Source organism: the organism of the source record quoted next, unplaced genomic scaffold (genome assembly GCF_019419815.1).
Source record: "Pyrus x bretschneideri cultivar Hongxiangsu unplaced genomic scaffold, Pyrus_bretschneideri_v1 Contig53, whole genome shotgun sequence".
NCBI classification, from domain to species: Eukaryota; Viridiplantae; Streptophyta; class Magnoliopsida; order Rosales; family Rosaceae; genus Pyrus; species Pyrus x bretschneideri.
In genome coordinates this window covers 2,097,635-2,369,668 of record NW_025999791.1, presented here as the reverse complement: position 1 = coordinate 2,369,668, position 272,034 = coordinate 2,097,635, and the positions used below count along the sequence as shown (strand labels likewise).

At 36.5% G+C, this 272,034-nt stretch overlaps 17 protein-coding genes, 2 long non-coding RNA genes, 2 other non-coding genes and 4 pseudogenes across 31 annotated transcripts; 9 read left to right on the top strand and 16 right to left on the bottom strand.

Moving 5' to 3' along the window:
* The first annotated feature begins 8,969 nt into the window (after positions 1 to 8,969).
* Positions 8,970 to 9,374, top strand: LOC103952832 (protein MKS1-like). Its single transcript, XM_009364520.2, has one exon. The coding sequence runs from the start codon at positions 8,970 to 8,972 to the stop codon at positions 9,372 to 9,374; it is 405 nt and encodes a 134-aa protein (XP_009362795.2).
* Positions 9,375 to 15,490: 6,116 nt separating this feature from the next.
* Positions 15,491 to 22,730, top strand: LOC103952708. The gene is made up of 15 exons (XM_048570538.1): positions 15,491 to 16,444; positions 16,701 to 16,852; positions 17,357 to 17,424; positions 17,499 to 17,628; positions 17,752 to 17,840; positions 17,928 to 18,078; positions 18,156 to 18,340; positions 19,130 to 19,344; positions 19,431 to 19,529; positions 19,975 to 20,096; positions 20,552 to 20,653; positions 21,146 to 21,255; positions 21,359 to 21,446; positions 21,819 to 22,015; positions 22,317 to 22,730. The coding sequence occupies exons 2-15, from the start codon at positions 16,754 to 16,756 to the stop codon at positions 22,543 to 22,545; spliced, it is 1,884 nt and encodes a 627-aa protein (XP_048426495.1). The 5' UTR covers positions 15,491 to 16,444; positions 16,701 to 16,753; the 3' UTR covers positions 22,546 to 22,730.
* A 430-nt stretch (positions 22,731 to 23,160) lies between these two features.
* LOC103952707 (F-box protein At5g06550) lies at positions 23,161 to 26,037 on the bottom strand. Of its 2 annotated transcripts, none has more exons than XM_009364364.3 (2): positions 24,628 to 26,036; positions 23,161 to 23,579 (listed from the first exon to the last, which is right to left on the bottom strand). In XM_009364364.3, the coding sequence occupies exons 1-2, from the start codon at positions 25,941 to 25,943 to the stop codon at positions 23,339 to 23,341; spliced, it is 1,557 nt and encodes a 518-aa protein (XP_009362639.1). In that variant the 5' UTR covers positions 25,944 to 26,036; the 3' UTR covers positions 23,161 to 23,338. The 2 variants fall into 2 exon arrangements, with proteins under 2 accessions (XP_009362639.1, XP_048426497.1); XM_048570540.1 differs by lacking the exon at positions 23,161 to 23,579 and adding an exon at positions 23,595 to 23,902 and having other exon boundaries at positions 24,628 to 26,037.
* A 2,131-nt stretch (positions 26,038 to 28,168) lies between these two features.
* Positions 28,169 to 31,444, bottom strand: LOC103952706 (myosin-binding protein 7). Of its 2 annotated transcripts, none has more exons than XM_009364363.3 (4): positions 31,027 to 31,444; positions 29,176 to 30,760; positions 28,960 to 29,006; positions 28,169 to 28,643 (listed from the first exon to the last, which is right to left on the bottom strand). In XM_009364363.3, exons 2-4 carry the CDS (start codon positions 30,544 to 30,546, stop codon positions 28,544 to 28,546), a joined length of 1,518 nt encoding a protein of 505 aa, XP_009362638.1. In that variant the 5' UTR covers positions 30,547 to 30,760; positions 31,027 to 31,444; the 3' UTR covers positions 28,169 to 28,543. The 2 variants fall into 2 exon arrangements, with proteins under 2 accessions (XP_009362638.1, XP_048426506.1); XM_048570549.1 differs by having other exon boundaries at positions 29,176 to 30,702.
* A 25,351-nt stretch (positions 31,445 to 56,795) lies between these two features.
* LOC125470797 lies at positions 56,796 to 65,941 on the bottom strand (annotated as a pseudogene).
* A 5,691-nt stretch (positions 65,942 to 71,632) lies between these two features.
* Positions 71,633 to 75,543, bottom strand: LOC125470805 (probable carboxylesterase 15). The gene is made up of 2 exons (XM_048570450.1): positions 74,815 to 75,543; positions 71,633 to 72,304 (listed from the first exon to the last, which is right to left on the bottom strand). Exons 1-2 carry the CDS (start codon positions 75,486 to 75,488, stop codon positions 71,998 to 72,000), a joined length of 981 nt encoding a protein of 326 aa, XP_048426407.1. The 5' UTR covers positions 75,489 to 75,543; the 3' UTR covers positions 71,633 to 71,997.
* Positions 75,544 to 90,344: 14,801 nt separating this feature from the next.
* On the bottom strand, positions 90,345 to 99,404 carry LOC125470874 (D-lactate dehydrogenase [cytochrome], mitochondrial-like). The gene is made up of 18 exons (XM_048570613.1): positions 98,960 to 99,404; positions 98,790 to 98,865; positions 98,553 to 98,653; positions 98,303 to 98,351; positions 97,871 to 97,963; positions 97,345 to 97,459; positions 95,225 to 95,285; positions 94,191 to 94,227; positions 94,056 to 94,117; positions 93,855 to 93,951; positions 93,591 to 93,665; positions 93,405 to 93,513; positions 92,473 to 92,582; positions 91,980 to 92,042; positions 91,564 to 91,643; positions 91,291 to 91,421; positions 90,962 to 91,005; positions 90,345 to 90,645 (listed from the first exon to the last, which is right to left on the bottom strand). The coding sequence occupies exons 1-18, from the start codon at positions 99,214 to 99,216 to the stop codon at positions 90,526 to 90,528; spliced, it is 1,680 nt and encodes a 559-aa protein (XP_048426570.1). The 5' UTR covers positions 99,217 to 99,404; the 3' UTR covers positions 90,345 to 90,525.
* A 5,521-nt stretch (positions 99,405 to 104,925) lies between these two features.
* Positions 104,926 to 112,958, bottom strand: LOC103968083 (D-lactate dehydrogenase [cytochrome], mitochondrial). 3 transcript variants are annotated; one of them, XM_048570611.1, is made up of 18 exons: positions 112,572 to 112,954; positions 112,397 to 112,472; positions 112,161 to 112,261; positions 111,919 to 111,967; positions 111,500 to 111,592; positions 110,974 to 111,088; positions 109,729 to 109,789; positions 108,680 to 108,716; positions 108,544 to 108,605; positions 108,343 to 108,439; positions 108,075 to 108,149; positions 107,889 to 107,997; positions 107,147 to 107,256; positions 106,653 to 106,715; positions 106,235 to 106,314; positions 105,967 to 106,097; positions 105,638 to 105,681; positions 104,926 to 105,308 (listed from the first exon to the last, which is right to left on the bottom strand). In XM_048570611.1, the coding sequence occupies exons 1-18, from the start codon at positions 112,826 to 112,828 to the stop codon at positions 105,189 to 105,191; spliced, it is 1,680 nt and encodes a 559-aa protein (XP_048426568.1). In that variant the 5' UTR covers positions 112,829 to 112,954; the 3' UTR covers positions 104,926 to 105,188. The 3 variants fall into 3 exon arrangements, 2 of the variants coding, with proteins under 2 accessions (XP_048426568.1, XP_048426569.1); XR_007253253.1 differs by having other exon boundaries at positions 105,262 to 105,308; positions 105,638 to 105,712; positions 112,572 to 112,958; XM_048570612.1 differs by lacking the exon at positions 111,500 to 111,592 and having other exon boundaries at positions 112,572 to 112,956.
* A 10,711-nt stretch (positions 112,959 to 123,669) lies between these two features.
* Positions 123,670 to 126,028, bottom strand: LOC103968082 (probable E3 ubiquitin-protein ligase BAH1-like). The gene is made up of 5 exons (XM_048570599.1): positions 125,396 to 126,028; positions 125,042 to 125,290; positions 124,823 to 124,960; positions 124,162 to 124,220; positions 123,670 to 124,081 (listed from the first exon to the last, which is right to left on the bottom strand). The coding sequence occupies exons 1-5, from the start codon at positions 125,609 to 125,611 to the stop codon at positions 124,003 to 124,005; spliced, it is 741 nt and encodes a 246-aa protein (XP_048426556.1). The 5' UTR covers positions 125,612 to 126,028; the 3' UTR covers positions 123,670 to 124,002.
* A 1,448-nt stretch (positions 126,029 to 127,476) lies between these two features.
* On the top strand, positions 127,477 to 129,248 carry LOC125470814. Its single transcript, XR_007253199.1, has 2 exons — positions 127,477 to 128,793; positions 128,948 to 129,248. It is a non-coding gene; the product is annotated as an uncharacterized LOC125470814 (long non-coding RNA).
* Positions 129,249 to 135,058: 5,810 nt separating this feature from the next.
* Positions 135,059 to 138,575, top strand: LOC103968072 (amino acid transporter ANT1). The gene is made up of 3 exons (XM_009381407.3): positions 135,059 to 135,634; positions 136,598 to 137,245; positions 138,027 to 138,575. Exons 1-3 carry the CDS (start codon positions 135,422 to 135,424, stop codon positions 138,435 to 138,437), a joined length of 1,272 nt encoding a protein of 423 aa, XP_009379682.2. The 5' UTR covers positions 135,059 to 135,421; the 3' UTR covers positions 138,438 to 138,575.
* Positions 138,576 to 146,719: 8,144 nt separating this feature from the next.
* Positions 146,720 to 151,451, top strand: LOC103968071 (probable glutamate carboxypeptidase AMP1). Its single transcript, XM_048570468.1, has 10 exons — positions 146,720 to 147,839; positions 148,737 to 148,979; positions 149,146 to 149,298; positions 149,423 to 149,491; positions 149,583 to 149,670; positions 149,764 to 149,847; positions 149,969 to 150,057; positions 150,388 to 150,501; positions 150,735 to 150,869; positions 151,033 to 151,451. The coding sequence occupies exons 1-10, from the start codon at positions 146,874 to 146,876 to the stop codon at positions 151,213 to 151,215; spliced, it is 2,124 nt and encodes a 707-aa protein (XP_048426425.1). The 5' UTR covers positions 146,720 to 146,873; the 3' UTR covers positions 151,216 to 151,451.
* Positions 151,452 to 162,567: 11,116 nt separating this feature from the next.
* On the top strand, positions 162,568 to 165,986 carry LOC125470839 (annotated as a pseudogene).
* Positions 165,987 to 175,254: 9,268 nt separating this feature from the next.
* Positions 175,255 to 179,054, bottom strand: LOC125470838. Its single transcript, XM_048570503.1, has 2 exons — positions 178,935 to 179,054; positions 175,255 to 175,503 (listed from the first exon to the last, which is right to left on the bottom strand). Exons 1-2 carry the CDS (start codon positions 179,052 to 179,054, stop codon positions 175,255 to 175,257), a joined length of 369 nt encoding a protein of 122 aa, XP_048426460.1.
* Positions 179,055 to 179,134: 80 nt separating this feature from the next.
* On the top strand, positions 179,135 to 179,891 carry LOC125470837 (G-type lectin S-receptor-like serine/threonine-protein kinase At4g27290). The gene is made up of 2 exons (XM_048570502.1): positions 179,135 to 179,221; positions 179,310 to 179,891. The coding sequence occupies exons 1-2, from the start codon at positions 179,135 to 179,137 to the stop codon at positions 179,889 to 179,891; spliced, it is 669 nt and encodes a 222-aa protein (XP_048426459.1).
* Positions 179,892 to 183,086: 3,195 nt separating this feature from the next.
* Positions 183,087 to 183,159, bottom strand: TRNAR-CCU. Its single transcript has one exon. It is a non-coding gene; the product is annotated as a tRNA-Arg (tRNA).
* A 91-nt stretch (positions 183,160 to 183,250) lies between these two features.
* On the top strand, positions 183,251 to 184,939 carry LOC125470852. 2 transcript variants are annotated; one of them, XR_007253218.1, is made up of 4 exons: positions 183,251 to 183,588; positions 183,669 to 183,914; positions 184,064 to 184,184; positions 184,298 to 184,939. It is a non-coding gene; the product is annotated as an uncharacterized LOC125470852 (long non-coding RNA). The 2 variants fall into 2 exon arrangements; XR_007253219.1 differs by having other exon boundaries at positions 184,041 to 184,184.
* Positions 184,940 to 185,081: 142 nt separating this feature from the next.
* LOC108865442 (ubiquitin C-terminal hydrolase 12-like) lies at positions 185,082 to 189,354 on the bottom strand. 5 transcript variants are annotated; one of them, XM_048570526.1, is made up of 13 exons: positions 189,229 to 189,354; positions 188,953 to 188,988; positions 188,750 to 188,869; positions 188,536 to 188,658; positions 188,096 to 188,173; positions 187,892 to 187,980; positions 187,699 to 187,807; positions 187,462 to 187,530; positions 187,236 to 187,346; positions 186,845 to 186,917; positions 186,476 to 186,623; positions 186,205 to 186,362; positions 185,082 to 185,455 (listed from the first exon to the last, which is right to left on the bottom strand). In XM_048570526.1, the coding sequence occupies exons 1-13, from the start codon at positions 189,256 to 189,258 to the stop codon at positions 185,301 to 185,303; spliced, it is 1,299 nt and encodes a 432-aa protein (XP_048426483.1). In that variant the 5' UTR covers positions 189,259 to 189,354; the 3' UTR covers positions 185,082 to 185,300. The 5 variants fall into 5 exon arrangements, with proteins under 5 accessions (XP_048426483.1, XP_048426484.1, XP_048426480.1 ...); XM_048570527.1 differs by having other exon boundaries at positions 186,476 to 186,620; positions 188,953 to 188,991; positions 189,229 to 189,350; XM_048570523.1 differs by having other exon boundaries at positions 188,953 to 188,991; positions 189,229 to 189,349.
* A 7,245-nt stretch (positions 189,355 to 196,599) lies between these two features.
* Positions 196,600 to 196,672, bottom strand: TRNAR-CCU. The gene has a single exon. It is a non-coding gene; the product is annotated as a tRNA-Arg (tRNA).
* On the top strand, positions 196,630 to 198,843 carry LOC103933962 (annotated as a pseudogene).
* Positions 198,844 to 201,592: 2,749 nt separating this feature from the next.
* Positions 201,593 to 211,795, bottom strand: LOC103968065 (ubiquitin C-terminal hydrolase 12-like). Of its 2 annotated transcripts, none has more exons than XM_048570521.1 (32): positions 211,637 to 211,795; positions 211,335 to 211,404; positions 210,966 to 211,113; positions 210,695 to 210,852; positions 209,628 to 209,893; positions 209,312 to 209,530; positions 209,127 to 209,235; positions 208,917 to 209,032; positions 208,511 to 208,609; positions 207,902 to 208,011; positions 207,304 to 207,378; positions 206,842 to 206,920; positions 206,598 to 206,744; positions 206,439 to 206,519; positions 206,209 to 206,328; positions 205,981 to 206,103; positions 205,524 to 205,601; positions 205,320 to 205,408; positions 205,128 to 205,236; positions 204,891 to 204,959; positions 204,665 to 204,775; positions 204,519 to 204,574; positions 204,245 to 204,422; positions 204,048 to 204,149; positions 203,888 to 203,959; positions 203,593 to 203,658; positions 203,307 to 203,372; positions 203,010 to 203,096; positions 202,731 to 202,847; positions 202,540 to 202,614; positions 202,354 to 202,440; positions 201,593 to 202,238 (listed from the first exon to the last, which is right to left on the bottom strand). In XM_048570521.1, the coding sequence occupies exons 1-32, from the start codon at positions 211,664 to 211,666 to the stop codon at positions 202,197 to 202,199; spliced, it is 3,354 nt and encodes a 1,117-aa protein (XP_048426478.1). In that variant the 5' UTR covers positions 211,667 to 211,795; the 3' UTR covers positions 201,593 to 202,196. The 2 variants fall into 2 exon arrangements, with proteins under 2 accessions (XP_048426478.1, XP_048426477.1); XM_048570520.1 differs by having other exon boundaries at positions 211,335 to 211,407; positions 211,637 to 211,780.
* A 4,693-nt stretch (positions 211,796 to 216,488) lies between these two features.
* Positions 216,489 to 228,602, bottom strand: LOC103933963 (annotated as a pseudogene).
* Positions 228,297 to 233,288, bottom strand: LOC108865439 (ubiquitin C-terminal hydrolase 12-like). The gene is made up of 19 exons (XM_048570522.1): positions 233,166 to 233,288; positions 232,890 to 232,928; positions 232,687 to 232,806; positions 232,473 to 232,595; positions 232,010 to 232,087; positions 231,805 to 231,893; positions 231,619 to 231,727; positions 231,398 to 231,466; positions 231,172 to 231,282; positions 230,928 to 230,983; positions 230,647 to 230,824; positions 230,458 to 230,559; positions 230,309 to 230,380; positions 229,866 to 229,931; positions 229,611 to 229,676; positions 229,314 to 229,406; positions 229,106 to 229,222; positions 228,911 to 228,985; positions 228,297 to 228,771 (listed from the first exon to the last, which is right to left on the bottom strand). The coding sequence occupies exons 1-19, from the start codon at positions 233,193 to 233,195 to the stop codon at positions 228,661 to 228,663; spliced, it is 1,704 nt and encodes a 567-aa protein (XP_048426479.1). The 5' UTR covers positions 233,196 to 233,288; the 3' UTR covers positions 228,297 to 228,660.
* Positions 233,289 to 235,524: 2,236 nt separating this feature from the next.
* Positions 235,525 to 246,070, bottom strand: LOC103933965 (ubiquitin C-terminal hydrolase 13-like). Its single transcript, XM_048570536.1, has 32 exons — positions 245,923 to 246,070; positions 245,737 to 245,847; positions 245,392 to 245,539; positions 245,125 to 245,282; positions 244,078 to 244,343; positions 243,767 to 243,982; positions 243,580 to 243,688; positions 243,371 to 243,486; positions 242,971 to 243,069; positions 242,367 to 242,476; positions 241,758 to 241,832; positions 241,270 to 241,348; positions 241,027 to 241,164; positions 240,851 to 240,928; positions 240,629 to 240,748; positions 240,354 to 240,476; positions 239,850 to 239,927; positions 239,645 to 239,733; positions 239,452 to 239,560; positions 239,292 to 239,360; positions 239,060 to 239,170; positions 238,842 to 238,897; positions 238,563 to 238,740; positions 238,372 to 238,473; positions 238,221 to 238,292; positions 237,770 to 237,835; positions 237,485 to 237,550; positions 237,180 to 237,269; positions 236,973 to 237,089; positions 236,778 to 236,852; positions 236,553 to 236,639; positions 235,525 to 236,409 (listed from the first exon to the last, which is right to left on the bottom strand). Exons 2-32 carry the CDS (start codon positions 245,741 to 245,743, stop codon positions 235,669 to 235,671), a joined length of 3,948 nt encoding a protein of 1,315 aa, XP_048426493.1. The 5' UTR covers positions 245,744 to 245,847; positions 245,923 to 246,070; the 3' UTR covers positions 235,525 to 235,668.
* Positions 246,071 to 253,596: 7,526 nt separating this feature from the next.
* On the bottom strand, positions 253,597 to 264,820 carry LOC103968067 (ubiquitin C-terminal hydrolase 12-like). The gene is made up of 32 exons (XM_009381404.3): positions 264,628 to 264,820; positions 264,296 to 264,443; positions 264,028 to 264,185; positions 262,944 to 263,209; positions 262,630 to 262,848; positions 262,445 to 262,553; positions 262,236 to 262,351; positions 261,838 to 261,936; positions 261,341 to 261,450; positions 259,857 to 259,931; positions 259,472 to 259,550; positions 259,228 to 259,374; positions 259,069 to 259,149; positions 258,839 to 258,958; positions 258,610 to 258,732; positions 258,138 to 258,215; positions 257,933 to 258,021; positions 257,740 to 257,848; positions 257,499 to 257,567; positions 257,273 to 257,383; positions 257,127 to 257,182; positions 256,853 to 257,030; positions 256,656 to 256,757; positions 256,505 to 256,576; positions 256,211 to 256,276; positions 255,923 to 255,988; positions 255,626 to 255,712; positions 255,347 to 255,463; positions 255,157 to 255,231; positions 254,971 to 255,057; positions 254,538 to 254,717; positions 253,597 to 254,463 (listed from the first exon to the last, which is right to left on the bottom strand). Exons 1-32 carry the CDS (start codon positions 264,632 to 264,634, stop codon positions 253,702 to 253,704), a joined length of 4,161 nt encoding a protein of 1,386 aa, XP_009379679.1. The 5' UTR covers positions 264,635 to 264,820; the 3' UTR covers positions 253,597 to 253,701.
* Positions 264,821 to 272,034: the final 7,214 nt, after the last annotated feature.

Sequence of the window (272,034 nt, the reverse complement as noted above, 5' to 3'; positions counted from 1 at the left end):
TCTTAAATCTTATGGGTTCAGTCAGTTCGAATACAAGCGCATCATCATCATCCAACTTGTGTTCCAGTGCAAACGCTCTCCAGCCCCCACTAAGCCCCGTTCTCGTGCCAATGTAGACAGCATCGTACTCTTTGCCATGTTCATCCTCCAGCACCATATCTGAGCCCGTTTTTTGAGAGATATTCATCACAAAATCTTGTGGGAAGACCCAACCAGAAAAACAACTATAAACATGCGATCGAACCATCGTTTTGATGAAAGATGGATTATCACTTTGTAGATTCTCCAGAAGCTTCTCTGCAGCTTTAAGAGCAGCTTGCCTTTCTTCATAAGAACAAAGTCTGACTTCTTCCATCGGCCTCGCCAGGTAGCTTCCACAAAAAGATGAACTTGACCTCGACCTCGACCTCTTTCTCAAGGGCGAAAGGTCTATGTCAACTTCGTCACGATACGTTTGAACTGTATTGCGTTGACGGGAAGACCTTCTCGGCTCTATATCCAAACAAGCATTCCTTGCTTTTGGTTTCGAGACACGATGCTGGGTCTTGTTCGGAGAAGCAGTCAAGTGGGTCAATGTCTTCGAAATGCTTGAGATTCCCAAATCCTTAAATTTCCCTTTGTTTTCTTCGAGACGCTGGTTGCGAGCTTCTTCGTAAGTGGTGGCGGCGATGGCCGACCCAGTCAGAAGTTTTTTTTTCCGGCCATGGCGGACCCAATGAGGGAGTAGATTTCCAGAATACCCAACAGGATCTCGATTTGTGTGTCCGTGACCTTGAGGTCCTTTTCGATGTAGAGTGAAGCTCCGCTCATCACTCCAATATCATAACCCATCAGGATTGAAGTCATGGAGGCCAGAATAGCACAAGCGAGCGCATACTTGTTCCTCTTGGGCTTCTTTGGCGGATCAACTTTGATCGGAGGTGCGGGGAGGAAGATCAATGGAGATTCTGCTGGAAGTCCTGTTGGGGAAGACCAAGCGGCGTGGAGGACGCAGCGTTCCTGAACATTGGAGCAGAATCCGACGGTGATCTTATTGAGATCGCCGCGGAGGACCGACCTGGGCCAAACGGATGCACCGTCGCAGACCGTGACCTGACCCGCCAAGACCACGTAAGTGTTGACGGCGATCTTCGGGAGCCACTGGCCGAGTGGAATTATCCTTCTCTGACCTCTGTAGTCCCATTTGATCCGATCCGGCAAAGGGTGTTATGGCCGCGGCTTTTGCTGCTTCGGCGGCGAAGGTGCGGTGGAAGGCGAATGAGACACAGAGAGAGATGCTCTGTTTTCCTGGATTTCTTTTTGTTTTGGTTTCTGTGTGCGACTGACTGAGATGAGAGAGAGCTGGGCCTGGGTGCGAGGAAGAAGAATGACGCCATTGGGCTGATGCCAATAGGCTCACGGTTTTGGACTTTTATCCTCAACAATCCAGCCCACGGTTTGGGCTTTTATCCTCAACAATCCAGCCCAATCATGGTTTTCGGCTTTATCCTCAACAATCCAGCCCACCGCCATTATTATCATTTGTAATACATTATAACATCTGTATTTTTTTTTTTTTTTTTTTTGATAATACATTATAACATATGTATTATTATTATTATTTTTTTTTTTTCTTTTGTAACTTAAATATGAAAAATAGTGATCAAATTATCCAAAATATAATATATTCAAAATGTACACATAAATTAACAATAATAAAGTCCTAATACAAGTCTATTGTGGTGGTAGTGGCGGGTGATATGTTTCAATAGCATCCTAATCCTAAACTTTAGCCATCAAAGTCTCGACGATTCTATAACATCCCACATCACCCAGGGGAGTGATCCTTAAATGTATATTCCCATCCCTACCTAGCACGAGGCCTTTTGGGAGCTCACTGGCTTCGGGTTCCGTAGGAACTCCGAAGTTAAGCGAGAAGGGGGCTAGAGTAATCCCATGATGGGTGACCCACTGGGAAGTTGCTCGTGAGTTCCCAAAAAACAAAACCGTGAGGGAATGGTAAGCCAAAAGTCGACAATATCGTGCTACGGTGATGGAGCGGGCCCGGGAAGTGGTCCCGCTTGGGCCAGGATGTGACAATTTGGTATCAGAGCCTAACCTTGGTCGCGTGTGTGCCAACGAGGACGTCGGGCCCCTAAGGGGGGTGGATTGTAACATCCCATATCTCCTAGGGGAGTGATCCTTAAATGTATATTCCCATCCCTACCTAGCACGAGGCCTTTTGGGAGCTCACTGGCTTCGGGTTCCGTAGGAACTCCGAAGTTAAGCGAGAAGGGGGCTAGAGCAATCCCATGATGGGTGACCCACTGGGAAGTTGCTCGTGAGTTCCCAAAAAACAAAACCGTGAGGGAATGGTAAGCCCAAAGCGGACAATATCGTGCTACGGTGGTGAAGCGGGCCCGGAAAGTGGTCCCGCCCGGGCGGGGATGTGATAGATTCCCTACAAAAAAAAATATAGTCAAATAACAAAAAATTGGCATAATCTCCCTTAAAATTGGTATACCCCAAATCCGACCCCAAGCTCTACTCCTCATCCCATATTTGACCCCAAACCCCGCACCAAACTCAAAACTAACTCCAAAAACAAACACTAATGAAAAAAAATTAAAATTTGGGGAGAATATACCTTTTGGCAAGATTGAGAGTGAGTGAGAATGAGAAGGAGGAGTGAATGTGAGAGAATTAGAGGAGATAGTGAGAAAGAGATGAGAGAATGAGTGAGAGTAAGAGATAGTGAAGAGAAAGAAGAGAGATTAAGTGAGAGGAGTGAGCGTGAGAGAGAGGGTCAGATTTGGGGAGAGGGAAAGAGAGAGGAGGGGTAAGAGTAGAGAAAGACATTCAGAAAATTGTGGATGAGTTATTTTGGTTTTAAAAACGGTATCACTTTGCGCGATGAAAGATACGAGTTTGCGCGACAAAGTCTTAAAAAAAAAAAAAATTAAATTCCCACGTCTCATTTTTTTGCCCACCCAAATTTTTAGAGTTTTGCGTGATGAAGTGTTGGTTGCGCAAGGTTTTGCGTGCGCGACAAGTATTGGTTGCGCAAAGTTTTGTGCGACCACTAAAATTTTTTTTTTTTAATTCCTGCGGCCCATTTTTGGTGCTAGTCCAAATTTTTAGAGTTTTGCGCGACGAAGTATTGGTTACGCAAAGTTTTGGGTGACAAAAAATTGGTCGTGCAAAGTCTTTAAAATATTTTTTTTTTTAATTCCGCGTCCCATTTTTGGCTCCTGTCCAAATTTAAGGATTTTGCGTGATGAATTATAGGTTTGTCGTGCAAAATTTATAAAAATAATTTTTATAAATAATAAAAAAGAAAATAATAAAATTTACTGAAAATGTGACTTTACTCCCTTCAAATTAAATTTTTTTTTTTTTACATAAAACCCACAATAATATATTTTTCTATCAAAAACCCGATCCGCACTGCAATAATAAATTGAAAGCTACTTAATAAATATATATACCATTCAATTCTTAAGTGTTATACGTACAAAATAAATAAATTTAAAGCTACTTAATATATATATATATATACACACACACCATTCAATGATCTAACCGTTAAACTTATTTGTATATGCTTTGAGATCATATACACCAAAAATTGCAAAAAACAAATATTCAGAGATCAAGTAACGGGACAAAACTTTTTGACGGTTATAAACGAAAAATCATGATTTAACGGTTATTTTTAACTCCGATTTTGATGATTTTTTAACAGCTACACTCCTTGATCCTATATGAACAAAATGATTTAATTCTATTGTAGACATCAAAATTTCGGTGAAATGAATGTTGACCAATAATTAAAATTTCAATGTTCACGTGTCGCATAAATTTTACATGTAGCGTGTGATTCAACGAAAAATCGAAATAAATTGGAAAAGTCATCAAATATGACACGTGTCAATACCTGGCAGAAATGATTTATTTCATCTGATTATTTAAATCCAAAAATCAAGTTTTGGAATTCTATAAATAGGAGGCCAAGGCATTCATTTTGGGGGAGAAGGAAAAGAAGAAAAGAAGGAAGGAAAAGAAGAAAAGAAGGAAGGAAGAAAGAAAGAAGCCTTGAAACTCTAAAGCTCTCAAGCAAATCCCGAAGGATCAAGAAAGCAATCTTCGTTCTTCGTCAAATCCACCTTCAAGATCAAGCCCCGACGGCCCTTGAAGAACTTCCACCAACTCAAGATCAAGCCCCGACGGCCCTTGAGGAAAGTGTTCATCGTTCATCATCCATCAACCTTCAAGATCAAGCCCCAACGGCCCTTGAAGAACTTCCACTAACTCAAGATCAAGCCCCGACGGCCCTTGAAGAAAGTGTTCATCGTTCATCATCCATCAACCTTCAAGATCAAGCCCCAACGGCCCTTGAAGAACTCCCACCAACTCAAGATCAAACCCCGACGGCCCCTTGAAGAAAGTGTTCATCATTCATCATCCGTTCATCCTAAGATCAAGCCCCAACGGCCCTTTGGATCAACAACCTCAACAAACTCATACACCCATTCTTCAAGATCAAGCCCAACGCCCCTTGAAGATTCATTCATCAACTGTTCATCCTCAGATCAAGCCCCCGACGGCCCTTTGGATCAGCAACTCATCCACAAACCTACACCCTACGAAGATAGAATCAGATGACCAAATTACAAAGAGATTGTAACCCCAAAATCATTAATACAAAAAATATATTTTGTACACGTATTCTTGTCGCTTGTTTCAGGAATTCTCGTGTTTACAAATTTGGCACGCCCAGTGGGACAATCTCTACCTCTCATCTCTATCCTCAAATCATCGAAAAACGCAAATGGCATCAAGAAAGGATCAAGCTGTTCCTGCAATCAAAGCAAAAAACAAGAACATCATCGCCGCAAGTGGTGATATTTCGGGCATCATAACCCGAAGTAAGGCAAGAGATCTTTTTGCCGCGGCTTCCGCCCCTGCATTAACTCTGTCAAAGGAACAAGAGCACTTGAGGTACGAGCCTGTGATCACCCTAGCCTCGCTAAGGGCATCAAAAGGGGAGAGCCCAAGGAAATACTCAGAGTCCCTACTCTCCGACGCTGATTCGAGCGGCAGTACAACCATGCAAGTCATGACCACGGGAGCAACTTCAATCGAGGAGCAGCTAGCTCAGATGAATGAAGCAATCGCAAAGCTCACACGAACTGTGGAAGAGAAGGACTTGCAGATTGCCGCACTTGTCAACCAACTAGATGCGCTGCCCGACGTGAAAGTCGACCCAATTGTTGGCCTATTAAAGAAAGAAGGCGACGAAGAAGAGGAGCCACCAGCGGAGAAAGTTGAAGAGAAGCCGAAGCTAGACCAAGCAACGGCGTCCATGGGATCTCTCTCTATCCAGCAACTACAAGAGATGATTGCAAGCACTATCAAGACACAGTACGAAGGAAGCTCGCATGACTCCGTACTGTACTCAAAGCCTTACTCCAAGAAGATTGATGCTTTGAAGATGCCAATGGGTTATCAGCCCCCAAAATTCATGCAGTTCGATGGAAAAGGCAACCCGAAGCAACATGTCGCCCATTTCATTGAAACTTGCAACAATGCTGGGACAGAGGGAGACTACCTCGTCAAACAGTTCGTGCGTTCGCTGAAAAGTAACGCTTTTGACTGGTACACTGACCTCGAACCTGAGTCTATCAACAGTTGGGACCAGCTAGAAAGGGAATTCCTCAACCTTTTCTACAGCACTCGTCGTACTGTAAGCATGCTAGAGCTGACCAGCACGAAACAGTGGAAAGATGAACCTGTCGTCGACTACATAAATAGATGGCGTTCTTTAAGTCTGGATTGCAAAGATCGGCTTTCTAAAACCTCTGCCATTGAGATGTGCGTTCAAGGCATGCAGTGGGGACTACATTACATCCTTCAAGGCATCAAACCACGAACATTTGAAGAGTTAGCCACCCGCGCCCATGATATGGAGTTAAGCATCACCCGTCATGGGAAGAAAGAACAGATCGTCGACTACAAGAATGACAAAGTTTTGGGGCCAAAGGTGGATAAGGCTACGTGGAAACCCACTAAGGAAGCAATGACGGTCAACACAACTCCAGTCAAAATCCCTACACGAAGCAAGGCGATTCAAACCGAAGCTTTTCGTGATCAAGAGATACGTAGACGCACTTTGAAGGAGCTTGAGGAGAAGACTTATCCATTCCCCGACTCTGACGTGGTTGCCATGTTGAAAGACTTGCTTGACAAAAAGGTGATCGACCTCCCTGAGTGCAAACGGCCAGAAGATATGAACCGTACTGACAGTCCAAGGTACTGTAAATTCCACCGCTTCATTAGTCATCCGACGGAAAAATGCTTTGTGCTAAAAGATCTCATCATGAAGTTGGCTCAGAAAGGGATCATCGAGCTAGATCTTAATGATGTGGTGAAGTCAAACTATACCACCGTCACTTCTGGCTCTTTGAACTCAAAATCTTCACCTCAACCGCTGGGGGCATGCTCCAAAACCATGTCAGTCAAGTCAAGTGAAGTTGAAGGATGGACTTATGTCACTCCAAAGAAAATGCACAAGAAACATAGGTCTCCTCCACAAGTTCATCAATCGGAAAGGGGGCAAAGCAGCTACCGTCAACCTTCAAAGCTACATGAAAGTGTTGAAGATGATGAAGTTATGACACAAAGATCGTCCGTTGCCATCACGATGCGCGATTTCTTCCCCAAAGATTTCTTCAATCACTCAGTCAAGACTCCTTGCTATAAAGATTGCAAGGAATGCTTCTCTAAGATCGTTTGACAAATTCACAAAAGCTCCTCGTTCGCACGAGCCTAAAAGGCGACAACCAAAGCTCCTTGTCCGCACGAGCATAAAAGGCGACAACAAAAGCTCCTGGCCCGCAAGAGCATAAACTGTGTACGGCAAAATCATTATCAAAATCATTATCAAAATCATCATCAAAATCATCACTCATTTGAACTACGTTATGACTTGATCTCTTCTTTGGAAGAGTACGTAGGCAACTTGAAACTTCAAAACTTCAAGTACAGTCACATCAAAATAAATAAATAAATGTTTCATTTTGAATATGTCAATTTAAATTAAAGTAACTAAAAAAATAAAATCATACAATTAAATTAAATTAAAAAAATAAAAATTCGACAAATCCTGCTCTGCCAAGTTTTTTGTTGCATAAACAATTAATATAATTAAATTAATATAAGAGAAATAATAAAACAAAAAGTCAAAAACCTTCCGCGACAAAATATTTCGTCGCGCAAAGTAGTTTTGCACGACAAAGATTAATTTTCATTGCACAAACTCTATCGTCACGAGTTTTGCGAGACGAACCTTGCACGACCAAAATTTGGTCACGCAAGGTTTTGCGCGACGAAATTGTACTTTGCGCAACAAACTTATTTCATCGCGCAAAGTGTTTTTTGTAGTAGTGACTGTGACGTGGCAGAGAGTTCATAGGGAATCCCACTTTGAGAATCTCCTTAGAGCATCTCCAAATAAGATGTCAAATTCAAAACATCAAATTTAAATTTGAAGGCTGACTTAGCAATTTGACATATTGTCAATATTTTCCCTCCACCAGGTACGCCAAATTTTTTTTGCTTCATTTATGTTTTTATTAGACAAAAATAAGAAAAATTGGGTTGTTGTTAGTTAGTTTTAAAATAATACTTAAATATGCTAACATTTAAGGTAAAGCAAGTGGAATGCCTTTAGAAATAGAAAAAATAAAATTTGAAGGCAGCGTCAAATTTGACATCTTTTTGTCCATGTTAGCTAGCCTTCTTTTCCATGTCATCTTTGACATCTCGGTTGCAATAAGTGATATGTCATTTGTTACCGTGATATGTCATTTGTTACCGTTATATGTCTATGACATTTTTGATTTCTCATTTGAAGATGATCTTAGCATTTCTCTATTAATAAGTTTATGAAGTATCTTTTACTAAAATTTTGTTGTTTGAAGCCCTTTATGTTAAAACTCCTAAAAATTTATATATTTCTTTATAAAAGAAAAAGAAACAAGTGATATTACTACTTTAATTTTGAATTGCAGGGAGAAAAAAACTTGAAACGTGGATTGAAGAGGCATGACATCGCCACTTTTTTTTTTTTTTTAACAAAGGATATTATATAACTAGACTGTAGTATTAAATGGCTCGTCACTTAGGTTCTTGTCATTATTATTAATAAAGTTTGTTAAATGTTTTTTTATTAATATCCTTTCTTCAGTCCACTGGCGTTTTAAATTTCTCTCTAATATCACTTTTTTTTTTAATAAAAAATGTATAAAGTTTTAGGAGTTTTGGCATGAAAAAAATAAAAAATAAAAAAGAAGCACAAAAATACGGTTCTACAAGAAAATAACATTAAGACCGTATTGACATAAGAAGATAACATTTGAACGGTATGAGCAGAAGTGAAACACAAGTTGACTTAAAGGGAACATGCAAAATTTGAGTTTAGAGGAGTTAAAACTTAAGCGAGACTTGAATTCACTGGTGTAGATATAATTACATCATCTTTGCGGGGTTAAAACTGAAAACCCTACATGACTTCTGTTGCTTTCTTCCTGGCTCCCTCCCTCAATTTTCCCTTGGTCCTCCGTTTCCAGAATAGTACATGATTGTATGACTTTGACCATTACTGATTAGTATATTTTGACTTTTTCACACCCTAATCCCTGCTTTTTGAATAAAACTTTTGTCCACATATGTAATTTAATATCAAAGGCACCAGAATTCTTGGTTTCTATGTAATCTTGAGAGACAGCCGGCAAACTCTACTGAATCAGCAAAGATATTTAATCTCAAAAAAGACCAATTCAATGATACAAATCAAGCCAAAGGCAAGCTGACGAGTCACAAATAAATAAAATATTGCACCCTTCTTCATTAAAACCAAGTATATATAAATGTTTTGCACCTCTAAAATTTTCACTACCAACTTAATAATTCGATTTTTGGTTAAGACGATGAAGTCCTTAAGAAGACATTTGGAGTTGCAGGGTCCAAGGCCTGCACCTCTTATGGTGAGCAAGAATTCACAGAAGGTGATGAAGAAGAAGCCAGTCGTAGTATATCTCATCTCACCCAAGATTATTCATGTCCAACCTGAAGAGTTTATGGGTTTGGTTCAACGGCTCACTGGCAACAATAATAATCAAGCTTGTCGAGCATCCAAGGTTAATAAAATTAGTGTTGCTAATTCCCAGTCTTGCTCTTCTTCTTCCACAACTTCTTGTTCGATCAACCAAGAAGCTTTCGTGAGGGAGAGCCGAGGGAAGCACAACAATAATAGGGCAGATGAGTTCAATGGTGATCGTGTGCCTTTTGGAATACCTACTACAACAACTTCCAACTTTGCTGAAATATTCTAGCTATATATATGCGGAACTATGTGCATGTTAAGATCAAAATTTAAAGTATGCTATCTGGGTTACTTTGAGTTCGAAATAAGCATACAATACGTTTCATATATTACAGTCTAGCTTGTAGCTTTGTATACCAGTATTAGTTAACTTAAAATTATTTGATGGATATCATATAAGCCATTTTTTTCATGTATGAGTTTTGTAGGATGTTTGATTTATATTTTGGTTGGACACTTTATTTGAAATAATTTTAGTTTATGATTTTCTTTTGCTAAGACTAGTACACACCACACATTATATTTGTCAAACCACAAGGACTAGTGCACACCATATTTTTCAAACGACAAAGACTAGCACACACCATATTTGTCAAACGACAAAGACTAGTACACACTATATTTGTTTAATTGAGAAAATGATTGGTTTCACAGTTTAAAGTCATTTTGGATAAATTTTTCACTATGTCGGAAACAGGTCTCAGTACATCAAGTGTCATAATACAAGTAGTTGAATTTTTTTTTCAAGTATCTAACCTACTTGTATTGTGACACTTGGTGTACCAAGCCCTGTTCTCAGTAGAAAAATGTATCATCATTCTGGAGAAATTTTTCATTGTGACCGAAACATGAGTGGTACACCACATGTTTTTATAAGTGGTGGGAAATTTTATTTTTAAAGTTATTAACTTTATAAAACACATATCCCATAATTTGTATAGTGACACATAATGTATCATCCCATATTCTGATCACACTGAAAAATCTCTCGTGAACACATAAATTTGTAGGTTCCGAATGATTATCACTGGGTACACTGACTGGTTTAAAAAAAAAAAAAAAAAGTTGCAATAATGCAAATACCCTTAGACATAAGGTACCGATGTTGATCTTGTTAGAAAAAATAGGATCTAACTGCTATATGAATCACATAGAAAATTAAGGAACAATTCATGCAAGTACAAACACAATTTAATGCATACAAATAAACTAAACACAATGCTAATGCACATGAAATTGGATTAGAAAAACCTAAAAAATATGGTCTAGTCAAGAATTTGGTTCTCTTCTTAAGATAATTTACGCCCCCACTATGGTGCTCATGGTTGATCGGCCGTTGTCTCTCAAGATAAAACGACCTCCTCCTTACGATAGTAGTACACCAAATCGTAAGATTCCAGCGAACCACAATTATGTTGAACTCTCTCAGACTCACGTAATCTCTAAATATGATATTTTTATGAACTTGTATGACTCAACTTATTTGAGTTCTTATTTTATGCCCAACTACAATTATCATGGTTGATCGACGCTTATCTTCTAGGTTACAACGACCTCCTTACGGTAGTAGCACGTCAAAGGTTCCAGTGGACCACAATTGTGTTAAACTCTCTCATACTCACTTAATCTCTAAGTATAATATGGCTCATATGAAACTTACATGACTCAACCTATTAATTTTACCTATGACTCAATAGGATAAGGTGACTCCTTAGATAGTTGTATCTTTTCTTCAATCGAACAATCACAACTTTATTCATGAATAGTCCTAACTCATCAAATATAATTTCTATTAACACAAAATAAAATTTCTTTAATTAAAATTTCCAACAGATCTTTGATAATGGAGTCACGTCCCAATCAAGGATGTGCCTCAAAATATTGTTAGGGTCCTTGATTGATTCATGGGAGACATGAATTTCTAACAAGAACTCTGCTTTTCAGGAAAGAGGGAAACATGCTCCAAAATATACTTTTATAAATCCTTTGACAAAATGTTGGCTATGAGTAATGAGAAAGGTGTTCTAATCATATTACGAGAATCATATGGACTTGAGAACTCATATTATGGCTTGATATGAATTATGTACCCCAAAAATGTAAATAAGTATTGGTAAAAATGTCCCAATAAATTTTGGGAAGTATTTTAACCGAAAGCATTTGGTCAAGTTGATTTTGAGTTTCAAAAGTACTTTAAGTGATTTAAAAAAAAAAAAAAATTAGATATGTGCTAGGAAATATTTAAAGTGTTTTTTCATGATCCCATTTACACTAAAAATGCTTCAGTCATTATAAAATCACTTTCAAACGAGCCCTTTATTATCAATGTATTCTCATGTAACAAGTAACATGCAAACAACAAACAAAACAGATTTTGATGCCTAAATCCACTTTAGTGATACCCAAGATACTTCATTATAGTAATGAAAAACACCTCCGGTTAATAAGAAGAGAAACTTTATTTGAACCCATATAATCTCTTTCTACATCTAACTTACTCTCTACACCCATATTATTTTTAATTAAAGAATTAATATCTCTTTAAACTCAAACTTACTATCTAAACAACCCCATTTCAAAATGTATATTTATCTTTACACCCACTTAGAAAATAAACCCCAAATTGAATAACTCGGTGAAGTTTCTACTTTTTTTTTTTTTTTTTTTGAACAGAGACGATATTGAATTTCATTCAACTTCACAAACAGTTACAAAGGTGGCCAATTGGGTACATAAACTTCAATGACCAATAAATTGATATGAAGTGAATTTGCGCAGTAAAACAAATAATAGTAAACCCCCTAAACGGCTACCACAATCACTGTCCTAACCCACAAACCATCATCAATACAAATTTGTTGCAAACACATGCAATATACTTATATCGACAACCACATAGGTCATCGCATTTATGTGAGGCCACCAAAAATCATCGCTGAGCGAGACCACAAAAAGATCATCATTAAAAATGAGACCACTAACCTAACGCAAAAAGTGAAGACAACATCAACCATCGCAAGCATACGACCACCACATACATAGGGTGAATAAACTAAACTAAAATACATTAAAATAAATCTGACATGTCCAGTGGAGAAACAGGTGCAGAATTGGCAGGAGATAGTGGAGTAGATTCATGTGCAGAGATGACAGAGGTGTGGGACACCCACTGAAGGTGGGGTGATATCCAAGGCACCAAAGACCGTCAACCGCCGCCCGTTGTGGGTTGTAACTGAAGGAAGATTACGATGACCGACAAGGATGGTAAAGGGAACCATCCACCCCGCTACACCACCAAAACGAACCCAAATAGACTGAAACGATATTTCCAAGGCCAAAGCCCTCAGGGAGCCCAAAACACCCGGAGCAACGGTTCTACACATCAAACTGAGAGCAAGTAGGAAACCACTGTCGGGAACACCCAAAATTGACAACACCCAGGACAAGAGCACGACAGATCCGAAAGCTCACCACATCAAAGCGAGGGAGGGACCTAACGAAACATGTTACCGGAACATCGCTACACCAACCTTGGCAGCCACCAAAATCACAAAATGGCAGAGCTATCCAAGGGAACACTGGAGGAACCCCTGGGACAAAGCCCACTCGTGGGACTTTGGAAAACCGTGGAATGAGAGGGAAGGGAGAGGAGGCCCGGATGAAGGCGAGTGAGAAGAGAAACCAGGGGGGAGCAGGGAGGGAGAAAACGCAGGAAAAGAGGCACTACGGGGGTGGGGGGGGGGAGGGAGGGAGAAGCTGGGAAAAACTAGAGGAAAGACAGGGATGGTGAATGGGTGGTGGAAAGTTGGGAAAGGCAGGGACGGGGAAGGGGGTGGGCGTAAAAGACCATAATGGGGGTACGACGAGGTATTGGAGAGAGGGGTGGAAGGGGGGGGGGTGGAGAGGAAAGAGGGGACGGGGAAAAGGGAGGAAAGCTAGGAGATAAAAATGAGGAGGAGAGGCGGCCACCGACCCCCAGCCTTAGCCAGAGGCCAGCGGCCATGGAGGAAGGGGAAGTTAGTTGCTCTGGAGGAAAAGGTTTCTAGAGATAGGCTCTCTGGTGAAGCTTCTACTTGTTTATGGGAATGAAAGTTTTATAAAGTTTGATTTTGTGAACATGTTGAATAATTTGATGAAGTTTGTACTTGTAAATGACTCTTCTTTATTCTTGGGTCTCACATAACTTGAAAAATATGGCCTATACTGTGAATTGTACGTGTAATCCTTTTGATTAGCATCATCTACCATACTAGGAGAAACAATAGGGACATTGGAAATGACGGGCATCAGATAATACCTAGGATTAGTATTTTGTTGACTCGTTGTAGCTTTTCTCGCTATGCACCTCAAATTGAGAGCAGCCGAGTTGTTTTACGCAAAATCAAGAGGTAAATACAGACATTTATACACAACTGAAGTTAGTATTTTTAAGTGGAAACTACATATGCATATTCCCAAACAAATAATAAACAATATCAAGAAATTATGCAATCCAAAACTGTTGTAGCTACTTTCAATACAAGGTTGAAGAAACTCTTCGGTTTTAGTAGTCTCATAGCGTCGAATTATCGTGTTAAGGGCAACATTAGTTCGATTCCAAAGGTTTTTAAGGTCCATGGATTCTGCCAATAAAACAACATAAATTGCAAAGCACAATGCTTCAAATGAACCAAATAAGAAAAATCCAGCACTATACAAAACTATGTTCTCCTACTAAGAAAATGCAGAAAGTAGAAAGACAAAAAAAAAACTTTTAACCCCAACCTAATTAGCTATCAATTAGGGTTGTGAATGAGATCCAGAGCTCTGCTACTAATAAGAACAAAGAATGGCAAGAGAAACTCCCTATCGTTGTTCTCAAAGATGAAGAAATCATGTACCCCAAAGCTAATTCGGCGCCAATTCAATTAGGGAACAAGCTCCAAAATTATTCGGTGTGGGTTTATTGATAAATTTTATTTTTATTATTAATTTTATTTTGTATTTAATGGTAATTATGCAATATGTTAAAAAAGATAATTCACATTTAAATTTTAAGTTGGACGTAGAAAGAGGTTGTATGTGTTCAAATAAAATTTTCCTTACAAGAATTCTTGTTCACTATACCCCAGCCCCTAGGTATGTCTTATCTTTTACCCAGTTCACAGAGGCCTCACTTGACACACCATATAAAGTACCGGATAGAATTAATAGTACGAAGTCAATTGTTTGGTGACGTTTCGTATTAAATAGCCTGCCGACTAATTAATTATTCGGACTCACTTATTTTATCCGGTCTATATACCTGCTAACTAGTACACTCCAAAACGGAAGGATAATTAGTCGATTTCGTCTCTCTTCGTTCCTCGTTCTTCTTCCTCCAACCCAGGTCTTTCCTTCTACCCAACCAACCATGGCAGCAATCGGAGTGATTCCGGCAGTCATTCCAAAGCCAATTGCCGCCGACCCTAGTCTCTATCTTTCTCTATTTTCCGTTCAGATCTTCGCGAGCAAAGACTATCCAGAATGTTTAGGGAGAAATCAAAGAGATTACCCAGTGCAAAGCAATCCTTCTCTTTTTCCTTCCATATTCTCACCCGTCATCTATTTCTTTTTTCTAATTTCTACAACAGAATAAAAACCAGAAGCAAAACAGAAAGCCATACCCTGCCTGCGCAATTATTTCTATTTATTTAGTTCAATTTTTTTGAAAGTTCAAAATCCTTGTTCAATTGCATAATACCCATTTTCAATTAGTGGGCAAGAGGGTAAGATTTGTATGGGAGGATGAGATTTGATGCGTAGTGAGGAAGATGGTGAAGAAGGGAAGTCGAGAGAAATCTGGGTTTTGTCTTCTTTTTTCGCTTTTTTATTTGGTCTGTGCTATGATTAATTCTTTTTGTTCAGTTTTTCCTTAATTTATTTTTTTTTCATTTTAACATCAATTATTAAGTGAAAAATTATTATAGTCTGACGTACTATTCGATGTTTAAATTAATTCGACGCTACCTCAAACGTTTGATTATTAGTTAATACTATCCGATTCACAGATTAATCAATCCACCTAAAATAATCAGTATAATCCGACGTGCCAAACGAGACCAAAGTGTTTTTCCATGTCTTGTGGTACATAAAATAAAGACACTTATCATAAAAAATTGTACAATGTCTGAGTAATTGAGCTTGTACATCCATGTACAATGGCCTAACCAATATGCAAAAAAGATTAAGAGTTCGTTTAGAAACACTTTTAAAATGATTAAAAACATTTTTAAATAAAATATTTATAAATTTCAAAAACACTTATGTATTTTCTGTAAGAAGCATTTTAAATGTTTTTTAAGATTTATTTGTATTTTTATTAAAACTTGATTCAAATAATATTTTCACAAAAAAAATTTCAACTATGATAAATACAGTTCCAAATATATTCCCATATTGCGTTGTTGGCAGAAGTTAATTAAATATGTGTGGCAAATAATGTCAATAAAATACTGCTATCATGTTAAGGTGTTTGACGTGTACTGAAAAAAAATATATTTTTTGGTGTTTTAATATAAACGGATACTAGCCACTTAGTATTGCGTCGTTAGGTTGGAACCGGGAGGGCGAATTTGATATCAAATTATATTATTTATTATCTTTATTAATTAATAAAACATTCATTGTCAACTAAAATTATATGAAATAACCAGTTTAACCTTCTAATTAAAACAGAACATGAATAAGAAATATAAGTCAGAAATGTAATTTCACACAATCAAATTTTACTTTTTTTTTCTTCAAAGTCTTGCCTATATGTAATTCTAACAAAATCTTACCTATATATCTCTAATTAAAAAAAAAAAAAAAAAAAAAAAAAAACTGCTCACTCCCACCGTCTCTATCACTTTCTTCATCTCTCATTCTATTTCAAAAACAAAAATAAAAAATTTTCTCACACACTTTGTGTGTGCCCATATGCTAGTATGGTTTAGTAGAATTCTCTATTCTGGTAGCGTAACATATATGATTGTACTAAAAAAAAGAATATAAACGGACACTAACGTCAGATTTGACGCCGTCAGCAACAGGAGGGAAACTCCAAATTGTTCAAACAAAATTCTCAAATCTCTTAACTTTGCCTCATTTTCCCACCAGATTCTCTCTCCTCCCACTCTCTCTCTCTGCATCTTCGGTTTGCCCTACTCTCTGGAACTCGAAATTTTTCGGGGCAAATCGATCGACACGCCGGATTGATTAATCCCGTCCGTCGCTACGCTGCACTGAGATTTCATCGGCTGCCAATGGCTTTGCCTTGAAAATCTCTCCTTCGCTGAGGTTAGACATTATTCTACCAATCTTCAGATTACAAAATTTCAAGATTTTGACGCAATTAATTTATTTTTGGGTAATTTTACTCAGTAGTTGATTAGGATTCATATCGTATTCGATGGTAATCAAGATCAACTGCTAGATAGGTGAAAGAATTGCAAAAGTGATTTCTTTTTCCTTGGAATTGAGGGTTAGCTAGCTGGGAATTTGAATGGTTTTATTTTACTCATGAATATTGAATCGATTCTCGAACCGTATGTAGGAACTCGAACTGTAAGTAAAAGGTCTGCTGTTAGTAGTGTTTGAGACTAACGTATGGCGATGGTTGCTCCACCCGGTTCTCTGCCTCCCACTTCTCTGAAGATTGGTGGTGGGACTTCAACAGTCAAGAGAAAGACACCATCTCAACTGAGAGTAAGTTGTTGAACTCATGGTTTTGCTTCTGTCCGGACTCTGGTCTTCTTATTTTTAGCACTTTTGGAGATAGCAGAAATTTATTTAATTGCCTGATTTTAATTCTTGTCGTTGCATTGTCTGGATAAATTTTTCAACTTTTTTTGGCTTTTATCTGGATACATTTTTTCAACTTTTGGCTGGATATGTAGAGATGCCATCATTGTATCGTCGATCTTCTTATTATTTGGTTATTTTGTTAAACATTTCTAATCAATCTGAAAACAGTTTAAGAGGATCTCTCCTCCTAGGACCCTGTGTTAAGTGGGATTGGCACTGCCGCACTGGGTCATGCGTGTTTTTAAGGCCTAGTGCTACATCTACTTTTTACAAAGCAACACTGATGTACAACTAAGTGCTCTTACACACACAGATTTTAACTGAAGTGGATTTTCAAAAGCTTGGCATATAATTTGACAGGCTATATTAGTAAGAAGGTTCTGATTTATAATGCATGCTTGACAGGGAGAGCAGCGGATGAATGCTGCGGAGATAAGTGATGAATCTCCAGCTCCTTTGCTTGGTTCTACAAAGTAAGATTTCCTTACTTCTTTTCAGGTTTTTTATTGTTGAAAGTCACCGACTTATTTTCTTTCTGCAACATTAGTGAAGCGGAAAATGGGCAAAAGAAACAAGAACTGTCAAGGAATCCTAGATACATTGACATTCGTATGGATGAAGTTTACCCTGCAAAAAAATCTAGGTTCAAGATAGTCCCTGGAAAAGAGAATGCTAAGGTTTGCACATAATCTTAAATAGATGTTCTATTTATTTTTCTTGAAAACTGTTTCCCTCTTATTTTACTACTCAATTTTAAATGTGGTTGGTATTGTGCAAAAATACCCTAATATTGTGTTCAGGAAATTAATTCAATGGAGAAACCTAGCAGTGTGAAGAATCTTTCTTTGCTTTCTAATTTGGCTTCCAAGAGGAAACACCAATTTTCTGGGTATGCCTTTATTCCAATATTATCTGGTTTATGAAAAACAGGCACATTCTTATTTTCTCATCAATTCCATCTTTCTTTTCCGGGAAGTCCCCAAAATGTAGATTCTGCTGAACATACTGAAGAAGGCGCGGCAAAAGTTTTTCGAACTATTGAAAAGTGTAGTCAAACTACTTTCCGTAGTGTTACTGAGCTTTCATCAGGCGGTGACAGATTATCAGACTTTGCAGCTGTCGATGTGGTATACTTAGTAGCCTTTCCTTTTATCTACATAGTTAAAAGAATCTGTTATTAACAGTTTTATGCTAATTTTAACAGGATAAAGCGTTAAAAGGAATAGATGCCCAGGAATCAATAATTGGCTCATCTGCTTATATTTCTGAAAGAAGTGGCAATCCTACATCACCTGGTTTCAGCGACTTTTGCTTGCCTGATGGAAAGGTTCCTCTGGATTTTACTTTGAAAAGTAGTATGCGGGTGGTGTCCTCTTCCCCAGTGAATTGGTAAGTGTACAACTGCTATAAAATCTGTTTAGTTTTCATTTCTGTTATTTAGTCTTGAGTTTGTATCTCCGTGGTTGATTACAAAGTTTTGTATTCTTTTAGAATTGCTAGTAAAATGTGTTTATTAAAAAGACAGTTAGTTTAGTTTCCAGTGCTTAAGACAGGACGTTCACTACTTTTTCATTCCTTTTGATTTGTTATTCTCTCCCAATGCTTGGTTAAATTCTTTAGGTGCATGCATAAGACACTGAACTAAGATGACCCGTAGTGTATGTTCACTTGTTTTGTCATGATCATGTTTATAAGTTTTCAACCTAATCAGGTATCTTCAGTCTATTTCACTTTAATAATATTGAAGATGGGGTGCAAATATGTGACATTTTACTTCAACATTATTGAAGACAGTCTGGAAAGTGTTAGAAAAATGAATTTTTAGCATATAAGACATTGGCCACTGCTGATGTCTTGGTCTAATCATCAAATTATGCTTATGGATGGTTCATGTACAAATATTATATTAAAAGAATTGCCCAGATTCAAGTATCATATGGATTCAAGCCATACATTAATTTTTATTAGTAAATAAATGATTAAAAAAAAAAAGGTAGTGCAAACATGAGGAAACTGCCCATATCATTTATCTTTAGAGTTTAAATTCACCAACATACTATGCTCCTGCCACACCCATACTCTGCTAATGTTGTGGTTACTTCTATTCGTTTTGATTGGTTACGGTTGGCAGGATGTTGGTAATTGATTATTCAGGTTATGTTGTTTTCACATTTTTAGGATTCATAGGACAATAGCGTGCGGTGCCTACACTAATATGCCGAATCTCAAGTTCCAATCCGATCATTATCTGGATCAAAATATGAGCCGTGGCTCAGGGTTCATACCTAATTCCCAAGTCATTAGTTCTAAACAATTATATTCGTGGGTTTACCCTCAATCTACCTTACCGCCTTCTCTCATACAAGTTTTGACATCATCAACAGCTGAGGGAGGTGCGCTACATAAGCTTTTAGTATAATGTTATTCCCAATGTATCTTTTTCCTGAAATGTTTTCATCAATCATTTTCCCTTTTGCAGTGGAAACAGAATTCTTGAGAAAACGACAGGTAGCATGGGATGACTCATTTCAGAGTCTATACTACATGCTTCGTAATGGTACCTGTGATATCTTTTATGGTAATTACTCTTGCCTGTATATTATGTTTTTTCAAGCCACTTTCACTTATGTTTTGACTATATATGTACTACTTTTTGGATGAATTACTATCATTGATTGTAAGTTGTTTCTCTCTCCTGAGGTACCCATCCTTCTTGGAGTGGGGATACATATGTATTCTGTCTTATTCAATCTACAAAGGTTGATTTCTCCCTCTGTGTTATGGTAGTGTTTGCATGATGACACTTGTAATTAGAATTATAACCATCAAACAGAAAACAATTTTATATTTGTTTTATTATTATTATTTTTTATATTTCAGCTTACCATTCATATCAAGAAGGCATAAACTTCCCTTTCCGGAGTCTTGTGCTCCATCCCAATATCTTTGAACCAATTAGATTCCTATTTTATTTTCCACATGGACGCCACACTGATTGCTGTTTACATGTACAATTCTTCTAGTGTGTACTCCATATTTTGTGGTAATGTTCACGGCTTGTACTGTCTCTGTGGGCTCAAAACGCATCAGCAATGCTTATATCTCCCAGTCAACAAGAGCCATACGATCATTGTTAAGAGAGCATGTAAGTTTTACTTGTAGTACTTCTCAAAACTTCTGTTTTTTTTTTCTGTAATTTGTACTTTTATTGTAATGCTTACTGCATTTACAGAAAGAAGTCTTGTTTAGATGTAATCTATGTCATTTTTCATTTGAACATTTTTCTCTTGCATTTAGATATTCACTAAGTTACTAGATGAAAGTCATAAATCATTGAACTGAATAAATTAACTAGGGTTCCAATCCAATTTATGGCTTCTACCTTTTCCTCATACAAAGTCTTTGAAAATGTATATAACACTTGAGCTGCAAGCTTTTGCTCTTGGTTCAATATTGCTTTTCATACACAATTATGGACCATGGCTAATTTCTGAAGGTTAAGCCTTGTCTGTGTAGTGTGCTTTTATATCGGGATGGACCTTGTACTGCCATTTTGTCTATCATTTCTGACATTTTTTCACTTGACAATATTGCCATTAGGATGTTTCTTTCTCTATGCCTCTTTGCTGTTCTAAAGTAGAGCAAGTCACTCCAGATGTTCTTGTTGAGCTCTCAGAGATGGAGAAACAGAATTTTGGCCAGGTTAATATCTGTTGTTCTTCCCATTTGCAGTTTGTACTAGTTTTTCTTATCTGATTGTAGGCATGGTGAGGGTCGTGGAATACCTTTACCTGCCTTTTGTGGGATTTGATGGCGAATAAGACTTGGTGCTATATTGTTCTACTGATCTGGGTATACTGGGCAGCAGTTTCTGTTTTTATCCACCATTTGATAGTTAAAACTTTGGGTAGTTTAAGAGAAAAAGGAAAGAAAAGTTATGTCAGTCTTATACTCGACAATGTGATTTGTATCATTCCAACTATTATTATTAGACAATGTGATTTGTATCATTCATCTCAAACTCTTCTTCTTCTTTAAAAGATATTGCTGGAAGGATGGTTTTGCATCTCAGACCATTTGCATCCGTCATGTGTGTATTTGGTTTACTCATGCCATTTTCAGGTCTTGCCTTACAAGTTTCAAATATCACATTTTTGCTCCACTTATTTGTGCCCCCATTTAAAATTGTTGCAGACACGGCGCTTGAGTTCCTCTTCTGATATAGATAATACCCCAGAATCATTGCTAGTTTTCAATGGCAATAAAGATGTACATGGAGTGTTCGATATTTTGTTAAATTATAGGTATGTTAAACTTACTTTTCAATTCCATGTCATCTGGCTAAATTGATTAAATATGTATTTTGGATCCTTATCATCTCTACCTTGCTTCTGGTTTCATGTTAAGGTCGTTGTTGACTGCTTTAGTGGTAATGGATGTCCCTGTATTATATTCACCTGTGCCATTTCAGAATGCTGCCATTTCTTCTCCAGAGGTGAGTGCGAAAAATGTTTGGGGTTCCTTAGCACCATTAATTGTTGTGCCAGGGACTGTACCTAGACAACAGAGTCAGCATGTCTTGTTACCAAAAACCTGAATTCTACGTCTGTTTGAGAATGTGCTTTTGGTTGGAGCTTCGTGCTTGCGAGTGCTATTATAACGTATTAGAGTGAAGTCCTGATTTAAAGCGCATCACAGATAGTGACTCATTGGCCCTATGTTTTAACCTAATATAGTTCCCAGACTTATGGAGAGAACAATTTCCCGCTCCCCCCTTCCATTTGTTCTGAATGTGCCTACTTGCCTTCATTACGCTGCAATGTTCTCAGAAATACTAATGGAACTTTTTACTGTACCCTTTTTCCAGATTAAATGCACGGAATTGAAAAGAGCAGACCATATTGTTGCTCCCAAAATGACCACCACAAAAGATGATGGATCCATGCAAGGCTCATCCGCTGGTCTCTGCTCGAGTGTTGATATTAAGGATGCATATCTTCCACCGTGGATTATTTGCAGCCTATGTGCCCTTTTGGGTTCTGAAGGGAGAAGCTTTGAGGCGAGGTAAACATTAACGTGATTCAAGTTTTATATGAACCTGTATGCATTAATGCTCAGAGTTCGTTAGGTTTATCTATGATTTAGTGTGCACCAAGTTCCGTAAGTAGATGAATACCCACAAATTTAAGGCCAAGTGAAACGATGGATTTCGCTATAACCTTTGGATGCCATGCTGTACTGAGCCTATCTCCAATCTGGAGTTTGTTACAGCTTGCACTACGCTAGTCTGCATTCAGTTGGCATTATCACGCTAATCCAATATTGATCTTAACTAGTTCTTTTATTTGATTTGACCTGCTTCCAGCTTTATGAATGAACCTTCATCAATCGGGTTGAATTTTGCTGTAGAAGCAGTTCCTGAGAAATCTGATCGTCCTGATGCGCCAGCTGAAGACTTGCACAAAAGCTCCTCTACTTTTGGTATTCCAGAAGCCATCGTTACGCCTCACTTGCATTTGGGTTTCTTGAAAACTTTGAAGTTCTCAAATGGTTGTTATTCAGCTTCCCTTTCTCCTACCTTAGAAGCCGACTAGAAATACAGTCGTATATTTTCGCCACGGTGATGGTTGATATCATTCTTTGATCCTAACTTAATTTCTCTGTACTTTAATTTGGTACACCATCTAATTTTGAATCAATCTGTAAGATTTGTTTTACCAGTTTAATACCGAATGGTTTTATTGACAAAACTTATGAGAAATCTGCCAACTATTTGGATGTTTTCCTAGTTATTCTCCCTGTGGAGGTATAAAACGCCTAAATAAAATGTCCAGTTTCTCCCTGTGAATGGTTGAGACTGACTATAACAGAGTTAACGTGCGAGTGGAAATACCGAAATGCTCCTCAAAGAGCTGGCCAAATCCCCATTTGGGATACTTTTGAGGACTTACACGGCACAGGTAATCCCCCATTTGGGATACTTCTGAGGACTTACACGGCACAGGTACATCCGCGCTATGACATTTTGTGCCAACTTCACAAAGACATGTAAGTTTCTCCATATGATGTATCGATGGCGCAGGTGCGTCACCACGGTGACATGTAAGTTATTTCTCGATGGCGCCTTGGCAGTATCCAGCTTTCATTATGTTGAACTGACTTTATTCAAGTACATGTTCATGAGTTTCCTAAAGTTATGGCCAAGCAAGTTCCTAGTGAATTTGACATTTGAAAATTGGGAACAATAAAAAGGTACAAGCTCATACGGTCAACGAATGAAATACAACAATGTCAAACCAATAAAATTAGTGTCAAAATTGTTCTTTTCTGTTTTCTTCTTCTGGAGGAAGGACTAGTTGCATTTTCTGTATTTGTGGTCTCTTTCGTCTAGAAAGAGAACTTGAAAGCACCGGCCTGTGAATCCATAACTGAATCCCAGAAGGATGGTTTTTTCTGCTGGGCATTCTTCTCCTCTGCTTTCAGAGTCAGGAGATCGATAGTTCCGGGAAAAGAAGCCTCAATGGCATTTTTAAACTTGTCATACAAATTCACTCGATCTCTGGTTCCGGATACCAGAGTGCTGGCATTTGGCCTCTTAAGAAAATCCAAGACGTTCAACAAATTTCTCCTGCAAATACAAAAAAAGCCAGGTAACTAACGGCAAACCACCCTTTTCTGTTCCAAAACAGTGGATATTATGAATGGTCAGTGCAATGCATACCCTTATCCTGCCAATACGAAGTTAAGAAATACAACCTGAACTGTTTTATGTGTTATTTGGGTTCTTTTTGGAGTTCCATTTTCATCTGAAGCTACATATAGCTGTAAGAATCTTTGCACACGTTGACATAGTTTTCCTGTCAACATGATGTATCTATTTGCTAAAACAATTCTGCTTTCTCCCATATGCTTGAATTCAAATACATATTTGTCATAAGCCACACGATACGCCTGTTCCACATCGTTATATTCCATAGTGAGCTAATTGCTCAGAAGTACAAAACATTAGGGCAGGAGTAACTAAAAAGTTTTACTTTCTTAGAAATGTGGGATCAAGAATATACACAACCCTTATGATTCACTAACTTCATCTCCGTCACGCCTATTAGACATCTCTCAGTTTCGTAATAGTTTTAACAGATTTAACTTGACCGATGAAGCCTCTACTTCAAGCATCTTTATGTAAACTAAATCTATTTGCTTTCTTATCAACACAGCAGAAAGATATCAAATACCCCTCCTTGAAAAGAATGTTCTTCAAATTGCATGGTTAAAGTAACTCCAAAGGACAAAAATTCGGTAATCACACAACGGGAAAAACAAGGAATCAAACAACCAACATTCAGGACTACTTAAAAGTATTATACTTTTGTACCCCTAGGACTACGGCCATGATTGAAGCATCTACGAATTTCTCATCAGAGCCTAGGGCTGAGGCAATTTAGGGTATATCATTTACTGCTTCTTAAATCACTCAATGAGAAATATCACAATTGAATGCTTAAAATTTCACCTAATAATCCCCTAAATTCACAGGGTTTCCACGTGGCCTTCGAAAAATGGTGTTATGTAATCTGTTCTTTTAATACATAGTACGAGCAGAGAGTTCACCATTATAACAAGAAAAACAACAAAAAGTTATAGACTATGAACCATAAGTTATATAAGAACAATACCTGCTAACATAATTCTGTGTAATGGCAATTGATTCCTCCAAGTTAATCACCAGATGCCACCATCCACGAGGTACAAAAATCACTTCCCCAGCCTTACAAATGCATTCAATGGGTTTCTTCTTCCAAGTCTTTGTTGCACCATAGAAGTTCATGAACCATTCAATTATTGAAACAGGACATGCCACCTCAGCTCCATCTGGACTGGGATGCACCCCGGGAGGAACCACATCAGGAGGAAACAACACCCACTTCTTTGACCCCGTGATCACTGCATTCCAAGCAGAAGTCGAATTAGGATCAATGTGGAATGATGAACCTGACCCAGCTGGTCCAATTATTATCCATCTATAATCTGGCCTCTCATTGCCCAAAACACCAAATAAGTCCTCCCTAAAGTACACCGGAACTTCGTATTCAGAACCCAAAGTTGCAACTTTTTCTCCGAATTTTGGGTCAAATAAATACAGCGGCCTCTCTTCCCTCGCCTGATCAGCATACCGAAAATAGTCCCCAAGCTTCATCAGCACTGGCCCAACCAAAAATTGAACATCACTACACAATTGAACTAAATAATCCCTATCCCATTTCGCCAATGCAACCCAGTTATCCATACACCCTTCCAACAGCACCGGCTTATTCGGTTCCTCAAAATCCGAAATGAACTCCTCAACCGAAATGCCCCTTCTCCTGATTATATTATCCCTTTCAAGCCACTCGGGTTTCATCTCAAGATTGGCACAAAGCCAGCTCTGGAAGAGATAGTCAGAATAAAAGTCCCTAACTCTCAAACCCGAAGCACGGATTCTTGAAACATCAAACGAAGGGCAATGAGCAGCAATGTAAGTAGATTTCCAAGACCCATTATACAAAAGCCTACCCTTTAGATCATCCAACACAAGGTTCCTCCAGAGGGGCTCATGATTTGCAAAAACATAAAAAGATCTGCTCACAGTGGCCAAAACCCCCAAGTGGGTCCCACCCAAAAGCCCCAAAATCTCAAGAACAAGCTCATCTGTTAGGGTTTGGAGATTACCTAATCCAGTGTTCCTTGAGTTGACAGAACCTGGGCTGAGGTAGAGATTGCCCAGTGGCTGAACTCCATGGGAGCTCGATGGAGCTGAGGCCTTGAGATTGAAACCTTCTTCAAAATCTTCATCTTCTTCTTCTTCCTCTAATTCTTGGTAGTTTTTGGAAATGGGGTTTTGTTTTGTGGATACAGATTTGGTTGTTTTCTTCTTTTTGGATTTGGTTTTGGTTTTCTTCTTCTTCCTGATGGATCTGGTCCTTTGGGACAATAGGGTTTTGCAGCTAAGCATTGGAGAATGGAGAGGGTTTTTGCTGAAACTGGACAACGGCTGAGTGATGGGGCAGGGTTTTTAGCTAGGGCGCGTGTTAGCGTCTGCAAACGATTTTTTTTGGTTCTTTTTTTAAAGAAAAAAGAAAATTTATAAGAAAACTAATAAAGGGTAACTAGCCGTACGATGAGAATAACTTATATGGTATGGTTACACTGTTATATGACGTTTTACGTTAATAAATAAAGATATGTAGACAAAATTTACATGTCTTATCTTACTTTATTGGCACGGGATGCTACCGTGCTAATGTAACTATGCCATGTACGTTCTCTGTGATAGGTCTATTACGAATTATTTTTACCGTACCATTTAGTACTACAATTTAATGGTATTCTTCTCCATTTATAATATATCTTTGTATAAAAACAAAAGTTTTGATGTACTAGTTGTAGTAGAACAAGTTGTAACCGTATTTTTCGCACAAAACACATATAAAATGTCTTAAATACCCCTATTCGTATACCATGTTAAACAACACGATCGACAATCAAGATTTTGCACTTGGAGTATCCAATGGACCCAAAGGTTGTCGATCATGTTGAGTATTATTCATAGGCATTTTAGATATTTATCGTGTGAAAATTCATGTTGATCATGTCGTGTCGGTCAAATGGACTTTCCCATAAAAATTTAAAATTATTCTATAACCTTTAATTTCCCAAATAAAAAAACCCCTCTTGAACAACGTAGTAGATTTGTGGTAGGGGAAAATAAATATGATTATGTTATCATAGTTTTCCACATTGGAATGTTATCATATTTTTCCACAAAGCCACGAGAGAGAACTTAATTGTTATGATTATGTTAAAATTAATGTAGGAATGTTAAAATTCTGACCCTCCCAAACTAATCTAGATATGTTAAACTTCGAACTAAAACAATAGAAAGGAAGATAATTAGTTACCCCTCAATGAAAACAAACCTCTCTTTAGGAGTTCTTAAATCATCTACTCGAAATATTTTAGAACATCATGCAGTACATCATATGTCATAATTTAAGTGAAGGATATTAAAAAGTATACATTAAAGTGAGACATTTTAAGCTCGTTATTCACTTATATTATAACACGTGTTGTACCACCTTATTATTAACTGTTCCCTTTTATTCTTTCTTCTTTTATGATACCGCTATTGAAGGAATGAGATTTATATTTTCGTCTACAAAACGATATTCTAAGCTACTTTAATTTTATGAGAAGGAGATTTGAACTTGGTACAAAAAGACGAGCACATTGATCTGACTAATTGGTTTAGCCACACATGCTATTTTTGGTAAAACAAAATTCAAAACTATTCTCATTTACGAAAATAAGAAGATTTAGTATTGGTTGGATTTAATACTCTCTAGAAAAAAGGATGAGTTGTCATGAGGAATAAGTCTTAAGGTTGAAAAAATGTGCTCACCCACCCACCATTGGCTGCCTTGCCATTGAACTGGTCAATGAGAATGGTCAAACAATGTGCTCCTCTAACCTTATTAAACTTAATCAGCATGTTTAGTAACAAGATTAATTCAGCAGGCTACAGTTTATCTCATTCCCATAGAACTTTTTGTGGGTTAAAGATTAAGTTTGTCTTCAGTATGTCCGACTTTTTATCCACTAGATTATTAGTTGAGGAAAAAATTAAAAAAGTCTTTCCCTAATTCATTCCTGACAGTTCATTTTTCGTACTGCTAAGTAGTTCTAACTACTGACGAAAATTATTAAAAACCATCTACAATATAAAACCAAAGTGAAAAAGTGCAATTAGAAAACGAGTGCTAGGTCAACTATGTAGGACAACTTAATACCGTGTTCTAATCTCCTCCGGTAAATTAAAGTAGTTTAGAACAAGAAATCACTGTCCAAATCTGACATGAAAGCATCTGAAAACGTACAATTGAAACTTGGGGAAATCTTACCTTAATTTTGACAAAGTTGACAAAAAAAAAAGCAATTATGAAAGACAGTACACATGGCCCCATCAAACCAGCATTATTAAAACAAAGCAAACCAATTGATTTATTAAAAGCACTTTTGCGTGGTGGTGGTCCAAAAAAGCATATCCACTCATGCTTTAAAGAGCAGTTGGGTTTCAAAGAGGAATACTACAGGGGTAAATGACCAAATTATATTCCAACAAGAACCAAGATTTTGAAATCCCTTTATGGTAAAACCGTAAAAACCTGCAAAAACTAGGGCTAAAAGAATAAGCCTATTGCATATTTTGAATTGGAAATCAATCATACAAGCATCTGCAATGTACAGGAGAGGACTGTCGAATGACACAGCTTTGAGCTGAATTCCAAGGAACCATATATGAGATCAAGCACGCTCAAAACATCGCCATGGTTCGTCGGTCAGCCAGAAAATTACACTCAAACCCCCAGGAAAAGAAAAATTGAATTAAAACAACACTCTGCACATAAACCCAAATTCAGCAGCACAACCAACCAAGCCAGGAAAAGAATGCCGAACCTACTTGTAGAAGTGTGATTAAAATGCCCTTTGGTACGTGTGTGTCCACATGTGAGCATAGCTTTTGATATGGATATGACGGATGTTTGCTAACTGGTTTTACACTTGTGTACTTGTAAGACATCTCCACTGCCTTACATGGGGACCCTTGTCTAGAAGCATAAGCAAACCCACATTGGCTGATAGCCCAAACATATGCCTGAAATTATGTTCAAAGTTATTAGAAAACGATAATATGGCCATAAACAACCAGAAATGCGAGAAAAAAAACCAGAGTGCCGTGGATATACATCATAGTGAAACTAGAATTATTTGTTTCAAATTATTCTTCTGCATAGCTTATAATTGTTGCTGTAAACAGTGCTTGTTGCCTAGACGGGTATGCCTTCGTCTTTTCCAAATTATAACATGCATTGGTTTTCATTTCGTCAACAAAATGATCGTGTCAGTTGTATACCAAAGGTAAAACTACTGATTTATATTTGTTCTGATAGAAAGAAGTATGAGCTACATACTTGCTTCGGCGCGCCCTCCTTCTCCAGAAAACAAAGGACATGATCCACTGAACACAACAATTAAACAGACAACTAGTGTTAATACATAATGGTCCATGGAAAAGATAATGTTGATAGCATTCTCTGGCTCAAACATAAGAATAAATGAAAATAATCAACCATGTAGCACTATTAGAAATTAAATTTCAATTGCCAATAGATGAAATCCAAAATTACCTTAAAAACAGACATGAAAGAAAAGCTTCTAACGGGAGATGGTTTCTTCACAATCATTTGTTTCTCTGGTGACATATCTTTACACAAATGTTGAGCTATTTCTTTAAGCAATACCAGTTGAGCTTTATCCGTTCGCATCGAAAGCATTGCCTGCCTCATTGACTCCCTGTCAGCCTCAAGTGCCTGAAGCCTCATATAGAGCTTCATGACATCAGGATCCTCAAAATCAGGCCCAGTCAGTCCCCTTGAAGTTACTCCCGATTTGACTTCTCTATAACCATTGCAAGGTGCTCCGTTATGAACAGAGTCAATGGTATAAATTCTGTCACTCGTGTCGTCTCCAACTTCTGATATATTATCAAACTTTCTTGTGTTTGGGTAGTCCTCAGACTGTGAGACATAGTCTGCCTTCCTGAAGCTGCTGTTATATCTAGGAGATTCAGCAAAATCTGGACCAGTTTCTTTAACCGTATACATAGGTGAATCACTTGAAAGTCTTCCGGAATGTCTTGACCGCCGAGGAGAATGGCCAACCACCACCTTTTCAAAAATGTTCTTGGAACCTGAAAAATCCCCTCCCATCGGACTGCTGCCCGGACTCCTCTCCATCTGATGGAGCCTGCTTTCCAAATTTCTCAAATGCTCTCTCCCACGAGGGGTCTCATCAAATGCATATTTCTCAATATCTGCATCATCATCGCACTCCAACGCACCTTGGGTCTCATTTATTTTACATTTCAAAGGTGGGTATTCATATGTGGGTGTTGTCGGAAGTTCATACTGGGCTTCAAAGTCACCCACACTCTGGATACGGCTAAAGGAACCATTCTCACCCTCTGCCTCAGACTCAGTGAGCCCATAACTCATCATTCTATGCTTATAGGCCTGCACTTCACACGTGAGTGCCTGAATCGCCTGTTCTCTCTTATACAGCAAATCTTCCAGTGCCAAAAGCTCCTGCTGGTCATGTGCCATCTTCTCCTCAACGAAACACTTGAATTGCCGGGCCTCCATCTGTATTTCAGCCTTCTCCCCCTGCAACCTCAATATCATTGACATAGCCTCATTGGCAGCGGATGATGAAGCATTCCTCTCCTCGTCCAGCTCAGTATACAAATCTTGTATCGTGTTCTGCTGGCTACTAAGCGTCTCACGTAGTGCAACACATTCGTTCTCCATTTGGACTCGTGCATTATAATAAAGTTCAATCCCGGGTATAAAGAAACGGTTACCATCCTCAAACTCGCCATACTTTCTCTTTACAGACCGAAGCCAAGTCCCCCCTGAAGAAACACTCGCCAACGAACAACTACATTCACAATTACAACATTTCACCGTCGGCCTTGAGGATGGAAATGCTTCTGAATCCATAGAGCAACGTGCATCCAAAATTCAACGAATTCAAGATCAGCGACCGTAAATTCGACTATTTGAACAAACCAACCATCTAAATATCAAAAATCTTATCCTGGAGCCGTCAAATCCTCTCTCTATGAATCCAAGACCTTCAACAATTTTCCCTCCTTCCTGCACTCCAATTACGAGCAATCGTCCCTCTCAGATCAACAATCCACACATAAAACTCCTAAAAAGCAAAATTTGCAACAATATTAAAACTAAAAATACCAAAATAAATTCTGTTTTGCCTTAATTAAAAAAAAAATTACCAAAAATGAATAGCTACCATCAAGCATGCATAAAAATTACACTTTCCCCAAAAATCTGGGAAGAAATTGAAAATTTACCTATTGGAGGATTAGGAAACTGAAGATACAAAATTTCCCGGAAAATTCCATTGAAATAAAAGAGTCGCAGAGAGAGAGAGAGAGAGATGGGGAGAGGGAGAATTACCTTGGACGAGCTTGAAGAACAAAAAACCGTTGAAAGTCGCGGAGAGCAGGAGGTGCAGGCCAAATTTTCCCGGAAAAAAGTTTTTTCCCGAGAAAACTTAGGATCTGAAGAGGAACGAAGGACAAAAAACAGGAAAATAAAAATGAAAACGAAAAAAGGCCGAGCTGTAAAAAATAATTTTTTCGCCCCCACCCGCGCTCGCGGGGCTGTTTGGAGGGAAAGAAAATCGAAGAGAAAGAGAGAGAAAATTAAGCAAACCCTAGATTTTTTGTTATTTAAATTTTTTTGCCCTATTTGTTTTTTAATCGTCTCGAACTTCGTGATGTCGCTTGAAGAGAGAGAGAGACGGACGGTTTGATTGGATTTTCTCATTGAGGACCTGCCTGGTTCTGTTTGTTTGTTTGGGGGACGGAGGCAGCTTTTGTCCAACCTCTCCAACTAATTACCCTGCCCCCTTTCAATTTATAGTTACTTTTTACTAATTACCTCTAATTTTTTGTTTACTATTCGCATAATCCGATACAACACGAACGAAACACGTATACAGCTCGATAATTACCGCGGTTAACCACTGATGACTGTTGTTAATCATCAGCTTTGTGAGGTGTTTACCTTGGTGGATTTGCTAAATGGACTTTTACCTTATCCATTTCGTGGTAAAATTTTTGTTTGTGTGGTTGTGACGGTTAATTTGGGATAATGCACTTCAGTTTTACTAATACATTGTGAAGTCCTGCTAATGCATTTTCCAGTCTTTTGTTGAAAAATAATTTAACAAAATATTAACAAAATACGTTATGATAGGTACTTACAACTTGGTTATGAAATGTGCGGCTCGAACTTTAACCTTATTAAATTTACGGAAGAAGTTCTAGTAATTTGTTGTGAGTCATATTGAATAGTGTGAAGGAGTTCCGTTTTGTATTATATTTTATATGACAAGCGATGTGTAATTTAGATTTTTATATGTTTAATAGTACGGATTTTGTTGAGTCCTGAATTTTTAAACAGAAGAGGATCTTTTTTGGATTGACATTGTGGGAATCCTAGGAATCTTCACATCTTAACCGTTCATCATATATCATGCGGTCCGTTTTCATCAATTACCATTTGTGTTTAATTTAAAATACAAAAAGTTAATTGATTTCTGACCGCACGATGCACGATTAATGGCTAAAATGTAAAAATCCTTATGCTCCCCACAATTTAAATCCAAATGGGATCCAAATCCATTTTAAATTGAAGTTTTGTATTTTCACGGGACACATATTTACAAATAATCACAATATAGATTTAGGTACACCTATAGCCTATAGCCCAGAGACTAAACATACTTAATGGGGATTTGATAAAGTGAGTATGATGCAAAGAGGTGACATAGTGGTGGAAGACAAATTTTAGGTTTATATTCCGCACAATATGTTTTGAGTTTGATTTTTAATGCTGGTAAATCGCACTATGGTGATTAGGAAGAGATTGAAATACATTTGTGAGTCATCCCAACTTCTAAAAAGATGGATTACCGTGGCAAAACCATCAGCTTATCTCTTTTTAAAAAATAAAGATGCAAAGAGAGGGTAGGACCTCCATTCTTCATTTGTTGTTGATTTAATCTCATATTTAAAAAGGAAAACTAATGAAAATGAATTGAAAACTTTGAGTTTTAACAATAAAGACAAAATAAATGGTAAAGTGAATAGTACCATGATTGACTTTTTAGTGTAAAAATATGATTTTTCGTTAAAGTGAATAGTACCATGAGTTTTTCGTTAAATTTCTCTATTTAAAATGGTGGTGATTTTGACACTTTTAATTTAATATTGACACCAAATATTGTGATTATACAAATTATAAAATACTCAATTTAAAATGCATGAAGCTATTTAAAAAGAGTGAAGATCCTCACCGGATTCTCTTTGTAAGGATTCTGGAGATCCTTAAATTACATTTGTTCATCATATATCTTACGGTTAGAAATCATTGTAAATTTTTTTATTTAAAATTAAATATAAATAGTACTTGACGAAAATTGACCTCACGATGCACGATAAATGATGTGATTAGAGGATCCCTAAGATCCTCACAAAGATAATCGGCGAGAATCCTCTCTCATTTAAAAAAAAAAAAAAAAAAGATGATGTTAAACTATAAGTACTGAAATCACATCCTAATCAAAATGATCGAGTCATTATAGTATCTCCATTAATTCGTGTACAAACTACCCTAATTTTCATAAAGATTTTAATTGCAAGTAGTTTCCTAAAGTTTGACTAATTCATCATTTTAGTCCTTTACATTTCAAATCGATCAAAATTGTCAATATCGTTTATCTTTGACATCACTTGGATATCTACCGTCAAAATCCATCGAGAACTTTTTAGACCATCTCTAAAAGGAGATGTCAAAAATGACATATAGACATGTAATAGTAACAAATGACGTACCATATTATTTCAACTGAAACACCAATAAAGCAATAAACTAGTAACCAAACAACTTTTGTTATTTTTGTTCAAGATAACATAAATGAAACAATAAAATTTCGCATATCGGATGGATAGAAGATATTGATAATATGTCAAATTGGCAAGTCAAACATCAAATTAAAATGTAATATTTTGAATTCATCATCTCTTTTGGAGATGCTCTTAGCACGTTTATACGCTAGTATAGCACGTCTTCGACCCACCAATTCAATGATAAGACCCAAGTTAAAAAATTACACTCAATCCACATTTTATTGTTGGTTTTTTCCTTAGAGAATTGTTATTAACATTCCAAAAATCTCATTTTGCACTGCAAACTTACTATATTTGAAAAGAAAAATACACTTTTAAGAAGTGTAGAATAAAATTTTTAAAGTGCCAATAACACTTTTCTTTTCCTTATTGGACCAAACATTCTGTGGGTGGTGGAGGATAGAGATAATTGTGGAAACCACATGACCGCCGCCGTCATTGTCGTCAATTAATTTGTGATCAAACAAAGGTTGGTAAACGTGATTGTCATAATTTATATATTTTAATGGACCAGTGGGTTTCAAATTACACGAAATAATTATATCGGGAAAAAAAAATGTAGGGCAATGCCTCTCTCTTTTCATATTCTCTTTCTCAAGGATTTTTAACTAAATTTAATCTCAATTTATTATCCTAAAATTTTTTAATTTTTAATATTTAATACATGAATTTTTTTTCATTCTAGTCTGATACTTAAAGTCATATTTTTTGAACACTATCATACATCTATTAAGTTTTATGTTCAAACATCTATTAGTTGATGACTTGACGTCTAGATGGATAATGATCGGTGTCACGTATCACTGTAAGCCCACATGGTAATTAAAAAAATTAAAAAAACTAATTTTTTTTCCCTGGGCTGTCTCCTCGCTCCTCAGCCCCCCACCACTTCCATCCCTTCTTCTATCTGCACCGAAACCATCTGTACCCACCCTCCCCGCACACCCACCTCTCCTACCTCACGTCACCCCCGCTCCCTCCCTTCTCTCCTCTGCGCCCACCCAACCCTCTATACCCGACCCACCTCCACCCTCTTCACCTCGTCGAGATTGGCGAAGCAACCGCAGTAGACGACTACAGCTCTCGCTTGCGGTCGCGAAATGGGAGCAGGAGGAGTAGGAAGAAGGCATTAATCAATATCATCAGAATCCGCAGTGCCCGCGGAGAGAAGAAGGCGTTTATGGGGGTGCTCGCTCCGGAAGTCAACATCAACGACGACGACAAATCGCTGCCTCGCTTCGTCGCCATTTTCTGCTGCTTCTTCGGCGGTGGTCTTGTGGCTTGAATGAGCAATGCCGATGATGCTGGCGTCGGTGGAGATGATGACTTGAAATGGAAATGGAGCTCCTCCAATCCAACCAACGGCAAGCGCCCATTGGGGTTCGACGACGGCGAAGATGACGAAAAGCATTGAGAGAGGAAGTTGTTTAAGCTATTAGATTTGTTACGACAAGGTGGAGACGGTGATGAATTAATTTTCGTGTAAGGAGATGGGTGTGCAGGGAGAGTGCAGAGAAGAGAAGGGATGGAGGGGGTTTGGGGTGAGGATATAGCCCAGACAAAAAATAAATTTTTTTTAATTTTTTTTAATTACCATGTGGGCCATAGTGACATGTGGCTTTCAGTTATTGTTCACATAGATATCACATCATCAGTTAACGGATATATGAAAGTGTTTCAGAATATGACTTTAGGTACTAGACTGGGATGAAAAAAACTTTATGTATCAAATGTTAAAAATCAAGAAATTTCAGAATAGTAAACTGAGATTAACCCTAACTATTAATTTCACATCATTGCAAGCTCATATATACTATTATTAAGAGAAGACGACTAACTTATCATTAAAGTTTCTCTTACTCCATCGGGCGGGCCAACTTCTTGTAGACAATTGATAATTAACATTTAAGTAATAAAGATAAGGGTATGTTTACTTACTATGAGAGCAACTCCAGCGTTGCAAAGGTCCTCTAGGATAACTCATTATTGAATAGCCTCTAGTGAACAGTAACTGCCTTGTGCATCTCCATCCCTAAACTGAATAGTCATGGCAATATGCAATAAAATAATACAAAAAAATTTTATTTGTAATTTCGGATAAGATTTTTAGTCGTTCTCGTTGTACCACGTGTCATTATCCAAGAAGACAATTTTTGGTGATAGATTTCGATAAGATACTTATTCAATGCCGTGGTGCCACGTGTTGTTACATTTTCAGAATTGTTGAGGATAGATTTCCAATAAGATTTTTAATCAATCATGTCGCGCCACGTGTCACAATCTATTTACAATATTTGAGGATAGATTTCGATCAGATTTTTAATGAATAACGGCATGCCATGTGGCATTATCTACAACCTAATCCTTTTTTTTTCTTCCATATAACCCACCATCCATCCTAAGAAATCACACACCAAAATCAAAATCTCTATCATTATTCATAGTTTTTGCTTCATTCTTACAATGTCTTCTTCAAGGATGTTGTGGGAAATTGATGAGCAAGAGAAATAATTGTTTAAGCAAGGGGAAACTAGGTGGGCGAAAATGTGATGGAAGAGGTTGAGGATGAGGAGCGTAGAAAGAGAGATGACGAAGCAAGAAGCCAAAGAGCCTCACATTCCTGTCGAGTCAACCAAGCTGTGGCTCAGATCTCCAGGCCTAGCGATTTCGTAAATATTGATAGAAGCAGGCAACAATGAGGTACGGATCTCTTAGACGATTATTTTGTCCGTAACAGTGCATTTCCTGATACGTACTTTAGACGTCGTTTTAGAATGGAACGACATTTATTTAACAAAATCATGATCATGATTCTTACTTTGTGCAAAAGAATGATGCTTTTGGTGTTATGGGTCTCCTTCACGAGCAAGAAATTATTGCTGACTTGCGGATGCTTACATATGGAGTATCTGCAGACCTAGTGGACAAGATAACGAGGATGGGGAAATCAACCATTCCTGAGTCCCTGATGAGGTTTTGCTCCGCAGTCAAGTCTCTCTACACCGTAGAGTACCTTTGAAGACCCTACTTAGATGGACTTGCAAAGGCTTTTGAAAAAGGTCGAGACGCGATGTTTTCCTAGGATGATTGGAAGCATCGACTGTATGCACTGGACCTGGAAAAACTATCCCAGTGCATGGCAAGGAGCTTATGCGGACATAAAAGGAGCAAAAAATATCATTTTGGAGGTGGTGGCATCATTTGATATATGGATTTGGCACACTTTTTTTGGTGTTCTGGGGGCTCAAAATGACCTTAATGTCCTTACTCAATCCCCAGTGTTCAACGATGTCTTGCAAGGAAAAGCACCAAGAGTCACGTACTAGGTCAACAGAAGGCCATACTACCTAGTAGATGACATTTATCCAAGATGGTCATCGTTTATCAAAACAGTGCCACGTCCACGAAGTGCAAAGGAAAAACACTTTGCAAGCTGTCAAGAGGGGTGTAGGAAGAATGTAGAGCGTTGTTTGGTATCCTCCAAGCTCGTTAGGCGATTGTTAAAGGTGCTGCCAGAATGTTTAATTTAGAGTCGCTTCGATCCATCATGATTACGTACATCATTCTTCACAACATGATTGCGGAAGATGAGTACGATTATGATACCGTTGATGAATATGAGCCAGACATGATGAACAATTTTAGAACATAAATACACTGAAGAACTCGTGCAACACGAGCCTTACAAAGGGATGGACGTTACAATGAAAGACTTATTCAATGATATACTGCACTTCAGGACCCATATATGCACAATGCCCAACAAATTGACTTGATAGAGCACCAGTGGGAATTGAAACAAGCTAAAGAAACTTAAGTTCATTTAGTGTGTTTGTTTTTATTTGGCGTGTTTATTTAATTTTATTTGGTGTGCTTTTTAAGTTCATTTAGTGAGTTTACTTTTTATTTTTTTTTATTTGGTGTGTTTGTAATTTTATTTGGTATGTTTATGTAATTTTATTTGGTGTGTTTATGTCATTTGAATAGAGATTCTCTTAGTTTAAATAAATTACCAAATTAAATAAATATACTCTTAGTTTAAATAAAGTAATAAATTCAATAAATTGGAAACAACATAAAAGTACTATATTCAATAAATAAGAAATTACAACCCAAAGTGATTGGAAAATTATGGCTCCGATTAAAAACAAATTCCCTAGTCCCTTGTGAATGGAAAATCATCACCTAACCAATTTGTGGTGCTAGGATCATCTCCTCTTGTGGTGCTAGGACCATCTCCTTTTGCTCTCATTTCCCTTGCACGCCTCATTCGTACCACGTCCGCTTTCTCCGAATTCCAAAAATATTTAGAATTTGGTGACTTCCCCTCTACAGGCTCCGTCATAATGTCATGATCTTGTTGAGCCCTTCTTTCTTCTTTAAGCTCTTCCCTTTCTTGCCTAAGTAGCTCTTTTTCTCTCTCATTAGCTTGAAATAATCTCTCAGCAGCTACAGCTTTTGCCTCCTCTCTAGCCTTATTAGCCTCAAATTTAACCATTTCCCGCGCCAAAGTCAATTCACTTTGGCAAGCAAGTTCTTCCATATATTTTGCATAATCATTCTTGGAAGCACTCCCTTTACTCTTTGAAGCCTACTTACCTTGAGGCTTAATTGGATAACGGGTCGACCCCAACGCTTGTTCAGGAGGCGTTTTCGGCACTTCTTCTGTGTCGGTTTCATGAACATGCGAGTCATGAACGGGCGTAGAGTGTCGAGGGGTGATGTTCATGACAACTTCTAGACCGACATGCACAACTCTGAATTTAGGACAATCTTTGACAATATTCCAACATTCTCACCGGGTGAATGATTTGTTTTTCTTTTTGGTTTTGGCATTATACCAAGCTTGTGCTTGAAGTGTCTACACAATGCGGGAGAAGAAATAATTATAATCAAAGTAGCTAATGTAAATTGGGGTATAGTATAAACAAATAAATAATATATTGTTACCTGATCCGCTAAATTTTCCCCACTTCGAAGATTAGCACTAGTTTGTTCCAAGGCGTCTCTCCAAAGACTAAATGATTGGTTGAGTATTCTCCAACGACTGGACATCGATTCTTTGGTTCTTTTCTCACCAATTTTCTTAAGATAATTGGTATGAATAAGACTCTACATTTCTCACAACTGCATCTCATTACTTGATCATGAATAACTTCAACCCAGTTAGAACACAACGTAACATCTTCAATAAGCGTCCAATTCGTACCTGCATCATTAGTCATTTTGTTGGAAACCAATTGGATTGAAACTTTGAGACAAAGATTGGAATGTGGTTGAAAGTATTTGAGAAAATATGAAATTGTGGTGTAAGGTAGAAGATAATGAGAAGGTATTTATAGAAAAGTAAAATCATTTTTTTTAAATGTTTTTCAGATTTTTTTTATTAATTTTTAACATTTTTTATTAACTTAATTAATCTCTCCCGTTGGATTAAAAAAAATTTGAAATCCAACCCTCCAAATTGTGCCATGTGGCATAACAGTAACATTTTAGAATTTATTAATGTGAATTGTTTTTTTTTTTAATTTTTAAAGGTGAATAACGTGGACCGTTGATCTCAAATCCAACGGTTGATATTGCGAAAGGTTTCAAATTTTATTTGACCTTTGGAAATCCAATGGTCCAAATAAAGTAATCATTGAAATCTAATGGACGAGAAAAAGCCACGTGGCCACCAACGGTAACATTTTTGCCTTCTGCGCCGCGAGCCGCAGCGCCTGAAATGTTGTCGGGGATGCGCCCCCAAGCGCGCGTGTTATGCACGCGCTTGACACAAAAATAATTAAATAGTGGCTGATGCCACCCTGACGTCAACATTGCATCACTTGGCCCTCGGGCTCTCGGGCCACCAATTCACGCCATGCCTCTCACTCGGGCCCCCCTCCCAAATCGACCGCATGGGCTGGAGGTTGTTGCTGGGGCTATTGGGTCTTCAAAGTCGCCGATCCATCAAGATCCAGCTCCCGCTTGAGTTGCTCTGAGAGTGAAGTTCAAAGAGAACATGACTAACAAATACCATGAAAATGCACCCTACGAAGCAAACTTTCATGGTACGCCCATCTAAAAGTACAGTTAGCCCAAACGTCACCCAGTGCTTGGTCCGGTACCGAATCACGTAAGTTTTCCCAAATCTGGGTTCATGAATTTGAAATCAAAACATTTGAATAAAAAAACTGAATGGAGAAGAAAATCCTTGATTGTTGTTGCGTATGTCGAAGTGTGAGTCGTCCTTCAAACGCCCATGCACACTCCTCGCGATGCTTTTGTTCTTCATCGGTGTAAATCGATATATCTCGACCCGAACAGCTTCCTCGCGAAGCTTTTGTTCTTCTTCGTCGGCGTGAAATCAACATCGACACCTCCAACAACTAGTAAAATTAAAAGAAAGAGTGAAAATAAGAAAAGTGAAAGAAATTGAATCAGAAAAATGAACGGAAGGTAAACGAACAACCAAAGAAGAAGCCGATTTGGGTTGTTGTTGTGTGCATCGAAGTGAGCAAAAATGACGTAAAGCAACGAAAAGGTTAAAATTAAAGTAGGGAAACGGACCTTCCCGGATCCCTCCCATCAAATTTTGTCCATCAACCAATGCAAATTCTTGAAATTTGATCTAATGGTTAAAAAAAAAAAGTCATTTTAAAAATTATAATAACTTTAGCCGTTTGATCAAATTTTATGATCCGAATTTGTTAATTGACAGGATTTGATGGAAAGGATCAAGAGATGATCCATTTCCTAAAAATAGAACTAAAAGTCAAAATAAGTTAAATTTAACACTAGTTATTCTCCACTTAAAGTTGTAGTGAGTAGGTTTAGGGTTTCCAGAGTAACCATGCCTTAAAATTGTAACAATAAAAATTCAAAAACAAAATCTGCTAGCCGAAACACATCGCATTGAATTGGGAGGTAGGAATATTCCGGTTTACAAAACCTATAAATACGGAAGATCTGCTCGTGCTTGTCAAAGGAAAGAAGAAGAAAGAAAGGCTCCGTTCGTGGCGTTATAATTCCGTAATAGGAAAATTGCATTGAGGAAGAAGCAGAATCAAATTAGGTAGTTTAGCCTTAACGATGCATTGGTCACACTCTTGTTTCGGAGGCGTGATCAAAGATTAAGGACATAGTCATAATTGTTGACTCTAAAAACTACCAAGCATATGTGGTGCACATACCGAATAATTAAGAACTAACTACGTCCTTCTGGCAAAGATGGTCATGCCAACTCGCGTCCGAGCTTGGTTGGTGAGTAGATGGATGTGGTGGTGGTGGTGTCGAATGCACTGCTAACTTCTGTACTCGAGTGATCACGGCCGAGGAAGGAATGCGTCTCGATCTTGAGTCCTAGAACTTGAAGACAAAGTTGCTAGTCATCTTGAAGTTCAGGATCTCTGGCACCAAGTTCAAATACAATTGTTTTTTATTTTATTTTTTATTCTCAACCAAACTAATTTTTTGCCTGTTTAAGTTAGTTGTCTTGTCTACACCAAACATTACTCATGCGTCCCATCCAATCCACTCCTAACCTATCCTATACTAAATACCAAGTTCAAATTATTTTCTAGCCAGTTTAGGTTAGTTGTTGGCAAATTTATTTATTTATGCTTGTGATGTATGTTCAAATAAACAAGGAGGAAAATAGGAGTGTCTTACGCTCACAAAACCCATATTACAGTTTTAGAACTTTGGATGAGGTCCACGGGGTCATTAGTTCGACCGGCACTAGAAGAAAAAAAAAATGTTTATGTCCTGGAGAAATTTTTAAAAAGGAAAACTAGTGAAAAAAGTTTGAAAATTTTGAAATTTAACGATAAGGACAAAATAAAGGGTAAAGTGAATAGTACCAAGATTGACGTTTTAATATAAAAATGTGGTTTTTTGTTAAAGTGAACAGTACCGAGAGGTTTTCGATAAAATTTTCTTTTTAAAAACATATGGGTATAATTATGTAAAGGATGAAAGATTGCTTCAAGGCATGTATAAATACGCTATCTTCAAGACTTAATTTGCCCCTACATCTAGAGTGAAAAAGGGATATCCAAATGGCTTTGTAGATAGAATGAAGTATGGCCTTACACCTATTGTTTGTCAAAGTTTTACACATTCTTAAAATAAACCCCAGACACACATGAGATCACGAGGAATACTCTAGTTTATATCAAGAACAAAATCTGCATAAAATTGTTCTTAGTGCTTTGGTTTTTCAATAAAAGGTGGATAAATCATAAGACTATTTTTATTTTTATTTTATTTTTTTATATATATTTGAAGGGGATTTTGTAGAGTTATTTGCATTATTATTTTCTTCCAGAAATCGTTCTCAATTTATAGAGGTTTAAGTGTGGCTTTCTAAAATGGTTAAACCATTCAAAGCCTCACATCAATTAGTTTATCCTTTGATCAGAAGACACCACTTCAAGAAAGGTCTACTCATTTGAATTTACTTTCAAATTTTCTAGAACATGTTCCTAGAGTGATATTGATACGATACACTGAGTATCAAAGTTTTAAACCGAATAGACACAACTCCAACTTCAACAAAGTGCGAGATTTCGAATTTTGCAGGAGTTTTTGATTGATCAAACTTAGGCAGAGAGCATTTATGTGCGTATGATCTCATCTGACTGGTAGCAAAAAGCGGAGCACTAAGGGGCAAGGGGGTCAGTTGACCTTTCGATCTTTGATGAATTTTTATGGATAATTTGAGTGTTGTCTTTTTGAAAGCTGGAATTAGCCTCCATACATGCTCTCAAACCGTTGAGAAGAGTTGCTTTTCTTATCATTCTTTTAAAAAAATATTAACGGCTGAAAACAATGTTGTTTTGGGCCAATTTACTTTATAAAAAAAATAACAAAAAGCAGCAGAAAAAAAAAAAAAATACACTATAACTTTTACAAAGAGAAGAATCGCACAGGCATGATATTGAAATTCCTAGCATGGATGATGGATACATTGCTCAAGGGAGACCACAGCATGGAGCTCAAAGAGTCACAAACTTCTATCATTATCATGTAGAGCTCTTTATTGCTATCATTGATAAGCAACTTGTAGAATTAAATAGTCATTTTTATGAGGTAATTATAAATACAGAGTTGCTTCTTTGTTAGGCATTTTTGAGTCCGAACTAATCATTCTCGGCTTTTGATGAAGAAAAGCTAATTCGTTCTGCTCATTTTATCCAAATGAATTTCTCTACTTGTCAACTCTTGGCATTTCAAGATCAACTTGGGCATTATATTTTTGATATGCGTTTGAGTAGTGTATTTTCTCAATTGAAAGGAATTGGCAGTCTTGCCAAAAAAAAAAAAAATAGAGACATGAAAGATTAAAGTATATAATCATATGTGTTTGCTAATTGCATTAGCTTTAGTTATACAGGGTACTTCTATTTTAGTGGAGAAAGCCTTTCCCCGTTACGAAATTTTGTTTTCGAAAATCTATATCTTTCAATACACTCACGCAATTTAACACATATAAATCGTAATCATTATTGCTTTTGGTTGCAGTTTTGGGAACAATCATCCCATGAAGCATCGCTACATGTTGGACATGCCTTTGGGTTTCGAGAGACCACACACACACACACACACACACACACACATATAGGAATCCTTTAACAAGAGGGTCTCTCCATTTTTATAGAAATGGGGAGATCCTTTTGACCGTTGGATTTGAATTTGATGAAATTGTGTGGTTGAGATTGTGTGACCTGTGATTTAATCTCAACCACACAATTTTAGTAAAGCCAATTCAACGGTCAAGAGAGTGTTCCCATTTTATAAAAAATGAGGATCCCTCTTGTTAAAGGGTATATATAAACACATATATACACTATCTCAAGTATAAAGGTAAATGCTAGTCAAATGAGGATTTAGTTCACATGCACCAGATCTTATCAGAACTCCGAAATTATGTTACTTAATACTACGGTCTAGTGGTATTCCTATTATCACGCCCCGAACCCAAGATTGATAGAAAAATTCAAACCCAAATCCGAAACGTGAGTTAAAAACTAAATGAATAAAAAAAAAATTGAAACCGGTTGGAAAATAAGTTTCTTCTTATAAAATAATCAAGAACTCTTTACAATTCTAATGTAAAAGGATGAATAAACATTCTATTCTCACATCTAATCCAATCTCATCCTACCTACCCTTTTGAATGTCTAGTTCGTAAACATGTATAACAATAGAGGGATGGGGACATAATCTTACCACAGTAAATTGACAATATTAAATTAAGTGTCATAGCATTATCAATAATCAAATATCAAATCATTATTGATAACAATGCATGAATGTAATGCAACTTCTTTAGCTACACCCATTAATTCATATAATAAAACATGCGGACCTGTACGTCCTATACCGTGCATTTTACCACTGCAATGGTGGTTCCAATATTCTATTATACAAACTATATACAAACTAACTCCGATAAGATATCCCAAGTTTATAAACCCCTTTTGTTAGTCATCTTATCTACTTTATTGATCTCCAGCCCAAATTGCCCACATCAACAATTTATTCCGCCGATATCCTATTCTAATGTGCACACCGGGCTCGCTTGGGACCTGGTTCACAATTTATAGATTCAACTACACAAAAATCCTTTCCAATTACCCTCATTTCCAAGCCAATCTCAACACTAAAGTTCCAACCACATCAACATGAATAATGCACAAATAATGTCATTCCATCTTTCACATGTATCATAGTGTATTCTCAACGAATAACATTTCAACAATAATTCCATAACCAATAACAAGTAAACACTCAGATGAAGCAATTAACCAATTGATATCCAACTACATTAATCAATCAAAAAGATTAAGAATATTATAACACTTCACGAAATTTAATTAAATCAATTTCCGTAAAGGTCTACCGTATTTCCCCTACCTCGATTCCAAATCTAAAATGAAGATCCACGTCACTACCGTAATAGCTAAGCTCCACATACTTGAATAAGCTTTTTGACCACTCCTAATACCATGTATTTCTTCCACTCTTTTATTTTCTAATCTCACTATATATACACACACACACATACTTATATATCATATATAAATATATAGATACATGTAAGTACGTATACAAGTATGCGTACATATTTATCATGTCAAAATATATAGACACGTATGTATATACATGCACACATGAGCTGCAAAGCATGCATTGCATGCTAGCTCCGTTTGGAAAACAAATGGAGATGATAGCAATATAAGTCGGTTCCAAGACTTAGTAACTACGTAAATGCATTAAATATAATATAGATGGATAAAATTTAATAGAACCGGTTCTTCTCTATTGTAATGAGGTGTCGACTGCATAGTAATATAGGGCACATGTCCACAAGGTAACTTCATATTTGATAACTTTTCTCCATATTTCGACAGCTCTTACTTGGGGAAACATGAATCACAAATACACTTGTCCATTATATGCAAACTTAAAAGACACCTGCACCTTAATCATTCCTAAGATTCTAAAAAATGTTAGGTGCTAGTCGGATTTCGACAACTCTTACTTGGAGAAACATGAATCACAAATACACTTGTCCATTATATGCAAACTTAAAAGACACCTCCACCTTAATCCTTCGCAATATTCTAAAAAACGCTAGGCGCTAGTCGGGCGGTCGGCTAGGGCCTAGCGCTTAGATGGCTAAGGCGGATTTAAGTATATGTGTAAAATTTTAGGACTTGATATGTTGATTTTGTAACATTTAATCAACCCATTTAGTTTAATCATTGTTGAGCCTTTGTTTTTTTTTATTAAAAATGAACTGGGCCTTTGTTTTTCATTAAAAATAAATCGGGCCTTGTTTTAAAGAAATGCCACCTAAGTTCCTAACCAAAATGAACCCTAACTCTAATTGCAAATACCTCTACCGCTCCATTTAATTGCAGATCTCTAACCACAATAAACCCTAACTCTAAGTGCAAAATTGCACAGCCGCCCTATTTCTCTGCAATTGCAGATACCTCTACCGCTTTCTTTCTCTGTCTCTCTATCTCTCTTTCTCTCCCTCTCCATTTCCCCAGCCAAGCCATTCCTCTTCTTTCTTCTTTACCTTGCAATTGTAGATCCACTATCTCGTCCCACATCTTTACCCTTTAATTGCAGATCGATGTCTATCGTTTTCATCCCAGCCAAATCGTCTCATTTCGTTTTCTCTACAATTGCATATCGAAACCCGTCGGGATGGTCGCCCAATCATCCAACCTCATTACCACAACGGAAGAACGCCGTTGTAATCGGCTTACCATCAAAGTCGCCTAGCCCGCCTTGCGCCCGTCTAGTTGCCGTCTAATACCCTTTCTGATTTCTTCAACGATTTTGGTTTAATCGCGGCAATGAACCACCGCCCAGCACCTAAGCTGCGTTTTTGAACACTGATCCTTCCAACTCAAAGGCTTAGTCATAAAGGTAATCATATGTGTGAATATGCATAGTTACATGCATAACACGGTAACAGCTAGGTAAGTATCTAAGGTTCACCCTAATTAAAAATAATGTCTACATATAAATTAAAATTAAAATTAAAAAGTATGGGGTCTTATACCTAATACCACATTATTACTAGCCTATTGTGAGGGTTAGCTCACTCTTCCACCCTTTTAGTGTAGATAATATCGTTTGTGTTGTGACATATGTTCTTATCAATATTGTGATTGTATAAATCCTAAGTAAAGATAAAATAGGAATCTTTTGGGATCTAGAAGATCTTTCCTAATAGACTTTGTATTACTTGGAGAGCAAGTTTATCTCCTCCTTATTACTATAAATAAAGGCACAAGGACTTGGGAATTAACACATAATTCCTCAAGCCTATTCTCCACTCTTTTTCTCTATGCCGCACCCCTCAATTAAATATAGGCCACAACACGTTATCAGCATGCTCTTCACGTTGTGCCAAAGAGAATTTATTCTTCGTCAATTAGGGGAGTATTACGTTTCAATTATTTTTTAATTGATTAAATTTTACTTGTATTGCATTCATCTACTTTTATTAATTCAATTTATTTTTCTTATGTTGAACATGATACAAGCTTTGGAGATGGAAACCCGAAATTGAAGAAAGAATTTTTTGTATCAAACCAGTTCACCAATATCATCACACAATCAGGTTCTTCCAAAACAACGATTTTTATCTTGATATTTTTGCAGCCCTAATAGCATGAACATTCGCCATAATGCATGATTTTAACTTTACGTTTTTTGAATTTTAGATTCTACAGAAATTGTGTATGCATTACAATCATAATCCTATTAAATTATGTGAATTGATATTGCATGAAATTATATATGCATAATTGAATTTTGAGAAAAAAAAAAGAAATAATAAATTAGGGTTTGAAACCCTTCTCACTGAGCGAGCCGCGATTGTCAAGTTGCCAAGCAGCTAAGCCGCCGAGCCTAGCATGCCAGGCCAGCAGCCTGAGCCACTAGAGCCGAGCCAACCAGTGAGCCAAGCCACATAACGAATGTTTCAGGCCTGAACCCAGAACAAATGTTCCAAGCCACATAACGAATGTTCCAAGCCACAGAACGAATGTTCCATGAATGGCGTCGCCATCACTAAAACCACGGCCAAGTTTGGCCTGCAGCCACCCTACCAACATGGGTTAATATCCCCGATGATCTGAAGATCGTCTCCGACAGGTTTTTGGTCGAGATACTTTGGAATCTCACTAGATTTTGAAATCACTATTTCGAACCCGTGTTTTTTTTGCTCTTGGGCGTTAAGAGTAACCCTTTCCGTCACTCATGCATGGCGCTCGGTTGGAACCCGACTTTCCCAGATGGTCCCGACCTTAAACACAGCCGCCAGTAGAGGCGGCGCTAGATTCCCTCTCCAACGATCACTCCCAGCAATGCTGGGGCGTTCTTTGGTCCAGTACGAGCCCAAATTGGGCTTCGTTTTTCCTTTGGCCTGCATCTACAACCCTTTAGGCTTGCAACCCTTATCCCTCGCTCAACCCACACGGCACCGGCCCAATTGGGCTATGGTGTTCCTGTGTCCAAGGCGCAGGATAACCCAGCCTGCGTGGCTGTTGAGGACTCCTTGCACCGCAGCCCATTGGATCCCAGCCTCTATGTTGTGCATCCGTGTCCGTGACACATAGGATTGCGCCCTATTTGGGTCTGCATCTGCAGCCCATATCTGTGTACATGGACTAAGCTTTTCCTACCCATTTTTTTGGGCTTGGATCTCATTCATGATTATTTATTTATTTATTTTTATTTTTTTTAAAAGGCTATTAGGGATTTGGTCCAATACCTTCGGCCACCAATTATTTTTTTTTTAGGCTTTATGGGTTTTAAATTTTTTTCGGCCAACTTTTAATTTTGGCCCGATGTCCAAATAATTATATTATAAATTCTATACATATTTGCATATTTTCTTGTTGTATATTTTTGTATATTTTGCATTTGTTTGCAGGTATTATGAACTCGAAGTTCATACTTCCGAACCCAAAGTTTCGGAAAAGTGCCATAGAAACCTGAAGTTTCTTAACGCGCAACACTCATGTTGAGACCCGAAGTTCTCCATGCTTAAATCCGCTTAAACCAAACTATGTCTTAGAACCCGAATGTTCTAACTTTGATGTTTATGGAAATTTTATTTCCTAAAACACCAATCACATTCTTGTTTCCACCATTCAACGTATTATCGAACCGTAACAAGTTCGATTTCACTGATTTGGAAGTTTCAAATAAGGAACTACTTTATGTGGATACAAGACGTGACACTACGCTTGACTACGACTATTGTGAAATCATTATAGCCAGTTATGGTGAGGAAGAGCTGAATATGCCTCCGTTATGATCTTCATTCAAACACTTATGCTTGAAGCGTATCAAATAGAAGTACCTCACTGCTGAGGACTTCATGGCTCTTTGACTTGCTATGGACCGTTTCAAATCATGTAAAGATGAATTCTTGCCCAAAGAAAAACGTGATTGAAACCTGTACGTTTATTAATAGGTACAATTCTGAAGTTTATATCCGATCGAATTTTAACTGGAAGAAAATCTTTCTCATATTTCTATATCTAAATTGCTCCTGAAGTAGCAGTATAGAGAGCTGTCGTTCACCAAATTCTCAGATCTGATTACTACCACACTGTGAGAGAAAGGTACCCTAACAATTCGGCTGGGAGCTACTGAACGGTATAAACCCAATTTCAGCTGGAGTACAGAGAATGGTGGTGCCCTCTTCGGTAGGGATACACCGACATGCATGCTCTGCTTCGGCAAAGGTGCACCGAACAGTACTGATCTGCTTCTGTAGAGGCTACCAAACAGACTATCCAGTTTGGGCTGGAGCCTACCAAACCCAGGTCTGGGTCTGTCTCTCTCTCACAATCCTATTTTAAGTTTGTTTTACAACATATGGTATAATCAGGCCTGCCAAGAGGTGGTATCACGCCCGAAGGATGATCCTCGGCACCTAAAACTTTAAGAATAAGGGATAGTATTCCCAAACCTCAACCCTACAGAATCTAACTCCGTTTTGACGGAATAAATCATTGGTTATGCACTTTTCTGTGCTTTTACCAATGTTGTTGACGAGTACCATTCCTGTAGTCAATATGTGATACTAATTTAGCTCCACCCAACATATTTGGAAAAGCAAAATTTGACATGGAAGACTGTATTGGCTGAACCCCCTTGTATATTTGGTTTAGTTTGTGAATAATTTCTTTTGTTCTCGTATTTAAGATTGGTGTTTGGATGTCACTATTATTCTCAAATAAGAGTTAATTAATGAAAATTACCACATGTGACTACAATTAACTCTTGCTTAGGTATGTTTTATGGGGAAGTTAGCAGTCTGGTTCTATGCTAACTTCATACCTAATCATCCCCTGACAACCTTTCAGGCTTATCCAACCTGATTGTGGGGCATGGCACTGCTCTATATTGTCCAATGGTACTAATTTTACCATAAAGGGAAGCCTTATACTCACTTCGTTCCGGAAGAATGCCTTTTTTGAGTTTTAAGGATATTTAAGAGTATTATTACCATAGTGAAACCAATGTAGAAAATGGAGTAAATTTCCTTGGCATATTACCATATTGCACTTCCTACAAATATTGCCCGAAGCATATTATAGAGAAGATGGAATACTTAATGAGTGTATTACACCCATTCAGGGCCACTATGTGGCCGGCCAGAAGCCCGCGATTCTAAAGGAATTTTCGCTATAGATGTACGTTTGGGATATCTAGGATGATCCGTAATGTGCCTTTTTGGGCATCATTTTACCATAAGTAAAGACATCATACCTGGACGCGTATTATACCTAGCACCTTCCATATTTTCTACAAAGGATTCAAAGGGACATTTGTAGACTAATTCAACCACCCTGCGGACTATTTATGTACTTTATGGTATTGGTTGATGCTTCTACACATTGGTCACACGTGTGGCTGTTGTCCACAAGCTGCATTCTCCACACTAGTGTCTCAAATTAACAAGCTTAAGGCTCACCATCTTGATTATTTAATCAACTTTATTTGATTAGATAAGTTGGAGAATTTACGTTGAAAACTTTTGATGGATATTGCATGTTGGTTGGGTTTTAAAGCTAAACATTTAGTACCCCCTGTTCATACCCAGAACGACCCAGCAGAAGCATTCATTAAATGCCTTCAAATGATTGTGCGATCGATTTGTCATATGTACCAATTTCCCGATCTTTGCTTGGGGCCATGCAATATTGCAAGCAATCATGTTGGTCTGCTTGAGGCCGGTCATGATCAAACCTTATAAAGCGTGTGTCAGTTGGTTACCAGATACGAACTCGACATATCACATATCTTTGGTTGTGCGGTCTATGTGCCATTTTGCACCGCCCTTGCATACAAAAGAAAAAAAGAGGTCCTTTGGGAAGAATGGAAATCTATGTTGGTTATGATTCTCCTTCTAATATTCGTTACTTAGAACCTTTGATAACCGATCTCTTTACCGCTTATTTTTAGGATTGTCACTTTTATGAGACAGTCTTCATGTCGTTAGGGGGAGATAAAAACATCAACATTCCTAAAAGAATGACGCGAATTATCGTGGACATCCTTGCTATGTCTCATCTCGATCCCAATCTTGATTGTTATAGTATAACCAGACACTTCCCTTGTTTTAGCAAAAGATACGAGATCACATATGCCAGTTGCAAATGTGCTTGCAAAGATAAATGTACTAAATGTACAATGGACATTCGTCCCAAAAGCAGGAACGCCACTACTATGGCTGACCCTCGTACATTGGCGGCTAGCTAATCAATCTGCCCTATGCCAGAAGTGTGGCAGATCACTCGGTTCGAGTATTCACTTCCCTAAAAAGTGGAGGAACATGGCATAAATAAAGATCGCTATCTTAATCATTTTTATCTCATGAGATTAAATTCGAATTATTCCCGAGACCTGAAGTTCTTGATCCATACTAGTTTGGATGAGATATGGAATTGGAATGAGATTATCATAGATGATGTTTCATTTATATAGTGACTACCAACATAAATGAAAAACGACGAACGAACCGAGTTTCATTGATTAATGTCAACGTAGAACTGATTGGTCAACTAGAAGAATCAATTAATGATGAATGAAATGAATGAAATAGATGACGCCTTATGGCGCAAGGTTTCTCTCATACGCCATGTGATTGGTTGCAGGATTACAAATGTGGTTGTAGTATCTCTGGGATCTTGATATGAAAACTACATAGAGTTTCCAAAGGATTTACATGTACTGATTCAAATAGTTCTAGACCACAAGAACACCCTCTTGGTTCAGATGAGGACTTCACTTTACGAATGTAGAACTATCCGGATAGATCTGGTATACCTGTCTAAGTGAATATTTGATCAGTTAGAGATATATGCCCTTGTGTGTACAAAATTCGAAATTGCTAGAGTTGAGGAAACTGAATCGCACCTAAAGTTGGACTTTAAGATAAATGACCTTAGGAAAACTTGACATTACCTCGACTTGAAGTTTCGAGCTGGTTCTGATGGTATTCTGGTCCACCACACGAACTATACCCAGAAAATGTTACGTCTAAGTATACCCTGATCGTCTGTATGCTAGTTGCAATTAAGACCTTTATGGAGGGTATAGAGCATAAGGTTCCATATTAGAATGTAAGGCAACCATATATAAGTACAATTGGCGTTTGTTGTACTTAGCCCAATGCACTAGAATCGGACATTTTATGTGCTGATAATCTTTTGGCATAAAGCAACATTGCGCCTACACGCCACCACCAAATTTGGTGTAAAAGACGTTTTCCGTTACTACAGATTTAGGCTTGTCTATCCTCATGCATTTTAGAATAGATTACACCCCCTTGATCTTCGAAATGATGCCTACCTTGTGGGGTTCGTTAAATCAAACTAATTATCTGACCGCACAAGGTACGTTCCCAAATGGTTATCTTTTTACCATTAAGGAACACCGCAATATCTTGGAGGTCAACCAGATAGACCTTTGTTGCAAAACTTTTTGAATCGTTCCAAGACTCACTGTATCTCATCACGTGAGAGATATAGTCGAGAACTCTTGTTGAGCATATTCAAAATCCCTGGGTTTTTCATTTATCATTAAGTCCCAATAACAATGCATGAAGACAACCCAGTATGTATCGACTAGATCATGATACATCCAACAAGGCAATGGTAAACATATTGTTACTACATCAGCATGAGCATCAGAAGATTGAAGTCAAGTAGTCCGATCTCATACAACCTTGCCGACCTCTACACGACGTCACTGCCGAAGTCTACCTTCAAGAAGCTTGTCCAAAGAATTGGTATGCGTAACTTTCTCACTTGCGATGCTTGTAGTTTCATTTGGAAGTTTTGTCAAACTCAGGGGGAGTATCCAGAAGTATACTCACTTGACCTCAATGTACTATTTCTCCTACGATTAGGAGCATTTTTCCTAATAGGTTTTTGCTACTGACTAGGTTTCGACGATGCACCCATCCTGGGTTGGTCATACCTTTATGTACATTCTACTTGCATCACGAAGATGTATAGTTTTGACTTAATGCAACTTCTCACTTTTCTCCTTTGACTATGGGCTTTTGTCCCACCTTGGGTTTTGCTATAGCGAGGTTTTGTGAGTTTTACCACCCATGCATTCTTTTGTTTGTTTTGAGACTTGCATTCGCTACTTGTGCCTACTAGACGAGACAACTTCATCAACTGCTTCTACATTTGCTTGAAGATCTGATGTGCCATCTACTTGAGTATTTGCACACTCAAGGGGGAGTGTTGTAACATATGTTCTTATCAATATTGTGATTGTGTAAATCCTAAGTAGAGATTAAATAGGAATCCTTTGGGATCTAGAAGATCTTTCCTAATAGACTTTGTATTACTTGGAGAGCAAGATTCTCTCCTCCTTATTACTATAAATAAAGGCATAAGGACTGAAGAATTAACACACAATTCCTCAAGCCTATTCTCCACTCTCTTTCTCTATGCCGTACCCCCAATTAAATATAGGCGATAACAGTTTGTTAAAAAAAAAAAAAGATTTATAAGGATTTTGAAAGACTTTATAATCCTGTTGTAGTCAATTATAATTTTAAAAGATTTTAAAAGAGTCCATTCAAATACAAGGGTAATCAATTAAATGATTTTAAAAGATTTTAAAATTCAGGTGTAGTCAACTACGATTTTAAAGGATTTTTATTGAGTACATACGAATCTATATGTTTTAAAAAATTTATAGATTTCGAAGGATTTCAGATTTTGTAGGATTTGAGAAGGGATGGTAAGTATAACAAAATCCTACCTCCACCCCTAGGATTTCTTTTCAACCGCCTTGCTTTTTTTTCCTCTCTTTCTCTCTCTTACCATTACTTTCTCCATTGTCAGCCACATCCCCCCTCCCAACCTACCAAGGTAATCTGACTGAGATTTCTCCCTGGATTTGCTTTCTATTTTTTTATTTTATTTTTTATAATTAAATTAGCCTTCTGGTTCATAGAATTTGATTCAATTTGACCATTTTACAATTTCCCAACCACCCAATTGCTTTGCTCTCTTCTCTTCTTTCTACTTGGTATTATTATATCACGGTCTTAATTCCAAATATATTGAGTTTACTATGTTGACTTGAATATCCACAAGTTACAAAGAGAAAGAAAGAAAGAAAGTTATGCCTCCCTCTCCCACTTAAACCCTAAACCCTCACTTACCATTTCGCTGCCATGATCACCAGCTATGCCTCCCAGTCTCACCATCATTTTTGTTGTTGTACCAATACACGCTTCGTCAGGTAAGCCCTCAACCCAACCATTTTATCCCCTAGAATCCTTCTAAATCCTACTTTCATGAATGATTATGGTGGAAAGTAGACTTTGGGGAGCTTAATTTGTATTTGAACTTTTCTACTGGTGGAGGACCATGGAGGATTAGGGTTACTCGAGAGAACTGAGCAGAGTACTTCATTATTTTTTCAAGTTTAATCTTATTTTTTATTTAAAAAAAATAATTTTTAAAATGACAGGAGAGTCTCTCTAAATCCATTCAAATCTTTAATCAAAGTCCATAAGAATCCTTTCAAATCTTTAATCAAAGTCCAAATTAACGGCACTGCCCTTAACTACATGGAAATAATTCTATTCAAATGTGATGGGTTAAGTCTTGATAAGACATTGTCACTTAGTACTACGGTCTAGTGGTATTCCTTTTTACTTGTAAGTGAGATGTTTTACGTTCAATCTTCGCCAAATGCAAATTTGAATCACATTATTGCTAGCCCATAGTGAGGCTAAGCCCACCTCATTCTCCTTAACGTAGATAATATCGGGTGTTCAAAAAATAATATTTATAAGGCATTTTCTTCAATAGTTGGAATTCAAATGAATCGTGTTCTGTTATATATTACAATATAGCTTATATAATATCTTTGATTAGTTTTTTTTTTTTTTTTTGGTTTTGACAATACTCAAGTTTTGACCTGCATTATCTCCGTAATACTAAACGTTATACACTATCCAAATATGCAGCCTCAACCTAAAGTGGCTTTTCTTCTTCCTGCTACCCTACAATTGTTATAGTATTTGTTTCATTTGGCATGGAGTTGGCATCGTCAACTAACACTTCAGTTATCATGCATCACGTTTTTAATTGAGGTCTTGTATTACACGTTGAAATATTGTGTCCAATATCTACTGACGATTGGTTTTGAATTAGATGCTTGAACTATATCATGCTATTAAAGCGGACAATAGGGCCACTCAATTTTTGTTGTGAAATTGTTGGATATATCTATGTCGTCTTTCACTAGCCACTCACCTATGCTTTGCCAATTAGGTCAAGAACGAAGAACCTCCCAAGTAACTCAATCCATAGAATGATATAGTGGATAGTAAGCCTCGTGCACCACATTAATCTCACTATAGAACAATGGCACTGGACATGCCAAATCAAGAACAAAATATTTCATACTTTTAGGGTAAAATCGACCTAATTAGGAACATGTCGACTTGTTTAAAAGTGAATTTGAAATAATTAAAATCGTTTTAAGATTACAAAAAGTACTTCTGATTATGTTTTACAAAAAGTTAAGGGAAGTGTTACTGACACTTTAAAAATCTCATTTTACACTCTTCACAAGTGTATTTTTCTTTCTAAATATAAAAAGTTTGGAGTGTTAATAGTAATTTCCAAAATTAAAAGTACTTTTGTGTTAAATTTTTGCTATTGTACAGAAGTACTTTATGAATAAGCATTTCTAAATGTCTTGTCAAAGCAACGAACAGTATGTGAACCAAAAGGAAATCGTGTTGCATGCGAGACATTAATCGTATGCATATAGGGGGGAAATGGGAATGTGGATAGTTGTATAATTTTATCTGGTCAATAAGATAAGGCTCAATTTGTATTGATGAATAAGATATGCAATATGCATTGGCATGGATTGATAATCATATATGGACCCACTAAATCTTCCCCGGAGGATCCTCATAACCAGACAATAATGAACAATTTCATCATTTAGCATAAAAGCAATCTGACCAAAAAAAGTGCCAAGTACCTATTTACATCTCTATTGTTTTTGCAAGTGATATTTTACCGCAGTGATAGAAAGAAGTTGAGTCATTGTATGACGGCATGAGTTTGAATCTCGTCGGTGGCTAATCTAACATTTAATCTAACAAAATCTATTAGTTGACAAAAAAAAAAAAAAAAAAAAAAACATTAAAAGCAAATATTGGATGAGTATACCAAAAGGATAATGTTAATGAGTCTAAATTTTGTCTTTGAGCATTAGCCATACCAAAATCTCATGCGAAAGGTTTGATTTGAGTGTGAGTTTGGTATAGAAGTTATGGACAAGGACGTTTATATTGGGTGGGTTAAACCTCACAATGGGGCAATAATGTGATTTAAATTCGCTTATGGCGAGAATCGAACCTAAGATCTTTCACTTATAAATGAAAAAGAATATTATTAGACTGTAGTACTAAGTGACTATTATATTGTTTAATCAAAGGGATAATAAAGTCTGTCTCGATTTCGTTTTCTTTGTAAAAGGACTCTAATAAAGTAAATATGGAACCAACTAAAGGGCCATATTAGCAGCTTGTATCCATGTCAAATATTAATCTTGATCATGTAATATAACTCACTTTAACATATGCAATTATACAATATGTGGGTTAATTTACGTATAAATCTTGTGAATTGTAACTTAAGAATAAATTTTTTTTTATTTCAAAACCAATTTTAGCACTCATATACAGTCATGAAATATTTAAAATCAAACCTTTGATCGGTTTGTTTTATCTTGTACTGGCTTATTTTTTTTAGACTGAATTTCACATTGATGAGAGAAATGACCTTACATGAGCTTATAAGTAACTTGAGCTATTCCCCATATTACTGATTGGTTTTATAGTGTAATTTTAACTTTCTTCAATTTTAATAGTTGACATGTCCTTCTAATAATATTCAGGACGCTCTTATAGTTAAAAATTATAGTTGGGGTTAGGCCTTATGTCTCTTGTTTGTCTTTTTGTTATTTTATATAATGATATATTTATATTAAGAGGTGACAAATTTAGGCTAAGCTATACAATTGTTTAGCCATAATAATTTGGTATTTAACTTGCAATTTATGCCCAAAAATTGGAATTTACAGAATCCAACCTAATCCTAACACTATAAAATAGAGAGTAATACTGTAACATTAAGTCATGTATTTTTCAAATCATGTAAAGCTCCCTCTTACGGTATACATACATACAACTTTTCACTATAAATATTAATACTTATGGCTTGCTCATATTCGAAAAAAGCAAGTTTGCTAGCTGCATCTACAAATTCTTGCATACAAACGTACATGCTCAAACGCTTCAGAATAAATTAAAGATCTGGAAACACTTCCAATAATATCACATGCATGCATGCAGATGATGCCTTAATCAGTTGGAGTTTTCGGTCATAAATCTTTTAATAACTTGCAAAGCTTCATCTGAGACTTCTGAGTATGGATCATTCATTAAAAAACCACGTTGCTCGCCCTCAAATTCGACACACTCAATTTTCTTTCCCAAATCTTTTAACTTTCTCCAGTAGCTCTCCTCCCTATCTTTCAACAGTTCATTGCCACCCACGATACCAAGATGGAATCAAGGGCCACCTTCTCAAGGTTTGGACTGTTTGGTCCAAACGGGTTGACCATTGGATGGTCTCTGGTTTCTTCTACTGGCATTGAAAGCCTCCAAAATCTGCACGAATTATAACAGTTAACATAGATATCAAACTAATTTCATATAAGTCGAACAGGGATCTTAAAATGATCATATCAAATGAATGATACTAGAACTAATATTGTTAACCAAAAAAGAAAAATGATCATAAAAATGTCCTAAAGGCTCTTGTAAATTTATTTTTGTGTCCAGAGTCAAATACGTATACATTTTTTTTTTTTAAACATACGTGTACATATTAGAACCATCAAATAATGCATTGGTTAAGGGAATATGATAAGGAACATGGTTTGATAAAAAAAAATAAAGGACACTGGATATGGCACTATCTTAATCAGTTTTGGTGTGAAAGGTCATACTCATATATTGGATTAAGCACTACTTACGCGATATTAGACTTGCTTGTTATCCTAATATCAAGGTTATCTAGCTTTATATCATAATCATTTCCGGTTCGTTGGTCATGCTTGGAATGGATTTAGCACTATCTTACGCGTTTGAAAAGAAACTCAAAGTTTGATCATTATTCATGCATGGTAACTAGCAATATCGCACATGTCCATAGCGCACAAAATTATATCAAAGCATCTTGAATAATTGTCAAAACCACGGTATTCATTTTTTCGTTAATTGTTATAAGCACTCTGAAATAATTATCATGCTTCTCCCTTCTTTGTGTTATGAGTGCATCAAGACTCTTTTCTCGGCAATAATATATAGCTCCCATTTTTTTATCTCCAAATTTCTTTAGCTATCAAAGTCATCACCCACTTTTTATTGTTGTCTCTCTTTCTATAACTGTAAGAGGTTCTAAGTGCAAATTTTCTTTGTTTAAAAAAAAAAAAAATACCAACTGATTTTATATACTAAACTTGACGTGTTTAAATCTAATTAGTTGTGATTATTTTGATTATAGTTATTAGTTTTTGAATTGCCCATGTTGGTTAAAACACGAGCTAATTAAGCTTAAATTATTATTTTCAGATATTATTTGGATAAAGACGCCTCCAATATTAAATGATGACCATTCAAGGTCAAGTCATTTGACACGTAAAGAAGAAATGCGTTTCACGTCATCAACTTCAGAGGGATTTGGAGGGCATCTTCTCCCCTATTTAGGTGTCTTCTAGTAGTCATCACCTATAATTTATCTAGAAGATATCAACATATGTAGTCTAACTTTAGACCATAAAAGTATAGTCTTTTGTCTTATGAAAGGACAAATAATTACGATGCAATTCACATGTGGCCACATCTTTCATGGTCAAGATGGATATGACATTTAAATGATTGAATGCCCTCATAAACCTTAATTTGGATGCTTTTGATTGTAGTCAAATTTTACTCTATGAGATTCCCATTTCTTCGTACCAAAAAGATTTGTTGCTTTATAGATCCTCGTGAATAGGTAGAAATGCCTTCTTACAAATTCAAAGGGTGGCCCATTGCATCCTATAATTTTTCATAGATCTGTAAAAGGAGCGCGAGCTTCTAGTACATATAAAAACTTCTCTTAAAAAAATAATCCGAATTACTTAATTAGAGTTTGTGTAACTTTTACCAGGAACGCGAGCTTCTTTATATCCACCTCTAATCTACCGTGCCTAATAATCATTATTCTTGTAGTGACATCGGAAGAAGCATTATCCGAATTGAAATTAGATAGTGTGCCAATTTCTGTGCGCTTATTAGTTGTGACTTCTTTTTTGTATCAAGGTGCAGAAGTAGAACAAATATGGTTGACTTATCTCATGCTTACTGCAATGTTGAAAAAAGGTTCGAAGTGCAAATCTTGACTCCTATTGATTCAAATAACAATTTAAAGCATTATGCTAATCTAAACTATTAATGCAAGAGGTTTTGATTGAATATACTGTTACAGTATGAGTATGATTCTTACAAGTTGTGTGATAATCCTTGAGTATTTCGAATTGTTATAAAGAAGTCTTAATGTAAATAATAGAATTGTCAATTATATTGGAATTGGGACTTTGGTATTTGCTCAAATATATAACTCATATTTGTATAAGGATTTTGTGTCAAATTCCTTGTAGGAGTGTTATAGGCTACGATGCACAGACACGGCACATCGGCCGCGTATTGCGTGTCAGATACGCAAATGGACATGATACACCTCTGATACGGTCGGATACGCATTGGATACGTATCTGGATCAACAGATACGGCGTTTGACAGATGGATATGGGTATCCGACGGTTTAGATACAGGTATCCGACTGTCTAGATACGGATATCTGCACCATGACGCAATCTGGTGGAAGGACACCTCGCAAAGAAGATGACGCAATTTGATGGAGGAAGGCGTCGCACGGAGACGCCCTGATCTAGTGGAGGAGGCTTCGCGAAGAAGATGACTGCTGGGTCGACATGCTATTTGTTTCTGTAGTAAAAAACGACACCACATTATTATTATTATTATTATTATTATTATTATTATTATTATTATTTTATTATTTTAGGGTTTAAATGAGACTAAAGCCCAAAACTACATAGCCCACCGAATTTACACCACAGCCATCCTTTCTTTTTGAGAGTTTGAATAATATAAATTAAATTTTGAGTAATTAATTTTTTTATTGTTATTTAAAATATATTTTTTAAATATATATGTATTATATAAATTACCGTATCCATGCCGTATCGTGTCTTAGTTTTTAGAAATTTAACGTATTCCCGTGTCTTATCGTGTCGTATCCTCGTGTCCGTGTCTGTGTCCATTCATTGTAGGTTATAGGGAAATCCGTATGTTTTAGTATAATACCACAAGCCCCTGCTCTCACAAATAACGCTTTTGATTTGTACCAATTGCCTATTCTTGGGAGGGCATTGAGTTTTGCAGAGAGTAGAAGGCTTTGTGTGTCGGCTGGTATAGCTTCTTCTTCCACCGGCATGTCCGCAGGTATATCATTCTTTGATTAGTTTAGTTGGGTGATATTAACATTAGTATTTGATTATGAGATTGTAATTTAGTTGTTTGATCGTTGCGTTCATGATTTAAAGGTATTTAATTTACTCTTACATATACTTTACAAAATAGACGACAAAAATGCCAAAGAGAATATTAGTACAAAAATGAATGATATGAAAAATGTTTCTCACAATATATGTTATATTATGTTCCTTAAATATATGAAGGTGCAGATTGTCACATACCATGTGGTAAGACGAGATCATTTTCCTCGAAAAGAAGAGAAAAAAGAGAAGAGAGCACTAATGTGCAAAATAGCAAAGGACAAGCTCGAAAAGTTATGAAGGAATACCTGTCAAGTATTTCCAAACTCAGCGTTGCCTTACAAGGACCCTCCTCAGACTTTGTCCTCTCCAACCCACCAAAAAATGGTGCCAGCAGTACAAACCCGCGTACCCTAATTGGAGCCAGCTGGACCGACCCCATCGCGAGCCATATTCCCACCTGAAGAGTCACCCAATACAAACACGCGGTCGAAGTCAGCCGTACGGCCAATCCATGCTTCGCAGTTATTCGTGCTCTCACCCAAAGCCTCCCTCAGCAGCCACTCCACCGCACTCGTTGCATCGTCAATTGCGGCTGGAAGCTTGCGCTCTGGAGCGAGCCTATAGTCGGGAGACACCACAAGGGCCTGGAGCCCTGACTATTAGGAAAAGGTATTTCCATTTCACAAAACGAATTAAAGTTACACTTTGTGTATATATACAAGCTATGAAAGCCAGCTGTACAGCAACACCTTTCTAACTAAAGGAAATCTTATCATAACAAACTAATAGTTTCCTTAACCTCTAAGTATTATTCCTAGAAGATGAGTTTACAATATTGCCCTTAATATCCCCCCTCAAACGAAACTGTGGAACTCAAAGTTGAAGTTTGTCTTGAAGAAACAGAAATCTGGATTTAGAGAGAGAATTGGTGCATGTATCAGTGACTTGATCTTGTGTACAAATGTAGTGAAGAGAGACTTGCTTGGTTAGGGACATGGTTGAGACATTTTCGCACCAAAGTTAGAGAAAGCAAGGCAGACAATAACCAATATCAACTAGCAATTTACAGATCCAGGTTATTTCAGATGCAGTGGTTGCAAGGGACCGATACTCTGCCTTTGTTGATGAAAGAGCTACAGTTGGTTGCTTTTTAGCACTCCAACTTATGATTGAATTTCCTTGAAAGATAAAATAACCTCCAGTGGATCGCCTATCCAAATCACAATTGGCCTAGTCAGCATTGGAGAAGGCTTTGATGCAGGGATTAGTGGAGCATTTAGAAAACCAGAGGCCAAGATGAATGGTACCTTTGAGATATCTAAGTATTCTCTTGATAGCTTGGAGATGGGAAACTCTTGGAGTATGTATGAATTGACAAACAAGATTAACGGCAAAGCTGAGATATGGTCTTGTCCATGTTAAATATTGGAGAGCACCAACCAAGGATCGATACTCAGAAACATTATGAATGAGAGGAGAATCATGATCAAGGTTGGAGGTGCTAAGTGGTGTACTGCAGGGTTTAGCTCCAACCATTTTGGCCTTAGTTAACAGGTCTAAAACGTATTTGGTCTGAGATATGAAAATACTGGTGGAAGACCTTTTTACCTCGATCCCAAGAAAGTAGTGCAAGCTCCATGATCTTTAATGGGAAACATAGTGCTGAGCTGTTTGATCACATCTTGACAAGCTACAGATGAAGGACCAGTGACCAGAATATTGTCCACATAAACTATAATGAACACCAATGTATGATCTTTTTTGACAAAAAAGAAAGTGATCACTTTGAGAGCCAACAAATCCTAGGGAATGAAGAGCATCATGTAATTTGTCATACCAGGCTCGGAGAGCCTATTTTAGGCCATATAAAGATTTATGTAGTTAGCACACATGATTTGGTTTTGTAGAGTCTGCAATCCAGGAGGCTGCTGCATGAAAATAGATTGAGAGAGAGTGCCGTGCAAATGTTGGCATCAAGTTGATTTAAAAACCAGTCAAATTGGGCAGCAAGAGAGTGAGAATCTGGTTGTCATACGTTTAGCCACAGGGCTAAACGTTTCAGTGTAATCAAGGCCTTCCTGTTGATGGAAGCCTTTTGCAACAAGCCAGGCCTTATTACGATCGATAAATCCATCAGGCTTTTGTTTAATCCAGAAAACCTACTTGCAACCTACTATGTTCTGAGATGAGTTATGGGGAACCAGAGACCATGTGCTAGTGTTGAGGAGAGCATTAAACTTTTCCTGTATTGCATGGCGCCAATGTTGGTGTTTGGAGGCCTGGATATATGTTGTGGGAATATAATTAAGCGACAAATGAGAAGGTAGTGGATGTTTAGTTGCAGTGAGAGCTTTAGGTTTGATTATGCTGGACTTAGATCGTGTTTGCATGGTATGGATGATGAGTGGTAGTGGGGAAGGATCACTAGATGAAGTTTTTGGATCTGATTGAGGTATAGGGAGGGGAGTTGGATTTGATTGAGCTGCAGGTTGTGATATAGGTTGGGATGTGGGTGAGGATGCTGCAGTGGTTGTATTGAATATTTGAGAGATATGAGAAGGAATGGATTTAAAGGTTAAGGCTGGGTATGGAAAAAGATGTTGTGGGAGATTGAGTATAGGAAATAGGTGAAGAATGGTGAACTTGATGGAATGGAAAATTGCACTCATCAAATAAAACATGCCGAGAAATATAAATTCTTTCTGTGACTGGATCAAGACATTTTTACCCCTTATGGTTAAGACTGTAGTTCAAGAAAACATAATACTTATTCTTAGGTTCCAACTTAGAGGAGGTATAAGGGTTTAACCATGGGAAACATAAGTAGCCAAAGACTTTCAGTGTTGCATAGTTAGGAACTTTCTTGGAGAGAGACTCCCAAGCTGAAGATCGAGACATTGTAGGCAATCTATTGATGAGATAGATTGTTGCTCCAAAGGCTTCAACCTAATATAGATGAGGGACTTTGGATGCTGCCAAAAGAGCCTTGATAGTTTCCACAAGGTGTTTGTGTTTACGTTTTGCGCACCCATTTTGTTCTGGGGTGTATGGACAAGAAAGTTGATGTTGAATACCATGCCCAGCCAATAAATTAGAAAATAGAGTACTTATGAATTCACCACCAGAATCAGATTTCAAAGCAATAATTTTGGTGCACAAAATATTCTCAACCAGAGATATATATTGCATAAAGGTGGATAGTACATCAGATTTGCATCTCAAAGGATAAAACCAATAATATCTGGTAAAGTCATCCACAAATATGACATAGTACCTAAAACCATCTTGAGAGACCATAGGTAAGGGTCCCCAAACATTTGTATGGATGATTTATAATGGTTTCTTTGTGGTACATGTAGTGGATAGAAATGGCAGTCTAGAACATTTTCCTAATGCCCAATCTGAGCAAAAGGATTTATTTGTATTCTATAAAACTGAGATATAGGATTGAGATGCAAGTTTATTGATAATCTTGACAGAAGGGTGTCCCAACCGTTTATGCCAAAGATTTCTTGACGCTTTCACGGTAGCAGTGAGTGCTTTATGCTTGTCATCAGTATGAGAAGAAAGATGAAATGGATAGAAACCATGCTTAACAAGACCTTTAAAATGCATCCTCCTCGAATAAAGATCCTTCATAGTGAAGTGAGAAGGATAAAATGCATGAAATAGTAGTTATCAATTAAAAAGTGATTGGCAGAGAGGAGGTTATGTTTCAAATCAGGCACATATAACACATTTTTTTAGTGTAAAACTGCTATGTGAAGTATTTAAAGTAGAAAAACCAAAGTGAGTGATAGGTAAACCTTTGCCATCATCACTGTACACTTGTTCAGGGTCTGTGTAAGCTTCAGGATTCTGGAGAGTGGCATAATTGTTGGTCATGTGGGAGGTTGCACCAGAGTCAACAAGCCATGTAGGAGAATAATTAGAAGTGCTGGTAACCAAGGTAGATTGAGATGACTTGCCGCTGTAGTGAGGATATATGCGATGAGGGCAATCAAAAGCTTGATGATCAAATTGGCGACAAACTTAATAAGGAAGTTTCATGTTGGATGAGGAAAAATTGTTCCAAGCTCCACGATTGTAACGCTGATTGTTGCCATGATTGTAATTATTGAATCTCTGATGATTATTTGTCTTGAAATTTCCACGATTGTTGTAGTTGACTCGATTGAAATTTTGATCCATTCCACGACTTTTAGTGTTGAAAGTAGATGAATTCTGAGCAACATATCCTTGAGAGTTAGAATTGACAAGCAAAGGAAGAATACCAGTAGAGGTGTTGTATGCCTGAAAGGATGATGCCGGTGCACTTTTAGTTCGATTATTCAATTGGATCTCTTTGTTGAGTAACAGACCTTGTAACTCATCCATTCTCATGGAACCGAGGTGAAACTAAATTGCATCCACACAAGAATCAAAATATGGAGGTAATCCATGGAGAATAATATAAATTAATTCAGAATCTTCAATGGGAGCTCCAACATTGGCAAGAGCATCGGTGATTTCTATATTAAGCAGCAGTCAGATCACCTTTGGTTAGATTGTGAAGACGAGATCAAAGTTCGTGGATGTGAGAATGTGAGGTAGCTGTAAGATGCGATTCCAATTTAGCCAAAGTTCTTGAGCTGAGCATACTCCAACAATATAGGGAACTAGGGATTCAAAAAGAATTAAATTGATCCAGATGCGATTGTTTTGATCATTCTCAAACCAAGCAACATACGCCGAATTAAGACTATGAATGCCAGAAGAATTAGTGAGAAATTGAGGCGGTGTCGGTGAGGATCCATCAATCAGACCCATGAGATTATACTGACGAAAAATTGAAGCAAAGAGATCACTCCATGTCAGGTAATTGGTAGTGGTGAGCTTAATTGGAACCATAGATCTGATGTTCTGAATTGTAATGGATGCAGAAATCGAAGAATTAGGGTTTGAGGGTGTAGCTAAAGGAAGAACTTGAGAATCCAATTCTGATGAATGAGAGGCAGATGTCTCCATGGCCAGAGAAGAAGACTTGAGAAATCACAGAAACAATCAAGATCAGAGAGAAGATCAATCAATCTGCAAGAATTGAAGAGAGAAGCTCACAGAAAGAAGCGGGAGAATTTTGGATCGAAGAGAGAGGTCGTGAGACGTCGGCGGGTGATACCATATTAGAAAAATGTATTTCCATTTCACAAAATGAAATAATGTTACACTTTGAGTATATATACAAGCTATGAAAGTCAACTATACAGTAACAACTTTGTCAGCTGTACAGTAACAACTTTCTAACTAAAAGAAATCTTATCATAACAAATTAATAGTTTCCTTAACCTCTAAGTATTATCCCTAGAATATGAGTTTACAATATTGCCCTTAATACTGACAACAGGCGGATGCAGCAATTGTGGTAGTTTGGCCACTCGTGTGAGCCAAGGCAGAAGCTGCCACCGTGGAAGTAGAACACAACGGGGAGCTTAGAATCCTGGTTTGTTGATTTGGGTTTGTATAAACGAAGGGAAAGTTTGTTTTTTTGGTCGAAAGTGATGTCTTTGAAGCCCACGGAGCCGTCATCAATGACGGGAATGTTGAAGTTTATGTCCGTTAAAGAGCAACGGTTGACCGAACCGTCGCTAAACTTGGAGGACGCCCATGCAATCTTCTACTATGTGAGGGATGGAACCCATTTTCTTCTTCTTTTGGGTTTGGTTAATTGGAAATGGAGGGCGAAGAAGGATGGCTGATGGTTGGGGGGTATATATAGAGAGGACAAAGAGGAGGATGGGTGGTGGTAAGGATAGTATGAAATTTGAAGGTTATTTTATAAATAGAAAACTTCATTTTAATCCTTGGCAAAGATGACTTTTTGATTAAAACCATGAGTAAGATCAAAATCTAATTTTAGTCCCTTGATACATTAATAACCTCATTTATTAATTATATTTTGATGTTTTAATTATTTATCTTTTTCTTGCTAATTGTTAGTGTATTAATTTTATTTCATTATAATTTTTATTTTCATTTCATTCATCGTAATATATTTTGTTGTGAACATTTAGATAAACTAATTTTTGTTATACAATATATTTATATGTGCTTTATCTTCTTCATTTAGATATATTAAATTCATTATAATACATTTCGGTGCATATATTTAGGTACACACATTTCGCTACATGCATTTCGATACAAACATTTAGGTACATTAATTCAATTTAATACATTTTCGGTACTAACATTTCGGTACACACATTTAGGTACATTAATTTAATATTAATACATTTTGGTGTATATATTTCGGTACTAACATTTAAATATATTAGTTCAATATAATATATTTCAATACTAACATTTAGGTACATTAATTGAGTCTTTCAAGTTTGAAGGATGTTAAATAAAATTAATAAATTAAAAAACTCTTTTTTGGTCAAAAAATAAATTAAAATTTGTGTATTAATAAATTTAAATATTTAATGGGAGACATTAAATAAAATGCACATTGATTATTTTGAATTAAGGACACATTAGGGACTAAAATCAATATTCAATCTAACACCAGGTGTCACATCCCGGCCCAGGGCGCACCACTTCCCGAGCCCGCTCCACCACCGTAGCACGATATTGTCCGCTTTGGGCCCCGACCACGCCCTCACGATTTTGTTTCTGGGAACTCATATGAGAACTTCCCGATGGGTCACCCATCCTGGGAATGCTCTCGCGCGCTACTCGCTTAACTTCAGAGTTCCTATGGAATCCGAAGCCAGTGAGCTCCCAAAAGGCCTCGTGCTAGGTAGGGATGAGAATATACATTTAAGGATCATTCCCCTGGGCGATGTGGGATGTCACAATCCACCCCCCTTAGGGGCCCGACGTCCTCGTCGGCACACTCGCGACCAGGGTTAGGCTCTGATACCAAATTGTCACATCCCGGCCTGAGGCGCACCACTTCCCGGGCCCGCTCCACCACTGTAGCACGATATTGTCCGCTTTGGGCCCCGACCACGCCTCACGGTTTTGTTTCTGGGAACTCACACGAGAACTTCCCGATGGGTCACCCATCTGGGAATGCTCTCGCGCGCTACTCGCTTAACTTCGGAGTTCCTATGGAACCCGAAGCCAGTGAGCTCCCAAAAGGCCTCGTGCTAGGTAGGGATGAGAATATACATTTAAGGATCACTCCCCTGGGCGATGTGGGATGTCACACCTGGTTTTTTTTTAATTTTAATCTTCTTAAAGGATTAAAGTTCAAAAACCCCTTTTATAAATCGTAGTTAATGGGGACATTATTGAAGGTGGTCGCATAGGCATACATAGCCACTGGTTTATCTTATTGTTTTGAATATGGACCATAATAGATGACCTTGGGTAGCTGAAGAAAGTTGGCTTTGGATGGTTGAAAATTACCAGTTGCATGGAAATTTATCAGATTGCTAGCATGCATGGAATATATATTTGTTAATCTTAAAAATTACAAAGCTTACATAGCATGCAAGTCAAGTAATTAGGAGGTGGCTTAAATGTTGATGTGGGCGTACCAATTCGCTGTCGAGCTTGGATAGGCGAATAACTTGAATGTGGTGATGTGATGGAATGTGCTGTTAACTTCTGAATCGAGCACCTGTAGAGGCAAAGTTATTTAAATCATTGTGAAGTTTTGGTTCTTGTAAACTAGGTTTGACAACCTCAACTATATTGGTGAAAATATAGGTATGCCGAATCGGTGTCAAACTGTGTGGATAAAGCTACCTAAAGGAGATGAGTGTTGTAATCATAAAAGTGGTTCGGCTGTGTATGTGCCGAACTCTGAATATAACCTGAGAGTAACCAATCATAGAACACCGAACTTCGCCAAGAAGGCTAATGAAGTGACCTTTTTAGCTAAAGAATCAAAGACTTTTCGCCGACTGAGACATAGGATAAATAGTCAACCACAAAATCAAAGATAATCCCTAACTATTTAGTCAATTGAGACTTCTAAGGCAAACTGACTCTCCAGCTCTAACCCTGTCGATCCAGTCGGTTGCCTTCACTGATTGCTTCTGAAAAATTGTCTATCTAGTGGGTTGTCATCGGTCGATTGCCAACCTAAACCCATCTATTCAATCACAATTTATACTGACTGTTAGTAAGTCAATTTCACAAAAAGGTAAGAAGGGTTTGTAAAGAAGCATTTCCAAACGTCTTTTCAAAGCAACGAGCAGTGTATGAACCAAAAGGAAATCGCGTTGCATGCGAGACACATTAATCTTTAAAAATAGGGGGGAAATGAGAATGTGGATAGTTATATAATTTTCTCTGGTCAACACAGAACATCAACTATATGAATAAATACTCTTAACTACATGAAAATAATTTTATTATGGGTTTAGTCTTGATAAGGCATTTTCTTCGGTGGTTGGAAATCAAATGAATCATGTTCTGTTTTATATTACAATATATCTTATATAATCTCTTTGATTAATGTTTTTTTGGTTTTGATGACTATCAAATTTTGGCCTGCACTATCCCATTATAATTAACGTTACCTTATATAAAGTTCGCCCTTCTACTACCCTATCCAAGTATGCAACCTCAACCTAAAGTGGCTTTTCTTCTGCCTGCTACCCTATGAGTATTATAGGATTTGTTTCATTTGGCAAGGAGTTACCATCGTCAATTAACAGTTCAGTTATTTTGCATCACATTTTTCATTGAAGTCTTTTTTTATACACGCTGAAATAGTGTGTCTAATATTTGTTGACGATTGGTTTTGAATTGGGTATTTTAAATTTATCTTGTTGTCGAAAGCGGACACGTTAAAATATTAAGTCTAATATTTACCGACGATTAATTTTGAATTGAATGCTTTAACTTTATCTTGCTATCAAAAGCGGACGATCCATGAGTCCTAGCGTCAATCAATTTTTTTGTTGAAATAGTTGGAGATACCTTTGTCGTCTTTCTCTAGCAACCCATCTATGCTTTGCCACTTAGGTCAAGAGCCTCCCAAGTAACCCAATCCATAGAATGTTATAGTGGTTAGGATGCCTCGTGCACCGCATTAATCTCACTACAGAAAAATGGCACTGGACATGCCAAATCGAGAATAAAATATTTCATACTTTAAGGATAAAACCGACCTAATTCCGAAATACTTGTGACTATGATTAACATAAAAGTGAAAAGTATTTTTATATTAATAAATTCGATTAGTAAAGTACTAAACCCATAATAAAATTCGATTAGTAAAGTACTTTACATAGTACTTTGTAAAGAAGCATTTCCGAACGTCTTGTCAAAGCAACCAGCAATGTGTAAACCAAAAGGAAATCGCGTTGCATGCGAGACGTTAATCTTTAAAAATAGGGGGGAAATGGGAATGTGGATAGTTATATATTTTTTCTCTGGTCAATAAGATAAGGCTCAATTTGTAGTTGATCAATATAATATACAAGCCCTAATCCAAGGCATGGCATGGATTGATAATTATGGACCCACTGAATCTTCTCAGAAGGATCCTCATAACCAGACAATGAACAATTTCATAATTTAGCATAAAAGCAAAATATTAGATGAGTATACCAAAATCTCATACGAAAGGTTTGATTTGAGTGAGTTTGGTCTAAAAGTTATGGACAGGGACGTTTATTATTGTTTAATCAAAGGGATAAGTAGTCCGTCTTGATTTCGTTTTCTTTGTAAAGGGACTACAACAAGGGAAATATTGAACCAATTAAGGGACCATGATAGCTTGTATCCATGTCAAATATTAATCTTGATCATGTAACACTAACTTAACATATGCAATCGTATAATGTTTGGGTTAACTTACGTATAAATCTTGTTGACTGTAACTTAAGAATAAATTTCTTTTATTTGAAAACCAATTTTATCACATTTATATACAGTCATGAAATATTTAAAATGAAAGCGTTAGCTCGGTTTGTTTTAACATGTGCTGATTTATTTGTGTTGACATTGAATCTCACATTGATGAGACAAGAGACCTTATATAAGTTGAGTTATTTTTCATATTGTTAATTGATTTTATGGTGCAACCTCAACTTTCTTTAATTTTAATTGTTTGAGATGCCTTTCAAATAATATTCAGTACACTATTATAGTTAAAGATTATATAGTTGGGGTCAGGCCTTATATCTCCCATTTGTCTTTTTATTATTTTATATAATGATATATTTATATTAAAAGGTGATAACTTTAGGCTAAGCTACACAATAGTTCAGTCATAATAATTTGGTATTTAACTTGCAATTTACAGAGTCAAACCTAATGCTAACACTTACAAAATAGAGAATAATACTATTTAAATTCGGGAAGAAAGTAGAGAATAATACTATTAGATCATAATACTAAGTCGTGTAATTTTCAAACCATGAATAAAGCTCTCCTACTGTCGAATTTCTGAAAGAAAATTATAATTTAAAATGATAAGACTTGTAAGATGATAACACCCTTCTTCCTCAACTTACAAGACAAGAATGGCTCTTTCAATCATCGTATAGAAGCCTAGTTTTGGGAGTGAGTGAAGAAGGGCCATAGAGCTTAGCCATGTGTAGACCGAATAGTCTCACGAAGCCGGTCACAACGGTTGGCTATACGATCCTTTGTGATAGTTTAAGGGAACCAGACTTTAGGAAGGTATCCATAATGTATGCCCTAATTTTCTTAACGCTATCTTTTTGAAGCAAATAGTTAACAAATCATAAAGCCTTTAGATCAACTAATAGTGAAAGAAGGAAACGATTTATCCTCTCCCTAGTAACTTACGTTAACAAACTCATGCAAAAAATGAGGAAAAAAAATTTGATTAGCCCTTTATAATACTACCCCTGTTTCCTTAATGGATTACCTTAACACTAGATTGACAATAAAAAAAAACTCCCTTACAGCAAGACATGCCGCGACTTAAGATTCAGGTACCATTGAAAAGACTAAAGAAACAGGAGGAATGACTACCTGTAATAAAGCACAGGCTAATACGGGCCGACCAGAAGAAGCAAGGCTTAGATTACTAGATCATGGACACAATCGTCCTAGAAGAGCCCCTTGCCTCGCCTTTTCTAGACTCTCCTTCTTGCTTGCTTTGTGGTCTGTTGGCTCCTCTTAGTCCCTCAAGTAACTTTTGTACCTTGTAGCAGTTTCTACTAAGGCTGTTTTGCTAACATCACCAATTAAAAGAGAGTCAGCCAGAGATGGTGATTACTTGGCTAAGGTTCTGAAAGAAAGACCATTGCCCTCTAGTTATTAGCCTTGTTTCTGACAAAATTCCTGATCCTAGGCTTAAACCGTTTAGGTTTTTTTTCTATGTGGACCAAGCATGATAATTTTAAGCAGTGTGATGGTTAGTTGTTCACGGACTAGCTATACCTACCGTTTCCTTTTTAGGGTCAATATTAGCAATGCAGTTCATCCAACGATAAACCTAATCCCAATCATAGAGCTACGACACAATCAAACCCTAACGAACAAAGTGTTGAATTGAATCGTACCAGTCTCTACAGGGAATTATTACTCATTATTTACTCCCATAACATACAACATAAAACATAAATACATACATACATACAACTTTTCATGATAAATATTAATACTTATTGCTTGCTCATATTCAGAAAAAGCAAGTTGCTAGCTACACCTACAAATTCTTGCATACAAACATACAAGCTCAAACACTTCAGAATAAATTAAAGAGCTGGAAACACTTCCAACAATATCACATGCATGCATACAGATGGTGCCTTAATCAGTTGGAGTTTTCGGTCATAAATCTTTTAATAATTTGCAAAGCTTCATTTGAGACTTCTGAGTATGGATCATTAGTTAAAAAACCATGTTGCTCTCCTTCAAATTCGACATACTCAATTTTCTTTCCCAAATCTTTTAACTTTCTCCAGTAGCTCTCCACCCTATCTTTCAACAGTTCATTGCCACCCACGATAACCAAGATGGGATCAAGGGCCACCTTCTCAAGGTTTGGACTGTTTGGTCCAAATGGGTTGACCATTGGATGGTCTCTGGTTTCTCCTACTGGCATCGAAAGCCTCCAAAACCTGCATGAATTATAACAGTTAACATAGATATCAAATTAATTTCATATAAATCGAACAGGGATCCTAATATGATGCATATCAAATCTTTTACGTGGGAATAATACGAGAAGGAATAATGTTAATCAAAAAAGATAAATGATCACAAAAATGTTCTCTTGTAAATTTATTTCGGATCCAGAGTCAAATACGTGTACAATATTAGAACCATCAGTAATGCATTGGTTAAGGGAATATGACAAGGAATATTGCTTGATTTAAAAAAAAAGATAATGGATATGGCACTATCTTAATCATTTTTGGTGTGCAAAGGTCATACTCACATTGGATTAAGCACTACTTACACGATAATTAGACTTGCTTGTTATCCTGATATCAAGGTTATCTAGCTTTATATCATAGTCATTTCGGGTTAGTTGGTCATGCTTATATTGGATTAAGCACTATCTTACACGTTTGAAAAGAAACTCAAAGTTTGATCATTATTCGTGCATGGTAAGTAGCAATGTTCCATATGTTTATACCACACAAATCAAATCAAAGTATCTTCAATAATTGTCAAAACCACAGTATTTGTTTTTCTGATGTTGAAAAAAGTACTAAGTTTGAATCTCTCTTCTTTTTCTGTTAAGAAACAAAAATTTTAGAAATTCTTTTCGTTAATTGTTATAAACACTGAAATAATCATCACGCTCTTCTTAGTTTTCTTACTATAGATGAGTGCATCATGACTACTTTTTTTTTTGGTAATAATAGCTCTCACTCTTTATATCAATTTTTTTTTTAAGCTATCTAAGTGATCACCATTTAACTATTTATTTTTGTTTCTCTTCCCATGAATGTAAGAGATTCTAACTCCGAATTTTTTTTATTTAAAAAAATACCAACTGATATTCTTCATATGCTAAACTTGATGTGTTTAAATCTAATCAAGTTATGATCATTTTGATTATAGTTATTATTTTTTGGATTGCCCATGTTGGTAAAACACGGAAGAGGATCCTCTCCTGATCCACTTTGTGGGGATCCTTAGGATCCCCACATCCTAACCATTCCATTCATCATACATCATGCGGTCAGTTTTCATCAGGTACTATTTGTGTTTAATTTTAAATATAAAAAATCAAATAATTTATGACCACACGATGCACAATGAATTGCTAAGATGTGAGGATCCTTAGGTTCCCACAATTTGGATCCCATTGGGATCCAAATCCGTAAAACACAAGCTAATTAAGCTTAAATTATTACTTTGAGATATTATTTGGATAAGGACACCTCCAATACCAAATGATGACTCATTCAAGGTCAAGTCATGGCACACGTAAACAAGAAATGAGTTTCACATCAACAACTTTAGAGGGATTTGGAGGGCATCTTCTCCCCTAGGTGTCTTCTAGCTAGTAGTCATCACCTATAATTTATATGTACTCTAATTTTAGACCATAAAAGTATATAGTCTTTGTCTTATGAAAGGACAAATAATTACGATGCAATTCACATGTGCCGACATCTTTTATGGTCAAGATGGATATGACATTTAAATGATTGACAAAACATCTCACAATGCATATATGTCCCTAGTCAAATTTGATTGAATGCCCTCATAAACCTTAATTTGGATGCTTTTGATTGTAGTCAAAATTTACTCTATGAGATTCCCATTTCGTTGTACCAAAATGATTTGTTGCTTTATGGATCCTCATGAATAGGTAGAAATGCCTTCTTACAAATTCACAAGGTGGCCAATTGCAACGTATAATTTTTCATCTTTCTGTAAAAGAGACGCAAGCTTCTGGTACAGATAAAAACTTCTCTTAAAAGAGAAATGGGGTATACAAGTTTTGGGTTTTTCTACAAACAAGTGGACACCTAGCTAACAGCCCATTTGAGAACAAAAACAAAATAGTTGACACCAAGGGAATTAATTAGTTTATGGAACTTCGTCTCATGCATGGAGTTGACTTAATTAGGGTTTGTGTAACTTTTATCAAGCAAAAATACTTGTACACATCGGAAGAAGCACATTATCCGAATTAAGTAATTATATTTGTATGCACTTATTAATTGTGACTTGTTTTTTGTATCAAGGTGCAGACGTAGAACATTATGGCTGACTTATCTCATGCTTACTTCTACAATGTTGAAAAAAAAATTTTAAAGTGCAAATTTGCACACTCCCTATTGATTGAAATAACAATTTAAAACATTATGTGAATCTAAACTATTGATAGAGAGGTTTAGATTGAATATACAATTCAAAATAGACGACAAAAATGTGAAATTATCACACAAGAGAATATTAATTAATACATAAATGGACGATATGAAATCTCACAATATATGTTATATTATGTTCCTTAAATATATGATCCAGATTGAATGTGGAGATTGTCATATACCAAGTTGTAAGATAAGAGATCATTTTCCTCATGAAGAAGAGAAAAAGATAGGAGAGCACTAAATGTGAAAACTAGCAAAAGGACAAGACTCGAAAAGTTTTGAAGGAATACCTGTCAAGTATTTCCAAACTCAACAATACCTCACAAGGACCTTCCTCTGACTTTGTCCTTTCCGCCCCACCAAAAAATGGCGCCAGCAGCACAAACCCGCGTACCCTAATCGGAGCCGGCTTGATCGACCCCGTCGCGAACCGAACCGCCAGGTGGTGAGCCATATTCCCACCTGAAGAGTCACCCAATACAAAAACCCGGTCGAAGTCAGCTGTACCACGAATCCATGCATCACAGTTATTCGTGCTCTCTCCCGAAGCCTCCCTTTGCAGCCACTCCACTGCACTCACTGCATCGTCAATCGCGGCCGGAAGCTTGTGCTCTGGAGCGAGCCTATAGTCGGGAGATACCACAAGGGCCTGGAGCCCCGACGACAGGCGGATGCAGCAATTGTGGCAGTTTGGCCACACGTGTGAGCCAACACAGAAGCCGCCACCGTGGAAGTAGAACACCACGGGGAGCTTGGAATCTTGGTTTGTCGATTTGGGTTTGTATAAACGAAGGGAAAGTCTGTGTGTTTTGTCGAAAGTGATGTCTTTGAAGCCCACGGAGCCGTCATCAATGACCGGAATGTTGAAGTTTATGTCCGTTAAAGAGCAACGGTTGATCGAACCGTCGCTAAAGACTTGGAGGACGCCCAAGCAATCTTCTACTATGTGAGGGAGGGAACCCATTTTCTTCTTCTTCTTTTTGGCTTGGTTAATTGGGAATGGAGGGTGAAGAAGGATGGCTCATGGTTAGGGGTATATATAGAGAGGACAAAGAGGAGGGTGGGTGGTGGTGGGGATAGAGTGAAATTTGAGGGTTATTTTGTAAATTAGTTAATGGGGACATTATTGAAGGTGGTCGCATATGCATGCATGGCCATTGGTTTATCTTATTGTTTTGAATATGGACCATATATAAATGAGCTTGGTAGCTGTAGAAAGTTGGCTTGGATGGTTGAAAATTACCAGTTTCCTGGAAACTTATCAAAATGCTAGCATGTGTGTGAATATACATCAGTTTCTTAAAAATTATAAAGCTTACGTGGCATGCAATTTTAGTAATTGAGTTAACTATGTTTTTCGATGGCTTAAATGCTGATGTGGGCGTATCAATTCGTCAACTAGCTTAGCTAGGCGAATAACTTGAATGTGGTGAGGTGATGGAATGCGCAGTTAACTTCTGAATCGAGCGATTGTGGCCGAGGAATGAACATTCTCGGTCTTGGGTTCGAAAACCTAAAGACAAGGTTATTTAAATCATTGTGATGTTCTAGATCATGTGCACAGGGTTCGGCAGCCTTAACTATATTGGTGAAAATGTAGGTCCACGGAATCAACATCAAACTATAAGGACAAAGATACTCAAAGGAGATGAGCATCCTAATTTTAAAAGTGTTTCGGCTATTTGTATGCCGAACTTGGGAGTAACCAGTCATAGAACACCCAAAATGACCTCTTTCGGCTAAAGAATCAAAAACTTTCTACCGATTAAGACTTAGGATAAATAGTCAGCCACAGAATCAATGATAATATCCGCCTATCCAGTCGGTTGAGACTCCTAAGCCAAACTGACTCTACAACTCCAGCCCCGTCGATCCAGTCGGTCCCTTCATTGGATGTTTCTGAAAAACTCATCTAAAAGATGCGAAAGGGTTTCACGTAGAGCGTTAATTCGTGTTTTGAGTTGAAAGTCATTTTCTTGTTGCCCACAATCTTGTATTTGTAGGTGAAGAACGTTGAGGTTCCACTATAAAACCAGTTGGCAATATAGGGAGTAGCCCAACCTCTTATAAGTTCTTGCAAGGTTTCTCCTTTCACCAACGTGGGACTCTTTTACCATCACATTCTCACACGCCCCCTCACGTGCGTTGAATTTTCAAGTCAAACACGTGGACAACTCGAATTGGATGACGTGGAGCACATGTGGCTATTGAGCTTCACACGTAGGCTAACCTGCTCTGATACCATGATGAAGGTTAAGGCTCCACCATAAACCCAATTGGCAATATAGGAAGTAGCCTCACCTCTTATAAACCATTGCAAGGTTTCTCCCTCACCAATGTGAAACTCTTTTACTTTCACAGTCTCACAATAGGAATAAATTGCTTGATATTTAAGTCTAAGTCGTACTATAGAGTGTGATGGCCTTCCAACTCCTTGGAATATTATCATAATATACTTGAAATTATCTTCAACTCCTCATGGCCAACTGGTCCCTTTTATCTCTTTTTAACTCATGATCAAGTCCAAGCCTTATACTTGATTATCTCCAGAGTAATAGAGATAGTTGCATGTAACAAATCTAGTCGTCACTTCAACATGAGTCCTCTTTACATGAAACACTGGACCCCTTAATTATTCCTACTCTCAAGCACTTTCAAAATAATTACCAATAACACTTCGGACATTATGATTATTAAAAGGGGTTTTTTAATTTTAATCCTTCAAGAAAATTGAAATTTAAAATAAATCTGGTATTAGATTACATATTGATTATAATTCCTTAATGTGTCATTAATTCAAACTAATTAATGTGCATTTTATTTAATGTCTCCCATTAAATATTTAAATTTATTACCATACAAAATTTTAATTTATTTGTTGACCAAAAATGAGTTTTTTTTTTTAATTTATTAATTTTATTTAACATTCTTAAACTTGAAAGACTCAATTAATATACCTAAATGTTAGTACCGAAATGTATTATATTAAACTAATGTATTTAAATGTTAGTACTGAAATGTATGTACCGAAATATATGCACCGAAATATATTATATAAATTAATGTACCTAAATGTGATAACTCGTCCCTAATTTTACGTTTTATAAATTTTAAAAGCGTGAATTGACGAAAATGCCCTAGAGACAAGGATTTTGACTACCGTTGGCCATTGTTTAGAGAGACTTATGAGTCATTCTTTTGGAGTATTTGCGTAGTAATCATTGCCACGAACGTACAGACGAAAATCGTTTGCGAGTCCGGATTATAACGGTATAATTACGTTTGAAATTGGTTATTTAAAGTTTAGCTATAAATAAATTGAACTCCCACCTTGTGGGAAAGAAACCAATCAGATTTTAAGCAAGAATAAGGGGACCAATCAACTATTTTGTTTAAGTGACCAATTAGATATGTTAGAAGAAGGACCAATCAGAAATTAAAGAGAGGGACCAGCCAATCAGGAAGGAGAGAGAAGAACCTCATCCCCTTCCCTTTCAACCCGTGCATACCACACAACCCAGTTCGTCCTCCCATTTTCCAAGGCCGATTACGGCCAACTCCGGTGGAGTTTTTCGATGCCACCACCACCATCTTGAAGCTCTCATTCCCCTCTACAAAATCAAAGAACCACATTGATTAACCATGGTATATGGCGGTTTAAGGCCACAAAAGTTGACGAAAATCAATAGTGCTCCCGCCACTCTTTTCAATTTTTCGGCGAATCGGCAAAGCGATGGCTGATGCCACCACTTGGGTTTTGTAGCCCATCATCCTAGGAGAAAATCCCGACCAACCTTGACCCCGTTGGACCACCGTAGACAACGAATCGACACCGGGAAGCTTTAGGCACACCCGCTGGCTTTGTGGCAACATTGACTATTTTTCGTCCACTTTTGGACTTCGTGGCCAGTATGAAAGTTGTTCCTCTCTTTGAGATCTTCATTTCTATGAAATTTGAGAATTTTTAGTAATAGTGAAATTTTTCCGGCAAACCTTGGCAGCCAACCATTGCGTGTGGCCGTGTGTGGGCCGAGACCCCACCTGACCATCTTTGGCTAATTTGGATGCTCTAATTCTATATTTGACATCTGTTAAGTGAAATTATGATATTTTAATGTAGTTTCGTAGTTGACCACCTAGTTGGCTGTCACGAGGTCCTTGCATGAATTGACGATATGATCGTTAGATCGTCACCAAACTTTAGTATCTTATAGTGGACCACAGGAAGTTACGGATTGGGAATCCGACGTATGGATCTTTCCGAATCAGATTTGTAAGTTCGTAAAATAAAACATTGGCTGCCACTTAATTTTAGCAATTGGCGGAGATCTGATCGTTGGATCGTTCCGAAACTTTAGAATGTTGTTCTAGAAGCCTAATGTGTATCTTTGGAAGTTACAGATCGGAAATATGATGTATGGATCTTCTGGATCGAGTTACATTAGGTTGTGGACCCTACCGTTGATCTTTGACCGACGGTTGACTTTTGGTCAATGGGTCTCAAATCATTCTAGAACGTCCTTAGGATGTGTTTTATGTAAGTTACGTGTTTTATTGATAAGAGTTCTGAGACGTGATTGAATATTTATTCTAGGTGATGATCGTTCGCGACGTCTCGATATTCGTGCTAGGGAGTCGTGGCGCGGACCTCAGGTGAGTGGATCTTTTTCTTTTTATAGTATATATATGATTGATAGCTCCACAAATGCTTTTAAATTGATTTATGCCTTTTATGCCATGTTAATATATATTTTAAAATACTATGATATGGTTGAGTTTTAGATTGCATCATGGCATATCCATATGCATATTACCTGCATATAATTGTTGTGAATGCTTGGAAGTGCTAAGGTGAACGCGGGATGCGCAGGTAAGTTCAGGTGAGTTTATGGTGTTATTTGAAATGATTGAGTTATGGCTTGACTATATTTATGTTTTATGCAACTCCGACACTGTCGTACAGGTTACGATATGCAACTCCAACACTGTCGTATAGGTTGCAATAATTGGAAACTCCGACACTAACGTACAGGTTGCAATAATAGACAACTTCGACATTGTCGTACAGGTTGTAATATTAGGCAACTTCGACATTGTCGTACAGGTTATAATAATAGACAACTCTAATATTGTCGTACAGGTTGCAATATTAGGCAACTCCGACATTGTCGTATAGGTTGCAATAATAGACAACTCCGACACTATTATACAGGTTGCAATAATAGACTAGGCAACTCCGACACTGTCGTACATGTTGTAATACTAGGCAACTCTGACACTATCGTATAGGTTGCATTAGACAACTCCGACTCATGTGTTATCATAGATTGATTTATGAGTCGTACAGGTTGCGTTAGGCAACTCCGACTCATGTGTTATCACAGATTGATGAGCACCTGATTTTTTTTATATACTGTTGCCGATATGTAGTGATTTGGAATATTCCTGGATTTACTGTTGATTTACATTTGATTTCATATTTATACGTAGTATGATTTCCTGGAAACTATATAGGTATTATAGCGAGGGATTATAATGTTTAGAAGGTCTTTATTAAAGCGTTATTTTCAGGCCCACTCACTCTTGTTTTTTTATCCCTCCATGTTCCAGTAGCAAAGTTTTCGTATTGACGAGGATTCGTGGCAAATCTTGGTATTGGAGATTACCTTCGATGGTATGATTTTCAATCCACTCTACTGTACTTTACTTATGCTCTGATGTCACATGTGAAATGAGTTCATTTCCGCTCATAGCGCACTCTCGTATTTAGGCACTTTTAGGTTTAAATTTATTCACTTATTCCACATCACTATACTTTATGGTTTCGTCACCTTCCAGGTGTTGGCCAACACAACTCGATTTGAAGTCTTAGTGGACAATCCGGGTCGGGATGTGTCATAAATGTATGTACTGATTATATATGCACCGAAATGTATTATATTGAATTAAGGTACCTAAATGTTTGTATCGAAATGTATGTACAGAAATGTGTGCACCTAAATATATGCACCGAAATGTATAATTAATAATGAATTTAATGTACCTAAATGAAGAAGACAAAGTACATCAAAATATATTGTACAACAAAGATTAGTTTATCTAAATGTTTACAACAATACGTATATATATATATATATATATATATATATATATATATTAGGATAAATGAAATGAAAATTATAATTATAATAAAATAAAATTAATACATTAAAAATTAGGAAGAAAAAGAGAAATAATTAAAAAATCAAAATATAATTAATAAACAAGGTTATTAATGTATCAAGGGACTAAAATTAGATTTTGATCTTACTCATGGTTTTAATCTAAAAGTCATCTTTGTCAAGGATTAAAATGAAGTTTTCTATTATTAAAACCATAATGATAAGTTACTAAAAATGATTTTGATCTTCTTTTAATCTAACGGCTACAAACATATAGACTGATAGTACAAAATTGAGTATAAACATTACCGAATCTCAATCATCACATATATCACATAGATAAAAAAAATTTGTCACGAGCCAAATTAAAGAAATGGAAAACTTTGTCCATTCAAAAATCGGCTACCTAGTTTTACTTTTCAACAATATTAGACATACCATTCATCAAATCTGTTTACCAAACGACCACTAGGAATACCTGTAATACAATTCACCATACATCGGTGATTTCCTTTTAGGACAATCCCCCGTTTTCAAAATGATGGAAAATGGTCACTAGGAAATACCTATATACTACAATTTCCATGCTGTTTTCTTTAGTATTTATTTTTTTATTTTTTTGACATACTGGTGTCAAGCTACAATTGTCCATCCCTTTCGGACCTGAATAGGTTATGGAGAATTTCACCTTAAGTGCGGCCACAGTTAAGTAGACTCACCAACTTAGAGCATCGAACTTGGGACTTCCCACATTTTTGTTTATTGGGGAGCCACAATTCGCGCCATTACTACTGGATCGCTTGCTGTGGTTGTTTTCTTTAGTAGTTTAGTAGATATTAAAATTTGTTCAAAATATTCAATAATATTCATGTTAAAAATGGAATGTCTAGAAAAATATAAAACAAATGTGTGTACTTTTCAGGAACGTATTCAATTGGGATATTGAAGAATTTTAAAAGGGTTTAGAAATGCAGGTGGCTTGTAACTTGGTTAAGATCTTTTGTCTTTGTACCCGAGTTTCCGAGTTTATATCCCCGACCCCTTCCTGTAGTTTGATGTAGATTATTCTAAGGTTTGTAAAAAATAAAAAAAATAAAATATTCGAGTATTTTTGAGGATTCAAATGTATCTTAAAGGTGAGAGATATTCAATTAGAATTTCAAAGGAGGTTATAGAAGTTCATAAAAGCTACATGTATTCAATTAGTATTTTAAAGGGGTATATAAAAATTCATGTGTATGCAAGTAGCCCTCTTCCACAACGGTGGAGAGGAGTGTTGCCCTTACATCACGGCATGAGTTCAAATCCTCTAATATCTAATCTAACAAATCTATCGTTTGAGAAAAACAAAAAAAGTTCATGTGTATTAAATAACGATTTAATTTTAAAACACTAGTTATACGAGGATTTAAATGTATCCATGGAAGTCCATGGGTATTCAATCAAGATTCTAAAGGAGTTTATGAAAGAGAACTTTAACAAAAAGCTCTCGGTACTTTTTACTTTAACGAACCATATTTTTACACTAAAAAGTAAATTATGGTACTATTCACTTTACCCTTTATTTTGTCTTTATCGTTAAAACTCAAAATTTTCAAGCCATTTTCATTAGTTTTGCTTTTATAAAACTCTAGAGAAATAAGTAGTCCCTAAAACTCCATGTGTATTCAATTAGAATATAATTTTTAAAGTATTTTAAAAGTTAAAGAGTTTGATGTATTTGGAAAGATTTTATACTGTTTTAGGCATTAGGAAATCAAATCAAACTCCATCAAACTTCATGATTTACCCAATGATATATTTAGATTGCATGAATTTATAACTGTATTAAAATCCCAGTTCAATACACATGGCTTAGTTAGCAGTGTGGGTAATCTTGTCCTACTAAATTGCAATAGGGGGTGTATTGTATATGAGTTTGATCCATTTTGCTCGATTTTGAAATTTAGTTGTATTGAATATAGACTTTTAAGGGTTAATAAAAGTCACTCTATATTTAATAAAGATTTTTTATGACTTCTAAAAAGTCTGAAGATTTTGTGTTATACAATTATGACTTTTTGGGAGTCAACAAAAATTCAGGTGTATTCAAATTTCATTAATTCAAAGAATTTTAAAACATCATGGATATTGAGCGCTCTTATAATAAGTTTTTTATCATAACAAATCTAACTTCTCCCCCTAAGATTTTGATGGACTTCATTTTTTCACTTTTGATAGTACTCCAACCCACCAATAATGCAATGACTCTCATTTCACCACCATATAGTCGTCGCTGCCACCTTACGATGAGCATCTCCTCCACTCCCACCACCACCATTGTAGCCAATGCCGTCACCACCGTCATTGCCATGAGGATCTTCACCAACCTCCATCATATGGCACTTCCACCACCTCATACGACCACTTTGTCAAGGTCATAATCACCATTTCAAATAATGAGGGTTCGATTGGAAGTGCTTTTTAAATGACTAAAAGCACTTTTAGAGAAAATGTTTTTAGGTTCCAAAACACTTGCTTCCTACAAGAAGCACACAGGTTAAGAGTTTTTCCAAGATTATCTTACAGATTTACCAAGGATTGATTCCAAAAACATTTTCACAAAAAATGCTTTCACCCATTAAAAGCACTGGCAAATGAGCCATGAAAATTTAAAAAACTAGCAATGTTTCTTAATAAATTGATCACTAAAAGTTCATGTGAATCCACAAGGTTCTAGTTAAATCCATGATAAAGTCTCAGGATTGGCTACAATAATTACATGTATTTAATACAATCACTATCCGACCGTCGAGATAGTAATACATATAAGTATTGTAGACAAATTCTAAAATCTCACAAACTTCATTAAAATCTGTGTAGAATTCAATCAAAATGCACATGAATTTTGTGGAAGTAAACTCGCTCAAAATCCATGTACTCATACATAGCTCTACGATAATCTATCAAACTCTATATACAATACATGCGGCCCCTAAATGTTTTTCAGAGTGATGAGAAAAGCAAACCCAAAAGAGCCAAAAGGTTTTAAACTTACGGTATGGTTTAGGTATTAGGGTTTATGTTTAGTATCTCGCGTTCTAGAGTCAAGTCTCAAAGCCCTAGTCTCGCATCTCTGGTGCATAAATTTGGAGTTTAAAGTCCTTGAACTAAAATGGATATTAATTAAGAATGGAATGAGACGTTGTGCCTAACTTGGAGGTGATCATTCTATTGTGTTTACAGAAATAAATGAACACTTCCAAACTAAATACAGTATATGAACTCAATAATGGAATTTTCTGTCCTTTCCATTGTTGATTAAAATAAGTGAAAGACGGTAATATTCGAACTCAATACCTTAGATGCATTTTGAATATTTTTAAACAAATCTTTTACCCCTCATAACAGTATAAATTAACCCAAACAAGATAACATTTTCAAATTCAAATCACTCCTGATCAAAATATGATCCTAACTCGCACTAACAATTGTATATAATATACATCTATTACTCCAGTCAATGCAAGATTGGGTGAAATGTCACCCTATCAGAAAGAAAACAGGTAGTCTTCTGTCTTAATCCATATACGGGCCACATGATAAGTTGACAGCAATAGTTTATAAAGAACCAAATTAACCAAAAAATTAAGGGGACCCTGACCTTTAACTTTAACTTAAGCCATATTTGAAATTGCAAATCACTCCTGCAGAACACGTGAGATAATGTTTAATACGGCATATTAAATTAGGGTTTTGATCTTCCATCAACGGGTAAAAAAATTCTTAGCTTTCCATTTTCCTACCTGACCAACTGGGGTTAAAACTTCATATTTCTTCTTTGACAGGACTGTTTGTGATTGCAAAAGTAACAGGTAGGAAAATGGAAAGCTAAGAATTATTGCATGCATGACGCTGATGGCGGTGGCTGCTATATATTAGTTGTTGTATCTTTATCATGCATGATCGATGTATATGCTGGTGATAGTGGCAGCCACGGATTAGTGGGAATCAGGGTAAAAGTGGTAGCGACGGCTGTGATATATCTTCACCATGCATTCACACTTGACTCAAGATAAATAACATCCATAGTATAACTATCACTATCGAGCTCAAAATTTTCTTTTTATTATATTCTATTGTATTTTATGTATATTGAGGATATTGAATGTTGTTCCACATCAAAAAATTATGGGATGTAAAGAGTTGGATTACTATATTCAATTAGCTTGATAATGAAACTTCAACTTCCTTGATGATGATCAAAATTACCTCAATGCTGACTCCTAATTCATTATCTTTGCGGCATATAAACATTTTTATAATATAAAAAATGTATCTAACAATGTTTGACTAAAAAAAGTTAAACCTAATACTACTTTTCAATTATAAAAACATTGTTTTACAGCTTTTAGAAAACCACCCACCTAGCGGCGGAACAAGATGACGAATTAATTAAGCTGCCTCAAAACTAGGGCCGATCGAGCAGCTTATATATGCAGCCCTCCTTGTTATTCCACCTCTATATCCAAGTGCTTTTTTAAGTTGGAAAGTGATTTTCGCACATCATTTTTGTTCTTGTGAGTTCTCTTTGTTTATGTACCTTGCTTTTATTTTAAATTTCTTCAATACAAAAGTTGAAAAAAAGAAGAAGAAAAGAGTCCACGTAGACAAAAAGGGTACGTGCAGAATTCAGTAAGTAGAGAATTCTATTTGAAAATTATCGGTGTTAAATCAAATATTATTTTGGCAACATGTGGTGTACCCTGCATGCTTATGCGTTTATTAAGTCTAAGCAACGACAAAATTTTGTATGGTACAGTATTGGAATATAGCTGCGTGATGTAACAATCCACTCATACACATGAATTTGTAATTAATATCACATCCATAAAACATAACCTCGTCGCTCATCCGTATTATACTGAGTGCCTGGAAATTTCCCTAATTAAGTTGGTTGAAGCTGTCGTGATGGTGAAAGTAGCAAGGTCGCCATTGTTCAAAGTTAAGCTCCGTACACCAATTTGCAGGAGCCATCCTGCATTTTATTGTGTGCTTTAATGTATTGTATCTATCACAATACTTATTGCCCAAATTATAGGTCGGCCACATTTTTGATCAGAAATTTTCCCTTGCGCATGCGGGTGGAGCGTAATGGGTTATGCATGATCTGTATTGACAGTGTATTGACAACATATCTCTAACTTATCGATAATATGTAGATATTGCATCATCATTATATTGTCATTATACTATCAATATGTTGTCGATACATACAGATCATGCACAACCCATGCGCACAACCTGGGTGCGTAGGAGATTCCTCCATTTTTTATCTGATTGTTTGGCTTGGAAAACTACAGGTGGACCACATTTCAACATAAGCCATGATTCAAACAGAAAATGAAAGGACACAACCATGTTGTAAAAGAGGGATAAAATATATGGTTTATGAGTTGGTAATTGTCTATTCCTTGTTGGGTAGTCTATAAACATGAGAATCCTTAAATTTAAGGGTTTATTTGTTGTTTAGGATTTGACTGATCTGAATAACTAATTAGATTCGGTGCAATGTTAAATAAAGAATGGAAAGATTAATCCAACGTAGTGGTGGATTATCCCTTCCAATTTTTTCACATTGGTAGGATTAGAATGAATTTCTTTCATGTTTCTAAGTGTTAGATTATCTTGATGAATAGGAGTTTTCTCTTCAGCTTACTGTATTCCAAATTCAAGCATCTCCTCTCTATAATATAGTTTTCGAGTTGTTCAATTCAATCTAATCATAAACAACAAACAAGAGGTTTTATTGAGTTGGTATACTCGCCCATTCTGGTTAGGTAAATGCCTTTTTCTTGTTGTTAAAAAGCAAAACCTCGTGCTTGTCAAGTGGTGTACCTTTCTTTGGAAAAGGTCCAACGTCGGAACTTCCCTTCCCCAATTGATAAAAAAACAATCAATTAAAAGATACACAACTATATGACAATGTGCTAAACCTAGGGGTGGAAAAAATATTGAAAATGTCAAAACCGAATCAGACTAAATTGAAACTGAACCGAACAAATCTGAACCAACTTTCTCAAAAATATCGATACCCAATACCAAATCAAAACCGATAATTTGGTACGGAATTTGGTTTTCCACATAGGTTTGTTTAGTAATCCCATATCGAACCGAAAATAATACATCATAATTAAATAGTAGGCCGTTGGATTTGCTTGAGATTTAATCTCAACCGTTTGTTCGAATTAACCCTAACTTCCTCTGTCGATTTCACCTCACCTTCTCTCTATTTCTCTCCGACTCCTCTCATCCGCCCAAACCCAACCAAAACTCGAGCACTCCTCCAGTCCTCCTCCCCTAACTCCATCGCCTAAATCCACAAGCACCACCGGTCCATAGTCACGGTCACACACCACATCTCTAATTCTCCCTCTCGAAAGTCGAAATTGGAGGTCTCTCGGCATTGATCATATGCAGAGTTCATACAGTTTGTTTGATTTCAAATTCATTTTGAATTTGGGGTTAGGGTTTGGAAGTTTTAATTTCTATTTTGAATTGAATTTAGGGATTCAGAATTTGGGCTTCTAAATTAGGGATTCTGAAGCGAATTTGGGAATTTTTGATCTAGAGTTGGACTGTGAGTTTTGCTTACTAGTTCTGATCCCATCTGAAATACCGCAAACATTTTGGGAATACCAAATTTCGATTAGGGATCAGTCCTCAGATTCCTGTCCCGAAAATAATCGGTTTGGGATTCGGTATGCCGTTTTCAGTTCAGTATTCTATATCGAACCAGCCTTAGCTAAAACTACCCAAAGCTCTATTTTCACTTTCTAACTGAACTACGTCTACTAACCAAATCACATGTAGAACATATGCGTAGTCTAACTAACTAAAGCATCATACTCTTCTTTTACATTCAAGTTTATGTTCCCTTACATACAATCTCGATTAGATTTTAATATCGCTCGAATAAAGCGAGCTTTAGGTATAACATAATTAGATGGTAGAATCATTGAACCTGAGGCCTAACACCTTTAGGTGCTAGATTCATATCAATTATTGGTTCCAATTTAAGGTTAATGGCCTTATCAGATAATCATGAGGATCAAAAACTTTCTAAAGAAAAAAACAAGACACTTTATTCAAATCCATGCGAATCTTATCAGAGTTTTATTTTGTCCCACTCTTGTTTTGGCAGTTTCCAATTCCTTCGTTGACTTCCAATCCATGTCTCCCGGCAAATGTTTTGAGCCATGTTAGCCTACCCTAAGACCAACTTCAATGGTTAGGCTAAAAACTAAATTTTTTAGTCTGGAAAATTTAGCTTTTAGCTTAGAAATAGCTTTTCTGCTCCAACCATTCTGGCCTAAAATTTTAGCCTGGGATTATTAAAGAATAAACTTAGGCTATTTTTTTTTCTTAAATTAAATTTAAAAATAAATAAATAAATACGTAGTCTATTGTAAATTAATTTTATGAACATTTTAATGTAAAAAAATTTTAATTCCGATAAATATTGAAAATCACTAAATTTTCCACAAAGCAAGCCTTCAAATATTTAAATATTTTTTTAAATTATTTTAGCCGTTGGATTTAAATTTGGGCTTTTAGATCTTCTTTTTTTTACCATTACAGTTGATTATATTCGATATCAGCCATTGGATTCAATGTATTTTAAAATAACATATTTAAAAAAATTAAATTTGAATTTGGACCGTTGGATCAACTAAGATCCAACGGTTCGTTAAACCAAGCCCTTGGATTCAAATTATAGCCGTTGGGATTTTTGGGTGGCCGACAAATGACTGATAGTGGGGCCCACCCCTGTCGGGAAAGATTTGCAAGCGCACTGCGTGGGGCGCGTTGGAGCATGACTAGACCGAGACTGGCCCAATTGCCAGCGAGTCCAGTCGCACGCGGGGCGGGGGGGGTGGAATTTGGCATTTAGCCCAATGTTTTAGCATGGGCTGGAGATTCTTTTTTTGTTGGGGGGGGGAGTAATTTAGCTTTTAGCCCACCATTGGAGATGGTGGAGCCATGGGACATCTATTCCATTGGCCAATTCCTTCATAAAATTAGATTGACAAGTTTAGGGATTGACTTCGACTTTATGATTAACAAGTTTTACGTTCGACTCTTTATGCAAAGATACGTGTAGCTAAAGCAGTTAAGATAGTTTGTCTTTGCGCAAAAATTCTGTATTCAAGTTCCTCTCCCCCAAATATCGATTGCATAAGAAAAGCAAAAGTTAAAATATGGGATAAATAATTTAATGGAAAGACATTAGAGAAAGGAAGAAATGGAAATAGAAGAATGAAATTTAAGGAAACAACATAAAGTTTGTATTTTTCAAGCAAAAACAGAAGAATAAAAAAAAAAAGAGGTTTGAACTTCACAGAATGTAATCACATCCAAATTTTCTTTACTACCAGCATTCATAAGAGGGGGGCTCGTTTACATTCGACTCAAACAAATATCGTTTACATTTCTCTTTGATCTAGATACCAGTTACTAGAGGTTTTCGCACTGTAACCCACAACAATGCTTGACGTAGGACAAACTAAGGGTAAATGGAAAGAACGGGGATAAATATTTGCAAATCACTCAACCAAGGACAATAGAATTACTTACGTCGCTAATCGTGGCTTCACCACCAAAACCAACTCAAACGATTGATTTTAGGAGGAAACACTCGCTTTAATTGGACAAGGCAAATATATTTTCAATTCAATCAAGTTTGCCAAATACTTGTATTACATCATAATTTAATGGTAGTAAAGAGAGATTTTTCAGTGTGTTTGGAACATGGGCACATACACCATAATACGTCATATATTTTTATATAAGTTGAGGGAAACTTGAAAACATAAAAACTTATCTCCACTTTTATAATAACATACGGAATATACGGTACCGTCCCGTATTCTGAGCACTTTGAAAAATCTCTCAAGTAAAGATAAGGAAAGCATAAATGTTACAATTTCCTAAAGGACTCTCATCATAATCGAAATTGACTTTGTTTGTACCATACTTGACCAATCGCGAAACTACCAAGCACCTGTCAACGTCATACCTTCAAGAACCCACTGAGGGGTTCATGCTGAGGCACTCGTGCCGAAGCACAAGAGTTTCCCTCCAACTAGGAGGCCAATCATAGCACGACACATGTCAACATCAAAATAAAGCTCATAGAGTCCCACATCGACCGCGGACAGAAGCTGAAGACTCTCCTCAACTATAAAAGAAGATAATTCTCCTACAATTAATCCCTAATGTCATTATGGTACTTAAATTGATCATCAAAACCTGCTAATGATGATTATGCTTTAACTTGTGTATTTGTGTAAACCCTTAACTATTAATGAGAACTCCTCTACTCCGTGAACGTAGCCAAAACTTAAGGTGAACCACGTACATCTTGTGTTTACTTCCCTATCTCCATCTCTTTACATATTTAGCCTCACTAGTGACCGGAGCAACCGAACGAATGTCACAAACTTAGCACTTTAAGTTGTTCCAAAGTCTTCACTGATTTTGTGCATGAACAGACTTAACAAATTCTGATGTCATTAAAACGCACAACACTTATTATTCCAATGCATCTTATTGGTTTTCAAATCGATTTCTCGAAGGCCTGCCTCCCACATCAATGCTTCCAAGGAAAACAAACAAACTAAGAGAAATATTTAATATTAACAAAGATTAGCAGACAGGTTTTCACCTCAATCCTTTTATGCATGGGGTACCATTTAAGATTATAAGAACGTAAGAGAATCATACGAAATGATTTCAGCTTGATTTCTCAATTCCAACAGCGACGGGGAAGGAAGATGGTAGGCATAGGGAGTAAAGCTCTTAAAAACAAACATGAGCAGGAATTAGCTTTCCTGGATTCATAGTGTTGTTGGGATCTAATGCTGCTTTTATTCTTTTCATTGTCTTCAAAGCCTCCATTCCCAGTTCTTGCTCAAGATACTGAAACCAAAAACGAGAATCCATTTAGAATAAAGAATACTCCGTCTTCAACCTATATTTCATCATATACCAAGTCTGTTACTCGTAGCGCCCAAAGTCCGTCTAGTTTATTTATAACTTTCACTATATAGTATTTATGCTTCTGATTTAACTATCTGTGCCGACATATGCCTCCCACAACATTGGCCAGAAACGGCAGTTACCAAGCATAACATTCATTTGGCTAATATATTTATGTATATATTCCAGATTCCAAAGCATATAAGCATGCCTATTTTAAATTAAACGGCTAGCAAGTCAACAGAAGACTAAGTACCTTCATTTTTCCTGTACCAACGCCATGTTCACCGGTACATGTTCCTGCTCAGTTTTCAAATACCAACTTTTAGCACCCTAACTCGTCGACCATTGTGTTATAATAATATATTGGGTAGCGAAATATGAAAACAATTAGCTAACTTGATAAGATCAACTGTTGTTTATTACATGTAAAGATACTATATTAACAAACTTAATGGAATAATAAACCACAATATAGAAAGAATCCAAAAAGGATAACCAATAACAGCCACATTGCATGTTACTTCAACAATGCATTGACTTGGAGAGTAGAGAAATTCTAAAGAATTCCAGGATAGTCCATACCTTCCATTGACAAGGCAGTATGGACCATAAAATGGTTCAGTCTCTCTGCTTCTCGTCGATGTTCTTCATTGTTAGGGTCAAAGAGAATAAATGTATGGAAGTTCCCGTCACCAGCATGAGCAATAACTGTGCTGTTGTTAGGAAAAATTAAAAAAAAAAAAGCACACTGATAGTCAGCCCATTTAATCCTCCATGCTATTTGCGAACCACAACATATTTCATCATCGCCTCTCTACTGAATAATAGGAGTACAGTTATTTGATCAGATATTACCAAACAAGTTCTGATGCATCCAGCTGTTCTTTGGTCCTTGATATCAATTCTGCAAGAGATGATAAAGGAACACATACATCCTGCATATATGAAAAGTAAGAATTAAAAAGAACCATTTGAACTTAACAAAACAGCCAGAAAAATATCATTCTAGTAACCCATTAACTAATTCTTAGAATTTATAATACTTCCATTCTTACAAATGATGAGGATTAGTAGGCAAAAAAATGGTTGAAACTATCAGGAACTCGAATGAAAAACTTGACAATTTTTAGAATGTAGGATTCCTAAAAGTTATTGTTGTCGGAGCAAACAAGCATGTTCAACAAGTTTTTAACTATTAAAAAACATTATGCAACTGTGTGAACAAATGCTAAAAGCTAGAAATTTTTTCAGATCCATTGATATCAACTAACCGTAATCATTGCCTCAAAATTAGGCTCCATTGCAAAGCATGCCCAGAGTGCCTCCTTCCTTATCTACATGTAAAAGAGAGAATTAAATAGAGAAAATGAAAACAAGGACGAGTTGGATCAAGCCTCTGGCTTCAATCTATCAAAGAACTCAACCATCTTTGTTGGAAGTATGGTATTACAACAATTTGAAATCGAGTAGCAATTTAAGCTGTAAGATTGGACAATAACTGCAGCTAGGAACAGAGTTCCATTAATGGAAGTGGCTAGCAGCCACATATTTATGATGCAGAACTAATTTTGATGCCAATTAAGTGATACAAGTAATAATTGCAAATGGAGCGACTATGTATTAAGTATACGTGAAACAAAAGAAAGTAAGTGCCTTTAAAGGATACCAGGAGATAATTTACCAACTAATACAAGAAAGGACTTCCATCTATTTTTCATACATCTTTTCCATTTATTTATCATACACCCATTAAGTATTCACTACCTTCCAGAGTTCCTTTTTAGCTTCAGGGTCTTCCGCATAAACAAAGTCTGAGCCATTGTGTTCAGAAACAATCTGTTGAACTATATGGGTTTGCTCACGGGAATATGCCTCTAAAAACAGAAAGAAAATAAATCACGAATTATAACAGGTAGAAAGAAGGCAGAGGGCACTAAATGGCAGGAAGTCAACAAACCAAGCCTTTTGTCCCATGGAAAATACTAGTTCTTTGCATTTAAAACTAATTATTCCCTGCTCAGCATATTCAACTAGGACTGATAAGAAAATCTGGCAAGACCTTTGAGAAAATTATCCATAAATAGTTTCCTTTCACAAGGCTTGGAAAAATTAAACAGCATAACATTTTATTAAAAAAAATTTATAAAAAATAAAAAAAGCATTCTACTACACGGTATATGAAATATCTAGCCCATTTCCAATTATTAATATGGAAGAAGGCAATCAATCACAGCAATTTGGTATCCTCTTGGACATATTCTCTTGTTTCCCTCTTTTTTCTTTTCTTCTTACCCCCATTTATTTCAGCAAATAATGATGACTAGGTGCTGGTATAGCCCTCCCAATCACTAAACCCACAGTTGCCAAAATATGAGGCAAACACAAACCTTTAGAAGACAAACCAGTAAACCACCATTATGTACTTATCATAAATAAGCTGTGATCCTACACCTAAACAATTAAATTACTTCAGTCAGGACTCATAAACAATCATGAACTGCCAGATTGCTCCTCATTTTCCTTGTTGTGTCAAACCATCAATAGACAAGATTTAGACAAAGATATGTTTTTTATATGCAGTGCAGTTATCTCAATGATTAAGATGTTCTCCTTTCTGGAAATGTATTTAGCCAAAACAAAATCAAAAAACAAAAATAAATGAGAGACAAGATGAAAAATAAGAGACCTTATTTTACCTGTGCCTATAAATTCGAATATTAAAGTTGGAGTTTCAAGAAAATTCTTCCCATTCGCAATGTTGATTGCCCTCACTTGAACCTCATCCAGTAGTTCAACCCGTGAAACCTAATGGTTATGAAGAAGAACTCTGTCAAGAAACTGAACTATGAATTCAGATACGTAATATGCACCTAAAACTCTACCTGAATGCCCGACAGCATAGTAGCAATAGCAACATCTGCTGCATCCTTAAATGAAGGGAAATTACACATAGCAACCTACAATTTAAATTTATATTAACAGAATGAATTACAAAAGTATACCCTGCAAATGTAACTGTAATTCGAGATAATGTAAACATCTAGAAGTAATCAACTGAAAGACAAAAATCATACAAGAGTCCAAAGAGGTCATGATGTTCAAATAAATTAAGCTTATCAGTTATAGGAATAGACCTATCAACTTACCACTGAGTATTGGGGAATTTTCTGAAGGCGTAGAGTGACTTCTGTTATTACACCAAGTGTTCCTTCACTTCCAATCACCAGGCGGGTCAAATCATACCTATGATGTGCAAAAATTTTAATGTTCACAACATGCCTGAGTTGGGGAGAACTACTCAAAGATCAACCACATAGTTATAAAATAAAATAGAATAGAAAACAAACCCTGCAGCACTCTTTCTAGCACGAGATGCAGTCTTAACAATATCTCCATTTGCAAGAACTACCTGGAGGATAAACAACATAAGAAATACAACATTACAAATTTGAGTCAAGCATCAGTCAAGATAGTTGACAAACCTTGAGACTTATGACATTATCACGCATGGTTCCATACCTACATGCCAAAAACAAAATCATTTGAATCAATATTAAAACTAGATCTATGAAACTAAATTTTACATGGAATCATTGATAGAATAAAAAAACAAAAGTGCAAAATGATAAGATAATCACACTATTAATTGTATATAAGTTTAAAATCAAAGGCATCTATTACTCAAATAGTATCTGTCAATACTTAATACAAAGAAGGAATCATTCAATTCCAAATGCATCGATTATCTCGAGACGTTTGCTCTTTTGGACAACCTAAACTCAATTCCATACGATACATTCTGTCAGTTGCAGCTAACAGATCTTGGTCACTGCGTCAGCTCAATGTCAAAAGGGCCTTTTTTCATGGAGACCTCCACCAGGTTTTCAAGCTCAGGGGAAGGAAAGGAAAGTTTTCAGGTGAAAAAAGGCGATATATGGTCTCAAACAGTCTCCTCAGGCTTGGTTCGAGATATGAAGTTTGGTTATGACGAAGATCGATGGGGCTGCTATTTGGTAACAAGAGAGAGAGAGAGAGAGAGAGAGAGAGATCTTAACATGATCAAAACTAAGTGGACAGCAGGATCAAGAAAGTCTGGAAGACTCATGTGAAAAATCTTTCATTCATCATTGCAACTTTCCAGGTCTCATTGATTATTATTCTGAAATATATCTTACATATTGTGTATATATATTAAATCTCCTATTTGTTTATTTTGGATATCCCAAGATTCAGGCCATCACACGACACATATTAACAAATGGGTAAAACTAGGGTGACACCATCATATGTGCTTAGACCAATAACCTCAACAAGACACACTTGAGTAGGTGATTAAGGTTTTCTTTTGTTAAAAGTAAAGGCTACGGTTTAAAGCCTAGTAAACAAGGTTAATTAGCACTACTTAGCAAGCCAAAACTCTATTATTCAGTTAAATTTGCAGGTACACCAGTAGGTAATGTGTATAAGGTCATTGTATCCATAAAATATTTAAAAGTTAAAAGAGCAGAGCAATTACCTAACAGCTAAGGAACCAGAGCAACGTGTCGCGCACATTCCTCCAATTGTTGCACCAGGCCCTGTATGTGTACAAATACGAAACACATGAAAATTTGACTTAGGAGAGAACGAGGACAAATTGTGGTGGAAAGAAACACATCAAAACAAGTATGTTGTTACCAAAGTTTTAAAAGGCGGGGGCATGGCCGAGGCGTCCAATGGATAGCCCAGCCTAGGCGCGAGGCATGAGGCGTGAGGCAAAGCCTCACGTAACCTAAAATTTTAATATATATTGTACCTATATAAGTATATTTATAACAATATAATAATATGTAAAAACAAATATAACTATAACTAAATCAAAGATAATATCATCTTCTTTATTACTGAGTCTAGTTGTACTTGGAAACTATGTCATTTAGTCTCAAAATTTTATAATTATTTATTTTATTGTAAGCAAGTGTAGAGAACTTCAAGGAAAATAAGGATGAATGGTCACAATTATAGGAAAATTTCAAGCAAAATAAAGGCTGAACGTTGCAATTATAAGTATTTAAAAGTAAATAAAGGCTAAGTGAAGTAGTTATAGGGTATTTAAAATGATATAAGCAATAATTATGGGAATTTAAAGGAAAATAAAGGGTTGAGTGGGGTACTTATAGGGTATTTAAAATGAAATAAATGGCGAAAGTAAAGGGTTGAGTGGAGTATTTATAGGGTATTTAAAATGAAATAAAGGCTGAGTGGAGCAATTATTATGGAAATTTATGGGATTTGGAGAGAGAAAGTCTCTCCTTCTTCTTCGTTGAAACTAGAACGGCAGAAAACATTTAAGAAAACCTGGATTTTGAAGAAAAAAAAGTCCAGATGAATGCCCTGGACGCCTTGAGGCACGCCTCCGCCGCCTAGACGCACTCCGGCGAAGCCTTCCGCCCACTCCTTCAAAACAGAGGCAGGAACACCGACGCCCAGCTTCAGAGGCCGCCTAGGCGCGCCCTGAGGCAAGCCTTTTAAAACACTGGTTGTTACTCTCGGTGTATTAAGTGAAACTAATACAACAAAAGATAAAAACGAACAATTACATTAACTTAAGGAGCATACCTTCAATTATCAATTTATTATCCATGTACTCAAGGCTACATGGCAACACCAAGGGATAGTACTTACAAACAAAAATTTTAAAGATCATAGAAAATGCACATTAAACAGTAAACTGGTGATAAACACATATCATTGAGGACTGAAATAAAACAATATTATCCAAGTGAGGTTTTTGGTTAGCAACAATATACTTAGTAAACAGAACTATATTCTAAATTATCCATTCTTGTGGTTTGTTTCCAGCCTGGCTGTAGAAAGATAAGGTACTAGGGTCAGATTAACTTTTAAGCAGTTAAGCAAATTTAAAGTTTTAAACAGTGTTTCTAATTCCTACATATAACAACCACCAAAAATCATTAACTCCACCCGGAAAACACAAACCTATAATCTTCTTTGGGAATCTGAGGGTTAGAAGAAATGGTCTCTTCCATACGAACATTGCATGTGAAGAAAATCTTTATGTGCAATCTCTCTACCTATGTATTGAACTGATCTACAATTCTATACCAGCATGTAAGCATGGACAGAAAAGGCTAGAGCTCAATTGGATCGATATTAGACAAGATTTTCACAAATGCAAGACTCCAACTTGACAATGTATTAAATATCTCTTCTAACAGAAATAATAGGTAGAGAGATTAAGGCACATAAAGATTCCAATCTCCGATTCAAAAATCTTGAATTTGTAAGATGAAACTTTGCCATGTCAAACTGATCTTGAAATTGTCGAATACACTTTAAACCACAATATTAAAAGGTAAAAAATTTATCCTATAGGTTGTGAAGCAAGAGAGCACCAAATTCACATATGCATTAAGACAAACTAAAGTAGTATTATCAGAGAATTCTTTAACACATGCATTGCCTATATACAGCTACTGATAAGAGTTTTTCATTCACAATGCACCACTGCTACGAATTATTTGAAAAATTATTCAAACAGTATAGCGAATAAAACTGAAAACAACTTATACATCCAGGGATATATTACATTGTCTGATAACTTGTGCACAAAAAGAAAACATAAAAGAAATTTACCTGGATCCAGGGGAAAAAATAGACCATAAGGAGCCAGGTATTCATTAAGCTCCATCCATCCAATCCCAGGCTCAACAACAACATCCATGTCCTCAATATGTAATGCTTTAACATGCTAAAATTTGAAACAAAATGGGGGGAATATCAGGAGGACAGTACAAAAGGGAAATGTACACAGAGGGATATGAATTAGACACACTCATAGTATAATCTAGCCTAGAAACTTTTCTTTTCTGTTGTGAATTTGTCCGAGGGAAAAGGTGATATAGGCTAAACAGAAAGCATCTGCTCCGGGTATATGTTCACAACTGAAGACAATTCGGCGCTTTACTAAGAAATTTACAAGTAATCATTCTACAACCTTTATTAGTTGCATAAATGTGATTACTATTATGAAGTTTACTTATTACAAAATATAAGGACTGACACTTGATCAACCAGCAGAAGAACAAAGTGATATCTTGAAACAGAAAAAGAAAGTTCAATATTATTCTAATACTAAAATGCACTGGGTGCATATACATACATTCATTAATGACATGTCAATGCAAACACCTCCATTGGGAGACAAGGTGTGACCCTCAAGGGATGTAGCTCCGCCATATGGTACAATTGGAACCTGTTTTACGAACAAAAGCGAAATCAGTTCATTACATCTACAGGGGAATTTAATCATCCCAAAACCTGTGAATCTAAGAAATCACATACACAAGATAAGATGTGGGCTTAATCATATGTTATTCTCAATCTGGAAGTTCATGTGAGAAATTATATTCACTATATTATTGGGATCACAAACCAAAATTATAAACTTTAAATAAAGAACAATCCAATGGAAATATGAAGTTTTAAACATAGAAAAGCATAAGCTGTAGCACAGATTAACAGAAAGGTAGGAGGGAAAAAAAACCTTTAATCCTTTATAGAAGCTTTTATGGAAGGAAAAAGAAATTCAGACCTTGTGCTTGTCGCATGACTTGACTATCTTAGAAACTTGCTCTTCAGACCTGAAAATCATGAATCCAAACACATTTTGTGGAGGAAATCAGAATTAAGTACATAATATTACATGAAGATGAAGGGCATATCTTTGCACGGAAACTATCATCACATGTGGAAGAGTTTTCAATCTAAAGTTGGCAGTCGTGAAGCATAAAGGAAAACGCAATATGCAGCTGGCATTGAAGCAAATGAAGCAAGCTTCTCACCTCGGAAACACAACGATGTCGGGAATATTAACCGCTTTGTGAAAGCTGTTCTGCGGTTTTCCATGGTTATACCTCTCCTCATAATCCATTGTCATGTTATCCTATAAAAATCATCAAATACAACTATCGATTTATAACTACCATCATAGACCCAGACAAAAACACCAACAGGAATTTTCAAATTAAAGAAAGAGAACAATGAATTGAACAGATTGCCAAATTGGGTTAATGCAATACTTGACAAACATCCTTCAATTCATCAATAAGCTCTTGTGGGACTTCCTTGCGCAACCCTTTAACAACAAACTCGTTGCTGTGTGTGAACATAGAGAGAGAGCCTATAACAATCAATACCAACAATAACAAAGAAAAAGCTTTCACATTTGATCGAAATTAATGAAATTTACCGAGAATTTGCATTGGGGGCTTCACAGAGTGATGGGTCCGACTGGGGGCGGAGGGCAAGCGATCCAGCTGAGACTGCGAGTGCGACCGGAAGCAGCGAGCTCGACCAGAAGAGAAATGGGGTTTTCGGGCTCTCGGAGTTCGTTGTATTTTGGGCTCTCGCCAGTTTGGTGGACATGGATGTTAGGAGGGCGGAGGAGGTGAAGAAGAAGCGCTGTGAGGAACGGCGGAGGCGAGAGAACCACGACGCCATGGCCATGGCGGTCTAGAAGGTACAGAGATTTTGTTGATGAAATGCAGGAACGGACGAAATTTTAGTGTTTGATTTGATCATAAACAACAAACGAAGAGGTATAATTGCCCATTCTGCTTGTTGTCAAAAAGCAAAACCTCGTGCTTGTCAAGTGGGGTACCTTTCTTTGGAAAAGGTCCAACGTCGGAACTTCCCTTCTTTGACTGGAGTGTTTGTGATTGCAAAAGTAACAGGTAGGAAAATGGAAATCTGAGAATTATTGCATGCATGACGCCAATGGCGCCGGCTGCGATATATTTTCACCATGCGCAATTATAGGTCGGCCACATTTTGATCAGAAATTCTCCCTTGCGCATGCGGGTTGTGCATAATGGATTACGCATAATCTGTTTTGACAATGTATTGACAAATATATAAATATTGCATCATCATTATATTGTCATTATACTATCAATATGTTGTCGATACATACGGATCATGCACAACCCATGTGTATGGGTGCGTAGGAGATTCCTAACTTCAGGTGGACCACATTTCAACATAAGCCATGATTCTAACGTAAGCCATAATTTCTATTTTGCATTGAATTTAGGGATTCGGAATTTGGGCTTCTAAATTAGGGATTCTGAAGCGAATTTAGGAATTTTTTTATCCAGTGAGTTTTGCTTACCAGTCCCGATCTCATCCAAAATACCGAAAACATTTCGGAAATCTTGAAATTCAAGAATACTCAATTTCAATTCGAAATCAGTCCTCAGATTCCTGTCCCAAAAATAATCGATTTGGGATTCGGTATGCCTTTTTCAGTTCGGCATCCTATATCGAACCAGCCTTAGCTAAAACAACCCAAAGCTCTATTTTCACTTTCTAACCGAACTACGTCTACTAACCAAAATGGAGAATGAATTTCCTATAGTATCCAGTCAATTCCAAAAAACCCCTTAAAGCTTTAACAGAAGTAGGAATAGGCCATTTGGATATAGCATCTAGTTTTGCAGGATCTGCAGCAACTCCTTCTTGAGACACAATGTGACCCAAGTATTCCACCTTATCCCTCCCAAATGCACACTTGGACTTCATAACAAATAGAGTGTAATTTTGTAGAGTATCAAAGACAACTCTCAAATGTTCCATATGAGATTCCCAAGATGAACTGTATACCAAAATGTCATAAAAAAAAAAGACCAGAAGAAACTTCCTCAGGAATGGCCTAAAAATCTCTTTCATTGAACACTGAAAAGTGGTTGGAGCATTAGTTAAGCCAAATGGCATAACTAAAAACTCATAGTGGCCATCATATGTCCTGAAAGCTGTCTTTTCAATGTCATTAGGATGCATGCGAATCTGGTGGTAATCGGCTCGAAGATCCAATCTTGAGAAGTACTGAGCGCCAAACAGTTCATCTAGCAATTCATCAATAAGAGGTATAGGGACTTTGTCCATAATGGTGATCAAATTTAAACCCCTATAATCCATACACATTCTCTAAGTGCCCTCTTTTTTCCTAACCAAAATAACTGGAGATAAGTAAGGGCTATTACTGACCCTTATGAACCCAGCTTGCGATAACTCATTTACACACTTCTCTATTTCAGACTTTTGAACAGGACCATATCCATATGGTCTATTATTAGGAGGCTTATGTCCCTCAACTAATGGAATTACGTGATCATGAATTCGATGTGGAGGCAAATTGTTAGGTGTTGAAAACAGTACCTCATATTCCTCTAATAATGATTGCAAACTCTGTTGTTGTTGCACAGTGAGATGTTGGAATTGATTGTCACTGACAGAATGGTCTCCAAATTGCACTTGAACAAGCTCTATCTGATATAACATTGCCCCCACTGTGCTTTCTTGTTGAAGAAGCTTCTGCATTTGCATAGCTGTAATATCCTTTATTTGGTGCAATGTTAGACCCGGGGCTAGTAATACAAAAGGTGTGAGAGCCTTTCGAGAATTGCATGTATAGCTTTTCGAAATCCCATAGTATTCGAGCAATAGTTCTCAGCCATTGGACTCTTAGTACAACTTCACAACCACCCAATGAAATCACATAGAGGTCTGTTGTACAACTATAATCTTGAATCTTGATAGTTGTTTGAGCCAAAGTCCCCTTTATAGCAACTCGACAATGATCAACCTTCTGACAGTATTCATAGCTGGAGATCTAAAAGTAGGTGGAACATAAGGTGATTTATGCAAAGATTTCACCTTGAGATCTGATATCTTGGCGTTTATTTGTTGAGCGAAGGAAGAAGCTTCAAGCACGTCTTTTGGTTTTAGGAGCTTCACATTGTGGCGTAATACTACCTTAAGACCCCCAATGAAGCAAGATTTGAGAAGAGTAGGGCTTATATCCCTCGTGCGATTTGACAATATGCGAAACTCGAGAATGTAATCTCGAAGGGTTCCCGTCTATCTCAATTTCACCAGATTTTCAGCAAAGTCTTCGAATTTAGAGGGTCCGAACTCTAGGCATAGCTCCTTCGTGAAGTCGTCCCAATTTGGGAAACCCACTGAAACCATTGAAGAGCTTCATCTCCATGTGGAAAGATGCCATTTTTACCTTCTTCAAGTCGTCGATACCAAAGAAATCGAAATAGTGCTCGGCTTTGTAGAGCCAACCCAAAGGATCACCTCCTTCCATAAATCTGGGAAACTCCATCTACAAGAATGGCGATTGAACATGTTGGGTCGAATTCTGACCAAAATTAGGGCCAATTCTTTCGTAAAATTAGATTGACAAGCCTAGAGATTGACTTCGACTTTATAATTAACAAGTCTTACATTCGACTCTTTATGCAAAGATACTTGTAAGTTGTACTTCTGAAATTTTAGCCGAGTACATATTTAATGTTATTGGTCTATAACTTTTCCTTTTTGGATGAATACTAGCAACTCTATCTGAACCAGGGAAAGGACATCTGCCGAAAGAATCTTAAAGGCAAGTTATTTCTTTACATCTGTTTTGTTTCTGGGCCTATTTTTCTTTAAATTTGCATGCGACTGTCATGTGCATTCTTTGTATTTTGACTAATGTTAGTATAGGATAATTTTTTAAACTTGTTATAAGTGTTATAAATTGAATTCTGGGCCAGATATTGTTGAAAATGTAATGATTGGTCATACTTTGATACCAGATGAACGTATTCAATACCGTATTGGGTACAGGTTGACACTCTGCAATAATCGAAGGACATGTAAACTTGTCTTCTTCATAGGCAATTACTTCATGTTTCTTAGTTTAGGTTGCTGATACGAATATTTGTGGAGCTTCATTGATTTGTTTTACTGAATTTATCCTAAATGTGTATGTGGAGCTTCATGTTACTTAGTTTAGGTTGCTGACACGAATATATGTGGAGCTTCGATGATTTGTTTACGGACATGCTTGTTTCCCGGCTCAAATGTTCTGATTCTTATGTTCTTAAGCAGCAACAGAGGTGTTTCGAAACTTCAGTAGACGTCGTTGTTTACTTGAACAAACAATACGAACTTATAATTCCAGTTGATATGGGAGGAACAAGTTATCAGTTCAATAATCTGTTTAGATTCTAGTTTTAAGTTTTTCAACGAGAATAGTCCCTGTAATCTTATCTTTTGTATGTAATTTTGATGCATGAGCGTGGACTAATTGTGGAGGGGAAGGTTTGATTAAACCAAAGTGCTGCTGGATCACATGTTTGTTATCTGCAGGCAGGGCAAACCATACAAGTTAGTGAGAAGCTCCCGTCAAAACAATTTATTTCAACAATTTGGGCTTCACTAAACATACCTCTGTTGCTGCTTAAGAACATAAGAATCAGAACATTTGAGCCGGGAAACAAGCATGTCCGTAAACAAATCATCGAAGCTCCACATATATTCGTATCAGCAAGCTATTATATTCCTGCATTTTGTGATTGAAGCATGTATGTTCCTATTATATTGCTTTCTTGTCTCAGCAATGGAGGAGCATCAGAATAATCAAATGATAGATTTTAAGAGGATTTGATAAATGACTATGGCTTCTTAGGTTTTTATTTTTGTTACCCAAATGAATGCATCGGTATTTGCCTAAACATGTCATTGCTGTTGGAAACATTCTCTGTGCTTTCTTTGGATTTCAAAGTATTGACCTCTTAATTCACTTGTTGCTAATGTCATTTGGGGTTTTTAGTTGTGATATTTTATTGCTTTTGAGGTCTTCAGTTGTCAGCGTAAAAGAGACAAAGTCATCGAGTATATATTTTTAACTCATTTCTTCTTTTATGAACTTTTCCCTAAAGAAATATGGCAAAAAAATCGCTGTTTAATGTTTCTTCAATATTTATACACATTTTGTTAATTTCATCTATATAACAGGAGTAACAGGTTGGGGAATCATGGTGAATCACACCCATTGGTTTATCCATGACTCAGTTAATTTTCATGACACAGCCGTACTTTGTGTTCAATGTTCTAAAAATCCCCATCAAGGTGCTAGGCGGCTAGCCATCATCCCAATTAATGCCTAGACGTTTGAAAATTAAGAAAGGGCGCCTAAACCTGCTGAGACGCCCGCTTAGACCGCCTATGCCGCCCAGACCCGTCTAGACACTTGCCTAGGTTGCAACTCACTTAGATAGAAAGTAGATAACCTTCCTTTTGCATTTTATTGTTTCCAATAAATTGTAAGACTTATTGAACACTTAAATAAACACACATTATATGTTTGCTCCCCATGTTTTCATTATGTTTCAATGCTTCATAATATATATGTCATTCTATTTTCTAGTTTATGATGAAATTATATATATTTTAAGTATAAATAGACACTTATTTACACGAAATACAATAGATTTACTTAAATCCGCCTAGGCATTAGGCCCCGACCCACCGCCCGACTAACGTCTAGCGTCTTTTAAAACCTTGCTTGTAACTAAAGCAGTTAAGATTGTTTGTCTTTGCGCCCGAGATTCTGTGTTCAAGTTCCTCTCCCCCAAATATCGATCGCATAAGAAAAGCAAAAGTTAAAACATGGGATAAATAATTTAATGGAAAGACATTAGAGAGAGGAAGAAATGGAAATAGAAGAATGAAATTTAAGGAAACAACATGAAGTTTGGACTTCACATCCCATCCAAATTTTCTTTACTACCAGCGCTCGTTTACATTCGACTCAAACAAACATCGTTTACATTTCTCTTTGAACTAGATACCAGTTACTAGAGGTTTTTGCACTCTAACTCACTGCTTGTCGCAGGACAAACCAAGGGTACATGGAAAGAAGAGGGATAAATATCTGGGAATCACTCAACCAAGGATCATAGAATCACTCAACCAAGGGCAACATAATCACTCACGTCGCTAATCGTGGCTTCACACCAACCCAAACGGTTGATTTTAGGAGAAACACTCGCTTTAATTGCACAAGGCAAATATATTTTCAATTCAATCAAGTTTGCCAAATGCTTGTATTACATCATAATTTAAAGGAAATAAAGAGAGATTTTTCAGTGTGTTCAGAACATGGGCACATACGTCATATGTTATATAATAAGTGGAGAGACACTTGAAAACAAAATAAAAAAAACTTATCTTCACTTGTATAATAACATATGACATATACGGGACCGTCCTGTATTCCGAGCACATTGAAAAAATCTCTCTAAGTAAAGATAAGGAAAGCATAAACGTTACAATTTCCTAAAAGACTCTCATCTTAATCTAAACTGAGTTAACAAATTTCGATGTCATTAAAACACACAACACTTATTATTCCAATGCATGTTATTGGTTTTCAAATCGTTTTCTCCAAGGAAAACAAGCAAAACTAGGAGAAAAATTTAATATTAACAAAGTTTAGCAGACATGTTTTCACCTCAATCCTTTTATGCATGGGGTACCATTTAAGATTATAAGAACGTAAGAGAATAATACGAAATGATTTCAGCTTGATTTCTCAATTCCGACGGCGACGGGAAGGAAGATGGTAGGCAGAGGGAGTAAAGCTCTTAAAAACAAACATGAGCAGGAATTAGCTTTCCTGGATTCATGGTGTTGTTGGGATCTAATGCTGCTTTTATTCTTTTCATTGCCTTCAAAGCCTCCATTCCCAGTTCTTGCTCAAGATACTGAAACCAAAAACGAGAATCCATTTAGAATAAAGAATACTCCGTCTTCAACCTATATTTAATGACATAATGAATATAGACCAAGTCTCTTACTCGTAACGCCCAAAGTCCATCTGGCTTATTTGTAACTTTCACTATATAGTATTTACCCATCTAATTTAACTATCCGTGCCAACATATGCCTCCCATAACATTGGCCAGAAACGGCAGTTACCAAGCATAATATTCATTTGGCTAATATATTTATGTATAGATTCCAGATTCCAAAGCATATATAGGCATGCCTATTTTAAATTAAACGGCTCGTAAGTCAACAGAAAACTAAGTACCTTCATTTTTCCTGTACCAACGCCATGTTCACCCGTACATGTTCCTGCTCTTGTCAAATAACAACTTTTAGCACCCTAATTTGTCGACCATTGTGTTATAATAATACATGGCTAGCAAAATATTAAAAGAATTAACTAACTTGAGATAAGATCAACTGTTGTTTATTACATGTAAAGATACTATATTAACAAACTTAATGGAATTAATAAACCACAATATAGAAAGAATCCAAAAAGGATAACCAATAACAGCCACATTGCATATTACTTCAACAACGCATTGACTTGGAGAGCAGAGAAATTCTAAAGAATTCCAGGATAGTCCATACCTTCCATTGACAGGGCAGTATGGACCATAAAATGGTTCAGTCTCTCTGCTTCTCGTCGATGTTCTTCATTGCTAGGGTCAAAGAGAATCACTGTATGGAAGTTCCCATCACCAGCATGAGCAATAACTGTGCTGTTGTTAGGAAAAATTAAAAAAAGCACAACCAAAGTCAGCCCATTTAATCCTCCATGCTATTTGCGAACCACGACATATTTCATCATCGCCTCTTTACTGAATAATAGGGCTACAGTCATTTGATCAGACATTACCAAACAAGTTCTGATGCATCCAGCTGTTCTTTGGACCTTGATATCAATTCTGCAAGACATGATAAAGGAACACATACATCCTGCATATATGAAAAGTAAAAATTAAAATGAACCATCTGAACTTAACAAAACAGCCAGAAAATTGTCATTCTAGTAACCCATTAACTAATTCTTTGAATTTATAATACTTCCATTCTTACAAATGATGAGAATTAGTAGGCAAGAAAATGGTTGAAATTATCAGGAACTCGAATGAAAAACTTGACAATTTTTTAGAAGGTAGGATTCCTAAAAGTGATTGTTGTAGGAGCAAACAAGCATGTTCAACAAGTTTTTAACTATTAAAAAATATTATGCAACTGTGTGAACAAATGCTAAAAGTCTAGAAATTTTTTCAGATCCATTGATATCAACTTACCGAAATCATTGCCTCAAAATTAGGCTCCATTGCAAAGCATGCCCAGAGTGCCTCCTTCCTTATCTACAGGTAAAAGAGAGAATTAAATAGGGAAAATGAAAACGAGGATGAGTTGGATCAAGCCTCTGGCTTCAATCTATCAAAGAACTCAACCATCTTTGTTGGAAGTAAGGTATTACAACAATTTGAAATCGAGTAGCAATTTAAGCTGTAAGAGTGAACAATAACTGCAGCTAGGAACAGAGTTCCATTAATGGAAGTGAGTAGCAGCCACATATTTATGATGCAGAACTAATTTTGCCCAATTAAGTGATACAAGTACTAATTGCAAATGGTGCGACTTTGTATTAAGTACAAGTGAAACAAAAGAAAATTGTAAGTGCCTATAGAGGATAGCAGGAGATAATTTACCAACTAATACAAGAAAGGACTTCCATTTATTTATCATACATCTTTTCCATTTATTTATCATACACCACTTAAGTATTCACTACCTTCCAGAGTTCCTTTTTAGCTTCAGGGTCTTCTGCAAAAACAAAGTCTGAGCCATTGTGTTCAGAAACAATCTGTTGAACTATATGGGTTTGCTCACGGGAATATGCCTCTAAAAACAGAAAGAAAATAAATCACGAATTACAACAGGTAGAAAGAAGGCAGTGGGCACTAAATGGCAGGGAGTCAACAAACTAAAGCCTTTTGTCCCTTGGAAAATACTCGTTCTTTGCATTGAAAACTAATTATTCCCTGCTGAAGAAGGCAATCAATCACAGCATTTTGGTATCCTCTTGGACATATTCTCTTGTTTCCCTCATTTTTCTTTTCTTCTTACCCCCATTTATTTCAGCAAATAATGATGACTAGGTGCTGGTATAGCCCTGTCCGATCACTAAACCCGCAGTTGCCAAAACATGAGGCAAACACAAACCTTTAGAAGACAAACCAGTAAACCACCATTATGTACTTATCATAAATAAGCTGTGATCCTACACCTAAACAATTTAATTACTTCAGTCAGGACTCATAAACGATCATGAACTACCAGATTGCTCCTGATTTTCCTTGTTGTGCCAAACCATCAATAGATAAGATTTAAACAAAGATATGTTTTTTATATGCGGTGCAGTTAGCTCAATGATTAAGATGTTCTCCTTTCTGGAAATGTATTTAGCCAAAAAAAAAAATCAAAAATCAAAAATAAATGACAGTCAAGATGAAAAATAAGAGACCTCATTTTACCTGTGCCTATAAATTCGAACATTAAGGTTGGAGTTTCAAGAAAATTCTTCCCATTCGCAATGTTGATTGCCCTCACTTGAACCTCATCCAGTAGTTCAACCCGTGAAACCTAATGGTTATAAAGAAGAACTCTGTCAAGAAACTGAACCATGAATTCAGATACGTAATATGCGCCTAAAACCCTACCTGAATGCCCGACAGCATAGTAGCAATAGCAACATCTGCTGCATCCTTAATTGAAGGGAAATTACACATAGCAACCTACAATTTAAATTTATATTAATAACAGAATGAAATTACACAAGTATACCCTGCAAACGTAACTGTAATTCGAGATAATGTAAACGGCTCGAAGTAATCAACTGAAAGACAAAAATCATACAACAGTCCAACGAGGTCATGATGTTCAAATAAATGAAGCTTATCAGTTATAGTAATAGACCTATCAACTTACCACTGAGTATTGTGGAATTTTCTGAAGGCGTAGAGTGATTTCCGTTATTACACCAAGTGTTCCTTCACTTCCAATCACCAGGCGGGTCAAATCATACCTATGATGTGCAAAAATTTTAATGTTCACAACATGCCTGAGTTGGGGAGAACTACTCAAAGATCAACCACATGGTTATAAAATAAAATAGAATAGAAAACAAACCCTGCAGCACTCTTTCTAGCACGAGATGCAGTCTTAACAATATCTCCATTTGCAAGAACTACCTGGAAGATAAACAACATAAGAAATACAAACATTACAAATTTGAGTCAAGCATCAGTCAAGATAATTGACAAACCTTGAGACTAATGACATTATCACGCATGGTTCCATACCTACATGCTAAAAACAAAATCATTAAAATCAATATTAAACTAGACCTATGAAACTAAATTTTACATGGAATCATTGATAGAATAAAAAAACAATAGTGCAAAATGATAAGATAATCACAGATTAATTGTATAAAGTTTAAAATCAAAGGCATCTGTAACTCAATAGTATCTGTCAATGATTAATACAAAGAAGGAATCATTCAATTCCAATAGCATCGATTATCTCGAGACGTTTGTTCTTGTGGACAACCCAAACTCAATTCCATACAATTCATTCTGTCAGTTGCAGCTAACAGATCTTGGCCACTGCGTCAGCTCGACGTCAAAAGGGTCTTTCTTCGTGGAGACCTCCACCAGGTTTTCAAGCTCAGGGGAAGGAAAGGAAAGTTTTCAGGTGAAAAAGGCGATATATGGTCTCAAGCAGTCTCCTCAGGCTTGGTTCGAGATATGAAGTTTGGTTCTGACGAAGATCGATGGGGCTACTATTTGGTGACAAGAGAGAGGGAGTGAGAGACAGAGGAGGAGAGAGAGAGATCTTAACGTGATCAAAACTAAGTGGACAGCAGGATCAAGAAAGTCCGGAAGACTAATGTGAAAAAATCTTTCATTCATCATTGCAACTTTCCAGGTCTCATTGATTAATATTCTGAGATATATCCTACATATTGTGTATATATATTAAATCTCCTATTTGTTTATTTTGGACATCCCAAGATTCAGGATATCACACGACACATTAAAAAATGGGTAAAACTAGGGTGACACCATCATATGTGCTTAGACCAATAACTTCAACAAGACACACTTGAGTAGGTGATTAAAGATTTTCTTGTGTCAAAAGTAAAGGCTACGGTTTAAAGCCTAGTAAACAAGGTTAATTAGCACTGCTTAGAAAGCCAAAACTCCATTATTCAGTTAAATTTGCAGGTACACCAGTAGGTAATCAAATGTAATGTGTATAACGTCATTGTATCCATAAAATATTTAAAAGTTAAAACAGCAGAGCAACTACCTAACAGCTAAGGAACCAGAGCAACGTGTCGCACACATTCCTCCGATTGTTGCACCAGGCCCTGCATGTGTACAAATAGGAAATACATAAAACTTTGATATAGGAGAGAACGAGGACAAATTGTGGTGGAAAGAAACACATCAAAACAAGTATGTTGTTACTCTCGGCGTATTAAGTGAAACTAATACGACAAAAGATAAAAACGAACAATTACATTAACTTAAGGAGCATGCCTTCAATTATCAATTTATTATCCATGTACTCAAGGCTACATGGCAACACCAAAGGATAGCACTTACAAACAAAAATTTTAAAGATCATAGAAAATGCACATTAAACAGTAAACTGGTGATAAACACATATCATGAGGACTGAAATAAAACAATGTTATCCAAGTGAGGTTTTTGGTTAGCAACAATATATTTAGTAAACAGAACTATATTCTAAATTATCCATTCTTGTGGTTTGTTTCCAGCCTGGCTGTAGAAATATAAGGTACTAGGGTCAGATTAACTTTTAAGCAGTTAAGCAAATGTAAAGTTTTAAACAGTGTTTCTAATTCCTACATATAACAACCACCAAAAATCATTAACTCCACCCAGAAAACACAAACCTATAATCGTCTTTGGGAATCTGAGGGTTAGAAGAAATGGTCTCTTCCATATGAACATTGCATGTGAAGAAAATCTCTACCCATGTATTGAACTGATCTACAATTCCATACCAGCATGTAAGCATGGACAGAAAACACTAGAGCTCAATTGGATCGATATTAGACAAGATTTTCACAAATGCAAACTCCAACTTGACAATGTATGAAGTATCACTTCTAACAGAAATAATAGGTAGAGAAATTCAGGCACATAAAGATTCCAATCTCCTATTCAAAAATCTTGAATGAAACCTTGCCATGTCAAACTGATCTTGAAATTGTCCAATACATTTTAACCCACAATATTAAAAGGTAAAAAATTTATCCTATAGGTTGTGAAGCAAGAGAGCACCAAATTGACATATGCATTAAGACAAGCTAAAGTAGTATCATCAGAGAATTCTTTAACACATGCATTGCCTATATACAGCTACAGATAGAGTTTTTCATTCACAATGCACCACTGTTATGAATTATTTGAAAAATTATTCAAAACAGTACAGCGAATAAAACTCGAAACAACTTATACATCCAGGGATATATTACATTGTCTGACAACCTATGTGCAAAAAGAAAACATAAAAGAAATTTACCTGGATCCAGGGGAAAAAATAGACCATAAGGAGCCAGGTATTCATTAAGCTCCATCCATCCAATCCCAGGCTCAACAACAACATCCATGTCCTCAATATGTAATGCTTTAACATGCTAAAATTTGAAACAAAATGGGGGGAATATCAGGATGACAGTAGAAAAGGAAAATGTACACAGAGGGATATGAATTAGACACACTCATAGTATAATCGAGCCTAGAAACTTTTCTTTTCTGGTGTGAATTTGTCCGAGGGAAAAGGTGATATAGGTTAAACAGAAAGTATCTGCTCTGGGTATATGTTCACAACTGAAGACAATTTGGAGCTTTACTAAGAAATTTACAAGTAATCATCCTACAACCTTAGTTAGTTGCATAAATGTGATTACTATTATGAGGTTTACTTATTACAAAAATTAAGGACTGACACTAGACCAATCAGCAGAAGAACAAAGTGATATCTTGAAACAGAAAAAGAAATTTCAATAATATTCTGATACTAAACAGCACTGTGTGCATATACATACATTCATTAATGACATGTCGATGCATACACCTCCATTGGGAGACAAGGTGTGACCCTCAATGGATGTAGCCCCGCCATATGGTACAATTGGAACCTGTTTTACAAACAAAAGCAAAACCAGTTCGTTACTTCTAAAGGGGAATTTAATCATCCCGAAACCTGTGAATCTAAGAAACAATATACACAAGATAAGATGTGGGCTTAATCATATGTTGTTCTCAATCTGGAAGTTCATGTGAGAAATTATATTCACTATATTATTGGGATCACAATCCAAATTATAAACTTCAAATAAAGAACAATCCAATGGAAATATGAAGTTGTAAACATAGAAAAGCATGAGCTGTAGCACAAATTAACAGAAAATGTAGGAAAAAAAAAAACCTTTAATCCTTTATTGAAGGAAAAAGAAATTCAGACCTTATGCTTGTCGCATGACTTGACTATCTTAGAAACTTGCTCTTCAGACCTGAAATCATGAATCCAAACACATTTTGTGGAGAAAATCAGAATTAAGTACATAATATTACTTGAAGGGCATATCTTTGTACGGAAACTATCATCACATGTTGAAGAGTTTTCAATCTAAAGTTGGCAGTCGTGAAGCATAAAGGAAAACGCAAAAGCAGCTGGCATTGAAGCAAATAAAGCAAGCTTCTCACCTCGGAAACACAACGATGTCGGGAATATTAACCGCTTTGTGAAAGCTGTTCTGCGGTTTTCCATGGTTATACCTCTCCTCATAATCCATTGTCATGTTATCCTATAAAAATCACCAAATACCACTATCAATTTACCACGATCAACATAAACCCAGTTAAAAAACTAACAAGAATTTTCAAATAAAAGAAAGAGAACAATGAATTGAACAGATTGCCAAATTGGGTGAATGCAATACTTGACAAACATCCTTCAATTCATCAACAAGCTCTTGTGGGACTTCCTTGCGCAGCCCTTTAACAACAAACTCGTTGCTGTGTGCGATCAGAGAGAGAGAGAGAGCCTATAACCAATCAATACCAACAAGAAACAAGAAAAAGCTTTCAAATTTGATTGAACTGAATGAAATTTACCGAGAATTTGCACTGGGGGCTTCACAAAGTGATGGGTCCGATTGGGGGTGGAGGGCAAGCGATCCGGCTGACACTGCGAGTGCGACCGGAATCAGCGAGCTCGACCAGAAGAGAAATGGGGTTTTCGGGCTCTCGGAGTTCGTTGTATTTTGGGTTCTCGCCAGCTTGGTGGACATGGAGGTTCGGAGGGCGGAGGAGGTGAAGAAGAAGCGCTGTGAGGAACGGCGGAGGCGAGAGAACCACGACGCCATGGCCATGGCGGTCTAGGAGGTACAGAGACTTCGTTGATGAAATGCAGGAATGGACGAAATTTGGGTGTTTGATTAGATCATATGCTTGGTGATTCTAGTTTTATCTGACCACTGAACTCAAATCAAAATGTCAACTTTTTATTTCATGCTCTGAAAATTTGTCTTTTTAACTTTTCACAAGCGTTAAATTTTTGGAGGCAGATTGTCTAGCCTCGGGTTACCGTTACCTTCCCATCCTCTTTTATTTGTACGGTTACAGTTAAGTTATATTAATATTTTATAGAGATTTTTTAGTATGGGTCTAATTTTATAAGGCTGTTTTGAAAGGAGTCCACTAGTATTACACCGTCCAAGGTGGGGCCTAGCAAGTATAATATATCTCCGCATCAGTTATTTAGATGTCCATAATTTTCAAACGAATTAGAGCACTTGCCACGGTGTATTTTTTGAAATGAATTTGCCAGAATCCGACGATTTTGGGGGCACTGAGTTTATCTCGTCGATTCCAATGATTTTGAAAAAAAAAAATCTTCCCTATTCCTGCTTGTATAATTTAAATTCGAATTATGAGATGGATAAATATGATTCCTGCAAACAATCAATGCAAGCAGGAGTTTGGGTTTTGAAGGATATTCATACCTAGCGAACTAGTATGGTAATATGCACCTGTTTTATCTTTTCATCCTTTGTTGTTGGTTGCTTTTGTTGTCTACCTATATGAGTGGGAAGGAAACCATAGTTTTCCTATTAGGGTGGAGGTATAGATTATATATGCACTTGATTTGAGACATTTTTTTAGGTGAAATTGGGTTTATAATATTGATTCGGGCTAAAGATTTTTAAACCAGGATCAATAGAAGTTTGAGCCTTGAGTTTTTAAATACACGTTAATTGGGTTGGTGGGTTTTGTGGAACAAGTAGCTTAATAGCACCTTTTGTTTGTTGTGTTTTAGTTGTTGTCTACCTATAGGGTGGAATGAAAGTAAACTACCTGTGTGAATTGAATTTTTTGTATCTTTTTACGTATCTGAATGGGTATTGTGTTTTTTCTTTGATTTGAGAATTGAGTTTTTATAACTGATTTGTTGTCTACCTACATGGGTGGAATGAAAACAGCAAATAAAAATGGAAAATTTCAGACGCCTAGAAAATTACAATTTTTTTTAGCAGTGCATTGGTGATTAAAAGCAATATTAGCCCTTTGTATCTCATTGATTATCAGAGAAGACAACATGAGCTTGAAGAACATAAAACAAAAAGGATATCAGTAATCCATATTCAAAAATTATTATCAAGATATCCTACCGCAGAAGATGACCGAAACGGAAGAATGAATTTTTTTTTTATGGATAATTAAAGATGAATATATACACAATTTGATTGATGATACAAATAAAGAACATGGAAAAATAGGAGGGTAAAATAGTAATCACAACGCAAACAAATCAACTTAATCAGAAAAAAATGCTGACATAGAGTCCTAGTTATTAGACCTAAATAGAAAATAACTAAAAATTGGACTAATCTTAATGTTAGGCTATAAAATTGGACTTATTTCAAGTTACCCCTATTTGATATTCCTATTGCTTTTTGTCTTATTATCTTTATTAAAAAATCAATATAAAATGTTGATGTGACTTAGCCATGACCGTACAAATAGGAGGGGATGGGAAGGGCATGGTAATTGGAGGGTAGACAATCTACCTCCTAAATTCTATGACTACTCTTTTTTGAATCACAGCTTGTTACGCGCGACTTACACGTTTTAAATGTATTTATATGCATGAATTGACAAAAAAAAATTCAAATATTTGAAGTAAATAAGTAATCTTAGATCATGCTAAAAAAAACACCTCACAAACCAATCAAAACAGTTGAATTTACATAATAAAATCAATCATTCAATTTTCATCTACATTCTATTGAATTTACATTAACAATAGAGAAAATAATATTTAATAAACAATTAATTGAATCATATTATTGCTAGCTCATTGTGAGTCTAAGCCCACCCTTCTCTCCTTTAGTGTAGATAATATCGTTTGTTCAAAAAAATAAAAAAACAATCATTTGACAAATAATTTAATCACATTATTATGTGTGTGCAAAAGACCTTTTTTTATAACTGGTATTACACGTATCTTAAGATGTTTTAAAAGTGTTTAAAAATAGATAAAATAATATTTAATTAATAACTGATTGAATCACATTATTACCAACCTATTGTGAGGTACTAATTTAAAAAATGTACAAAAAGAAATAATTATTAAAAAAAAATACTATTAAAATGGCGAAAATACCCTTGCATTATTTTGGGCTTCTTTTGATATATATATATATATATATATATTTTTTTTTTTTGGAGCATTTTTGGAATCACGTCGTGCTATGCGCATTGTGAGCCTAAGTTCACATAATAAATTCGATCTTTCAATTTCCATCTATATTTTATTGAATTTACATTAAGAATAGAGGAAATAATATTTAATAAACAACTGATTGAATCATATTATTGCTAGCACATTGTGAGCCTAAGCCCACCCCCTTCCCTCTCCCCCTTAGCGTAGATAATATTGTCTGTTAAAAAAAAACAATTATTTGACAACTAAGTTAATCACATTATTATGCACGTGCAAAAAACCTTTTTTATAACCAGCATTACACGTCTCTTAAAATATTTTGAACTTGTTTAAAAATAGACAAAATGATATTTAATGAATAACTGATTGAATCACATTATTACTAGCCTATTGTGAGGTACTAAAAATTAAAAAAAATAAAAATTGTACAAAAAGAATTAATTATTTAAAAAACACTGTTAAAATGACGAAAATACCCTTGCATTATTTTGGGCTGCTATTATGCTAGAAAAAACCCCTCACAAACCAATCAAAGCAGCTGAATTTACATAATAAAATCGGTCTTTCAATTTCCAACTACATTCTATTGAATTTACATCAAGAATATAGAAAATAATATTTAATAAACAACTGATTGAATCACATTATTGCTAACTCATTATGAGGCTAAGCTCAACTCTCTTGCCCTCAGTGTAGATAATATCGTTTGTTTAAAAAAAAAAAAAATCATTTGACAACTAATTTAATCACATTATTATGCTTGTGCGAAAGATTTTCTTTATAATCAGCATTATACGCTTCTTAAGATGTTTTGAACGTGTTTAAAAATAGAAAAATTAATATTTAATGAACAACTGATTGAATCACATTATTACTAGCTTATTGTGAGATACTAACTAAAAAAAAAAAAACTGTACAAAAAGAATTAGTTATTAAAAAACACTATTAAAGTGACGAAAATACCCTTGCATTATTTTGGGCTGCTTTTGGAATTTTTTGTTTTGAGGACATTTTTGTGTATTTTTAAATCACGGTGTGCTACGCACGACTTACACGTTTTAAATGAACTTATATATGTGAATTGACAAAAGGAAAGTCAAATATTTGAAGTAAATGAATAATCTTAGATCATGCTAAAAAAAAACCTCTCACATACCAATCAATTGTCACGTCCCGCCCCGGGGGGACCACTTCCCGGGCCCACTCCACCACCGTAGCACGATATTGTCCGCTTTGGGCCCCGACCACACCCTCATGGTTTTGTTTCTAGGAACTCAGACGAGAACTTCCCAGTGGGTCACCCATCATGGGATTGCTCTCGTGCGTTACTCGCTTAACTTCGGAGTTCTGATGGAACCCGAAGCCAGTGAGCTCCCAAAAAGCCTTGTGCTAGGTAGGAATGAGAATATACATATAAGGATCACTTCCTTAGGCGATGTGGGATGTCACAATCTACCCCCCTTAGGGGCCCGACGTCCTCGTCGACACACACGCGACCAGGGTTAGGTTCTGATACCAAATTATCACATCCCGGCCAGGGGGGACCACTTCCCGGGCCTGCTGCACCACCGTAGCACGATATTGTCCACTTTGGGCCTGACCACGCCCTCACGGTTTTGTTTCTAGGAACTCAGACGAGAACTTCCCAGTGTGTCACCTATTATGGGATTGCTCTCGTGCGCTACTCGCTTAACTTCGGAGTTCCGATGGAACCCGAAGCCAATGAGCTCCCAAAAGGCCTCGTGCTAAGTAGGGATGGGAATATACATATAAGGATCACTCCCCTAGGCGATGTGGGATGTCACAAATCAAAGCAGCTAAATTCACATAATTAAATCGGTCTTTCAATTTTCATCTACTTTCTATTGAATTTATATTTAATAAACAACTAATTTGAATCACATTATTGCTAACCCAATATGAGGCTAAGCCCACCCTGTCACACCCTGGGCCGAAAATATTAATTTCGGGAAATGATATTGGTGATGGCCTAAAAACTTTGCTTTATTTCGCAGAATTTCGAATCACGATTCTTTATTTAAATCCTTAACTCCCTCTCAATAAACATAAACATAAACATAATTAATTTATAAGGCATGTGCTTAGGCTTTCTATTAAGTCAAAATTTACTTCTAATAACTCAACTTCTTAACAGAAATTAATTCTTGATCATTTAATTTTACTTATTTTATGGCTGCATCTAACATCTCGTTAGACTGCCTACGTACCCTAAACAGAGATCAAGTCATTCGTAGTAAAAGGGGGGGAACGGGAGTTCTTCCCGACCCAACCCGTGACAGCAATCCGCGCGCCAAATTGCGGCGTTCCACGACAAAATTTCTACCATCTGTCACTTGGAAATACCTACCTAACCTCTCCTCTACCCTATTCACCCAAAATTAGGAAAAGTTTAGTTGAAATTTGGTGGAAAACCCACCATGGGTGCCGCGGGTATCCTTGGCCAAAATCCATCAATTATGAAATGTTTTTCCTCCAATTACCACCATGAATAAACTTGCCTTGAGACCTAGAACAAAGCCCGAACAAACTGTAGGGGCGACGGAGCACCAGAGCTGACAATTCGAGGCCACTCATTTATAAGGTTTCCGACGGGTTCGGGGCAAATTGGAACCTTTCCAGTCCAAATTGGACTTGGCCATATGTATAAAGTTTGCTCTACTCTTTGAGATTTTCATTTCTATAATTTTTAAAAATAGTTGAATCATCCGACAAGCCGGGACGGCTGGCCGCCACTGGCGGCGGCAGGTGCAGCGGTGCATGGTCAGAGAGCCAACATTCCATTTTTCATGTAAATTTTGATATTCTGAATCTATATTTGGTAACCAACCATTTGATGCGAATTGGATTATGAAAGTTAGTGTTGAATATGGTGGTTACTAGAATACGTTTGGAAATTGGTAAATAATGAATTGTGAACTACGAATGGCTTGATCTCTGTTTAGGGTACGTAGGCAGTCCTAACGAGATGTTAAATGCAGCCATAAAACAAGTAAGATTAAATAATCAAGAATTAATTTCTGTTAAGAAGTTGAGTTATTAGAAGTAAATTTTGACTTAATAGAAAGCCTAGGCACATGCCTTATAAATTAATTATGTTTATGTTTATGTTTATGTTTATTGAGAGGGAGTTAAGGAATTTAAATAAAGAACCGTGATTTAAAATTCTACAAAATAAAGCAAAGTTTTTGGGCCATCACCAATATCATTTCCCAAAATTAATATTTTCGGGCCGGGGGTGTGACACACCCTCTCTGTAACATCCCATCCCTAAAAATGATGATTTTATAATTTTAATACGCGATTTTACGAAAATACCCTTTGAGGTGAGGATGTTTGACTTTCGTTGACCGTTCGAAGTCACAATTAATGTTTCCGATTAGATTTTGAAGCTATGGACGCATAGGCGAAATCCGTTTGTGAGTCCGGATTATAATGGTATAATTACGAACATTAGAAATTGTTTCACTAAACTTTAGATTTAAAGGAAAATTAAATTCCACTATGTGGGAAGTGTAGCCAATTAGAAAATTAGGGAGGAATGAGTGGGCCAATCAGACAAAAGGGGAAATGACCAATTAGAGGAAAAGGTGGACAGCCAATCAAGAGAGGGGATCTCCCTTTTCCCGTCAGCCACACCCACGCCCACGACCAAATTCGGTTTCGACTTGGTTCTAATTCCGGGTAATTTCCCCTAAGTAATCTGACGAAATTCACCCATTCTTCACCTGGAAATCATCCATTGGCCCCCTTCTTCCATTTTCATCCAAAATTAGGAGGAATTTGGTGGTAACTTGTTCCAAAAACCGGTAGTGGGTGCTGTGAGACATTGCTCGGGATTCACTAATTGTGAATCAATCTCCTTCAATTAACACTACCAAAACACTTCCCTAGAACCCAGGAACAAAGCCCAGATAGTGGTTGAGGCGTCAAAGCAAGTTTGGAGGTCGAATCAAACACACCCAAGTATAGGGTTTCCGACGGGTTTTAACAAAATTGAAGCTTTTCCCAGCCTAATTGGCATTGGTCACAAGTATGAAAGTTACTCTACTCATTAAGATCTTCATTCTTGTAAATTTTGGTAATTTTTGGAAATAGTTGGATTTTCCGACAAGTCAGGGCAGCCAAACGCCACCCGCGACGATGCGTGCAGCGACACATGGCCAGGGGACCGTCGATGTTATTCTTAAACTAAATTAGATGCCTTGAGTTCAGTTTTGGTGATTGTATAACGTAGGTTGATCGTTTGGACCTAAATTCATTACGATACGTTAATAGGTATTTATACGAATCGATGATCCGACCGTTGGATCGTCACCAAAATTTGTTACGTTATAGTATGTAATATTTGAAGACTATAGAAACTTACAGATCAGGAATCCGACGTACAGATCTTCCCGAATTGGAACATAAATGTTAACCGCCACTTGTTTTTGGGCAATTGGCGGAGATCGGACCGTTGGATTGTAATGAAATTTTAGTATGTTATTCTAGAAGTAAAATGTGGATCTTTGGAAGTTGCAGATTTGGAAATATGATATGCAGATCTTCCAGATCGAGTTATACAGGGTTGTAGACCCTACTGTCAATCTTTGATCGACGGTTGACTTGTGGTCAATTAGTCTCAAACTATTTTAGAATGCCCTTGAGGATGTGTGCTGTAAGAATTACGTATTCTATTGATAAGAGTTCTGAGATGTGATTCGATAATTGGTCACAGACGCCAATCATTCGGGACACTTCGATGTACGTGCTAGAGAATCATAGCGTGGACTCCAGGTGAGTGGGTTTTTGGTTTTCTATACAAGTATATATGCTTTATGTTTTAGAATATGCATCTAGTGATTACTTATGTTATTGTTGATATTGTGAACTACAAATGGCTTGATCTCTGTTTAGGGTACGTAGGCAATCTAACGAGACGTTAGATGCAGCCATACAATAAATAAGACCAAATAATTAAGACAATAGCCTTGTTTGGGGAATTGAGCAATGTGAAGGAGATTGATGGAAAATGTGAGATTTAACCTTATTTATTGGTGGTTAAATGTTGGTTATGTGAAGAATCGTAATATTGAAGTGAAAAATAGTTAGGAAGGATAGTTAATTTAACCAGTGTTTAGTTGGGCTTATCACCGATAATTATATCTGAAGGTAAATAGTTTGGGAGTGGGGTGTTATAGCTTACGCATATTATGCCATTTGTATATATGTTTATATATTTGGAAATATTATGATATGGTTGAATTTCATATTTACATTCTGGTATATCCATATGTATGCTACTTGCACATAATTAAAGGTGAACGCTCTGAAGTGCAAAGGTGAACGCAGGACGCACAGATAAGTTCAGGTGAGTTTATGGTATTAATTGAAATGATGGAGTTATGGCATGACTACATGTAAGTTTTAGGCAACTTCGACCTTGTCGTACAAGTTGCAATAATAGGCAACTTCGACACTGTCGTACAGGTTGCCCATGAGTTGTATATGTTACAATAGATGTAGTTAGAGCTTATAACCCTGCACCCCTGTGTTAGTGCTCCCGCCCATGGCCAGGGCACAGTCCTTCACGTGATGTTCACCTCCCGCACCTTGGGTCCAAGGTAGGTGCACAATCATATCGTACAGACCACTATAGGTGGTTCCGACTTGTAGGTGACCTGCGATTATTCGCACAGTTTTCACGTGATCGTAGCACTTAAGTGTATTTATTTACACCCAATCCTGTCGTACAAACCACTATAGGTGGTTCTGACTCGTGTGCAGGGATATGTGATGAGCTATGGGTTCAGCCATACAAGCCACAAGAGGTGGATCCGGCTGACATGTTACTTGGATATGTGATGAGATGTGAATAAGTCGTACATGTCACTATAGGTGACTCCGACTTATATGCTAACAATGATTAATGAGATATGAATTAAGTCGTACATGTCACTATAGGTGACTCTGACTTATATGCTAGCAATGATTGATGAGATATGTGATGAAATATGGATAAGTCGTACAGGTCTCTATAGGTGACTTCGACTTGTATGCTAGCATTGATTGATGAGATATTGACTCAGTTGTACAAGCCACGAAAGGTGACTCCGACTAACATGTTGATGAGATATATATGTTTATTGAGATCTATGGCACGATATTCATGTGGACTTTGTTATGCCGTGTATGGGATTGAGATAGATATGTATTCTATTTTCTGGGAAATATACATGTGTTACGGCGAGGAGTTACTGCCCTTGGTAATTGAAGTTGGTTTGAAAAGTTTTGTTTCACTCACTCACATTTTTCTATTTTTGTACCCATCCAGGTTCTAGAAACAGAGTTCCATATCGACGAGGATTCGTGGCACTTTTCAATACAGATGTCTTCTTATGATGGTAAAATAATTACCTTACCTCATTGTACTATACTTATGCTCTATATCACTCGTGAAATGGGTCTAGACCCGCTTACCGCGCGCTCGTGTACTTAACCACATTTAGATTTCAATTTATTCACATTTTATACATTATCGCACTTATGGCTTCGTCACCTTCCAAGTGTCGGCCAACACGGCTCGATTCAGGGTCCTAGTGGACATTCCAGGTCAGGGTGGCTCGCTTCGGTGTCCTAGTGGACATTCCAGGTCGGGGTGCCAACACGGCCAACACGGCTCGATTCGGGGTCCTAGTGTTGATAATATCATTTGTTAAAAAAAAATAAATAATCATTTGACAACTAATTTAATCACATTATTATGCTTGTGCGAAAGATCTTTTTTATAACCGGCATTACACAGCTTTTAAGATGTTTGAACGTGTTTAAAAATAGAGAAAATAATATTTAATGAACAAATGATTGAATATCATTATTGTTAGCCTATTATGAGGTACTAATTAAAAAAAAACAAAACTATACAAAAAAAATTAATTATTAAAAAAACGTTATTAACATGACGAAAAAACCCTTACATGATTTGGTGCATTATGTTGGGCTGCTTTTGAAATATTTTGTTTTGGGAGAATTTTTTTTCCAAAAAAATTGGTGAAGCTTGTGATCCCAAAAGAGGTTGTTGGATTTATATACAAAGATTATATTTCATCTATGGTTAGAAATTATAACAAGAGTATGTGAAAACTGTGTAAAAATCTTTGTTTTTTTTTTTTTGATGTGTAATAGCGAAGGTCCGTGAACTTTATATCATATTTAGTTTTCGTTCCTAAACTCTTATATTAGTTTCTTGTGTCCTTCAACTTAATTATGCGTTGCATGAGTGGTCATTTCGTCAAATCTATATTTTCCATTAAATATAAGGGTATAGTGGTCTATTCATACAAAAAAATCGGATTTATTTATAAAAAAATAAAAAAATAAGAGCTTGGCTCCTTAAGGTTAAGGAGAGACCTGTTCAAAGAATTTCGTGGTTATAATCGGAACCGTTCATATTATAATTCATTATGTAAAGATCATCTCTACAAAAATTCAATTAAAACTAAGATCCTTTAGTCAATCCTTGAAAAGCTCCGAATATAAGTACGAAATTCTGTAAATAGATCACGAGGTATTTGAAGAAGGAGTTCCTTGTCAATTTTGAGGAGTCAAGTCTTTCTTTAAAAAAAAAAAAAAAAAAAAAAAAAAAAGAAATCATTCTCTTAATTTTTTTATGAAACTTCTATTTTATTCTTTAACTTAACGGAAAAGTTAATAGAATTAACAAAAAGAATTACTAGTACAACAAATGACATAATTCGAAAACAGAAAGAACTATTATATAAGCTTATATATACATACATATAGATATGCATATATATATATAAATATATACACACACACACACATACATATAGATATACATACATACATACATACATACATACATACATACATATAATACGGGCAATATTAGGAAAGTGTGAAATTGAAACATTGGAACTTATGCATTTTTCATTTTGAAGAAATTTTTGAATTTTTTTTTTTTTTTGGCAAACGAAAGTTTTGAAATTTATCTCACGTAGAAAGTAAAGACAAATACCCTCCTCTCTCACTTTTTTTTTTCTTTCTCTCCCTATAATAAAAATTTCAATACCAGATATTGAAGAAACTCCAATTAGTGGTTATAGGTTGTAAGAAACTCTAACCGTGTACTTCTTTGAGGAAGCACTTCAACTGCTTTTTCAAGAATTACTTACATTTTTATTAATAACTATAATGTCCTAATAAAAATGATATGTAAAAGTGGTTTTTACACATCAAAATTGAAAATAATTTGTAATAAAAAAGTATTTTAAATGTTAAATTAGTTCTTTTATTTTTATTTTCTTTGCTTAATATTATTGTTATTTTATTTTAGTGGAATTTCTTGCGTGAGACACCAAATAGTCTCATACTAATGTTAACTCATCAAACAGAATGTAACCTTTTTTTCGCTTTCTTTTACATATACACTCTTAAACTTTACCCAAAAAAAAAGTTCTGCAGAAATCAAGAATGTAAAATTTACCAAAAAAAAAAAAAGGAGGCTCACGAGCCATACAATTTTAATTGGAAAAACAATGTTTATGTACGATAATTAATACCTAATTTGCCTAACGTGTCAATGAATAAAGTAACGAAAAATGCCGGTATACAAACACAAGTACATATAAATATACCAGCTTCAAACAATGATCTATCCAACGCGATGGATTTGCAGCATTAAACGCTTTATTTGCTAGATCACAGGAGGTTCTTGGCTGTCCCCGGCGATATATCACCGTCTCCCTGTATCTCTCATCACGTGATTATAGATATGGGACCCTGTGCCCCCTCAATTGATCAATCAAAACCCTGCATATTTTGCTTGCGTATCCCTGCGCGTTCTGCGTTATACCTCTTTTTCCAATGGTTGGTGCACCTGGTAGGGTTTTAGGAGTCAGAAAAGGGTAGCTCTTTCATCAAAAGTTAAGAACTATTGAAGGTTTTCAATTTTCTCACCTTGTTTTCAGGAGCAGGTCTAGTTCCAACATGTGCACTGCTTTTGCATACACTCCCGCCTGCATTCGAGGAGGATACGAACTTAAGATCAAACAATATATGATACGAAATGTCAATCTTTTCTTTCAAATTTTAAATAAGCAGAGGATGAAGTTTGGGAAACGAGAACTACAGTTGAAGAAAAGCCAAACATCAAAATTAAGTGAGAATCCCGTCCAACGCAATAAAAGTCATCTGGTACTTAATAAAAATTTCACACACATATAATCCCTAGGGCTGGAGTGGATTCTGCCAGTGAAAGATGAGAATCCGAAGGACAGAGTTCCCTCCCAAATGCCAAGTTGGAAAATATAATTTGATAGAACTTCAATAGTTTTAGCATTATGTTATAAACCATGTTTTTAAAAGCACCCTTTACTAAAGATTTACTACTGAGTGGAGACTACGACATCAGAAAAGAATTTGATGATCAAGATGAACACTATTCAAGGACTAGGGCCCCTAGATCTTGCCAGCATTGTGATCACATTTCTGAATATGATTCATACTTTTCGCTCAATAGCACTTTTAAGTTGTATTGTATGGTTCGGAAAATTAACAAGTTAAAGGTTGTTGGACTACAAATGATTATAACCATTTTCTTCATAAACTAGGTATCTACCTCTCTGCATATTGGGCACTTTGCATCCGGGGCTGCAGATTTAGGGCCTTGGAAGATAAACACAAAAGCAGCTGCGCACGCACAAGACTTGCAGAACAGGTGACCGCAGCTCAAAGCATAGGGATTGAAAACAGATTCCTGCGAATCATCAAATACACATCAGAACATTTATGTACAAATGCCAATTTCTCTTTCAGAATGCAAGTGAAAGGACCTTACCAAGCATACAGCACAAGTTAGATCATATTCCATCTTTAAGGAGTCAGGAAGCATCAATGTCATTGTAGGTGGTGTCACAGAGAGATCACAGGAAAAGCGACCAGAAACCTCATTAAGCTCGTCACCATCCAATACATCAAGATTCAAATAAAATGCACCCAATTCTATAAGCCAAGGTGATTGCAAAATCTCAATATGTTCTGCCCACATCTTGGATTTGAAAAGCTTGCCATTTTCAGAGCTATGTATCTGTAGTATAAGATTAAAACAAAGGAACACTGTTAGGTACACAACACCATGAACCAAGTTAGCAAAGTAAAAAAAAAAAAAAAAATTGACCAGTCTCGTGCATACTTTATCATATTTCTTAAGGATTTTTCTGATAGCAATTGTGTTCATCGTAACATACTCAATCAACATCCGCCCTTTTTCTACCATAGCTTGTTGATCATTTATGAAACACTGACGGAACTGCAGAAAGTATCTCTGGACCCCGGTAGCAACATGGAGATGAAGGAGATGTCTGACTCTCAAACTAAAGCATAGATCTATTTCTGAAACCTCCTTCATTAACTCCGTGAAAAATGCCTGGTCGCACACTACAATATAGAAAAATGAGAGTTGATGAGACTACGAACATTAGTTATGAACTTAAAAAGTAAGCAAAAATACTAACACCGAAAAAAAAAAAATAACAAATCTCTTACAAAATAGGCCTCAAACGTCTAACTACTGATTAATTGTCACTCTAAAAGAATCCAAGCACGAACTTTTAAATCCGAGATGACCACCAAATTGTAATGCTCATTGTTTGCAGCTATGCGAACCATTTATAAAGCAAACTTATTCCACAGAAACATGTTAGTCATGATATCATTACTTTAAAAATTCCCAAATGTCGACATCCTTTTTAAGAAACAAGAAAAGTAGGAAAGCACAGTTGTGGCAACATCTCATATTCGTTTAGAAAGTTCTAAAAAGGTCCTTTCGTTATTTAAATACTAAAACTAAACCCGAAAAAGGGCTAAAATACTAAAACAACATGGTTTATGCCTTCTTCAAATCATTTGAGCAGAATGTAGCTACCTGGACAAAAGCAATTGGGTAAATCTCAATATTAAACCCTGCAACCTTGACGAATGTTTCCCTAGCAGGATTTAAACACGACCAAATAGTTCAAAATTTGCAAAAACTCCTTAATCGAACCATACAGTAATTAAACAAAAACCCAATTAATATTTTCCCAATTAATCAAAAACTCGGTGTAAATGTCTCCAAATTTCATATTTTCCCAATTAATCAAATTCAAATCAGTCCGGCTTCCGAAACCCTAGAATTAGCCGGATGAAAATGAAAATTTGAAGGATTTGGCGTGAGGTGAGAGTGAGGAGAAGGAGGAGGTGGTGGCGGGAGAAGGTTTTCCGAACCGAGCTCCGAAGGCTCGATTCTCTTTTCCTTCTCAATTTGCTCGGGAAACGAACGGCGGTTTATGAAGGAAATTGAGTGGTGGGGACGAAGCACGCGGAAGTCGAAGCGAGTTTAAACCGGAAAAGACCCGCGCTTTTTTAGGGGGTTATTCAAAAGAGTGTCCTATCCAAACATTCCATTTTACTTCTTATATCCTTTTGATAATTTATGTCCATTAATCTTTTTCAATTTATCCGATCCGACGGTTTAAAATTAAAAAAATGTGTGAGAAGTAAAATGGGGTGTGTGGATATCACACCCCATTTAAAAAAAAAAAAAACAGAAACATATACAAAGAGCACATACGTTTGAGGCGAAACAGGAAGACATGTTCGTCGATAGTTGATGATGCATATGCTTGCAGTAATTTTAGGAATCAACTTAGGTGAAACGAGTAGACCAAGTCGTTGATAGTTGACGAGTATAAATTAATATCGTCTTGTCAAAAAAAAAAAAAGAGTTATATTATAGCATGTACTTTTAATATGGGGTTAGCAACTGTGCGGATGATGCTTTATCATAATAGTAGAAAACAATAATGCTTATGCAGATCCTATATGATTCAATTCCTAATGATTATCCCTCTACATTTAACAATTTAATCCACTAAAAAGCTATTGTCTTGAAAAAAAAGTGTTCTAGCAACTACTAGGACTACTATTTTTTTGTTGTTGTTGTATATTAAACGGTAGAACATGTTACACAACATGCATTATGCATACGGTTGTGCTATCTACATACATTTTTATATCTCAATTTTCGACGTTGGATCGAATGGATTGAAGAAGATTGGTTAAAAAAAAATTAACAAGAGTGTGTGAATAGCACTAGGCATCTGATGGTTTGGAGAAATTCAACCTCCCTAAATGTTGCTTGCATTTTTTTTGCATATTTACTAGGTTTCTTTGGTCACGACAAACCACAAGATAATTTCCCACATACATTTCTCAATTTTTGACGTCAGACCGAATAGATTAAAGAAGATCGATGAAAAGAAATTAACAAGAGTGTGTGAATAGCACTAGGCATTTGATGGTTTGAAGAAATTCAACCTCCCTAAATGTTGCTTGCATTTTTTTGTTTTTTGTTTTTTGTTTTGGGTCAACTTTTGCAAATTTACTAAGTTACTTTGGTCACGACGAAACCACCAAATAATCTCATTTCTCAATTTTCGACATCAGGCCGAATGGAATAAAGAAGATCGATGAAAAGAAATTAACAAGAGTGTGTGAATAGCACTAGGCATCTGATGGTTTGAAGAAATTCAACCTCCCTAAATGTTGCTTGCATTTTTTTTTGTTTTTTTTTTGGGTCAACTTTTGCATATTTACAAAATTACTTTGGTCACGACAAAACCACCTAATAATTTCTTTGGAGACCTTTTTAAGTATATCCAAAATACTTTTTTAAATGGTGTATTAATTTTTTTTTAAAATATTGTATTAATTCACGTGTTATGATATAAGCAGGGACATACAATTTTATGACATATTAGTAAAAAAATAAATATATTAAATGGTGTATTAATTTCTTTTAAAAATATTGTATTAATCCACGTCTTATAATATAAGTAGAGACATACAATTTTATAACATATTAGTAAAAAAATAAATATATAACTAATTTCAAAGTGCAGAACTTTAAAATGTCACTGTAAATTTCTAACATATTTTAAAATGTAGCTTATTAAGATTCATCCGCCCACTAAAATTCGTGTCGTGCCGTGTTGGACTGGTTTTAAATTGGCCATATTCGGGCCTACCCAATAAACCAATTTGGGACCCCACAGAAAAAACAAAAACTATAGTGGAGCAACCGCTGAAGTTCATGGAATCCTGGGGTAAGTTTGTGATTAACCCTTTTTCGACCCACTTTTCTGAAAAACAGAAAAGTTTTACTTTAGAATTTTGAATCAATCGAGGAAGTGGAATAAAATATTTGGGGTAGATTTTAACCAAAAAAATATATGTGGGGTAAATTTTAAATTACTGTTGAATTGACAATTGAAGTTCGTCCGTGCGCGCTTGGTTGTTGGGCACATGATCAGTCCTGCTCCAATCAACTCGACGGCGGTCGGCGGAGGATCCATAGACTCTATTCCCCTAAGCCAAAAGATTCAGGCTTCAGCAGCTGAGAACCCAACGGAAACTCAGACCCACCCGCGCAACCGCCCGACCCGACCCAAACCGGGTTCTATCTAAGATTCAGAGATCCACCGCCGAGAAGCAACAACCGCCGACCCATCAGACCCATCACGCCTCCTCCTCCTCCGGCTTTCTCCACTGGTAAATTTCCTCATTTGGGTTTTCTTGTTCCGTTTCTGAATTTCCCTCTTTTCTTCACGTTATAATCTTTGCTTGTGCAAGTGTGATTCTTTGCTTCATTAGCTTCTGGGATTGTTTGGGTTCTGGGGATTCATGGATTTACTTGAAACTGTAGGGAAATTGGCGAAAACGATCAGAAATCGTCAAATCCCAATTGCTGAATCGATCAAAATTAAATATCGACGAGATATGGACGGAATATGGATGACATAGCGATGAGAATAGGAAGACATACCCAAAAACTGATCATTTCAGCAATTAGGAGTTAAGCGGTAGAAACTAATCCAAATCCAAACTATAGTGTAAAGTAGATTTGGTTTGGTTTTTTGGGATGCTTAATTTCAATTCTGCACCAAAAGTTTAAATTTTGCATCCATTATTCAATACTAGCTCAATAATCATAATGTCTCCCTACACTTTGCTTCTGAATTCTGATATATTATCATGTTTTAGGTCTTGGCAGCTCGGACTGTGCGACTATTTCTGTCGGATAGGATAAATAGCCACCGATAGTACTGACTAAATTAGTCTAGTGTTTGGTGTAGTATCGGACTAGTGATTGTATTATTTATACTATGTTTGGTATTATACTAGATAGGAAGAATCAAACTTAAAAAAAAAAAAATTTTAAAAAATGAAATCATTTTTTTGTTCCCAGATCTCTCTGCACCCCCCAAACACCCTCCCTCTCTCTCCCTTCTTCTTCCCCGACTACAGAAGAATCTCAAATAATTGTTCCCTAGCTGTCTCCGCCACACCCCCCAAACTCCCTCCCTTTCTCTCCCATATTCTTCTTCTCCGACTAAATAATCCGGGCGTTTTGGTTGGTTTTATTAAGTGGGTGTATACTGTGTTATCCTATCCGACCGGTTAAATTAATCCGGCGCTTATTTAGTACGAGTGAACGCCAAACACTCGAGTCCGTATAACTAATCATATCCGATCCTTTTTCCGATCTGCCAAACAGGGCCTTAGAGTTTTTCAACGGAGAAATATTAGGACCCGATTGTCCCACATCGGAAAAATAGCAGCGTATCTTGTGGTGGATTTTTATATAGTATGGTATTCTGTAGGGATTCATGGTGTTGCAGAGAGTTCATAGTTACTCATGATCTCATTGTTTCCGTTTTATGTTTTAAGATGAGGAGGGGAATTTTGAATCCAGTTTTCAATTTAAATTGTATGTGAAGTGCTGTTGGTTGTTTTTATTTTTTGTTTTTTCATTATTTGGCCATCAACTGCTCGAGTTTGAGTAGTACGTGTCCAACTATCGGATTGTATTTTCCGTCGACAATGGTCTCATTGTTTCTGATCCATTGAACAGATGATTTCACAAGCAGGGTCTCTGTTGATGGACAAGAAAAGGCAAAGGTGGCTGGGGGTTGCCCTGCACAAGAAGAATACCTTCGCTGGCGGTCTAATTGAATCTTCAAACTCCGATAATGATCCTGACCTGTAAGATAGTTGAGTGACAGTTAAAAAGCAGAGGGTCAGAATTGTGATACCTCCATTGCCTATTGCTACTAAATCTCCACTGCCGAATCCAGGACCAGTCCAGCTGCGACCTGTGGCCAGAGAAGCGGAAGGCAACGAATCACAGTTTCCCGTTGAGACTAAGACATGTCCCAAGACAAATTCAGTTCATGAGCAAAAAAAGATTAAATCTCTTGCTCCTAAAAGGGTTGTTCAAGTTACTAGGAAATCTCCTCCTGCCGAATACATTTCAACATTTCCGAAGCCAATGAAGCGAGATTTGAGAATGGAATTACGAAATCCAGCTCAGATTGCTACTTCAGAGTCTCATAGAACACTAGAAGTATCTAAAACCTCAAAAGCCATCATTCAGCCAAGACGATTACGACATGGCCCCAGTATTTTCATTGATCAAGGAATGCTGCTGAATCAAAAGCTGAGAGCTCTGAATCTCGAGATGAAGCTTCAGAGAGCTGGCGGGTTAATCAGGTGGTTAGCATCACTGGGACTGGGGCAATTTGTTAGGATTTTCAAGAGGAAAGTTCTCAGTAAAGTTCAGCTGGTGAATCTGACCATGAAGAAGCTCAAAGACATGGGTGCCAATGCAGTAGGGCCCCGGAGGAAACTGATGCATGCAATCCACTGCTTTTGCCAGCCGTGCTTCTATTAAAAGCATTCGAAATTCATTTTGGTCCAAGCTGAGATAAAACCCAAAACCAAAATCCCTTTCTGCAATTGACATCAAATACAGCAAGGTATCTTGTTTCCATTTCAATGTGTACAGTTTCCGAATTGGTGCATATTCTGAAAAAGAAAATGTCTACAAACTACGAGTTGAGATTCTCTTCGGATTTCGGGGTTCGAGCTAACGGCCCAGGAAATCCGAACCACTTCACAGAAAATCAAGCCCTTAACCGACCTGGATTTGTCTCTCTCTTGAGTGGTCTTAATTCCCTAGTCAGTAGGCCCCGGACACAAGCTAGGGCAAAATCATGTGATTGCTAGTTGTATGGATAAGCCTTGTGTCAGTTTTCGACGAGCATTCAGAATGCTACATGAAGTAGGTTTGTAACGTTTGTCTATGAAAATATGGGTGTCAATAATTGTGTCCATTAGAGCACTTCCACCGGAAGCAAAAAAGGCCAGCACCCAGTGGAAAAAAGAGACTGGGACTCAGCCAAACCATTCCAGCCCGTGGAATAGACAGGTACCCAGCCCAAGCTAGTCTCCAGGCCAGCCTAAAATGGATTGACCAAGGGACCGGCCCGTTTGTTTTTGTTGAGCCTGGCGCATGGCCTTCACTCTCGAGTGGGCGCGATTAGCAAACAACAAAATCAGAGGCGGGGCCCACTGGTAAGCGTACTCAAATTTCATCCGGGTTGGGCGACGTGGCCTACTCTATGCTGTTGGATTTCCAATGGCTAGTTTTTCTACACCGTTGGATTTCCAACCGTAAAAAAAAAATTGAATTTCACTTTTAAACTGGACCGTTCGATCACAGATCAACGGTCCACGTTTTTTCCCCCAAAAATAAAATAAAAAAAGACCCAATGGTTAGAATTATAATCGTTGGCCACGTGGCAGCTCGTTGGCTATTGGATTTGAATATTTTTCAAATCCAACGGCCCAGATTAATTAACAACATTAAAATTAATTAAAAATTATGAATTTTTTTTTAAATACAGAAAAATTTTAAAAAATTAATTTTTTTTTCTATAAATACCTAACCCTCATCTTCCACCTTACACCACATTTCAATATTTTCTACACTTTCTACACTTTCTACATTTCAATATTTTGTACACTTTGAGAGAGAAAAATGACTTCGTGGAAGCTCATTGAAGATGTTACGTTGTGTGAATGTTGGGTTCACACTACTCATGACCCGATTATCGGTAATGAGATGGATAAGCGAGAAATGTAGAGTAAAATTACGAAGGCGTTTTGCAATGTACATGGAAAAGATGCCAAAACTAGTCAAGGTCTTCAAGGTCGTTGGAAAAAACTCAACGCATCCTTTACTTGTTGGAAAAACGCCATCTCTCATGCTTCCGATAATCTGCGTAGTGAGACAAGTTTAGCGGATCAGATAACAATATTTTTATTTATTTATATGCATTCCACCCGCATCAATATTTTAATTTATTTAATTTCTTATATAATTTTTATGTAATTTCTTACAAAATCCAGATCAGATTGCTACTTCAGAGTCTCATGGAACACTGGGAGTATCTAAAACCTCAAAAGCCATCATTCAGCCAAGACGATTACGACATGGCCCCTGTATTTTCATTGATCAAGGAATGCTGCTGAGCTAAGAGCTCTGAATCTCGAGAAGAAGCTTCAGAGAGCTGGCGGGTTAATTAGGTGGCTAGCATCACTAGGACTGGGGCAATTTGTTAGGATTTTCAAGAGGAAAGTTCTCAGTAAAGTTCAGTTGGTGAATCTGACCATGAAGAAGCTCAAAGACATGGGTGCCAATGCAGTAAGGCCCTGGAGGAAACTGATGCATGCAATCCACTGCTTTTGCCAGCCGTGCTTCTACTAAAAGCATTCCGGAATTCATTTAGGTCCAAGTTGAGATAAAACCCAAAACCAAAATCCCTTTCTGCAATTGACATCAAATGCAGCAAGGTATCTTGTTTCCAGTTCGATGTGTACAGTTCCGGATTGGTGCATATTCTGAAAAAGAAAATGTCTACAAACTACGAGTTGAGATTCTCTCCGGATTTCGAGGTCCCAAGCTGATGGCCTAGGAAATCCGAACCACTTCATAGAAAATCAAGCTCTTGACCGACCTGGATTTGTCTCTCTCTTGAGTGGTCTTAATTCCCTAGTCAATAGGCCCTGGACACAAGCTAGGGCAAAATCATGTGATTGCTAGTTGTACAGATAAGCCTTGTGTCAGTTTTCGATGAGTATTCAGAATGCTACATGATGTAGGTTTGTAAAGTTTGTCTATGAATATCTGGGTGTCAATAATTGTGTCCATTAGAGCAGTTCCACCGGGAGTGGATTGCCCAGCACCCAAAATAGGCCGGCCCCCAGCCAAATCACTCCACCCCAGCCTAATAGGTTGACACCCAACCCAAGCCAGACAAGAGACCGGCTCGCCGACAGATTGCAACTGTGTTGCCCGTGGGGGTGTCGCAGAGCAAGATCTTGGTGCAGAGCTCCTCGGGGCTGAGATTGTAAGAGTAGTAGACATCACCGAACCACAATTCCATCACCGGATGACGCCGTGTCCCTGGAGGGTTCGATCTGAGTGTCGCGGCCATTGGAGGCGTGAGGAATTTTTCGGGAAAATGAAGGAAAACGAGGGAAAATTAGGATCGAAACATGGATTTTTGGGTGAAAAAAATGAAAACTTGGAGAGGGGTTTGGGAAATTTGGGGTTGAATTCAACTGGGTTTAGATTTTGGGAAGTGTGTGTATGGTGGTGGAATTTTGATGGTGGAGTTGGAAATCCGGTGATGAACATTAAAAATAAAATTTTGTTTTATTATTTTATAATAAAAAATAATAATATTTTAATAAAATTGACTAAGCTATTTTTTGTTAGGGGTGGTGATGCATTTGGCCTATTACTATTTATTGAGGTCTATCACTGTTCACTGAGTGAATTAAATAGGCTGGGTGCTGGCGTATTTTTTTTAGGGGTAAACTTGTTCTTAGATCATAAACATTGGTGGATCTATCAAATCATATGTTTCTTATCATTCAATGACGATATTTTTCGTGCGAGAACATAATGTGGCGGTGATGCTCACGATTTGACGGTGATGGGTAGCATGTTGTTTACTTTTATGTTAGAGTGGTATTTAGATATCTAATTATAACTAACGCATTGTACGACTTAGTTAAAATTTAGACTCTCCAATATTGTTGTATAAATGAAAAAAGAAACTATATAAACAAGAGAAATTTTATTTGAACTCATCTAATATTTTTCTACACCGAACTTACTTTCTTCATCCACATTGCTAATGTCAAGAAAAGGAAAAGATGAAAAATCAAAATTTTAATTGTTGGATTTGGCGCAAAATCGAGCACAGTAACTTTCTACAAGTCGTATAACAAACCCCGTTTAATAAGATAATACTTTATTATTGTTGAAGAATTGAAATTAAATATCAACGATATGTCAATTAAATATTTATCATCAATAGTCAAATAATAGGTATTGAAGACATAAGAAAGAAACTCAATAACTGATTAGATCTTGACAATTCAATAACTAAATTTGAAAATTGATCATTTTTATTTCAAACACATAAAAATAAATATATTTTTGTCCTATGAAAGAAATCATTATCTATATTACATATTAATAAATTATTTTACACAAACAAATTTTTTTCTTCTGAATTTCTTAGTCATGTCATTTTATCACTGCCCTCTAAAGTTATTTTCCCTCTTTCCTTCTCCTTCCTTACCGTCAACTTTTGATTTTCAGATGTCTGCCATTTCCGTCAAAACAAATAACTTCTTCTATAAAAAAATTTAGGTACAATATTAATAAAAAAAAATAAAAATTATATTTCTCATAAAGTATGTGTAAAACAACTCTAGAGGTTGGAATCTTTTACTCAAAGAAACAAACACATCAGCTACAAAAATCTAGCTGTATAACGTGACAGGAAAGACGAGCACGTGGCATGCCAAAGAATCCGACACACGTACATATTACGGAATCTCCCACCCATATACGTCTCCGTCTCAAGAGAGCCATTGGAGAGCAATGAGTGCACTTCCGATTGGATTCACACCCATCCCCACTCCCATCAAATGGAAAATTGACAAAAAAAATGCAACCAGATCCCATATTGTTCGAATTCGGATCTTCGCCGGATTGTTTTTGCGAGAATGCTGAAAATTCATTATTTTATTGTACATCGTAATATCATAAATTATTTTAAATATTTTTATTTAAAATTAAATACAAAAATTACTTGACAAGCATCAGATTTACCAATCTTCAAAATCCTCGTCAAAAGATCCGGAGAAGATCCTGTTTAATATCGTTCGTCCCTTATCACCAATCCCAATTTTATTAATATCTACTCTTCCATAATTATAAGTCTCCCCCTCTCTCTCGCTCTCACTGTGAGAAACAATGGAAGGTGGAGGGGTAGAAAGCAAGGGGGTTCCTCTGCTGGACAGGCCGGCTGGGGCTTCGACGGCGCAGACGCTCGGAAATATTATTGTTTCAGTTGTCGGCACTGGCGTTTTGGGCCTCCCCTTCGCTTTGAGAATCGCCGGTTGGCTCGCTGGCTCTCTTGGGGTCATGATTGCTGGCCTCTCCACCTACTACTGCATGCTCCTCCTTGTCAGTTTTCCTCAATTCCCTTCTCTTCCCTCCATTTTTTAGAATTTATAAGAAATTATATAATTATAAAGAATACTTATACAAATCCTGACTTAAGATATTCGTTTGGTTTTAGTTAATACGTGTGCAATGTTATGTTTGTGTGATTATTTGCTATGTTACACTAATCAATATGGTATTTTGCTCGACTAAATGGCATGTTATGTTGTTAGATGATCGTTTAACATGTTATATTGCGTGATCGTTTATTGTTAGATTGTTTTAACATTAATTTAGAACAGCTTCCATGGGAAGCACTTATGTTTATAAGCGTTTCTGCTACAAGCACTTTCATTAGAGACATTCAAGTCTATATTAAAAATCCAAGTGCTCCTCCTTCTTGAAGAAGCATTTTTCACAAGGCACTTCTAAGATCCGTAAACACTTCTGAACTTATATGTTAACGAAGCACTTCTGATTGCCAAAAAGTGCTTTTAGCTCTTCAAGAAGCAATCCCAAACAAGCGTTTGACGATTCGATATGTTATGTTGTTTGACAGTGTTTTATCCGTGCTATTAACTAGTTCATTTGGACATTACTTTAGACTATGTGACGTGACGATTCGATATGTTATGTTGTTTGACAGAATTTTATCCGTGCTATTAACTAGTTCATTTGGACATTACTTTAGACTATGTGACGTGCTATGTTGTTAGATGTGACATGTTATGCTGCTAGAGTACAACATTATTCTTTTGAACCACACATTTGAACAATCATCACCTGATCAATCGTTCAAATTGCAATGTAACCTGCTAATTGTAACGGAATTGAACGATTCCTTAGAGTAAAGTAGAATTCTTTTTTCTTTTCTTGATTCACATCTCTATGATGCCGTAATTTGATTTTTGGTTATTTTAATGTTGGGGATGAGGCAAAGTTTGAATTTAAACTCTTATGTTGTGATGTCGTGAAAATGAATAGGTGCAATGTAGGGATAAGTTGGCATCAGAAGAAAATTCATCAGGTAAAAAAACTTATGGTGATTTGGGGCATGGATGCATGGGAAGAACAGGTCGTTATATAACCGAATCCTTGATTCTGATTGCCCAATGTGGAGGTTCCGTGGCGTACCTTGTATTTATTGGACAAAACCTTTCGTCGATGTTGAATGGCCACGGTTTCTCAGTTGCTTCCTGTATATTTTTATTAGTTCCAGTCGAAATTGGGTTGTCTTGGATAGGCAGTCTATCAGCTTTAGCACCCTTCAGTGTCTTTGCGTCAGTATGCAATGTGTTGGCTATGGCGTTTGTGGTGAAAGAAGACATACAGCAGGCAGTGGAGGGCGAGTTTTCTTTTAGGGATAGGACAGCGATCACATCAAGTATAGGAGGGTTGCCATTTGCAGGAGGCATGGCGGTGTTCTGTTTTGAGGGGTTTGGAATGACATTAGCACTGGAAGGTTCTATGCGGGACAAAAGTACATTCCCAAGGTTGCTTGCTCAGGCTTTCACAGGGATAACCCTTGTCTATTGTTTATTCGGATTCGCCGGTTACATGGCTTATGGTGATCAAACCCTCGAAATTGTCACTCTCAATCTCCCTCACAATTGGTCTGCCATGGTGGTTCAGGTAGTGTACTCCAACCTTCCATGTTATACTAGTCAACGCTTATCATTCTTTCAACTTTTACATGCACTTGCTTACTTTCATTGTCTTGAATTTTGGATAGAAAAATGAAAAGGAACAAACTTTTCATTTAATTCGCTCATAAATTTTTTTGGCAAGAAGATGAACTTAAACTAACTCTAGAAAAGTCCTTGCTATTGTTAATAAATATGATGACAACAAATCACTTGTTTGCTTCCTAGAAGCTTAATTAATAGTTTCACTGCCAAGCTATATATCGTTGTATTCGTCCCACACTTGGGTTCAATACTTCATTTTCATCACGGTCTTTTCGTTTGCTTATAATTTCCATTCTAAAAAGTATTTGATATGGAAATAAAAATAAATTAATACATGTAGGATGTATCTTTAAGTATAGGGGAAGTACTTGTTATGTAATCTGATATGAGAGGTTGTGGAGTCCTTTTGTTTTCTTTCTCTAATAAGTAAGCAATAATATCGTGATTTAGAAATCATATATGAGACCTAATAGCTGAATTGAGACTTGGTGACAATGTACTTTGACTATATATTGTGTCGAATCCTTGGTGGAAAATACGGTTTCATGGTTGCTTGATGGGTTATAACTTCCAATGTATTGAGTTTCTCTTGATAAGATGTATGGGCGTTTAACTAGTAATCATGACATATGACTAGATCGATGCAGGAATGTCTTTCCTTTCAGTTATACCTTGAAAAACTGTAGAAGGATATATTCACTGATCATTGTGCTGACTGACAACAGATTGGTTTGTGCTTGGGGCTAATATTTACCTTCCCAATCATGCTACACCCGATAAACGAGATCATAGAAGGAAAGTTAGTAAAAGGAAAATGGTTTCAGAAAGCTCATGATGACAATGACGATTATTCGACGACGCCGCCGCTAGGAAGGTTTGCAGTATACGTGAGTCGAGCAATAGTGGTGATCGTATTGGCGGTCTTGGCCTCGTGCGTTCCAGGGTTTGCAGTATTTGCGTCGCTCGTGGGAAGTACCGTATGTGCACTGATCTCATTTGTTCTACCTGCTTCATTTCACTTAGCATTGTTGAGTTCTTCCCTAAAATTGTGGCAAGGAACCTTGGATTGTTGCATATTATTCTGCGGAATGCTTTTTGCCGCATACGGCGTTTACAATGCCGTAGTTGGCGTTTGAATCGCTTGTTGTAATTAGTATTGTACAAGTAAGAGATATATGAATACAAACTGTACAATGGGGAAGCAGAAGAACTGTAATCTGTATCTGGATTCCAATATTCGATGTACCACCAGTGTATAAAATTCTTCAGTCCAATGATGCAGAAATCCGAAATCTGAACCATCAAATCCTTTACTTCTAATTTAAGCAAATTTTCTACATGTCGATTACCACGTGGCTGTTTTCCAGTTACAAACAATAGTTTCGTGTGACAACGCTGTTGTATTTATTATGTTTTCATAAGAGGCTGCTGTCATTGACTCTAATTTTTTTTTTTTTTTTTTTTTCCTGGCACGAGGTAGTTGGAACGAGGGGATTCAAACTCTGAACCTCGGTGCAAGGATAAATACCCGTAACCAACTGAGATGCAAACTCTTTGCGTTATTGATCAAAATCTGATAACGAAAATGGAATTATAGATCAAGCAACAAGTTCCAGCAGAATAAGTCCTCGCATTAACCACAAAGAATGGATCACTGTTGCTCGATTCTAAGGCCCATCCAGTAAATAGATGGGGGCACACCTGACCTCTGTAGCATAATTGCCGATTGCTTCGGCAGTCAACTAGGTTTTCTCCAACGCACATTTAAGTTACACATTTAAATAAGAATCGTTATATCATTTAATTTAACGGAATCCTATGGCTTTTGTTCAAATGTATAACTTAAATGTGCACTCAGGTAGTCAACACCCAAATCTCTGTATGTAACTTCAATCTTGTTACGAAACATCAGTGTTGGTTCTAAGGTCCGAGGCGAAAATTTAAACGGGCCCTTGTGGATATTTGTTGAGTGCAGAATGCACCTCCTCCCAAGTTTGCAAGTAATAACGCCGCTTAGCCGCGCATCCCAGCCCAACAGATCAAAAGAATACCGACTTAACAGAGGACACAAAAAGATAAATAAACGTCACCCGTTTGTCAACCTTTTTGTACTTTCATCCTTGAAGAGATCCTTTCCAGATCTCACCCACCACTTTCTAGGGATTCGGATCTTTAAAATTTAATCAAACGGCTACAATTATTATAACTTTTTTAGGGGCCTCCTGTTTGTAGCCATTGGATCAAATTTCAAGGATCCAGATCTCCGGATCCCTAGAACTTGATGGGAGAGATCCAGAGGGGATCTCTTTCTCATTTAACTTAACTCATCTCTTGTAAGTTTTTACTTTTTATTCATTTTCAGTATTGGATGAGAATTTTTACAATTCACCAGAGTAGTTACGGCCTATTTGGTACTTTATTTAACTTCAACTTTTTAAACTAAAAAACACTTTTCAAGTTTTAAGCTTTAAAAACTTGTTTGGTAAGATTATTTTTAAAATTTGAACTCAAGAATAATTAAAAAAAAAAAACCTAATATCTAAAAACACTAAAAATGAGTTTTTAGAGTTTTAAAACTTAAACCACTTCTTTCTATTTTTCTCTCTCCTCCCCTCTTACTCCGAATCCATCTCTCTCTCTCTCTTCTTCTCTCTCCTTCTCTCTCCTCCATTCCGCTCCCTTCATTCTCTCTATCTCCTTCGATCATCTTCTTCTTTCTCTCTCCTCCGATCCTCTCCTTCTTTCCTTCCTTCACTTTCCTCTTTCTCCCTCTCTTTGAATCTCTTTGTTCAATTTAAATTTTAAGATTTAAAAATAATTTTACATCTCATACCAAATAAGTTTTTTAGTCTTAAAGAAAATTGTTCCCAAAAGATGTTATTAAGAAATGTTTTGAGAAATGATGATTTTTTTTAACAGGATACCAAACATACCCATATGTTAGATGTTTTTACCGTTAGATACTTGTTTAAAATTATTTGATTTAGGCATTGAAGAGTGGTCGCCCAGTACCACATTGATACCAATTAAGTGACCTGAATCGTTAATCAACTCAGCTACAAGTCATTTGTAAAACATTTTAATGATTAATATTAAAATGAAAAAAAAAAACAAAATTTGGTTTAATTTTTGAAATATCCAAGAATAACCAAGTGGACCGAAAATGGGACATATCTTCATCTACAAAAGTTGGGTAGTATAAACAATGATTTCACTCATGGTTGGAGTATGACGTTCAGTTGACAAACAGATTTCGGTGCCTCAAAGCTCAAATGCTGTGGCCACCACCTAGGTCAACTTGGCTTGGCATGAACACTCAACACTGCTTTTGGCACGAGATTACAAAGTGGGAAATGAAAGTGAAAGGGGAAAAACAAAATAGACACTTAGATTCTCATTCTTTTTCATTGTAAAGATCCAAGCTACATGGCAAACGTTTCGATTTTCAAAATGTTTTTTTTTGCGTAGGTGATGGATTATCTCGATAGATAAGATATTCATTTTCGACTCATTACGTCACAAGTTCAAACCTTCTCACGTCTTCTTAGTCTAGCTTAGGCTTTACACGGTAGAGCGGAAAATTGAGTTTGATTCCAATTTGTTAACGCTCAAAATTAGTGAGGTTAAAAAAGATCAGAATGGCCGTGTGTCGACATTTAGTGGGCTTAGAGTTTAGAATAACAACAATATTTAGGTGGTTCACCCCTCAAAACTAGAATCCATCCACTGAGTCTCTTGTATATATTGAACAAAGTATTATAAATAGCACTCGTTTTTCACACAGTTTTTTTTTTCTCTTAAGTTATCTGACCCCTTCTAAGGAGTACCCATCCTCCTTATATAGGCCATCCAAGAGCCCCAAGTCCTTGAGCTCGAGATCCTTCACTGCTTTTGCATTTAATGAGTTGAATACATAGGCTTGACTTGCTAGCTATCTCTTCTCGTTCTTTAACTGACACGTGGCACCAAAGTGACATTCATTTAGGTCCAACTGCATGCTTTCCTGGGACAATGCATATCGAGCGTGCCTTGATCAGCCCTGGTGTTGGTGGGAATCCAAACCTAAGTGTTAAAATTTTTCAGGTCAACGGGCCAAGGGGCTCACTCCAACAACACCAATAATGTCCCCAACTTAGTAATTACTATTTGCCCAATCCGACAGGTGTGAGATTTTATCACAAAATACCTCGATATTTAGAGTTAGGTAATCCTATTTAAACTCATTATTTATTCTTTCCCTCACCGATGTGGGATAGCCAACATGCCCCCACATGTGAGACCCCATTTTTGTGGTCACACATGGAGATCCACATATCGGCAATCACGTGGAGCCAAATCGGGACTCACCCATTATGCAGGGCCAAGGGGACCCATCTAATCATGTGGCACTCTTGGCGTACGTGGAGCCATGTCAGGACTCACTCATTGCGCGGGGCCAAATGGGACCCACCCAATCACATGGTTGTACGAGCCCATCCCCTGGCTCTGATACCAAGATAAAACTAATTCTAAGGTTTCACATATTCTTCTTTATTCTTCTCTCAAGGAGGCAACACATATATATACATACTCAATCCTTGTATTACAAGGAATATTAAAGACATTATAAAATAAGAGTCATACCCAAACTAGGAAACACAATTACATTCCTATTCAATTATTTGACTCACGCTAGCATCGAGCGCTTAATTTGTCAGTCTTTACATCCCTTCATAGCATCATGTTCTCTTTAACAGCCGCCACTTGGGCCAGAGTTGGTGTTTAAGTAGCCATGCCCCTGTGTACCTGGGACTTCATGTTATAAAGTTGTCAGTACCCCAACTTGCTTCTGGCAATCGAAAAGTACTTTATAGGGAAACATTTGGCTTTATTGCTGACGAACACTTCAAACTACCAAGCAGTCATTTGCAGCACTTGGGATTGTCCTTCCCAATCTTGTCTAGCCTTGGCCTTTCTTCATTTGGGCATGTGTTACTTTGGGCCTTTGAGGGTCATAAAGAACCCCGCGATAACACAATTTAAAGTAATCAAACTCTTACAACGAACTAGAAAACTTGCGTTTTATGAGAGTGATTCCAATTTTTGAGTCTAATAGATTGAACTCATAAGTTTGATTCATGCACAATAAATGACTAACTGTTTGAGAAGGAAAAAAAAAAAAACCAATAGTAGAGTAGAAATTAGATGAATTTCACAATTAATAAATAAAACTAACCTCTATCAAACTTACACCGCTGTAACAATTGGGTTATAGAAATCACATTCAAGGTGTTTAATCCCTATGTATAAGAATTAAACTCACCCAAATCACTATGAAAGATCTTAAAATAGTAATATCACTCATAATTATTAAAAAAATATATTTTATTCAAGACAATTTCAATTTGATTATTCTTAGTATCTCATTAAAGATATACCACTCAGAATAAAAGATATTCATGTAGGGAGGGAGCAATAGCCACTAGGTTAGTCTGATGTGCCATTTCTATTGGGGAATTTAATTTTTAATTTTTAATTTTTAGCAAATGAATATTGAGTATGTGACTCACCCCACCCCTCCTAACATCATTGACAAGGAAATTAGTCCACTTTTTCATGTCTTCTCATCTCTTTAAAACCCAATTATTAAAAGTATGCAGTCTAGCTGGCTTGGTGCAAACTCTTTTTTGTTGAGGTGGAAAGGTTTGGAATTGATAGTTTTGCATAAACTTTTTTGAGAGGAATAGAATAGAAGTGGTTTTATTCATTTGGGGAATGACAAGTATACTTTTTTCCTTTCACAATTATTTTTGTGTGATTTATTCAATTTAAGAAACAAAAGTAAAAAGAGTGTGTGAGGTTAAAAAAAGTATGAAAATCAGTTCTGTTTTTTTTTTTTCCGCTAACTTTATATGTAATCAGGTATCGAATTGCGATTTATAAGTAAATTTCTTTATGTAATAAGCTAAACAATGTTCTTTTGAGAAATTCGTCACTCGTTTGTTTTGTACTTTTAGCAATTTGAGTCATTCCCCCATGCACATTTGGTACAAATATTAGTGATGGTGACTATTCATAATTCAACATGGAACATGGATGATGGTATAGAATCATCATGATTTCCTTTACTCCTACTTAGTAAATGTGAAACAAGGTACCATATATGCTAGCATGTCAAATGAAGAGATGCAAGTTTGAGATGTAAAAGTCATATTTACATCTCATTTTACATTTTTGAGAAATGTATATTTTAGTTTTACTCCAGTGAGAGATGCAGTCTTTTTTCTTTGTTTGAATGGTGTGGTCCACTTCCAAAAATGTAAGATGTAAAATTTCTTTTTTATTTACATCTTCCAGTTAAGATGGGCGTTTTATATCTTTTTCAGTAGAGAATTTTTCAGCCAATAAAAAATATAAAATGCTCATTTCACAGTATTTTGCACCTCCTATTAGAGGTGCTCGTATGTATTTGAGACACACTAGAATTGTTATAAACAATCACCTTAATAAAGTATGAGGCCTCGTACCTTATACTCAACTTTTATACTCATACGCGTACCTAGAACTCTAAAAGTTAAAAACAACTCGCAATCATATACATATAAACCTCGAATTACATACTTGAACTTAAAAGTCAAAACCTAGATTGCAGGTAAAGTAGCTAGTTTCTTCTCCAAACACCCTAATGCAATTAGACACGAAGCATCCAAGTTTACACCATTACGATTTACATGTATGAATTTACTTTAGTATTTTAGAGTATTAAATGCTCTATACTTTTTAACAGTTAGATTTTTTAATTAGAATACACACGATATTATCTACAGAAAGAGTGAAGGAGTAAGCTGAGCATCATAATGGATTAGCCAAACAATTTAATTAGAATTTGCCGCGAGAATCGAATTTAACACTTATAAATGAAGATAAATACCATTAAATTGTAGTACTGAACGACTTTTAACGGTTAGATCTTTTGAACTGTTCACATCATGCGCACTGTGCCACTGTACAGTGTATGTAGACACACTCCCTTCTATTGCCCAAGAAAAAGATGGGTGCAATCATGCACATACACCTCTCTTATACTATGAAAAATCCGGTGGGCCATGAAACCCAAAATATATTAAAAGGTTCGGTGGGCCCAACATCACACCTCAATCGCCTTGACGGCGTCTCTCCTTGATTTGTTGATTTGGACATCTCCAAACCATTTGTCGACCGGATAACTCTTCGGTCTATTGTTTGTGTTCAGTTGTCCCTTCATTTATTTATTTTTTTAAACGATAAATTTGTTAAATTAGAAAGTTAATTAAATTTGAACGCATGTAAAAATGTAAAGACAAAACTCATTTTTTATAATTATGATAAAGAGTCATCAAATAATTTGGTTTATAGATTTTTAAATTAAATTTATTATTAGGTTAATTACATTTCTCATCATGCAAGTTTTTTATTCCCCAAATGAGTAAACAATTTCTAATTTTTAGCATTATCTTCTAATTTTTTGATATTGTCTGATTTACGCCTTTTATTATGTTTTGATTGGTCAACCATTAACTTTTCATGTGTTGTAGCACAACTCGCACTAACCAACCACACTAGAAAATACAAATCAAGATTTTTTCTTCTTCTGGGTTAGTTATGCACTTCCACGCCAATAATTAACCGGATTAACCTTACAAAATTGTAAATTGTTTGAATGTCAAAGTGTTGGAGTACAATATGAAAAATTTGAAATCGCATGACCTATCGTGAAACTGATTCTAAAATTCGTAATGATAAAACGTACTTAACTCCTTTTTATGTTTTCATTTTATTCGTATTATACATGATATTTTCTTCCATCAAAATAAACCTTGCAAGATATTACAAGCTTTAAACAGTCATATATTGAACAAAATACAGTTAATCAACCGACTACTCACGTTGGCAATATGTCATGAAGTGGAAAATTTCAGTTATATACAAGTTAACAATATTTTTGCAACGTATTGTAGACTTAGTGAGGCTTTATATTAATATTGGCCTGCTATTTAATTAAAATATATGTAGTACCAAGACAATTAGGGCTGGTTTGGTATTGCTGTGCTTTGAAAAAAAGCTGCTTCTGCTGTGCTATGAGAATAAGCAGCTGTGAAATAAAGCAGCAAAGTGTTTGGTAAACTTTTTTGTAAAAGTGCTTTTGAAAAAAAAAAGGCAGTATTATAGTGTTTGGTAAACTTTTATGTAAAACAGATGTGAAAAAAAGCCGGTGTTTCAAAGCTGGGTTTTGCAGCTTCTTTTTTTTGGCATTTTTTCACCCAAAACTGTGAAAAAAAGCTAAAGCTGAATGTTTACCAAACACAAAAACAGCTCTCAGCTTTTTTTGATACCAGCTTTTTTCAGAATCACCTCAGTACCAAATCAGGCCTTAGCAGGCTAAGAATATAAATTTTAAATACAGTTAGAATATATATATATATATATGTGATGTGAGGGTGTTAAAAAAAAATAGATGGTTGAAATGAGAATCTGTTCTCCGTTTATATTTGTTGGAGAAGAGATACCATTTGACTTAATGATTATTAAAAAATTAAATTATGCTAATCCATTTTTTTCTTGTATGTAAAAAGATTCTTATATCAACCAATGAATTGTGCATGGAAAGTCACTAACAAATTAACATAATTTTTTTGTTAATATTTCTGTGTTAGAATGAAAATGCTAAGGAGATAATATTTGATCACGTTGTATCACTTCTTTACGAAGAAATTGAAGTTTTACCATAAAATTAATTGAAAATATGAGGAGTAACATAATTATTTATAAGCACATACAAGGTTCTTTTTTTCCACTATTTGAGATTGATATCTCAATATGCTTGTGTAACAAATTTTTAAGCCTAATACGTAGACAATACAAATCGGATGATATGGAGCTTCACAGGAGGAACCACCTACTCTAATACCATGAAGAAAGATAAAGTTCCACCATAAAATCAATTGCAATATAAAGAGTAATCTAATTACTTATATGCATATGTATGTTCACTCTTTTTCACGAGCGACTCATACTCTCGACACTCTAATAAGGTAGGACTAATATTGGTGAGCACTACACAACACATTCTGTTAAAAATGTGATCTCTCTTACATTACTCATACTAAAAATATCACTTCACTAAATTTTAGTTGATTTTTATCAATTTATTACTTTATAAGTAAATATTAGCAATATTATAGGAAAGTGTTATTGACACTCCAAAAATTTCATTCTATACTCTTCACAAGTGTATTTTTCTTTTCAATTCTTTCCAAATATAGAAAGTTTGGAGTGTAGAATGAGATTTTTTGAGTAACAATAACAATTCTTATATTATAAAAAGGAAACTATTCAATTTTAATATGAGATAGTATCTCCCACCGAAACTCCCACAACTAGTGTTAGGCCAGCAGCCCAAAAGTCCCAAAAAACCCCCATTGAAACCACCACCCACACCTCTATCTCTCCTCCTCCCCCATCTCTCTATCTCTCTCTCTCTCTCTCTCTCTCTCTCTAAAGCCCAACTCTCTCTCTCTCCTTTCCACAACCAGCCTAGACTGTAAAAAGTCAAAATGGTTCAACCCTTCCCCAACTCCACCACCCTCTTCACTTCAAAGCCCTCACCCACATGCACCTTCTTCTCCCTCCTCATCGTCTGCATTCTGGGTTTTTATACCCTGCATTCCCCCCAGCCTGCACTCTCCTCAAATTCCCACTCTGCCTTCCTATTCCGCCAGATTTTCCTCTCCCACGCCACCAACGCCACCCTCTCCTCCTACCTTCACGCCCTCACCCTTCACCCCCACCTCGCCGGCACCCCGCCCTCCCTCGACACCGCCAACTTCGTCGGGGACCACTTCCTGGGCCTGAGACTCGACACCCGCTCGGCCCACTACAACGCCCTCCTCTCCTACCCACTCCACTCGGCACTCTCCGCGCATTTTAGCAACGGCTCCCGCGTGGACATCCCGTTAACCGAGCCCGGCCTTAACAATGACCTCGACGGCGTCGTTCCGCCGTACCACGCCTACTCCCCCTCCGGATCGGCGCACGCTAAGTTGGCCTTCGCCAACCACGGCACGGACGAGGACTATCGTGCGCTGGGGGAGCTCGGGGTGAGCGTCAGCGGGTGCGTGGTGATTGTTAGGAGAGGCGATGACGTGTCCAGAGGCGAAGTAGTCCGCAAGGCCGAGCAAAACGGTGCGCTGGCTGTGCTATTGTACACCGAGCGGGGCGATGGTGATGCAAGTGGGGGGTTTAACAAGGGTTTTGAGAGAGGGTTTGTGATGAACGGCGTGGGGGACCCACTGAGTCCCGGGTGGGCCGGGGTCGATGGAGCCGAGAGGCTGGACCTGGATGACCCTGAGGTTTTGAAGAAGTTTCCGAAAATTCCATCCATGCCGCTGTCCGCAGAGGCCGCCGAGACCCTTCTGGGGTGGCTCGGAGGGGCTCCCGTGCCGCCAGCGTGGCGGGAATCGCTGCCCGCCTTAGTGGGCGGTGTCGGGCCAGGACCGACAGTGGTGAATTTCACTTACCAGGTTGGGCTTTGTTGGTGCCCATTTTTCTTTGTTGCATGGATTTTAGTCAAATGTTGTGTGAAAGGTGGTGGCTTGGAAACTTCTGCTTGTGGCAATGTGTGGTTTTTTTGACTTTGGTGTTTTCTGTTATTTCTGTTATGTTATCCAGACTGGTGGTTGTGTAAAGTTTAGTCAAATTTGGATGTGGGTTATAAATTCAGCTCTGCATTTGGGATTTTTGCTAGAAACATATAATTTTGTGAAAAAGCTTTGAGATTTTTGCCAATTTTAGGAGAATTGCTGACTTGGGGTGAAATTTTAATCGAATTTGGAAATATTTGCTTGGTTTGGTTGGTCTATATCTCAATTTGCAACCGTTAGCTGAGAATCAGATATTTACTGGGACAAATACCAGTTGTGGGTTTCCATTACTTGCATATATTTTCAGGAAATGAAGCCAATACGAGTTTTTCGGGCATTAGCTTTAAGGAGAAGGAATGTTGAGTAAGAAATGCCAATTGATTTTTGTATATGAGATTGGTGACATTTCCATAACTATACAATAGTGCGAATTTGGAGCGCCATAATTTTCATATTTATTGTTGAATTCCATTCTCCTGTTTTATGAGTACGTATGTCTCTTGTATTGTTTCCGAGAGCTTTTCTTTTAGTCTCTCTGTTAGAAATCTATTGTTCTGTCGCTTTGTGTTGCTTCGTCTACCATCGGTGTCTTGTTTATAGAAATGCCCCTCCACAATCTTTTAAATACTCATCTTTTGATTTGAATATTTTGTTCACTTACCTATTAGATTTTCTGAAAAAACAAGAGGAATTATATTTACGCCTGCCTGGGATAATATCCTTACTTGCTCCCTCTCTCCTTGTATATAACTTATACTTTCTGTGTCTTAATTTTAGGGGGAGAAAAGGGTGGTGAAGATTCACAATGTTTTTGCTGTCATAAGAGGTTCAGAAGAGCCCGACCGCTATGTGCTGCTTGGCAACCATAGAGATGCGTGGACGTTTGGGGCCGTTGACCCCAATAGTGGAACTGCAGCATTACTTGACATTGCTCGTAGATATTCTCTTTTGTTGCGTTCGGGTTGGAATCCTAGGAGGACAATTATTCTCTGTAGTTGGGACGCAGAAGAGTTTGGAATGGTAGGTGATTCTCCATTTTCATTACCAAAAAAGAGTCTGGGCAGTCACAGTCGTTTTGCATCAGATGGTTAAGTGACTTTTATTACATAATAGTTAGGTTGATTAATCAGAATACTTGAATTTATTGATCTCTCAAGGTAAAATTCATTATGTTCGGTGCTCTCAGGTAGGATCTACTGAGTGGGTTGAACAGAACATTGCTAATCTGGGTTCCAAAACTGTTGCCTACCTCAATGTAGATTGTGCGGTTCAAGGGCCAGGGTTTTTTGTTCGAGCAACTCCTCAGCTCGACAATCTCATCCTTGAGGTTACAAAGATGGTAAATAAATTAATCATAAACATTAACCGCACATCTAAATAAGTTAAGGTCAGTTTATTTCGAAATGAGTCACAGTTGGCGCCTGGTATTGTCTAACATTGACTGCTATTTAATGTGACTTCAGGTTAAAGATCCTGACTCTGTCGGTGCCACTGTATATGAGAAATGGATGGCAGAAAATAGAAGTATTGATGTAAGTGATGATTTTCCCATTCTTGCTCCATACTTTCATGTGGTATCCTACTATGACAGTTTTGGTCACATGTTCTGTAATGGATTTGCAGATCCAAAGACTCAGTGCTGTGGATTCTGATTTTGCCCCATTTTTGCAACATGCAGGGATTCCTTCCACGGATATGTACTATGGAATTGGTACACCTCTTATTTCCTTCTAGTAAGTCGGATAGAAAAATTGAGTTTTATATTAATAATGCGGTGGTGTGATGAATATTCATTCTTGTTCAGATTTTCCTGTTTATCACACTGCATTTGACGCCTATGAGTGGATGACAAACTTTGGAGATCCTTTGTTTCAAAGACATGTGGCTGGTACGCATACTTTTTACAGACTTATCTACAAAACTATTTGTTGCCTAGTTTCGTTAATAGATTTGAAGACTGTTGCCTTACTGTTAAAACTTCAGTGTAACTTCTCCTGTGGTTATCTCAGTTGCTGGAATATGGGGACTTGTAGCCCTCCACCTGGCTGACGATTCAATTATACCTTTCAATTTCCTCTCTTATGCGGATCAGTTAAAGGTGTGAATCTTCTCCGAATTTTGTTATTAACTTCTTAAATTATTTTTGGTGAAATACTGACAGTTACCATTTTTACTTATGGCTTTTGTTTTAGTATAATCAACTAAAATTGAGAGACAAACGGAATGCAAGCATTTAATTTTTATAATAGATAGAATGAAATGATGTAATACGAAAATTATTTAAAGGCATTCGCCGTCATCAGTTAATGAATTTGTCAAGAATACTATACTTGTGGGTAAAAAAAGGGGTAGTCTTGGCTTTTTTGTGCATATGGTTGGTCCTTTTTAAACTAAATGCTAAACCTACATCTTTACTAATTTTGGGCAGCATTATAAAGATGTTTTGAGCAACTTGTTGGACGGGGGTGTATCTCTACATCCCCTCACAACAGCTATTCAGGAGTTTGCCTATGCCGCCAAAGAAGCTGAAGATGAAGCACAGGTAAAATCTTCAAAAATAGACATATTAACACTCTTTGTTGCCGTCTATTAGTTAAATAATGTCAAGGGTCAACATGTCAATTTCGATATCGTGTTGGATTAAACAAGTGAAATTCTAATGACATGCATACAGCACTGCATTGATTTATTTTCTCTCCTTGTTCTGAAGCGGAAGAAGCATAAACCTTCTGGGAAATTTTGTGAAATTTATCCTTCTTATTTTATGGAGTGCAGAAGCTGAGGGAGCAAGAAAATACAAGTGAGCTTGTAATTTTGAAGAAACGGGCACTGAATGATCGGCTGATGCTTGCAGAAAGAGGCTTCCTGGATTCAGGTGGACTTCAAGGAAGACAGTGGTTCAAGCATCTTGTAAGTAATTTTCCTTTTCCTTTATTTCCTAAAGCTGATTGAAAATTATTAGATATTTATTATGGTAGTTCAAACGAAAAGAGAGAGAGGGAGTGGAAACAAAGAAAAAGAGACGAAGTGTTCATACAAACGCATTGCATGATCATTTCCCGTCTTCTTGTAGGTGTATGGGCCTCCTGGTGAGCATGGAAGCAAACTATCCTTCTTTCCCGGAGTAGGCGATGCAATGCTTCGAGCAAAGAGAACGAGCAGGAGAGAAGGGCAGGCCAAAATTCAGCATGAGATCTGGAGAGTTGCCAGAGCCATACAGAGGGCTGCAAATTCCCTGAGAGGAGACGTTTTCTGATATTCATGTACACAGAGCCGGTGGGGGATCTGCTCCCGGGTCGTCACTCTGCTGCATCTGGCCCGCAGTTTAGGCGCCTTTGGGAGGCAGGGAGTGTGAAGAGAAAGAAGAAACCTCGGAAACATTCTGGTGCTGGCCTGTATTTATGAGCATTGAGTAGAAGATTATGTAACTTTTTGGCCCTGTAATATAAACTCACAGTTTTTGTAAATAGTAACTTAGTTATTCCCTTTAAACTCACAACTTTCACCGAGGGAAGATTTTGATGTACCTTCCTTATCAAAAACTATATTTAGCGTTCTAGACGAGTGATGAAGTGTTTTCTGCAAAAAACACGTAACTGGTGCTTCTAAAATGCACTTCAGGTTAGAGTTGGGTTCAAACAATTGAAAACCGAAAAAAATGGGACCTAACACCATACTGAAACTAAAAAACAATTCTTATATCTGGACATACAAATCAATTTTCAAAAAAACTTCTAAAATGTATATTTAGCTTTTTAGACAAGTGATGAAGTGTTTTCTGCAAAATTTGATAGTGGCCGACTCAGAAAACGTACAAATCAACGACGGAGACAAGTAATAGAATTATAAATAAAAGGGAGTTTTAACGAAAAGGGCCTGACATTATTCATTCTTAATCAAAAGGACATTTTGTGTATGAAAAGTTCATAATGGATCAAGCTCTTTTCTTTATTTACTCTTATGCCATTTTTATTATTGTAGCGGGGTTCACAATGATATTGACATTTATGTCTGGAAATACACGATGCTATTTAACTTATGCTAATTTGCTGCCAGCTCTTCATACTTCCATCATGTGGTCAATTTTATGCAGCTCTTCTTCTGTCAAATTGTTCCAGTACTGTTCATTGCCTTCTACTAACTCTGCATCTCTTTCTCTATCTTCTTTCACTTTGTAGTACATTTTTACTGTTTCTTCTTTGAAATTTTGAGGCTTCCAATAGGGCTAATGAATGATTCTTGTCTTACTGTAAATATACATTTCTTCTTCTTCTGCTACTAATATTATATCATACCTAAAATCTTCAAACTCATCTAAGGCTAGCATTTGGATCTCTCGAAATTTTAGAATATTTTTGTATGAAGGAGTCCACCTATGTAAGGAGATAGGGGATAGTCTAAAGAACTCTTCATTGATCATGGTTATATGTCCAGCTTTCTCCTTATGCATATGTACATACCAATCTGGAGGACTACTAATAAAACTTATGCAAATTTCTTTCCATATTTCTAGATAATTTTCTACTACTTTTAAAAACTTTTCAAGAAATAATTCTAGTTGGGAGACATGGTTGATGAATATTTTATCAAGATAACCAAACTCTAATAGTAAGACTACTACATTATGTTTTTCTTGATGCTCATAACTAAAATGTCATGGTCTATAATCTCTCATGTTAATCATAGCTACAACTATGCTAACCTCTGGTTTACAAATACAACTCTCTGTACTATCACAAAGACATGGCAAATACATCTTTGTAATAATATCCATCCCTGGTTTGGGATTAAAGATGGACTAATACAAAGCACATTGTAATTGTAGTTGTAACTCTTTCATAGACTTTGATGATCTGCTTAGGATCTCATTTTGCATATTTGGTGACATTATTCTTAATTTTGCGTTTGAAATTTCTTCTAATAGGATATCATCTATTATTAAGTCTAAAGATACATTTCTAAGAAAGCTTTCATATCTTTTTTGTTTTTCTTTGTCACTCAGATGTTGATGCTGCTCATTATTTTAATGCTACTCCATTTCAATGTCTTCTTCTAAGAGCTCAATCTTAATCTCTTCTATGAGCTTATTAGCCTCTTATTCTATGGGTTCAATAACCTTTTTTTCTTTATTCTTATGCTGATCAGTTTCCAAACCTATTTTCAATTCTCTTTTTAGCGTGTCACTTGCCTTCTGCTGCATTTTAAGAGATTGGAGTTCTTGGTTCTTTTTTTTTTTTTTTTGTTGTGCTCAAGAGAATGAATATGATGATGGCTTTGATGGATACTAAAATTAAAACTATCAAACTCTTATTCTAAGGTTCTAATTAGTTTTTTATGACCTAACCTCATGCTTGGCTGTTTGATTTGGAATTGGATATTCCAAAAATTATTTAGGAGAACCTGCTGCCTATCAGAAAGCCCTAGTACTCTTAACCTATACCTTAGAGTTGGATTTCTGATTCCTTCAACAATATTGCCATTAAAGTTGAAAGTTGGTATTGGTGGTGATGCTGGTCTGCTTATACTATTTTGGAATCCATTGAATGGTGGAGGTTCATGGTACATCATTATGCTATTGAAGTGTGCTCTTCTGTCTTGTGGTCTTGTGCCATTTAAGGATGATGGTTCACGATATTTCATTCATGTTTAACAAATTAATCTTGATAAGATATCAACTAATGTATTGTCATTACCTTTTATATGTTCAAAAATTGGTTTAAAACCATTTCCTGTAATTGAATCAACAAAATTAACTCATCTTCAGGCTGCCTGTTTGTTAGCATGTATCTTGTTATAATGAGAAACTATATTTTGACAATCTGTTCTAATCGTAGATATTTCATTATGTAAAAATAAAGAGAATGCTTTAAGTGAGTTAATTATTCCTAAAATTTCTAAATTTGTTTATGGTAATCTTGACTGTACAAATTTTCCTGATGAATATCTACAAACTTGTTCGTCAGACTTTGGAACTCCTTATGTTTTTTCTGGTATAGTATGCCTGCCCATTTTAATGATGAAGCATATGTTTCAACTATTTTGTAACTATCATCTAATGGTAATGTTAATGGCTTAAGTTGAGTAATTTGTTCCTTTATATTTTGAACTAATTTAATATCTTCACTATTAAAATACTTTTGTCATGTTTTGCTAGTTTTGCTATGTAACATTGATATTTTTCTTCCTAAATCAGGGATAAAATTTCTTGCATAATTTAACAATCCTAAAAATGCTTGTAACTGTTTCTTATCTTCTAACTTATCTGAAAATTCTAAGACCTTTTTAGTTATATGTTCTTGTAACTGTATTGTACCTGACTTAATATACATTCCTAAAACTTCTATATCTTACTTTTCTAATGACTTTCTCTGAAAGGTGATGCTATATTATTTTTGCTAATCACAATTCCATTATTGATAAATTCTTGTAAAACTATCTCTAAGTGCTTTCTATGTTCATTTCTATTTTTACTATGTATTAAAATATCATCTACATAAACACTACAATAATTATCATATTTCTTGAAAATTTGATCCATCTTACGGAGCATTTTTAAGTCCAAATGGCATAACAAGCCACTCAAAATGTCCTTACTAGATAAGTAAAAGCTGTCAACTCAATTGATTCTTCTGGTAATCGTATTTGTTAAAATCATGATTTACAATCAAATTTACTAAAATATTTACTCTCTTGAATTTTATTTATAAGCTCATCTTTATTTGGTAACTTATAACTATCTTCATATATGTTATCATTTATTCTCTTGTAATTATAAACTATTCTAACCTTACCTCTCTTTAGTTCTGAATGTTTTCTCACTATAAATGTTGTTGATCTATGTCTAGACTTAGAGGGTCTAATTACTTTTAAATTTAACAACTTTTTTATTTGTTGCCCAAACTTTTGTTAATCTATTAAACTACAAGGTATATCAGCTGTCTTAATTATTAAATCTGGGTTAATTATATCTAATTTTGCTAATATTTTATTTTTATTCCAATGTAACTGTGGGTCTTCTCCTATAATTCTAGTTTGTTCTACTAATTGTAACAATTCTTCTAAACTCTTTGGTTTGTTTAACTGTAATATTTTTATAGGATTTTCTTCTTCTATAATTGGATATTCATGTTCAAATATTTCTTCATCAAACTCTTTTATGTTATTATGCTCATCATTTTTTTTTTTTGAGTTTTCTAAATAATAACTATCTTGACCACTAGACTCTTCTATACTTATGCTTTTGTATGCTTCTCCAACATTACTTTGGTCAGTTATTGTAATACCTCTTTTGAAAAATGTTATGCTAGGATTCATAAATAAAAAATCTTGGTAAACTTTTCAAAAAATTTAAACCTAAAATGAATGGATATGATCCTATTGGCGAAACAAATGTTAATGGTAAATCAAATTGTTGTTTTTCTACTTTAATAGACTCATTATTAATGCTATGTGTTAAGTAAACTGGTCTCTCATCGAATTGTGTTATTCTCACAGGTTTTACTAATTTTTGTGTATATTTTTCTGGTACTAACTCTTCTCTTATGATACTCTTTGTACTTCCTGTATCTATCATAGTTGTTGTTTGTATCTTATGTTCTAATTAAAGAACTATTTTTTGACTTTTCTATACTATAAACAATATTACCTAATATTTTAGTATTTTCTTGTGATTCTGCTGAATTAATTTCTAATAACTTATTATTATAATACTTTTCGCACAATATTGAATATGTATTATAATACTTATTTGCAACTAACTTACTACACTTATGAAATTTTTTTGGCCAACCTAAATTAATGTATTTATATTTTTCTTCATGTTGCTCTTCTATGAATGCACATATATACTCTTCTAAATCACTATTTGTGCTACTTGAATCTTCGAGTCTGAATCTATCATATTTATACTTTCTATACTATAAATACTTTCATTATCACTTAAATCATCTAAGCTATATATTGATTGTATATCTTCATCTTTTTCTAACTTAAACAACTCCATTAAATGTACTCTTTCTCTCGGCTGTTTACCTAATTTTGGACATTTAGGTCTAATATGTCTAACTTTTCCACATGAATAACATTTACAACTACTCTTATCTTTTGGTGCTTTATATTTTCTAATCCAAGGTTTGCCGCTTCTTTTCCTAAATTGTTTTGTAATATATTTTATTTTCCTATATGTTCTTGAAGATCTTCTGCTGAAATTCTTATGTTGTTTGTACGGTTTGTATGACTTGTATTTCTTTTTGTATATTTTCTTATGCTTATTCTTCTTATGACAACCATACTGTTGTAGTAAGTCTATATTTTTACAACTCATGTAAAATTGTTTTCTAATTTGTCTCTTAACTTTTTTTTGGCTACACTCTTGTCTAAGTATATTACATACATGTTGAATTCTAGGTCCTATTGCAATATCATTTTTCTTTGCATGCTTTTGTCATTCATTCCAAATCTTTTCTCCTTTTGGTCCTTATATTTTTGTCATATAAGTATCTAATAAATTAATATCACTAATTCTACATGTTCTTCCTAAATATTTAAAGAAATCTGTTGTATACTCATCTACATACTGTAAATCACAAATTTGTAATTAGTCTAAATTTCTAATTGCCCTTATTTGTTCTTGTTCACTTCTGCCATCTAACCTATTATGATCTAAAAATTCTTGTTTAATCAAAGTAACAAAACCATCTATATTAAAATGTGTTTTAGCTATTTGATGTTGTTCTGGATTTTGGACTTTCCATGATTGGAAATAATAAAAAACTAAATCATCCAAAGTATGCTCAAAGTAATCTAATATATTTTGTGAATTACTAAAATCTAACATTAATGCTGCATGTACACAACCTTTTTCCTATCTCTCAATCGTTCTTTCCCAATCTTGTGGATCTACATTATCTAAATTTAATATATTACCATCTATATTAATTTGTTCTAACCCTCTCAAATATGGAATTCTATTTTTTCTAGGTGGTTTTATCATACTTTCTTCTATGTAATCTACTTTTGTTTTTTCATTATATTGTTCATTTGTTGGTCTAAAAAATTGTTGGTCAGTTCTATTTGCGTGTCCTGGATTTTCTACTTTTGATGTACTACTTTCTTCTGCTGGATTACATTCTACTTTTAATTCTAATAAATTATTATATTCTTTTGATCCTAAAATATGTTCTACTCCTATTTCTATGATTAAAATTTTCATCTCTTCATCTGAAATTCTGTGTAGTCCTAAAATATATGTCTTATATTTTTCTAAATATTGTTCTTCATTTAAATGATCAGTATCTCCTATATGCTTATCTACAATATGATCAAAATTTTGCTAAACTAAATTAATATATAAATTATCAAAAGCCATATGTATACTCTTATTTTCGATTTCACTTTCATCCTCTTCTATTTTTTCTAATTGCTTGTAATTACTAAACCTAATTGTTGCTTGATCTGTACTAGTTTCATATATTTGTACTTTATCTGGTTGTCTATTGCTTGCTACTTGTAAATTAGGTAATATCCACTGAGTTCTTTCTAAAAAGCTATTATCTACGGGTTTTGCTTCTATCATATTTAAATGTTTACTACCAAATGTTTGAACTAAATTTTGAAATTCTAAATTAAACTTATGATTATATTTATCAGACACTTTACCAATATACATTAAGGTAATACATAAATTTTTATATTCTCCTTCATATTATAATTTTTTGTTCTTATGCTTACTTTAGTATATTTATTAAATTCATTAATTGTCATAACATAATTTGGAATACAACCTATGATTGCTAAGTTTGAACTTAAATCTACTTCAACTGTTGCTATTGCTGCTTGTTGATGATTATCCCATCTATTATCATATATGTATACTAATGCTTTTGTGCCTATTTGTACTCTGGTTAATCCTGCTATTCCAATTAATATTGTTCCTATATGAATTTGAATAAAATGTGATTTTCTCATATGAGTAACTGCTTCTTTACTAATTAAGTTAAGTGTAACTTTTTTTATTAATACAGCTAACTTCATGTTGACTGATGCTACTTATAATTCCGCTTCTATTTTCAAATAAACCTAATTAATACAAATTATATTTATTTTTAGTGTTCTCTCAAAACCTCTTCGAATAAATTCATGTGCTTGTTCTTCATTTGAATAAATATCTTCAGCTCTAACTGCTTCTTTTCCTTTTTCCTAAAGAGTTCAATTTTCTATTATCAAAAGGATTTAGCTTAGGTCTTCTAATATTATTATTTGCACTTAAAGTTAAATTTTCTAATTTATCTAGCAAAGATGGTGGAAGTGATGAAGATGCGTTATGTAAAACTTGGTTTATTTATGCTATTTGTTCTTCAACTTGGTCTAATTTTTTAGCCAAACTTAAAACTAATGGAATAATTAAATTATTTTGCCTAATGAGAATATTGTTACTAGCTATTTGTGTTGAAAAATCTGTTAAACCAACTGGTTCTTTATCTAACTTAATAATTTTTTTCAAAGCTTGGATATATTTTCTGCTAGTTCTAGAATCAGTCATTAAACTAATAATTTATCTATTTTATTATGAAACTTATGTATTTGTTCACTCAACTCTTTTTGCACTAATTGAATTTTTTTAGCTTCTAATTTTATCTGCTCAACTATTTCTAGTGATCTAAGTTCTACTTGCTTAGGCTTACCATCTATGACGTCAACAAGCTTTTTTATCTCTCTTTTGCTATGAAACCTTTGAATATTTTTATTATTGTCTTCTAATTGAGATGTAATATAATCTAAATTTTGTCTAATTGTTTTTATGGAATTTTTCTGAAAATGCTCTAACAACTGGTTTAACAAATGATTATGCTTATTATTTTCTAATTTTATATTTTCTGCTTGACTAATAATAAGATCTACAATACTATTGGCTTGTGGATTTTCTTCGCTATGCGAAATATGATTATGCTTTCTCAATGGAAAATAACAAACTAAACTATTTAGGTCTAAGGTTATTTTTCTTTTTTGAGGTTCACTAATTTCTAAATTAAGATAATCTATCATGAACTGTAGTCTACCTTTCTCTAAAGTTACGGTTAACTGATTTCTAAGAAACTCTCTTTCTTCTCTCAGGATCTCTAAAGTTTGATTTGTTGCTCTTTTTGCTTCTAAAACTTTGTGTTGCACTTCTGTATTATTATATTTACGAATAAATGAAGGATGTTCAAGATAACAAAGATAAAACTCCTGCTTCTTCAAAGTCCTGCTAATTCTTTTGGATATTTATGTTAATCTTCTCTTTATGTTATTTATAGTTGGGTGTTTGGGACAATAATTACCTGGTGGTTGTGGTTGACAAGGTCTACAAGGACAATAATATATGTTGGTCATACAAAATAAACAAGTGTGAAATCAGTTGTGTTAATGACTTCCATCCTCAAGGTAATTTACTATTATAATTATACTATTAAAATGCTAAACTTGGCTCTGATACCAGATTCGCATAGCAAGGCCCGGTTAAATAGTCGGATGACCATTATAACAACTAGACATAAAACCTTGCACATGGAACTCAACATGTTTTAGCATGACAGCCACTCACAGTACAAGTATAAGGCCTTAAAGGCTGAACTCAGAGGTACAAAGAACTCAGAGGTACCCTGGTTAATGTCCAGATATTTGTATGGCAAACATTCAACTATAGCAGAGTGCTCGAATAAAGTATGATCGTCAGTTTAGAAGGTTAATAATAGAATTACAATAGCGTTTCCTTGTTTTGGACTAGAAGTCCAATTAAACAAACACACTAAAGAAAGAAAAGAAAGCTTACTTTAAGACTTGGAGATTGTTTGAGTATGTACATTTGAACTTTTATTGATATATAGAATGTTAACAAAGATAGTTGTTTACAAGAAAGTGTTTACAAGGATGCTATGAAGACTATGGATGCTTGAGAGTATGAAGATGGTGTGAGTATATGGTGAGAGTAGGGTGTTTAGGTGCTGAGATGTTGAGAGGTATGCGTTTACAATGAATGAAACTCCACTTATATAGACTGAATGATGATACAATGGTATTAAAATTATTTATAAATAAATGGTGTGAACATCTCTTTGGTACTTGTCATTTGTCACTATGCTTTTACTGTTGCTGAAATTGTCAGCACTGTTTCTGAAATGCGGCTTGATTTTTGCTTTGCATGTGAACTTGCTTGTCTCCTTTTGCATGTGAATTTGCTGCATGGTTTGTCTCCTGGTGCCCAATTTTTACTTTTGCATGTGATATCCCTGAAATGCTCTCTCCCTTGTCTTCTTTTACATGCCCATTTTGGGTATTATTGAATTGTTTTGTCCTCATGATTAAAAGGAAAGTTTTTGGGGGGTTTTGGTTAGTTTTCCATTAATAAAAAGCCACCACTCGTACCGTCGAGGTTTTGACTTATCATCGATCAATAAAATTTCTCTCGTATCATTGAGATTTTCTTAAAAAAAAAAAAAAAGAGTTCGGTTCAAAGTTGTTCTCTTGTTCCATAGCTACTAACCAGCTTGCTTCACAAGGTTTTGACTTCTTGAAACACTTCATTGAAATAGGTCGCCTATTTACACTCATTTTTACATCTCACACACTTTTTTTTATTTCTGACGTCGTATTAAATGAATTAAAGAAGATCAATCAACAAAAACTAACAAGTGTGTGTGAGAGGTAAAAAAAAAAATTGTGTGAATAAGAGTACCCATATCGTTTATGCTCTATGCTTTTTATGTTCCATGTCCAGGCACCTTATCAATATTATCATTTTGTTAACTAAATTAATATTATCATTCTATCATGTTTGTCTGATACTGTTTGGGCTTTACATACTGAATTTGGCCGATGAAATGTGATTGAAGTTGGAAGGTCATGACTCTCGGCCTAATGGTGATCCTTCGTGTCAGTTGGCTTTCTCAGCCCAAAGAGGCATGACTTGATTGAGTCCTAATAGAAGTAGGATTACTGAGGGATTAGACTTAGATGTAACTCAATCTTGGCTAAATTGAAATTATTAATGATCAAGATGAGTTTTGATAAAGATTCGAATTATTCTAGGAATCAAAACATAAGGCTGATCAAATAAGAATAAATTAAGTGCATAAAGAGATTAGGTTTAGAATCCTAGTTCAAGTCAAAGAAGGAGAGACAGCTAGAGATTGTGTTTCGGTTAAGGAGAGGATTGAAGAGATAACATCAAGATATCCAAGTGGATGCCGAGAAGGCATAGTAAGCTTGGTTATCATGAAATCCACCTCTATAAATATAAGTGATTCTGCAATGTGAAAAGCCTTTTCAACTCAACACACAAACTCAAACGCTCTATGAGAACACCTACGAGAAAAATACTAATTAGCCTAGCACATCTTTAGTTTGAATTAACAACACTGTGTTGGTAACCAATGACACGTTCAATTTGGATTAACACTATTGGAGCCTTAAAATCAGTCAATCGAGAAGTACCTTCAATTTAGATTAACAACACTACTTCAAGTGTGGTTGGTTATCTATCCAAGCCTTAGCTAGCGATGGGTCACAAGTTTGGTTGGTTATCTATCCAAGTCTTAGCTAGCGAGGAGTCTTTGATTCTTTCGCTGAAGAGGTCACTTCATTAGCTCCCTTGCAAAGTTAAGTGTTCTATGATTGGTTACTCCCAAGTGCACTTCAAAGTTCGACATTCAGACGGCCGAACAACATTCACCATAAAGACGCTCATATCTTTTGAGTATCTTTGTCCCTATATTCTGATGCCGATTCAGCACGCTCATACTCTCACGGATATAGTTGAAGTTGCCAAACTTGGTGAAGAAGATTTTGAACTTCGCAATGAATTAAGTAACCTTGTCTTTCAAGTTCTAGAACACAAGACCAAGAGTGTTCCTTCCTCGGTTACTTGATAGTTGCCTTAATTCATGAGGCTGTACTATTAGCCTTTAATGTTTTTCTTGGTTACTTGCTGCCTCAATACATTGCTTGCAATTTTTTTTTCCGTAGTGTTTTTTCAGGGTTGTCTCATATATTGTCGTATCCATAGATGGTTGCCAGTAGGCTAAGCTTTTGCCTCAGGTTTTTTTTTTTTTTCCCCAAGTATACTGTCACCTTAGATCCGGTTGCCTGGGCTATCCCTTAGTTCATGAATGCTTAGATTTCTTGATGTCCTTATTCACGGTTGCTTGGATTATTTTGATGCCCCAATTCATGGTTGCCTCATATATTTTTCGCTGCATCGATTCACTTCACGGTGTACTGCATATCTTTCTCTCGGGGTGAGAGTAGCTGTAAAATTCACTTTTGTTCATGCATTCAACGGGCCTGTATATTACAGTGCGTCTACCAGCGTCAATCGATATGGTCAAATTCATCGGCTGGCTGTCAACTTACCCCTTGTGGAATGGCACGTAATAGTGAACTTAGTTGTCTTTTCAAAACAAGGAACCCAAGTCTAACTGAATACTTGACAATGTTACGTGTTTTCTACTTTGCCCTGAAATCCCAAGAGCTAATCCAAGAGCTACTCGATTGACTGGCATAGCCTTTTGTCGCTGCTTTATCTGCCTGAAGTCGTGTAAACATTTTTGCTTCTTCCAACTACTCTGTGGAAATGATACCAATGCAATCCTTGACAAGGTTTTTCATGTCTTTGTTTCTATTCTCCTTCCTAAGAATCGCATTTGCCGCTACACCAGGAAAAATCACTCCTAGTCGATCTATTAGAGATAGTGAAACTCTGGTTTCGGCTGGTGGAGACTTTGAACTGGGATTCTTCGGCCCTGGTAACTCGAAAGGCCGGTACTTGGGATATGGTACAAAGTTTCTACTGATACAGTTGTTTGGGTAGCCAACAGACAAACACCACTTCGTGATTCTTCGGGATGTCTGAATCTCACTCAGCAGGGAGTTTTAGTCCTCCTTAATAGCTCAAACAGCATTGTATGGTCATCAAATTCATCAAGAACCGTGGGGAATCCAGTATCACAACTCTTGGATACTGGAAATCTTATTCTAAAAGACGGAAATGAAACTAACCCTTATAACTTCTTGTGGCAAAGTTTCGATTATCCTTGTGACACATTGCTGCCGGAAATGAAGCTTGGTTGGAACTTAGCTACCGGTTTAGAGAGGTATGTCTCGTCTTGGTAGAGCACAGAAGATCCTGCTCCAGGAGAGTTTTCACTATGGATTATTCGCCATGGCTTACCACAACTTGTTAGTATGAAAGGAGAGAAGATACAGGTTAGAGGAAGGTCATGGAACGGCGTTCATGTAACAGGATATGAATTTTGTGGAAAAAGAGACATAAATCCAATAGTTGGGGTTGAATTTGGGTTGAACAAGGATGAGGTCTAGTATGAGTACACGCTCCAAAACAGGTCGGTGTTCTCCAGATATGTATTGAACCCGTTAGGCATTGGGGAGCAGTTCACATGGGTGCACCAAACGCAGAGTTGGGAACTTTACTTTACATTCCCTGCAGATCGGTGTGAAAATTATGCCTCGTGTGGCGCATATACGACTTGCAATATCAATCACGCTCCCATATGTGCTTGCTTGAAGGGATTTGCACCAAAATCTCCAAAAGATTGGAACTCAGGATACTGGTCCAATGGGTGCATTCGGAAGACTCCGTTGGCCTGCAGCCATGGAGATGGCTTCATAAAGTACAATGGGATTAAATTGCCAGACACATCTTCATCATGGTTTAATAAAAGCATGAGCCTCAAGGAATGCAGGCGATTATGTTTACAAAACTGCTCATGTAGGGCATATGCAAATCTTTATATCAGGGGAAGAGGAAGCGGCTGCTTGATTTGGTTTGGTAACCTCGTTGACAAAAGAGAAATCACTATTAGCGGCGTTCATGACCTCTATATACGGATGGCAGCGTCAGAAATGGGTAGCTCTTAGACTTTTATTTTCTTTCCAATGCTGGTTATAAAGGTCACTACATATATTTAAGAAGGTGAAATGGGGTTTTGTCTACTTTCTATGCTTTCTTCTTCTTTCCCACCCCCCCCCCCCCCCCCCCCCCCCCCGCGAAGGGGGTTTGATAGGGCAGCAGTTAGAAGCATGGTGAAAATCATTGAGGTTTTTGTAGATCAAGGTCCATAATAAAAGCAACCTGGCTAAATGAAGCTAATGTTCACATTTACTGCAACATGATAGATTGCACACATGAAAATTTTGATTTGGGATATTTCCAATCGCAATGGGAAAAAGCTACCAATTCTTATCAGCTCCGCAGTTTTACTCCTAGGAGTGCTAATAGTTGGGGTCGATATTGTGCATATGGAAGACGAGAATCAGAAATGAAGGTAAGTATCTCAGACAATGACTACGACTTTTATTTTATTTCCGGATATCTAATCATAAGATTCGGGAACAAAAACCTGGACAATGAAAAATGCAGTAGATAAGGTGTTAGTATTTTATTTCGAAAGTGTATATCTTTTTACCCATACTGAAGAGAGCTCCTACTATTTCAGGAGTCGGAAGAAAGGATCTCAGCAAAGAGTACCATGGAGAAGACAGGGAAGAAATGGAGTTACCGCTATTTGACTTCACCACCGTAGCCTGAGCGACCGATGACTTTTCAAGCAGCAACAAGCTGGGAGAAGGTGGTTTTGGACCTGTGTACAAGGTAACATAAATTTAAACAACCAAAATACCCTATTTTGTCATACAAAGTGTAAAACTTTTTGAAATGATGATGCATAGGGCACATTGATGGGAGGGAAATAAGTTGCAGTTAAGAGACTTTCGAAGAGTTCTGGACAAGGAATGAGAGAGTTCATGAATGAAGTTAGCTTATAGCCAGACTTCAGCATCGGAATCTCGTAAAGCTCCTGGGCTGTTGCACTCAAGAAGATGAAAAGATTATAATATATGAATTCATGCCTAATAGAAGCTTAGACTTCTTTATTTTTGGTACGACTCCCTCCGAAGCCAACCATGTGGCTTTTATGTCATACCATCGTTCACTTTCAAACTTATTATACCAGAATTCAATGTGGCACTGATTAACAGGCTTAAAATTTCTTCAGATCAAGAGGGACAAAAATTGCTCCATTATTGATGGGATTGCTCTCTAGATTAAGGATTATCCATCGAGATCTAAAAGCTAGCAATATTCTCCTTGATAATAATACGAACCCAAAGATTGCAGACTTTGGCCTCGCCAAAATATTTGACAGTGATCAAAGTCAGGCCAATACAAATAGAGTGGTTGGAACCTAGTAAGCACGATCAGATTTGTTATATGATTTATATTTCACATTGTGCTGTTTTCCTGAAATCCATTCTCACTGCAATTTTGATTTGGCAGTGGTTATATGTCTCCTGAATATGTCGTAGATGGAATTTTTTCGATGAAATCTGATGTCTACAGCTTTGGAGTTATACTGCTAGAGATGTTGAGTAGGAAGAGGAACAGGGGATTTACGCATCCTGATCACCACCTTAACCTTCTTAAACACGTAAGTATAACAAACGAGGTGCTGATATTTTACTTTAATGAAACTAGTGAGTTATACGGTGCAAACTTCGAAGCACCCCCTCATGACATGCCCATTTAACATCATAGAATGTCTGCAGCAATGCCCCTTTTGCATATTATCCTACTAACATATCATACATGTTTCAATTTTTTTCAAGGCATGGACACTATGGATGCAAGATAACAACTGGAACTGATCGATGAGATGCTTTCTGATTAGTACAACATATATGAAGTTGTAAGGTGCCTTCATGTGGTGCTGTTATGTGTGCAAAGAGTACCTGAGGATAGACCAAGAATGTCATCTGTGGTTCTGATGTTGAGCAGTGATGTTGCCATGCCGCCTCCAAACCAGCCTGGTTTCTACACTGAACGAAATGTCCCCGAATCACCATCAAGGACGCTTCCATGTTCAGAGAATACTTTCAGCACTACGTTGATAGAACCTTGGTAGATCATCATTGGTTAGTCCTTCAATATACTATCACAAAACGTGTTCGGAATGTTGAAATGAAGCTTATAGTCTTAGCTGGGAAACAATGAGACATGAGATTACTGTTAGTAATTTTAATGTGGAAATGAATGTGATCAACTAAATAATAGGACTACGTACTTGTTTAAAACATTTCATAATGATATAGATTTAACCAATACTCATATATCACTTACTTGCAGAGTTAAAGTTGACAAATATCATAAGGTTAAAGTTGAGTGGGATAAGAAAATGAATAATAAGAAATAAATAGCCTGCAATGACAGATGAAGAAAAAAAGGCTGGAAATGGAGAATCAAGGAAAGAATTGAGAGCAACTTACAAGTTCCAGAGCTGCATGTTCCTACTCTCCCACAATTGAAAGCAACTTACATGTAACGGGTTTATTGTTATTGTGATGTTCTGATTGAATAATGTATTGTCATGTGGAAAAAAATTTACACCCGACAATACAATATTGTACAAATAACAAAAAACTCGTTTCATACAAGTCATATTGCTCCGAAGGAAAGAGAGGAAAGAGAGGAAGTGTGTGTACAAATGTGTAGGGCAGGGCTGGGAAAGTGTTAATAAAAAGCCAATTTGTTTGATTCAAAAGTTGTTTATCTTGTTCCATACAGAGCTACCAATCAGTTTACTTCACGAGGTTTTGATTTGTTGAAACACTCGATTGAAATAGATCGGCTAATTGGTCTGAGACTCAGAGAGAAACCAAAGAAAAGCTAAAGAAAGAATCAGTTCTAACTGCTCTTGATATATTTTATTGACAAACAACTCCTTTGATTTGTACTCTTTGTTTTTTATGTTCCATATCCAGCCACCTTATCAGTAATAGCCTTAGTACTAGCCTTCGTGCACATGTGTGGGAAAGAATCAGTTCTAACTGCCCTTGATGTATTTTATTGACAAACAACTCCTTTGATTTATACTCTTTGTTTTTTATGTTCCATATCCAGCCGCCTTATTAGTACTAGCCTTCATGCATGCGCTCACGTGCGTGCAGAAAACATTTTTTTGAATCATGGTGTGCTACTCGCAACTTACACATTTTAAATGTATTTATATGTGTACATTGACAAAAGGAAAGTCAAATATTTGAAGTAAATGAATAATTTTAGATCATGTTAGAAGAAACCCCTCATAAACCAACTAAAACAGCTGAATTTACATAATAAAATCAGTCTCTATAGAATTTACATTAAGAATAGAGAAAATAATATTTAATAAATAATTGATTGAATCACATTATTGCTAGCTCATTGTGAGGCTAAGCCCACCTCCTCCCCCTTAGTGTAGATAATATCTTTTGTTAAAAAAAAATAATCATTTGACAATTAATTTAATCACATTATTATCCGCGTGCGAAATACCTTTTTTTATATAATTGATATTACACGCCTCTTAAGATATTTCGAATGTGTTTAAAAATAAAGAAATTAAATCATATTATTGCTAACCTATTGTGGATACTAATTATTAAAAAAAAAAAAAAAAAAAAAACTACACCAAAAAATTAATTATTAAAAAAACACTGTTAACAAAATTACCCTTGTATTATTTTATGCATTTATTTTTTTGCTGCTTTTGATTTTTTTTGGCTGAGGGGCATTTTGGCCATATTATTTTTTGTCAAAGCCGTGGCCCCAAAGGTGGGGCTCTGGCTTTATATATAGATTATCATTCATTTTCTTTAATTTGCTAACCAAAATAATATTACCATTTTGTCATGCTCATTTGATACTATTTGGGCTTGAAATATTGGATTTGGGCTGAAGAGAGGTCACTGAAGTTAGAAGGCCACGATGCTTGGCTCAGTGGTGATACTTTAAGCCTGGTCAGTTAGCTTTCTCAACCCAAAGAAACATAATGGAAGTAGGATTACTAACAGATCAGACTTAGACATAGCTCAGTCGAGTCCTGGTTAAATTGAAATTATTAAGGATTAGGATGAGTTTTGACAAAGATTCAAATTATTCCAAGAATCAAAACCTATGGCTGATCAAATAAAAATGCATTAAACCCGTGTTTGTTTGCCTTCACTAAACTTCACTGGACTGGACTAAATATTTAGCTTGGATTCCTAGTCTGTATTTGGTGCGAGTAAGGACTAACATTAATGGACCAAATTCAGACTCGTGTAAAAAAAAAAAACCATATAGGATTGCTAATCATGTACACAGAAAGAAAGAAAAAGAAGAAACCTCGGAAACATTCCGCTGGCGTGTATTTTCTAGCATTGAGTAGAAGAATATGCAACTTGTTTGCCCCGTAATATAAACGCACAATTTTTGTAAATAGTAACCTAGTTATTCTCTGTTGGAAATTTTGAGTAGAAATTTCATTGTCCCACATTGGTCATTACCAAAATATTCCTTCACTTTATAAGGTTTTGTCCTTTATAGAAAGTGATTGGAGTGATGGACCATGGATAATAAAATTGGGCTCAACCTTAGGGTTGGGCTTTGGGGTGTACTAATTAATTGATAATTAATATCAAAACATGTGCCTTGGGCTTTCGGGTTCTAATAATTAAATTTTGTAGTTAATTTCAGATTTAATTAATTAATTATTTTTTATATGAAGTGATGAAAGACCGCCAGAGAGCAAATCACCCCTCTGAGAAGATGTCTCCCAACAGACGCATCACATGCTTATACCTGTTGCGAATAAATATAAACCTATTATATATACATTCATCTGCATGACATTTAGAACACAGAAAAATAAAATTCTTCTTTTACAATCCCAAACATTCTTATTGAGAGAACCACAAAGAAATTCGCCAGAAGTCAAGTTTTTTGGTGCTGGAATTCTGACATAGATAATTGAATCTTGGTGAACCAGACGTCCGTAGAACTACAAGCACTGAGTAGGGACAAAATTTCTATTTCAAGGACATTGCGGTACGCAAACCTCAATCTTCAATATGTGTTTAATATTATTTCGTTTTGTTCATACTCTGTTAAATTATTTATTCGCATTTATTATTTATTAGCATATATAAATTTATCATTGATTGTTGATATTTATCCAACATTCTCTGTAAACTCACAATTTTCTCTTAGTGAAGATTTTGATGTAATTTCCTTATCAAAAAGTATATTTAGCATTTTAGACAAGTGATGAAATGCTTCCTGAAAGAAGCACATAACTAATGCTTCTTTCAAAATTCATTTCTAATTGCTTTTGGAATTCAAAAACACTTTCATCAAAAACGTTTTTAGTCATTTTAAAAGCACTTCCAAACTTACCTATATATTTTTCTTTATATGGAAAAAATGTGCTATATAACTATTATTATTATTGGTAGAAAATCTAACAACCATACAAACAGCCTCTGAACTCTAACTTCCTGACCTCATATTGAAATACTTCATTCTCGAAAGTTGTTCATTCGCCCAATACCTATAACATATCCAAATTTCACAGAACTGCAACAGTGTGATCGTTTTAGATGTTTGAAACACAACCCAATTTCCAATTCCACAGATGGACAACCATCTTATAGTGCCAAGGACCCCATTTTCTGTAGCTCAGATCAAAACGGTTTCTTCACGAAAGTTATTCGTTATCCTCTTATCTATATCATAATTTGGATTATATCCAATAGTTTGATCTTTCTACAATTCTCAGACACTACCGTTGATACATGACCACAGTTAGAAAGAAAAAGGGAAGTATAGTAAGTTAATATTTACTTTTCCCTTATCATTATTAATCTTGTTATTAATGCGATTGGTGTGGTATAATCCCTCATTATACACTATATATATTTGTTTGCACCCAATTTTACACTATTGGCTGGAGCAATCAAGGCCGTTGAATGAGCAAGATTCTAGGCCGTCGGATGACTCTGAACATTAAGAGACCATGATCTTGCACGCACTCGGTCCGTATACTTTAAGCCGTTAGGTGTAGGAAACTACATTAGATATTACTATTTTATTAGTAATTTTAATATAGTGATTTATCTTACGGTTACATCTTGAGAGTCAAACAAATGAAAGAGGTTGCATTGCAATAAGGACTCTATGTGGTTACGTTTTGTGCAGCTTGGCTTATTCGCAGCCTAACCAACGCGGAAAAACAGTACTTATCAGGATTTAGGGATAAGACAGCATGCAAAGGTGGGAGATGTGATCAGATCGAACCTTTTGATAATGCATGGCCTGTATTTAGTTGAAAGGATAGGATATTGCAAGTGAAATTGGTGCAATTATTTTGCAAGTTGCGTTGCGTGCATGGATGCATCTGAGCAAAAATAAAGGAGATGCCGCACTCTTTGGTTTTCTAGCAATGGCATATTTCAGTTTAAACTGGAATTGTCATGATGATCTGGTGAATGGGTGATAAGATATGGCACGTGGTGCATGGAAATTTGGAGTTGGCAACAATTCTAAATATGAGCCTCATCAAGTGACTAGTGTATCTAGTCTTAATAGAAGGAAAGTGCAATTGCCAACCCTTTCAAGATATCGAGACGATGGCAAGGGTTTTTGTGATAATTATCTCAAGAAAATTGTTCTGCTATCGATTGGAACTACATGGGTTGGCTAGTAAGTTTTCGGTTATTATAAATACAAGAGGTCGTGCAACATGGAAAACCCTTCCAATCAACACACAGCTGCCCTGTGCAAACCTCTCAAACACGTTGAAATTTTTATTTCTTTTTTCCCGCCAACACATATTCAATTTGGATAAACAGCATTGTAGAGGCAACCGGCAACATCTTCAATTTGGATAAACAACACTGGAGCCGTAGAATCAGCCGACCGAGGAGCACATTCAGTTTGGATAACCAACATTGCTTCGAGATCAATTGGTTACCTGTCCAAGTCTCGGTCAACAAGGATTTTCGAGTCCTTGTTGGAAGAGGTCATCTCATCAGCCTTCTAGGCAAAGTGAGGTGTTACCAGGTTAATACATTCGGCATACTAAAAATCGAATTTAATATTGAACTTCACAAAACTAGCAACCTTGTCTTTAGGCTCTAGAACCTGAAGGCCTAGACGTTTTCCTTCCTCGGCTGTAGTCGTGAGATCAAGAAGCCAGCAGCGTGCCCAATGCCACTTCAACATATTTTACTCACCAGCTGAACTCGACTGACGAGTTGGCACGCCCTGCATTTGATCGAAAGACGTAGTTAGCTTATTAATTACACGGCCTGCGCGCATGTAGGCTAAGTAGTTTTTAGGATCAACAATATTATAATGTGAATGACGTGCGCCGCATTGTCGCCCTTCTTATAATAATAATTATTGCATTTAAGTTTTGATATTTATGTGAATGGTGCTAAATTAAAGCCATTGTCACAATCATTACTTATTTAAAGCAATTTATTTATAATGGCTGGAATTACCCCCCTTTGCTTTAATTTATTTATTGTACTACATTTTTTATGATGAGTATATATAAGACCTAAAACTCCTTAACCAAATTAGAACCTAAAGTTCCTTGATCCTCATCATATAAAAGAATTGAACATGAAATTCCATCATATAAAAAAATCGGACACGAAGTTCCTTGATCAAAAATTAAAACTTGAAGTTCTTGAATCAATTAAGAGAACAGCAGTTCGTCAACTTAATTGAAATGACGGCCATAAACACCTCAATCCACAGACTATTAAATAAGGATCAGAAGTTCCTTGGTTCATGTAAATGAGGACCATAAATGCTTAATCCATGTACAGATTAAGTATGGGCATGAATTTGAAAAATATGAATCTAAGGGTTCTAATAATGTCAGTCTGGAGAATATATTTTGAGTACATATGTATAATGTTTTGACCTAAAGCTCAAAATATAAATAATGTTAAGAACTTGAAGTTCTAGCATTTTGTTTAGACATGTGTTTATATGGTATGAATTAATTATCGCAAGTTTCGTCATACCTAAATTTCTTCCTTTTTGGGAATAAGAAAATGGTGAACTTAACAAAACTCGATTTTGTTACCATCGACATCTTATACAAGAGATACTTTTCCTGAATTCATAATGCCCTTGAATTCATGTGGAAGCATATGATATTAAAAAACATTTTTGCTTAAAAGTTCATTGAATCATATTCATGGAACCATAAGTTTCTTGATTCATATTAATGGAACCATAAGTTTCCATAATTTCCTATATCTAACAATCTGAACCTTTGTCTAGAGAAAAATCAAGAAAACTCACCTCGACATGCAGAGCTTAACCTTACTCTTTGTTCCCAAAAAATCGAATGGGAAACTAACGAACCTACGAGCACCATCGTGACTCGACTTCCCGACGATAAATATCGTCGATTCCAGCGAAGGTTAGCTTCGAAAACACCTTAAATGGTTTCCAATCGTTGTTTAGGCTCGTATTCATGTATTGTTTCCATTCGTTGTTTAGGATCATACTGATGTACTCTATGCATGGTTTAGCACAAATCGACTAGGAGAAATGAGCTCGAATCGAGCTCTGGAAGGTTTTCCCAAAAATCGGCCACTCTTGGCCTTGTCAGAAAAGGTGAATGCAAGCTGTACTCGCGGCGCGCTGGCTGCGCAGTGTGCTGTAGTGGCCAGCGTGTAGCCTCCAGATGGGCCTGAGGTAAACCTAAAAGCCTTCCAACAACACATAATGAAGGATTCTAATTTGATAACACAATTGAATAGCTTGCATGTTTCCCAATTTATCCTTGTTGTGTTTTAGCTGTGAAGCTCAAAGTTGTTCTGAGGCCAACTCCAACCCATGGCCTAAAACCTATTTTTCCCCTTCTATTCCCCCCAATCCAATCCGACCCAAGTTCTAATTTGGGCCTAAAACCTAAAACCTAAAAAAAGCTAGAAACTAGCTCATAAAATGGTGTGGGCCCCATCATTGCTCGTGAAAACCCACGCTTGAGTGCTAGACTTCCCCCGGAAACGCGCTCCACACGGGCAACGCGCCTCAACTAAGACCGGCATGGCCCTACCCACATGGGCATGTCGCCCACTTGCGCTAGAGAGCCAACAGCTCTCTTTAATCCAGTGGCTTAGATTAACAGGTCGTTGGTTGATCCAACAGCCTACATAATTTTTTTTTTTTATATTTGTTGAATCTAATGGCTGAGATTGAATATAATCAAATCTAACGGTTAAAAAAAAAAAAAAAGATCTAACAGCCCAAATTTAAATCCAATGGCTAAAATGATTTAACTCAAAATTCACCCAAAAACTCTATAAATACCTATCTATTTGTTCAAACATCCACAAAAACTCATGTTTCTCTTACAAATCTTCCAATTTTTCTTTCTACCATTCCTTCCAATTTCCAAATTTTTCAAGATGGCAAAAGAGCATATTAGAGGTCGTAATTGGACTTGTGAGGAAGATGTTGCTTTATGCTTGGCATGGGTTTCTATTAGTGAAGATGGTGCCGTTGGCACGAATCAAAATAAAAAGGTTCTATGGGCTAAAATCGTTGATAAGTACAATTGAAACTCCAACGCCGGCCGAAAGGAAGGTGGTGGTGTTTATGATTGGTGGAAGGTTATCAACAAAGCGTGCACTTTATGGAAGGGAAGCTTGGAGAGAGCCGTGATTGACATGACTAGTGGAAGGAGCGCCGCAGAAGTTGTGAGTTTCTTTGTTGATATTTTATTTGTCATGTACAATATTTTGCAACTAATTGTTTTTCTGTATTTCTTGCATAGGGTGACAAAGTAATGGCAATTTATAAGACAAGAACTACACCAAAAAATCAAGCTTTTAAGTTGCATCATGCTTGGAATGTCCTCAAGGATTGTCCGAGGTGGGGAACCAATGCGAACCGACAATGGGGAAGATTATTTCATAGTGAAACCGCATAGACAAATGATGTCAATGAAGGTGTCGATGAATTGACCCCAACTTCTTCTTTTGCAAGGCCCTCGGGAAAGGATAAGCAAAAGGAAGTAAAGAAAAAAGGGAAGTCCCAAGATCCGATTAGTGCATAAATTGCTACTGGATTTGCAAGATTGATCGAAAGCCATAGCTCTCGGCAGGAAGAAGCGGCCCAAATGCGTTTGGCCATTACACACGAAGGGAATATGGAGCAAGAAAGGTTTGAATGTAATTTCATGATGGAGGACCTCATCAAATACACCCCAGAAAGGAAGAAATTCTTACGTGATAAGCAAAAGGAAATTTTGCGAAGGCATGCTACAAGGAGTATATTTCAAGATGATGATTCGTCTCAAGGTTATATCCCAAGTCCACCACAAAGTCCACCACCAAGTCAAGATGGTGGATATCATTATTAAGTTTATGTGATTTATGTGGTTTATTAATTGTCGTTTGTATTAAGTTTATGACTTATTAATTATCGTGTGTATTAAATTTATGGCTTATTAATTATTGTTTCTATTAATCTAGATGTCTTCAATAATTATTGTACTTATTGTTGCACACTTTGATATATAATAGATGGCTTCAATAATTTTGACAACGTACTAGACAAAAGACTTGTCACGAGAAGAGACTTCAATTTATTACTAGAAAATACCAACATAGTACACTTAAAATGATTACATAATTTTAACAACATACTTAAATTTAACACAAGAACACATTAATACATCAACATAGCACATTAATACACTTAAGATTATCCATCATCAACGTTCTCTTTCTCGGCGCCATATATGCTCAACCAAATCCTTACGGAGTGTGTCATGACCTTGAGGAGCTTAAATTCCATTTAAACCTCTCATATACTCACTCAGTGTGACCCTATCCTGTTAAGTCTCGTATGCGGTTGCAGCAAGATATTCAACATATCTTGCCATAGCTTTCGCATATGTTGGTTGGTCATCATCCACATCTTCGTCAAAATCTTCTTCAATTTATACATACTCATCTTCCACAATCATGTTGTGCAAAATTATGCACATCATCATGATTGAATGGAAGTCTTCCACATTCCACAATCATGCAATCCCTCTAACAATGGCCCATCGAGCTTGTAGGATCTTGAACACTCTCTCCACATCTTTCCTGTAAGACTCTTGTTTCTGCGAAAATAATTTCTTCTTCGCACTATTAGGATAAGAATAACTTTTCACAAAGGTAGACTAACTAGGATAAATACCATCAGTTAAGTAGTAACCTAACTCATGCCTATTACCATTTACCTTATACCTCTATTCCGGTGCCCATCCATTGACAACATCATCGAAAAGAGGAGAAGACCAAAGAACGTTGATATCGTTGTTTGATCTAGGAGCGCCGAAGAATGCATGCCAAATCCATGTGTTGTAAGACGTCATAGCCTCGAGCACGATGGTTGACTTGTTGTGACGGCCTTGAATTGGCCAGCCTAAGCAGTAAGACAATTCTTCCACTCCCAATGCATACAATCGAGACTTCCTATCATGCCAGGAAAGCCTCTTTTATCTGCCTTGCGTAGAAGCCTCTTCAAGGCTTCACGATTTGGCTTACGGAGGTATGTGGCTCCATATATGGCTTCAATTGCCTTACAAAAGCGCTTGAGGTTCTCAATAGTAGTACTCTCCACAAGTCGACAATATTCGTCAATTGAGTCTATAGAGCACCCATTATCTAGCATCTGAAATACAAATATGAGCTTCAGATGAGGTGATAAACTTTTGTCGGCCTACGACATCTATCTTCCTTGCAAAGTAATGGTCATGATGGACAACTACGTTCAAGATGCTTTCAAAAAGCTCTCTCCTTATCCAATACCGCCTCCAAAAATCATGAGGAGGATATCTTGGACATTCGATGAAATAATCTTTCATCATCTGGTCATGACACTCTTCTTTATCACGTTGTATAAATGAACGCCCGGTGAACCACGATAGCTAGATTCGGCATGGTGCTCATATTGCATAAGCGAGTTTGCAAATTCAGCTTATTCGTTGTTCATTTTTGCATCCAAAGTTGCAAGGCTTACTTGGTATTGTGCTATCTGCATTGCCAAGCTACGCCTTCTTCTGTCACCCATTGATGAGATATTGATGATTTTGAGGAAACAAAAACACTTTGAAAGTTGGAAGATTGGTGAACATGTTGTGTGATGGTTATATATTCAACATATGGTTACATAGAGAATGATTGAAGGTTTGTGGTTCATGTGTGTAGGTTTGTGTTTCATGCGTTTCATGTGTTTTGTATGTATTTGGTATGTGTTTCGTGTGTGTCATGTGTTTCACATGTTTGGTGTGTTATACATCTCTATCATGTGTTTTGTATGTGCTTCATATGTGTTCTGTGTGTTGTGTGTTTCATGTATTTTATGTTTATACATCTCTATGATGGTTTTCATATTCTTCCATAGTGTTTCATGTATCGATTTAGTGATTTTTCAATATTTATCGGAATTTAAATATTTTTTGGTTAAAATGCTCATAAAATTAATTTAGGATAGTCAACATAATTTTTCTTAAAAAGTTAATTTAAAAAAAAATTAGCCTAGATTCTTTTTTTAATAATCTGGGGCTAAAATTTTAGGTCAGAAGGGTTGGAGCAGAAAAGTTGTTTCTAGGTCAAAACCTAAATTTTCTGGGCTAAAGATTTTAGGTTTTAGGCCAACGGTTGGATATGGTTTGATGGAGAAAGTTGGAATTTTATAGAATTTCCATGATTTCCACATTTATATGAAATATTAGGATTTGGGCAATTAAAAATAGTTTATTATCTTGATTTTTGCTGTATGGGACTGTAAATTTGATAAAATTATGTAGCATTTCCACTATTGGTAATTTGATAAGCTTCTAGTTTTTATTATTTAAAACTTCCCTAAATTATGTTGCATGTCTTTGGTTTCCTTAAGCATGGTGTAACTGAACCGTTGTTAGCTCAATTTCTTGTTCGAAATGTTTTTGGAGTTGAATTTACTGTGTGGTTTGTGCCATGTTCATCAACTATTTTGATTCAGGAGAAGTCAATTGTTGAGCCAGGCTCTGGCAGTGACAGCAGTAGTCAAGCTATGAGTTCCTCTATGAGCTCTGGCCCTCCGGAATTTCATTTTCTTTTTCTGGTTTTGGTTAGCATTTGTGTCGACACTTGCTACATAGTGTTTGAAAGGAAACATCTATAAGTTGAATGAAATCTTCGTTTTAAAATTTTGCATTGCTATTCTGAGGTTATAAACTGTTTGTTGTAGAGTCTTTCACCTCTCTTCCAACTTATAAACTAATAAATGATAACTTACGATGATCTTGTATGTTATATTGTGGAATGTTGTGTAGTTCCCCTGCCAAGTAGAAGCATGAAAGACAGATTATAAGCAAGGTTGGATTTCAATATACTTATTTATTAGCTTGTACTTTGCAAAACCTACAAGGTTTTTAGCAGATGATCTCTTTCTTAGAAATTAATTTTTTGTACATCTTGTTTGCTAGTGATGATAGTTAAGTTGCTCATTTTAGTTGCATATTTTGTCTGTTGTAATTTGGTATAATTAAGTAGCAATGTGTCAGCATCACTGCTTTTACTGCATGATACATTTCTTACTCATGTTCATTTTTAGAGGCTGGAGCAGGGGCTGAAGGTTGTTTGGCTTGTGAGGAACTCAAAGAGTAATGGTATTTGTTACATTGTTAGATTCTTAGGTTTAGTTGAGTTTTTCATGGAAGAAAAAATGTATTAGGAATTGTTTTCATTATCTGTATGAATAATTTCTTATTGATAGTATTACTATTTGATTTTATTTTGTAATATTTGAATTTTTTTTATATACATATTTAACCTATTAGGCACAATAACAAATTGTGCTAACATGATTTGGGCAAGGCATCTGACACTGGTGTCAAAAAAGAGGCACAAAAAGACCCTTATTTGTGCTTACCTCTTTGAGCACAAAAGACCATATTGTTCCCAACGGTCCAAGGCAACACTCTTAGAGGGCACACATAATATTATAGTTGTTGCACTGTTCCTATTGGTCTATGGGCACCTATGTTGGTGCCCTTTGGCCGCAAAGGGCACCATAATTTATTGTGCGCATTGCCCATATTTTTTGTAGTGATAATTCATTATTAAAAAAACCTATTATGATAAAATACCATAATATTATCCTTTAATAATATCAAAATTATCTTAACAACTTTCCTCCTAACAATCTAGAACTTTGTTTACTCAATGGCCTTAATTGGAGAACTTTTTCTTTGTGAACACAGGTGATACACCACATATTTTTATGTAAGTGGTAGAAAATTTTACTTTTTAAGTTATTAACTTTTTAACACACATATCCCACCATTTGTATAGTGACACCTGGTGTACCACTCCGTGTGTCGGTCACAATAATAAATCTCTCCCTTAATTGCACATACCAATCATGTAATATTGGATCCAAACACTAGCACTTAAGATACAAAATTTGGGATATCATTTCTCATCTAAAGCTCCAGATAGCATGTGGTCTGTTTGGCTTACTACTCCATCTCATTTAGAGATCTGAGAACTAATAGGAAAATAAGATGCACATTGTATATGTTATTTGCTTAAGTTATTTTGATTCTCTGGTTTTTGGTCGTCCTAAATGTTTTGACACATTGTCTCCCTCGGCACCCACTACATGGCTGCCACAATTGCTTTAATGCCTAGATTAATGGCTGTCGTTGGGTTGAATCCACCATAACCCCACGTTTACGGCATATCTGTTTCTCTGGGTGTGAAGAGTAGCGACAAAATTCCACTTTTTGTTCATGCATTCAATGGGCTTGTATATTACAGTGCCTCTACTAGCGTCACTCCATATGGGCGTGCTGTAAACCTACAATCCTTGCAGCAGCACATCAGAGTAGTATCTTATTTGATGGCATTTTTGTCTCAGGTTGAAGTTTCCCTCCATTGGAGAAGTGGTCAATATATTGGCTGGCTGTCAACTTACTCCTTGGGGAATGGCATGTAATTGTGACCTTTGCTTAGTCTTTTCAAACAAGGGACCCAAGTCTAACTAAATAATACTTGACAATGTTAAATGTATTCTTCTTCGGATAAAATCCCAGGAACTAATCCAAAACCACCTACTTGATTGACTGGCTCAGCTTTTGTAGCTGCTTTATCTGCCTGAAGTCGTGTAAACCTTTTTCCTTCTTCCAACTTCTCTGTAGAAATGATGCCAATGCAATCCTTGACAAGGTTTTTCATGTCTTTGTGTCTATTCTCCTTCCTAAGAATCGCATTTGCCACTACACCAGGAACAATCACTCTTATTCGATTTATTAGAGATGGTGAAACTCTGGTTTCGGCTGGTGAAGACTTTGAACTGGGATTCTTCAGCCTTGGTAACTCGAAAGGCTGGTCTTGGGGATATGGTACGCAGTTTCTACTTATAGAGTTGTTTGGATAGCCAACCGAGGAACACCACTTGGTGATTCTTCGGGACGTCTGAATTTCACTTAGCAAGGAGTTTTAGTCCTCCTTAATAGCTCAAACAGCATTGTATGGTCATCAAATTCATCAAGAACCGTGGGGAATCCAGTATCACAACTCTTGGATACTAGAAATCTTATTGTAAAGTACAGAAATGAAACTAACCCTTATAACTACTTGTGGCAAAGTTTCAATTATCCTTGTGACACATTGCTGCCGGAAATGAAGCTTGGTTGGAACTTAGCTAGCGGTTTAGAGAGGTATGTCTCGTCTTGGAAGAGCACAAAAGATCCTGCTCAAGGAGAGTTTTCGCTATGGATAATTCATTGTGGCTTACCACAACTTTTTACTATGAAAGGAGAGAAGATACAGGTTAGAGGAAGGTCATGGACTGGCATTCATTTAACAGGATATGAATTTAGAGGAAAAAGAGAACTAAATCCAATAGCTGGGGCCGAATTTGGGTTGAACAAGGATGAGGTCTACTATAAGTACACGCTCCAAAAAAGGTCGGTGTTCGCCAGATATATATTGAACCCGTTAGGCGTTGGGGAGCTGTTCACATGGGTGCACCAAACACAGAGTTGGGCATTTTCATGCAGATCAGTATGAAACTTATTTCTTGTGTGGTGTATATACTACTTGCAATATCAATCGTGTTCCCATATGTGCATGCTTGAAGGGATTTGCACCAAAATCTCCAAAAGATTGGAACTCAGGATACTGGTCCGATAGGTTCATTCAAAAGATTCCGTTGGCCTGCAGCCATGGAGATGGCTTCCTCAAGTATAATGGGATTAAATTGCTAGACACATCTTCTTTATGGTTTAATAAAAGCATGAGCCTTAAAGAATGTAGGCGATTATGTTTAGAAAACTGCTCATGTATAGCGTATGCAAATCTAGATATCAGGGAGGGGGGAGGAAGCGGCTGCTTGCTTTGGTTGGTAACCTCGTTAACATAAAAGAATTCACTAGTAACGGTAATTCACAGCCATTGAAAGAAGAACCCTAATAGAGTTCATTTTGGCTACTGGAGTGAATGTCTCCTTGTAGTCTACTCTAAATGTTTGAGTAAAACCATGCACAACCAATATGGCCTTGTGATGTTCAATTGATCCATCAGCCTTGAACTTTATCTTATAGATCTATCTACTCCTAACAGCTTTCTTCCCCGATGGTAACTTCACAATGCTCCATGTTTGATTGTTCTCCAAGGCACAAAGTTCATCCTTTATATCATTTCTCCACTCAGGAATTAGTTGAGCTTCTTGAAAGGTTCGTTGTTCAATGTGATGGGAAATTTCAGCCAAGAACGTAGCATGATTGGAAAAACACTACTATAATTCCACACCTCAGTGATGGGGGTGTTTGGAAGTAAATGTGACATAGTCTCGGAGCCTTGCTAGAGGTTGTCGAGCACTCACAGGTTTACGCCTTGTAGGAGGCGAAGTGGGAACCTCCTCGTGACTTTCATCTTGAGTAGACTCATTACCATCCCCCAGATTGCTAGGTTGAGGAGACACATGACTAGTGTCGATCACAATCTCTTATTGTCCATGATTGCTAGTGGCTTCAGGATCCAAATGCACTAAGTGTCAATGAACGCAGGCAAATGAAATAAGTCACACATTAGCTCCCCCTCTCGAGAGTGAGCAACCTTCTTGGAGAAATATGGAACAGTTTCCTCAAATTTTACATCCCTATACATAAACATTTTGATAACATTTGTAATCTTTTTGAGTTGATGAATACCCCATGAAGACACACTTCGCAGCCTTAGCATCCAGTTTGTCACGATGCAAGTAGCCAAATACCCTCAAATGTGATAGAGTTATAGGCCTTCCTTTAATAGTTTCATAAGGAGACTTAAACTCTAAAACACAACTAGGCAATTGGTTGATTGAATAAGTTGCAGTAAGAATTGCTTGTGACCAAAATTTCTTTGGTACGTTCATATGCAACATCAATGCATGGGTCTTCTCAAGTAAATCCCTACTCTTCCTTTCAGAGATCCCATTTTGTTGTGGCGTTCCCACCCAACTTGTCTAGTGGATAATACCATGAGAGCTCAAATATTGATTCATATTGTTGGATAAGAACTTGGTGCCATTATCGGTTCTTAGGTTCTGAATGGTTGACTGAAATTGAGTTATGACAAGTTGATGAAAGTCTTTAAACATAGAGAAGACCTCATTTTTGGATTTCAAGAGATATAGCCTAGTAAAGTCATCCACAAAGATAACAAAATATTTATATCCATCAAAAGATTCAATAGTTGGACCCCAAACAACGGAGTGTACAAGTTCAAAAAGTTTGCTAGCCCTAGACATTGAAGAACTAAAAGGGAGTCTAGTAAACTTGGAGAACTGACATGTATCACACATTATAGATGATTGGTACATTTTGAGAAAAAGTTTAAACAAAACAACCTCTAATGGATGGGCTAATCTTTGATGCCAGATTTATTGGTCCTTGGGAGAGATTGAATCAACTTGGAAGGCTTTGACTAGATGATGCATAGATAGTCAAGACCATTAAAAAAAAAAAAAACCTTCACCAATCGTCTTCTTGGTGAGAGAATCATGAAACACAACACTGCTTGTTGAGAAAGTGACAAGACAATTTAGGGTTCTAGTGACCTTCCTTATTGACAAAAGTTGAAAGGGAAAGGTAGGAACAAATAGTGTAGTAGACTCAAGGTTGTTTGAAAGCAATTTGACTTTTCCCACGCCCAAAACCATGGCATATTTTCCATTAGCAACTGATACATGAGAAGGTTTTGACAAGGTTTGAAAACTGTGTAAGTTGGAGGCTTAGTTTGTCATATGGTCAATTGCTCCTGAGTCGATAATCCAACAATCATGTTCAATACTAGTGTGTAGAGCAGTTAAGAAAGCACTAAAAATATCTGGAGCTTTGCTTCTTGCTATATTCTCATTTTCAGCAAAGAAACCTACGAATTGGCCTAGTAGCGCAGTGGGATTTTCATTTGTAGCCTTTGAGCTTTCAGCAGCTTCTTTATGTCCCTTGTTTTGCAAGTATATTGCAAATTCACTGATGAGTGAGACATGATTTGAAGTGAAGTCCTGAATACCATCAAGGAATGAACTGTAGTTGTGATTGGCAGCATGCTGAGGTTTGTATAAGGCAACGCTGGGTTGCCTTGAAGGAATCATTTTGTTATCCTTGTTGAACTTAGGTTTCAATTCGCGATGCAGAATCCAACACTTTTCCTCAACGTGACCTACTACATCACAGTAACTGCACTTCAAATGTGGATTTTTACCCTTGTAAGGCCTATTGTCTGAGGGTTTATGTTTTACAGCGTAGACTCTAGATTCAGAAATTTTGGGATTCTTCTCCAAGTTCATCACCCTTCTTCTAGCTTTTGCACGTTGAACAGTGGCACACACCGTTTTGAACGAAGGAAGTTCGACATTCATCAGGATGTGGCTCCTGAGATCCTCATAGTCTGAGTTCAAGCTAGCAAGCAACTGATATATCTTGTCTTCTTCTACCCTTTTCAGAAGAACAACATTGTCAATGGTATGAGGTAGATAAATATCTAACTCATTCCACATAGTCTTGAGACTTCCCAAGTGCTACACAAAGGATTTTCCATCTTGTTGAAGACTGGCAATGTCTCTCTTTAACTCGTGCATAATTGTTTTGATTCCCATACATGTCCTTTACAGATTTCCATAGATCATGTGAGGACTCGGAATAGCTGAAGATTTCAGCAATGTTTGTTAAATTGTTACTTAAAAATATAAAGGAGCAAAAAGAATGAAAGTAAAAATTAGTTCGCGCCAGGTAGGGGTCGAACCTACGGCCTTCTGCTTAGGAAACAGACGCTCTATCCACTGAGCTACAGGCGCTTGTTGATATCATATACCTACTTTAAAGTTATTGTTCTTCTACATCTACTTCCCGCCCATTTAATTCCGAATGAAAAACGGAGCCAAACGGAAGGGTTCAGAATGCAAGAGAGAGAGAGAAATGGAGGAATCGATTCGGAGCTTGTGCAAGGGCGTAGCGTCCTTCTGCAACCACCTCCACAGCAGCTGCGACGCCCTCAAAGCTTCTGTCGACCGCCGCCCCATCCCTCTCGATACGGCGTTGTCCAACTTCCTCCAATCCCTCAACCGCCGCATCTCCGCCGCCAGCACCCAACTCAACCTCCTTGAAACGATGTCGTTCGGCACCGTCCCCTTCGAGGAGCTCTTGGGACACTGCTGCGAGGTCCAAAGAAAACCAAACCCGCCTCCTCCACCTCCAATGCCATCTCTCCCCCTCCACCGTCGCCGGTACTAGTTTTCTCGCCAGCCAAACACGCCCTTAAAATTAATTATTCGTAATAAATTATTAATTATGGTAGTTTCTGCAGAACTTGAGATTGACGAGGACGACTTTGAGGACGCCGGTTGTTCAAGAGGACGGATTCTATGCACCTGTCATTGATGAAGAAGGAGATTTGTATCCTTAATAGGAATTTGTACTTAAAATTAAAAAATTGGGAATTGGAATTTTGATTTGTGTTTTCTCAGTGGTGTTTCGATTACATTGGACAAGTCTTTGAGTTTGAAGAAGCTCAGGCTTTCGGATGCGTCTCTTGCCACTTTAGCATCTAAAGGTCAGAAATTGAAATCAAAACCCGTATATCTGTTTGTTTGTGATTTCTAGTTCACAATGCTCGAATTTTGCGTACTTGTTTTCTTAGTTTCAGTTTAATTTTCGCTGATGCAATTGACGCTTTCAGTTCTGTCGCCCACTCTGCTGCAGCTAATGCTAAAAGTGAGGAACCTGATATAGCTATGCATGAGTTTTAAGTCCTTTAAGGGGTCGTATGATGCTTCCACGAAGACCTCAGGAGCTCCCAGAGATGGATTGCTATCTGATTTCGGTATGTAATTGTATTTTGTAGTATGTTTCCACTGAAAATCATCGGTTTAGCTGGGAACAAAATCTTATGACGATTGCCCATTGATGTTTGGCATTGCTTTTGAATAAATGTAGGGGAAGTTGAGGATAAACCAAAGCTAGCTGAAGTTCCTTTGCCTCTTGTAAAGGTATCCCGGGGATGACTACGAGAGCCTTCCTTCCTACATGAAAAGTCTAGCATCTTGGGAGGTATGAAGCTGCGTCGTGTTTATTGTGATTGCATTTATGTTTTCAAATCTGCATACACTGTATTGCAAGGTCATGCTTTAGTTACCTGCATCATGATTCATGATAATGGGAACGACTCTTATACCGGCATTTGGAATCCCTATGGTGATAAAATATAGAGAGAAGTATCTATTGAATGGCCGAGAAATTGACTATTATTCTGATAGATGTAAGATGTTGAATGTTGGATAGTGAAGTATCTATCTAGTGATAAAGTTTCCATGCTAATTGTGCTTGAGTGTTAAAAATGATATCCTAAAGGTTTCCCGTTTTAGCAACCCCAAAGTTATAGACCACGAGAGAGCTCAGGTTTGTCATTGTTCAACGTCTGGTCTTGGAACATTGTTTGAGAATGCTTCATAGCAGATTTACGCATGGTTTGTGGATTTCACTTGGCTAAATCAGTAGTCTCCTTGCAGATGAAGGCTTTTTTTTTTTTTTTTGTTTTCTCCATCCAATTGATACAAGTTAAAATGTGCAAATTTATCTAAACCCAATTGAATCGACCAAGATGTGAGGTAATGTAATAAATGGCGTTGAGAACTCTGGATAAGTTTATGAATATGTATGATGCACCGTGTAACTCAGAGAATATCGTTATCGATGTAGTGTCTTCATTGAGCAAGAAAAATGAATGCAAATAAGAATGACATTAGGGTAGAATAAGATCGATGTTGACAAACTTTCCGTGCCCTTATGTGCATTTAGAAACTTACCAGTTTTGAGTCGTAAATGAATATATCAATCCTCATCAAATATCACAGTTCACTTTATAGTTTACTGCATGACGTCAAATTTCACCCTGATTCTTGAGCCCAACATAACCAGTTTCCTTTTTCGAGTCATATGATCAGTAATCAAGAACCTTACGGACAGCAACCTCAGCTTCAACCACTACTGTATCGTTCACCAGATATCCCCTGCTCGGGCCATAAAGTTCAACAAGAGGCATGAATGAAGTGAATCCCCAGTCACTTTCTCTTGCATTGAATTGGTGCAGAGTGTCTGCAACATCATACAACAATCAAAGACAAAGGTCTTAAAAAACATCTTGAATATGATTAAAGATTGTTCAGTTATGGTTAAACGCATTGCAAATTAATGTTCTACAACATAGGCCACACCAATAAAATACAATTCTTTACCATATCTGATCGCCAGACCCGCCGCAAGATCATCCCTTAATAAATGGAAACCCTTGATTCAGTTAGCCTTTTCATTACCTAGAATTCTTGCTTAATTGCACATAATTTCCAAGTAAATTCTTCCTGTTTCTACCTTTACTGTTAATCTATATTTGACATCTAGATACGTAAAAGGAATAATCTATTGGTTTTCAATTTACTTCTAACATCTGTTGGTACGTTTTACTCCATAATTTTTTGATTCACTTTTTCTCAAACTTCAAAAATCCCCAAATAAAGTCGCCATGGGCACATAGTCAGTTCATGGTGCTGCTGCTGTTGGCCAAGATGTTAGAGAGAAATTAGAATTAAAAGCTCACAATAACAAGATTAGAGTGATTAATTAGATATTGATTGGGTTCAAATGGCATCACCTAAGAACTATGAAGTTGAAAACCAGCTACGTCCATTTCAAGGATAATAAATTCTAATTAAAAGCCTTGGGTGCCCATGACTACCCAACAAGAAGCAAAGCTCTCACTGAAAGTAAAAAAGAAAACAGAATACAACAACCAGGCAAAAGCACAAACTTGAATGCTAAAAAGAGACAAGACTAATAAAGGATTATACCCTTTCTTATTGAGTACTTGGTATGGATCTGATTAACTACAGCCAAGCTGAAGTGCGCATATGTACTCCACCCATATGGCAATGTCCCGGAATCTGCCACATCCAAATACATTGACAAGTAGTCCACTTTGTTTCCCATGGGAAATATTAGTATCCGCCTGATCAAACAAACCAAAAGCAATTCAGAATCCAATCACCGAGATACAAATATAAGCCAATCTTAAGCTGCGTTATAATCAGTTTTTGACATCCGGTAGACGAGAAAAAATACCATTTATAGCCGCCCACTACGAACATGTCAGAGTAGTGCTTCTTGATGTTCAACCTAGTAAAGTTCTCAATTGTCCAAGTGAATTTCATTGTTGGAAGATCCTCCACTGGTTGACCATCAACTGTACAAGCTGGCTCCACTTGGGCTACTACCAACACACCAAATACCATAAATTTCAAAACAACAAAACCAAAACCCTAAAGAAGATGCAACCACTTGCACTCTAATCAAACCCCGTGGTGCCAAATTCACACAAAAATCAATTGTTTCAGATCAACTACGCCACACATAACGCTCCAAAACCACACCATAAACACAAACATAAGAAATTCAAACAGTAACCCATCGAAAAATTACTAAAAATTAAACCTTCCACTGGCTGAGGACCTTCGACCAAATCCGAGTGCGGCACAAGCATCTCTTCGTCCTCTTGCTGTTGCTGCTAACAAAAGAAACAAAAATCAGAGCTCTGACCGAGACAAACCTAACCCTATCTTACTGAATCATAACCCTAGCAAATCAATCACTGTAAGTCGGTGAATTCCCAAAATTCCTCCTAGTTTGAAGCTGCCGAACGGCACCAAGATCCATAGGCGATCAGAAACGAAGAACGAAGCCAAAACCCAATGAAATTAAACCGAGAGTGGAAATGTAGAGGAATCGGTACGTACATCCAACGGTGCAGGAGTCATCATAGTCATTGCTTAACATTCAACAAAATATAGCTATAAAACAAATTAAATGTTTCCACAGCCTGTACCTGGCGATTGTGTACGTATTCCAAAAATGAAGGAACATCAGTATATTTACATTCTTCTTCACTATCAAGAGGAGTAGACTTCTGAAAGCAAATAATATCCCCATCTTCAATCTGGAAAAGGAACGCAACCGATGGTTAACTGAAAATATACCTAGAATCAAAACGTTAATTCCTATAATACACACATATTTGTAATATACCAAGCATGCAATATAGCAACAGTTACCTGACTTAATCGAAATGAGGTCTTCTTGTCAAGGTGTTCGCACATGATACAGGGCTCAAACTTTATTTCCTGAAATTGTAGCACAAAAACATATATTAAGTTTGCTTAAAATGCTACAGCAAAGCATGCAACGAATTATAAATATACATATACATTCTACACGTCTATATACAATATATATGAGTGTGTGTGTGAGCTACGACACAACCTTATGCTAAAATTTAAAGTGAAACACACCTCATAAAGTTCAATTTCTTCATCAGGGGTAAAACCAGCCAGTTGATTTAATTTTCCTAAAATCTCTGCTGGTTTACTAGAACTCTTCACGAAAAACCTACCAACAAAACTGGAAACAGAAAAAGAAACTTAAATTAGCAAACACAAGGCAAAGGATAAAAATATTCAGCCACGCAGAAGGAGCAGGAGTTACCGTAGTTCTTGTTTCTCAGGCTCATAAAGCTTAAAGAAAAGAAGGATATCTTCCTTAGTTTTGACAGGCGGAGGAATAGGACGTAGATCCTGGAAAATGTACAGAAACAATAAAATGTAAGAAAAAAATCCTTTCATACAGCAATTGGAACTCCAACAAGCTTCACTACACAGGTAGTAACAAGAATAGAGTAAGACTGGTTACCGGCCCAAACTCTACTTCCAGAAATAACCTTAGCTCTGCATTGTGTGTTTTATTTGATACCTCTATCAATTGTCCAACCTGAAAAATGCAAGCGGTCATCATTAGCTTAAACACTATCAATCATTTCAAAATCTGAGAGAAAATGTTTATCACCGCCCATCAACCTTTTTTGTACTATAATAACTTCATTTAAAATGCCTCGTCCAACACTGGAAGCATAATGAGCATCGGAATATGCATTAAGAACTTTTTAAAATCCAATTTTGCAAGAGAAATTGGCAGTTATAAGTTATAACCGTACATCATTAGTTCATAAACTTGAAAACTTCAGAGTCGGACTCAGCAAAGCAAAAATTCAGACAAAATGAGAATTATGAATTACAAAGGAACAAGGAGCAGTGCCTCCGAGTTTAAGGGGGCTTAATCAGTGAAGTACATACTGATTGTGATTCTTCCCCAGGTGTCAATGGTCGATGGGGGCGACAGGTGTGGTTTTGTCTCTTGGCCCAAATCCAGAAACGCTGAAACCGCACAGGTATGCCAAACTCTTTTGCAACCTCCTCCTGTTAGCCATTTCCAAATTAGAAATTCTAATAATTAATAAAACAGAATTCATAATTGTTTGCCCTCAAAAGTTAGCCTGTACCAGTGTACCTTGAAAAGATTAAAGGGCATTTGTTCGTGAATACGGAATTTACGAACTTTGTCATGATCAACAAGGTCAAAATATATATCCCTTCCAATTTGTTCTGCCAGGTCCTCATCTCGAACAACCTAAACATACCAATAAACACCAAATGACTGTACTAGCTCATCCGAACAAGCAATGGTGAAAACAGGATACTAGAAAGCTTTACCCTTATAATATTGTAGTGGAGTGCTTTGTGCCCTTGCTGCTGGAAAGACAAACGGAATCAGAGCTCTGATCGACAAAAAACCTAACCCAGTAACCCTAATCTACTGAATTATAACCCAAGCAAATCAACTACTGTAAACAGGTGAATTTTCAAAATTCAAGCAGGCTTGAAAATGCCGGATAGAACAAGGAATCCTAGGCGATCAAAAACGAAGAATGAAGCAGAAATTTAATGAAAAAACGAGACAGAAAAAGTAGAGGACGAGTCGGTACGTACAGCTGACGTTGGATGAGTATTGATCGCCATTGCTGTCGAGCAGTAAGCATTCGTATCAGTGGAGCTGAGAGACGAATGAAACAATGAGAGAAGGAGAGGCGGGCGAGACGAAGTGTTAGAGGAATCTTCGTCAAAGTCAACTGTATTAGGATTTGACGTTGTAATCTCGTCACGATTGTAATTACTGTATAAAATGAGATACTTGTACACCAAGTACATGCATTGTATAAATATAAGCATTTGTATTTTTAGCACCTCATTTTTAATTGAGATAATATCGTTTATTAAAAAAAAAAATTTATTTGAACCCATATTTTGCATCTCAACACTCAACTTACTTTTTATACCCACATTGTATTTGATTGATCTATCATTATCTCTTTACACCCAACGTTGTTTCTGAAACCGCCCTTACTTATCAAAACTCAACTCAATCAAACTTCTTTTTACACCCAACTCAATCTACTTAAAAATAAAAAATAAAACCCTAACCAATCCATCATCTCCATGGAGCAAAGCCCCTTCTTTCTCTCTTTAAAAAATCCTTCCATCTCCCATGGTTGTCATTCTACACCCCCCATCTACTCCTCCGTAGTCATCCAAACCTCTTCGTCTTCCTTTTCTTCATCATTTGACATCTCTAAATTTCTAGAGCACTAATTAGCTTAATAATTGGTATGTGTTCAATCGATTGGTTCAATTTTTACGTATTGATTCCTTTTTCTTTTCAATTAAATGAGCTTCTGGTTAGAGTGTTTAATGAGTTTGGTGTGTTTCAATTAAATGAGAATCTTCTAGACTCTATATTCCTATCTGTGGTAGAAAAATTGGTACGTCTATGATAACTTTTGGTAGATCAATGAATACTTTGAACCGTGGATTTTTTTTTTTGGTCAAAACCATTGATATTTATTAGATACAAAAGTTGCAGACAACAATTCACATTACATTGAACTGTGGCTAAAAAGTATATCGCCTTTGCACGTTTTAAAGGCGAACTCATATCTAAGCAATTTTTATTGTGGAGCAAAACTTCAGGAATTAATCTAACCCGGATGTGTAATTGAGTTTATGCATTTTAATGATTAAACTGATAAATATTTCAATCACATATGGATTTAATATCGTATTATCTTTTAGCCTCTATATGCCACAAAAGTTGCGGACAAAAATTCACAATACATAGAATTGTGGTAAAAAAGTATATTGTCTTTGCACGTTTTATAAGTGAACTCATAGGTAAGCAGTTTTTATTGTTGACCAAAATTTCGGGAATTCATCTAGCTTGAATGTATAATTGAGCTTATGCATTTTAATGATTAAATTCATGAATATCTCGACCGCATATGAATTTAATATCGTAGTGTCTTTTAGCCTCTATATTGGTATATGTGGCAAAAAAATAGGTACCTCCATGAGAAAATTTTGTAGATCGATGAATATTTTCAATCTGGATATTTATTAGATACCATAAATTATAAGTCTATTTGCGAAAGTCTAAATCAATACCACGTAAATTTAAAATTAAATTTTTGAATTTATTAAATAACTTATTAATTAATAATATAATAACTTATTAATTTATAATATCTTTATATAAACTAAAATCTTTAGAATATATTAGAATATAAAATATATTTATTATATATAGATATTTATTATTTTATATTTTATATAATTTTATATTAATTATATATATATATATTTATTATTAAAAATTTTAAAAATTTACATATTAATTAATTATTATATAAATAATAATGAATTAATATGTAATTTACGTAATATGTAATAGATATATTTAGGGAATTGTTATTAGCACTCCAAAAATCTCATTCTACACTTTGCACAAGTGTATTTTTCCTTCTAATTATAGAAAATTTGGAGTGCCAAATGTGTGACAGCCCGTTCCGTATTTTCGAACCGTAGGGGTGAAATGGCGATTTTGCCCCTATTATGGTTGTTTCGTTGTGTGGTTGTTTTTGGGTGTTGCTTGGCTGGTTTTGGACCACACACACACCACACTCACTCACCCTCTCTCCCTGCCCTGTCCCGAGCCCTCTTTCTCTCCCATTCCTATTCTTCTTGTACGGACGACAACCAAAACCATTGAAACCTTCACAGATCGAGGAAACAAATTACATATTCGTGCTCGTGAGGTCCTTGGGAGTTCAACCATACCCATTTCAGGTAAGGATACCTTCGTTTTCACGTCGAACTCGGGATACCTCGATTTGGTCACTGTTCATGCACACGTTAATTCTTGTATTTTTGGGAATTTCAAGCTTGTTGGAAGCTTGGTGAGGTCCTTAAGAGGCTCGGGGTGGTTCGTTTGAAGGTTTTGGACGTCGGGATCATGAGTTTCAAGCTTGGCCGGAGTTGGTGGTGTTTTCCCGGCGAGATTCCGTGGGTTTTAGTGCTTGAAAGTGGTATGGATTTGTTCCTCTTGTTGTAAGCTTCATTTTGGTACCAATTTTGTGAAATTTGGTTGAAAAACGAAGAAGATACAAGGTTTTGAAGTTTTCCCGGTTTTCCGGCGCTGGCGACGACGCCGGAGTTTGGCCGGAGAAGATGACGGAATATTCCTAACGGCGTTAACGGAATCCGTCAAATTTAACGGAATATTCTTGACGACGTTAACTGACGCCGTCAATGTGCAAGGCACGTGCCTGCGCGTGGGGGCGCGTGCGGCGTCAGAAAATTTTTCTAAAAATATGGGGATGTTCCTGAGGTTGAGTAGATCACGTTGGTGTATTCATACACCCCATTTGAGCATTGTATGAGAAGTTATTTCGTGATGTTGGTTATGTGCTTTAAAATTAACGTTTTTATAGTTGTTTCGCATATAGGTGAGACCTATCCCGAGGACGAGCGCGGTCACTCGAGGCAAGGGGGTTACGACCCTTCTACATACCAGTGAGTGGGCTTTTGGTTTTCCGTATATACCTATATACTTATACTTTTCCCGGAAAGTGAAATGAAACGTTTATACGTTTATATGCCATGCTTATTGTTTGCCATTTATTTACGCATTATTAGTCGCATATGTATATATATGTTTGGTGCTACGGACGCACAGGTAAGTGTCAGGTGAGTTATGATTTATGTTTATGTTCAGTAGTGATTTGAGATGCATAGAGAGCTCATAACCTGCACCCTCGGTGTCAGTGCTCCCGCCCAGAGTTGGGCACAGTCCTTCACGTGATGTTCACCTCCCGCACCACACGCTCATCTTGGATCCAAGTTAGGTGCACAGTCCTGTCATACAAACCATTTTAGGTGGTTCCGACTCGTAGGTGACCCGCGATTAGTCGCCCAGCCTTCACGTGATCGTAGCACTTAAGCGTACTTATTATACACCCAGTCCTATCGTACAGACCACTCTAGGTGGTTCCGACTCGTGTGCAGGTATAGTTAGTGAGATGGAGATTTGAGCTCTAGATTCAGCTGTACAGGTCACGTTAGGTGACTCCGGCTGACAGATTACATGGCATTGATTTGACATTACCTGAGCACTTGCATTTTATTTCGAGGCCTTTGGCATGGCATATTTCTGAGCATGACTTATATATATGTATACTCTATTTTTTTGGGAAGTATACAGGTTTTACGGCGAGGGGTTAGAATCTTGTTTATGAAATGGTTTTTGAAAAGCTTTGTTTTTGCCCACTCACACTTTTTCTTTTGCGCCCCTCCAGGTTCTAGTTGGCTAGCACTTTTGGTGGCTCCCCAGAGGATTTCCCCGGCATATCTGACAGATTATCACCAGTGTAGGACCACCTTTGGGTGTGTTTTTGTAGTGTTATTTCTTCCGGACTGCATTAGGTCTTCGAGCTCTGAACTTTGTTTTTCACACTTACGCTTGCACATGTATGTTCTTATTTTGTGTAAAGCTGGTTTTTATTTATTCGTACTTTTATTATTATTTTATTAGCTTCTGCACTGTGCACATGGTTACGTCACTTCCACGTGACGGCCAGCATGCCCTGATCTCAATCGGGGTGTGTCAAAATGAGATTTTTGGAGTGCTAATAACAATTCACCAAACACAGAGTTAGGAATTTTCCCTTACATTCCATGCAGATCAGTGTGAAACTTATGTCTTGTGTGGTGTATATACTACTTGCAATATCAATCGTGCTCCCATATGTGCATGCTTGAAGGGATTTGCACCAAAATCTCCAAAAGATTAGAACTCAGGATATTGGTCTGATAAGTGCATTCAAAAGATTTTGTTGGCCTACAACCATGGAGATGGCTTCCTCAAGTACAATGGGATTAAATTGCCAGACACATCTTTATGGCTTAATAAAAGCATGAGCCTCAATGGATGTAGGCGATTATGTTTAGAAAACTGCTCAAGTAAAGCGTATGCAGATCTAGATATCGTGGAGGGAGGAAGTGGCTGCTTGCTTTGGTTTGGTAACCTCGTTGACATAAGAGCATTCACTAGTTGCGGCAATTCACAGCCACTGAAAGAAGAACCCTAACAAAGTTCATTTTGGCTATTGGAGCGAATGTCTCCTTGTAGTCTACTCCAAATGTCTAAGTAAAACCACACGCAACCAATCTGGCCTTGTGACGTTTAATTGATCCATCAGTCTTGAACTTTATCTTATAGATCCATCTACTCCTAACAGATTTCTTCCCTGATGGTAACTTCAAAATGCTCCATGTTTGATTGTTCTCCAAGGCACAAAGTTCATTCTTCATAGCATTTCTCCACTCAGGAATTAGTTGAGCTTCTTGAAAGGTTTGTGGTTCAATGTGATGGGAAATTTTAGCCAGGAACGTAGTATGATTGGGAAGACACTACTATACTTCAACACCTCAGTGATAGGGTGTTTGGAAGTAAAGGTGACATAGTCTCGAAGCCTTGCTGGAGGTTGTTGAGCACACATAGGTTTACGCCTTGTAGGAGGCAAAGTGGGAACCTCCTCGTGACTTTCATCTTGAGTACACTCATTACCATCCCCCAGATTGCTAGGTTGAGGACACACATGAGTAGTGTCACTCACAACCTCTTCTTGTCCATGATTGCTAGTGGCTTTAGGATCCAAATGCACCGAGTGTCAATGCATGCAAGCAAAGGAAATAAGCCACACATTAGCTCCCCCTGTCGAGAGTGAGCATCCTTCTTGGAGAAATATGGAACAGTTTCCTCAAATTTTACATCCCTAGACACAAACTTTTTGTTAGTTATAGGATGAAAACATTTGTAACATTTTTGAGTTGATGAATACCCCATAAAGACACACTTCGCAACCCTATCATCCAGTTTTTCACGGTGCAATGCTTGAACATGAACAAAGCAAGTGCAGCCAAATACCCTCAAATGTGATAGAGTTATAGGCCTTCCTTTAAGAGTTTCATAAGGAGACTTAAACTCTAAAACATGACTAGGCAATCGGTTGATTAAATAAGTTGCAGTAAGAATGGCTTGTGACCAAAATTTCTTTGGTATGTTCATATGCAACATCAATGCACAAGTCTTCTCAAGTAAATCCCTGTTCTTCCTTTTAGAGATCCCATTTTGTTGTGGGGTTCCCACACAACTTGTCTGGTGGATAATACCATGAGAGCTCAAATATTGATTCATATTGTTGGATAAGAACTCAGTGCCATTATCGATTCTTAGGTTCTTAATGGTTGACTGAAATTGAGTTATGACAAGTTGATGAAAGTCTTTAAACATAGAGAAGACCTCATTTTTGGAATTTCAAGAGATATAGCCTAGTAAAGTCATCCACAAAGGCAACAAAATATTTATATCCATCAAAAGATTCAATAGTTGGACCCCAAACATCGGAGTGTACAAGTTCAAAAGGTTTGCTAGCCCTAGACATTGAGGAACTAAAGGGAGTCTAGTAAACTTGGAGAACTGACATGTATCACACATTATAGATGATTGGTACATTTTGGGAAAAAGTTTAAACAAAACAACCTCTGATGGATGGCCTAATCTTTGATGCCAGATTTATTGGTCCTTGGGAGAGATTGAATCAACTTGGAAGGCTTTGACTAGATGAGGTTCATTGCATAGATAATCAAGACCATTAAAAAAAACATTCACCAATCGTCTTCTTGGTGAGAGAATCATGAAACACAGTACTGCTTAGTGAGAAAGTGACAAGACAATTTAGGGTTTTAGTGATCTTCCCTATTGACAAAAGTTGAAAGGGAAAGGTAAGAACAAATAGTGTAGTAGACTCAAGGTTGTTTGAAAGCAATTTGACTTTTCCCACACCCAAAACCATGGCATTTTTTCCATTAGCAACTGATACATGAGAAGGTTTTGACAAGGTTTGAAAACTATGTAAGTTGGAGGCTTTGTTTGTCTTATGGTCAATGGCTCCTGAGTCGATAATCCAACAATCATGTTCAATACTAGTGTGTAGAGCAATTGAGAAAGCACTAAAAATATCTAGAGCTTTGCTTCTTGGTATATTCTCATTTTCAGCAAGGAAACCTGCGAATTATCCTAGTAGTGAAGTGGGATTTTCATTTTTAGCCTTTGAGCTTTCTGCAGCTTCTCTATGTCCCTTGTTTTGCAAGTATATTGCAAATTCACTAATGAGTGAGACATGATTTGAAGTGAAGTGCTGAATACCATCAGTGAATGAACAGTAGCTGTGATTGGCAGCATGCTGAGGTTTGTACGAGCCAACACGGGGCTGCCTTGAAGGAATCATTTTGTGATCCCTGTTGAACTTAGGTTTCAGTTTGGGATGCAGAATCCAGCACTTTTCCTCAACGTGACCTATTGTGTCATGGTAACTGCATTTCAAATGTGGATTTTTACCCTTGTAAGGCTTGTTGTTTGAGAGTTTATGTTTTGCAACGTAGACTCTAGATTCAGAAATTTTGGGATTCTTCTCCAAGTTCATCACCCTTCTTCAAGCTTCTTCATGTTGAACAGTGGCACACACCGTTTTGAACGAAGGAAGTTTGACATTCATCAGGATGTGGCTCCTGAGATCCTCATAGTCTGAGTTAAGCTAGCAAGCAACTGATATATCTTGTCTTTATCAGCCTTTTTCAGAAGAACATCAGTGTCAATGATATGAGGTAGATAAACATCTAACTCATTCCACATAGTCTTGCACAAAGGATTTTCCATCTTGTTGAAGAGTGGCAATGTCTCTCTTTAGCTGAATAACTCGTGTGTAATTAATTGTTTTGATTCCCATACATGTCCTTCACAGATTGCCATAAATCGTCTGAGGACTCGGAATAGCCGAAGATTTCAGCAATGTTAGTTAAATTGTTACTTTAAAATCGCATAAAGGAGCAAAAAGAGCCGAAGATCTCAGCAATGTTAGTTAAATTGTTAGTTTAAAATCGCATAAAGAATGAAAGTAAAAATTAGCTCGCGCCAGGTAGGGGTCGAACGTACGGCCTTCTGCTAAGGAAACAGACGCTCTATCCACTGAGCTACAGGCGCTTGTTGATTTCTTATACCTACTTTAAATTATTGTTCTTCTACATCTACTTCCCGCCCATTTAATTCCGAATGAAAAAAGGAGCCAAACGGAAGAGTTCAGAACGCGAGAGCGAGAGAGAGAGAAATGGAGGAATCGATTCGGAGCTTGTGCAAGGCGTAGCGTCCTTCTGCAACCACCTCCACAGCAGCTGCGACGCCCTCAAAACTTCTGTCGGCCGCCGCCCCATCCCTCTCGATACGGCGTCGTCCAACTTCCTCCAATCCCTCAACCGCCGCATCTCCGCCGCCAGCACCCAACTCAACCTCCTTGAAACGATGTCGTTCGGCACCGTCTCCTTCGAGGAGCTCTTGGGACACTGCTGCGAGGTCCAAGGACAACCAAACCCGCCTCCTCCACCTCCAACGCCGTCTCTCCCCCTCCTCCGTCGCCGGTACTAGTTTTTTGGCCAGCCAAACACGCCCTTAAAAATAATTATTCGTAATAAATTATTAATTATGGTAGTTTCTGCAGAACTTGAGATTGACGAGGACGACTTTGAAAGGACGCCGGTTGTTCAAGAGGACGGATTCTATGCACCTGTCATTGATGAAGAAGAAGATTTGTATCCTTAATAGGAATTTGTACTTAAAATTAAAAAATTGGGAATTGGAATTTTGATTTGTGTTTTCTCAGTGGTGTTTCGATTAGATTGGACGAGTTTTTGAGTTTGAAGAAGCTCGGGCTTTCGGATGATTCTCTTGCTACTTTAGCTTCTCAAGGTCAGAAATTGAAATCAAAACCCGTATATCTGTTTGTTTGTGATTTCTAGTTCACAATGCTCGAATTTTGCGCACTTGTTTTCTTAGTTTCAGTTTAATTTTCGCTGATGCAATTGACACTTTCAGTTCTATCGCGCACTCTGCTGCAGCTAATGCTAAAAGTGAGGAACCTGATATAGCTATACATGAGTTTTAAGTCCTTTAAGGCGTTGTATGATGCTTCCACGGAGACCTCAGGAGCTCCCAGAGATGGATTGCTATCTGATTTCGGTATTTAATTCTGTCTTTCGTAGTATGTTTCCACTGAAAATCATCGGTTTAGCTGGGAACAAAATCTTATGACGATTGCCCATTGATGTTTGGCATTGCTTTTGAATAAATGTAGGGGAAGTTGAGGATAAACCAAAGCTAGCTGAAGTTCCTTTGCCTCTTGTAAAGGCAGGTATCCCGGATGACTACGAGAGCCTTCCTTCCTACATGAAAAGTCTAGCACCCTGGGAGGTATGAAGCTGCGTCGTGTTTATTGTGATTGCATTTATGTTATCAAATCTGCATGCACTGTATTGCAAGGTAGTGCTTTAGTTAACCTGCATCACGATTCATGATAATGGGAACGACTCTTATACCGGCATTTGGAATCCTTATGGTGATAAAATATAGAGAGAAGTATCTATTGAATGGCTGAGAAATTGACTATTATTCTGATAGCTGTAAGAAGTTGAATGGCGTTGAGGACTCTGGAAAAGTTTATGAATATGTATGATGCACCGTGTAACTCAGAGGATATCGTTAGTGATGTAGTGTCTTCATTGAGCAAGAAAAATGAATGCAAATAAGAATGACATTAGGGTAGAATAAGATCGATGTTGACAAACTTTCCGTGCCCTTATGTGTATTTAGAAACTTACCAGTTTTAGTCTTAAATGAATCCTCATCAAATATCACAGTTCGCTTTAAGTTTACTGCATGAGGTCAAATTTGTTGTTCGTTTTGTTTCCAATTTGTGAAAAATTGTGTTGTGTTGAACTCGACTTTCAGGACTTGCTTGCCGCTGTCGAGAAGATTAATTCAAGCCTGAAACAGAAAGCAGGGGGGAATAATTTCTTCCATCAAGATGAAATTTCATCCTTGGGCTTAGGTAAATTCTTTTTTTTGCTTCTTCATAGACTTTGATTTCACGCAAGAACAATAGCATGCCTGCGGTGCATCCATACTTGTAGGCATATGCACACATGTTTCATTTGAAATCTCTTTACCATCATATGTTTATAGATGTCGAAATCAACGACCTGATTTGGTGCTGTTTCATAGATATAGGGCCGAAAGCAAGATCTTACTTGCTGCTGCTTGTACGCATGAATCGATTGGTTGTTAAGACCGTAAATGGTTTAATATCATACCGAGTTTTGTAATGGGATGTAGATCATATCCAATGGAGTTTCATAAAATACGAGTCTTACGAATCCTGCTGACAGAACTGCGTTAGCCTTTTACCCAATTATGCAACGGAATTGGTGCATTAGTTTTTTTTTTTTTTTTTTTTTTTTTGAAGTTCGGTTCGAGAACTATTTCGTTTTTAATTTTTGGTTTTCACTTTTGGCGTTAGTGATGACGAGAGTATATATATGTTACTACTACATTTTACTTACTACTTGGGCCCTCTTGATGAACATGTATAAGATTCATAAACTTAAGGTGCACGAAGACATCAGCTACACAATTTTTTGAAGTTCAAATTTTTTTTTTTGGGAAATGTTATTGGCATTCCAAAAATTTCATTCTACACTTCTCACAAGTGTATTTTTCTTTTCTAATATAGAAAGTTTGAAGTGTAGAATGAGATTTTTGGAGTGCTAATAACAATTCCTTTTTTTTTTTCATTATTTGTATGTGGACTTATCATACTGAAGTCATTTGAGAAAAGTACGTATTTGGGTCCTGAAATGAGTTTTGAGTGTTAACATAACCATTCTACATTGAATTGAAATAGGTTGCTACTTCGAATGTTTTTACCGTTTTTAGATCTTGGTTTTTATATTTTTTAAACTAAGATCTTACGGTTAAGACACTCAGAGAGTATCCCATACTCTAGAGTAGTGTAGAAAATCCCATGCAAGATCAGGTTGAATAATCTCAGCTTGAATAGCTTCATGAAATCAGTGTTGGTAATTTTGGTCTTGTTGAAATGCAAGCTTTTAGCATGAGGGTTAGGTGAAAAAGCCACCATGATTTTTAACGTGAGCGCAACCTGTATAAATAGACCAAATTAGCTGAGGAAGAACAATAATACAAACAAACTCTTTCTTTCAATTAAGCAGATATAGTGGTAACAATGTGTTTGAGGAAATTGAGACGTTACAACACGGTTGAAAAAGAAAATAAACATGACGAAGAAACAGGATTGCGAGGGACATTTTGAACAATTGCTCGTAAAAAGGCTTCTAACCCCTTCCTCAATTGTGACCTGTATCGCGGGTCAACTGGTCACAATGCCTCCTTCAATCCTTTTTTTTTTTCATCATGATTCTTTTCATTTTCGGCTGTCATGTACCCTCTCAAGTTCCTCAAACAGATTGATACCACCATATTTGCTTGCTTGGAAAAAAACAAAAGGAGTTTGTTTGTATTTTTGTTATACCTTATTCTAATTTGGTCTTATTTTTAAAAGTTGTGTTCATGTCAATGTCATTGTGGCTTTTTCATCCACTTCTAACGCTCAGTTTGCATTTGAACTCTCAATACCACATGGAAGGTGATTTTCACACCATTTTTTTCTAGCTTTTACGGTGGCCATTGGACCGTACTTGTGGTCGCCCTAGCTTTTACGGCGACCATCGGACCGCACTTGTGGTCGCCCTTGTTCACAGCAAGCAACCAATGTTTGCAGATGTTGGAAATCCTGGATTTCTTCACGTCATTACGCTGATGGGCATCGTTCTTTTATTTTCAACAAAACTGAAGAGTCTCCAGAGACATTTGAGTATAAACAGAACCACTTTTTTTTAATTCAACACTCAAAGCATCCCCCATAGTCACCATGGCTTGCTATGTTTATTAGATTGGATTAATCCACAAACCCTGAATTCTGATATCAATTTGCTTTGGCATTGCATAGATAAACCTTTATAAAGTCATAAAGTTGGGACCAAGTTAATTTCATATTTTAGAGAGGTGATTAAATAATAGAGGTGTAGTTAAAAATATTATTTATCAACGTATTTATCCTTAATGAATGTGTGTGGAAATACTAAAATTTTCATGCCAAGAAGTTGTACACATGCTTGAGAAGTTAGAAACATCGCAGCTTCAACAAGGTGTTCATGTTGATGAAGTATTACATTACCCGCAAGCTTAAAAAGGTGGTATCAACTTTAAAAGCTAAAGCATTGTCCCAAACTTTAGAGAAATATTGAGTTCATCTTAAACTTTTATTAGTGATATTGCATATTTTTGTACTCATTGACGGTTATTACTATTTGGCGATGTGTTTCCTAAAATGGGACCAAAAAAAAATTGTAATTTGTCACCATATGAAGTTTATTCCTACACATAACTTGTACCGAGTTGGGACCAAAATTGTTTATGACTTTAGAAGGTTATTCCTTTACAGAGTATTATTTTAGAGAGATTTTACTGTATAAGATAAATTATAACAAACTAAAGGGGACATGTGGTCCAATATCCAAATGAATAGAGTGGAGAGATTTTTCAATGTACCTAAAACATGAAATGGTACGGCACATGTTATTATACAATTAGAGAGACACCTGGAAAAATAAACTTCCCTCCAATTGCATAATAACATGGGGTGTACCATTCCGAATACCGAGCATATTGAAAAATTTCTCAATAAGATGTTGAGTTTCTATTCATGCATCCCGGGTTCAAAACCTTATCCATCCCTAAATTATTATAATAATTTCGAACCAATTTCTCTCCTTAATAATAAAAAATTTAGAGAGGACAAGAAAAAGGGATATATGCGTAGTCATATTTTAATGTTCCTGGATTACTTGAACTGCATTGCTGAATAGCGTTTTTCACTTAAATTTCGGTAGCGTATCTTATACATCTATTTTGGTATATAAATCAACATGTCCTGCATGGACGACGCAGTGACTTCTGCAAAACTGAAATGCGAAATCATAAACACTGCATAGATGAACCGAAAAATAAACGATTCAGATCGATACACACAAACACACCAATTCGAAATCATATATCTTATACAATCTGAGAGCCAGAATTGTGAACAAGCCAAATACGCTCATACAAACCCGTTTTGCAGTTTTTTTTTCCATCTCTTTCACGAAATTAAGATAAAATTAATTGAACAGAAAAATAATATTACGGAACAACCCTAAATGCAAATGCAGCCGACTGTACCCGATACAAATGCCCTCAAAATCTCCTTATGTACTGCTAAATTACAACGGAGCTGTATAGGGAACGCAACCAACCTCCGAAAGCGAGGAGGCGCCTTCATTAAGGAGGTAAAACAAACAAACAAACAAACAAAAGGATCAGAGCAGAACTCCAGCAGAGGGATTAACAATTTTACGACACATCGGGAGATGATCTTCCAGTTCCCCAACCACATGAATCAATATTTGAGCCCAAAACACAACAATCGAATCCTAACCAAATCACCCCTATATGATACGAGCTACATTGTTTCGCATCCTGGCTGTTTTCAGACTGCCTCTGTGGCACTGAAGGATGCTAAGTGCAAGCTGATGCACTGGCCTAGGACCATCGGCTCTTGTTAGTTGTATATTTTAACTGGCTTCTCGTATGTGTGACGGTTCTGCAAAATATTGTGAGGTGAATCAAAACCAAGAAACGGGAGGTATCCATTTCTTCTATACACTATTTGGGCATAAGCATGTGAAGTTTGTATAACACCAAGAAGCAGCACTTACCTGATTTGCCGCATACGCTCTCTTAGGAGCATTATCAGAGTGCTCCAACCCAAGGTACTGCTCCCATGCACCATAAACATCTCTTCTCTGAGGAAAACAAAAGCCATAAAAATGGAATTAAAGAACCCGCAACGCAATAATGGCAATACCCATAAGCACAAGATTGCAATAGAATATAGAACATACCTGAAAACGGCTGGAAACAACATCAGAATCCTGCAAGTACTCAGGACGACCAAGTGACAAGAAAGCAAACTTCCACTGCGCAACCAAAAGGGAAATAGATGAGCAGCAAAATACAAAAACCATTAATAATAGAGGTAAAACAATCTTTTCCTCCAGTCACGTTCCAACGAATGTAAGGTTGAATCAAGTACCTTGGAGAACTCCTCATCGGGGACCTGCAATTTCTTTTGTATCCGTTCTTTAACTTCAGCTAAAGTTTCACCTTCATGGATGACCAAGAAGAAAGGTTCCCCAAAATTTTGTACTTGCTGTTGAAATGTACAAAGAACAAGATAGTTACTAAAATCTTTATATATTTGGGTGAATCACTCTTCATCTCTAACTGAAACAGGAATCAAATAGTTGTACAAAATATCAATCAACAAGCCAAAATTCCGCTTGCGAAATTTTTTTTATAAAAATTCGCATACCATCTGGTTCTGTGCAGTGTCTTTTGTAAAGTGGTAAACATGAATCAAGCGATCATGGGGACCCAAGTTTTTCTCTTCTTCTGGAATCTGATACACAAGGGGGGAAAAGTCAGCTGCATAGAAAGTACCGATTAAAAATATCAATCCAAGCAAGGAAGCTAATCCGGAAAGGGAAAACCAACTAATTACAAATCTTGCCCATAAAACTACACCCACATTCTAAAAAATTTCAACTGAATAAAGAAGAAAGTTCCCAAAATAAAACTAGATAAAGAAAAGGGGGAGAAATGAACTTGCCTCCTCTGCACGCAAAGTCCAGTACTGGTCATTTATATTCTCAATTTTCTCACTGTATGGGAAGATCTGAAAACAAACAGATGGAACTGAGTGCAACTACAGACTAAAGCACATACATTATTTGACGGAAAAAAATTCTGATATAATAAGGTCCTTTAGGAAAACAAGCCAAACATATCATACATAATCACATCATAAATGGGGCCAGCTACGTGCATATCATTTCTGGGAAAAATGACCCAAAAAAATACCTATATGCTGACACAGCTGACATACAAATAATTACCTTGTAAATCTTGTGATAGAAAACCTCAAGCAATCGGAGTTCTGCATTTGGATGAGACAGCTCTACCTGTTTCAAGTACACCATACATTGAGTAAAATCTATTATACAGAACTTTCAAAGGAGGCAGAGATAAATTATGTTGAGCATCTAATAACTCTTAAAGTTAGTCAAAGTGATGCATCTTATAAGCAATAAATAAAGGAAATTGATGTATGACAGCATCATTACCTTTCCTGTACCAAAAACGAAAAGAAAATACACATAAAACTTAAAATATGATTGACAGAAACAGTACCTTCGTTTTAAGTACATTAATGACATCCCCCACAGTGCTCTGTTTGGGCAATCTAATATTGTGAATCACCACCTGTAAACATATCACTCAAGATTATGATGTGCACAATGATGTAATCACTGTTCATAGGCAGAAGACGCTGAAAAAAAATTACTCGTACCTCATCTTTTGTAGCATGATGAAAAGCAACTTTTAGATTTTTTAGGCCTTGCAATTCTGGCAGGGGGATGTCCAAGACTTCATAATACAAAATATCAGAGCTCTGTAAAACGAAACAATAAGCATAAGTAGTAGCCACACCACATGATGCATATGAGAGTGAATTAAACAGAGGAAGGGCAATACAGTGTCACCTACTTGATTGTAATGAACTAACATATCAGTTAAATGCTCTACGCCCCGAAATTTAATTGGTTGGGGCTTAGGTTGCTGAGAGTAGCAGTTATGTGCAGTGAGTCTGATTTTGGTGGGATCTTCCAAACCAATTTGGCGAGCCAATTTCTCCACCACATCATCGTAAGTGTGTAGCTTTGACCTAAAAATAACAATGAAAAATAAAGTTAACGAACTGAGTAATAAAACAATGATGGACTGTTCAACTAGGAGGGACAATGGTTCAGGAAGTACATACAATTCTAAACTGAAATCCTCCTCCTTAGGTTTCTCCAAAGAACGGAAATGAACAACCTGTAAAGCATCAGACCATTCAACACAGTTAGGTTTAACATTCAACAAAATATAGCTATAAAACAAATTAAATGTTTCCACAGCCTGTACCTGGCGATTGTGTACGTATTCCAAAAATGAAGGAACATCAGGACATTTACATTCTTCTTCACTTTCAAGAGGAGTAGACTTCTGAAAGCAAATAATATCCCCATCTTCAATCTGGAAAAGGAACGCAACCGATGGTTAACTGAAAATATACCTAGAATCAAAACGTTAATTCCTATAATACACACATATTTGTAATATACCAAGCATGCAATATAGCAACAGTTACCTGACTTAATCGAAATGAGGTCTTCTTGTCAAGGTGTTCGCACATGATACAGGGCTCAAACTTTATTTCCTGAAATTGTAGCACAAAAACATATATTAAGTTTGCTTAAAATGCTACAGCAAAGCATGCAACGAATTATAAATATACATATACATTCTACACGTCTATATACAATATATATGAGTGTGTGTGTGAGCTACGACACAACCTTATGCTAAAATTTAAAGTGAAACACACCTCATAAAGTTCAATTTCTTCATCAGGGGTAAAACCAGCCAGTTGATTTAATTTTCCTAAAATCTCTGCTGGTTTACTAGAACTCTTCACGAAAAACCTACCAACAAAACTGGAAACAGAAAAGAAACTTAAATTAGCAAACACAAGGCAAAGGATAAAAATATTCAGCCACGCAGAAAGAGCAGGAGGTACCGTAGTTCTTGTTTCTCAGGCTCATAAAGCTTAAAGAAAAGAAGGATATCTTCCTTAGTTTTGACAGGCGGAGGAATAGGACGTAGATCCTGGAAAATGTACAGAAACAATAAAATGTAAGAAAAAAATCCTTTCATACAGCAATTGGAACTCCAACAAGCTTCACTACACAGGTAGTAACAAGAATAGAGTAAGACTGGTTACCGGCCCAAACTCTACTTCCAGAAACAACTTTAGCTCTGCATTGTGTGTTTTATTTGATACCTCTCTCAATTGTTCAACCTGAAAAATGCAAGCGGTCATCATTAGCTTTGCATAAGGCACCTAAACCAAGCTCTTCTTAGCACCGAAGTGCAGTTAAAAAAACTATCAATCATTCCAAATCTGAGATTGAATGTTTATCACTGACCAATCCATTAAGCACTTAGTTAAATTCCAATTTCACAAATAATACAATTATAATCATCCATCATTCGTTCAGAAACTTGAGCTGATCAGTGTTAGACAACATCCGCTATAAATCCAAATGGAGGAAAAGTAATAATTCAGATATAATAAGAATTACGAATTACGAATAGAACTGAAAACAAAGCACGCGGGCAAGGAGCAGGGCATCTTGCATTGAAAATCCATTCAAAGGTAGGAAGTACAAAGTACGTACTGATTGTGTTTCTTCCCGAGGTGTCAATGGTCGGTTGGGGCGATATGTGTGGTTTTGTCTCTTGGCCCAAATCCAGAAACGCTGAAACTGCACTGGTATGCCAAACTCTTTCGCAACCTCCTCCTGTTAACCATTTCAAATTTAGGAATTCCCTATTAAACATAACCCCAAATTGTAAAAAAGAATAAAGAAGGTAAAAATGCACAAAGTCAGCCTGTACTGGTGTACCTTGAAAAGATTAAAGGGCTTTTGTTTCTGAATACGGAAATTACGAACTTTGTCATGGTCCACAAGGTCAAAATAAATATCCCTTCCAATTTGTTCTGTCAGATCCACATCTCGAGCAACCTAAACACATCATTAAATTTTGCCATAATTTTTTTGTTCCACACCAAACACCTGTCATACCACATCTGAACAAACAATGGTGAAAACGAGGATAAACTAGAAACCTTTACCTTAATAATAGTATAGAGGTGTGCTTGTGCCTTATATCTCCTTTTGCCCTCCTTCTCTTCTTGTTCTTTCTTCAACCTTATCTGAAATGGAACATAGAATGTCAGTTCATTCTCTTAATTGGATACTGGAATCAGAACTTATGCATGATATACCATTACCCTTAGATGTTCGGCTATGTCTTTCTCATCCACGTTACATATTATTTTGTCCTTATCACTGTCCCGTATATACACAAGCATGTATGCATTTGAGTATTTTGTAAATTTGAAAGGAGTATTATTGAAGCCAGGATTGGTCTGTGGCAACTGTTGGAAAGAAAACAACAATAGGTCAGTTGACAATTAAGAAACTTTAAAATCAAGGAGAACTATAGCAGGTCGGATACAGCAAAAACTAAACTACCTCTTCCTCACCACCGTACTGCTCTTCTAAAGCTCTCTTCACATCCTCTTTTGTCACACGTTCATCATCAAATTTGTACCTAAAACAAGACATGACAAATTACATCAACACATGAAATGCATGCACAACAACACTCAGTCATGCATAAAAATCCAAATAAAGAAATACCAACTTCAAAGTGATTCTTGGAAAAAAAAAATGCATATGTCATAAAATAACAGGTGCTTTCTTTTCGAGCAAGCAGTCAGGTAACCAAGTTATGGTACCAGAATCCATCAGAAAAGCAATGTGAAATATATAGATTCCAATAAAACCATCTTATTTGAACAAGGAGCAACAAAAAAACGTAGAAGCAAAGCAAGAGAGCGGTGTTAGAGAATGTCTGTCTCTGCATTCATGTGTTTTCTGTCTGAGACTCCAGACAACTACAGAGAGAATCGATTCCAGGAGATCAGTCCGTACCACTGGTCTGAGAGGGTTGGTCTGATGAAAGCATAGTAATGTCCACCATGCACCCCACCACTATGCACCAAGACACTGCAACAGTAGAAAATTATCATAGTAACCAACTACAAAGTAAAAATTATGAAGCTCCACACAGCATGACCAACCAGGCAGATGCAAAAGCAGGTTCGAATAACCCTCTTCATATATTGTATTAGTATTTTTAAATACCATAATCACTATTGGGCACAACTGATAAATTAAACCCGAAATTTTTTTCATAATCCCACCCACTCAACTAATAGTAGAGGCACAATGCCTTAATAGTCACAGGCATGAAAGAACTTTGATAAATAAGTAGACTCCTAGACATCATGAATGACCATGCATTAGATAGTTCTATAAGCCAGCTTCAATTTCAATGAAAAAAATTGGTCTATCCACTGGGGATATCATATGTCAAGACAAGAAGAAGAAAATTGGTTATGTTACACTCGGTAAAAATGCCATGCACATGCAAAGGTCTAGAAAGTACAATCCTTTGAAATAACATGCCAAATTTAGGAAACAGATGATCTATATTATATCATGTCATAGTACAAGGCAAAATAGATACCTATGAAGAGTGTAGAGGTTGCGAACACTCTTATCTGATTCAGGTGATAGATATTTTCCATTCTCCCTATCAAGGTCAAGTTGAAGAGGAAATTCATAGCGATCATTTATCTGCCAAACACAAATAATACAACATTCTTACCATGATAATTTATTTGCTTTCCATTTAAAAAATGTCATTGCCACACAAACAAACATACCCAAGAGGTAAAAACGAATTTCATTAGTATATATAACTTTGAAATAATTCATTCGATTGAGAAAGTTCAACTACAAAGAAACTGGAAAACAATGAGGCTTTTTTTTTTTTTTTTGGTTGAGAAAAAGAAAGGAACAAAAAGAACCATATAGATAGGGGTTAATCCATCTTTCAGCATTCAGTCATAAAACAAAATTAAAATTAGATTGAAACCCATGAGGCAAAGACAAGCTTTCACCTGAATTTATACAAAATGTGAAGAAATATATTTTACACGGTACAGTTTTGTTTTCAGCTAAGAAGCATACCTTCATAGTAAAACTAACCTTCATAGTAAAGCATCACAGTTTCAATGTTTCATGTATAAACACAGATGAAGCTAACGGAGGAAGATGAGCTTCCAGTACCAACCTTAACCATAGTGTCCCGCATAAAATCATATTCAAATCGCTTTAGCTGAAGTTGAAGAACGGGAGGGAAGTCAATAAACAGAACACCCTTCTTAGCATCCTGGAATAAACATCCAAAATATTCCTTGAGAGCAATATTTTAAATTTTTAATATCAAAGAAATATATGTAAGAATACTTGCTTCAGCAAGAGATTTAATGGAAAGAAAAAACTGAGGATGCATCCAATCAGAATTTAAAATATATCACGCACGACACCACCAACACATGTTTTGGGAACATATATTAAATACTTCACTGCAGAGGAAACAATGTAAACCCTAGTTTTGGAAATAATGCAACTACAAGCAGCCTCAGATTATATTTATAGTATAAATGCAGCCCTCCAAAAGTGATTCAGTAATTAACCTGCAAACCATGTTCTTCGGCGTGGTATTTATTGTCACCCTCAAGACGTTCAACTTCCACATACTTGTCAAAAGAAGCATAAACATCCCGACAGCCTTTCACATCAAGCTGTAGGTCTGCAAAGTAATAAGAAGAAACCAGTGGCATGCACTGACATTTACAAAATATTTCCCAACTCTTAACAACTGAAATCATGGCAATAAATATTACCATAAAATGATTCCTTTCTTGTAGATTTGTAATCCACATTGATGCATTCAATGTAATTCATGTGATGTCCTTCAAACAACTGCTGTATTGTACCCTCCACAACAGTTCCCTGGGCCCACAGAACACTTATCAAAGTGGAATGAACAAAAGCTACAGCAATAGCAAAAACTGAAAGCTTCCTATACCTTCATTTTGTCTTCAAGCTTTTCACAAAGAACTCTATTAAGTTCCTGCACATCATGTTGCATAAAAGAATCATATGTATCCCATCCAAAGGATTTGGTCAACTCTTTGGTTGCAACACTGCTGTCATTGTATTGTAGCTTATAGAATAAACTTTGTAGCGCCAAAGGGATGCTTCCTGAAGGCATGTCATTCTCAGTTGTTGGCATATGATACACAGCCTGGTAAGTAAGTCCAAAATTGAGATAATGCTTTTCATAGAAAATTCAAACAATCCATGTTTAGCCTACAATGAAAACAGGAGATCATGCAAATGACCTTTCTGAAGTACGGTATATGGTACAAAGTCTGGAGAAGAGAATTCATATAACAAGTTGCTCCCTGATTCTTGAGCCCAACATAACCAGTTTCCTTTTTCGAGTCATATGACCAGTAATCAAGAACCTTACGGACAGCAACCTCAGCTTCAACCACAACTGTATCGTTCACCAGATATCCCCTGCTCGGGTCATAAAGATCACCAAGAGGCATGAATGAAGTGAATCCCCAGTCACTTTCTCTTGCATTGAATTGGTGCTGAGTGTCTACAACATCATACAACAATCAAAGACAAAGGTCTTAAAAAACATCTTGAATATGATTAAAGATTGTTCAGTTCTGGTTAAACGCATTGCAAATTAATGTTCTACAACATAGGCCACACCAATAAAATACAATTCTTTACCATATCTGATCGCCAGACCCGCCGCAAGCTCATCCCTTAATAAATGGAAACCCTTGATTCAGTTAGCCTTTTCATTACCTAGAATTCTTGCTTAATTGCACATAATTTCCAAGTAAATTCTTCCTGTTCCTACCTTTACTGTTAATCTATATTTGACATCTAGATACCTAAAAGGAATAATCTATTGGTTTTCAATTTACTTCTAACATCTGTTGGTACGTTTTACTCCATAATTTTTTTATTCACTTTTTCTCAAACTTCAAAAATCCCCAAATAAAGTCGCCACGGGCACATAGTCAGTTCATGGTGCTGCTGCTGTTAGCCAAGATGTTAGAGAGAAGGGGGTGGAAGAATTTTCTTTACTTTATAGTTTTGATATTTCAACGAGAAAAATTAGAATTAAAAGCTCACAATAACAAGATTAGAGTGATTAATTAGATATTGATTGCGTTCAAATGGCATCACCCAAGAACTATGAAGTGGAAAACCAGGTACGTCCATTTCAAGGATAATAAATTCTAATTAAAAGCCTTGGGTGCCCATGACTACCCAACAACAAGCAAAGCTCTCACTGAAAGTAAAAAAGAAAACAGAATACAACAACCAGGCAAAAGCACAAACTTGAATGCTAAAAAGAAACAAGACTAATAAAGGAATATACCCTTTCTTATTGAGTACTTGGTATGCATCTGATTAACTACAGCCAAGCTGAAGTGCGCATATCTACTCCACCCATATGGCAATGTCCCGGAATCTGCCACATCCAAATACATTGACAAGTAGTCCACATTGTTTCCCTTGGGAAATATTAGTATCCGCCTGATCAAACAAACCAAAAGCAATTCAGAATCCAATCACCGAGATACAAATATACGCCAATCTTAAGCTGTGTTATAATCAGTTTTTGACATCTGGTAGACAAGAAAAAATACCATTTATAGCCGCCCACTACGAACATGTCAGAGTAGTGCTTCTTGATGTTCAACCTAGTAAAGTTCTCAATTGTCCAAGTGAATTTCATTGTTGGAGGATCCTCCACTGGTTGACTATCAACTGTACTAGCTGGCTCCACTTGGGCTACTACCAACACACCAAATACCATAAATTTCAAAACAACAAAATCAAAACCCTAAAGAAAATGCAACCACTTGCACTCTAATCAAACCCCGTGGTGCCAAATTCACACAAAAATCAATTGTTTCAGATCAACTACGCCACACATAACGCTCCAAAACCACACCATAAACACAAACATAAGAAATTCAAACAGTAACTCATCGAAAAATTACTAAAAATTAAACCTTCCATTGGCTGAGGACCTTCGACCAAATCCGAGTGCGGCACAAGCATCTCTTCGTCCTCTTGCTGTTGCTGCTAACAAAAGAAACAAAAATCAGAGCTTTGACCGAGACAAACCAAACCCTATCTTACTGAATCATAACCCTAGCAAATCAATCACTGTAAGTCGGTGAATTCCCAAAATTCCTCCCAGTTTGAAACTGCCGAACGGCACCAAGATCCATAGGCGATCAGAAACGAAGAACGAAGCCGAAACCCAATAAAATTAAACCGAGAGTGGAAATGTAGAGGAGTCGGTACGTACATCCAACGGTGCAGGAGTCATCATAGTCATTGCTTCCGCGCAACGAACCGTCCGATCGACGAATCTGAGAGACGAACGATACCAGTGAAAGACGGGGGCAGAGAGAGAGGGGGGGGAGAGAGAGAGAGATGAGAGAGAAGCGGGGCTTCGTTTTGCGAAGGAGGGGACACTCCCGTAAGAAACTGGCTCAGAGACAAGCCGCTGTGTGCAAAGTCCATGGAGGGGCGTATTGGGGATTTCGTGGAAGGGCGGGGGTAGTTTGGGAAATTGAGGACCAGGTGCGGTGGGTTTATGACTTTATTTGATAGGAGTAAGATCTTTAGCGAGTGGAAGGACCAGTGGGAGGCCGACACCTGGGGCGAGATGGTTGGGTGGGATTAAAATGGATGACGTGGCAGTCACAAAGGGTCACGTGCACTGGCGAATGACGTATGTGATCTTTCCTCGTATACTGGTATTCAAGCTTTTGTTAAAGTGGGTGATGTCATAAATTATAATAATTGTGCACAATTGGTTTTAAACTTCTCTCACTTTCATACAATCCACCGCTCAGTCTGGAAAAGTTATTTAAACTACTTATTAATAAATAAAAAAATCTTAGAATGAGTTAAAATTTCTAACAAAGTTTTTATCGAGACTCATTTTTAGCATCCTATCTTCTTTTTTTTTACATGTTCTACCTTATTAATGAATATAATACTTATTTTCAAAACTACTTATTAATTAAATTTTCTTTATATTCAAGCTTTTGTTAAAGTGGGTGATGTCATAAATTATAATAATTGTGCACAATTGGTATTAAACTTCTCTCACTTTCATACAATTCACCGCTCAGTCTGGAAAAGTTATTTAAACTACTTATTAATAAATAAAAAAGTCTTAGAATAGGTTAAAATTTCTGGCAAAGTTTTTATCAAGACTCATTTTTAGCATCCTATCTCCTTTTTTTGTACGTGTTCTACCTTATTAATGAATATAATACTTATTTTCAAAACTACTTATTAATTAAATTTTCTTTATCAATTGTAAAAAAACAAAGCGAAAAGATGGTTTAGTATTCCATCAAAAAATGAAATATAGTATATAATTCCACCCAAATTGTTATTTAGTAATACGGTCTAATAGTATTCTTTTTTACTGATAAGTGAGAGGTTTTGAGTTTGATTCTTAACAAAGGCAAATTTGAACCACATTATTATGCTTGCCCATTGTGAGCCTTAACCCACTCCCCCACCCTCTCACCCCCTTAATGTAGATAATATGGTTTTGGAAAGCTTTTAATACTGCTATGGGTACTCAGTTGCTGTTCAGCACTGCTTATCATCCACAGACCGATGGCCAGTCTGAGCGGACAATTCAGACGTTGGAGGACATGTTGAGAGTGTCTGTCCTCTAGTGGAAGGGTAATTAGGATAACTATCTGTCATTGGCTGAGTTTGCATACAATAACAGCTATCATTCGAGCATCGGTATGGCACCTTTTGAGGCTCTGTATGGAAAAATGTGTCAGACGCCGTTGTGTTGGACAGAGGTCGACGAATGGGTGTTAGTGGGACCAGAGATTGTGGACACCACAAATGCTAACATCCAGTTGATTAAAAGAAATCTAAAGACAGCGCATGATCGACAGAAAAACATTGCGGACAAACATTCCAGGGATCGTGAGTACAAGGTTGGGGATTTTGTGTTTTTGAAGTTGTCTCCCTAGAAGGGGGTTGTTCGTTTTGGTAAACGAGGAAAGCTGAGTTCTCGATATGTCGGTCCCTATCAGATTACTAAGAGAATTGGTGCAGTTGCCTACCGTTTAGAGCTACCACCGGAGTTGTCGATGATTCACAACGTTTTCCATGTTTCTATGCTTCGAAAATATGTACCAGATCCCTCACATATCATTCAGTTGGAGCCGTTTGAGGTAAATCAGGACGTTAGCTATGTGGAAGAACCAGTGGCTATCCTTGATCGGCAGGATAAAGTGTTGAGGAACAATGTTATTTCATTGGTGAAAGTACTCTGGAGGAACCACGCTGTTGAGGAAGCGACGTGGGAAACAGAGGATTTGATGATAAGTTAGTATCCGTTTTTATTTGCTTAAGGTTGTAAATTTCGAGGACGAAATTTTTTATAAGGGGGTAGATTGTTACACCCGCCCTTGCTTATAAATGTAATTCTGTAATTCTCCCTAAAAAATTTTTAGAAGTATCACTTTAGTCCTTAAATTTTCACCCAATCAAGATCTGGAAAATAGATTTGTCCCTATCCCTAAGCTGCCACGTGGCAGTACCCCAACACACCTCTCTTTTCTCTTTCTGTCCCCTACCTGCCGTGACCCTTCTTCTTCTTTCTTTTTCTTTTTTTTTTCTCTGCACTCTTTCTTCCCTCTCTCAAAGCCCTCTCATTTCTCTCCCTCTCCTACACCATGACCATGCACAAGCACCCATAGCTGCACCTGCTCAGGGAGATCGTCATCATCATCGCCATCAAATCTCATCTCTCTCTCCCTTGCTCTCGTCGCCGTGAGGACGTAGGAACCGAGAACTATTCGGCGAGTTTCCTTTGTTTTTCCGGTTTGGTAAGCTTTGATTCTTCCCTTTATTCATGTTAGTTGTTGCCTGGTTGTGTTTTACTGAGTTTGAGCTCGTCATTTCCAAGGTTTTAGAGTAAGATTGGCACGGGTGAAGGCGCACCCATCTCCGACGAGTTTCATGGTTGTCGAGGAGTTTTCCGACCACCACAGGCCGTTTTACGACGAACCAAAGGTATAAAAATACTCATCTCGTCTAGTGCTTCATTTTGATACCTAGATCAGGGTCTATAGTGCACGTTTGCAGTTGGCCGAAGCTGTGGAAGCTCCGACGTTCCCCTCCGGTTCGCACCAGGCCTTTCAGACCGTTTCTTCCCCACGAGCCTTAGGCCTGTTTTGGTTTCAGCCCAAAACCCTAACCCTTTTCTTTTTTTATTTTTATTTTATTTCTTTAAGACCCAAAGGCCTTAGGGTCGTGTTAGCAGAACCCAAAACCCTTTCTATTTGGGCTTTTGGGCCGTGTGGTTTAAACCCTAACCCAGCCCACCTAAAATCTAAACCTATTTTCCTAACCCAAACCTTAGGGCCCAAACCCGGATCCAATACCCAAACCCTAAACCGGGTTGACCCGGGGTGACTCTGACGGGTTGACCCATAACCCGTTGACTTTGACCCGTTGACCGTTGACTGGGTCAACGGTCAACGTTGACTTTTGACTTTGACCAGTCAACGGTCAATGTTGACCGTTGACTTTGATCCTCGGGGTTGACTTTTTGGGTTTTCGTGCGGGACCCCTCCTAGGCTAATTTTGACGTTCTAAACCCGTTTCCGATGTCCGTTTTCCCAAATTCAATCGTTTTAGTAGAGTTTGACTGAAGGTACCATTTGTGTGATTAGGTGCGATTCATAGTAGTGATTCCGTTATTCCTGTTGGGTACGGTTTGCACCAACGGTGTAGGTGAGTGGACCCCTTCTAAAAATGCATGTTTTAATGGCAGAAATGCATACATAGAAAAGCATGATTTCACAATTATGTTTTACGAAACGCTTTGAGATAACATGCTTACTGAGCCTAGTTTGAATTATTACTATTTTTCCTATAACCCATGTTCTTCTAGAATATCTGATGGATGACGATATGATATTTATAACATGTTTAGAACACCTCTTTATAGTATAGATGATGAATGACTTTATACTATGAAGTTGATCTTCAATATATGTATGTTAACTGGTTTTATACTTACCTAGTGGTCCTTTTCGCTACGGGACGTAGGGATAGATCCGGTCCGTCCCAGGCAACGGTTTGGTGTTGGCATAGGGCCTGGAGTGTGTTTCCTCTGGCTATTTAGCACAGGGACGGGGAGCCGGCATGGGGCTTGAAGTTTATTTTCCTCTGACTGTCTGCTCAGAGACGGGAAGCCGACATGGGGCCTGAAGAGTTATCGGACATTCACTAGTGTTTATTATTTTTGCAAATTATGATTTGAGACATTGCACAACATGTTAGATTTCGGAAAAACCTATGTTTAGCATTATAATTGTGTTTTCATAAAACCTGGGGGTTAGTACGTTGATAACTGTTTTATTATGTATATATATCAACCTGGTCCACTCATGTTTGTTTTGCGCCCCCTTCAAGACCTATGAACGAGGAATACGATCTGAGCTACTAGGCATTCCCCTACCAGTGATATTGTGCTATATTCGCTCCGTTTCGCCATCTATTGTAATAGCACTTCTCTATCTTAGTTTCTGCTTGTACTCGGTGATAGACTTATGCTCTGGACATGTCATGTATTTACCTAATTTCAATACTTAGAAGTTGAACTTTTATTTGTGTAATTAGCCCCTATTGCATATTTTAGCTTATTTTTTGAGCTTTTGTTTAAATTAAATGGCTTTCGTCACCCTTCGGGTGTCGGCCAGCACGTGACCATCTCGATGTCTCTAGGACCTCGGGGTCAGGGCGTGTCACTCTGCCAATTCCTTCTGCCATGAGGTAGATCAGTCGCTACTCCTTCGCAAGAAAGAGTTGGTTAGACAATGTGTGATTGTTAAACAAAGATTGGCTTTTTAGCAAGACATAGACAAAGCCAAAAACACAAATTTTTTGGGAGTAAGCAAACGATGAGGGGTAGGAGCATAAACGAAAAATACCCATCAACACCAACGTTTGGTGGTTCAAGTGGTAAGGAGATTGTTCCCCGTAAGCAAGGTCTCGAGTTCAAGCCTTGTGAATGGAGAAGCCAGAATTGGAAGAGCTTACCTCCTGAATGGGCTCCGACATGGCTCAAGGGTTTAAAATATTGGACTTTAAAAAAAAACCAACTAGGCAATCCCATAAACATAGTTTGGATTGGCTCGCAGGCATAACATGAAAGAAAGGGGTACATGAGTTGCGATAGACCATAGATACACCTGAAATCGTCTGGAAACAATATCAGAATCCTGCAGGTACTGTGGACGACCAAGTCGCAAGAATGCAAACTTCCTCTGCACAACGAGAGGGAAATCGACAAGGAAGCAAAATAAACGATCATTTATACTAGTAAGGAACACTTCTTTCCTCTACTGACCCCATCCCAATGAATATAAGGTGGGGGGTCAAGTGCCCTGGAGATGCAATTTCTTTTGTATCCTTATTTTAACTTCAGCTAAAGTTTCCCCTTCACGGACGACCAACAAGAAAGGTTCCCCAAAATTTTGTACTTACTGTAAAATGTACAAATAATAAGAATATAAGACCGATTCGAAAAATCACAGTATTTGGGTAAAACCATCTTTAACAGTAATCAAATAGTTTACTTCTACCATCTGGTTCAATACGGCGACTTTCGTGAAGTGGAAAACATGAATCAAGCGATCATAGAGACCCAATGGTTTCTCTTCTTCTGGAATCTGATACACAAGGGAAAAAAAAAACAGACTGCCACATGAAGAACACTGGTACAATGAGTCCAATTCAATCCTACACAGTAGAAGGGATGTTGATCCGAAAAAGGAAAACAAACAAATTGCAAATCTTGCGCATAAAACTATATAAAAAAATTCAACAGAATAAAACTAGTAACTCTTTAAAATATAACTAAATAAAGAAGAGGGGGCAAAGGAACTTGCCTCCTTCGCACGCAAACTTCGATACTGGTAATTAATATTCTCAATTTTGCTCACTGTTTGGGAAGATCTAAAAAACAACACGAGGAATTCTGAGTGCTACATCAGACAAAATTACTTAAGTCCTATACAGTAGAAGGGATTCTGACACAATGAGATCCTTGGGAAAAATAAGCAAAAGCATCATGATACCTAACCGGCATCACAAATGGGGCAGGCTACAATCACTTAAGACCAGAATGAAATAAAAAAAGCTAAAATGCCGATACAGCAGGCATACAAGTCGTAATTACCTTGTATATCTTGTGATCGAGAACCTCAAGCGGTCGTAGTTCTGCATTTGGATGAGACCGCTTTACCTGTTTCAGGTACACCATACATTGAAAAAGATCCATAATACTGTTTAAGAGGCGCTGATAACAATTGCTACCAATTTTTTTCAAGTTATGATCACCAGTGCAAGTTGAGTGCAATCCGTTATTGGCAACTATAAAGGACAGAAAGTACAAAAACCAGTAGAAGGGAGGGAGAAGAGTAGTTTTCAATCAATTAAAGGCTCTGCAGCGCTAACGTAATGTATGAAAGCATCATTAGCTTTCCTGAACAAAAAATGAAAAACAAAAACACACAGAGGACTTCTCATACAATTGGCAGAAACTTTTAGATGGGAAGTCATGGATAATACATGGAATGCAAAGATAGAGAGAAATCCACCTTCCTATTAAGTACATTAATCACATCCCCAATAGTGCTCTGTTTGGCCAATATAATACTGTAAATCCCCACCTGTAAACAAATTACACAAGATTATGATGTGCACAATCGTCCATAAGCAGAAGAAGCCGACCAAATATTTCACACGGACCTCATCTTTTGTAGCAGGATGAAAAGAAACTTTTAGATGTTTCAGGCACTGCAATTCTGGCAGGGTGATTTCCAAGACTTCATGGTACAAAATATCAGAGCTCTGTCAAATTCAAAGCATAATTAGTACCCGCACCACATGATGCTTATGAGAGAGAGTTAAACAACAGAGAAGATCAACACAATGTACTTACTTGATCGTAATGAGTTAACATTTCTGTTCAATGCTCGACTCCCTGACATTTGATTGGTTCGGCCCTAGGTTGTTGAGAATACAGTTATCTGCAGTGAGTTTGTTTTACATCCTTCCGCAATTTCAAGTAGAGTTGATTTCTGAAAACATATAATGTCCCCATCTTCAATCTGGAAAAGAAAGCAACAGACCTATGAAAGCTTAAAACTTAAATCTTATTGCAAGCGTGCAATATAGCAACAATTACCAGGCTCGACTCGAAAGAGGTCATCTTGTCAAGGTCTCCACACATGACAGAATGCTCAAACTTTAATTCCTGAATGTAGGGCAAACACATACATAAGTGTATGTATAAGAATGCTGCAGCAAAGTATGCATCAAATTATAAACTTACATGTACATTCTAATGTGCGTATATATTAAATTAAGACACAGCTGATGCTACAAAATTAATGTGAAACTCATCTCATAAATTTCAAGTTCTTCATCACGGGAAAAACCAGCAAGTTGATTCAACTTTGTTAAAATCTCTACTGGCTGAGCAGAAAGAGCCATACCGCAGTTACAGTTTCTCAGGTTCATAAAGCTTAAAGAAAAGCAGGATATCTTCCTTGGTTTTGTCAGGCGGAGGAATGGGGCGTATATTGTGGAGAACTTATACAAGCAGAAAATATAAGAAATCATGGTTTCCATAAAGCACTTGGAACTACAATAAGCCTCAAAACACGGGTCATAACAAGAATATAGTAAGACTGGAGTACCGGTCCAAACTCTACTTCCAAAAAGAACTTTAGCTCCGCACTGTGCTGACTTGATACCCCTCTTAAGTTGTCATTAGCTCTTCTTGACACTGATGTACAGCTAAAAGACAATCAACCATTTCAAAATTTGAGATCAAATGTTTATCACTGCCCATCAACCATTTTTTACAATAATAACTTCATTTAAAATGCCTCATCCAATACTGGAAACAAAATGATTATCGAAATATGCATTAACAACTTTTTACATTCCAATGTCACAAGAGAAATTGACAGTTATGAGCATACATCATTTCTTCATCAACGTGAAAACTTCAGTGTCGGACCTAAAGTAAAAATTCAGACACAATGAGAAGTATGAATCACAAAAGGAACAAGAAGCAGTGCCTCCAAGTTTATGCTTGAATAGAAAATTCTTTCAAGGGTAGGAATTGTGAAGTACATACTGATTGTGATTCTTCCTGAAATGTCAGTGGTCGACTGGGGCGATATGTGTGGTTTTGTCTCTTGGCCCAAATCCAGAAACGCTGAAACTGCACTGGTATGCCAAACTCTTTTGCAATCTCCTCCTGTTAGCTATTTCCAAATTAGGATTCTAATAATTAATAAAACAGAATTCATAACTATTTGCCCTCAAAATCTCCCATAAGCCCAAAAATGGAGCAAGGGATAAAGACAAAATGCACAAAAGCCAGCCTGTACTAGTGTACCTTGAAATTATTGAAGGTTGTTTCTTTGTGAATATGGAATTTATGAACTTTGTCATGATCAACAAGGTCAAAATATACATCCCTTCCAATTTGTTCCGCCAGGTCCTCATCTCGAACAACCTCAAAATATAAATAAATTTGGCTATTATTTTTTTAGGTACACCAACTACCTGTAGTAGCACATTTGAATATTCTGAACAGGCATAAACTAGAAATCTTTACCTTAATAACAGTATAGAGGTGTGCCTGTGCCTTATACCTCCTTTTTTACTCTCTCTCTTCTTGTTCTTTTTTCAACCTTATCTGAAATGAAACACAGAATGGCAGTTCGATCTCTTAGTTGGACGCTGCAATAAGAACTTAAGCTTGATGTTCCATTACCCTTAGATGTTCAGCCATGTCTTTCTCATCCACGTTACATATTGTTTTGTCCTTATCTCAAAATATGGAAGACGGTTACTCAAATCTGCTTTTGCATCTGCCCGTATATCCACAAGCATGAATGCATTTGAGTATTTTGTAAATTTGAAAGAAGTATTATTGAAGCCAGGATTGGTCCGTGGCAACTGGTGGAAAGAAAACAACAATAGGTCAATTGACAATTCAGTAACTTTAAATTAAGGAGAGTTATAGCAGTTGGGATACAGCCAAAACTAAACCACCTCTTCCTCACCACCATACTGCTCTTCTAAAGCCCTCTTCACATCCACTTTTGTCACATGTTCATCATCAAACTTTTACCTAAAACAAGCGAGGAGAAAGTACATCAACTGACAAGTTATCAACATATATGAAATGCAGGCACGACAGCACTCATAGTCATCCATAAAATCCAAATAAAGTAATACTTGAAAAAATGCCTATAACAGAACAGGTGCTTTCTTTACGGTTGTCAGGTAAACCGAGTAATGGTGAGAAACAGAGATCCCAACAAACACAACTCATTTGAATCAGAAAGATAAAAATATATATACGTTAAAGAAATAATAATAAGAAGAAGCAAAGTAAAAGAGCAGTGTTGTAAATGTATGTGTGTGTGCATGAGCATGTGTTTATCTGTATGTGAGATACAATTACTGAGAGACTTGATTCCAGGAGTTCCATACCACTGGTCGGAGAGGGTTGGCCTTGTGAAGACAAGTAACGTCCATTATGCACCCCACCACTATGAACCAAGACACTGCAACAGTAAATAATTATCACAGTAAGTAACCAGTTACATAGTAAAATCTATGAAGCTGCGCGTTACATGAAGAGCACCAAACAAGCAGATGCAAAAGCAGATTTGAGTAACCGTCTTTCATACATTTCATTAGGATTTTTCTTTAATGCTACTGTTATGGTTGGATAGCTATGAAGAGTGTAAAGGTTGCGAACGCTGTGATCTGATTCAGGTGATATACTTTCCATTCTCCCTGTCAAGGTCAAGTTCAAGAGGAAATTCAAAGCGAACATTTATCTGCAAAAAACAATAATACAATATTGTCACCATGATAACTAATTTTCTTTCCATATAAGAAATGTCATTATCGCACTGAACAGACAATTGTTGCCCAAGAGTTATCGTTAGGATAGTTTATATAAATTCAAATAAATAAATAAATGCACTGGATTGAGAAAGTTCAACTAAACTGGTGGCGAAAAAGAAAGTTAACGATGCAGACTTTTTTGGAAAAATAAAAAATAAAAAATAACACAATACAATTAAGGTTTTACCATGCAATAATGAAGCAAAATTAAAATCAAAGTAAGATTGAAAAGCATTAGGTAAGCTCAAGTCCTTCACGTGGACATACAAAAATTTTAAAGAAACAATTTTTATATGCTACAATTTGGTTTTCGACTACGAAGCTTAACCTTAGTACTAAAATGTTACATTTTCAATGCTCCATGTAATAAAGCTCAGACGAAGTTGAAGCAGGAAGATGAGCTTCCAGTACAATTGTACAAACCTTAACCAGTGTCCCGCATAAAATCACACTCAAACCGCTTCAGGAAGGGACTTGATGGAAAGAAAAAACTAAGGACGGCATCTGATCATAACTTAAAATATAACGTTCCCTCCTCCTCTTGTATTGTATTTGTACCCTCCACAACAGTTCCCTGGACCCACAGAACAATTATCAGAATGAAAATGAAACACAAAACTAATGGAAAAAAAACCGAAATATTCCCATACCTTCATTTTATCTCCAAGTTTTTCGCTAAGAACAATATTAAGTTCCTGCGCGTCATTTTTCACAAACAAACCATTTGTATCCCATCCGAAAGACTCTGTCAATTCTTTGGTTGCAACACTGCTTTCACTGTATCCAAGTTTATAGAATAGACGTTGTAGTGCCAAAGGGATGCTTCCTGAAGGCATGTCATTCGCAGTTGTTGGCATATGACGCGCAGCCTGGTAAGTAACTCCAAAATTAAGATCGTGCATATAAAATTTGAAAGAGAATTCATGTTTAGCTTACAATAACAACAGTTGCTGCCTGATTCTTGAGCCCAATATAATATGACCAATAATCAGGAACTTCACTGACAGCAACCTCAGCTTCAATCACAACTGTTTGGTTCACCAGGTACCCCCTACCAGGGTCAAAAAGATCACCAAGAGGCATGAATGATGTGAATCCCCATTCACTTTCTCTTGCATTGAACTGGTGTTCTGTTTCTGCAACATCATACAGTAAGTTTTATAATATGGTTAAAGTTTTTTAGGTTATGCTTACATCGTTACAGTCATTTCAAATTAATGTTTTACAGCATACCACGCCAATTTTCACAAGGTCGACAGTCCAACCTCAAGCTCATCCCTTACTAAATGAAACCCTTGATTTAATATGCTCAGCCTTTCCATCACCTAAAATTCAATCTGCCCATAATTGTTTAATTGCACACTGTATCCAAGTAAATTCTTCCTATATTTGACATCTAGACACCTATAGAAGGACTAATCTATTGTTTTTCAATTAAGTTCTAACATCTGTTGGTGCGTTTTACTCCATAATTTTTCTTTTCCTTCTTTATCAAACTTCAAAAGTTCCAAACAAAATCACCATTGGGCACATGGCCAGGCTATGGAGCTGGTGCCATCGGCCAAGATGTTAGAAAGAAAGGGGTGGAAGAATTATTTTTGTAGTTTTGATATTTCAAGAAGTAAAATTGGAATTAAAATCCTCATAATAAACAATATTAGGGTGATTACTTAGAATGATTACGTTCAAATGGCATCACCCAAGGACTATGAAGTTGAAACCAGAGTACATTAACTCCAACAATAATGATTTCTAACTGAAACCCTTGGGTGTACATGACTACCCAACGACAACCAATGCTCTTATTGAACAAAAGAGAAAACAGAAAACGACGATCAAGCAAAAGCAGAAACTTAAATGCTAAAAGGAAACGAGACAAATAAAGGAATATAAAGCTCAAACGATACTTCCTGAATGTAGCACAAAAGCGGATATAATTAGTTTTTAAGGACGCTATACCGAAGAATGTATCAAATAGTAATAACAGGCATACATACATGATACATTATGCATATGTGTGCACAGCTGATGCTCAAAAAATTAATGTGAAACAGACCTCACAAAGGTCAATCTCTTCCTCTGGAGCAAAATCAGCCAGTTGATTTAGTTTTGCTAAAATTTCTATTGGCTTGCTAAACTCTTCACAAAAAGCCTACGAACAAAACTGGTAACACAAAAGAAACTTAAATCAGCAAATGTGAACCGGAAGCAGATAGTATAAAACCCAGCAGAATGATCCAGAAGTACTGTAGTTTTTGTTTCTCAGGTTCATAAAGCTTAAAGAAAAGCATGATATCTTCCTTGGTTTTACGAGGGGGAGGAATAGGACATAGATCCTGGAGCATTTTATAGGGGCAATAAAATTGTTAGAAAATATCTCTTTCGAAATTGTAATAAGCCTCGGACCAGGGGACACAACAATAGATAAGAGAGAATTACCGGCCAAATTCTACTTCCAAAAACAAATTTAGGTAGCCATTGTGAAATTTATCTGATACCCCTCTCAATTGTTCAACCTAAAAATCACAAGGGGTCGTCACTAGCTTGCAAGAATTACATCGACCAATTGTGAAGTGCACACGTCAACCACGCTGTGCTGTGCACTTCCAAACGCTATCAATCATTTCAAAATATGATATCAAATTTTATCAGTGACCAACACATTTTTTTCTTGTTAAATAACTTCATTTAAAACACCACAGAGGTGTTTCCCATGAACACTTTTAGGGGAGTGAGAGAGAGAGAGAGAGAGAGGATATATGTGTGTGTGTGTGTGTGTGTGTATCTTGAGAGAGGATATATGTGTATGTATATATATATATATATATATGTATCTTCTTCTATCCAGCATTTGTCCAAGAGGCAACGAAGCAAACGTTTGCCATTAAAACAAGGTGGGAAAAAGTAAGAGGCGAGAAACAATAAGAATTATAAGCTCACAAAGGAACAACAAATAAATTAGAGATAAAACAGATTCATTAGGAGCCGACTTCCAAGTTTAAATGCCCTATAACTGTGAAAATCTTATAAAAAGTTATTAAGTGTAAAATAAATACAGATTGTGATTCTTCCTTGGGTGTCAATGGTCGACAAGGGCGATATGTTTTAGTTTTTTCCCTTAACCCAAAACCAGAAGCGCTGAAATTGCACTGGTATGCCAAACTCTTTTGCAACTTCCTCCTGTGAACCATTTCAAAATTAGAATTCTAATAGTAATAACAACTGAATTCAGAAATCTGAGGTACTACTGTTTGTACCTTGAACTGCCAAAAGAGCGTCTGTTTTTCAGTAGGAAAACTACGAATTTTGTCATGGTCCAAAAGGTCAAAATATATATCCTTTCCAATCTGTTTTTCCAGGTCCACGCCTTGAGAAACTTGACCATATAGATATCAAGTAGGTGATTGGTGTGAGGAATGAGTAATTTAGAGTGCTATTTATACACACATTAGTAAAGATATTTACTACAAATTACTTTTCTACATCTCCAGACCTACAAAGACGGTAGTAAGTCAAGAGGTAAAAGACAAAAAGAATGGTCCATCCCAAAAACAAATTGCAGACAGTGATGGTTCAACTTCATCCCCAAAGAAACGTCAGGCACATATATAGTTATAATCGATCTACTTAATTAGTTTTAAAAATCATTTTTCACAAGAGAATTGAAATATTGATTGACAAACTATCCTGAGATCGAAGGATTTATTTGTTTCATTTTTCAGTGGAGATTAGTTCATCATCATGAAACATTTTAATTAAAATTAATTCCTTGAACATAAGAAGTGTTTGTCTCTCATTTTGTTGGCAAGGCATCCATTGCACAAGCTAAGAGTAATAGACGCAATGGATAGAAAGTTGAGTAGTGGAACAACTCTCATGACTCTATCCATATAGATATCAAGTAGGTGATTGGTGTGAGGAATGAGTAATTTAGAGTGCTATTTATACACACATTAGTAAAAATATTTACTACAAATTACTTTTCTACATCCCCAGACCTACAAAGACGGTAGTAAGTCAAGAGGTAAAAGACAAAAAGAATGGTCCATCCCAAAAACAAATTGCAGACAGTGATGGTTCAACTTCATCCCCAAAGAAACGTCAGGCACATATATAGCAATAATCGATCTACTTAATTAGTTTTAAAAATCATTTTTCCCAAGAGAATTGAAATATTGATTGACAAACTATCCTGAGATCGAAGGATTTATTTGTTTCATTTTTCAGTGGAGATTAGTTCATCATCATGAAACATTTTAATTAAAATTAATTCCTTGAACATAAGAAGTGTTTGTCTCTCATTTTGTTGGCATGGCACATTCAGGTTTCCATTGCACAAGCTAAGAGTAATAGACGCAATGCATAGAAAGTTGAGTAGTGGAACAACTCTCATGACTCTATCCATATAGATATCAAGTATGTGATTGGTGTGAGGAATGAGTAATTTAGAGTGCTATTTATACACACATTAGTAAAGATATTTACTACAAATTACTTTTCTACATCTTCAGACCTACAAAGACGGTAGTAAGTCAAGAAGTAAAAGACAAAAAGGATGGTCCATCCCCAAAACAAATTGTAGACAGTGATGGTTCAACTTCATCCCCAAAGAAACGTCAGGCACATATATAGCAATAATCGATCTACTTAATTAGTTTTAAAAATCATTTTTCACAAGAGAATTGAAATATTGATTGACAAACTATCTTGAGATCGAAGGATTTATTTGTTTCATTTTTCAGTGGAGATTAGTTCATCATCATGAAATATTTTAATTAAAATTAATTCCTTGTGCATCGAAAATAAAATAATATAAACTTCATCACTTTTCATGATTCATCTCTTTTAAATTTGAGCGGTGGACAATGTTCTTCCATAACTTATAGATCATTCGTGGTTCTTCCATTCAAAATTTGCCACGTTCGACCACTTTTATACAACTGGAATTGAATCTCAATTTCACTCTTGATAAATAAAAAAAATGAAAATTTAAAAGGAAACAAAAGCCTAGATGCCTTTGCGCCTCCTTCCACGGCAAAGCCCCACCCAGTTTCCGCCATGGCTGCTGCTCCATAATTTTCTGATGATTTCCTTAGTAGCACTTCTAAACACGCAATGCTATGTACAAGAAGTCTTCACCTTAATAAGAGTATAACAGTCCACTTGTGCCTTGTATCTCCTTGTGTCTTCCTTCTCTTCTTCTTCGTTCTTCAACTTTATGGTCCTGATCTGAAATTAAAAAAATGTCAATTCAGTGACTTCAGTCTCTTAGTTGTACACTTGAATACAGAACTTATGCTCGATGTAGCATTAACTAGACGTATAGACAACCTCAGCTTCAACGAAGATGGTATCATTCACCAGATAACCCCTACTAGGATCATAAAGCTCGATGAGAGGCATGAAGGAGGTGAATCCAAGGTTACTTTCCCTTGTACTGAACTGGTGGTGTATTTCTGAAACTCCATGTAAAGAATCAGGAATCGAGGTTTAGAAAATACTCAAAAATTGAACAAAACTTGATCGATACTAGACCACAAAAACATTGTTTGGTAATTAGGCATTAAAATTGTAAGAACCTTGAACAGAGCTAGGGCGATTCTATTTGAACCCAAGAATTTCTTTGTTTCTACTACAATTTTCTGTTAGTGATCTACACTTGTATCCCCTAATTTTCTCTTACCTTTTCAAACCCTTTAATTACTTGGCTACGGTACATGCATTTACTTAATACATCCACTTATATATGCAACCAAAAATAGAGAATATCATATCTAACAGTTAGATGACGAATAAGCATCAAAACTTCAGTAAGGCAGCTGCCTTTCTTGCTTTGATTTTTGAAGGGGTAAAATTGCAAGTAAAGATTTCAAAGAAAAATTTAAAACTGATAAAGAAGTATACCCACAATCTGCAGCAAGTAGCAACTAAGTAGATGGAAAACCAGCCCACATTGTTGCTTCCCTTTGGAAATATTAGTATCCTCCTGATCAAACAAACCAAAGCAATTCAAAATCCAATCAACCAAGAAGAAAAGTAAACCAACTTCAGTTTCGTAAGTCGAATTTCTTGTAGGATCCTCCAATTGTGCGTCTACCAGCACACCGAATACCATTTATTTTGTTAACGATAGTATTGATAAGGCTTCATCTACTTCTACATAGTTATCTGATGTATATAAGAGGATTTGTATTTGTAGTTAGAGTCTTAGTTTTATATGGCTAGGGTTCTCTTTGAAAATATATATACATGTAAACTCAATGGATGAAAGTATCTAGAATTCATTTTCTAGATATTTCAAAAACCCTAAAGAAAATGTGATAAGTTCCACTCTAATCATCATACGCCATTGTTACCCTGAACTATACTAAGGACAGGGAATGATTTGGGCTCAGTAAACAATGAGTTGAAGAAGAAAACTCTATCCATAACTGCAATCCACTACTATTTTTTAAGAAATTCAAATTGTTGAGAATGACTCCCACTTTTAGGTGACATGACACACGATAGACTTGCATCACAACCTGGTCACTTGGACAGTTAATAGGTGACACAACACAAACTGTATAATTTAGCTAAACTTCATAGGCCATTTATGATAAAAACTGAATAGCAACCCCTAGAACGAGCCACCGGTTCAAGTATAAGATCCTATCATTACCGCCAAGATATCCAACTAGTAGTCATAACTACTCGATTGCAAGAGCAAAGCTCGACCCATCCACCACGTTGGTTTTTACTTCATTAATTTATAAAATCTTGGATTTTTTACTTCGAAGTCTAGCTCCAATTCCTTCTGCTATGAGGTAGATCGGCCACTACTTCTCCACAAGGAAGTGTTGGTTAGACAATGTGTGGTTCTTAAACAAAGATCCGCTTTTAGAAGGGCACAGATTAAGCCAAAAACACTATTTTTTTGGAGTTACCAAACGAGGAGGGGTAGGAGTGTAAACGAAAAACACCCATCAGCACAATCTTCCTTCCCATTCAGACTCGAGCAATGTGAGGAAACAAGCTACCTGAATTTCTTACGACGTGTTCATACAAACTTTTGGGCCAAGAAAGGGCTTATTCACAAAAGCAAATATTTCTAAAAATTAAAAGTACTTCTTCAGTGCATCTTGTAGGACGGCCCAGGTTCCAACAGAGCCACACTTTTGTAATGTCAATGTAGTCTGCCTCACAATCAAGTTTTCAGATTTTAAGGAGCTATCTGCGAACCTCTGCTTAAGAGGTTCCATTTCATCCACCGCAGTTTCTAGATCCGCCATTGCCTCTGCTCATTCTGCCTTTACTCGGGCCAGTTCAGCCTCGAGTTCTGTAGCGCTTTTAGCAGCTTGTACTTGAACCTACTTGATTTGCTGCGTGAGCCCTCTTAGGAGCATTATCAGAGTGCTCCAACCCAAGGTACTGCTCCCATGCACCATAAACATTTCTGCTCTGAAGAAAACAAAATTTCAAATGTTGGAAGTTAAAAAAGAAATCCACCTAGGTAATACCCATAAACATGGTTTAGATTGGCCTGCAGACGTAATATAAAACAAAGGGGGACATGAGTTGCGATAGACCGTAGATTCACCTGAAATCGTCGGGAAACAATATCAGAATCCTGCAGGTACTCTGGACCACCAAGTGACACGACTGCAAACTTCCACTGCACAACAAATGGGGAAATCGACAAGGAAGCAAAATAAATGATCATTTATACTAGCGAAGGAACACTCTTTTCCTCTAGTGACCCCATCCCAATGAATATAAGGCATGGGTCAAGTACCTTTGAGAACTCCTCATCCAGGACTTGCAATTTCTTTTGTATCCTTTTTTTAACTTTAGCTAAAGTTTCCCCTTCATGGATAACGAATAGGAAAGGTTCCCCAAAATTGTGTACTTCCTGTAAATTGTACAAATAATAAGAATATAAGACCAATTCGAAAAATCAACAGTATTTGGGCGAAACCTCTAACAGTAGTCAAATAGTTTACTTCTACCATCTGGTTCAATACAGTGACTTTCGTGAAGTGGTAAACATGAATCAAGCGACGATAGCGATCCAAGTTTTTCTCTTCTTTTGGAATCTGATACACAAGAAAAAAAAGAGAAAAAAGACAGCCGCATGAATCCAATTCAATCCCATACAGTAGAAGGGATGTTGATCCAGAAAGGGAAAACAAACAGAATTACGAATCTTGCCCATAAAGCTATATAAAAATTTTCAACAGAGTTAAACCAGAAACTCTTCAAAATAAAACTAATAAAGAAGAGGGGGAAAAGGGACTGGCCTCCTCTGCACGCAAAGTCCAGTACTGGTCATTAATATTCTCCATTTTCTCACTGTATGGGAAGATCTGAAAAAGAACACAAGGAATTATGAGGGATTCATATACAATATAAGGGATTCATATACAATAAGTTCCTGAAAATATAAAAGCATCATGATACCAAATCAGCATCACAAAAGGGGCATGCTACAATCACTTCAGACCAGAAAAAAATTGCTAACATGCTGATACATCAGGCATACCAGCAGTAATTACCTTGTAGATCTTGTGATAAAAAATCTCAAGCAGTCGCAGTTCTGCATTTGGATGAGACAGCTCTACCTGTTTCAGGTACACCACACATTGAGAAAGATCCATTATAAGAAAACTGTTTAAGAGGCGGTGATAACAAATTCTACCACTTTTGTCAAGTAATGACCACCACTGCAAGTTGAGTGTAATCCATTATTGGCAAACTATAAACGACAGAAAGCACAAAAACCAGTCGAAGGGAGGGAAAAAGAGTAGTTTTCAATTAAAGGTCAAATATTTTTTACAAGCTCTGCAGCGCTAAGGTAATGTATTATAGCATCATTAGCATTCCTGAACAAACAATGAAAACAAAAAACACACAGAGGACTTCTCATACGATTGGCAGAAACTTTTAGATGGGAAGTGATGCATAATACATGGAATGCATAGATAGAGAGAAACTTGACCTTCGTTTTAAGTACATTAATCAGATCCCCAACAGTGCTCTGTTTCGGCAATCTAATACTGTGAATCCCCACCTGTAACAAATTACACAAGATTATGATGTGCACAATCGTTCATAAGCATAAGATGCCGACCAAATATTCACACGGACCTCATATTTTGTAGCATGAAGAAAAGCAATTTTTAGAGTTTTTAGCCTTTCCAATTCTGGCAGGGGAATGTCCAAGACTTCATAGTACAAAATATCTGAGCTCTACAGAAGGAAAAGCATAATTAGTACCCCGGGCCACGACACAGGACGCTTATGAGAGCAGAGGAAGCTCCGTACGATGCCACTTACTTGGTTGTAATGAGTTAACATTTCTTTTAAATGCTCTACTCCCTGATATTTTATTGGCTGGGGCTGAGGTTGTTGAGAATGGCAGTTATGTGCAGTGAGTCTGATTTTGGTGGGATTTTCCAATCCAATGTGGTGAGCTAATTTCTCCACCACATCATCGTAAGTGTGTAGCTTTGACCTAGAAAACAACAAATTAAAAAAAAAGCAGTTATAGCATTAGCACCAAATAATAAAACAAAGATGGACAGTCCAACTATGAGGGACAATGATTAAGTACTAACAATTCTAAACAAAAATCCTCCTCCATCGGTTTCTCCAAAGAATGGAAATGAACAACCTGTATAGCATCAAATCATTCAATATCGTTTGGTTTAACATTTAACAAAATACAATTATAAAAATAAAATAAAATAAAATAAAAAACACTGACAACAAAGTAAAAGGAGGTTAAAAACCACTAATGGAATAATGAAATCTAATTTCAACTAAAACAGAAAAGGAAAAAAAAAAATCCACAGCCTGTACCCGGCGATCGAGCACATAGTCCAAAAATGAAGGAACATCAGGGTATTTACATCCTTCGTCTATTTCAAGCAGAGTAGATTTCTGAAAGCATATAGTGTCCCCATCTCCAATCTGGAAAAGCAAAGCAACAGATTAACTACCCACAAACCTATAAAAGAGTAAAACTTAAATCTTATAGCGGACACATATTTACAACATACCAAGCATGCAATATAGCAACAATTACCTGGCTCAACCAAAACGAGAACATCTTATCAAGGTGTTCGCACATGACAACAGGCTCAAACTTTATTTCCTGAATGTAGGACAAACACATACATTAGTTTTTGTAGAAGAATGGTACAGCGAAGCATGCATCAAATTTTAAACTTACATATACATTCTACATGTACGTATATATATTAAGTTAAGGACACAGCTGATGCTACAAAATTAATGTGAAACAACCTCATAAATTTCAAGTTCTTCATCAAGGGGAAAACCAGCAAATTGATTCAACTTTGCTAAAATATCTACTGGCCTTGAAGAACTCTTCACGAAAAGCCTGCCAACAAAACTGGAAACAGAAAAGAAACTTAAATCAGCAAACATGAGTCAAAAGAGAACTATTCGGCTGAGCAGAAAGAGCCATACCGTAGTTCTTGTTTCTCAGGTTCATAAAGCTTTAAAAAAAGCAGGATATCTTCATTGGTTTTTTCAGGAGGAGGAATAGGACGTAGATTCTGGAGAGTTTATACAAGCAAGAAAATGTAAGAAATGATGTCTTTCATAAAGCAATTGGAACCACAATAAGCCTCAAAACACAGGTCATAACAAGAATATAGTAAGACTGGATTACCGGCCCAAATTCTACTTCCAAAAACAACTTTAGCTCCTTATTGTGCATTTTATTTGATACCTCTCTACATTGTCCAACCTGTAAAACACAAGGGGTCATCATTAGCTCTTCTTGGCACCAATGTCCAGCTTAAACACTATCAATCATTTCAAAATCTGAGAGAAAATGTTTATCACCGCCCATCAACCTTTTTTGTACTATAATAACTTCATTTAAAATGCCTCGTCCAACACTGGAAGCATAATGAGCATCGGAATATGCATTAAGAACTTTTTAAAATCCAATTTTGCAAGAGAAATTGACAGTTATAAGTTATAACCGTACATCATTAGTTCATAAACTTGAAAACTTCAGAGTCGGACGCAGCAAAGCAAAAATTCAGACAAAATGAGAATTATGAATTACGAAGGAACAAGGAGCAGTGCCTCCGAGTTTAAGGGGGCTTAATCAGTGAAGTACATACTGATTGTGATTCTTCCCCAGGTGTCAATGGTCGATGGGGGCGACAGGTGTGGTTTTGTCTCTTGGCCCAAATCCAGAAACGCTGAAACCGCACAGGTATGCCAAACTCTTTTGCAACCTCCTCCTGTTAGCCATTTCCAAATTAGAAATTCTAATAATTAATAAAACAGAATTCATAATTGTTTGCCCTCAAAAGTTAGCCTGTACCAGTGTACCTTGAAAAGATTAAAGGGCATTTGTTCGTGAATACGGAATTTACGAACTTTGTCATGATCAACAAGGTCAAAATATATATCCCTTCCAATTTGTTCTGCCAGGTCCTCATCTCGAACAGCCTAAACATACCAATAAACACCAAATGACTGTACTAGCTCATCCGAACAAGCAATGGTGAAAACAGGATACTAGAAAGCTTTACCCTTATAATAGTGTAGTGGAGTGCTTTGTGCCCTTGCTGCTGGAAAGACAAACGGAATCAGAGCTCTGATCGACAAAAAACCTAACCCAGTAACCCTAATCTACTGAATTATAACCCAAGCAAATCAACTTCTGTAAACAGGTGAATTTTCAAAATTCTAGCAGGCTTGAAAATGCCGGATAGAACAAGGAATCCTAGGCGATCAAAAACGAAGAATGAAGCAGAAATTTAATGAAAAAACGAGACAGAAAAAGTAGAGGACGAGTCGGTACGTACAGCTGACGTTGGAGGAGTATTGATCGCCATTGCTGTTGAGCAGTAAGCAGTCGTATCGGTGGAGCTGAGAGACGAATGAAACAGTGAAAGAAGGAGAGGCGGGCGAGAGGAAGTGTTAGAGGAGTCTTTGTCAAAGTCAACTGTATTAGGATTTGACGTTGTAATCTCGTCATGATTGTATTTACTGTATAAAATGAGATACTTGTACACCAAGTAAATGCATTGTATAAATATAAGCATTTGTATATTTAGCACCTCCTCATTTTTAATGAAGATAATATCGTTTATTAAAAAAAAAATTATTTGAACCCATATTTTGTATCTCAACACCCAACTTAGTTTTTATATCCACATTGTATTTGATTGATCTGTTATTATCTCTTTACACCTAATGTTATTTCCAAAACCGTCCTTACTTATCAAAACTCAACTCAATCAAACTTCTTTTTACACCCAACTCAATCTACTTAAAAATAAAAAATAAAACCCTAACCAGTCCATCATCTCCATGGAGCAAAACCCCTCCTTTCTCTCTTTAAAAAAATCCTTCCATCTACCATGGTTGTCATTCTACACCCCCATTCACTCCTCTGTAGTCATCGAAACCTCCTCCTCTTCCTTTTCTTCATCATTTGACATCTCTAAATTTCTAGGGCACTAATTAGCTTAATAATTGGTATGTGTTCAATCGATTGGTTCAATTTTTACGTATTGATTCCTTTTTCTTTTCAAATAAATGAGCTTCTGGTTAGAGTGTTTAATGAGTTTGGTATGTTTCAATTAAATGAGAATCTTCTAGACTCTATATTCTTATCTGTGGTAGAAAAATAGGTACGTCCATGATAACTTTTGGTGGATCAATGAATACTATTAACCGTGGATTTTTTTTTTTTTTTTTTTTGTCGAAACCATGGATATTTATTAGATACAAAAGTTGCAGACAACAATTCACATTACATTGAACTGTGGCTAAAAAGTATATCATCTTTGCACCTTTTAAAGGCGAACTCATATCTAAGCAGTTTTAATTGTGGAGCAAAACTTCAGGAATTGATCTAACCTAGATGTGTAATTGAGTTTATGCATTTTAATGATTAAACTGATAAATATTTCAACCACATATGGATTTAATATCATAGTATCTTTTAGCCTCTATATGCCACAAAAGTTGCGGACAAAAATTTACAATACATAGAATTGTGGTAAAAAAATATATTACCTTTGCACGTTTTATAAGTGAACTCATGGGTAAGCAATTTTTATTGTTGACCAAAATTTCAGGAATTGATCTAACTTGAATGTATAATTGAGCTTATGCATTTTAATGATTAAATTCATGAATATCTCGACCGCATATGAATTTAATATCGTAGTGTCTTTTAGCCTCTATATTGTTATCTGTGGCAAAAAATAGGTACCTCCATGAGAAAATTTTGTAGATCGATGAATATTTTCAATCTAGATATTTATTAGATACCATAAATTATAAGTCTATTCGCGAAAGTCTAAATCAATGCCACATACAATATTTGTTAAGATATATTTAGGGAACTATTATTAGCACTCCAAAAATCTCATTCTACACTTTGGACAAGTGTATTTTTCTTTCTAATTATAGAAAATTTGAAGTGACAAATGAGATTTTTGGAGTGCTAATAAAAATTTTCTATATTTATATACATTTTATTTTAGTTTGGAAGTTGACTTCCTTTTTTTTTCTTCTTTCTTTATCAAGTTGGGGTATCACTGACTGTGACCATGTGCAACTAGTTGTTGATTCGTTTTGAATAATCAACATTATTTCTTACAATGTCTTGGGCGTATGAATAACAGAAAGAAAACGGTCATGATACAAACTGAATATGAGTAGTACTAATTAATAAGCAAATTGTGCATGATGTTTACTTATAACCAAGCGGCATGAAAGGACAAATGTGTATGTTTCATGTATGACTTGGAATAGTATTAGTAAAGTCACGTAGGCCAATCAACTTGTTGGCAAGTGACCCTTTACCACAGTAGTGAAAAAATGTTGTGTTTTTGCATGACGGCGTGGGTTCGAATTCTATTAGTGACCCTTTACCGCCAAGATATCCAACTAGTAGTCATAACTACCCAATTGCAAGAGCAAAGCTCAACCCATCCACAACGTTGGTCTTTCCTTCATTAATTTATAAAATTGGGATTTTTTACTTCGAAGTCTAGCTTCGATTCCTTCTGCTATGAGGTAGATCAGCCACTACTCTTCCGCAAGGAAGTGTTGGTTAGACAATGTGTGGTTGTTAAACAAGGACAAAAACACAATTTTTTTCGGAGTTACCAAACGAGGAGGGGTAGGAGTGTAAACGAAAAACACCCATCAGCACAATTATCTTCCTTCCCATTCAGACTCGAGCAATGTGAGGAAACAAGCTACCTGAATTTTGCACGACGTGTTCATTTCTTTGCATGTTCATACAAACTTTTGGGCCAAGAAAGGGCTTATTCACAAAAGCAAATATTTCTAAAACTTAAAGTACTTCTTCAGTGCATCTTGTATGACGGCCCAGGTTCCAACAGAACTACACTTTTGCAATGTCAAGGTAGCCTGCCTCACAATCAAGTTTTCAGATTTTAATGAGCTATCTGCAAACCTCTGCTTAAGAGGTTCCATTTCATCCACAGCAGTTTCTAGATTCGCCATTGCCTCAGCTCGTTCTGCCTTTACTCGGACCAGTTCAGCCTCGAGTTCTGTAACCTTGGCATCATAATTGGCCACAATGTCTTTCCTCTCTTGGCATTTCTGCATGGCCAGTCCCATTTGAGTTATTATCCCTTCGTGTTCGACTCGAAAATCTTCAGCTTGGGCAAGCTCTTTTACTGCGGCCACGTACTTCGGCATTTCACCCTCCAAAGACGAAAGAAGATCCTTGAACATGGAAGTGATCGTTGAATGGATCATCCCTTGTTCAGTCACGAGTTTCAAGGCTGCTTTGAACTCCTCATAAGCCCCATTCGTGCAGAGTGTGTCTAGGCTGCTCCTTGCATAGCGGCTCACAGTGTCTAATGCAGCCAAAGCCTCTACTGATGGTCCTCTGGCTGAAGTGGACTTCAATAGATCCTCTGCAGCAGAAAGTCTTCTCAGAGTTCGATCAACTGCTGGAGAAGCAGGGCCATCCAGGTCATCATTTTGCATTTCAATTTCTCTGCTTGCTGTCTCATGGCCAACATTAGACGCCATGGACTCTAAGGTTACTTGGGCAGCCTGCATCAGAGTCCAGAGATTAGTATGAAGATTAAATTTTTTAAAAATGAATGTGGGCTCGGTCGGATTCTTATGTCTTCTTGTGGAGTTGGCTCTGCCTGGCAAATAGAGGTTGGAAAAGAAATATTTACAACAGCACTTACTTGATTTGCTGCGTGAGCCCTCTTAGGAGCTTTATCAGAGTGCTCCAACCCAAGGCAGTGCTCCCATGTGGCATAAGATTCTCTCCTCTGAGGAAAACAAAATTTCAAATGTTGGAAGTTAAAAAAGAAATCCACCTAGGCAATACCCATAAACATGGTTTAGATTGGCTGCAGACATAATATAAAAGAAAGGGGGACACGAGTTGCGATAGGCCGTAGATACACCTGAAATCGTCTGGAAACAATAGCAGAATCCTGCAGGTACTCTGGACGACCAAGTGACAAGAATGCAAACTTCCACTGCACAACAAATGGGGAAATTGACAAGGAAGCAAAATAAAAGATCATTTATACTAGCGAAGGAACACTCCTTTCCTCTAGTGACCCCATCCCAATGAATATAAGGCATGGGTCAAGTACCTTTGAGAACTCCTCATCCGGGACTTGCAATTTCTTTTGTATCCTTTTTTTAACTTCAGCTAAAGTTTCCCCTTCATGGATAACCAATACGAAAGGTTCCCCAAAATTTTGCACTTGCTGTAAAATGTACAAATAATAAGAATATGACCGATTCGAAAAATCACAGTTTTGGGTAAAATCATCTTTAACATTAATCAAATAGTTTACATCTACCATCTGGTTCAATACAGTAACCGTGAAGTGGAAAACATGAATCAAGCGACGATAGAGACCCAAGTTTTTCTCTTCTTCTGGAATCTGATCCACAAGAAAGAAAAAAAATAAATAAAAGAAAAAAAGACAGCTGCATGAATCCAATTCAATCCTATACAGTAGAAGGGATGTTGATCCAGAAAGTGAAAACAAACAGAATTACGAATCTTGCCCATAAAGCTATATAAAAAATTTCAAGAGTTAAACCAGAAACTCTTCAAAATAAAACTAAATAAAGAAGAGGGGGAAAAGGGACTTGCCTCCTCTGCACGCAAAGTCCAGTACTGGTTATTAATATTCTCAATTTTCTCACTGTTTGGGAAGATCTGAAAAAGAACACAAGGAATTATGAGTGCTACTGCTACATCAGACAAAATTACATCAGTCTATACAGTAGAAGGGATTCATATACAATAAGATCCTGAAAATAAGCAAAAGCATCATGATACCAAATCAGCATCACAAATGAGGCATGCTACAATTACTTAAGACCAGAAAAAAAATTGCTAACATGCTGATACATCAGGCATACCAGCAGTAATTACCTTGTAGATCTTGTGATCGAAAACCTCAAGCAGTCGAAGTTCTGCATTTGGATGAGACAGCTCTACCTGTTTCAGGTACACCACACATTGAGAAAGATCCATTATAAGAAAACTGTTTAAGAGGCTGTGATAACAATTTCTACCACTTTTGTCAATTAATGATCGCCACTGCAAGTTGAGTGTAATCCATTATTGGCAACTATAAAGGACAGAAAGTACAGAAACCAGTAGAAGGGAGGGAAAAGAGTAGTTTTCAATTAAAGGTCACATATTTTTTACAAGCCCTGCAGCCCTAAAGTAATGTAAGATAAGCGTCATTAGCTTTCCTGAACAAAAAATGAAAAACTAAAAACAAACAGAGGACTTCTCATACGATTGGCAGAAATTTTTAGATGGCAAGTCATGGATAATACATGGAATGCATAGAGAGAGAGAGAGAGAGAAACTTCACCTTCGTTTTAAGTACATTAATCACATCCCCAACAATGCTCTGTTTAGGCAATCTAATACAGTGAATCTCCACCTGCAAACAAATAACACAAGATTATGATGTGCACAATCGTCCACACACAGAAGATGCAGACCAAATATTTCACATGGACCTCATCTTTTGTAGCATGATGAAAAGCAACTTTCAGATGTTTCAGATCTTGCAATTCTGGCAGGGTAATTTCAAAGACTTCATAGTACAAAATATCAGAGTTCTGTCAAAGGCAAAGCATAATTAGTACCCACACCACATGATGCTTATGAGAGAGTTAAACAACAGAGGAGACCAATATGATGCACTTACTTGATTGTAATGAGTTAACATTTCTGTTAAATGCTCTACTCCCCGATATTTGATTGGTTGGGCCCTAGGTTGTTGAGAATAGCAGTTATGTGCAGTGAGTCTGATTTTGGTAGGATCCTCCAAACCAATGTGGTGAGCTAATTTCTCCACCACATCATCATAAGTGTGTAGCTTTGACCTAGAAAAGTACAAGGAAAAAAAAACAGTTATAGCATTGGCACCAAACAATAAAACAAAGATGGACAGTCCAACTATGAGGGACAATGATTAAGTACTAACAATTCTAAACAAAAATCCTCCACCGTCGGTTTCTCCAAAGAATGGAAATGAACAATCTGTATGGCATCAAATCATTCAATATAGTTAGGTTTAACATTCAACAAAATACAAAATAAAAAAACACTGACAACAAAAGTAAAAGAACGTGAAAAACCACTAATTGAATAACGAAATCTAATTTAAACTCAAAACATAGTATAAATTTCCACAGCCTGTACCCGGCGATTGTGCACATAGTCCAAAAATGAAGGAACATCAGGGTATTTACATCCTTTGTCAATTTCAAGCGGAGTAGATTTCTGAAAGCATATAATGTCCCCATCTTCAATCTGGAAAAGCAAAGCAACAGATTAACTACCAGAACCAACAAACCTATAAAAGCATCAAATTTAAATCTTATAGCAGACACATGTTTCCAATATACCAAGCATGCAATATAGCAACAATTACCTGGCTCGACTGAAATGAGATCATCTTGTCAAGGCGTTGGCACATGACAGAAGGCTTAAACCTTATTTCCTGAATGCAGGACAAACACATATACATTCTAAATGTACGTATTTATTGAGTTTAGACACAGCTGAAGCTACAAAGTTAATGTGAAACACACCTCATAAATTTCAATTTCTTCATCAAGGGAAAAACCAGCAAGTTGATTGAACTTTGCTAAAATCTCCACTGGCTTGGTAAAACTCTTCACGAAAAGCCTGCCAACAAAACTGGAAACAGAAAAGAAACTTAAATCAGCAAACATGAGTCAAAACTCAAAAGAGAACTATTCGGCTGAGCAGAAAGAGCCATACCGTAGTTCTTGTTTCTCAGGTTCATAAAGCTTTAAAAAAAGCAGGATATCTTCCTCGGTTTTGTTAGGCAGAGAAATAGGACGTTGAATCTGGAGAATTTATACAAGCAAGAAAATATAAGACATGATGTCTTCCATAAAGCAATTGGAACTACAATAAGCCTCAAAACACAGGTCATAACAAGAATATAGTAACACTGGATTACCGGTCCAAACTCTACTTCCAAAAACAACTTTAGCTCCGCATTGTGCATTTTATTTGATACCCCTTCAATTTGTCCAACCTGTAAAAACACAAGGGATCATCATTAGCTCTTCTTGGAACCAATGTACAGCTAAAACACTATCAATCATTTCAAAATCAGAGATCAAATGTTTATCACTGCCCATCAGAATTTTTTTATACTATAATAACTTCATTTAAAATGCCTCATCCAATACTGGAAGCATAATGATTATCAAAATACTGGAAGCATAATGATTATCAAAATGTAAATTAAGAACTTTTTAAATTCCAATTTCGCAAGAGAAATCGACAGTTATAAGCATACATCAATCGTTCATAAACTTGAAAACTTAGTGTCGGACGCACCAAAGTAAAATTGAGACACAATGAGAATTATGAATTACAAAAGGAACAAGGAGCTGTGCCTCCAAGTTTATGATTGTATAGAAAATCCTTTCATAGATAGGAATTGTGAAGTACATACTGATTGTGATTCTTCCAGAGGTGTCAATGGTCGAGTGGGGCGATAGGTGTAGTTTTGTCTCTTGGCCCAAATCCAGAAACGCTGAAACTGCAGTGGTATGCCAAACTCTTTTGCAACCTCCTCCTGTTAGCCATTTCCAAATTATGATTTCTAATAATTAATAAAACAGAATTCAGAATTTTTTGCTCTAAAATCACCAATCTCCCATACGCCCAAAAATGGAGTAAGGGATAAAGAAGACAAAAATGCACACAAGTCAGCCTGTACTAGTGTACCTTGAAATTATTAAAGGATGTTTGTTTGTGAATATGGAATTTACGAACTTTGTCATGATCAACAAGGTCAAAATATATATCCCTTCCAATTTGTTCTGCCAGGTCCTCATCTCGAACAACCTAAACATATCAATAAATTTTGTTATTATTTTTTTGTGTACACCAAATACCTATACTAGCACTTCTGAAGATTCTGAACAGGGATAAACTAGAAAGCTTTACCTTAATAATAGTGTAGTGGTTTGCTTGTTCCTTAAATCTCTCTTTCTTCTCTATCTCTTGTTCTTTTTTCAATCTTATCTGAAATGAATCATAGAAAAAAGGCTCAGCCCCTTAGTCCGACCCTGGAATCCAGAACCTATACTACCATTAACTAGAAGTAAAGACAAGCATTTTACCTTCAGATGTTCGGCTATGTCTTTCTCATCCACATTACATATTACTTTGTCCTTGTCACTTTCCCGTACATACACAAGCATGTATGCATCTGAGTATCTTGTCAATTTGAAAGGAGTATTATTGAAGTCAGGACTGGTCTGTGGCAACCGTTGGAAAGAAAACAACAATAGGTCAGTTGAGAATTAAGTAACCTTAAAATAAGGAGAATTATAGCAGTTGGGATACAGCCAAAAATAAACTACCTCATCCTCACCACCATATTGCTCTTCCAAAGCCCTCTTCGCATCCTCTTTTGTCACACATTTATCACCAAACTTGTACCTAAAACAAGATGTGACAAATTACATCAACACATATGAAATGCATGCACAAGAACACTCAGTCATGCACAAAAATCCGAATAAGGAAATGCAAACTTCAAAGTATTACTTGAAAAAATAAAATGAATATAAGTTATAACAAAACAGATGCTTTCTTTAAAGTTCTCGAACGGGCAGTCAGGTAACCAAGTTATGGTGTCAAAGTCCATAGGGAAAGCAATGTAAGAAATAGACTCCAATAAACCAAGTTATTTGAATAAGGAGTAACAAAGAAAAGTAAGAAGCAAAGCAAAAGAGTAGTGTGAGAGAATGTCTGTCTCGTGGTCGTGTTTTTGGTGTCATGGTCGTGTGTTTTTTGTGTGTGAGACTGCAAACAATTACAGAGAGAGTCGATTCCAGGAGATCCGTACCACTGGTCTGAAAGGGTTGGTCTGATGAAAGCATGGTAATGTCCACCATGAACCCCACCACTATGAACCAAGACACTGCAACAGTAGAAAATTATCTTAGTAACCAATTACAATGTAAAAATTTGAAGCTCCACACAACATGAAGAGCACCAAACAGGCAGATGAAAAAGCAGGCTCGAATAACCGTCTTCAGATATTCATTAGGATTTTTTAAAAGGATAAATTAAACATGAAACTTTTTTCATAATCCCACCCAATCAACTAATACCACAGAGGCACAATGCTTCAATTGCTGTAGGCATGAAAGAACTTTGATAAATAAAGAGACTCCTAGACATCATGAATGACCATGGATCAATAGTTATATAGCACAGATTCAACTTCAATGGAGAAAATTTGATCTATCCATGTCATATGATATCATGAATGACCATGGAGATATCATATGTCAAGGAGAAGCAAAATTGATTATGTTACACTCGGTAAAGAATGCTATGCACAGAGTGCATACAAAGGTCTAGAAAGTAATATTCATTGAAATAACATGCCAAATTTAGGAAACAGATGAACCATATTATATCGTGCAATAGTGCAAGGCAAAATAGATACCTATGAAGAGTGTAGAGGTTGCGAACACTCTTATCTGATTCAGGTGATAGATATTTTCCATTCTCCCTATCAAGGTCAAGTTGAAGAGGAAATTCATAGCGATCATTTATCTGCCAAAAACAAATAATACAACATTCTTACCATGACAGTTTATTTGCGTTCCATTTAAAAAATATCACTGTCACATGAACAAACATACCCAAGACGTAAAATCAAATTTCATTAGCATATATAACTTTGAATAAAAACAATCCACTAGATTGAGAATGTTCAACTAAAAGGGGGGACAAAACAAAACTGAAAAACAATGAGGCTTTTAAAATAAAAAAAAATAAAAAAAGGAGCAAAAAGAAGCATATACATGGCATTTGATCGGTCTTTCATCATTCAATCATAAAACAAAAATTAAAATCAAAATTAGATGCTAACCATTAGGCAAAGACAAGTCCTTCACCTGAACTTATACAAAATTTGAAGAAAAAAATTTACATGCTACAGTTTTGTTTTCAACTAAGAAGCTTTGTAGTAAAGCGTTACACTTTCAATGTTTCATGTAATAAAACATGCAGATGAAGCAGGAGTAAGATGAGCTTCCAGTACAAACCTTAACCGTAGTATCCTGCATAAAATCATATTCAAATCGCTTTAGCTGAAGTTGAAGAACAGGAGGGAAGTCAATAAACAGGACACCCTTCTTAGCATCCTGGAATAAACATCCAAAATATTCCTTGAGAACAATATTTTAAATTTTTAATATCAAAGAAATATATGTAAGAATACTGGCTTCAGCAAGTGATTTAATGAAAAGACAAAACTAAGGACGGCATCCAATCAGAACTTAAAATATAACATTGTGAGAACCATATATTAAAAATCTAAGTGGAAGAGGAAATAATGTAAGACCACTAGTTTTGTAGAGTGGTTTGTGGAAGGAAACAACTAATAGCAGCCTCAGATTAGAATCACAGTATAAATGCAGTCACCAATGGAATTCGGTAATTAACCTGCAAACCGAGTTCTTCGGAGTGGTATTTGTTGTCACCCTCAAGACGTTTGACTTCCACAAACTTACTAAAAGAAGCATAAACATCCCGACAGCCTTTCACATCAAGCTGGAGGTCTGCAAAGAAATAAGAAGAAACCAGCAGCATGCATTGACATTCACAAACTACTTCACACTCTTAACACTTTAAACCGTGCCAGAAAATATTACCATAAAATGATTCTTTCCATGTAGATTTGTAGTCCACATTGAAGCATTCAATGTAATTCCTGTAATGTCCTTCAAATAACTGTTGTATTGTACCCTCCACAATAGTTCCCTGGACCCACAGAACAATTATCAGAATGAAAATGAAACACAAACTATACTCACGGAAAAAACTGAAACATTCCCATACCTTCATTTTATCTTCAAGCTTTTCAATAAGAACTCTATTAAGTTCCGGCGGGTCATGTTTCATAAACAAATCATGCGTGGGACCAAAAGACTTGGTCAATTCTTTAGTTGCAACACTGCTTTCACTGTATTGAAGTTTATAGAATAAACGTTGTAGTGCCAAAGGGATGCTTCCTGAAGGCATGCCATCCTCAGTTGTCGGCACATGATGCACACACTGGTAAGTAACTCCAACATTAAGATCTTGCATATAAAATTCAAAAGACAATTCATGTTTAGCTTACAGTAACAACAGGAGATCACGTAAACGACCTTTCTGAAGTATGGTATATGGTACCAAGTCTGGAGTAGAGAATTCATATGACCATTTGCTCCCTGATTCTTGAGCCCAACATAACCAGTTTCCTTTTTCGAGTCATATGACCCGTAATCAAGAACCTTAGAGACAGAAATCTCAGCTTCAACCACAACTGTATCGTTCACCAGATATCCCCTACTCTGGTCATAAAGATCACCAAGAAGCATGAATGAAGTGAATCCCCAGTCACTTTCTCTTGCATTGAACTGGTGTTGTGTGTCTGCAATATCATACAACAATCAAGGACAAAGGTCTTAAAAACGTCTAGAATACGATTCAGTTTGTTCGGTTCTTGTTAAACAGCATTTCAAATTATCGTTCTGCAACATAGGCCACACAAACATAATACAATTTGTTAAAATATTTGAACTTCAATTCTCCAATTTTAATAAGGTAGCCAGACCCGTCTCATGCTCATCCCTTAATAAATGGAAACCCTTGATTTAGTTAGCCTTTTCATTAACTAGAGTTCTTGCTTAATTGCACACAGTTTCTAAGTAAATTCTTCCTGTTTCTAACTTTCTACTTTTACTTTTAATCAATATTTGACATCTAGATGCCTAAAAGGACTAATCTATTGGTTTTCAACTTACTTCTAACATCTGTTGGCACGTTTTACTCCATAATTTTTCTATTCCTTTTTCTCAAACTACAAAAATCCCAAAACAAGGTCACCATGGGCATAGTCAGTGGTGCCGCTGCCGTGAGCCAAATTTATAGTTTTGATTTTCCAATGAATAAAATTAGAATTAAGAGCTCACCATAACAAGATTAGGGTGACTAATCAGATATTGATTGAGTTCAAATTGCATCACCCAAGAACTATGAAGTTGAAAGCCAATACATTCATTTCAAGGATAATAAGTTCTAATTAACAGCCTTGGGTGTCCATGACTACCAACGACAATCAAAGCTCTTAATGAAAGAACAAAGAAAACGATATCCAGGCAAAAGCACATAATTGAATGCTAAAAGGAAATAAGACTAATAAAGGAATCTACCCTTTCTTATTGAGTACTTGGGATGGATCTGATTTACTACTGCCAAGCTGAAGTGCGCATATCTACTCCACCCATATGGCAACGTCCCGGAATCTGCCACATCCAAATACATTGACAAGTAGTCCACTTTCTTTCCCTTGGGAAATATTAGTATCCGCCTGATCAAACATACCAAAAGCAATTCAAAATCCAATCGCCGAGATACAAATATAAGCCAAACTTAAGCAGCATAAATCAGTTTTTGACATCTGGTAGGCGAGAAAATACCATTTATAGCCGCCAACAACGAACATGTCAGAGTAGTGCTTTTTGGTGTTCAACCTAGTAAAGTGCTCAATTGGCCAAACGAATTTCATCGCTGGAGGATCCTCCACTGGCTGACTATCAACTGTACAAGCCGGCTCCACTTGGGCTACTAGCAACACACCAAATACCATAAATTTCAAAACAACAAAACCAACACACTAAAGAAAATGCAATCACTTGCCCTCTAATCAAACCCCGTGACACCAAATTCGCACAAAAATCAATTCTTTCAGATTATGCAACACCGTAAACACAAACTTAAGAAATTCAAACAGTAAATCATCGAAAAATTGCTAAAAATTAAACCTTCCATAGGCGCAGGGCCTTCGACCAAATCCGAGTACGGCACAAGTATCTCTTCGTCCTCCTGCTGCTGCTGCTGCTGCTGCTAACAAAATAAACAACTTCGTCCTCCTGCTGCTAACAAAAAAAACAAAAATCAGAGCTCTGATCAAGAAAAACCTAACCAGACCAGAGGGTCGCGTGCGTTACTTTTCGCAGGCAAATGACGGTACGTGATCTTTCCTCGTACACTGGTAATCAAGCCTTTGTTCAAGTGGGCGATGTGCTGGATTCTCCCACTTTCATACAATCCAGCACTCAGTGCGGAAAGGTATCTAAACTAATTAACAAAATTTTCTTTGTGAACCAAAAAAGCGGGAAAAGCGATTCAGTCTTTTTATCACAAAATAAAGTTATAGATGTAATTCCGCACAAAGAGAAATGCTAAGGAAAATTCTCCCAAAATAAGACGCTCGTAAGCAGCTCTTTCAGCTCATGTGTTTTTACACAACTTCCGTGTCAAGTTATGAAATTTGGTGCGAAAAAACATGAGCTGGAGATTTTATGAAGATTCTTATTTAAGGATAGCTGTATATAAAGACAAAAACTTTCATTTATTTCAAGAAAATTCATTAGTTTTTAAACATGTAGGAAAGGTAAAAACATAAAAACAGCTCAAGAATGACCCAAAACATGGAAATAATATTTTAAAATATCAACTATACTCCTAAGGTTTAGGACTATTAATATAACTCAGCCATCACAACTCCAACAAAATTGATATGTGCCGTAAACTCAACTTATTCTTGACTATTTCTGCAAAATCAATTTTGAAGTTATATGTAGAATCAGTTTGTATCCTTATTACTAGAATCAGTTCAACCCATTCTCAACCATTTTTGCAGAATTAGTTCAATCAGTTCTCAACCATTTTTGCAGAATCAATTCAACATGTCTTCAATCATTTTTGCACAATCAATTCAACCCGTCCTTGATCATTCTTCAGAATTAATTCAACCCGTATTTGATCATTTTTGCATAATCAATTCAACCCATCCTCCACCAATTGTCCAAAATCAGTTCAACTTGTCCTCAATCAGTTTTACCTAATCGGTTCAACCTATCCCGACCATCTTGCAGATTCAATTCAATCTGTCATCGACCATTGTTGTTGAATCAGTTCAACCAGTCATCCACCATTTTTACAAAATAAGTTTAACCCATTTTCGACCATTTTTGCACAATCAGTTCAAACCGCTCTCCACCATTATTCCAGAATCAGTTCAACTCGCTATCCACCATTTTACAAAATCAATTCAACCGTTTTCGACAATTTTTGCAAAATCAATTCAACCATCTTCGACAATTCTTGCAAAATTAATTCACCCTGTCTTCGACCATTGTGAGATTCCATATTTTTAAAATATATATTTATTATTATTATTATTATCATTTTAAAAAGTTGTTATTGGGTTTTCTTATATATACATATTATTATTTCTAGATTTGCCTTAAGTTTGCACTTGATGAACCATAACAAGCAGCTCCCCACGTGAATATTTATTTGGTTAATAAGTTTATACCCTTCTACAATGTTCTACTACATTCACTTGATAAACATCAAGTTGTCAAGGTGTCTAGCTATTATTCATACAAATCCTACCACTCATTAAAAGGTACTCGTAAGCTTCTTTATAGCTTGAGCTGGCTAATATGATATTTCCCTCTTCTTTTTGTATATCAACACTTGCACCTTTACACTTCATCATCTTCTTTTGATAACTCAGGTTATTGACACATCCTACTCTAGACAATCATTATCCATTTCAATTTATGGACTCTTAGCTATTAAGTTTTCTTTACCATTGGTCCTACCAAGATAGAATGAGGATAGTTGCCAGACTTTGTCTCCTATAAATAGCTTCCACCCTTCTCAATTTTATGCACATTATTTATCAACCTTTTCCCCTTTTATCATATTGCATGCAGCCATGCAAAGTGTCAATTTATATACATATATACCTGTGTGTGTATGTATAGAGGGAGATTAGAATACAAAAGAGTGGAAGAAATACATGATGATTTAGGAGTGATCAAGGAACTTGCTTAAGTACATGGAGTTTAGCTATTTCGGTAGTGTCATGGATAAGTGTGGATGCAAATTTCCGCCTTCTTTGACGAAAATGCACCTACAAAATAATAATACCTAAGATTAAGGCCAAAAGTCTCACGCGCCCACGATGAATGTGGCTTTGGGCAAAGAATCTCATATGCCAAAGTTAGAATTTGAAAGAAAAAGTGTTTTGGAATTTTTTGGGAGAGAATGAACTTGCATTTTGGTGTGAAGATGGGGCTATATATAAGGATGTGGTTGGCCCTATTTGGAGAAATAGGAACCGGCCACTTATGGTGTTATTTTGAATATAATTGCAAGATTTTATGTCAAATAATATATTGCAATTAATTTAGTAATTAATCCCAATTTGAAAAGAATAATTGGGAGTTACCTTATGGGTGAGGATTTGATGAGGAGTGATGAGAGGGTTTTGAATAAATATCATTTTGATCACCTTTGACCTTGATTAAGCCGTTATTATCCGTTGCATGCACATGGGAATCCCGATGTGTCTCAAGGGTAATTTTATCTTTTTACCCAAAAGTTCCCGTGTCGCCTCCATAATTTTCTTTATTATTTTTGGCTCCACAATAAGTATGTGGAGCTTAGCTATTCCAATAGTGACATGGATCTTCGTTTTAGCTTTGGAATCTAGGTATGGGAAATAAGGCAGACCTTTACGGAAATTGATTTTATTAAATTTCGTGAAGTGTTATAATATTCTTGGTTTTTTGGTTGATTAATGTGATTGGATATTAATTAGCTAATTGCTTCAATTAAGTGTTTATTTGTTATTGGTTATGGAATTATTGTTGGAATGCTATTCGTTGAGAATATATTGTGATACATGCAAAAGATGAAATGACATTATTTGTGCATAACTCATGTTGTGAGATGTAGTTGGAACTTCAATGTTGAGATTGGAATTCGGGAAATGAGGGTAGTTGGAAAGGATCTTTTGTGTAGTTGAATCTATTCATTGTGAAACCAATTGCAGGCGAGCCCGGTGTGCACATTAGAATAGGTTGTCGATGTGGGTGATTTGGCCTGGAGATCAATGAATTAGATAAGATGACTAGTAAAAGGAGTTTATGAACTTGGGATACTATATGGGGGTTAGTTTTTATAATAGAACATTCGAACCACCTTTGCAGTGGTAAAGTTCATGGTATGGGACGTGCATGTCTGCGTTTTTTATTATATAAATTAATGGGTGTAGCTGAAGAGGTTGGATTGCATACAAGCATTGTTATCAAGAATAATTTGATATTTGGCTATATGATTTCATCACACTTAATTTAATATTGTCAATTTACTATGATAAGGTTATGTCATTGCTGAGCTGTTGAAGCTCATCCCTTTATTGTTATGCAGGTTTGCGAACTAGACATTCAAGAGGGTAGGCAAGATGAGATCAGATTAGATGTGAGAGTAGAATGTTTATTCATTTATTTACTGTAAGTTGTAAAGAATTCTTGATTTGTTTAAGAATCATGAGTTATTTTTATAAGAGGAATTTATTTTTTCAATTTTCTTTTATTTATTGAGCTTTTAACTCACATTTCGGATTCAGGTTCGAATTTTCATTACTGACCCCAGGTTCGGGACGTGACAACCATTTTTGCAGAATCAGTTTAATCCGTCGTCGACTATTTTTGTAGAATCAGTTTGTATATTTTGAACAAAATTACATGCAAGTCATTAGTCTAACCCATCGACCATTTTTGTGGAATCATTATCAAATACATATATAATCAGTTTGTATACTTTTTAGTAGATTCAATTTGTATAGTTTTAGTATAATCAAAACTTTCAAGATAATTATATGCATGCCATCAATCCAACCATTCATCGACAATTTTTTGCAGCATCAGTTTAAAATATATTTAAATACTTTTTAGTAGATTCAATTTGTATAGTTTTAGTATAATCAAAACTTTCAAGATAATTATATGCATGCCATCAATCCAACCATTCATCGACAATTTTTTGCAGCATCAGTTTAAAATATATTTAAAATTAGTTTTTTTTTTTAAAAAAAAAAAACAAAATATTTTTAGTAGAACCGATTTAACATTTGGTCATTCACTTAACCTCACTTAAGAGTTTAACTCCTATCAAACTTTTTTTAATTGGAAATCTAACTTTTTTTATTGGAATAAAGTCATTCACTTACCCTCACTTAAGAGTTCAACTCCTATCAAACTTTTTTTTAATTGGAAATCTAACTTTTTTTTTATCCGAAATCCAATCATGTTCTCTCTAAAATAAATCAAAAATAATAAATCAAAAGCATATGTAGCTTTTCGTCTTCTTCCCAAATATTCTTTTCACCTTGCCGTTCAATATCATGTATTGAATGATGGTGTACAATATCATCATCTGTTCACCATCTGCCTCCATCATCACTGCCATGTCCAAAGCTACCTGATGTAACGACAATAATCGAATTGAAATAAACAGAGCTCTTATATTTCCAGGCCTTGCAGACCAACGGGTGGGCATTTCACAGATCCGGTGGTGATGATGTCAGCGGTATAATTGGAATATGTGAAATGTACCTTGTTTTATATAAAATGCATCCATTTTTTTATATAAAATTCATTCAATTTTTTTCCTAATCCATTATATAAACTTATGTGGGTCCATTAAGTTTCGTTGATTGGAGAATGTATCTATGTCAAGTTTAATAAAAGAAATTTAATAATGTTATTACGCATAATATCTTCTTCTTGTTTTTTTTTTCTTTTTTTTTTATTTTGGAAAATGTACCCATATTTTGGTACAATAATTTTTTTCGTTAGTTTTGATGAACGCACCCGTGTGTCTACACACACACACACACAATATATTGGAGAATATAATTTATCTTTAATGTTTTTGATCCCATAAATTATGGGTTTTCTTTAAAATCTCATCAATATAAATAACTACAAATTTCATTTTTAATTTAAAAATATAATAACCTACATAAAAATACATTATTACATTAATATCAAAGACTTCGATCAAAAACTGAAAATCACAAAGGTTTTAATCAAATAACATTGGTAGTTAGGGACCGCATCCAAAGTCTCATGTTTAAAAAGTGTTGTCTTAATATAAAATTAAGTATTAAAAGTATACTCTATTTGTAACTTTTCCTATTCAGTATAGTAAGTGCAAAATTGAGAAAAATGACATTATTGAAATTATAAAGAGAATTTGACAATGATTCTTCTCTTAATTATAGTATAAATGGATATGTAATCTACTTCGAATTTTCATCCATAATTTTATTAAATTTGATCACACAACATGCACAATCTAACTTTAAACTTAGTCTAGTAAGACATCTCCTTCAAAAGTTGGAATAAATCACAAGTAATTTTCTTTTTGAAAAACGATAGTGTTGGGTTAGATAGTTAAATATTAAGAGAAGGGAATCGGTGTAAGAAAAAACCTCCTCATGTGAAATCACGTCCCAAATTTTGTATTCGGACGTGAAATCTACACCAAATCATAGTTAAACTTATAAAAAAATGTGGTATGCAAAAAGATATATATTTTTGCCAATCACTTGATAATCAAATATTTTAAATGAAAAAGAAAAATTGTTCATCTTGTTGTAAATAGCGTGTCTATTTAGGAATGTGATAGTGTAAACTTAAAGTACAATCACAATAGAATTTGGATATCAAATTCTCATAAGCTTTGTATTACCTATAAGACAAAAAAGTTCATCATAATTAGTATAAATAGAAGGTATTGCTAGGGAAACTAACTTTTTGGACAAAATTTTGTAAACCATATGACTCAGCTGTTGATGATTGAATTATTACTTAAGTTTTAATTAACGTAAACGTGCTTATTTTCTATTGGTGACACATCACATGATTTGCAAATTTGGTTTAAAGAGTTAGTCTACCTACATAAATAAAGGCACTATGTCTGAGGAATTAGACACAGAATACCTGCCCTTCTCTATATATGTCTAGTTTTGCCGTACTCTCTCTACTCTCCCTGAATCATTAGTTTTACAACACATTATCAGCACGAATAGCTGCGATGCTGAGCTAAGAGAATATAGTCCTAGGGTTTGTTCAGATGTGGCTGAATGCAATGGTGAAGCTAGGATTTGCAGAGGGGAGGGGCGAAATTCAAAAGAGTGCAAGATTCAATCGAAGTGGTTGCTTTCACATTTGAGAGTGCAAAGTTTTGAGTCAATATTCATAGCAGAAAATAATGTTTCCACCAAAGCGGTTGTAAGCAATAATATCAAAGCTAATGTAAGAAGCTTAAATTGACTAGGATTAGATCCTAAAAAATGTTAGGCGCTAGTCAAACAGTGGACTATGACCTAGCAGGCCTAGGCAAGATCTAAGCAAGAGCCTAAATGGATTTAAATTATCGTAAAATAAGCATTAAACAATATTTACATTGTTTTTAAAAAATAATACAATATTTATAGATAATGTGAGAGTTTAAGAAAAATACGGTGGGAGTCTCAAAAGAGAAACTAAAAATACATACAAGAATAAAAAATTGAAAAAAAAGAAAGAAATAGGTTAATAAGGAAAATACTTGGTGCTGCCTAGGCAGTACCCATTTTTCACTGACTACAATGTGACTCAATAAAGTTAAAACACGTGTCCCACTTCTCGCCATCACGTAGCTTTGCCACTGACTGAATGTCCGTTGTTTCGACTGTCCTTGTAAAAACTAATAGACGGAAAAAGTTGACAAAAAAAGTTAACTACATGTTTCTTGGTTAAAAAAAAAAAAAAGAACTTATTTCTAGCAATGGCTTCTAAATCTAAGGGATGGAAGAATTGAGAGATCATTTCCAATTCTATGACATTGATCAATGTTCCAATGGGGAGGCTAATGGGAATAACATTATATCTAGTTATTAGCTAATTTGTAATTTATTTGCTTATTTTTAATGTCCTTAACGACATCCGATAAAATTAAAACAATATACTCATTTTTAAAACAATTATTATTAATTAGTACATTAGTTTAGAAAGTTGTTGGAGGTTTTAAAAAAAAAAAAACAATTATGATTAATTAGTACATCAGTTTAGACAGTTGTTGTAGGCTTTTTATTTTTATTTTTTTTTATCTATACTAAAACGGTGTGAGAGTGGACCTTGTCAAATTAATTCCTACTTTTTTTGGGATCGCATTGAGTGGGCCAATTTTTTGCTTACATGGACACAATTTTGAATTCACCTTGAGCATTTTTCATTTCCATATATTTATTTGGATTATGAAATGACATAATTAATGCATGATGAAATGGTTATAGCTGAATCATTTGGTGTCGCGCTTGATTGTTATTGGAGTTGGCGAAACAAGTGCCATTAACCAACAAAAATAGTAACCCTATTGAGTGAGCGACTGGTTTAGGTACAAAATCCTATCATGATGGACATGAGATCCAATTGATAGTCTTAACGACTTGATTGCAAGAGCAGAGCTCGACCACAAACGTTGGTTTTTGCTTCATCAATTTATAAAATCTTGGACTTTTGACATCCAAGTCTAGCTTGCATACTCTGCCAATTCCTTCTACCATGAGGTTGATCAGCCGCTGCTACTCCGTTTGATCTACCATGAGGTTGATTAGACAAATTGTGGTTGTTAAAACATAGGTCCGTTTTTAGCAGGGTGCAGATTAAGCCAAAACACAATTTTTTTGGGAGTTACCAAACGAGGAGAGGTAGGAGTGTAAACGAAAATACTCATCAGCACGGTCACCTTGCTTCCCACTCAAACTCGAGCAATGTAACGAAAAAAGCTAGCTGAATTTTGCACGACTTGTTCACTTCTTTGCATGTTCATACAAACTTTTGAGCCACGAAAGGGCTTATTCACAAAAGCAAATATTTCTAAAACTTAAAGTACTTCTTCAGTACATCTTGTAGGACGGCCCAGGTTCCAACAGAGCCACAATTTTGTAATGTCAAGGTAGCCTGCCTCACGATCAAGTTTTCAGATTTTAAAGAGTTATCTGCAAACCTCTGCTTAAGAGGTTCCATTTCATCCACGGCAGTGTCTAGATTCGCCATTGCCTCAGCTTGTTCCGCCTTTACTTGCGCCAGTTGGGCTTTAACTCGGGCCAGTTCAGCCTCTAGTTCTGTAACCTTGGCATCATAATTAGCCACAATGTCTTTTCTCTCTTGGCATATCTGCATGGCCAGTCCCATTTTAACTTTTATCTCTTCGTGTTCGATTGGAAAATTTTCAGCTTCGGCAAGCTCTTTTACTGCAGCCATGTACTTCGGCATTTCACCCTCCAAAGACGAAAGAAGATCCTTGAGCATGGAAGTGATCGTTGAATGGATCATCCCTTGTTCAGTCAAGAGTTTCAAGGCTGCTTTGAACTCCTCATATGCCCCATTCGTGCTGAGAGTGTCTAGGCTGCTCCTTGCATAGCGGCTCACAGTGTCTAATGCAGCCAAAGCCTCTACTGATGGTTCTCTGGCTGAAGTGGACTTCAATAGATCCTCTGCAGCAGAAAGTCTTCTCAGAGTTCGATCAACTGCTGGAGAAGCAGGGCCATCCAGGTCATCATTTTGCATTTCAATTTCTCTGCTTGCTGTCTCATGGCCGACATTAGACGCTATGGACTCTAAGGTTACTAGGGCAGCCTGCATCAGAGTCCAGATATCACTACAAAAACTAAATTTGAAAAAAATGAATGTGGACAGAGTCAGATTCTTACGTCTTCTTGTGGAGTTGGTTCTGCATGGCCCATAGTGGTTGGAAAAGAGATATTTACAACAGCACTTGCTTGATTTGCCGCAACAGCACTTGCTTGATTTGCCGCGCGAGCCCTCTTAGGAGCTTTATCAGAGTTCTGCAACCCAAGGTACTGCTCCCATGCAGCATATTTATCTCTGCTCTGAGGAAAACAAAATTCAAAAGTTGGAATTTAAAAAATAACCACCTAGGCAATACCCATAACCATAGTTTAGATTGGTCCGCAGACATATAATATGAAAGAAAGGGGGACATGAGTTGTGATAGACCATAGATACACCTCAAATCATCTGGAAACAATATCAGAATCCTGCAGGTACTCTTAAGTCTTCTTGTGGAGTTGGCTCTGCCTGGCAAATAGAGGTTGGAAAAGAAATGTTTACAACAGCACTTACTTGATTTGCTGCGTGAGCCCTCTTAGGAGTTTCATCAGAGTGCTCCAACCCAAGGTACTGCTCCCATGCACCATAAACATCTCTTCTCTGAGGAAAACAAAAGTCATAACAATGGAATTAAAGAACCCGCAACGCAATAACGGCAATACCCATAAGCACAAGATTACAATAGACCATAGAACATACCTGAAAATGGCTGGAAACAACATCAGAATCCTGCAAGTACTCAGGACGACCAAGTGACAAGAAAGCAAACTTCCACTGCGCAACCAAAAGGGAAATAGATGAGCAGCAAAATAAAAAACCATTAATTCTAGAGGTAAAACAATCTTTTCCTCCTGTAACGTTCCAACAAATGTAAGGTTGAATCAAGTACCTTCGCGAACTCCTCATCGGGGACCCGCAATTTATTTTGTATCCGTTCTTTAACTTCAGCTAAAGTTTCACCTTCATGGATGACTAAGAAGAAAGGTTCCCCAAAATTTTGCACTTGCTGTTGAGATGTACAAAGAACAAGATAGTTACTAAAATCTTTATATATTTGGGTGAATCACTCTTCATCTCTAACTGAAACACTAATCAAATAGTTCTACAAAATATCAATCAAAAAGCCAAAATTCAGCTTGCGAAAAAAATTTAATAAAAATTCGCATACCATCTGGTTCTGTGCAGTGTCTTTTGTAAAGTGGTAAACATGAATCAAGCGATCATGGGGACCCAAGTTTTTCTCTTCTTCTGGAATCTGATACACAAGGGGGAAAAAGTCAGCTGCATAGAAAGTACCGATTAAAAATATCAATCCAAGTAAGGATGCTAATCCGGAAAGGGAAAACCAACTAATTACAAATCTTGCCCATAAAACTACACCCACATTCTAAAAATTTTCAACTGAATAAAGAAGAAACTTCCCAATATAAAACTAAATAAAGAAAAGGGGAAGAAATGAACTTGCCTCCTCTGCACGCAAAGTCCAGTACTGGTCATTTACATTCTCAATTTTCTCACTGTGCGGGAAGATCTGAAAACAAACAGATGGAACTGAGTGCAACTACAGGCTAAAGCACATGCATTATTCGACGGAAAAAAAAATTCTGATATAATAAGGTCCTTTAGGAAAACAAGCCAAACATATCATACATAATCACATCATAAATGGGGCCAGCTACGTGCATATCATTTCTGGGAAAAATGACCCAAAAAAATACCTATAAGCTGACACAGCTGACATACAAATAATTACCTTGTAAATCTTGTGATAGAAAACCTCAAGCAGTCGGAGTTCTGCATTTGGATGAGACAGCTCTACCTGTTTCAAGTACACCATACATTGAGTAAATCTATTACACAGAACTTTTAAAGGAGGCAGAGATAAATTATATTGAGCATTGAATAACTCTTAAAGTTAGTAAAAGTGATATATCTTATAAGCAATAAATAAAGGAAATTGATGTATGACAGCATCATTACCTTTCCTGTACCAAAAAAGAAAAGAAAATACACGTAGAACTTAAAGTATGATTGACAGAAACAGTACCTTCGTTTTAAGTACATTAATGACATCCCCCACAGTGCTCTGTTTGGGCAATCTAATATTGTGAATCACCACCTGTAAACATGTCACTCAAGATTACGATGTGCACAATGATGTAATCACTGTTCATAGGCAGAAGACACCTTACTCATACCTCATCTTTTGTAGCATGATGAAAAGCAACTTTTAGATTTTTTAGGCCTTGCAATTCTGGCAGGGGGATGTCCAAGACTTCATAATACAAAATATCAGAGCTCTGTAAAAGGAAATAATAAGCATAATTAGTAGCCACACCACATGATGCTTATGAGAGTGAATTAAACAGAGGAAGGGCAACACAGTGCCACCTACTTGATTGTAATGAACTAACATATCAGTTAAATGCTCTACACCCCGAAATTTAATTGGTTGGGGGTTAGGTCGCTGAGAATAGCAGTTATGTGCAGTGAGTCTGATTTTGGTGGGATCTTCCAAACCAATTTGGGGAGCCAAATTCTCCACCACATCATCGTAAGTGTGTAGCTTTGACCTAAAAATAACAATGAAAAATAAAGTCAACGAACTGAGTAATAAAACAATGATGGACTGTTCAACTATGAGGAACAATGGTTCAGGAAGTACATACAATTCTAAACTGAAATCCTCCTCCTTAGGTTTCTCCAAAGAACGGAAATGAACAACCTGTAAAGCATCAAATCATTCAACACAGTTAGGTTTAACAATTAACAAAATATAGCTATAAAACAAATTAAATGTTTCCACGGCCTGTACCTGGCGATTGTGTACGTATTCCAAAAATGAAGGAGCATCAGGATATTTACATTCTTCTTCAGTTTCAAGGGGAGTAGACTTCTGAAAGCAAATAATATCCCCATCTTCAATCTGGAAAAGGAATGCAACCGATGGTTAACTGAAAATATACCTAGAGTCAAAACGTTAATTCCTATAATACACACATATTTGTAATATACCAAGCATGCAATATAGCAACAGTTACCTGACTTGTTCGAAATGAGAACCTCTTGTCAAGGTGTTCGCACATGATACAAGGCTCAAACTTTAGTTCCTGAAATTGTAGCACAAAAACATATATAAAGTTTGCTTAAAATGCTACAGCAAAGCATGCAACAAATTATAAATATACATATACATTTCACACGTCTATATACAATATTTATGAGTGTGTGCATGTGTGATCTACGACACAACCTTATGCTAAAATTTAAAGTGAAACACACCTCATAAAGCTCAATTTCTTCATCAGGGGTAAAACCAGCCAGTTGATTTAATTTTCCTAAAATCTCTTCTGGTTTACTAGAACTCTTCACGAAAAACCTACCAACAAAACTGGAAACAGAAAAAGAGACTTAAATTAGCAAACACAAGGCAAAGAATAAAAATATTCAGCTAAGCAGAAAGAGCAGGAGGTACCGTAGTTCTCGTTTCTCAGGCTCATAAAGCTTAAAGAAAAGAAGGATATCTTCCTTGGTTTTGTCAGGTGGAGGAATAGGACGTAGATCCTGGAAAATGTACAGAAACAATAAAATGTAAGAAAAAAAATCCTTTCATACAGCAATTGGAACTCCAACAAGGTTCACATCACAGGTAGTAACAAGAATAGAGTAAGACTGGTTACCGGCCCAAACTCTAATTCCAGAAACAACCTTAGCTCTGCATTGTGTGTTTTATTTGATACCTCTATCAATTGTCCAACCTGAAAAATGCAAGCGGTCATCATTAGCTTTGCATAAAGCACCTAGACCAAGCTCTTCTTAGCACCGAAGTGCAGTTAAAAACACTATCAATAATTCTAAATCTGATATCGAATGTTTATCACAGAACAATCCATTAAGCACTTAGTTAAATTCCAATTTCAAAAATAAAAATAACAATTATAATCATCCATCATTCGTTCATAAACTTGAGCAGTTCAGTGTTAGACTCTACAAAGACAACATCCGCTAATAAATCCAAGTGGAGGAAAAGTAATAATTCAGATATAATAAGAATTACGAATTACGAATAGAACGAAAACAAAGCATGAGGGCAAGGAGCAGGGCATCTTGTATTGAAAATCCATTCAAAGGTAGGAAGTACAAAGTACGTACTGATTGTGTTTCTTCCTGAGGTGTCAATGGTCGGTTGGGGCGATATGTGTGATTTTGTCTCTTGGCCCAAATCCAGAAACGTTGAAACTGCACTGGTATGCCAAACTCTTTCGCAAGCTCCTCCTGTTAACCATTTCAAATTTAGGAATTCGCATATTAAACATGACCCCAAATGGTAAAAAAGAATAAAGAAGACATAAATGCACAGTGTCAGCCTGTACTGGTGTACCTTGAAAAGATTAAAGGGCGTTTGATTCTGAATACGGAAACTACGAACTTTGTCATGGTCCACAAGGTCAAAATAAATATCCCTTCCAATTTGCTCTGTCAGATCCTCATCTCGAGCAACCTAAACACATCATTAAATTTTGCTATAATTTTTTTGTTACACACCAAACACCTGTCATACCACATCTGAACAAACAATGGTGAAAACGGGGATAAACTAGAAACCCTTACCTTAATAATTCTATAGAGGTGTGCTTGTGCCTTATATCTCCTTTTGTCCTCTGTCTCTTCTTGTTCTTTCTTCAACCTTATCTGAAATGGAACATAGAAAGTCAGTTCATTCTCTTAATTGGACACTGGAATCAGAACTAACGCTTGATATACCATTACCCTTAGATGTTCCGCTATGTCTTTCTCATCCACGTTACATATTATTTTGTCCTTATCACTGTCCCGTATATACACAAGCATGTATGCATTTGAGTATTTTGTAAATTTGAAAGGAGTATGGTTGAAGCCAGGATTGGTCTGTGGCAACTGTTGGAAAGAAAACAACAATAGGTCAGTTGACAATTAAGAAACTTTAAAATCAAGGAGAACTATAGAAGGTCAGATACAGCCAAAACTAAACTACCTCTTCCTCACCACCGTACTGCTCTTCTAAAGCCCTCTTCACATCCTCTTTTGTCACACGTTCATCATCAAATTTGTACCTAAAACAAGACATGACAAATTACATCAACACATGAAATGCATGCACAAGAACACTCAGTCATGCATAAAAATCCCAATAAAGAAATACCAACTTCAAAGTAATTCTTGGAAAAAAAAATGCATAAGTGAGAAAATAACAGGTGCTTTCTTTACGAGCAAGCAGTCAGGTAATCAAGTTTTGGTACCAGAATCCATCAGAAAAGCAATGTGAAATATAAAGAATGTCTGTCTCTGCATTCATGTGTTTTCTGTGTGAGTCTCCAGACAACTACAAAGAGAATCGATTCCAGGAGATCCGTCCATACCACTGGTCTGAGAGGGTTGGTCTGATGAAAGCATAGTAATGTCCAACATGCAACCCACCACTATGCACCAAGACACTGCAACAGTAGAAAATTATCATAGTAAGTAACCAACTACAAAGTAAAAATTATGAAGCTCCACACAACATGACCAAACAGGCAGATGCAAAAGCAGGTTCGAATAACCCTCTTCATATATTGTATTAGTATTTTGAAATACCATAATCACTATTGGGCACAACTGATAAATTAAACCTGAAATTTTTTTCATAATACCACCCACTAGTGCATTTGTTGCACCGGACTATATTGGACTGGACTAGCTTCAGGGACTAAACTGGACTGGCTTAGAATAGACTAAGCTGGACTAACTTAGTGAAGTGTTTGGTGCAGTGTCGGACTAAGAAGGTGGACTAACTATAAATTATTATTATATTTTAATTTATTATTATCAAAACTAACATATGAATAAAAAAAGGGCACATCCCTCTTCTTCTTCTCGAATTGCAGGTAGACTCTGCAACTTCGACCCCATTCAAAACCCAGAAAACATCAGAATTTAATCCAACCCAACAAAAAAGAAATGGAATTTTAATTAAAGAAAAGGTAAAGTACGAATTGCAGCCGCTTGGCGAACATCGCGAATTCGAATTTGCAGCCAAAAGGATGCAGTCGAGAGGTCGAAGATGACACTCGGAACAGAACAGGAAATTTTATCAGAACCGAAATAAAGGAGAGGACTTTCGACAGTCCCAACGACCTCTCTCGCTCTGTCTAAGTTTCTCACTCCTCCCCGTCGATTCGATTTCTAGGTTTTCTGGGTTTTTTCCCGGTTGATTCAAACAGGGACTCTTTCTTCTTCTTCTTCGCTGCCAGCAGCAACAGCCAATCGCAATTTTCTTCCCAGGGCAGCGAAGCAGACGAAGGCGATAAAGGATGCAGCGAGTGTGGACGAAGGCAAGAGAGGACGATGGAAGGTCTTAACCAGTCCCGTGGGTTTCGGGGTCTCTCACTAAGACCGGCTAGTGAAGCCGTTTGTGAAAGCGAGTCCCACCTAGTGCCATTAATGTTAGTCCCACAAGCCACCAAACATAATACTACATTAATACTTAATCCAATCCAATCCAATACTACATTAATACTTAATCCAATCCAGTGAAGGGTAAGAAGGTTAAACAAACGCCCCTACAGAGGCACAATGCCTTAATAGTCGTAGGCATGAAAGAACTTTGATAAATAAGTAGACTCCTAGACATCATGAATGACCATACATTAGGTAGTTCTATAACCCAGCTTCAATTTCAATGAAAAAAATTGGATCTATCATATGTCAAGACAAAAAGAAGAAAACTGGTTATGTTACACTCAGTAAGTAATGGCATGCACATCAAAAGGTCTAAAAAGTACAATCCTTGAAATAACATGCCAAATTTAGGAAACAGATGATCTATATTATATCATGTAATAGTACAAGGCCAAATAGATACCTATGAAGAGTGTAGAGGTTGCGAACACTCTTATCTGATTCAGGTGATAGATATTTTCCATTCTCCCTATCCAGGTCAAGTTGAAGAGGAAATTCATAGTGATCATTTATCTGCCAAAAACAAATAATACAACATTCTTACCATGATAATTTATTTGCTTTCCATTTAAAAAATGTCATTGCCACACGAACAAACATATCCAAGAGGTAAAAACGAATTTCATTAGTATATATAACTTTGAATAAAAATAATCCATTAAATTGAGAAAATTAAAATTAAAATTAGATTGAAACCCATTAGGCAAAGACAAGCCTTCACCTGAATTTATACAAAATGTGAATAAATATATTTTACATGGTACAGTTTTGTTTTCAGCTAAGAAGCTTGTTTTGTTTTCAGCTAAGAAGCTTACCTTCATAGTAAAACATCACAGTTTCAATGTTTCATGTATAAACACAGATGAAGCTAAAGGAGCAAGATGAGCTTCCAGTACCAACCTTAACCATAGTGTCCCGCATAAAATCATATTCAAATCGCTTTAGCTGAAGTTGAAGAACGGGAGGGAAGTCAATAAACAGAACACCCTTCTTAGCATCCTGGAATAAACATCCAAAATATTCCTTGAGAACAATATTTTAAAATTTTCATATCAAAGAAACATATGCAAGAATACTTGCTTCAACAAGCGATTTAATGGAAAGAAAAAACTGAGGACTCAGAATTTAAAATATATCATGCACGACACCACCAACACATGTTTTGGGAACATATATTAAATACTTCACTGCAGAGGAAATAATGTAAACCCTAGTTTTGGAAATAATGCAACTACAAGCAGCCTCAGATTATATTTATAGTATAAATGCAGCACCCCGAAAGTGATTCAGTAATTAACCTGCAAACCATGTTCTTCGGCGTGGTATTTATTGTCACCCTCAAGACGTTCAACTTCCACGTACTTGTCAAAAGAAGCATAAACATCCCGACAGCCTTTCACATCAAGCTGTAGGTCTGCAAAGTAATAAGAAGAAACCAGTGGCATGCACTGACATTTACAAAATATTTCCAGCTCTTAACAACTGAAATTGTGCCAATAAATATTACCATAAAATGATTCCTTTCTTGTAGATTTGTAATCCACATTGATGCATTCAATGTAATTCATGTGATGTCCTTCAAACAACTGCTGTATTGTACCCTCCACAACAGTTCCCTGGGCCCACAGAACAATTATCAAAATGAAATGAACAAAAGCTACACCAATAGCAAAAACTGAAAGCTTCCTATACCTTCATTTTATCTTCAAGCTTTTCACAAAGAACTCTATTAAGTTCCTGCACATCATGTTGCATAAAAGAATCATATGTATCCCATCCAAAGGATTTGGTCAATTCTTTAGTTGCAACACTGCTTTCACTGTATCGAAGTTTATAGAATAGACGTTGTAGTGCCAAAGGGATGCTTCCTGTAGGCATGTCATTCTCAGTTGTTGGCATATGATGCACAGCCTGGTAAGTAACTCCAAAATTAAGATCATGCATATAAAATTCAAAAGAGAATTCATGTTTAGCTTACAATAACAACAGGAGATCACATAAACAACCTTTCTGAAGTATGGTATATGGTACCAAGTCTGGAGTAGAGAACTCATATAACCAGTTGCTCCCTGATTCTTGAGCCCAACATAACCAGTTTCCTTTTTTGAGTCATACGACCTGTAACCAAGAACCCTAAGGACAGAAATCTCAGCTTCAACCACAACTGTATCGTTCACCAGATATCCCCTACTCGGGTCATAAAGATAACCAAGAGGCATGAATGAAGTGAATCCCCAGTCACTTTCTCTTGCATTGAACTGGTGTTGTGTGTCTGCAACATCATACAACAATCAAGAACAAGGGTCTTAAAAAAAGTCTAGAATAAGATTTAGTTTGTTTGGTTCTGGTTAAACAGCATGTCAAATTATTGTTTTGCAACATAGGCTACACCAACATAATACAATTCATTAAAATATTTGAACTTCAATTCTCCAATTTTAATAAGGTCGCCAGAGCCACCTCATGCTCATCCCTTAATAAATGGAAACCCTTGATTTAGTTAGCCTTTTCATTAACTAGAATTCTTGCTTATTGCACACAGTTTCTAAGTAAATTCTTCCTGTTTCTAACTTTCTACTTTTACTGTTAATCTATATTTGACATCTTTATACCTAAAAGGACTAATCTATTGGTTTTCAACTTACTTCTAACATCTGTTGGTACGTTTTACTCCATAATTTTTCTATTCCTTTTTCTCAAACTACAAAAATCCCAAAACAAGGTCACCATAGGCAGAGTCAGTGGTGTTGCTGCCGTCAGCCAAGATGTTAGAGAAAAAGGGGTGGACAAATTTTCTTTCCTTTATAGTTTTGATTTTTCAATGAGTAAAATTAGAATTAAGAGCTCACCATAACAAGATTAGGGTGACTAATCAGATATTGATTGCGCTCAAATTGCATCACCCAAGAACTATGAAGTTGAAAGCCAGTACATTCATTTCAAGGATAATAAGTTCTAATTAAGAGCTTTGGGTGCCCATGACTACCCAACGACAAGCAAAGCTCCTAACGAAAGAAAAAAGAAAACGAAAACCAGGCAAAACCACAAAATTGAATGCTAAAAGGAAATAAGACTAATAGAGAAATATACCCTTTCTTATTGAGTACTTGGAATAGATCTGATTAACTACGGCCAAGCTGAAGTGCGCATATGTACTCCACCCATATGGCAATGTCCCGGAATCTGCCACATCCAAATACATTGACAAGTAGTCCACTTTCTTTCCCTTGGGAAATATTTGTATCCGCCTGATCAAATATACCAAAAGCAATTCAAAATCCAATCGCTGAGATACAATATAATCCAAACTTAAGCAGCATAAATCAGTTTTTGACATCTGGTAGACAAGAGAAAATACCATTTATAGCCGCCAACAACGAACATGTCAGAGTAGTGCTCCTTGGTGTTCAACCTACTAAAGTTCTCAATTGTCCAAGTGAATCTCATCACTGGCGGATCCTTCACTGGCTGACTATCAACTGTACAAGCCGGCTCCACTTGGGCTACTAGAAACACACCAAATAACATAAATTTCAAAACAACAAAACCAAAACCCTAAAGAAAATGCAATCACTTGCCCTCTAATCAAACCCCGTTACGCCAAATTCGCACAAAAATCAATTCTTTCAGATTAGGCAACACCGTAAACACAAACTTAAGAAATTATCGAAAAATTGCTAAAAATTAAACCTTCCATAGGCTCAGGGCCTTCGACCAAATCCGAGTGCGGCACAAGTATCTCTTCGTCCTCTTGCTACTGCTGCTGCTAACAAAATAAACAACTTCGTCCTCCTGCTGCTAAAATCAGAGCTCTGATCAAGAAAAACCTAACCAGAGGACAGGGCCCTAAGAGCAGTTCCAGCTGTGAAACCTCCAGCAGTAAACAGTAACTACCTTAATAAACAGTAATTGTTTTTGTTTTTCCACTTCAATAACCATGGTTATATATATAATAATTTTAATTGTAATTTTAGATAAGATTTTTAATCGTTCTCGTTGCACCACGTATCATTATCCGAAAATACAATTATTTGTAATGGATTTCTGATAAGATTATTAACCAATCACGTCGTGTCACGTGTCATAATCTGTTTACAATCTTTGATGATAGATTTCTATCATATTTTTAACGAATGACGATATGACACGTGACATTATTTACAACCTAATCCTTTCTAAATTTTCCATATAATCCATCATCCATCCTCACAAATCTCACACCAATTTTCTCAAGGTCTCTATCATTATTCATAGCTGATTCCTTCTTCACTAAAATATCTATCATTATTCATAATTTCTGCTTCTTTCTTCACCAAAATCTTTATCATTATTTATAGTTTTTGCTTCTTTCTTATAATGTCTTGTTCTTCTTCAAAGATGATGTGGAAACTCGATCAGCAAGAGGAAGAATTGTTTAACCAATCAGAAGGAATGTTCAATCTCCAAGTGGTAAAAAATGAGAGGGAATAAGATGAGAAGCGTAGAAGGAAAGATGACGAAGCAAGAATGGGCAGAGTCTCACATTCCTGTCGAGTTATCCAAGCTATGGCTCAGATCTGCAGGTTAGCCGTTCCGGAAACCTCAATAGAAGCAGGCAACAACGAGGTACGAAACTCTTGGACGATTATTTTGTCTATAATAGTGCATTCCCTTATACGTACTTTAGACTTTGTTTTAGAATGGAACGATATTTGTTCAACAAAATCATGATTGTTGTTTACAACTATGATTCTTACTTTGTGCAAAAAGAATGATGCTTTTGGTGCTATGGGTCTCCTTCCTCAGCAAAAAATTAATACTGCCTTGCGGATGCTTGCATATGCAGCATCTGCAGACCAAGTGGATGAGATAACGAGGATGGGGAAATCAACCATTCTTGAGTCCCTGATGAGGTTTTGCGGAGCAATCGAATGCATCTACACCGCAGAGTACCTCCGGAAACCTACTGACATGAACTTGCAAAGGCTTCTGAAGAAGGCCGAGATGCGAGGTTTTCTTGGAATGATTGGAAGCATTGATTGTATGCACTGGACGTGGAAAAATTGTCCAAGTGCATGGCAAGACACTTATGTAGACAGAAAAGGAGCAAAAAGTATTATTTTGGACAATGTGGCATCTTTTGATACATGGATTTGACATGCCTTTTTCGGGATTCCAAGAGCTCAAAATGACATCGACGTCTTTACCCAATCCCTAGTGTTCAACGATATCCTGGAAAGAAAGACACCAAAAACAACGTACTATGTCAACAGACGTATGTACGACGGGCCATACTACTTAGTAAACGGCATTTACCCAAGGTGGTCAACATTTGTTAAAACAGTGCCACGTTCGCGAAGTGCAAAGGAAAAACACTTTGTAAGCTGTCAAGAGGGGTGCATGAAGGATGTGGAGCGTTGTTTTGGTATCCTCCAAGCTTGCTGGGCGATCGTCAGATGTGCTGCCAGATTGTTTGATGTAGAGTCGCTTCGATCCATCATGATGACGTGCATCATTCTTCACAACATGATTGTGAAAGATGAGTACGATTATGATGCCGTTGATGAATATGAGCCAAACACGATGAACAATTCAATAACACGTATATATTACGCTCATGACGCCATCGAAGAACTCGTGCAACATGAGCCATTACAAAGGGATGGACGTTACAATGAATTAGTCATTCAACGATATATTGCACTTCAAATGCCATATATGCACAATGCCAGGCAAAATGACTTGATAGAGCATCAGTGGGCATTGAAACAAGCTGAAGATAATTAAGTTCATTTAGTGTGTTTATTTAATTTTAGTTGGTGTGTTTTTTTTAGTTCAGCTTTAGTGAATTTTTTATTATTCGGTATGTTTATGTAATTTTATTTGGTGTGTTTTTGTTATTTGAATAAATATTCTCTTAGTATAAATAACTTACCAAATTTAATAAATTTACTCACTTTAAATAAAGTACTAAATTCAATAAATTGGAAACAATATAAAGTACTATATTCAATAAATAATAAATTACAACCCAAAGTGATTGGAAAATTATGGGCTCCGATTATAAAAACTACTCTATACATCATAACTTAACCAATTTATGGTGCTAGGACCATCTTGTCTTGCTCTCGCTTCTCTTGCACGCCTCCTTTGCACCACGTCCGCTTTCTCGACTTCCAAAAATATTTAGAATTTGGAGATTTCCCTTCTAATGGCATGTTCATAATCTCACAATCTCGTTGAGCCATTCTTTCTTCTATGACCTGTTCCCTTTCTTGCCTAAGTAGCTCTCTTTATCTCTCATTAGCTTGAAATTTTCTCTCAATAGCTGCAGCTTTTGCCTCCTCTGTAGCCTTATCAACCTCAAATTTAGCCATTTCCCGTGCCAAAGTCAATTCACCTTAGTGAGCAAGCTCTTCCATGTACTTTGCATAATCATTCTTGGAAGTACTCCATTTTCTCTATGAAACCTTCTTACCTTTAGACCTAATTGGATAACGGGTCAAACTCGACGCTTGTTCAAGAAAGGACGTTTCGGGCACTTCTTCTGCATCATCTTCATGAACATGCGAGCCATGATAAAGTGTAGAGTGTAGAGGGGTGCTGTTTATAAAAACTTCTTGACCGACGGGCACAACTCTTAATTTAGGACAATCTTTGACAATATTTCAACATTCCCACCTATTGAATGATTTAGGTAGGTAACAAATAAATAATACAAACAAATAATTATAATGTAAATTTGGGTAGAGTACAAACAAATAAATAATATATTATTACCTAATCAGCGTAATTTTCCCCACTTCGAATATTAGTACTAGTTTGTGCCAAGGCGTGTCTCCATGTATTAAACGATTGGCTAAGTAATTTCCAACGACTGGACATCGATTTTTTTGTTCTTTTCCCACCCATTTTCTCAAGATAATTGGTATGAATAAGACTCCACATTTCTCGCAACTACATCTCATTACCCGTAAGCGAACTATGAGTAACTTCAACCCAGCTAGTACACAACGCAACATCTTCAAGAAGCGACCAATTCGTATCTGAATCAGTAGTCATTTTTTTGAAAAAAATTGGATTAAAACTTTGAGAGAAGGATAGGAATGTGATTGAAAGTAGTTGAGAAAATATGAAATTATGGTGTAAGGTAAATGATAATAAGAAGGTATTTATAGAAAAGTAAAAACAATTTTTTTATAAAAAAAATTCACTTTTTTTTTTTGGATTTTTTACAATTTTTTTTTTAAATTTGTATTCAACTAATTAAGCTCTGCAGTTGGATATAAAAAAAAATTGAATTCTAACACTTCATATTGTGTCACGTGTCACAACGGTAACTTTTATTAATTTTAAAACTATTTTTTCTTTTATTTATTTATTTATTTATAAAAGCAGATTAATATCAACCGTCGATCTAAGATCGAACGGTTGATATTAAATCAAAAATTTTTTATTACCGTTGCAAATCGGACGGCCCATTTTAAAGAGCCGTTGAGATCGAATGGACCATGGGAAGCCACGTGGCTTCCCAACGCTGACTGAGGCAAACTGCACCACGAGCCCCTGGGGTCTGAAATCTATCGGCTAACGCATCCCTGCGAGCGGGTGAGGCGCATGCGCTTAACAGAAAAAAAAAATTAAAAATGGGACTAACGCCAGGCTGACGTCAGTCCTGTGTCAGGTCCACCTCGGGCTCGCGGGCTAGCGATTCCTCACAAACCCGTTGCTCGAGCCTGCCCAGTCCCTCGGGCTCCCCACTCTAGATGGCTTCAGCCGGGATATCATGTCATGTTTGGTCCACTGTCCCCCGAGCAATCCACAACGGTGGACTTGCTCTAAGGGTAGTCCAAGTACGCACCGCCTAGGGCCCCCACTTTAGAAGGTCCCAAAAAAAATTTATATCCTGTAATTAACATATAAATACAAAAAAAAGTAAGAAATATCATAATTCATTTGTTAGTGCAATGGAAATGTTGGCTTCATTTTTCTTTGGGGTGTTGAGTTTGAAACATGAAGCTGCCTTTCAGTCACTAGATATTTCTTAATTTTTCTTATTTTTCAAATTTACTATCAATTCATCTGTCCAAATGCATATAAAGTTATAAAACTCAAGTCTCTTTGCAATCTTTTTTCTTTCAACTTCTCATTCTCTCCATTTCTATCGATTGTTTAAACCAACTTCTCATTCTCTCAATTTCTATTGAATGTTTAAACCAACTATCATATGGTCTTAAAGATTGTACTTTAAGGTAATCAAAACTTTGAATTATATATTTTTCTTTTCAATAACTTTTTATTCAATGGATTATTTTAATATTCAATTCGTTAGTGTGATGTTGATTTTAGAAGAAAAAAACACAAGAGAAACAATTGGCGTTGAATTTATTATACTCGTCAATCAAGTTTTATTGTTATTTACTCTCTTGATCATCAATTTTTATTGTTCTTCACTCTCAATCTTAAACTCTTGAATGCAAACATTTAGTACATTTGTGTCTAAAAACGTGAATCGTGTAATATTTAAATAATGTTTGTATATTTATCTTCTTTTGATATTAATTTTTAATGATATTTGATATGAAAATAGAATCTGAGATCAGAGAATTTTAGGGTCCCACTTCGAAGGCTTGCCTAGGGCCCCAAATTCTCAGGGCTGGCCCTGCCAGAGGGTCGCGTGCATTACGTTTCACAGGCAAATGACGGTATGTGATCTTTCCTCGTACACTGGTAATCAAGCTTTTGTTAAAGTGGGTGATGGGCTGCATTCTCCCACTTTCATACAATCCAGCACTCAATGCGGAAAGGTATCTAAACTAATTAACAAAATTTTCTTTGTGAACAAAAAAGGCGTGAAAAGAGATTCTGCACAAAGAGAAATGCTAAGGAAAATTCTTCCAAAATAAGACTCTTGTAAGCTCTCTCAACTCATGTGTTTTTGTACAATTTCTGTATCAACATTAAGAAATATCGTGCGAAAAAACATGAGCTGATGAAGAGTTTATGAAGATTCTCATTTAGGACTATTAATATAACTCAGCCATCACAACTCCAACAAAATTAATATGTGTCAAAGCTCAATCCATTTTTGACTATTTCTGCAGAATCAGTTTTGAAACTATATGTAGAATTAGTTTGTATCCTTATTACTAGAATCAGTTCAACTCGTTCTCAACCAATTTTGCAGAATTAGTTCAATCAGTTTTCAACCATTTTTGCAGAATCAATTCAACCCGTCTTCAACCATTTTTGCAGAATCAATTCAACCTGTCCTCGATCATTCTTTCATAATTAGTTCAACCTGTATTTGACCATTTTTGCAGTATCAATTCAACTCATCCTCCACCATTTTTGCAGCATCAGTTCAACTCATCTTCGACCATTTATACAAAATTAGTTTATCCCGTCCTCCACCATTTTGGCAGAACCAATTCAACCCGTCCTCAACCATTTTTGCAGAATCAGTTCAACATGTCCCGACCATCTTGCAGATTCGATTCAATTCAATCCGCCATCAACCATTGTTGTTGAATCAGTTCAACCAGTCATCCATCATTTTTACAGAATTAGTTTAACCCCTCTTCGACCATTTTTGCACAATCAGTTCAACCCGTTTTCCACTATTTTTGCAGAATTAGTTCAACTCGCTATCCACCATTTTACAAAATCAATTCAACCATCTTCGACAATTTTTGCAAAATTAATTCATCTTGTCTTTGACCATCGTGAGATTCCATTTTTTTTTAAATATATATTTATTATTATTATTATCATTTTAAAAAGTTGTTATTGGTTTTTTTTTTTTTTTTTTTTTTTTTTTTTTTTTTGGGGAAGCTGGGTTTTCTTATATATACATATTATTTCTAGATTTGGCTTAAGTTTTCACTTGATGTATTATAACAAGCAGCTCCCCATATATATATTTATTTAGTTAATAAGTTTATACCCTTCTACAATGTTCTACTACATTCACTTGATAAACTTCAAGTTGTCAAGGTGTCTAGCTATTATTCATACAAATCCTTATCACTCATTAAAAGGTACTCGTAAGCTTCTTTATAGCTTGAGCTGGCTAATATGATCTTTCCCTCTTCTTTTTGTATATCGACACCTGCACCGTTACACTTCATCATCTTCTTTCGATAACTCAGGTTGTTGACACATCCTACTTTAGACAATCATTATCCATTTCAATTTATGGACTCTTAACTATTAAGTTTTTACCATTGGTCCTACCAATATAGAATGAGGATAGTTGCCGACTTTGTCTCCTATAAATAGCTTTCACCCTTCTCAATTTTATGCACATTATTTATCAACCTTTTCCCCTCTTTATCATGTTGCATGTAGCCATGCAAAGTGTCAATTTATATACATATATATACACATGTGTGTGTATGTATAGAGTGAGATTAGAATCTAAAAGAGTGGAAGAAATACATGATGATTTAGGAGTGATCAAGGAACTGCTTAAGTACATAGAGCTTAGCTATTTCGGTAGTGACATAGATAAGTGTGGATGCAAATTTCCGCTTTCTTTTTCTTTGACGAAAATGCACCTACAAAATAATAACACCTAAGATTAAGGCCAAAAGCCTCACGTGCCCATTATGAATTGGGGGGGTTTGGCCGAAGAATCTCAGATGCCAAAGTTAGAATTTGAAAGAAAAAGTGTTAAAATAAAGATCCATAATTTTCTTAATTATTTTTGGCTCCACAATATGTACATGTAGCTTAGCTATTCCGGTAGTGACATGGATCTTTATTTTAACTTTAGAATCCAGGAATGGGAAATAAGGCAGACCTTTACGGAAATTGATTTTATTAAATTTCGTGAAGTGTTATAATATTCTTGATCTTTTTGGTTGATTAATGTGATTGGATATTAATTAGCTAATTGCTTCAATTAAGTGTTTACTTTTTATTGGTTATGGAATTACTGCTGGAATGCTATTCGTTGAGAATATACTATGACACATGCAAAAGATGAAATGACATTATTTGTGCATCACTCATGTTGTGAGATGTAGTTGGAACTTCAATGTTGAGATTCGAATTCGGGAAATGAGGGTAGTTGGAAAGGATCTTTTGTGTAGTTAAATCTATTCATTGTGAAAC

What these genes read in the sequence shown, in the direction of transcription:
- LOC103952832 (XM_009364520.2), top strand. Translation starts at nt 8,970, where the DNA reads ATGAAGTCCTTAAGAAGACATTTGGAGTTGCAGGGTCCAAGGCCTGCA.
- LOC103952708 (XM_048570538.1), top strand. Translation starts at nt 16,754, where the DNA reads ATGGCGATGGTTGCTCCACCCGGTTCTCTGCCTCCCACTTCTCTGAAG. An exon ending in GATCATTGTTAAGAGAGCAT is followed by an intron (nt 20,097 to 20,551) that starts GTAAGTTTTACT and finishes TATTGCCATTAG; the next exon opens with GATGTTTCTTTCTCTATGCC. An exon ending in GATATTTTGTTAAATTATAG is followed by an intron (nt 21,256 to 21,358) that starts GTATGTTAAACT and finishes TTTCATGTTAAG; the next exon opens with GTCGTTGTTGACTGCTTTAG.
- LOC103952707 (XM_009364364.3), bottom strand. Translation starts at nt 25,943, where the DNA reads ATGCTTAGCTGCAAAACCCTATTGTCCCAAAGGACCAGATCCATCAGG. An exon ending in ACACAGAATTATGTTAGCAG is followed by an intron (nt 23,580 to 24,627) that starts GTATTGTTCTTA and finishes TTGTATTTGCAG; the next exon opens with GAGAAATTTGTTGAACGTCT.
- LOC103952706 (XM_009364363.3), bottom strand. Translation starts at nt 30,546, where the DNA reads ATGGATTCAGAAGCATTTCCATCCTCAAGGCCGACGGTGAAATGTTGT. An exon ending in CTTTCATGTCTGTTTTTAAG is followed by an intron (nt 29,007 to 29,175) that starts GTAATTTTGGAT and finishes TGTTGTGTTCAG; the next exon opens with TGGATCATGTCCTTTGTTTT. An exon ending in AGGAGGGCGCGCCGAAGCAA is followed by an intron (nt 28,644 to 28,959) that starts GTATGTAGCTCA and finishes ACATAATTTCAG; the next exon opens with GCATATGTTTGGGCTATCAG.
- LOC125470805 (XM_048570450.1), bottom strand. Translation starts at nt 75,488, where the DNA reads ATGGGTTCCCTCCCTCACATAGTAGAAGATTGCTTGGGCGTCCTCCAA. An exon ending in AGTTTGGAAATACTTGACAG is followed by an intron (nt 72,305 to 74,814) that starts GTATTCCTTCAA and finishes TAATTCATGCAG; the next exon opens with GTTTTGGAGGCTTTCGATGC.
- LOC125470874 (XM_048570613.1), bottom strand. Translation starts at nt 99,216, where the DNA reads ATGGCCATGGCGTCGTGGTTCTCTCGCCTCCGCCGTTCCTCACAGCGC. An exon ending in GCTAGAAAGAGTGCTGCAGG is followed by an intron (nt 93,952 to 94,055) that starts GTTTGTTTTCTA and finishes TGCACATCATAG; the next exon opens with GTATGATTTGACCCGCCTGG. An exon ending in AAATTCCCCAATACTCAGTG is followed by an intron (nt 93,666 to 93,854) that starts GTAAGTTGATAG and finishes TTTAAATTGTAG; the next exon opens with GTTGCTATGTGTAATTTCCC.
- LOC103968083 (XM_048570611.1), bottom strand. Translation starts at nt 112,828, where the DNA reads ATGGCCATGGCGTCGTGGTTCTCTCGCCTCCGCCGTTCCTCACAGCGC. An exon ending in ATAATGTCATTAGTCTCAAG is followed by an intron (nt 108,606 to 108,679) that starts GTTTGTCAATTA and finishes TTTATCTTCCAG; the next exon opens with GTAGTTCTTGCAAATGGAGA. An exon ending in TTGGTACAGGAAAAATGAAG is followed by an intron (nt 105,309 to 105,637) that starts GTACTTAGTTTT and finishes TTTTGGTTTCAG; the next exon opens with TATCTTGAGCAAGAACTGGG.
- LOC103968082 (XM_048570599.1), bottom strand. Translation starts at nt 125,611, where the DNA reads ATGAAGGAGGTTTCAGAAATAGATCTATGCTTTAGTTTGAGAGTCAGA. An exon ending in TCCTTAAGAAATATGATAAA is followed by an intron (nt 125,291 to 125,395) that starts GTATGCACGAGA and finishes CTTATACTACAG; the next exon opens with ATACATAGCTCTGAAAATGG. An exon ending in GACCTGCTCCTGAAAACAAG is followed by an intron (nt 124,082 to 124,161) that starts GTGAGAAAATTG and finishes AAACCCTACCAG; the next exon opens with GTGCACCAACCATTGGAAAA.
- LOC103968072 (XM_009381407.3), top strand. Translation starts at nt 135,422, where the DNA reads ATGGAAGGTGGAGGGGTAGAAAGCAAGGGGGTTCCTCTGCTGGACAGG. An exon ending in ACTACTGCATGCTCCTCCTT is followed by an intron (nt 135,635 to 136,597) that starts GTCAGTTTTCCT and finishes GAAAATGAATAG; the next exon opens with GTGCAATGTAGGGATAAGTT. An exon ending in GGTCTGCCATGGTGGTTCAG is followed by an intron (nt 137,246 to 138,026) that starts GTAGTGTACTCC and finishes GACTGACAACAG; the next exon opens with ATTGGTTTGTGCTTGGGGCT.
- LOC103968071 (XM_048570468.1), top strand. Translation starts at nt 146,874, where the DNA reads ATGGTTCAACCCTTCCCCAACTCCACCACCCTCTTCACTTCAAAGCCC. An exon ending in CAGAAAATAGAAGTATTGAT is followed by an intron (nt 149,492 to 149,582) that starts GTAAGTGATGAT and finishes ATGGATTTGCAG; the next exon opens with ATCCAAAGACTCAGTGCTGT. An exon ending in AAGCTGAAGATGAAGCACAG is followed by an intron (nt 150,502 to 150,734) that starts GTAAAATCTTCA and finishes TATGGAGTGCAG; the next exon opens with AAGCTGAGGGAGCAAGAAAA.
- LOC125470838 (XM_048570503.1), bottom strand. Translation starts at nt 179,054, where the DNA reads ATGAAAAACCTTGTCAAGGATTGCATTGGCATCATTTCTACAGAGAAG. An exon ending in AAGCTGAGCCAGTCAATCAA is followed by an intron (nt 175,504 to 178,934) that starts GTAGGTGGTTTT and finishes TTTGTATTTCAG; the next exon opens with ATGCTAGATAATGGGTGCTC.
- LOC125470837 (XM_048570502.1), top strand. Translation starts at nt 179,135, where the DNA reads ATGGTGAAACTCTGGTTTCGGCTGGTGAAGACTTTGAACTGGGATTCT. An exon ending in AGGCTGGTCTTGGGGATATG is followed by an intron (nt 179,222 to 179,309) that starts GTACGCAGTTTC and finishes AATTTCACTTAG; the next exon opens with CAAGGAGTTTTAGTCCTCCT.
- LOC108865442 (XM_048570523.1), bottom strand. Translation starts at nt 189,258, where the DNA reads ATGGCGATCAATACTCATCCAACGTCAGCT. An exon ending in CCTGAGAAACAAGAACTACG is followed by an intron (nt 187,808 to 187,891) that starts GTAACTCCTGCT and finishes TTCTGTTTCCAG; the next exon opens with TTTTGTTGGTAGGTTTTTCG. An exon ending in AATACGTACACAATCGCCAG is followed by an intron (nt 186,918 to 187,235) that starts GTACAGGCTGTG and finishes TTCTTTTGTTAG; the next exon opens with CAGCAACAGCAAGAGGACGA.
- LOC103968065 (XM_048570520.1), bottom strand. Translation starts at nt 211,666, where the DNA reads ATGACTATGATGACTCCTGCACCGTTGGAT. An exon ending in GTAGTGGGCGGCTATAAATG is followed by an intron (nt 210,853 to 210,965) that starts GTATTTTTTCTT and finishes TTGTTTGATCAG; the next exon opens with GCGGATACTAATATTTCCCA. An exon ending in CCTCATTTCGATTAAGTCAG is followed by an intron (nt 204,776 to 204,890) that starts GTAACTGTTGCT and finishes TTCCTTTTCCAG; the next exon opens with ATTGAAGATGGGGATATTAT.
- LOC108865439 (XM_048570522.1), bottom strand. Translation starts at nt 233,195, where the DNA reads ATGGCGATCAATACTCCTCCAACGTCAGCT. An exon ending in ATACTCCTCCAACGTCAGCT is followed by an intron (nt 232,929 to 233,165) that starts GTACGTACCGAC and finishes TTGTCTTTCCAG; the next exon opens with CAGCAAGGGCACAAAGCACT. An exon ending in TGGAAGTAGAATTTGGGCCG is followed by an intron (nt 231,894 to 232,009) that starts GTAATCCAGTCT and finishes TAAACTCTCCAG; the next exon opens with AATCTACGTCCTATTCCTCC.
- LOC103933965 (XM_048570536.1), bottom strand. An exon ending in TGCAGGATACTACGGTTAAG is followed by an intron (nt 242,477 to 242,970) that starts GTTTGTACTGGA and finishes TGTTTTTGGCAG; the next exon opens with ATAAATGATCGCTATGAATT. An exon ending in ACATAGCCGAACATCTGAAG is followed by an intron (nt 240,929 to 241,026) that starts GTAAAATGCTTG and finishes GATTCATTTCAG; the next exon opens with ATAAGATTGAAAAAAGAACA.
- LOC103968067 (XM_009381404.3), bottom strand. An exon ending in AAGAAAGGAATCATTTTATG is followed by an intron (nt 262,352 to 262,444) that starts GTAATATTTATT and finishes ATTACTTTGCAG; the next exon opens with ACCTACAGCTTGATGTGAAA. An exon ending in CCGAAGAACATGGTTTGCAG is followed by an intron (nt 261,937 to 262,235) that starts GTTAATTACTGA and finishes TGTTTATTCCAG; the next exon opens with GATGCTAAGAAGGGTGTTCT.